The sequence below is a fragment of the Tetrao urogallus genome, assembly GCF_951394365.1.
Source record: "Tetrao urogallus genome assembly, chromosome: 18".
Classification (NCBI taxonomy): Eukaryota; Metazoa; Chordata; class Aves; order Galliformes; family Phasianidae; genus Tetrao; species Tetrao urogallus.
Genome location: NC_136831.1, coordinates 2052085 through 2340442, shown reverse-complemented (window position 1 = coordinate 2340442; position 288358 = coordinate 2052085). Strand labels below are relative to the sequence as shown.

The 288358-nt window shown below is 45.8% G+C and overlaps 6 protein-coding genes across 7 annotated transcripts; 3 read left to right on the top strand and 3 right to left on the bottom strand.

Annotated features, from left to right (window-relative positions):
* Nucleotides 1-95990: 95990 nt before the first annotated feature.
* On the bottom strand, nucleotides 95991-179208 carry RAB11FIP4 (RAB11 family interacting protein 4; the record flags this gene model as incomplete). 2 transcript variants are annotated; one of them, XM_079544494.1, is made up of 15 exons in its annotated part: nucleotides 95991-96107; nucleotides 97821-97964; nucleotides 98312-98470; nucleotides 98944-99081; nucleotides 99375-99456; nucleotides 99988-100128; nucleotides 100679-100782; nucleotides 101155-101254; nucleotides 102145-102180; nucleotides 103645-103779; nucleotides 105084-105275; nucleotides 107654-107877; nucleotides 144280-144368; nucleotides 152407-152494; nucleotides 179074-179208. In XM_079544494.1, 15 exons carry the CDS (start codon nucleotides 179206-179208, stop codon nucleotides 95991-95993), a joined length of 1884 nt encoding a protein of 627 aa, XP_079400620.1. The 2 variants fall into 2 exon arrangements, with proteins under 2 accessions (XP_079400620.1, XP_079400621.1); XM_079544495.1 differs by lacking the exons at nucleotides 105084-105275; nucleotides 144280-144368; nucleotides 152407-152494; nucleotides 179074-179208 and having other exon boundaries at nucleotides 107654-107691.
* A 5420-nt stretch (nucleotides 179209-184628) lies between these two features.
* SCPEP1 (serine carboxypeptidase 1) lies at nucleotides 184629-192467 on the bottom strand (the record flags this gene model as incomplete). Its single annotated transcript, XM_079544486.1, has 13 exons — nucleotides 184629-184694; nucleotides 184801-184985; nucleotides 185269-185406; nucleotides 186024-186137; nucleotides 186919-187003; nucleotides 188047-188175; nucleotides 188359-188396; nucleotides 189283-189355; nucleotides 189560-189634; nucleotides 190091-190246; nucleotides 191111-191200; nucleotides 192013-192149; nucleotides 192413-192467. 13 exons carry the CDS (start codon nucleotides 192465-192467, stop codon nucleotides 184629-184631), a joined length of 1341 nt encoding a protein of 446 aa, XP_079400612.1.
* A 120-nt stretch (nucleotides 192468-192587) lies between these two features.
* Nucleotides 192588-197599, top strand: COIL (coilin; the record flags this gene model as incomplete). The annotated part of the gene is made up of 7 exons (XM_079544231.1): nucleotides 192588-192838; nucleotides 192928-194074; nucleotides 194824-194910; nucleotides 195589-195636; nucleotides 196240-196315; nucleotides 196997-197085; nucleotides 197510-197599. 7 exons carry the CDS (start codon nucleotides 192588-192590, stop codon nucleotides 197597-197599), a joined length of 1788 nt encoding a protein of 595 aa, XP_079400357.1.
* Nucleotides 197600-199004: 1405 nt separating this feature from the next.
* Nucleotides 199005-205108, top strand: TRIM25 (tripartite motif containing 25; the record flags this gene model as incomplete). The annotated part of the gene is made up of 8 exons (XM_079544252.1): nucleotides 199005-199616; nucleotides 200526-200621; nucleotides 201154-201387; nucleotides 201900-202056; nucleotides 202651-202734; nucleotides 203163-203228; nucleotides 203778-203912; nucleotides 204576-205108. The coding sequence occupies 8 exons, from the start codon at nucleotides 199005-199007 to the stop codon at nucleotides 205106-205108; spliced, it is 1917 nt and encodes a 638-aa protein (XP_079400378.1).
* A 9815-nt stretch (nucleotides 205109-214923) lies between these two features.
* DGKE (diacylglycerol kinase epsilon) lies at nucleotides 214924-222473 on the bottom strand (the record flags this gene model as incomplete). The annotated part of the gene is made up of 11 exons (XM_079544251.1): nucleotides 214924-215115; nucleotides 215427-215538; nucleotides 215987-216114; nucleotides 216717-216788; nucleotides 217133-217246; nucleotides 217393-217444; nucleotides 217711-217868; nucleotides 218717-218860; nucleotides 219746-219865; nucleotides 220238-220397; nucleotides 222010-222473. The coding sequence occupies 11 exons, from the start codon at nucleotides 222471-222473 to the stop codon at nucleotides 214924-214926; spliced, it is 1716 nt and encodes a 571-aa protein (XP_079400377.1).
* Nucleotides 222474-223683: 1210 nt separating this feature from the next.
* Nucleotides 223684-227327, top strand: LOC306953518 (uncharacterized protein C17orf67 homolog; the record flags this gene model as incomplete). Its single annotated transcript, XM_079544439.1, has 3 exons — nucleotides 223684-223738; nucleotides 224380-224480; nucleotides 227211-227327. The coding sequence occupies 3 exons, from the start codon at nucleotides 223684-223686 to the stop codon at nucleotides 227325-227327; spliced, it is 273 nt and encodes a 90-aa protein (XP_079400565.1).
* Between the last annotated feature and the right edge of the window lie 61031 nt (nucleotides 227328-288358).

The following is a 288358-nucleotide window of genomic DNA, read 5'->3' as shown; positions in this document are numbered from 1 at the left end:
TTTATAAAGCACCTGTGGTCTAATTGAAGAGCTCATAACTTTTTCTAATAACTAGTTGAGGTTTTTCTATTTCCACTGGTAAGCAGCATTTTCCATCTTTTTTTTTTTTTTTTTTTTTTTTTTAAACCATTTAGCTAAAATGAACAACACAAGTATATCTTAAACCTGCTTTTACTGTGATCCTGGCACTAGCAAGTACTGAGTTCAGTAATAAAGGCAGAGCAGACTAATCCAGAGCCCTATTTTAATCAAAGAAGGATTTCCTAGTACTGGAGATACAATTAAATGCCCACATATCAACACTTTGTGCTCCCATGCATCCTGTGTAAAATCTTGCTGTTTGTTAGGATGAGAAGCATCTTGTGCTGCAGCCCCCAAAGTAAAATCAAATTGTTCCCCTTCAGCCCTGCTGCATGGCCTTCTTCCCTTTGTTCAGAGCTGCACCTGAGCTGTGCCCTCCTCCAGCACAGCTGAATTCTACTTAAATGAACTCTAACAAGCAAAAGTTGTTTTGGACTGAAAAGTTTGGAGGCAAGGCTCCTTGTGTCCGTGTCCCCGCTGTCCTCCTGCCCTTCCTTTAATCCTCAGCAGTGCTGGGCTTATGTGCTCAAGGTTGTAGTGGCGCTGGTAGGGCAGGCAGAGCTGAGAGCGTGCACTGCCAATCACATTTTCCCTCTGGGCCTTGCTTTGTAGACCTAGAGCCGAAATCCTGAAAGGAGATCCTTTAAGAGAGACCTGTGAGCTCATGCAGATCAGTTTGCAGGATTGAGCCTCGAGAACCACGGTAATTAATAACAACTTGGCAAGACCGTGCTGGATTTCAACAGGAGTTTTGCACTAGAACAGGATAAGAATACAGCATTAAAATAAGGCAGACAGTTCACAGCAGGCTGAAGAGAGAGGCCAAGATCAACAGGATAAAACTCTCCTTTTACAAAAACTGCCCAAAGCATTTTCATCCACACACAGGGCCTTAGTTCAAGGCTTGTTGAAGTCAATGGGGAAAAAAACCCTCATTAATTTCAATGGGTTTGAATCAGTTTGAACCCCAGTTCTGGCCAGAGAACAAGTGTTTATGAGCTGTCCATGGGTAAATTTAAGCTGGAAGCTGAGGGAAGTCCGTACAGAGCAGGAAGGGTCTGAAGCCACCTGCAGTAGAAAGAGGTGGCCAGAGTGCATAAGGAATTAAGATGAGGCTTTGCTGAGCTAAAATAGAGACTACAGAATGTGGTGGGAGCAGAAGGAAGATTCTTTCCTGCCCAGGGTCCCACGTGGCACAGTAAGAGTGTGCCCCATTTCTTCTCTTTCCTGTAATTGCTGTGCAAAAAAACCCTATTTTTGGCGGTTGCTATTCTACACTTCTGGCATAGCTTCATTTCAAGGGTATGATGTGTATCCAAATTACTGAGTATTTAGGAATACTGTATGACAAATATTACTGATATTCTGTGCAAACACATCATGTGTTGTTTTGTCATACTGAAGGGGTAGGAGTTCCTCTTTGTTACAGAACGTGTGCTTCAGGTCCCTCTCTCTTAAGGCCCTTGCATTTCAGCTGAACTTTCATTCTGCCTCTGCTATGTATGTGAAAAGCCTCAGTGGCACAAATTCCTGCACGTTGCACTTGGAGATTTGGGGTTCCTGGGCATTCATGAAGGTGTTAAAGGCTCTGGTTGGGCTGCACTGTCATCCTCGCCACTTCCCCAGATGCCCTTCTAGTTCTGCTGAGTTTCTACTTCCCTGCTGTGTTTTACGTTAATTTTTGAAGTGAGCTCTGTCTGCACACTGCTGTGAAACGCTGTGCAGGTGGCTGTAGGGTGAGCGTGGGCTCTGCGCAGCGCTGCATGCCATGGTGGGAGCAAACCCACAGTCCCCATCACAGTGTAATACCAAACGCACGGTATCTCTCCCCTTACAAAGAAGAATCCAAATTTAAGACAGTGATAGCTTTTCACAGATATCTAGTAAGATTTTCTGGGGGGAAAAAAGCAACCAACAAACAACCAGTCGACAAACTCTTGTCCCTTGTGGATGTAAATTAGGTGTAAAACAAGCTATGTTCTTTCTTGCTTGTCCTAATGCAGACTGGATTATTGCCTGCAGTTAATGAACTTGAAAATCAATATTGTTAAAGAAAGTTTCTGACATGGACTTTTAGCAAGATCAGTGACTCAGCTACACCAGCATCAATCCTGGTGTCTGTACCAGCTTTGATATTGCTTTCTGTATTAGTTCTGATGTGAATTACTTTGTGTGAATGAGTTTGTGATGCTAATGACATAGTAAAGGATGTATTCTGGCTGATGAATCATCCCTTATGTCAGATCTAGGGCTGCATTGAGATCACACGCAGACCGGTGTGAACCTGGAAGAATTGAAGTCAGTGCAGTTACTCTGGATTTGCACCAAAGTAAAACAGAGCAGAATCTCACCCGTATTTTGTGCAAAAACAAAACAGAAATGTGAGGGTTCTGAAGCACGTTCATGATACAGATTTGTTTTTCTTAACAACAGTGAAACGAATGAGCTTGGAGCTGGTGCCAGATTTGGATGAACTGCTGCCAAGTCTGGTGTGCTGATTTGTATGGCAACATTGGCAAGCGAAGCAAGCGTTTACATTGACTGCTATATTACACGTTGATGCAGGATGGGGGAATTGGTTCCAATTACCTCGTGTTCTGCTGTGTGACCACAGCAGTCTGAAGGAACAGTCATCTTTTAATGAGCTCATAATGAAACGCTTGGGCTGAGATTTAAAAGCCATTTAAGGGGCATACAGTGTGTTGCGGCCTTTTATCAAAGCTGCTGTGAGCATGGCATGTTAGAAACCATTTTGGTGATGGGAATGAAGCTATTTCTTTTATGGGTAAGTATAGTTACAGCTATTTCCTGCACATTCCAGGGATGGAGAAGTCAGCTTGCCAATTTGCTCTTGACATATTTACAGATGGAGAAGCCACCTCTGGACTAGTTTCTGCAAACATCATGTTCCATTATGAAAACGTTCCCAAGACTGAGGGTGAAGAGTCTGGCTCAGAATATCTCCATCTCCAGACAGTGTGGGCCCGTGTCTGCGCTCAGCTCTGCTGGGGAAAGTCTGAAGTCATTCCATTAACTTTTCAGCATGTGTTCTGGACTGGCAGTGGAGTGGCTGAGGTTAGAGCCTGACCTTCAGTCTTCAGTACATCCACAGTGGACTAAATTCCTGGACTTGGATGTTCTTTATTTTCTAAGCAGGAAATAGTCCCACAGAGTCCTCTTACAGGATCTACTTTCTCAACAGTGAGAGTCTGAAAACTGCAAGGACATCCACTATTTCCAAATTCCACAATTAACGATGCATTCCCAGAGTGGAGAGGGATTTCTATAGTTGCCAACAGGGCTGGAGATTCTGCACTTCATGAGCGGTAAAGAGGAGCAATCAGTCCCTGAAAGCAGCTCTACCAGTGCTGTGGGAATGAAAACTGAACCTAAAGGCCCCTCAATTCTGATATCAGCAAAGCTTTTAAGAGCATTCTTGAATCCTGGCACTAAGGCACATGCTCAGATGTTGTACCAAGCGGAGTTGGCCTGCTGAGCTTAGGCCAGGTTTAGGTAAGAGCATGCTCAGCAAAAAGGCAAAGGAAAGAAAATTGGGCAGTGAGTTATGTGTTGGTAGAGCCCTGCAATGTGATGGGAAAATTCCCACTGCTCCCTGTGAGTCTTAAATGAGACCATGGTTACTGTATGGGCCAGGGTGTGGTGGAACAGATGGGAATGTGAAAAACCTCTGTGAAAATGCTTGCATTGGTGTCACAGTCCTGCCACTTCACAGCTTGAATGGAGGATTTAAGTTTGCTATCAAAAGGTTTTTTTGCAATTGAGCCAAGGCAGTGTCTCTGCTAAACATCTTTCCAGAATACGGTTTTTATGACCAAATTCTAATCTCTTGGAAAAAAGAGTTAAAAGTGGAAAATCCTACATACAAACCATGTTGCTTCACTAAAAAAGGAGATGGCTACCTTTTATTAACCACATGAGCAAGTTCTGCAGATATTATAATGCTGTGGTGTTCATATTGCAACAGGTAGAGTTCTTGGCACTGAAGGTTGACAGCCCAGGTTGCAAAATTACTGAGCTGTGTTCTGCCTGCTTTTACATGCACGCTGCTAGAGCTAAAAAATGGTAAGTGTCAAGAGGACAAGAGTTGGCCCACTGTCTTTGTTTGCTGTGTGCAAGTCATTGGGTGTAAAGTGCCTGTTCACATCAGGTGTAAATGCCTGTTATTAACAGCAAGCAAGATCCAGTAACATGGTGGAACTCTGACTGTAGAAAAGAGCTGGAAAGCAGGTCAGCTGGTCTGTGCATCTGCTCGGTGAACTGAATGAAGGGAAGCCAAGAGGCTGAGTGTGCTCAGGCCAGGAAAAAGCCACCTCCCGGTGCTCTGGGGGTTTGCTACTGGCTGCCCAGCAGGACATGCCAGCCAGGGGCCCCCCTGTGTGTTCTAAGGAAAAGCAATGCTTGCTATCTTCTTTAGTAGAGAGTTAACCCCATTTGTAATGAGTTTTGCTAAAACATACTGCTGAAGTCATTGGATGTTTGCCACTGGTTTTGTGACAAGCCAACATACATCCAGAATGAGGTTGTTCTGGAAAAGGGAGAACTTTGAAGCAGATCTCATCCAAAGCCCATGGAAGCCTTTGTTGTGGTTTGGATGAAGCCTTCTCGTGGGATAACATGGGCAGGTATATCCTGTGTGCACGATGCGAGTGCCTTCTGCTGGTTTAATGTCAGTTGTGGTGCTTTTGATACTGGCTTCTCTTTTATCCCACCGAAAGCACGCGAGCAGTGAGGGTGATGCTCCGGGCAGGATGAGCCAGGGGACAGCAGTGGCCATGTTACATACAGCCTATGGGGAACAATGCCCTTCCCTCAGCCCTCGGCCCCTTGGGCCAGGAATTTTCCAGCCTCAGGGTGTCCTGCAGCCTTAGTGCTCAGAGCTGACATTCCCACCACTGAGCACCAGGCGGGAGTGCTGCATTTCGGGGGTCAGAAATACGGGAGCTGCAGCGCAGCAACCAAATAGGCGTCAGGAATGTCAACTTGGACAAATATGTTTTTAGGGGTTATAGGTGTCAGCCTACTATGAGTCGGTTTTTATTATTGCACATCTGGATCTGTATGGGTCTGCGCTGTCACCCGATGAAACAAAGTATTTGAAATACAGCAAAATGTATTGGATGAGAAACATGGGAAGAAAACTTCTTGGCATCTTGTAATTGAAAGTAATTGCAATCTACGTATCATTTAGAAGTATATTGCATAGGGAATCCTCAGAGTTGTTGAACCTCTTGTTGCTACAGCTTCTGGATGATTTTCTCAGATACTGGCATAGTCATCTTGCTGGCTTCTCACAGTCAGTAAGTACTGGTCGCACTTCTATGCATGTGTTACACATTTACATAGCAGTAAGGCTGTAGATGTGACTCAGGTCATGACTAAAAGAAACAGTGGGATTTTTAATTAAGTCCACTCATTTTCTTTAAGGCTGACAATACATCTGAGAATTTGACATTTATTTATGAATGCATTCCAAATTTGCATGCTGCATATCAAAACCTGAGACAAGCCTAGTGAGAGATGGGGTGGGGTGCTGAGATAGTGTATCTGCCTTACTCTGCTGCCCGCAAGTGAAATTCTTTCCATCTGAGTCCTAACAAGGTGGTGCTGGGTGAAGCAGAGCCCTTGACAGAAGGCTGTGTCTTGCCCTGAGTCAGCCACAAAGTTCACTTTGTTTTCATCCACCTCTGCCTCTCCTCTGGCATCCCAGCTCTTACAAGGGTGGTGTCTCCCATCTCCTGTTCTCAGGGTGGGGAACCTGTCATCTTGCCTGCTTGCTGTGCTCTCTTGCACTTGCTCTGCAGGAACAGGCCCTTGGGGTTAAACAGGACGCCCCTCTTTCCAAGTGACTGTCTTCTCAGTTCAGGCCCACACCATAACCTCATACATTTACTTCCCAAACACAGGAGTGCTACGCAGGGAATAAAGGAAAGGCAGTCCCTGCTCCCAGTGTGGGCAGCCTGACGCTTACAGCCCCATGGGGGGCTCACAGTCCCCAGGCAGTGGGCATTATATCATGTTGTATCTCAGACAAAGCTTCTAACCAGAAGCTGTTGATCCTTAAGCAGAAAGTCATTCCTGATGACTCTTCTCCCCAGGGCGGCGCTGACTCTGCAAGCTAAAACAGGAGCAGCAAGCAGTAAATGCATCCACTTGGTTACTGGAGTGAGAGGCTTGGAGTCTGAATTCAGTGGTGATCTGGTGAGTAAGGAGACAGTGTTTAAAGATGGCAATTACTTTGATGGCCTTATCTGTTCTTTGAAGTCAAAGAGCCACTCCCTGCCCTGTACACACGTGATAAGCCCAATCAGATTCCACATATCTTCTCTGCAAAAACATGGGGCTGAGTTGACTCAGCTGGGACTGGAGCCTGTGACTCTGAGTGTGGGTGTGCTGTGTTTTTCCCTTATGCATCCTGAGGGGCTAGCCTTGGCATAGTGCAGCCAGGCTGGCATCAGCATGAGCAGCTGCCCAGCATGCACAGCCTAGGCCTTGCTGAATTAAATGCCAGAATAGGCAACATCCCTACTGTGCAGATGCTGCTAGCCCTCCCTGGCAATGCAAAAACTGATGCCAGCTGTGCAGTGATCTCCATGCAGACGGTCAGTGACTCAGGAGGATTTTTCTTCAGATGACTTCAGATACATACACGGCTTTCAGATGCCTGTCCTGTAGTAGGGCTTCAACCTTAAGCTGCAAGGAGTCCACATCTGGGTCATTCAGTGTTGGGTCCTTGTGGTGTTCCTGCAGGCTGTGCATGGGGAGGCAGCGCTGGGCTGTAGTCAGCCAGCTAGAAATATTAGGGGCAACAAAGCAGAGCAAAATTAGTTACAAAGCAACTGAAATTTTTTCATCCCTCCCCCTCACATTTTTTAACAAGATTCTTTTACCGCTAGGAATTTCATCCTAGAGAAAGCTGGCAAAGGTCTGAGAGGCAGAGTGCACCTCTGTTGCCCTGGGGAAGGAGCAAGGAGAGATGTTACTGTGAAAGGAAGGCCAGCAAGAAATTGCCTTGTCATCTGAATTAAGTCTTCTAATGCATTAGTTAATGTAGCAACAGTGCTTTTCGGTAGCCACAGCTCGTTAAGGAGCAGCACTTGGAGTGATCCATCAGTTCATGTAGAGGTAACTTCAAATCAGTGAACAAGTCATGCTAAGCTTGCTGGGCAGTGCTTGATCCTACATTAAATGATTTAATAGCAGTGTACTAGAACTCCTCATAGAAGTGGATAGTGGTGGTTTTTTTTTGTTGTTTTTTTTTTTTTCTTTTTTACCCAAAGAATGTACATTCCACCTTCAGGCCAAAAAAGGAGGGGAAAAAAAAAAAAAAAAAGTATTGTGTTTGTAAAACACTGATTTGGAGCCAAAGGATTTCATGTCAAATTCTCTCAGATCCCTACAGTAATTGCAAGCAACACTCACAAAATCTGAGCTCAGAGAGCTTCAGTGTTGAAATTCAATCCATTTCAGGTCAAGAAGCCAGTGGGGAGATGTTGTCTTTGACAAAAAGACAGGTGAAGTTAGTTTAGAGCAGAGACAAAAAATAACTCGAAGCTACAAAATGCAGTTGTCAGAAATGTGTTTCACTGAGCAGGCTAAAATGGAATTAGACCTGATTCAGCTCTGGTGAGAGCTGCTGGAGGCGCTTCAGGGATGGTCAGTGCTGACTCACCAGTGCCCAGCCCCAGGCCGGGCTCACAGCTCTGATTCTGCTGGGGATGTGAGCTTCATTTTACATGCAGTGTAAGACTGTTTTTGTTGTTACCTGGCTTGCAGTGATACTGTGCATAATAGAGTCACCTGAGATATGATGAAGTGTAAAAATAGCCTTTGAAGTGACAACTGCTTTTGTCCCTAAAATACGTAGAAACTTTACAGTGCTTCCTTCTTGGCTTCCTTTCACACTTCGTGTAGCAAAAATGGGAAAAGAAAAGAAAGTAAAAGGAGAAAAAAAGCAGCTTCTTCAGTACTGGAAGTGAGCTTATTGCCAGTTGCTTTTTAACGCTGAATTACCAGCAAATTTCAGGTACCTGAAAATAGTCATCTTTTAAGCAAAATAGAAAAGAATTGTAAAGAGGGAAGAAATCTCCACCAGTCTCAGAGAGCATGAGAAAATCGTCAGGGCAGCCCAGAGAGTAGGAAAAGAGAATTCCGGCTGAGCTGTTCACTCAACAGAGAGCTGTATGATACAAAACATTGAGGGGGGAAGAGCTGCGAGGAGAAGACCTTGGTTTCAGCTTGGTTTCAGCAGGAGCCTGCTAAGCTGGAGTACGAGCCAGCTGTGCTGGTGGATTGAAGATACAGGACGGGGATGCTAGGTGGTTGTTTTGGAGCAACTGGGTGCCCTGCAATTTTGTGTCCATTGAAAGCAGAGTGCCAGAGGCAGATGGAATATGTTTCTCCTCTCTTCTAGCTCCCAGTAAATTCACACAACATGTAAGACCTTTCCTTTACTGTGCAGCTTCTCCAGACAAGACTGTCAGAGGTCTGTGGGGTGGGCTAGAGGCAGGATCACTGTCACTTCCAGGCTCTGGTTGGAGGCAGCTAACCCGGAGGCTGCTCTGGAGAGCCAGTCCCATTCTTGTTCGGTCATAGAGAATGTGCCAAGCAAAACAAATAGTGCTTGAGGTTAAGAAGCTCAAAGTCTTCTAGGATCACAAAACCCAATCGCTGCATTTGCTGTTCCAAAATCATGACAGAGAGTGGCAAGTAGCAGGAGGTCATGGAGATAAGTAGGAGCCAGCTGATGCAACACTGAGGCTGATGGAGGGGCTGTTAGTCTAGAGCCAGCACAAAGTGGATGTGTTTTCCTTCCCTTGTGCTTATGCTGCTCTAGACAGCAGCTTACTGACAACTGAAGAGGTGTAATCACAAAACCAATGGGCCAGTACCCAAAGTAAAAGTGACACCCAAATATTGGGTCTTGGTAGTAGGTGTGAGGTAGTGTGCTGACTCACACAGCCTTGGGGCTGCTGCTGCAGCCGTGAGAAGTCTCTGCTTAGAGCTCGCTGCCTGTAGTAGGATAGTGTGACATACATGGACAGGAGGAAGTGGAACGTAATGCTGGCATTCATAAGATCAAGCAGTTACTTGGGCTGACAAGCTCAGTTTGAATTGCAGAAATGTCACATCTTCACCTATGAGGGCATGAACTTCTCGTGGCAGGGCCAGATGGCGAGGGACTGGCTCTAGCTGTTGGGCTGGGGCCATGCTGCAAAGTCTGATTTGAAGAGATAAAAGAGGGCGAAAAAACATGTTTACACTCTGTGTTATGGTACTTCGGGGTACTTGACACTATTTGTAGGTGTTGTGGTACTTTAGGAGTAAATGACAGGTTTTACATCAAACACATGAAACTTGAGGCCATTCCCAGATGATGACATCAGTCCAGGTGCAAAGTGTCAGTGCCCCACACAGCTGGGAATGTAGAGCAGTTGGTAACAGCTGATTCTGATCTTCAGCTCTTCAGTTTGTCCATTTCCACCTGTAGCATTTCTGCAGCTCCTCCTGGCATGCCTTCCATGCTGGTATTCACAAGCGTGCAGGCTGATCTCACCTGGAATCTTGCCTTAGCATCTGAAGTGTTTTATCTCCATTCAGCTGATGTTTATCTTGTCATAAAATTTCCCATGGCTTATCAGCACTTGACAATTAGATGCTTAACATCCCACTTAATGCAAAACAGATTATATCCTGGGAATTAACAAAACAATAAAATGCCTTACGGGAAAAGGGAAAATTGTATGTAGATACGTGTGTGAGTGTATGTACACATATACGTGGTTGTGTAATCTGGTGATGCTGCTGTGCTCTCACTGCTTGATTGGTTTCATGCTCATTCCTACACCTGGTATATATTTATGTGCCACCTTCTTTGAGCAGGAATTGTGTTGGCTGCTGGCCTTATGGAGGAGTGATGAGGGGCCACGGTTCAGGGCTGGAGTTGAATAGGGGCTGCAAGGGTCCAGCTGGGATTCTGGGCTTCCAGGGCATGTTCTGGGATGGTTCCTGAGGTCTTGGACCAGGTTCTAGGGTTCCCAGATTAAAAGTAAAAATCATAGCGCTCAGAAGTGCATTTTAAAAAATATCTAAAGAGAAGAAGCCACTTTGGTATGTTGGAACAGAACAGAGGGCTAGGCAGCCCCTGCTGCTGCAAGCCAGAGGCGGAGCTCAGGCTGTGCTCAGAGCTTTCCTTTGTGCCCTGGACACTCCTGTGGGGAACAGAGCCCAATTTGAGGCTTAAGGATTCAAATGCGATCCCCACGGCTCTGCATGGTCCTGGCCTGCCCACAATGCTTCCCATCACACATGGATTGGAGCAGAGGCTTACGTTTCCCATGAGGAATGCTTGCGATGCTCTGTCTGCACATTGTTTGGTAATTGCTGGTCTTTTGGCTCCCTGCCTTCGGAGAAGAAGAAATTTCTCTTGTTCTGGTCACCCTTCCAATAACTGACCAAACGCAGTAGCTCAGATCCTTGCACACAGTGCTAATTCATTTAACTGTGGTTCCTGCTGCAGCAGTGTTCTGCAGAGCCCCGTGGAGGCAGCAGCCCTGTGATGCCACCATTCGTGCCCTACAGCACATACATATCCGTCAGGCAGAGCACTGTTACCACTGTTCTGAAATATGAGGATTTCTCAAGTAGAACTTCACTAAAGATCAATACCATTTTACTGAGGGGGGAAGCTGAGGAGCGGAACTTTTATCTGTGGTTGTTCTGCAGGAATAACCCACAGCTCTTGGCATTTGGCTGTGCCTGCGCTTTCCTGTGGCCAGGCTGACCTTTGTGAGCAATAGAAGCTCAACTATGGCAGGCAGCTCACTTGAGCTCTCCCTTCTGGGATCTGGGCAGGTTTTGTAATTGCTGGAAGAGCCAAACACTCTTTCTTCAGTCTCTGATTTTCCTTCAGCAACGGACTTTCCATCCTGATTTCTCATGTCTTCACCTTTCCCTTCCATGTAACGCCCAGCTGATACTTGTTAGCAAAACAATCCTTTTATTGATGCATATGCAATCAGCAGAAATGCCGAGCAGTTGCAGAGTTCAGCTTACTCTATGAAATCACTCATAAATGTGCTTTATTTCACTGCAGCTATTCTTGTGCTCAGTCTTAAGCATGTGCATAAGTCTTTTGCAAGTCCTTGGCCCCCTCAGTCCCAATTGGGTCACACTGATTACCAAGTAATGGCAGGATGAGGGAGAGACTCTCACTGGGATCTCTGTGAAAGCATTTTTTCTGAGCCTATGGTCAGTGGTCTGCTCTGATGGCAGATAAGTGCAATTTTGGTTGTCCTTGTAAGGAACAGAGCATGAAATCCCTTATTAAGGCTCTCTTAGATATGTCTGCAAAATCCTGAGCAGTGATTGAAGTGCCCATGGCGTGGCTGCTGCGTGATGTGCTGTTCTCATTGCATGTAGTTCCTGCTCTCTCTTTCTTCATCTGTTTTCTCTAACCTGTTCTGCACTTCACCAAGTTGCTATCATGCTTGAACATTTTTTAAAAATAGTGTCAGAAAGACATGTGATAAGTTTTTTAACTGAATAGTCTGTAATTGGAATTTGCCTTTTCTGCTTCACAGTGTGCTTGAGATTCTTGCTTACACTTTGCCTCATGACAGTGAGCACGAGACATTGTGTTCTGCAGTGGGGACAGGATGCTCACCTCATGGTTTGACATGAGGAATTAAAATAGATTTTTGAAGTCTGTCATTGCTATTTAGTTGAGAAGCACTGTAAGGCATGTTTTAAACTTGTGAACTGACACGTACTGCTTACTCACTTAGCTTCATATTCTCTGGGGCATGGCTGTTCCTTGCTTTGACCTGTACAGCACCTTGCACTCTGCAGTTGGTTCACAGCATCTGCTGAAGGCCAGTAATGCTAATTACTGCTAATAGCTTCCCTATGGTATGCCTCTTCTGGCTAGCTAAGACAGATTACAAAGGGACATCACCTAAACAAATACAAATAGAAACAGTTGGGTTGGAGGGAAATCTTGTTGGGATTCCCATGGGCTGCCACAGTGATCTGTTCTTCTGGTCCTGAACCGAAGCTCCATTTCCACTCTTACATCTGTGCTGTGATGTCATCTCTCCTTCCTCTTAGCACAGGAGAATTTCTGAGCTGCTAATGAACCTGTGTGTGTGTTACTCACATGTATGTTATGTCAGTTACCGTGATGCCAAATGACATAGCATGAATTCAGTGTATAGCAGAAAGGTTTCTATGTAACCCATGACAGCGGTGCTGAGGTTCTGTAGCTGTGCCTGCCCAGGTTGTGTATTTCTGACCCCACTTTACAATCTGTGCTGGTTCTGAGCCTTGCTTGCGCTGCGGGCTCTGATGTGCAGGCAAATTACCTGAGCGTAGCAAGCTCCTGCATGCCAGCTTCTTCACCATAATTGCCTTGTTCATGCTCATACCCCCAGTGAAAGCAATGTGGCTATCCCCTTTTTTGCGGAAGGGAAAAACTACTTTGGCTTACTTTGCATTTGCCAAGAGGTCAGAACAAGCACTGAGATACTTACTGTGGAGTGCTGATACCTGTTAAATTGAGTTATTCTTCTGGCTCCTAAATCAACTTTGTATGTTGGGGTCACGCTCATCCTTTGAGATATGAACTTGGTACCAAGCAGGCAAATGCTTTAATGGATCTCTTCATTACCTTCAAACCTGAAGGAGCCATATCCATTGGATGAATGCAATAGATGTGCCTGGGGCAGTTCAAGCTAGGGCAAGATATCACAGGCAGAAAAGAATCAACGTAGGAATATTAACAATATGTTATTTTGCTGGTGCAGTTTTCCCATATGATTACAAGTGATGAGTGCTCTGTGGGAGTGAGGGAAAAAAAAAAGACTGGGCCCATACTGATAGACCGTGCTCAGTTGTTCAGTTGTACTCCATCCTTTACTGTTAGTTCATTTGTTTGTTCTTATGCTTCTGTATTCTGTCCTGAAGGCTAACCACATATCATATATATTTAAAAGAACAGCAGTGTGTAACTGGTATAGATCTTAAGGTTTCTTTCCCAAAACATTATGATATTCCTGCTGAGAATGTGAAGATAAAGGCTTTAATCCCTGGGAACAAAAGGGTGTGAGTAATCCCATTTCATTGCATGACCTGGAATCTCCACCCATATAAATACATCAAAGAGTAGCTATGATTTCACTCTTCGACACTCATGGGTTGAGGTTCTCACCCTGGGAAGCAAACAGCTCCTGTGGTTGGGCTGGACAGTGCCCACAAGGCTGGGTAGCATGGATGTGTTCACCAGTCTTTGATCTTCATTCTGGACCAAAATTATTCACATCTCCCCACTGTTGCTGAAAACTTATCCAAGCACTCAAGGCAATTATTTTAAAATGTATGTATGCTTTGGGCCAAGTCCACGAGTCCTGACTCATGATTGACTCAGCCCTTACTTAAGCAAAATTCCGCTTGATTTCACTGCCAGTGGAGGCAGGGCTTTGTGACAGCCCCCTGCCAATGGGAGCTGGTAGTACGAGCTCCTGGAGCTGGTGGTGGCCCTCTACAGCTCCTACTGAATCCCAGCACAGTGGGGCCCACTGCACATCTCTGAATCTTGTGGTGCTGGAAAAAGAGCCATGCTGCTCAGCTGCACTGCTCAAGTCACCACACAGGTGATGGAGAACAGTGCTGGCCCGGTGCTGTGCTGGCTGATAGCTCTCAGAAGTAATCTACCAACAGGAAGGAACTTCTGTGACCCACGTTAACCAGCAGATCAGACTAAATGGTCGTGATAAGTCTGACCATCTGTTTGCAAACGGTTCCACTACAGATTGGCTACAACTCATCAGAATATTTTAATTTTGTTACAAATTAGTTTCAGCTCACCACTGCATGTTAGACACCGGGATGGTTCAGGTAAGGAAGGAAACTGGCTAATGTGAATTCTGGAAAGAGCAGTGTGAAATATGCAGACAGCTCTGTGTGATATAAGGCTGGCTGATGCTAAGTAAGCTCTGTGGGAGCTGAGCTGCTTTCTGTGCTGTGTTTCCCAGTGCTCCTGATTCTGGGAAGGGTAATGCCTGGGTACAGTGCTGGACCTGACCTGGCTCCCTGCGCTCATGACTGCAGGAGTCAGCTCAGGTCTCGCCAACCTTATTAGCTCTGGCTCAGCACCACTGATTCCTATTCAGGCTGGCTCCATGCAACATGCTTGGATGTCTGCACTGTGCTCGTCCCAGCATGGGAGTGGTGTCCTGGTGTCAGGAATGCAGGATGGAGACGCTGTGGCTGCCTGCTGGGAGCAGCACGGTCACACAGAGCTGTCCTGCCTGGAGGCAGCCCAAGCGTCTGTCCTGGCATGGCTGGGATTGATAAAATAGTAAGATACGGTTTGGAAGTGTCCCTGTTGCCTGCCACTCTCAGAACAACCAATTAAAAAACAACCATTTTCTGCCTGGTGAGCATGACTGCCAGTTTGTGGCTAAAGCAGCTGAAAAACTTAATGAAAATGTTATTTATTTATGTGTTATTTAGCCTTATGCCATTGTGTTCTGCAAGACTGCACCTTGACAAATAGCCTGATAAATTTTATTTCTAGCTACTGCTGGCAAGAACAGAGCTGCTATGTGTATTAACGTCATTTAAGTTTGATTTAAGTTTGATTAGTATCATTTAGTTTGATTTTTGGCCTCCTCGTAAGAGGAAGCATTTGTAGGATTGGGCTCGGCGTATTGGACTGTCCAATGGCGCTGCACCCCTCGTTGCCTTTAACCGTTTATTTCACCAAAGTAAACAGGTTTGAGCTCCGGTTTGAGGAACTGGCTGTTCTGCCTTTTGTAATGCTGCATTAATAGGCTTTGAAGAGATACATTTTCTGCCAACGTAAACATTTTCTTGAATGTAACAGAAATGAGTCCTTGCTTGCATTATGTTTTCTGTGCCCATCGTGAAGACTTAAAATAATCCTAAGTGTCCTCATCAGAATCTCCCTTAGACCGCTCTGCACGGCTCTGACTGCGACTGCCACAATACCTGCCTTACTGTACAGACCAACCATGAGTCAGCTCTTAGGGTTTTTTTGGGGCCAAATGCATTCAAATCTAGATGACTCCATGAAGAAATGTAAATGTCTTGTCTGGAGTGCGTTAACATCAAATACAATTTTGGCACTGTAGCTGTGAAAAGATACAGAAATCAGTAAAACTCCTAAGGTCTAAGTCAAGTCTAGGGAAGGATGGTGAGTAAGGAAATCCTTCAGTGTTACCTTTTTTGTTTTCACATTCCCGTGACTTGAATTCAAATCTGCCCCATTCTGAAGAGCCTGGAAACAAGATCTTCAGGTCTTTCCTAACTGTAATGAGAACACACCCATATAGAGTACATGAGGAGAATTAAAGGAAGGAGATTTGCAAAACCTCTTAAAACAGCAAGCTTCTTAATTTTCCTTTAGAATTCAAAGGAGCTGTCAGCCAAAAATATGTAAGGACTGGAGCAGCTAAGCCCCAGCAGAGCGCATGGTTTGCTCAGGCTTATCTGCATCTTGTCCTGTAAAAGCGTGAATTATTGACTCTCCCTTCTTCTCTGCTTTACAGTCCTCAGGTACCTGGAGGGCATCCCAGAAAAACAGGAGGTTGCGCCAGCCCGCTCAGAAGCTGGTGTTTTCTGAGTGCTTTCTGGATCTGACTGGCTAAGCCCAAGTTTGAATATTTAAAGATTTTCAAAACTGCTGTTTAACACCCCCAAAAGAAAAACAGCTCAGCAGCAGAGTTCCCCCAAACCAAGGCTTTGGCAGGGGAGCAGCAGCCATCACCTCTGCTGTGCCAAGAGCAAAGACACTGTTATCCCAACCTGGGAGTTTCCAGAAGCTGGTTTTGCTGTGGGGGAAATTTGTTCAGTGTGTGGGGAGAAGGAGTAAGGCTGATGGGATAGCAGGGCTGAATAATGCAGAGCCCTTTACCACTCCTGTTGCATAGGAATGATTCCCACATCCTGAAGGCAAAGCAGAGAGAATCAGCTTTGAACAGCAACTGCAGCAGTATTGCAGCAAATCAGAAATAATATTGCTACTTGCAGAAGAGTCTTAGTGAGATGCTTTTCTGGCCGATGATCTAGCTATTGGTCACCTGATACCTGCTTGATTTGTTCTTGTAGTTATCTCACAGAACTTGATGGGGGAATATCCTGGGCTTTCCCCCACTTGGAGTTGCTGCCCTGACAGCAGCCTCCCTTCATGCTGGCTGCAGCATCTCTGCTCACCCTGGCAGGGTCTGACCAGCCTGTGCTGTGCCCTCCACTCCTTCCCACTGCCCGCACAGGACATGGAAATGCCACAAAGCTGGCCCAAATGGTTTGCTGCATCTTTGACTTGCTGTGCTTTTCACAGGGTCCTTTGCTCTCCAGCCTGCACCATTTTCTTCTTTGTGTAGGACAGAGTTTAACACCCTCTGCTTTGTAAAACCTTGAATTAAAAAACGTAGTGTCTTAAAAGGCTTAGGTGGGATTAAGAAGCACAAACTTCTTATGCATAGAGCTAATACTAAGTAAGCTTTTCTAAATTATCAGCTAAGTGATGTATTAACATGAGAGCTCTCCTATCACTCTCATCTGAGCTGGCTTCTTTGAAGAGATATTATAGAATTTGGTTGTATTGACTTCCACTAGGACCTGAGACTTTAATGCCTTTTTCGTCTTCTGATGTTCCACACATAATTTCGAAAAACATTTACTACCCTTTCAAACCAAAACCAGTGCTGGTGTAAGCAGGTGTAGTTTCAGTTGCTTCAGTAGATCTGTGCTGAACTACAGTGATTGCAAATCTGGAGGCAGCATTTGTCAGCAGGCAGTGAGAAGATCTTGACTCATTCCAGCACTGTCACTAACCTTCTGTGGGACTTCACCAGCAGCTGTGCTTTCCCACCAAGACTAACTCATGACACTTAGAAAATAAGACCTCTGGATAAGGTCTTTTATTATTATTTTATGCAGATATTGGGCTAAGGGGTTACAGTTGTCCTACTTACGTCAAGCTGTGACCTGTAATGTCACTTGCATTGCATAATTCAATATGAAAAAAGCTTTTCTGCCCCACGCAGAAGAGACTTGGAGATGAGGGGAAAGCACTTCCACCTTTGTGCCTCCTTGCCATGCCTTGGTGTGGCCCCATCTAGGAGATGTTTGTTAGCAGAAGTGCATTACAGTGTGGATCATGGGTATCTGGAGCTGCATGGAGCAGTTTCTTTTCCTGCCCTTGCAGGTTCTTGTTACACCTTTTAAGACTCACAGCAAAGAGAAGGAGCTGATAGAATAATTTTTGATCTGGAAAATGAAATCTGACATAACCAGTAGTTATATTTTTCTTATTCCCTGGTAGTTTGCCTAAAGGCTGCTTTTAAATAATTCTTGCTTTTCACCTCCTGAGAAATAATCTATTTGCCTGTGAATTAATTAGGCAGTGTTATGAAAACCCTCCAGAGACTCTGAAAGCTGCTGATCTAACTTTTTAAAATACGTAGTGGGCCTGATTCTTAGGCCAGCCAGTGGGAATTCTGCTTTTAACTTTGGCAGGAACAGGAGTAAGTGTTTTATGTGCAAAAAACAGTGTACCCAGTAAATGGTAATAGATGCTGCAGCTCTTTCTGTCTGCTTTTCTGGCATCTATTGCTCTCATGTCTTGAGTCTCATGCTATTGAGGGAGTGCATCCTTTCTCATTTCACCTTCCACTGTACAGCTCAGTGTGCATCTCTGCTGTTTGTTGAACAGATGCGTGCAGGGCGCTGAGTGCTCTCTGCAATGGGTGACTGATGGGCAGGAGCAGGGCTGCTGTGCAAGGGGGTCAGAGGAGCTCTGCTGGGGTTAGCAGTTCTTCCAGGCATGGTAGCGAGGTGCCAGCTACTCTGGCACTTGCTAACTTAAGTCTGCATCAACCTTGTAAAATACTTTTTAACAGCATCTCAGTTTTTGTTAATCTAGAAGATGAAAATTAATTTTAGGTTCATTTATGTGAAAATGATTTTTGGTCTTAAATGAACAGCCGTTCATTCATTGGATGGAAAATGTCAATACATGTCTGTTTGTAGGGCGATTTAAAAACTTTTATTTGATGAAATGGAAGTGGGTAGAAGAACTAGAAGTTTTCAGGCTCATAAGTTTTTCAGAAAGCTGGGCTTTATGGCCTGGATGGCCTCCGTCTGTTCTACGTTTCTTTGTTCTCACATTCCTGACTTCACCTGTTGCCAGTGGCATTATCACCGATACAAGTCAGGACAAGGATTAGATCAAAAGATGCACTGAGAACCAGAAGATGGCTCTGAGTGAGATTTGGAGCTCAGATTAGGAGATCTAAACACCTGCGTGTCTTCCAGGTTTGTGTACAGCTAGCATGATACCGAAGGGTTCTCTCAGAGAGCAGCAGAGAGGTGTTTGTGGTCAGCGTGACGTCGGGCAGAGCTGTCTGATGAAGCCATACTACTTACTTTTCCGAGTGACACAGCCTAGAAATGCATGAATTTGCAGTATGGACCAGAGAAGGAAGACGTAATTCAGGAATTACGTCAAACCTCGTTATTCTGCGTTTTTCTGCTAGCCCTTAGAAATATCAGAATCCTGTGATTACTGACGCCTTTCTTGTTTAAAGCTTGAAACCAAACTTCATATACAGGTATCCTCTCCCTCTGTGCTCCATGACTTTGGGGTGTAGCCGTGCTTTTCACCAGCTCTCCCAGCTCAGCACACCAGCCTGTGTTTGCTCAGCTGCTGCACTGCTCTGCCACTGCTGCCTGGGGAAGGGAAGGCAGTCACAAGAAAGCCCAGACTGCGAGCAGTGTTTTATAGTTACCAAGTCTGATGAGCTCTAGCTCTCCCTTGAAAATTAAGAGATGTGATGCCTTCTCTGTAAAACTGATGGGAATTCGGAAGGTTCCTGGACAGCTCAGTGATCTGGGAGGTGTGGGCTCGGGAGCTAACTCTAAAACCAAGCGAAAATATATATGGAAAGGAACAAAAGGCTGAGGGCCCACAGAGCTGTTCTCTGGCATGTCCTTCTGTCAGCTGCTGTCAGAAGTTTTAATCGTTTGCTAATACACATTTTATACCCTGTATTTTGGCTAGCACAAATGACTTTCTAAGAGAGAGGTCAGTTACTTGTGTTCCTGGCATCAGCTTGGTCTTCCATGTCAGTCTGCCCCAGGAGGTTTTCAAAGTCATTGTGCTCTCCCTGCTCTCTATCAAGCCTGAATTTTCAGTTGGGGAAAAAAAAACAAACACATTTCTGTGAGCAAAGTCCAAACACTTACAGCTTTATTTACAGTTTAGTGACCATCTCCAGACGGCAGCTCATCATTCACAGTGCCTTGGGTGTGTTTCCACTTCCTAACTTAGTGAAGCTCTTTACAGTGTTATCAGCAGAAGAAATGAAAGAGCAGGATTGGAACTACCATTGAAGTCAATGGCAAAGCTCCCATGGACTTCAGTGGACCAGCATTTTACTCAGTACTTTATACAAGGAGCTCAAAGCACGTTGTTGCATGGGCAGCTTTGTGGGCTCTGGCAGTACCTGAGGTACTTTTCCTGTGCTGATAAAATGCAGGTCAGTCTTTGTCACTTCTGTCACTGTTTTCTGTCTTCAGGCCTCTGCTTTCTCTATGGCTCTTGGACATTATTTTGCTTCCTTCTAGCTCTGGATCTGAAGGATGTCTGTGGACTTTCCCATGGCTACAAAAGAGGATTGGGATTTGAATTCATAGATTGGGTCAGAGTTGAAAGCTATAGGCCAGCACTGGTTCTGAGCCAGCAGGTCACTGAGAATTAACAAATTATACAGTTAATAGAAGAAATGGAAGGATCCTTCTGTTCCCTCCACACAACAGCTTTCTTTGCCCTCCACCCAGTTAAGTTGTGAAATTCTGGGCAGATTGTATGTACATACGCCCACCATGCCTGCTATATAAAGATCCACACATACGCAACACCCTGCATGAGCATGTACCTCACATGGTACACAGGTTTGGTAATATTTCCAGCAATTAATCTCCCTGTTTCTGAGTTTGTACAGATTTCTGTCTAATCTCCAGGAAGATTATTTCTTTCTCTATCCTGAGTGCCAGTGATATGCAAAGGCCAAATTGCACAGCGCGCTGCCCTTTGGGAACAGACTCCTGCTTAAAAGCCTTCCAGATCTTGGCTATCACAGGAGACTATATTTGGAAGGATGGGAAAGCAACATGAGAGGCACATGGAGCAAAAGCTATGAGCATCAGCAGTTTACTACAAGTAAACAGTTTCACTTCTCTAGCTGTTGTATTCACCGGTCTTGTAAATAGGATCTGACTACAGTAAGGTAACAAAGCAGGAGGCCTAAACCTGTCTTCTGTCACAGTTTTGTTACAAACTGTCAATAGGCTCGTGTCAGCCATTCTGTTTCATCCTACCATGATCCACCTTTGCAGTGTTTACGTTGCCCTGCACAGTCTTTTGCTTTGCTGGAGGAGGAAAGTCACCAGTCTCACTCCTTGATCTTGCAGGGATGTGCAAAAGGAGGACTTAGTTGTCTGGGCTCAGGAGTGTTACAAATTGCTCCACACCTGTCCTCTGCGTTTTGGAGAACAGGGCACTTCTGTCTGTGTTTTGTTATTCTGGTCATTGCGAGGCAGACAGCTCTGGCTGTGGTTTCTCCTGTCCTGTTCAGAAGAGAGCTGTGTTATCTGGAAACTGATGGTGCACGCTCTTGTCCAATAACATCTGCTCACCCTGAATAATTGTGGATGTTTCCACTTCTCCACTCATCCCTCTAAGCACCTTGCAGTCATAAATCGTGATGCTGGAGCAAATGGAGTCATGCTTAGGGAATGATCTCCCCTCTGAAGGTGAATCCTGATACCTGACGTATGAGAAGACCAGGCACATGCTAAAAATTCCTTGCTAATTTAAGTTGCTAGTTCATCAAAAACATCCTCCCAAACATGCACAGGATGTATTAAGTTATGGTGTAGTAAGCAATCAGCTTGTCGTACTGACATTTCTGCTCCTTGCCTGGACTTCATTATCTTTCTCAAGAGATCAGATCTGTTAATATCACCCAGCCATAAATTTGTGTAACTGGAAACCTCTCCCCAGGCAGACAAACATATGAGGACAACTGAGCATTGCTGTTCTCTGAAGGCTGGTATATAAATACATACTGGCCAGGCTAACACCATCTCTTCCCTGTCTGAGGTCCAATGAAGTCTTAGCTTTCAGATCTCTCTTTTTTTTTTCCTCCTATTTGAGCCTTGGCCCAGTCACATTTTTGCATGGGCACACAGCGAGTTATGAATTGGATTATCTTTTGGGCTATCAGATGAGGAGATTTAACTATGCGTAAGTCACCTCGTGGTGTTACCTTGCCATTTATGGTTCTACTTGTAAGAGCTCCGAGATGTTCATCCAGCAGCAGGGGAGGTTCTAGCTGTGTCAGAATGCAGTCCCTGTGCATGCTGTTGCTTTGATGACTTACAGACCAGAAACGAGAATTACTTAGAAGTGAAACTTTCCGTGTGTTGAATCACCCAAGCAGGTAGATGCCACTAATGGTAAAGCCTCTCACGTTCCCTAAGTTGTCTACTCAAGTTCTTGAGGGCCCTGAGCAGCACAGTAGCTGAGAATCTATGTCTGGCTTTTTGGTGTGGTGTCAGTAGGAAAGGAGAGCAGAGTCACTCCATGAGGTGTGTGGCTGGCAGCTGCTTAGGATGAGGAAGGATCTGAGCTGATCTCCTGCTGATGTTATCATGGGCCAAGATTTTCTTGCAGTCGATGAAATGTGTAGCAGAGCTTCTTATAGCGCAGTAATTTGCTACAGTCACTATTGTTATCTTTAAAATGCAGTGCAGTGGGGAATCATTTACCTGGTACCAGATGCCCTTGGACTTTCTTAAGAGACTAATTTTGGGGCCTAGTTTCAAAATGTTGAGGTGAATTTTGATGTTTGCTATACCTGTTGTTAAGGAAAATCTATATAAACCACCTCCTGTGTTTTGCAGAGATCATGGCAGTCCATATTCTATCTGGTTTCATACTCAGGCATTATCGCACACGATTGTCTCTTATTTGCAATCTTGGCTCATTAAAGTGGTTATTTGATAAGGCGGGTTATCATCTCACCTTGAGGGATCTCTCCTGGGCTGATATGTTGGCACTGTGGACAGAGCAGTGAATACACTCGGGAGATGGAAGTGCCCCTTCCCAGTAGCACAGGTCTGGTGTGCTCCCACAGACATAAGTGTTGGGGATATCCCAGAGCAATGGCAGTGCTGCTGAGCAGGGCTGTCCTGGGAGCACTGCAGGGCAAGTACTTGCATGGGAACTCCTGTCCCATCACGTTCTCTGCCTGCTGGAGAAACCTGCCTATAATCCTGCCCAGCACTCTGAACAGTGTTTTCCACACAAGTCTGTCTTGGAGATTAATTAGTAGCATACAGCATAAGTATTTGTGGAGTTAGATAAAGAACTGTTTGTGGGGAGGGCAGCAGAAGCAGTCCCCATGAGCACAGGGCTGTTGCAGGGTGTGCAGCATGGCTGCTGCAGGAGGGCAGGAATGCAGCAGTGCAGCCTCTTCCTGAGATCCCCCATGCAGCAGAGTGATGGCAAAGCACCGCCTGCTCCTCCCTGGTGATAGAAAGACAGGTTAAATAATTAATAATTATCTAAGTCTTGGTGTGACTGCTAAATAATTTTCAGTTCAACATTATGTAAATTTTAAGTGATTTTTTTTTTTTTTTAACTGGTCATGCATAATAAAATACCTGTGGTGATTAATTTTTCACCCTCAGAGTTTAATTAAGAGCATTCAGGATGTTTGGGCTGATATGCTGTCCTATAATCACAGCCCAAGATGCTAGAAAATCACTGCCTGCCTTTCAGATCAGATGGTGATGCTTTGGGGGAGGGAGCCTTGCTCACAGGGACTCACCCAATCTGTCCTCATCAGGAAGGCCCTTTGGTCCTTGAGACACTGAAATGATATGTGCTGATTAGTAACATATGCAATTGTGTGCTTTCTGTGTCTAAAACTAAGGAACAATGTCACTGCTGTGTAAGTTGTTGGTGTAACAACAGTATGGTTCTTGGAGTAAATAGCATTGGTTTGCATTAGCCTAATCCACCTTAAAAGAAAGCAACAAAACTGTCCAAAGGAATAAAGTAAATGGTATAAAGTCACATTTTATTTCAGAATAAATATGTCCAGGTGAGGCATTTTACAGGAGTAACTGTTGTGTGTGACTGCACAACCCTCAGGCTTGGGCACCCCTGTGCTTTGCAGTGAGGGCACCACAGGACAGTGGTGATTATGATTATTATAATTGCTGCTTTTGCAGAGACGTCAGAGCTCCTCCAAAACCCTGTGAGTCCAGCAGCAGGGATGCAGTTTTCATAGCATGGAGCAGAATTAGCAGTGTGCTGATATCCTGGGAATAAAATTGTTGGGAATGTGTGTCCTGTAGGGCAGTTCCTGGGATGTAAAGTTCTCCCTTTGGTTTCTCTTGGTGTCTTTCATGTGTCTGGGCTGTGCTCACCTCCAGCTTTGCCCACAGGTTAGTGCAAGTCTGCAGGATGTGTTGGTGCACAGGATGGACCCTGACTCATGGGGAAAGCATGTTTGGAAAACATTGCTGTACTCCTACAAATCCTTGTTCTGCTTTTCTGTGAGAATTTTTTTTTTTTTCCATTTTAAATAAATTAAGAGTTTAGTAATAAAAGGTAATGCTGAAAGAAAATGATGCAGGTGGGCCCTGTAGAATTTCATACTGTATGTGTGAACAGAAACCCTTTTCAGGAGAGTCAGCTGGGTTTGGAAAAGAAAGGAGGTGGGAAGCAGTTTCCCTGATGCCCAGAAGGTCAGAATAGAAGAGCCACCTTGCTGAGTCTGCACAGCTACTCTTGCTATTCTGGAGTTACAAAGCAGAAGAGGATGCTGCTCTGCAGTACACATTCCCAAATCCTGCTATTTTAATCCAGAACCAATTGTGTCTTTGTTCCAATTCTGCTGTAATCTGGGAAGGAATTCAGTGACAGTTCTGCTTTAAATTCACACCCTGTGCTAACCCCACTTAACTGACAATGACAGGCAATTTCAGTTTTTTCTTTCATTTTCACTGCTGTAAATCCAGAATAACACTGATGAAATAAGCCAGTAGTTTTCAGTAATAGCAAAAACTAAAGTCATTTCAAAGGAATGACTGGATTTTATCATGTGAACCTGGCCCACAGTGTTTGAGAAGGTCTGAGTTAAGCAGACTGAATCACCCCTCAACTGCAGCACCTTTGGTAGCACTGCAGTGGGCAGCAGCTCTCACTGCAGTGTCAGGAAGAACTGAGCATCACGGCAGTGACTGGCATCTAATTTAGCAGCTGGAGCAGGATCTAGGTGGGTTCTTGCATTAAGGAAATGCTTCTGGAGGCTGGGAAGGTTGGTGCTGCTCACTGTGTTCCATGAGGTTGGCACCCAGCTCCTTGAGCTTCTTTGTGGCTGGGGAATGCAGGCTCCATCCCAGGGGCATCTGAGGACTGGGTGCTGTGAGTGGCACAGGGAGCTCATGTCTTTTTCTGACATTAAAGGAAATGCAGGGATATGAGCATACACTCAGGCATCTTGCTTAAATGTGGGTACTGCAAATGACTTTAGGCATTCCCTAATTTTTTCTCAAAACTGAGAAACGGTTTAATCCTCCTTGGAAATCCATCAAAGGCTTGTGGTTTGTGCTGGAGAAAATGGCCAACTGCTAGATGGATCTCTTCTGTAAGAATGTGATTTTCTCTGCTGTGTTCCTGGTGACTGATTCCTACATTGTGTGAGTTTGGATGTCAGTGCATAACAGAGCGTGGGGTTTTTCGTGCTGGAGTGGCTGTGAGCAGTGCTCCCATCCACAGCCATCACCCCAGCAACGCAACAAAACCTGGGCTTTTACATCCCAACCCTGTAGCTCAGTGGAATCGCGGCTGATGGAGATGGTTGAACCACAGGAGGAATGAATTTGGCATTCTCCTGTTAGGAAGAGGTCTGCTTGTAGCTCCATAGCTATAGTGTTCCCAGGGGCAGTGGGGCTCCAGCTGCATGCCGTGCTGCACAGCCACCTCCCGTTCAGGCCCTGTGCTTCCCCGCAGCTCAGACCCCACCAGCTCTGCCTTTCCCTGGCGTTTGGCTCCTCCCCAAGGAAAGTTCTTAGTTTCAACACTTGTGATCTTTAAATCCTCGATATAGATTCTGGCTTTGATGCTTGCTGATTTATTGCTCTCTGAAGCACCGCGTCGATTCCTGCAGCCTCTCGCAGAGCCACCTCCTCTCCCATGCAGGTAACGCACAGCAGCACAGAGGAAGGGACGGAGGCTGTGAGTTCTCTCTGGCAGCACACCCTCTGCAGCCTGTTTGCAAGCAACAGCTTCTGAGATTTTAATTCCTATTGTTGACTTTCCGGTCCCTTTCTTCAGCTTTTTAAATTTCCCTTTATTGTTTCAGCCTGTCTGCAAATATATTTGTTTTTCTTCCAAAAAGCCTTCACTTGCTCAATTAGCAGGAGAGCTCTTTGTAGAGCTCTGTAGCTCTGTCTTGGCATCGCTAAGTGCTCCTGGAGCGCTGGCTCCTCCCCAGAGAGGATTTACCCCTGCAATCCTCGAGCTGGGTATTGCCGCGCTCCTGCTGCAATATTGCTCTGCGGTGTCTTGCAGAAAAGCAGCTTCTGTGGCAGAGAGGTTTAAGTGCGTTGCCACAAATCAGGGCAATCCATACTGTCTCAGGATAAGATCTTAACTGCAATTTTGCTCCCTGCCCTGTTGGGTCAATAGTGCGTTTTCCCCACACATGGGCTCTTTCACCATCCAGATTTTTTATTGGCTTTTGTCTTGCCTAATGGCGTTGCCGCTTTGTTTAGAGCAGAGGTTACGAGGATACAAGTCGGACCTCTCGCACGCTGGGAAGCGGAGTGGCTGCCGCCTGCTGTAACCCCGGCAAACCCCGAGCGGTTTGAGTGCCAGCCCAGCAGCGCTCAGCCCGGTCCGGGCAGGCGGCAGCCAGCGGGACCCGAGCGCAGCCCGCACTGCTGCCTGCGAGCCATCGCTGCCCGCCCCGTGCCGGCCCCGGGCGCCCGAGGCTGCGCTCCCTGCAGGCGGCTTCCCCGCATTGCCTCCTTCCCCCGAGAACCCGGGGAGCAAACCTTGCCCGAGCAGCTGCACAGGCTTCTGCCATTAAATCTGAGTTCGGTCTTTGCCCGGACACAGGATAAAGATTTTTTCCTTTCGGGGATTGTGGCACTTTGGGTTGCTGTTTTCCCTGTTTTTGCAGTCTGTTGAAGCTGTGAGTTCTCCTTTACCAGGCGAGGGCTAAAGCCTTGAAGAAAACTCTTTACAGTGCTGCTTACAAAATCTTCATGGAGTTCAGGGGCTGTTTCAGCAAGTCATTCCCAAACAGTTCTCCACTGCATATTGGCTCTCCGTGATTCCTCACCTACTCTTTATGCTACGGTGTGAGCCTGGGCTGGGCTGGCAGACTCTCAGCATCCCAGTCTGATTAGCCACCATGTGTGACTGAACTGTGATTCCGTGAGTGCCCTGAGCACAGGTAAATATTAGGACAGCTTCCGGAGCCCCGCAGCCTTGCTGACCTGCCTTGGACTAAAGGTTGGGCAGGACTCGCTTTGCTTTCTCAAGGCAGAAATGGCGCTGCACCCATCTCTTTCTTAGAGCCCATCTCCTTCAAGATCCCATGGGCTCCTTTGAAGCCTCTGCCCCATGTGGGTGGGAAAGCTCGTGGGCTTGTTCCTGGCATGGGGCTGACATTTGCCCTTGCTGGAGCTGGGAGCTGTAGGAGCTGGTTATTTGCTTTGTGTGATTGATCACATCTCTACGGCACATAGCACTGTGCTGCAAAATGGCTCTTTTATGTGTCACACTGACTCACAGTGTGACCTGATGTAAATGTAAGGGTGTATTTAACAACTGAAATTTACAGAGAACTGTGTTACTTTTCTTTTCTTGGAGCAAAGGGCCTTTGGCAGCTGATGGAATGGGGCACAGTGCCCTGCAGGGCACACGGGGACCCTCATAATGGCTGTGGAAGCTGTGCCATTAGTTGCAGGAGCACTCCTCACTTGCCTCCATGCCATACCCTTCAAAATCTGGGTGACTTATTGCTAGGAATTGGGCATCTAAACAGGATCCGACCCTGCATCTCCCTTTTCCCACCTGCCTTTTTCTATTTTGCTTTTATACAAGGTTTGCCTTTTACTTCATTCAGCACCCAGCACAAAGTGAGGTCTTTGCACTCTCACTGGAGTCATTGGGCACTTGCTAAGCATTAACCCTGGGACTGTGGAACAGAGAAACATGCCACGTCTGGCATGGCTGCAGTTGCAGAAATGGAGGTACCAGAGGGTGGGCTTTATCCCATCAACACCTCCCTAACACTGCTGAAGTGAAGCTACCCTTACAGGTCAACACTGAAACATATCACTGCTACACACAGCCCATTTACTGGCAACAAATGCCGCAGTGAAAGACGCCCTTTAATTAATGCACTTCATAACAAATCATCTGAAAATGGATCTGTGCTTGGGGCAGGCACTCCTGTATGTGCTGTGGGGCTGCCTGTGTGAGCGAGGCTCCTTTAGTGTATCATTTGCAGGGTTGGATCCTGAGCATTTGTGTCTGGATGACAAAAGTTGGTTTCTGGATGTGAAGTCTCAGACCGCAGACTCGGTGTATCAGATGTGAAGAAACTGATGCCTTGCACACCAAAGCTGTTTCTGAGAAGATCTGAGCTGCAGAATGATGCTGGCTGGGCTTGGATGTGAGCTGGCACACTCTTGAATGATTCCCATGAACCCAGCACGGAAATGTGCAAGAACTGTAGGCTGGCAGTGGTGAGCAGGTGAGGTGTACTTGAGCTCCTTTCCCATCATGAGAGAAGGGAAAAATGATCTTGTGCTCAAATCTTGAGTTAAAATGAATTCACAACTGTCTCAGGAAACTGAAAACAGCCTTGCCTGGAGTGGTGAGCGACATGCCTTGCTCTGCACAGGATTTAGTGCTTCTCTTAGCACCAGTAAAATCTGGCTGCACGCACCTCGGGCAGAGCCAAGGCACAGCACTTGGCACCCGTATTTGTCAGTGCTGTTACCCTGAGTCCTGCCTGGGGCTGGGCTGTAGAAAACAGATGATCCATCATCTTCTGCTTGTTTGTCCAGCTCTGCTGACTGCAGTGAAATGCTTTTGTTTTGCCAGGGAAGCCCTGTTTCACGCACAGGCCAATCCCACGACCCCTGAGGATGTCGGCACCGATGGGAATGCATTGCAGCCCTCCCCAGCTGCACTCCCTGTGCACCTCAGACGGTACGTTGCCCCTTTCTGTTCTTTAACAAACATCACAACTGAGAACTCTGCTGTACAGATGTGGTAACTCCATATGACTCCTGTGCATAAAACAGCCCCAAATCCCCTTGTGCAGCTCCTATCCCATGGTGAGTCCCAGCCATGCAGAATGCCTCACTCAGCACTCACTGCTGTCAGGCCATTGCCGTTCCTTTCAGCAGGTACAGGTGTGACCTTGCCCATGAGAACTGGACCAGCACATGGATCCATAGGCTGTGAGTTGCCACTGGGGACTGGGAGTGTCACCACAGCAGAGAGAACAGCTAATTTCAGTGTAAGAGTTATGCAGAAAAACTGTGGAGAAGCAGTGTTAGTTTGAGATTGATCAGAACCATCTTTTATTTCAGTGTTTTCTGGAAGAGGAAAAAAAAGCCAAAAAACTTCAAACCCTGTTAAAGGAAATCATATTTTAGTTTGAAGCAAAATTTCATGTTAGTTTGGAATGCTCTTTTAGTTTTCTACCTTTTTTTATTTGAAAAGTCAAAGTTTCATTTTGACACAGAAAATTGAAATGTTTTGTTTTGCAAATGTCAGAGCAAAATAGCTCAACCTCTTGGTAATTTCTCCCCCCCCCCCTCCTCCCCTTTTTTTTTTTTTTAAACCAGAGCCAGCGCTGTAAATCCCATCCTGGTGGTCTGTTGTCACACCTTGCCCCTGGGATGAGGGTCTGTGAGAGGATGCTGGAGCCCTGATCCTTGCACAGCAGTAACTGCATTGCAGGCTGTGCTGAGCCCTGGAAATTTGGGCTGGAAGGGCTGTTTGGGACTCTGTTCAAAGACACCTGCAAGGTAAGGGCGCTGTGCAGAGGGCTCTGAAAGCAGTGGGTGGGTGTGCACTGACCTCAGGCACTCCTCAGCCTGGTCAGGATGAATACATGTGGGAGCAAGCGAGGCACTGTCCGTCTGCTTGCTTATTTTGCCAATAATGAGTTATAAACATACTTCAGTATGACATTCAGGAGGGCTGGAAGGGACTTTTGTCTCAATTTGGGGAGCAGTTTGGGGAAAGCCTGCCAAGCAGTAAGCCAGAAAGTTGGAGTTTCCAAAGGGCAGTACAGAGAAGCAGCTGTACACGTTGGAGTCAGTCACAGCACCACTTATTTGTCTGCGTCTCAGTGGTGAGGGTTAATGGGGATGAGGATGTGTCAGCCCTATGCCAGGTACCAGATTTCAGCCTACAGCAGCACCAGCTTTGGCAGCTTTACCACAAATTTTGTTACAGTTGTTTTTGAAAGCTCTGGTTCCCCAAATCCTGTAATTATGTGCAAGTTTCAGCATTCTTTAAAATTGAAGGTAAATTGTCGACTCTTTGATTGTATGGAATAGCCTGAAAACAACCAAGAAGTTTCGAAAGAAAAAGAGGCAAGTCGAGGAAACCTGAAATTACTTGTCTTTGAATTCTAAAGATTTGTAAGGCAAACTCATGATTTTGTGGCCCAGAACAGGCCTGGTAAATGCTTGGTATTGGCAATACTGTGTTTATTTTCCATGCTTGGATTTCTGCATGGCTTTATACACTTTATGAAAAATACAGTATTTTATTTTATTTTTAAAAGGAAGCAGATAGCTCTGCTGGATGATCTCCAAACCAGACTGTAACATACAATAAAAATTCTATAGTGCACTGTAACAGACTACAAAAGGATAAGATGTTACTTTACCAGCACAAAAACCAGGCACGTTACAGAGGAAGAGAATTATATGACGTATTGCTTGTATTTATGGCCAAAAGAAAAGGAAAAAAAATATATACTGCATGTATATGCTGCATAGAGAAATTACAGAACAAAATTTAATTAGATCTTTATAAATGAAAGCCACATATGCAGATTTATGATATATTTATTTCTCAGCCTTCGGAAGGATGGCTGCCCTCGCTTTGAAAACCAATCATTTGCAGACATCAGGTCTGTAATTCAGGAACGGACACAACCAGAGGTTTGTGGATTTGAGTGTGGCAAATGCCAGTCCCAACATATCTCTGTTTCAGAGGCAAATGTTGGAATTCCCAGTGGAGATGGTGAGGAGGCTCGCTGCAAAATGTGTCTGTAGCAAACTTTTTTCCCAAGGTGTGTAATTATAAAGATTAAGTTGCTTGTTCTGTTAATTAAGAAACAACACTATTGCAACATGTAGTTAAGACTGAAGAGAAAACGTATGGTTTTTATAGGGTACATCCAAACTTTCCCCTCCCTAAAGGGAATGCTTCATGTGATGTTTGCAAAAAGTATCTTGAGTGAGAACTAAAAGCAACTGGAACGCACACCTTGCTCATGTGCAACAGGGATCTCATGGCTGGATCAGGACCTAGCTAAGCATGCATATTAAAGACTAGGTGGTGGTGCCTTTACTCACACTAATGAAGTGTCAGTCTTCCTGAATCACGCTGGTACACCACACACTTCCACTTCTTTGCCTCACTACTGAGAGCAAGTTGCAGGCCTGGTTTTCTCTGCTTCCCTAAGCAGCTTTGGAGGTTGGTGACTAAATGACTCTTGAGAATAGGAATTCAGGCATGATTTCTTGATGTGGTTTGACCTGCATTATAGTTTTCTGCTGCTGGAAGAGGAAGATCGTGTTCTTCCATCTGCCTCCCAGCTTCCAGCTGTGTGGGTTCTGATGTAAAGCCTTCAGTTTCTGTATGGACACCTTGGCTGCTGAGCACCGTGCAGCACGTGCTCTCCTGATAGCACTTCTTCCTTTGTGCACAGTCTCAGAGTTGCTTCCAGGTGCCACAGAGTTGTGCAGGAAATAAGGATACAGGTACTAGCCACTGAGTAATCAGGAGTGTTACCTGGAAAGCCTTGTGCAGAGTGCTGGAGGAAGGTGATGGGAGAGGGTGAGGCTGGGCATCAGGCTTTCCTTTTACATCTCTGAACTGAAACAACTGCCAAAGAACGTCTGTTCCATTTATAGAAATAGGGGCTCATCTAGAGAGAAAACACGAGCTGCTAGAGTTTTTAGCCACATCTAAATGAGGATAAAATTAGATTTCAGACATTAAAGTAGGACCCATAAAGAACTAAGTGCAGCAGGAGTCTGGCTGCAGGGTGCAGTCTGCTGCTGACCAAAGAAGACAGCAACAACTGATTCTGTCTTCAGAGAAAGAAATTCATGGTTGTAACTGGTTTAGCATCTGCCATAGGGAATAAAAAAGGGTCAGTAGTTTAGTTCTGCATCTCGTCCCAAAGACGGGTCTATTTCACCTCCTGTGAGGATTGTTTTGTGTCTCTTACTATGGAGCCTTTGCATTACGTGGCCCAGCTCTCCTAAGCGGGGAGGGGTTGGATGAGGCAGCTCTCCTGGAGCAAGACTGGCAGTAGATGATGGCTCCAACTCTGTGATACTGAAAACAGACATCAAGGTGCTTTTCACTAACACATTCTGTCAGTGCTAGAGAGTTGTCATGTGGGGAGCAAACGCTGAGTGAAGCATAGGAAGTATTTACAATTTGCTGCCGTGAAAGGAGACAAGATAAATCAATAGGAACTAAATTAGCACAGCTAGAGCAGTCCTCACACCTACATTGGAAACTCTGTTAAAATCCATGGCCTAGAATTTGCAGGAGGGATTATATGCATTTTAGAGTGAGCTAATGTAAGTGACACCCACTTCTCAAACTGTCTGAAAACACTGCCAGAATGAGCTGCCAAAGAGCAGAGATGTAGTCAGTATTTGCTGGCTGTCAGTGGCCTCAGATAAATGCACTGGGAGGGGAATAGTGGAGGAGTCAATCAAAAGATAACACTGAGTAGAGCTCAGTTGCATAACATGACAAGAAGTCAATTTTAACTAAAGCAGAGCATATGTCTCTGTATGTGGGCATCGTTAGAGGCATGATGGCCCAATGGGAGTCCAGAGAGAGAGATCTGGGAGCAGCACGCAGGAACAAGATGTGATGAATACCTGGTGTGATCGGGATGGTTGTGCTATCGTGCTGCTCTTGGCTGACCTTTTTCATTCAGCTGAAACGATATCTTTCCTTTTGGGCTTTTGCTGAACTTTGCAGATTTACGGCAGCGTCCCACAGATGTGCTGTGGCACAAGAGAACTTGCTAAAAGTCAGGTTGGTGGTTAGACTTGCAGAAATCTGTTTATTGGTGAGGTGAGTGTAGTGCTTTCAGGAAGCACCCAACCTGTGTGTGCAGTCAATTGGGTCTTCTGTAGCACAGAGCAGGCTCAAGTCTCCCAGTGTCACACACACAGTGTAGGATCGATCCCTGCATATGTAAATCAAGTATTTCCAAAGTCCAACAGTTGCTGCTTGCAGGCTGGCTGCTGGACATCCGGGAATCCTGGGTGGGTGTTCAGAGCCCTCTACTTCTGCCAGGCAAAACTGGTAGGAGAAAAAAAAAAACGTATCCAGGAAAGACTGAACACATGGCAGCTCTGTGCAAAAGAAATACCACTGTTAGTACATTCGTTCCTGGTTCCCTGACTCTTTCAGAGCAGTTTCAGCAGAATGTCCTGCTTTTCTGGTAGTGACAGCAGTAAAGTGCTGGCAGAGCCCCCTGGGAGAGGGAAGGAGAGTGTCTGTCATTGAAGTGCTCTGGGCTTCAGGGGAAGAATGGCTGGATGGGGGCTGGCTGCACAGCAGTGGAGTTCTCAGCTCTGCCCTTTTCCAGAGCTCCACAGAACTGGGTGCACGCAGGCTCTCTGCTTTGGGAGGGACACAGATCTCAGTCACTTACCCAGTGCCTGCCAGAGGAACTGCAGGGATGAACTAGTCTGGTCCTGCACCGGTTTGGCAGCTTTCCATGGAAGATCATGGGCTTCACAGGGGAGCAGAAAGGCACCAAAAAGCAGAAAGAGCAGGGGGTTCTGCCAGTCCTGCTGGGACGCTTCAGTTCCATTTACATTTCTGAAGTGTTTTGAGCCCTTCACGTGGGAGATGCTATAGAAACACAAGGCATGAATAGCATGGAATATACCATAAAAACCAAGCAATGTAAAACATGTGTAGTCTAAGCAGCAAGAGGATTCTGTTCATGCTCTTTGCAATTGTTTGGGTCTTAAGTATGCATTAAATTGCAGCAACTAAAGGCTATAGAGTACAGACCATAAACTTGCATTCCATTGCAAAACCATCAGGGCAGAGATGTGACCGACATTAATAAATAGAAGAAGTGATTTTAGGAGTCTCTGTTTTGATGAGAAGAATTTCAGAATTGCTTTTCAAAGGTCGGCTGCACAGCATTTTCAGAATATGAGGCGCCAGGATTGCTCTTCTCTTTTGAAAACCCCCTGATGTTTCTTGTGCATGGAGGGAGGGGGGGATTTCGTTTCACAATGGGATATTTGGGCACTGTGGTAATGGGAACTAGGCAAAACTCAGAAGGACTTCCATGCTTAATCACAGCTTATCTTCTGCAAAGTAGAAAGGAGGATACCAGATCTTCTTTTTAGCTTTCAAAGATTCACAGTAAAAAACTTCTACAATGATCACAGGGAAAGAAAGGTCCATCCCTCCTTATCTTTTCTGCCTTTGTTACACGAACTGGGAGTGGTCTGTGGTCAGGTTGGCTGTGCTGCCTTCTGGGATGTGTGCATGCTGGAAATGGGCTGTGGCTGGCAGTGCCAAGTGGATGCTTGGACCCCACTGCAGTGCCACCATGTGCCACCCAGACATACCTTGTTTGTGCAGAGCAAGGACTAGAAGGTGGAAGATGGGCTTGAAAGGTTACTCTGGAGAAATGCTGGTGGGAAAGCTTGTCACGTCCAGTGCTTATCCGTGGGGTGTTTGTCACAATTGGACTGTTCTGATGTGCAAAGTCCCACTCAACCATTCTGGGGAACCTTGGGGTTGAATGGGAAGCAAGGATGAGTGCTGCTCAGGTGAAGTCTTTAGAGTTATGCATAAAAATGACTGATAGATTTAACACGGAACAGATTTTCTTTTCTGCCCCATGCAGTGCGTTGGCCTTGAGAGAGGAGGAAGGACCATGCAGGGCTGAAATCAATAGCACTGGGTCATGCAATCCTGGAGCAATGTTAGATCTTCATCACGTTGACTCTGGTGACAGTGCCTGTAAGTGTCTGAGAAACAGATGCTGCATAAACCAAAAAGAGCTGATTTCCCACCCTAGCAGAAAAGCCTTTTTGGGATGGAGAGCCAGAGGATAGCAAGAAGCAGGGAGTGCAGAAAAAGAGTACAGAAGGTGCAGAAAAGTCCAAGTGAGATGCTGTGTGTGGGACGTGCCCAGGTGCTGGGCTCAGAGCCGGCCATGGGGAGCACAGGGCTGGGTGTTGGTGGCAGGAATCACACAGAGCTCCACTGCATGCACAGCCCGGGGATGGACAGGGACTAAGCTTTGTGTTAAATGCACGTTGTGCACTGCAGAGAGAAAGGTGGTGTGAGGAATGTCAGCCTCATGCCTCATTTCATCAAGGACAGAAACCTTCAGAAAGGGAGCGGACTTCATTAGGACTAAGAAAACATTTATTAGGCAGCTCTGGATTCCCAGGGATATTTGCTGGCTTTTCAAACAGATCCAGTACAGACTGAGGAGCATCAAAACACAAAGGAGATGTGAAGGGCTCGAAGCAGACCTCCCAGCACTGTGCCCAGCTGCTGCTGGGTGCCCTCTGACCTGGTGCAGCTCCAGCACCCCAAGCCCTCTCCTTGGCACTAAGCGAGGTCACTTCTGCTGCTGCACCCCTGCCTGTTATTAACGGCACGCCTGGTGCCAAATAGGATCTTTTCCATTCTTAATCTATGATTAACAAGGTTGTTAAAGTTGTTCTTAGCTCTGCCAAAACCAAACAGAATTTTATATTGGGCTACATATTGGGCAAAGGCTGTGTTTGAAGTAGTCTTTAATCTTAGCATTAGTCTCCAGTATTAACTCATATGTAAACAGTCACATTTTATCAGCTCAGCTACAGGGTAATTTATTTGTTAGTCTAATTTTAGTAACTTGTAGGTAATTCAGTATGATTTGAAATAGGTTATATAGGAGTGAACAGATCTAATTTTCCACTGGCAATGCAGGTGAAGCAGTCCCCTGATGCTGCCAAAGCCTTTGCCTGTTTTCTGAATGGTTTCACTGATTTTAGAAAAGTTATTCCAAATGTGTGAAAAAGCAGAATTCCTATGCGAGGCTTTGCAGGGCTAAGGCCTGCCACTGTGTTTTCTGGTAGTGGTGTTTGACATTGCAGTACGTTTTTTTTAAGTGTAGCATCTGTTTTTTACCATGCTGTGCAATTGGATTTAGGACAGATCTGTGACTCCTGAACATTTTGCTGAAAGTTACCATATCACAATGGAAGAGAGAAGCAGTATTTTCCTTTTAACTGCAGGGTGATTATGCTGTCCCTATCTCTGGGGCAGATGTTGGAGTTTCAGTGCCATTGCTGTCTGTTAGCTCTTTCATGCAGTTGAACCACAGTCTTCTACCAGCCTCATTTCATGGGCATTCACAGGTGAGGACAGTCCCTGTGAATACAGATACTGAATTAGATTTGCCTTTGCTGTAGGACTTGATTTTTCCTGTTGGAAAAATTGTTCTACGCTGGAAATTGAAAGAAGTTGCCATGTAAAATCTGAAGAAGTGCAGAATATGAAACTGTTTCCCTTTGCACAAAGACATTTCAAGATGATTTCTGAATGGACATGAATGCTGCTTGGCACTAACAGCTAAAGTAGGTTACAAGAGAAAAGGAGCTGAAAGGCAGTGATCTTTTGTAAAGTTGAACTCCGTCCAGCAGGAATATTTTACAAATCAGGTCTTTCCTCTCCTTACACACCTGGGATTTCCAGGTGATTTTGGTGGGAGCAGTGGATTCTTGACAGCCTGCTGTGAAGGAGTGCAGCTCTGCTTCCCATTCCTGCTTCTGGTGTGACTTTTTAGAGTTTATTTCCAAGCGGCCTGACTCTGCGTGCCTTAACTCCCATTTAAGATGCAGCCTTATTGTGCTGTGGGGGAGCTGCACCCAAAAGTGCCGATCTTTTGTTTTTCTATTGGGAAATTCAGCCTGAATTAATGCCAAAGCAAGCTTAAAAATTTCCCGTTTTTTTGCCCAGCATCTTGCATGCTCGAGTACTGGTCATACCCAGATCAGCATTAACCAGTGCTGGTAACTGCAATTTCCCCTCAGGGGATCAGAGTTGTGTGATCTGAAGCAGGAATGCCTCAATTTGTGTAGAATTGATCTAACTTGGAACTCTGCAGTATTTATAGCAGCTGGCCTGGCTACTTGGTCATGCACATCCCAGTCCTTTACAGAAGCAATCTTTATAGAAAACATTCCCCTCTGCCTTTTTTTTTTCTTTTTTTTCCCCAGCTAAAGGTATTTCATTACCTGCCAGACTTTCACGTCTGTATTTGGGCAGGATTTGTGTTAAAAATGCTCTGAAATCATAACCAAACGGCTCTCAGCTTGGATTGTGTGTTTGGGAAATCTGGATACCAGGGTGGGAAAGACCAATATGAAAAGAATAATGAGACTCAATCGACTGTGAAATCCTTCTAGAACAGGTGTAATTGTGATCGTAAACATTCACGGGATATTTTACCACCAGCTTTAATCCCTGCAGAGAGGAATATTGAGGGGTAGGAGAACAAACGTGAAAGTAACTTCAAAGACTGAGTTAAAAGGTGAGGAACACAAACCTCAGGTCCCACCATGAAGCAGTGAGGGCAGCTGAGCAGAGAGGGCTCTGTGGTTCCTTTGGTCCATCACAGTGCCCCAGGTCAGTGTGTCTGTGGCCCCATGAGAGGTCCTTAGGGTGCTGATGACCACAGGCAGCCCACTGATCACAAACCGAAGGACAGGAAGAAAATGAAGACCAGGACATTTGGCTGTGGGAAGGGCTGCTGGAGGAGTTGGCAGAGAGTTGGAGCAGCTCTCTGCAGAGAGAGGCACTAAGAAAATAGGTGAACAAGGTCGTGTTTCCTCGTGCCTTGTGAAGGGCACAGAGCTTTCCTTTAATGAATGCACAGGAAATGTAAAGCAGGGAAGGGTCTGAGAACTGCACGAGGAAGTTTGATATGGCTTGAAAGTTCTTCCTGTGCTGAGAGACCGCCTCAGAAGCAAAATGCCATTTATGTTCCACTGGAGCCTGGACTTGCACACTTCCCTGTAAAGACCTCTTTGCTGGGTGAATTTTTCCCACTGCAATTAAGGAAACAAAACTCATTGGTGACTCCAAAGAGGGAAAACGAGGAGCGATAAAGACAAGCATGTAGGAAGTGCTATAGAGCGATAAGGAAGCTGGAATGGTAAATCAAAGCCTAAAGAGGAAGGATACGAAGGGGCACAGAATATAAATCTTTCTGAGCTGAGCAGGGAGCTGCTGGAGCCCTTAGAGGGATGCGAGTGGAAGGTGGTGAGTGAGTGGGGCTGCTGAACGAATTCCTTGAGCTGGGAAGCAGGGGAGAGCAGCTAAAGGTCACATACTGCAAGGAGGACAGGGAATCTGTTTTTCCGTGTGCAGAGAGAGAGAAGGCATATTGTTTAGAAGTTTTATGTGTGTAACCCAAGCAGACAGCTGGGAAATTAAAACTACTAAAATTGACAAGTCACCAATTTTAGATTAATTGCAACCTACAATTCCTGGAGTTGGTTTCTGGCCTCAGTGTTTGAGAGTTCCCTGGGAGAGTGCTGGTATCTGAGGAGGGGGACACAGAAAGCATCGTCTCCTTATTTAAAAAATGGAGTAAAGCAACAGGAGACAAAAAATGTACGTTTGGCAAGTTGTAGAGAAGATAGACTAAATATTACTAAAAGCAAGCACTGGGCAACGTTTCAGAGCCATCTGATAGGCAGTGAAGTGGCCTTTGATACCCTGTGGTCTTACTTCTGAAACGTGTGCATTGGACAGGCTGAAGGACCGCTGGTGGAGCTCGGTGCTCACGCAGCCCCAGCCACCACAGAGCTGCAGCTCTGGAGAGAGCTGTGCAGACTTCCTGCACATCAGAGCTGGCTGCGGCACTGCCTGGGGCTGCGCAGCTCCCTTGGAGCGACTTGCACACCGGCTTCCAGTGAATACAGCAGTGGTACTGTGATTTTTTAAATGCCCTCTGAACTCAAAGGGAAACAACCTGCAGTGTTTGACATCCACTCCATGCTACTTGTCGCCAGCAGTAGCTGAGGTAGATGTCAGTTGCCAGCTTTGCCATGCTGATGCTTCCAGTTGCCCTGACCTGCCGTGCTGACAGTTGGGGTTTAATCAGGAGTCAGCTCTGTACTCAAGTCCTTTGGTAAGGTCTTGTCTCATGAACAGCAGGTTTGAGCCTTCAGACACGCTTTCTCCCACAGCCAGCATACGTGGTGAGATCTCATCCTGTAGAGGCTGTGCTGGTGGCAGAAGTGAAGGCAGGCCTTTCTCAGATTATTTTAGCTAAACCAGTGATTTCCAGACTTTTTTTTTCCTACTTATGGAAGTCTGAATGTTTCACATTGGGGGCCTGAACTCTTTTTACAAGAAACTATGCTTATTTACTATCTTGCTGCTCATGTAAATTCTTTGGTGCATTTTGCAGACCTTTAGAAAGAGGCTGTATGCCTAAAGGGACCCCATAGAACCCCCCCTGTTTAATGAAGCTATTGATGCTCATGGCCTTTTATTTTCATAAGCTGTGTGACAATGAAGACAAGCAAAGACAGAAGGATGCAGAGCTGCAAGGTCTTCTTACCTTCAAGAAATTAGGAATACTTTTTATTTGGACGAGAATTTCAATAGTATTCCCAGCACTGATGTCCCACAAGGCTCCTCTTGTGAGGTGTCACGTTGCCCAGGAGACAGACTGAGCAACTGAGACATTCTGCAAGTTTTTGAAAAAGAGATTTATATATAAATGTGTTACGGGAAAAAAAATACCTCTGCTCATACACATGGTAATTCTTCTGTCTTACTTTGTTTACTATCTTTCTTTCTTTCTTGTTTTCAGAGATTTAAAGGAATTTAATTAAAAAGGCCGTTTAACTACCCTCTTTTTTCCAGATAACAAACACTAAAATAAAATGAAGTGAAATATTGGAGAGCCTGCTTTTATACCCCTTTTAAAACTGAACACAAAAGCCAAGTGAGATCATCGGGTTTATTAGGCAAGATATTTCCAGTAAAGATGGGGAAGCACTCCTGCCACCATACAAGGAACTGCTCAGCCTCCGTCTGGAAAGTCACAGCCAGTTCCCATCATCTGTCTTTGGGAAGGAGAAATCCGAAGCAGGACTCAGAAGACGACTGGACGGTGAGGGACACAGAAGTGGCTGTGTGGGATGTTCGGTGTGGCAGAGCTGAAGAGAGGGCACTGGCTTCTGTAGACACAGCAGAAAGAAGAAGGTTACATAAATGACAGTAAATCTTTGGATGACAGAGTGACTGTAAACTGGCATGGAAAACACTGACGCTGGAAATGAAGGTTCTGGGCCTTGGAGCAACCAGGTTCTGCAAGACCTCGCATCAGGAGAGCAGAGCCAGGTCCTGTTGCATAACCCACACACGAACAGGTTGGCATGTGATGCTGTGAAAGCGGAGTCTGGCTGCAGTGATCATCTCCAGTCCCATGTGCTCCTAGAATACCAATAATTTCTTCCACTGGCCCTGCAATTCCACAGGCAGCTGTCTAGCTGTGATCTTCCAGAGAGCCAAAGTAAGCTTTATTATTTAGGTTTTAGCTCAGCTACAATACATTATTTAGAAAAAGTCATGCTGTGCTAAGCTGCATTCAGTAGCATGGCAACATCCAGTGTATTTATTTGATTGCACTCTGCTTTGTCTTTTGTTAGCTCCGATGTCAGCAGGTAAGTGAGCAGAGTGGCCCTGAGACCTGCCAGTTTGGGGCACAGTGTAGGAAATGTCTCAGTTTCACATCTTTAGCAAACCTGGTGCTCTGCATTCCTCACCAGTGCCCAGGACGCTGCTGTCAATGCATCACACCCAGAATGCACAGACACTGCTTTGCTCCTGCCTTTTTGCAGTTTCCCTGTGGCAAGCTGCTGGGCTTGAGCTCCTGGGCTTCGTGCCGTGGCGCCTTGCAGCCCCACACCTCCTTCCCTTTCCAAAATGCATTTTGAAACTTCAGCTGTAGTGATCTGGGTGTGTGTAACTGGGAGTGCTAACATTATTGTCACTGAGGGGGAAAGCTGTGGCCCTATGCCCTACAGTGGAGCTCTCCAAGACATTGCGCCAGAGACTGCAGCTTACTGAGAGTGCTACGGAATGGGATCTAGGAGCTGCAACACCGTTTGCTTAATGGCCAGCAGTGACAGAGTTATAAATCAACAAGGCACCTATTACCTTCAATGGAAAACGGTAATCTGGTTTTTCTCCTAGCGGCTTCTGTTGCAATAATCACGTGCTTGCGGCCTCCTCCAGGGTACAGTGCAATGCATTTCCCTTGCAGCAGTCACATCCCTGCCCCTGGGAGCCCTCCCAGCTCAGCAGGGCACTGAGCATTCTGAGATTCTGCTGGGAACCACAGGGGCTCAGTGCCTGAGCTCAGCCCTCCGGCAGGATATGCGCAGCTTCGCTCCACTTTTCACCAACAGCTGCAGGGCAGCCTGGAAATGGAGTTGTAGGAAGGGAAGGGATCCGTAGGGCTGCTTTCTTCCTGCTTTTTCCCCCACTCAGAGGTATGGAGGGCTGTTGAGCACAGCAGAGCTCCGCGTTCAGAGCACCCTGCACAGGAGGCAGCAAGTGGCCGCAATGGCAGCACCCTGGTGTCAGGTGTCTGTCTTAGCCTCTTCCCAGCAAGGTCTCCATCTAAATCAACAGGAGCTCTCTGGACTCCGAACCATGGCATACGTGTATTTTTAGAAGCCAATCAATCAGTGGTGACTGTTCAAGTTCAGACAAGTCAAACACAGCCTGCAAAGTTACACAGAAGCACTGTGTGTTGTAGAAGGGTTGGTGAGCCTGCTTATTATTTGGTGTGCCGTGCCAAATCCATGAGCTACCAAGGCTGGGTTCTTTTCAGAGAGATATCCATAAGAAGTGTAAGTATAAACAGACTGTGGATTGTGGCACACACGCTTTTTAATTGAAGCAATAAATGACTGTTTGTGCTTCCACAGAAGCCCTCTTTCAAGGTGCTGCGTGTTTTCCAAACTTTAACACAGCCCTTGGTTCAGGGTTTGTCATCTGGGCCTTTCTGTAGGTGAGGAAACTGAGGCACAGGAGAATGCAGATGCTGCCAAGGAGCTACAGAGACTGTGAAGTCCCAGCTTGTCTCCAGAAAAGTGCTGCACTGGGCGAAGAAAACAAACACCTGTGCCCTGGCTTCCCTTCACAGTCTGATCAGCGGAAACAGCAGCAGAGGGGTTAGTTAGGTCAGCACCTCTGGGCAGCAGCAGCAGGTTGACTTTTCAGTGGCTTTGGCTACAAGGCAGGAACGTCCCGAAGCCTTTCTGCATGTTTCTTCCAAGTGCATGAGCTGGGGTTTGGAAATGGTGAGCACAGAGCAGGTGTACAAATATAAGAAATGATCATAATGAATCGTATCCCTTCATGAACCGTGCAGAGGCTCAGTAGTTGTGAGGAAGCAGGCACAGCCTGGAGTCAAGCTGGACCTTGAAGATCAGATAACAACCAGTCAGTGAGCAGATTAGAAAATGCCGGTGTTCTGATTTCCAGAGCCTCAGTTTATCCAGCTTGAAAGTGGAACTGATACTTTCCGATGTCGCTGACAATCAAGAAACGTGGCCTTGGCCTCTTCTGTTTCTCTTCTTCTTCGTGGCCTTCCCTCCATTGCTACAAGACATCTGCTCCAGAACTTCTGGTTGGAGTCTTTGCACAGCTGCACAAAATGTAGTGCATGATCTGATTCTCAAATTGGGTTTAACTCATATGTACAGTGCCAGCTGGAGGGGCCTGCTGAGCTTTTGCTGATGCATCAGAAATATATTTTTAGGAAGGTTTCTCTATAATTATCACATTATAGCTCCTTCTGGATCACTCAGAGTATAGTAAACAATTGCTATACTTGTTAGAGGTCATGAATACAGAAAAACATTCCTCTGTGTGAGGTCTGCTGTTAAATAATAACTTGTCGTTTCATGGCGTGGGGGGAGTGAATGCCCTCGAAGGGACGTGCTGACATTGTTCAAGCCAGTGATCCAGTTCCTGTAATTTACACCACTTTCTTAAAGCTGCTTCTCTGCACAAGAACAATGGATGTGCTGAGAGACAGCTGTTGCCCTGCTGCAGCTCCTGTTGCCTTGCGTGTTGATCCTCTCTCCGGTTTCTCTGCTGTGCTGCTGCAGCAACACACGGATGGATCCCTGCTGGAGGCCTTGGAGGTGATGGGCAGCTGGGTGAGGAAGGTGGTTACTGGACAGCTGTGCAGGGTGCAGCCCTAGGCAGATGGGGCAGGTGAGTGGCATTAGAAGGTGATCGCACAAAGAGATGATTAATGAGTAATTTTGTGATCAGTGAGTTTGAATGAACAGCGCTCACCTTTGTGGCATCTCTGCTATCTGGTATAGAGGGAGCATTCACTGCTGTCTTTTCCTCAGGGGATGCTAATGGTGTCCGTGTCCTCCATCTGTCATCTGCCTGTCTGGGACCTTCGGGGCTCTGAGAAATCCTCCTCTCTGTCTCCTTGAAATAGTCTGACACGATCAAGAACTACTTGCACACATTGGGCTCACACAGTGCTCCATGTAAAGCTTTATTCCCTTGGGAAATCCAGGCTTTACAGTAATCACCTTGCTGTTCAACCAGGCGTAACATGCAGTTGTGATTTTCATAGTACAGTAGAAAAGTGAGGATCTGGCTGTGGCTGAAATCAGTTAACAGAACAGATAAGTTAGGGATCCCAGAGCCCCTGGAGCCCTATCTCAAGACCAAAGAAGAAACTAAGGTGTCTGATGGAGCTGCAGAAGTGGGGTAGAGCAGCGAGCTCCAACCAGACAGGTGACAGATGTGTCCATGATGACATCTCACAGTCCCTCCCTGTGGCATGGGAATCTGCCCTTTAATACGTGGTCAAAAGAAAATTAGGTCTTGGCAAAAACATAGCAAATTTAAGAGCTCAGTCTGGAAGGAGCTCAGCAGGGAGGCGTAGGAGCTGACTGCAGCATTTCAAAGTCTTTCTAGAAGCTGTGGTTTGGAGAGGAAAAGGGGATGAAATCTTCCATGTTGCAGCATGCAAGAACTCACCAGCTCTGCCTCTTCAAATGTCGTTGTGACATGGCTCCACCATATTCATACTCATGACTGAAGGAATGGCAGACTCCATACTCAGCCCCTTGCTTCTTGCTTTTCTTGGTTTGTGTTGCATGCTCCATGTTGTTTTAATGTAGTTCCTAGTATTTAATGCATTTTTATTGCTTTCTCTAATAACATCGACTGAGTGCTAGGAGCCAATCTAAACAAGCTGTGCCAATAAGCCAAACATTTCACTTCAACCAGCAAAGCGGATGCCTCTTACCCCTACTCACGCCTGGCTGTGCAAACCAAGGGCCTCGCTGCTCATCAGGGAGAGCAAAGCAAAAGCCTGGCATGGGGTGGGCAGAGCTGGGCTGTGTCCCTGTCCCTGCCACATGTGTGCCATCGAGGTGTGTCGGCGTCGAGGTGCGGGTCAGGCAATGTGCAAAGCTGGCTCTTCTCGAGGGATTAATGCAGCATCTTGTCTCGTGTACTTTGACAAGTTGGGTCTTGGTTTTGAGAGACTGTGAGCACTTTTAAATCCCTTTGACATCAGTGGAAGCTGGAGTTCATGTTCTGCATCGCTGAAAGCCTTTCCAAGCAATTAAAAAACAACCCCAGACCTCCTCCCCTGGTGCTGATCTGTGGTGTGGTGTTGACGTAAGTGTACTGGAGTTTCACTTACTGCAGCTGGGTAGTTGGCACTTTTATAGGACTTTTAAAAAAAATTTTCTGTTTTTTGCACACTAATCCTGATTTTTTTTTTTACTCTCTGTTTGCTTTTCTCCTACAAGCCCAGCCTTCATGTCTGACATCTCAGCACTGCTTCCTGATGTTCTCTGTGATCTCCCTTGTTCCATCTTCTCTTCTCTGGTTTCCTCCCTTTCATTTTAGCCTTATTTTCCTCAGGCTGCCTGAGCCCATCCTCCCAGAGGGGAAGTGTATCTGTCTCATTCCCATCTCTGTTTCCCTCCCAGCCCCACAGCTGTTCCCACTCCGGCAGACCCGACTCCTGCTCAGAGCACCATCTACGTCCCACCCCTTTCCTCCATCACTGCAGGTCAACAACAGAGAAAACTGGAAATGCCCCATGAGGGGGAGATTACAGCCAAGAAAGATCGTTCCTGCAAGGTGCCAAGTGTTGTCTCACCAGCGTTCGCCTGGACTGCTTTCATCTGGCTGGATGGTGGAACCCCCATCCCCAGCACTGACACCATTTGCAGTGTTTCATGCCACGCAATCCATCATTGCTCCTGAGAAATTTTCGCCTTTCATGCTACCCAAGCCTGAAAGCCAGAAACTCTGCAGTGAGGATGTGGTGAGGTGTGAATGTACACTTCATTTCCAAGTGGTTCTTTTCCCCTCATGTGCTGCACTTTACCAGCAAAGCAGTGGGCACCATTCTCTGTGCTTTGGCCCATGTAATTATGTGTTTTCTAGCTGTGCTCGGTCAAAAGTAATCATGGAGTTACAACCTTAGTTGGCACAGAAATCAATCAGTTTAACAAGTTGACTCGTGTGTGATTACAGAAGATACATTCTGCCACTGATTTGTTCTGCCATCCTTTTGCCCTCCTAAGTGGAACACACTGCGGGGACGGATGAAGCCAGTGAGCTGTTGGTGGTGGCACAGCCTGCCCGTCCTGCTGGGGTGAGATACATGTACAGCTGATGGATGTGAAGGGACTTCTCCCTCCAGGGAACTGGGATGCATTTAGCTGCAGACTGCGTATCTACCTTAGGCACCTTGTGACCCCTGCCTTGGGTGTGTTTTTATAGAACTAGGGAATTATCAGATCTGGAAGGAGAATGTGTGTAGGCTGATCTGCCAGCACTGCTGTGCACTTGTACCCAGGTGCAGACACATCCCTCGCTCTGTCCCTTCGCCTCTCCTGTATTCCCCAACTCTGACTTCGCCTTGTTCAGCAACAAAGAAAATGCCTTCAGAAATATCGTTGCCCTGATGCAGCAGGAGGCTGTGACAGATACAGTCACTGCTGGGGAACGAGCGCACAGCAATGCTGCGCTGTCTGTGCCATTATTGTTCTCTGCTGCAAACTGGAAGCGACTGAGAGCAGGGCAAGGCAGCAGCCCTTCTGTAACAGCTCTCCCGGGATGCACACACGGCTCCAGTGGTGCAGGATGTGCACAATGGGCATGGCTGGCAGCTTCTGCCATGAGGACGATGACAAAATCCCTCCTCTGGATTTCGCCTCCGTATCTCATACCCTCTCAGTGATTGACATTCAAACTGTTGGCTTTTAAAAAATCAAGAAAGGAGAAGGGAATATGTAAACTTCCAGGGCAAATTGTGTTGAAAAATTAAAGAGTGATACAGTGATTGGCTCCAGGCTGGTCCTGCAAGGGTTGACTCTCATGGGAACAGTTATGACTTCTCTGAGGATTCTTCTCATTAGGGTTTGTTATGGAGAAGTCAGTGTGCATTCCCTCTGTGAGCAGTGAGAGCTGTGGCACTGCCTGCTCAGTGCTGCACTCAGCTCTGAAACTGCTGGCAGCATTTCCAGGCACAGGTACGTATGGGGAAAACATCCAAAGCACAGAACGAGTTTGCATTACCTCTTGGTTATGTGGATTACTGGATTCAAGAGAAAGTTTTAGTTACACAACACAAACAGCCCACTTGTGGATGTGTCACAATGATACTCTGGCACGCTCAGCAGCCCATAAAAATGCCCACTCTGCTTATACTGTTGAATTGTTTCAGCCTTTGATAAACCATCTGTTGCAGCCTGTTGTACATTTTAAAGCATTTCTTGCTAATGGATTTTCACAATGTGGTTTAAGGGATATTGTTATTAATAAATGTAACTGTACTGAATAGTAATTTGATAAAGATGAAAGAGGTATTTATGAATTTCACTTTCCCTTCAGCAGCTGCTAGGAATTTTTCCCTCCTTCAGAATATATTGCATTTAATGTTGATTTCCTTTTCTTTAAAACTGTTATATTCTCACTTTATAAAGAGGATGTCAGAGGAGTTGGACCAGTTATGCTATCTTCTGTGCAGTAAAAATCCAGTTCTGCTCAGAACATGGCAGAGATTTCCTTGCTGAAAGGCAGGGCTGCCGGGCATCCCATCAGAAATGCCTACAAATAGTGTGTATGTTTAAAGTTGGTTTTTTAAAATATGATTAATGGGTCTTAATATTGATGGAAGCATTAGAAGAAAATAATTTGTCCACACTTTTTGCTAATGGGCCGATCTCCATTACGTTATCGTTACAATGGCCTCGTTGTGTGTAAATTAATTAGGGACTTTCAGTACCAAATAATGTGTGATTGGCTCCAGTTGAACAGGAAACACGGGGTGTCTGAAGGCTGCTATCTACCACAAAAAGGGCTCTGCTAACACTGGTGGCACACAGCAATGGGAAGTACTGTGAGTTATGTTGGGCTGCATCAAAAAACGATTGCAGGGCCAAGCAGGGACAGTGGTGAGGAGGAATGTTAGCAGAAATAGAATGGAAAGCTCTCTTTCCTAAGAGGTGAGCTTTGCTTTACTAGAATCTGATCCACGCAGAGATGGATGTCTTCAGCAGAGGAGGCAGGTATTAATCACAGGAAATAACTCGCAGAGCAGGAGTTCCCTTGACAAAAAAAAAGATTTTCTATTTTTGGATTGTGCTTTTAATTAAAGATGCATGAGGTCCACATGCAGAAAGGACCAAAAGGCAGTGTGAAGCTGGAGGGTGCTGAGAGACAGGGCCCTGCTTCTGCCCCTCTGGGTTCCCTGCTGTGTGATGCTGCACAGCCGCTTCTCTTCTCCGTGCCTCTTTGCTACCTCCCACTTTCTGTGCTTTGTCTTTGTTAGCTCTTTTCAAGGGCTGAAGCTTTCTTGTACCTTGAGTTAGCACTGCATTTAGCTTCTCCAGATGCTATGGTAATGCCATCAGATCTAATAGTTAGTCTGCCACCCAGCTCCTTCTCTCAACTCATTCTTTTGCGAAGTTGCTCATCCTTGTGAATAGGCAGCTCAGGGATTTATATAGAAAGAAGTAACATGGATCTGCCTCTGATCTTAAGTATAAATCAAGAGTAAATTCAATGAAACTCAGCAGGAATACAATAGGCATTTGTTACAGGGGAACCGAGACATTCTCTGCAAAATACACAAATGCTACTTGCAGTAAAGTTTATAATACTAGACAAGAAAATGGTGTGATGTCTTGCTCCCTGCACACTGCACTGAACTTCTCCCTTGGGGTGACTCTTTATGTTATAAGCAGACAGTTTTCCTGGACTAATTTCCTTGCATAGTAGGCTATAAATAATTATTATTGGTATTGCACGGAGGCTGCGAGTTCCTGGGCAACCGTGACCGAATTCTTAATTTGCCAGTTACTGATATCATGCATCTGTTTTTGTGATTACTTTAATTATGTTCTATGTGTAATTGAAAGAATACAAAATCATCTTCTTTTTTCTTTGTAGATTCACAGACTGATGGAAGGACAGCCCACCTCTGGCCATCTCTGCGTTTGTAAATCCTGTCTGGACTCAAATGATATTCTGGGGTAAGCACTTGTTTATACAGTTTAGCAGTGTTAGCCCCTATGTAGTCTCTGAAGACAATACCATAAGTTGTCAGCATCCCTTGGGCCACATTGTATGTTGTAGGAAGATTCTCAGCAGTGAAAATGCAGTTTTATTCTTCTCAAAGTGCCCCTTACCAAAGTCAGCCAAGCATCCAGAAGCAATTACTCTGAGTGATGGATGCAGCATTAATATTCTACTGACTTGATAAGCATACAAGATAGTCCAAGTTTTTCCAGAGGTTTCAATTTCCATCATGTCCCCCATTTCTTTTGACTGAACCATGCCATAGTGTACATCCAGGGCTTGACAGCTCTAATTTCATAGGAGCCAATGGACTTGAAAGATAATCTATTGATGTAGGAGATAGATGAATCAGGCCTGTGGCCAGAGTCCTGTTGACTTCAGTGAAAGCAGACAGCGATGCGGTTGCTGTCACATAGGTCTTGAGAGCAGACTGCTTTAATGACTTTGTCCTCAGGTGCCCAACTCAGTCATTGTGCTAAAGGAATGGAGCACAGCTACATGATCTGGGGTGCTGGATGCTGCTGGGTGGTCCAAGTCATAGATACTGCCAGTGAGCACAATTGCTCTTGCAGAGCCAGTACAAAGAGCTCAAGATGCAGTCCTGCTTTCCTTCTTTCCATCTTCCAACAGGAACACAGGTCTTGACCACACACACAGGACCTTGGACTTGAACTTTGTGCCTTGGACTTCAGCTTTGTGAGCCCTTAGACAGTTCTTCTGCAGCTGCATCAGCCCACACACAGTCACAGCTCTCAGTTGGGAGGTGGCAGGCACAAAGCTGGCACTGGCTCTGTGATTACTTCTCTGCAAAGTCAAACAGGTGAGCATACTCTGCTGGTGTCCTAAGTGCTTTTGTTTGCCTTAACACTGGCCTCGAGCAGCGGTTAAGCACAGCTGGCACCGGCCTCAGGAGGCAACAATCACCTGCTGCTCCTCTTAAGCTTTTCTATACTGCATAAGAAGCCATGTTCTTGCTCTAGTAGCCCAAACAGGTGTGGAATCAGCATAGAAGCAGCATGAAACTGCCCTTCTGATTTTATATCCTTGATAAGTTGTGTTGCAAAGGCTGGGATTGCCCAAGAGTTACACACGCCTCAAACTCAGTATGACATTGTGGAACATTGGCATCTTGCTCTCCTGGGCTCCTTTTATAATACCAACTAGAAAGATTTTCCAGGACAAATGGAAATTTGGCCCTTGAATTTTTGATTGTATATACAAACAAGCCTCAGGCATGCAGGATTTGGCCTATTTGACCAATGTGCTCTGTGGTTCTGAGGATGCTCTGCTGCCTTTTCACTAGAAAGCAAAGGCAGTTTTGTGCCCAACAGGAGACAGTTTTTCTTGAGCTTTTTGTTGGTCTCCTCTGCTGCCTTCCCCTGCAAAGGGGTGTGAAGGGGTGGTGCAGCATGTGGGTTTTAACTGGACGCCATCCCTTTAATGTGGAGTTGTGTGGTTGTTTTTTTTCAGGGCCAAAAATAAATGCTAGTGAAGGAATAAACAGACGTGAAAAGAAGGCTTGGACACTTGGAGGACAAGACTGCTTTGTGTTTCCCAAAGCAATAAGCCTCTTGACAAGGAGGTTACTCTTTCAGAAAAACACGAGTCCTGTGACAGTGCCAAGGTCAGTAGGTGCCCAGCAGAGCAGGGAGCATTCAAGGCAGACGTGTTTTGGGAAAGGGGCATATTTGCTCCCCTTGAAAGAGAAGGGAGAGGAGGAGAGAAATTTACTTTGCTCTGCCATTTCAGCTCTTTCTACAGGGTTTGAACGTGCACCAGTTTGGCAGCAGAAGACAGCTTCCATCTATCTCAGATAGCAACGTGGCCCCAGCACTATGGCTGTATCACTTGCATGCTGGCTTGGGAAGAGGGCCGTGCTGCTGCTCTGGAGGAAGCAGGTAAAGAGAGGACATGTGTCACATGCGGAGTCCTGGCAATAAGGTCTGGATTTTTAATGGTGCTTTGCGTTTTTCAGAAGTCCCTTGTGGACATGGCTTCTTGTGCTGGTCTAAGCACAGTCTAAGATAGGCCTCTGCTACCTGTCTGCACGTCTCAGACTGGTCAGCTGCAGTCTGGATGGGCTTTGCTTTCTGCAGGAAATTGGCAGAATTCAAAGCAAATAGGCAGGTACGGGCATCCTGCGTTCTGGTAGGCAGAGCTGGTTAGCAGAGTGCTGCAGTGATCTCAGTGGGGGTAGGAAGCGTTGGACTTCACTTTAGGGACTTAACTGGACTCTCCATCCAGTGCAGTATGTTTTGAATTGTGGCCTTTTAGGCTCTTTATTGTCTCAGTTGGATACAGAATGAAAATGCTGAGTAATACTGAGCAATGATAAGATTATACAGAGTCTGCTTCATGCACAAAGGGGAGTGCAGTTCTTTCACAGCCTCTAAAGCACCAAGTTGTGAGTCAGCCAAAGCCTCTGAGGACTGGGTAAGAAACACAGCTTTTAAAGGCACCTCGTTAGGACTGAATCTTCAGCACCGTCTGTAGTGACACACAAACTCATCTCAAAGAGGGCAAATGTTGAGAAATTAAGGGAGCTAATTAGTGGAATCAGCTGCACTGCAGAGCTGAGGAATTGAATGTGATGGAACTTGGATTCCAAAACTAGCTGAAACATGCAGGAAGTTTAACCCTGACAGGAAATGCTCCAACCCCAGTGGGATAAATAACCAGCCCCAAACACATGGGGAGCATTAACTGACATGCAGAAGTTCTGACTGGCATGAGGGTATTCTGCTGGCATGCAGCTAGGGATTGAAATCAGATGTCTGGAGAGGAACTGCTACAGAGTATGATGCTCTGCTCTGCTCTTTGATGGAGTCCATCACTCTTATCACAGGGCTGACAAAGCAGCTTACCCTGCAGGTCCTGAACAGCCACTACTCCAGTGATGTGTTCAGGGCAGCAGTTCTGGACCTGCCTTACGAGTTACTGCCACAAAGGTGGCATTGGAGAAAAGTGATGGAGCAGAAGACTGGAGGCAGGATTTGCCTCAGTCGTCCAATTTGAAGTTGCTGGGATGGGGAAGGTAGAGACAGAATGAAATGTCAAAGGTGAGCTTGTGAATTGGACTTGAAAAGGAAATTAGAACAGATGGCAGAGGGTTTCAACTGGAGAAATAAAAAGAGGAGAAACATGGTCGTTACGGAGTGAGAATGGGGTTGAGATTAGACCCAACTACATATAGTCTAAAAATGAATTAAAAACACCTTGTCCACATTTTCAGTAGAGATGATCATATTGAGCAGTGGGACAAAGACAGGATTTCTAGTGGGAATATACGTAAGGGAATGAAAATCATCACATGTAAGGTGGAAAGAAAAGCATGAAGAATTCAGTGTGCTCAGGTGAAGGTGCACTGGCAGATTTCCATCCCAGGATTTGGCACATGAAATGAGTTCAGCTTACCCTGATATTTCTCTTTGATGACTGATTTTTTTTTTAGGCAAATGAAATACAGGTGATTTACTCTATCCAGACTTGAGTGAAGAATCTGATATTATACCACAGGGGAAATTACTGGTTGAAGTTGAGACGATGGGGATTAGTGTGGATGGTGAATGCAAAACTGTTAAAGTGCAGAGGAGAGGGGAGCTGTGAGAAGTAATGCCAGACAGAGGCAGTCAGTAAGTGGAACTCCTCAGGAGTCAGTGCTGAGTTCAGTCTTGCTTGTTTCATTAATGAGTCTGGCACAGCAGCAGGAATGTAGTAAAGAAATCTGCTGAGGACACGGGCTTTCTTAATACAGAGGATGATCGGAACATCAGTCAGCAATGAGTGAATGACAGAATTCATCTGAAATAGAATGGACAAAGTAGTAAGATGTGCAGTTAGAAATTAATAACTAGAATATCATATTACTCACTTGAAGATGACAAAGGCAGGGGGGTGGAAAAAAAACCGCAGAGCTTACTTGCTCCCAGGGATAACTGTGAGCCACCAATCTGATATGGAGAGGCAAACACAATCCTAGAAGGTACAGGTTCACTCATGTTTGAGGAAGATTAGCAGGTACAGAGAAGGGCACTGAGGATGATCAGAGGGTTTAGAACAAGAGGAGACTAGAAGAGTTTCATTTGTTTAGTTTTTCAAAACAAAGGCTAGAGGAGATAGGATTGTTTTCAGTAAATATATCTGATAGGTAAAGATCAGAGGAAAAAGAGAATTGTTTAAACTAAATTATGATGCTGGCACAAGAACAAATGATATTAAAGCTGAAAATTTTAAATGAAGTGCTGGGACAGCCTGCCAAAAAGCACAATATGATGTAATTGAATGTAACAGTAGGAGGCTGGATCAGTAATCCAGAGCCCTGCATTCCTAGATAACTTCTTTTTTGGGAAGGGAATTAGCCACAGCAGCTAAATGCAGGGAGTGGAAAGAACTGCCCAACCAACACCACAAAGGTGTTCCCAGTGATGGAGCAGTGCGGTGTGCGGTGCGTACCATGGAGTGGTTTCTTTCTCAGTAAGAAAACAAGGCTGCAGTTTGTGTTGCTAAGTGCTGGCTGTATCAGAAAAAGTGTCACTAAAACATTTTGCTGTGGGCTTGAGCTCTTGCTTTTTACCCAAAATGTGACCATCTTTCACCTCCCAAACCTAAATATACATTGCTGAAAGCACACCTTCAGGAATTGCTGTCTCGACGCTGTCAGTGCCTTGCAGGCTGTGCAGAGGCTGGAGGCAGGCAGTGTGCTCAGCTCCCCGCTCTGTCCCTTGGAGCTCTCCTTTTCTGATGGCCTGTTAGGCAAAATGCCCGCACGGGGAATAATGTTGTACCTCTTTGAAGAGAAGCAGTAAACAGGCTTTTGGCAAAGTGAGTGCTGGCATCTAACCGGCACCTCTTAAATGAAGCTGGCTGACATACACACATGCTGCAGTGATGCTCCTGCAGTGGGAAGAGTCCCCTGAGCTCAGGACATGGGACCTCCCCGTCCTGCAGCCCTTCTGGAACTGGTGCCAGGGGCTGGGGCTGCTCTGCTCTCCAACAGGTCTGCACCAGGTGCCCCGTGCTGCTCGTCCAAGGACAGGAAAATGCAGCTGGCCAGAGTCCTTGGGTTTGGAAGCTAAAGGTAGGGCCTTCCCTTTTCCTCCCCCCAAGGAGAACCGGCAAATTCAGCTCTTCAATGGCACGAGCTCATCTCAGCCTTGCCTATAAATAGATAAATGAGATTCCTGCTGTCCCTGTGAGTAATTCTGACATCCTCCCTTTGCCTTGCAGAGAGCTGAGTCACAGGCACTCTGCACTCCAGTCCCTGCATTACTTACATGGTCTCAAAGGAAATTTTAACACATCCAGTGAATCATCAGGGATTGGATCATGTTTAAAGTTATTCCAGTGGCATTTCCCTTCTATTGTAGCAAGTCTGCCAACACCTAAAACTTTAGCTAATCTGGACTCAGAATGCATTGAGGAAATAGCATGTTGACATATACAGCTACTAATACAAATAGCCTAAAAAGTTCTCCTAAATCTGCATCAGTAAATAAATGAACCTTAGAGGATTCCTTTAGCACTTTGGGCCTGCTAATTTGGTCAGACTGCTTCATTTTGTTGCTGCTTATTTAAAAGAACTCAAAAGTTTGAAATGTTTTAATATTCAGTCTTTAGGTCCCTAATTTAATCTCCTGCAGGTTTCCTGCCAAAATATTATTTGCCCTGAGATGGAGCTTGCAGCCCTGTGCTCGTTCTTTCACAGAAGTGCACACATTCCTGTTCTTACCCATGATAAAAACAAAATGCCTGCAAAGCAAGGACAAAACCAGCGTGGTGTTAAGTACAAAACACAGAGCATAATATGGTGGCTGCACAAGGATCTGAGCACCAGCATGAAGCTGTATCTCCTGATGGGGCATTTTCACTTGTTACCCTTCCTTCCCCCACATGGGACAGTGTAGTCTGATTGGCTTAGAGGCAACACAGCATCTGCAATCAGAGCAAGTCTCCTCCTGCCTCAGAAACAACTGAAAAGTGAAAAATTCTCCAGCAGAATTTGGGAGCTCTGAAACAAATAGAAGCAGATATCACTCTGTTGGTTTTCTGGCTTGCCTTGCTGTATCTTAGAAGTTGTTGGGTCTTTCCACTCATCCAGAATCCAGTTACCAGACTCTCCATTTGAATGAACAAGAAATGCTAATGTTCACTGGTTTGCTGCTGTGCTTTAGTGACTCTGAGACCTAAAACCTGGCTGGTTCTTTTGATAACCCTAGGAATGCTGTGTTTTATTCAAATAACATTTTTCTAGCACCTTTTCATAAAGCAACTCTCTGCCTGTGTGCAGATTGTTAACAAGCATTTGTTCAACACATCCCAGCATGAGCTGCAGTCTCTCCATGAGATGGTTTGTCTCCTACACTGAGGATCATTGGTTTATTTATCAGCCCAGCACAGCTTTGCTTGACAGTGTTCTGCCAGCTGTTACTATACAACAGCATTGGGAAAAAAGATCAGTTTTGGCTCTCAGTGGAGTTGGACATAATTCAGCTACCTGTTGACAAATTATGATTTGTTTAACAGCATAAACTGTAATATTTTTATAGCTGATAGTTTTCACCCTTCCCTGCAGCTGGGGAAAAAAAAAAAAAAAGAGGAACTCCCAGAAGCTCCTCACTGGAAACCAGAGTTTTCTTGTAGTAATGCCTTGTACTGTTGTTTCTGTACTTTTTTGCTCATGCCTTTTAAATACGCTCCGCCAAACTGTACTTCATGTCTGTCTCTCAGGAGGGCCAGATCCTGTAGGACATGTCCTCAGCTTGCAGAAAGAGATCATTAATCATTAGTGTGCCCTGGTCCCTGGCTATTTTAATCACTGGTGAAATACTCATGCAGTTCCCACTCCTAAAAATGGTATTTGACTCCAATGCACATGATTTCCTTTGGCTTCCTTTCCCCATTTAATAGCAAGCCATAACAACTTGGAAGTGCAAGCACTGGAATCCATAGATTTGCTTCTCATCTGTCATGGAGCCAAAGCTTGGTACTGCAGGTAGTATCTGTGCTGAGCAAAAGATCAGAATATATTGTGACTGGCTGTCTGTGACAACCTTTCTGCTTACAGACTGATGGTCAAACCCTGTCCTGTGTACTGGAGCTCTGAAAATGTATTTGGTCCCTTCTGTATCATTAGTCCACTTCTGTCCCACTTTATGATATAATGATTAAAAATGCTTTTTGTATGTGCTGGCAATAATTAGGGCATGTTAGTCCACTGTGGGAGGAGTGGATGAACTAGCAGTATGTCTGAAAACTACAGGCTGTGGCAACCCATAAATCTTTGTTCAATTTTCCCTTTAAAAATGCTGCACTGAAGTCACAGGAAGCTCAAGGGCAAAACAAACTGCTCAGCCTCAGATTCAGGATCACAGTGAAGCTGTGTACTTTGCTTCTCTCACGAGGCAGATGAGCAGCCTCAGGAGTCTGAGTTGTCTGAGAAAACTTCCCTGCCCTCCCTTAATTGCAGACTAATAAATGTATTGTTCCCCTCTCCCTGGGCTTACCTGATTTATAAACTTGATTGCTACAACTCTGAATTCTCTGCTTTTACTCTTCATATGTGAACAGGTTCCTTTTGAGCTTAGAGAAAGCACCAGTTTGGTTTTGCACAGAGGGAGGGAGCAGGTGAAGTTTATAGATGTAAAAGCCTAATAGGTGATGCTCAGCAGGTGCCCTGGTCATGAGGGAGCCGTTCAGGGATAATTACAGCACATCAGCTTGAAGGCACAATGACAAATAGAGGAATATCAAGAATTCTAATGTGGAATTTAACTCATCTCTTCTGACAGTTATTTACATGGAAAACCATGGATCTTTCTCTTGTGTCTTTAATAGACAAGTAAAAGTATGTACTTTTTTTTTTCCAAATTGCATATAAGGCAGAATCATCCTCAGCAATGATGAATTTCTGTCTGCAGGGCTGTCAGGTTCAGAAGTCACATCCTGTTACCAGCTTTAAAACTTGATGCTGCACAGAAAGGTAGGTAGAGAAGTCCCACTGTTCTACGCCAGCTGATGAGTTTGTGTGCTGTGACTCAAGGCGTCTATTCATTTTGTTAAGGTTTTATTTTGTTTTATTTCTCTTTTTAGAGAACTAAATCTCAACCAATACCAGCTGGGCCCCAGAACAGAGTCCAGCTCTTAGGAAGGCTGTCCTGGCTGTCTCACCAGTTCTCTTAATTAAACTTGATCAACACTGGCCTAATTAAAAAGACAAAGCCCAGCAGTAATCTGCTAAAACTAAAGGTTGCTTGGCAGCTTGGATTTCTTCAGTTTTGCTGAAAGCAATTTAAATCATGAAGAAAGTTTGCCTTAATAACCACATTTCCTCCATGAAACAGCTATTCATCAAAAAGTAGCAAAGGGCTCCAGTGACAGAAGGCACCAAATTCGCCTGCAAAATGTTATTTCCTGCGCTGGTCTAATTCAGATCATGTGGCTGACACACAATTTCTATTTGAATGAATGTACCAGATTAAATTATCCAGGCAGATGTTGTGCACTGAAAGCAGTTGATAACATCACAGGGCAGTTCAGAAAGGTCCTGTGCAGCCAGAGGCTCCTTGCAGCCTGGAACACTGGTGCTTGAAAGATTCTGGAGCAGTTGCTTTGATGTACAGAGAAATATGAATGGTGGCTCAAGCTTAGTACATCTTCTGCTATCCATGCAGAATTATCTGCATGCGAGTAGCGAATGCTTTATTTTGGCAGGGTCTATTTTAATGTTCATACTACTTAGCATACTCTAGGGATGGCAACTTCAAGAAGTCTAGGGCAGCACCATTGAGACTGACTGAAAAAATCCCGTGTCTATTTTTCAAAACACATTTATTTTAGGAATTTCTGCATTTTCCAAGCCAGGCTGGAGATGCTAAATGACAGAGATGCACAAGCAGGAAATTGTGGCTTACCAGAAGGTAGAAGAAACACGGTTATAAAGCACTGGAAGAGTTTGTCAGACATTTATATAGGCAGAGTTCCCATAGCACATGAGAAGATGATCCATTCATCCATGCACTAGCTTCAGGAAGAGCTGCAGGATTGTCCTGTGCACATCCCCTGCATTTGGAGGAGCTCTTCTGACCTCCACATCCACCACTGGGTTCTCTCCACGGGGCAGAGCTGTGATAGGAAGAAGCTGGGCAGGCTCAATCCAGTATTACAAAGCAAAAAGGGGCTTATTTTAACATACAAATATTCTTACTTTGAGTAAGATGTGAATACTAAAGATAAAAATTGTAACATAGGCACAAAAACCCCTTCTGGATCTTCTTGTTTCCAGCACTAAGCGTCAGTCATTCTTGTTAGTAGTGGTGGTGCTTCTGTTTATTTGATCGGTAGATACAGGATTAAAAGCAGGTCAGTTCCATCCACGCATCTCACCAGGGGAAACGTTCAATTCCTCACATCTTGTTTTGGTGTCAGGTGAAGACACTGCATCAGCTACATGAGGAAACAGTCTGTGGCTTCGTATGCTGGACCGGTCTCAGAAATCAAAGGCATCAAAGCAGAAAGTCCTGAAGCAAACAACTCCAAAGGCAGCGACCTGCAAGGCAGCCCTGAGCAGCACAGGTTTCTTTGCTCCCAGCCCATCCTTAGCAGACAGAATACGCCTTTCTTGTGCCCATTACCTCCCTTACCTAGTCACACAACTGCTGGGACCAGGATTGTCTTTTAGGGCTTGCTTACACAGAGCAGTTGACTATTCTGCAGCAATAGCTGCTGCAGGATGACTTCACGTGAATGCACTCATTCCACAGCGGCTGTTGGAGCTCCTGATTCATACCATACCTTAACTGGAGTCGTGTCAGCAAGTCAGTGTGCTTTACAGAGTTAAGCAAGACCCAGGACCCAGTTTGGGGTTTCTAGTCACTTCTCCTTTACATAGAGTTGAGCTTTAAGAAAAGCAGTTGAAATGTTCCTGAGAATGACAAATAACAAATGAGTAATGCTTGCTGTGGAGCCACACAGCCCAATTAAAAATAGGTAAGTGATGTGTAAAGGCAAGTCTGTGCAGTCTGTGTAGAGAGAAGGAAAAAAATAAAAATAAGCATGCATTTCTAATCTATTGGCGCAGTCACATGGAGCAGAATTCATTGATAAAAATATCAATTAATTGATAGAGAGAGCCTTTTCAAACAGGTAATGATTAAAACAACCAGACGCTGGGAAGGGGACAGTTAGCGTTGTGGAGCCAGATTAATTTGATTATCCATCTCCCTAGGTAAAGTTATTAAAGGAGAAAAGCTTTTTGTTGTAGAGTTCAATGAAAACAAAAACTTAACACATACAAGCTCTCAGAAATGCAAACAAGGTGTTAGAATGCATGATGGAGAATAATTGAATATTACAGTTCTGTTCAACAAATTGCTTCTTTGTACAATTACTGCATCTCTGCCCTAAGCAGGAATGAAGCTCAGAATAAGATGATGAGAAAGAGCAGAGATCTGCAATGGCTGAGAGCAATTCAGCAGACCAAGGAGTAAAGCAGGGAGTTAGCAAGGAGAGGGCAGTTCCCAATGTAATGAAAGGCATTAAGTGTAAAACCACCAACACTTTCCCAAACATGAAAAGAATAAATTGAATACCGAAAGAAAAAAAAAAAAGGAAGAAATGCAGATGTAATAATGCAGTAAGCTAGCAGACATCACTGTCCTGGAATCTGAAAAAACAGTTTTTTAAAATACATCTGACTGCAATCATTTATGGCAGCACAGTCCTGTGATATTACAGGAAGGGACGTGAGCAGGAACGTTGCAGGATGGAGCCCTTCCATCAGCAAGCAGACAGCTGTGCAGAATAGGGGCACAGTGACACAGGCAGGCACTGCCCAGCCCATGGCCATCAGTGGAGCAGTCGGTGGCTCCCTGCTGCCCAGGCACACTGGTGATGCTGCATGGCCACCTTCCCACGTCCTGTGACTGTCCTGCAATCAATGGAGCAACTTATAATGCTAAGTAAAGGACCAGTAAATCTGTGTGGCTCGGGGTGCTCCCCTGCTCCCCAATCCCTTGCTATTAACCAGCCACGCTCCTGCTGGAATGCTGTGGTCAGGGCTGTGCGTCTCTGGGGTTGGTTTGAGAAGATCCCTGGCTGCATTTTGATCTGATAGCCAGAAATGAGAGATAGATAAAACAGAGAGGGAAAGTGCTTGGTTTCTTTCATTTCTCCCACTTTGTGTTCCAGTTCTCATGCCCTCAGATTCATACAACAATGCACTCTCCATACCACCATTAACAGTGAAGCTTTTCCAGTCCACCTCTGATGGAAACTCAGCCTGTAACACCACTTTCCCCAGCCTGTAACACCACTCCAGCTTGCAAGCAATCTTTCCCAAAGGCAGACCTGCCCTACCATGCTCGCTCTGCACCCAGCACTCGTGCTTACCTTCCAGGCCTCCCCGTGCCGGAGGTCACAGTTGACCATTGCAAGAACAATAAGGATTTTTAGGGGCATTATGACTGGGTTAGTAAAACACAGCTGCCCCTGAAAGTCCCTCATTTTTCTTGCTGCCGCTCAGTCCCCTCCACGTCCCTAGGAGGGCAGAGGTCTGATGGACTCCTTTCGCTCCAGCACGGCTCTGCCATCTCATGCTGGCTTTGCTGATCTGCCAGCAGCAGCCCTGCTGTGACACAGGCAGCGGAGGTGTGGAACTGCTTTGTCATCGCTGCAGGCTCCCTCCTAAGAAAACGCTGCGCTGCACTTCAGCGTAACGCCAGATGGCTCGTCTGTCACTCGGCAGAAATGCCATCAGACAAAGCACACCTCGCTGTAAGCAACCCTCACGTGCCCCCCGAATCACTGGGGCAAAATGAAGCGATGGCCGCTCCTGCAAGCGCTCGAAGCACCGCGCTTTGTCCATGGAACACAGAGGTCCCAGTGCCGGTGGGCACCTGCTGTGTGTGCACTGTCACTGCAGCTCTGCCCGGCTGCACGAGCAGCTCTTCTTCATTTATTAATAAAGCCGAGAGTTCAAGTAAGTAATTGCCACCGATTTCTCAACCGCTTTCAGTTTACGTGATTTTTAAGAGCTATACTTACTAAATAATACTCCTACTAAAAAGGTGCCAAGTGGTTGGCTGGGAGTTTTCAACCCTCATTTACAAATCCTCTTGGAATTCCCAGCCCAACCCTGCATATTCGTAGGGCGAGGAGTAGCACTTTTCTTTTAACTCACTGCTAATTTGAATCTTGATGGCAGCAGACTCAACAGAATCCATAGGCAGATTCCCATGCATGCTCCCACCCTGCTGTTTCCCTGAGCTCACTGTGGGGTGCTGGATGGGCACACCACCCCCATGCGTGCTGTGGGAAGCCCTACGGGCTGGGCAAGCAGTGCTTGCCCATGAGGACAGAGCTCTGAGAGCTGCTCCGGGACTCCAAGGGCCTTTGGAGCAGAGCAGGGAAGCACTGAGGACTTGCAGTGCTATTTTTTTCTCCCCCTATTGCATTAAAAACGCCCGGCCCCTCAACAAAAGACACTCTTCGCCATTCCCAGCAGTTACGAGTCAGGACAAACACGGCACTGTAGCACTGTAGCACAAGGTGTGCTATGAGCAGCAATCTCACACAGCTCGGGTGCCATCCTGGGCAGGCCCAGGCGCTCTGCAGGGCTCACTTGCACGCTGCTGTGTCACATCCAGCCTCACAACAATGGGGCTGAGCTGCAGAGCTGCGCCGTGTTTGGAGTTGCTGCCGTTCAAACATGCCATCTCCAGGGACACGGGCAGGGCTGGCACAGCTGTTCTGCATGCAATGGAAATGCTGAGGTTCAGGCAGCCCAAGGTCCCAGCCACGTGCAGCACAAGATGAATGTCCTCACCTCTCTCACCAGCAAATGATGCTCCATGGCAGCAGCCAGCCAGGCACCCGGCAAATGCCTCAGCTCCTCGCATTGCTGCACAAAGCCACACCTCATTTTCATTTAGAATTTCTTCTAACGCTTGAAAGTTAAATGAAAGCAACCATTATGCCTTGATTTGGTAATAAAACATGAGCTGTGATTCTGATCCAAATATTATTTGCATCTTAAAAAAAAAATAAATGTAACAGCAGTATCGTAATAAATTAAAAAAAAGCAGGAGCCTTCTGAATGCTAATGACGTTGGTGTCCTAAATGAAGCATAAAAGCCAGATCCTGTGAGATGCAAAGCATGAGTCAGAGTGTCAGCAGTCCCACACTGCAAGCAGCACTGCTGCTTCATTCGTTTAAGGAATCAATTCCTTTGTAATGAGCACCAAGTAGTTTCTAGGACTAAAATTAAAATGAGATGCATACTGTTATTAGTTTTAAAAAGTTCTTCTTTTCTTTTTTCCTCTTGGAATGACAATAGACAGCTCTTTGTAGTTGGAAGGAGCCCCAGGTGAGGACCAGGTCCCTGCAGCACTGCTCAGCAGACAACCCCATGAGACCCTGCAGGGAGCCTCCCCAGCAGCACAAGCAGATGGAGCTCACCAGGGCAGAGCACAGCAGGCAGCTGGACTCTGCAGATTTCAGCCTGGTTCAGCCTCTCTCACCATGATTTTGTTTTACTTGCACTGGGTAGCTGGCAGACTCCCGGAGGATGGATGTCCCCTGCCCTGGGAAAACCCCCCTTCATGGAGGGTCTACGTGTTCCTTCTTGAGCTGGAAAGGCAGCACACGGCTGCGTCTGCCACACAGGGAGGTGCTGCTCCTGCTGCCACAGAAGGCACAGACTGACTTCAGCATCAGAGCACAAGTCCCTAGGTTACACTCAGGTCAGGAGGGAGATTTGGGACTGACAGCTTTTTGGCCTGTTACATTCGAAATTCAATTCATAAAGCACGAGAACAGCACAAAAAGAAACCAAAGGTAGGAAGTGAATGCAGTTTCTAAAATTCCTCCAGCTTTAGTCATTGAAGAGGATTGTTAGAAACGCACAAAGGGCCGTTTCCCTCAATTTTTTAAGTGTGAATTTCATCTTGACAGTTTCATTTCAGAAACAAAAATTGAAAACAAATTGTCCTATAGACAAAACAAAGGGGCAGATCCTCAGCTGGAATAGACTGGTATTACCAAATGAGTAACACCCGCTCACAGCAGAGGCTCTGGCCCTTGTGACAGCGGCTGCCTGCTGCCATCCTGCTTTGCCCAGCCAACAGCCTCAGCCTCTGGTTTCAGCTGGCCGCAGAGCTGACTCCAGGTAGCCTGATGGAGACAAAGAGCAGCCTTCAGAGCCGCTGAGTGTGCACCGTGCTTCAGGGACCCTGTGTGCACTCTGCCTTCCAAAAGTGGGGCCGGCTCCAGGTGAGCGAGCCACAGGACATGGCATGGAGAAGACAGCCGATACCAACAAGGCCCTGAAAGTAATGAGCTGCTGTGGAGAAATACTGGCAAAGCAGGCTTCCAGAATCCAGTTATTTATGGGATTTGCTCTCTGAAAAGAAGCATTTCTCAGATTTTTCTTTCAAAAGCAACACTGGGCTGATCGTCATCTTAAAAATTAAAAGAGGTCCCCAAGAAAATATTAACTGCAGTGCAAGAGGACGAATGCATGCCTGAATGCGGTCCAATCTATGCCAAACAAGACCTGCCTCAAGAGAGACTGGCACAGCATAACCGTGCCTGGCATTTGGGAAATCCCTTCAGCCACAAATGAGTTACTAATAGGGCATTAATTAGCTTTGGGTCCTGCCACCACAGTCTGACTCTGATTGGGCTGTCCTTCGTGCAAGCCCAAGCGTGCTCTACAAGTCACCAGCTAGCGGGGCTCATTGGCTCTCTCACCCAAAAGAAAACAAAAACATAGCATTAGTTGAATTCAGGAAGTTTCTCACTTTGCCAGTCATCAGAAAACAGACCGATTGCTGCTGTCTTCAATGGCAGCCCAGCTTCCATGCAGAACATCAAGCTCTCTGTCTTCATTGTGCTGAGACACTCAATTAACACACACCTGGGTACTGGTAGAGGAGAACCCATCTCCCAGGGCTGACAAGGGGTTGCCTTGGCCACAGACATTTTACAATTCATTTCCTTTGAATTCTTTCGACTGGAACATCATTCCTCTGCTCTCACATCTCTGCCACCATCAGCAGGAGCTGGAAAGCCAGAGTTATTTTTAGGGGATGGTACATTTAGGCCCTGTTAATCTTGACTGGTTCCTTTGAAAATGACAACGTTGGATAATCAAACACATTACACAGAGTTTCCATGGAGCCTACTTGGAAAACCATCCTCCCACCTTTCAGCAATGGAGGAGCCAATAGTTGAGATAGTAGCATTTAATACTGCACTGACTTGCCTCATTACCATGACCTCACTAGCATTTATATACAGAGACCTCCCAGAACAAGGAAATTATGGCACCTAACTGACTTTAAGTATATGAAATAGAACAATTAGTCACCAAAGCGTCTTCTGGAATCTCCACATTATACCCACCTCAAGCAGCAAAAGACCATTATCCAGCTCAGCCTGGCACACAAGAGGATGACAGCAATGCCCGGTCAAATTGCATGGTCAAACAAACGTGTTGGCAAAACAATCCCAGAGCAACGGAGAAGGAGCTGCTGGTGAGAAGGCGAATGCATTAAAGTGGCTGGCACAAGGGAAGGGACAGGAAGGGAGAACGCTAGGAAAAAACGCCAGGGGAGGAGCGCTGGCTAAAAGAGGCTACATGACTGCTAGTAAATTAAACAGTGCAGGGGCCAGCCAGTCCAGTCTGAAATCACCTAGCCACCAACACAGGGCTGCCACATCCAAACAGCCTGTTAATAATGGTCTCTGGCCCACGGAGACTTTCACATCATATCCAGGGCTGGCTGGAAAAGTCCCAGGCCAAAGCTCTGCCCAGGACCACGCCAAGCACACGGCCATCAGCTCTGCAGTGGCCACAGGTACAGCCATGCAGCACTGCACACCTACCTGCTGGGTCCCAGCTGAGGGCATTACTGCAGATCTGCATCTGGACTGATCATCTACAGGAGAGGCAGGTGTGCTATTGTCATCAACCCACCAGCGCTGCCTCCAATTCAGAATCTACCTGCACTTGGACCAGTAAGTTAGGAGAGAAGCAGCCAGGCAAGCTCTGCTGGAGCAGAATCAAGTCTGGCTGGCATTAAGGAAAGCAAAGCGTTACAGGAGAACAGCAGGAAATTGCTAAGCAAAAGGGATTTTTAAATAACTTCATTTTAAACAAAACTAGGGAATTACCATAAAATAAATGGCCACACCTTGATACTTACACCGTTCTGCCAACAAGACTAGCTTTTCCATAGCTATTCAAATATGAGACCTGGGTGCCTAACCAGCTCTTTCAAGCTGGTTTCCAAACTCCAGCCAAAAATCTTTCTGATTCACCACTTTCTCAGGCACACCAGTATGCAGAGTACGCCTGCAGGCTGGTACTGTGCTGTACAAAGCACTTAAGCACACATTTAATTACACCGTGGACCAGGGATGTGATTAATCATATGCTTGAAGTTAAGCATGTGCTTAAGCATGCTACTGACCTGGAGGTTGAATTGGATCTAACTGGTACTGTACTGCTCCCCATTTTCCAGTTCTTTGAGGCTCAATAAGTGGATAGGTTTTAAGAATATTCCCGTGGTTGTGCTCTCCTAAGAATTCATCCAAACTCTGGTTTCAGGCTTTTTTAATTGCAATTTTTGTTGCCATTCTCCCCACACCCTCCCTGGTACCAGTTATGGGTATTACAGCTGTATGGATATTATTTATCAGCATGAAAACATGAGGCAATTATCCTCATTCACAAACATTTTCACTCAGTTGGACCAGATGATATCGGTGATCTGTTCTAACCATAATGATTCTGTAGTATTTTATGTCTGAGGAGTGTACAGAGTTCTCAGAAAAATGATGAAGCACATTATTAGAACTGCTGCACCACTAGCAGCACTCACCCCATGGAAGAACTCAACCATAAAACACACATCAGCTATGGGTGGCCATGTAAATTCATGTTTCATTAGCTGCAGCGTACACCACCCTGGCCATTTTTCTGACTGCACTTGTCCACCTTCCTAGCAAGGGCTTATTTCTAGATCATAACAACTTCAGGGAGCCCAAACTGTCTCCAGTCCCCAGGGAGGAGCAAGCAGAGGAGCAGGGGAGCAGACAGTTCCTTTCCTAAGGCACAGCTGAGAGCCTCCTCAGTGACCAAGGAAACCACTGCACAGGGACATGGAGGGATGGACAAGAGCTGCATCCAAAATGCAGTTGTGTGAGTGCCACAGCCCCACAGCAGGGAGCACTACGCCCATGTTCACCCCACAGAACCATTTAACACTGACCAGCCAGGAGATTCCAATTAAGGCACAGCACATGCAAATCGATTTCCAACCAGCAACGGAGAGCACAGGAGGTTTGACTGTCTCTAAAGGAGGTCTTCTTTGAGAAAGGGAACAGATACAAGAGTTGATACACGTTCTGGACCCTCCTCATAACTAATCTCATCTCACCTTGGTTTGTTGCCAGTGCATTCACAAAAAGTGCTCATTTTGGCTGCCAGGGCATGCAGAGCAAAGAAAACCATTCCCCAGAGAGACAGCTCACTGAGCCCAGTTGCTCTTCTCACACTGACCTTGTTTGCTCGAGCTGTGCAGCTCTCTGCTCACCATGCTGGTCATTGTACAACATGCAGCAACATCTTCCACAGGGGGTGGAAGTGCATCATTAGGGAACCCCCAGCTAAGCTGTAATGCTGCTCTGGGAGAACTGACACAATCTGTTCTTTCATTTCAGCTTTACTTCACAATGGTAAACTTCAAAATGCTTTCCTACAGATTGCTAGATACATTGGGAATACTGTCTGGTTTTGAGTCCAGCCCTGTGTTTGCAGAAGCCTCCTTAGAGCAATAACAGGACCTTCCTCCTCATTTGCTACATTCCATTAATTCAGCCAGACAGGACTTGGCAACATGACGCTGAGCTTGTGTTCTTAACATCACTGATGCTTTAGGGCCATAAGAACAGGATAAAGAAACCCAAATTCACTTGCCACAGACTTGAAAGTCACAGCAACATCCAGAAAAGCAGAACTGCACCATTTGGGGCCTGCTGAGTGCTGCCAGCACACCCTATCGGAGGAGCAGCTCCATAAACACAAGTTTTAGGGTCCTTTCCACGGACAGCCTGAGGTTGGTATTTTCCCTTAGGCCCCACAGACTGGGGGACGTTGCAGATTGCGAGCAGGGGCACCAGGGCTGGCAGGCAGCAAAGTGCTGAGTGTGGAAACCCAGTGCCTCCCACTGACTGCTCCCCGCTGCTCTTCATTAGCTGCCAGGTCAGACACCTTATCAGTGTCCTCATTTTTATTTTCAGCTCTTTTCCTTCCTGGCCATCAGCTCAGCAGTGCTGCTTACACTCAGAGCTGTGCCTAGAATAGTGAAGGTGAGGGGGATCACCTAAAAACCACCAAGTATTTGGCCATACCTTCATTGACTAGAAGTCATTCTGGTGGAGATCATTTCCAGAAGCCAAATTGGGATATATTCCATTTCTTTCATCCGAACTAAAGTGCTTCCTTCACACATAAGTTTACTCAAGGAGGAGATGATGGAGGAGAGGAAGAACTCATCACTGCCCTGCACCAGTCTGTGCAACACCAACTGTGGCTGCAGCCAACCTGCATCCTGCACAGCCTGCCATGCTCACAGCAGCCTCGCTATACATATTTTTAAGCACTCAAACCTGTGCTTGCTGCCTGCATGCAACTGCCCATAACTCAGCACTGGTGTCTAAGGAGGGTGGCTAGCTAGTTACAAGGCATTTCTATTTGGACAATGCACTTGGGAGTTCAAAAAGTGGTAAAGTTCAAAAAGTTGCAGACTTTGCAGAGGCTCATTTCTGAAGGCACTGCTGTAAAATGATGAAAGCACTGACAGCTGCTCATCCACAATCACTGCCAGCCACCAAACTGACACAGCACTGGCAAACCCTGCCGGGGTGCCACAGCTCCCAGCGATGTTTCAGGGCATACCTGCTGTGTCTTTGCAGACCTGTACACTCATTCTGCGACGCAAACAACCTCCAATCCCAATTTATATTAGAAGTTTAAATTCCTATCAGATGTTTTGAAATGAAACTGCAGTTTGTGGGTTGTTGTTTTGGGTTTTTGTTTAGTTTTATTTTTTTTTTTTTTAAAGGCAGTGATGTCTTAAACTATAAAGACATCCAAAACTTTATGTAACGACCATTACATAACACCTCAAACTGGCGTTTTCCTTACTCTTTGGAGTTCATACACTTTTATTTGGGGCATGTGAGACAACAGTTATACAAGTGCAGTTACTCACTTGGGCCATGCTTGGAGGAAGCGAGGGAGAAGAGCTCACTCCATGGAAATCTTAAAGGGAGAAGCTTCTTGCTACGTAAAGAAGTTTGCAAGACAGAAAAAGCATTCTCTCATTGTGTCTCACTGCTCTTAATGGTCGGTTACAGAAACTAGGAGCCCAGGAAGCAGAGCAGAGATAGTGGTAGCTTTAAAGTCTGAACGCACGCAGAGCCTCCAATGGCACACAGCATTAATATCATAAAAGTGTGTGAATGTTCTCATTCAGGCTGTGATTTACTCCCCAAGGGGATGCACAGCTAGCTGAAATATGCTACATGCAAACCAAACCATTCCAATGAAGTGAGTGCAGTATGTGAATCCTGGAGCTAAATTTAACACAGCTCTCATCAAAACAGAGCTCTCAGCATTGCAGCTAACGCTGCAGCTCACACAGAGCTGTGCTGGACTTCTCTCCTTTGGTACTCTGTTCTGGATGGTGTTTCTGAAGCTCCTCACTAACTCAGATTTAAGAATTTCACTTTGATTTATTCAGCTGAATTTTGTTTTCAGTGCCACTGTTTCAAAGCCAAGTCAATCTAAGTTGCTTTTAAAATGCAGACTCAAACTGGTTTGAGGCCCACGTAACTCCTGTGAAACAGACACTCCTAATACATTAGAATACCTTTAACTGTACTGCTGAATAATCCACAACACCGAAAAAAAAACCACGTATAGCATAAATATCTGATTACATTTTTCCAGTCATTGCATTATTTGTTTGGCTTGATGGTCAACTGCAAATTAAACTGAACTGGGCAAGCTCGCTCGTGATTAAGTTCCTTCCTCGCTGCTTCTTGCTCTGCAGAACAGCTGTATTTGCATAGGAATATTCTCCTCCTCCAGAAACATTTCTTTCAAAATTAACAAATGAAGTCACAATTATACAAAATATCGCTGTAGTCAAAGCAGATTTTGCAATTTAAAGCATTTTAAATGCAACCGAGTCTTTGAATCTACTTTTATAAGTATCCTTCAAGTTGAAATACACCCACAGCCGTCCGACTGAGGAATCTCTCTTTCATAAAATAGCAAAGCAGCATGAATAGTTTAAAATCTAGCACGTTTTAACTGAACTACATTCAAGTTCTTCCTTATGAAACAATCTCTCTTTTCACACAAGGCTTTTCATGCAGATTCTGGCTCCAAACTCACAGATCAGTTTGCTACAACCCGTCCTGCAGTGCTGACTGTCCTCCGGGTCCCACTGCCCCCAGTTTGTTCATCTTTTGATCAGAATGAATTCCCGACCAACTCTCACCATTTCACCCTATAAGCTCTTAATTCATTTTCCAGCACTGGTAGGTTGCTGCTCGCTCCACCCTCTCAAATATCAGCAATTGCTGCTGCTCTTAAAGAGAACTCCTTTTTGGGGAAATGTGATATTATTCCAGATGTTTCAGCTGCAGCTGCTCTACAGAACCCGGCCTGGTCAGTGCTCTGTCACGAAGCTCAGCATCAAACAGCTTCTGGGTTTTATTTCTTGAACTCCTGTGCTGCCGTATGGGAGTCAACCCTCCTGGCAGCAGGGCACGCCAAGCCCTGCACTGCACAGAGGCACTCCTAAAGAGCTCTACCTTTCTTCTCACAAGCACAAAAGCACGGCTAACTTCAGCACAGCACCAGGCTCGTGTCTATCAGCTTCTGCAAGCTGCTGGTTGAATTTAATTTTAGCACTTTGAATCACATTTCTCACAATATGTTATGAGTTACCACTCAAAGAGAGATTGCTGAATGAAATCTGCTTTCTAATTTTACAGCTTGAGGAAATTCTATGCCTACAATTGCAAAAAAAAAATGCAAACTGCACATTGAAATACTGGAAACAGCAGTAAAAAGCAGTGACACCACTTCACTGCATGGAGACTCCGGTGGGAGCAGCCCCGGCCCTGCTGTGATGGGAGCATTTGTGCAACTAAGTGAGGGCAGACAGCAGTGTGCCACGGGCTGCCAGACCAAGCTTGCAGAACCTCGGTCAGATGGGATGTCATACAGGTAAGGTAACGTTAATGAATGGCAACACCAGCAGGCACAGTCAAGACCCCAATCCCAGATCTGTAAGTGGTGTCACTAATCTGCGCTGGAAAAATATTCCAGTCCTGCATGATGCCATGCAATGTGAGCACACCACACACCTGCATGGACTTGCAGGACGCTGGGAAAAACTTTCTGTCTAAAGAGAGGAAGAACAAAGGTCCACTGCTTCTACAGATGGGAAAAAAACAACAACCTAATCCTCCTGAGCTGACAGGCCACCAGGATCCACATAAAATTCAGGAAATCCACATAAAATCATAGCAATGCCTCAGAAATACTTTGATTATTAATGCTAAGGCAATATGCCATTAACCTTTAATCCACTGGGTAGACAGGGAAGCAGAAGCTGTTGCTGGACCAGCATCACCCCTGGGTCATTTCCTAGAGTTTCAAGGCTCATCATTCCTTTTCCACACTGTTGCTGGCTCACAGTAAGCTTCGTGCGAATCTACAGAGTGGTGTCAGGATTTCAGAGCCCCACTGTGCCCCCAGCAAGGATGGGTTTCCAGTCCCACATTGATACCCCCCTCTCTGGGATCTGAGCAGCTGCAATCCCCTATCAGTACCACCACGTGCACACACACACTTTTCACTCCCTCTCCTAAAGCAACTGAACCCAGGCAGAACAGTGAAATCTCTCTACCAAGTAAAAATAACACCTGGCAAAGGGAGACAACACTGTGCTGAAGCCACACTGATGCCACCCATCTCTGTCCCTTACAGGGAAGGCACACAGACTGCAGGAAGCAGCTGAAGCCTCAGAAGGCTGTGCCCTGCAGCCCCTGGAAGCACTCCTGCCTCTCGTCTCCCCTCTGGAACATCAATTTGGATCCCCAGGAAGGAAAGCAATGAAGCCAGTAGGAAGGGAAAAGCGCAATCCCTGCAGCTGGCGTGAGGAAGGAGCAGGCTGCAATAGGGCTGGCACAGAGCACGTGGCGCTGCCATGTGAGGACGGGGCCAAGAACGAGGGGAAAGGAGAGGTCTGTGAGGTGGGTGCTTCAGGCCTACAGAAGGCTGCACAGCCAGAGTGCAAGGCTGTGACACACAGCCAGGCTTCTGCGAAAGGTCAGACCAAACAACAGGGCTGATAGCAGGCACGGCCTCCATCTAACCTTCCCTCCTTGATCACATAAACCTGTAATGCAGATACTGCACTTGCCACGCTCAGTGCCCTTCTGCAACTCCAAATACAACCCTGGCTTGAAGGTCCCTATTTGCAAACATAGAGGACCAGCGGTTCCTAAATTGCAGGCAAACATTTGACTTCTCTTGGTCCAATTCAAAGAATATCCTGCACGAACCCCACCCCTCTGCACAACAACTCAGGCCCTTAATGCCTAGACAGTTTTCTTTCAGGCCTTATCACAGATAAAATATGGCCCCTTTTTTGTTGAAGGAGTAGGACTTGCCAAATATTTACCAACTCTTTCAGCAGGCTGAAAATGTCACTCTTGCAGTGTAATAAACTTCCCCAGAAAGGCCCTGATAAATAGAGAGCCTTGCTGTACTGGCCAGAACTAGCTTATTGTGGCTTAAGAATTGCCAAGTCTGACGGATGAAGAAAGCACATTTGTACACACAGAAACATTAGTAAGAGAGGCATAAAGTTTAGAAGTAAAAATAAAACAAAGCCCCATTATTATTAACTGGGGTGTGGGGGGGGAAATAATAGAGCCTGCATCCCAGAGAGCAAAGCACGTTACTGAGAGCTCCTGAACTAAAAGCAGTAATTTAAGAGCTTGTCCACAACTTGCAGCAGAAGCTCGAACCATCTTAGTTAGCATTTGGAAAGTGCTGAAGTGTGGCCTACCCCCAGTCCAGCCTTCGGAGCAATACTATGCAAAAATAAAATAAAATAGTTCTGCTTTGTAATCTGACCCACAGAAAAGTCATTTGGGGCATGAGGGAATGCTCTCCTCCAGCCCGAGCTTTAATTCAGAGGGAATGTTTAAACTGAACAGTGTAAAACAGATGCTGAGAAATACATCTGCGTGGCACTGCGTGTTCTTTGGGGCACAAACAGAAGTTAGGAGCACTTATCAATGTGGCACATATGGCTACAATAGCTGCAAACAGTGCAGATGAACGGAGAAAAATTACATTCTTAGCATCAGAAAGTCCACCAGCAGAGTTCTGGCAGCCATGAACAACCACATCCATGTTAGCTCAAATGGGTGAATATTGCTGGACAAAAATATGTCCTTTCACCTTGACAAATGCCATTACGAGAAAAAAAAAGATTCTCAGAGGCAAATAAGGAGGCAGAAGCTCAAACAAACAGATTTAACGCATCCCGATGTTGGCACTGAGCTCTACAAGCAGCACGCTTTGACTGGACCTTGAATGAAGGAACAAACCAAAAGGCAGCACCTCAGTAACGCCGTGCAGCACTGCAGCACAGGGCTCTGGGGGCCAAACTTGCCAGAGCTGCTTACATGCAGGAAGAAAACAATTACTGCTGGAAAAAAAATATCCAGATTATGCTAAATCTGGCAAAAGCTAAACCCAGCAGTTTACCCAGCTTTCCAGAGCAAACCACAGTTAAGAAAGTCTCCTATGAAAGAGAAAACCCAGCAGTACACAGACCGAGCAGCAACACGAACAGCAGCAGTGATCACTGCTGGGCAGCGATACCTGAGAAGCTGCACAAGAAGTTGCAAGGAGAGTGCTAAGGAGGCACAGAAACCTTCCCCCCTGCTCCCCCCTTTCACACCAGCAGGTTTTAGTGTTAATGATATGGCTTCGCATGCTTTAAGTATTTTTACACCATGCTTGCCGTCCTGTAGCTCTCTCGTTCCACAGCGGATGATTAGAATCAGATTTCTGTGATTTCACTGCAGATTAATTTCGTTAAGAGCTGGAGATCCGCGGGGAGGAAGGGCTACGGGCAGACCTGCAGACCCTCCCTGGCAGCTTTCTCTCCAAAAAGGGGAGCAGTATTTCTGCCTTTCCTCCCTACTTTCGCATACTTTCCCTTTTTGTGGCTGCTAGGCTGAGTCCTCTGGAAAAAGAGGCGAACAGGGAAAAGAAATGTGCAAAAATAAATTCCTTCAAGTTCTGGTTTCAAAGAAAGCTCCCAATCAGCACCAAGAGGAGAACGGGCCCAAGGCAGCCCAACTGCGTCCACAGCAGCTGTAACACTGCGCACAGATCAGTGCTGCACACCCATCTGTGTGCACAGACACACGTCAGGACAGCTATTAATACACCTTGTCTGTGCTGTGCGGGATACACAGGCCTGAACGAAAGTGAGAAAAACTGAGCGGTGATCTCTAATGCCATTAACAAACTGTTACTAATTGCAAAACACAAACTGAATGTTTTTCACGGATAAAGCGTACGGAATGCGGCACTGAAAACGGGTTCTGTTTGCAAAAATCTCCTAGGATCTGAGGGTAAAAGTTGTGTAGGTGTCTGTGTGCACGCTAAGGGCAGCACTACAGCAAAGAAATAATTCTGTTTAAAACCGTCCTGTGTGTTTTCTGAGCCACCCCAACTTTCATTTGCTTTCATAGAACGTGGCCACAAGAACGCTGCTGCCAGTTGGCCTTGCTCCTAATTCTAGATCACTGTTCTCGACTCGACAAGAGAGAAGGAAAGACATCTGACAAACAAGCAGTCACGAGGAGCTGCAAAATAATTCTAATCTTAAGAACCTAAAATGTAACATAATACAGAAGGACATGGAATCAATAAATATATGCTAGATGAGCAAACAGCCATCCCTACATACGGCATTATGTGGGTACGGCACCCAAAAAGAAGCACAAACCAGCATCCACAGAAGTGCAGCATGCAGAATCAAAACCAAAGGCAAATAACGAGGAGCACCCGAAGGGCGAGGGGAGAAAGCAGCGACATAAACACGAGGAGTAGCAGAACCAGGCTGCTCCGTGCTCGTGTGACTGCTTCTATTAAAAGGGGGAAAAAGGGGTAAAAAAAGGAAAACAAGAGAGGAAATAAAGAAGAGCTGTGTTTTCTGAAAGTGAAAGCGGTGAGGAAGGCCGCCCGCATCCTGCACGGCCACCGACGGCACCGACCCGACGCGCCCGGCCGCGGGCCTCCCGGCGCTGGAAGGAACGCGACGCACTTACGGTCCGCGGAGAACGAGCTCCGACCCAGCGCTACGGCCCGCGGGGAGCCGGGAAGGGCAGGGCAGCGGCTGAGGCGCCCCGAGCCGGGCCGGGCCGCGCCGTGTCCCGGGGGCGGCGGCCCCAACCGCTCCGTCTTCGCCCGCTGCGAGCCCGGCAGGTCCTGGGAGCCGAGAACTGGGACTTTGTAGGCCAGTTGAAGACACGAACCTCTCATCTCGCCCGCAAAGACCCAGCCCTCAGCTCGCCCGATCGGGCGGGGATCGCGATTTTTTAAATTAAACTATTCTTTTAATTCCCTTCCCCGGCCGGTGCCTATCGCGAGCGCCGAGCCCCGGTCCCCGCCCCGCGGCCACGGGGGACCCCGCGGGCAGCAGCCGCCGCCCCGGCCCGCAGCAGAGCCCCGCGCCGCCCCCGTTGCCGGCTCCCCGCAGCCCGGGCCGGGCCCGCAGCGCGCCGTGACTCGGCACCGCACAGCCCGGGGGAACTCCGTGCGCGGAGAGCGAAAACGCCGAGAGCTTCCAACGGCCGAAAGAGCCCGAGCCCTCCGCCAGCCGTGGGAGAGGGAGCGGGCGAACGGGCTGAGGGGGTCCCCCGCGGCCTCCTCCTTTCCCCAGGGCCGCCGGTCCGCGGGGTTACGCCCGGGAAGGGCTCGGGCTCGGCTGAAGTCCGTGCGGAGAAGCGGCAGGCGACAGCGGGCCCCCAACCGCGCCTCCCCGGCCGCTCGCAGGCGGATATTTAAGCCCGTATTGATCACATCGAGATTTTTTTCCACCCTTCCTCTTTGCCCTCGCAAAAGGCAAAAGAAACAAATAATAAATTCGTTGCCACCAGGGACGTTGCAACATTTCTGTCGGCTTCTCAAGCGCTGCGTTTGCCCCGGCGTGCTTTCAAAGTCCCGACCCAACACGGAGAAGTAGGGCAAAGAAGAGAGAGGGGAAAAAAAAATAAAAAGAAGAAGAAGAAAAATAAAAAAAAAGAAAAAAAAGAAAAAACAGCCCAAAGCAGCCATTTAAAAAGAGGGGGAAAAAAATATAATAACAACAACGACGAAACACCCAAAAACATCAAACCAGAAAGAGGCGAGCCGCTCCGTGCAACGTGACGGCACAATCCCGATGCGGTGGAGTTTCCGTCCGGCTGCAGTCACATCCCTCGAAAGTTTGATCCACGTGTTGCGGCCGCGTCCCGAGAGGGTCGGCACGGCCCGGCACACCGGGGCGGCACACGGGGCCGTTCCGCCGCTCCCGCTCCGTTTAAGGAAGCGGGCAGTCCCCACCCCTGCGCCGGGCAGCTCCAGCTGCAACCCGGCTCGGCGAATTTGGAGGCTCTCCCTGGCTGCCCTCTCCACCCCCTGCCCTCCCCGCAGCTCCGCCGGTCCATCCGGCCCCGCACGCGGCAGCAAGCGGCCGTCGCTATCCGCGGCCGCCCCGCAGCCGCCCCGCGCTCCTCCCGGTGTCGCTCCGCCGGGGCAGCCGCGCCGTGCCGAGCCGCGCCGCTCCGACCTGCGCGCCCCGCGGCCCACGGAGGGCGGAGGGCGCCCCCTGGCGGCCGCTCGGTGCCCGCAGCGCTGCCGCGGCCGCTCCAAGCCGCTCCTGGAAGCCCCTCTGCCCCGCGTCACGTCGCGGAGGTCGCCCCGGGAGGAACCGCACGGAGGGTCGCTGCCGGCAGCACCTCCTCGTTACGCTGCTCGCTCCGTGTGTCCCGTACGTGTCTCTACGTGCCCAGCCTTCCCTCACACGTCCTCTCTATGTAAATGTGCTGTGTGCTGCAGCGATGTCAGAGGACATACCCTGCCCTCCAGTATGCCCAGCACCTTTTCGCTTCCATGTGGTACAACTGGGTGGTGAGCCTGCACTGCTGGGAAAACCTGAGCACGAAGCACAGCTGGACCACGTGTACAACCTATAGCTGTAAGGCCTCCATAAAGCCGCAGTCACACATACACATTTTAAAAAGTACTACAAGAAAATACCTGCAGTAATGTAAGGTTAAGTCAGAAGGGTCACCTGAAACACCATGAGAAAAAAAGAACACCCTTCCTTTCTGCACATTAATCTTAAGGTTATTCCTCTGCACAACCTCACCTGCTTCATGTGGTTGAGTTTAGAGACATTTTGGAAAGATCACTTCATACACTTTGGGTGTGAAGCCACACGTGAGCCCTACCTGCAGCTCACAGGGGCTGCCAGTTTCTGCACCTCCTGTTAATCTAATGCTGCAGATCCTCCCAGTGACAAACTGTGAGGAACAGGGGACAAAGCCCACACACACTGCAAAGCACTCCGGTTCCTTCGCATGACTGCACCCACAGACACTTTATGATAGCAAAGCAGTGAGATACAAAGATAGAGGACATCACTTACTGTTTCTGCGAGCTGTCAGCAATCACGGTGATGTTCACTGAAGATCACAGCAGGAACAGCCACATTGAGTTGAGCAGCACAGCCACGAGAACACAGACTAGAGTGAACTCCCATAGGAGAACGGGAATCCCAGCACACAAGAATGCTTTCATGATCTCTTCTGTACCTGGTAGGAAAACATCAGCTGAGTAAGAAGCTCCAAACTGGGCTCCAGGTGCTAAAGCTAACAAAAATCACAGCCAGCACCCACAGCACTCATCTTTCAAACATTTGGGCTCAGCAGAACACAAACGTGCATCCCTGGTGTCTGTAAAGGACTTCTTCCTGCATCTACACAGAGACCATACCACAGCCACGTGCATGCAGGCTGCACCAGAAGCCTTTGCGTGCTCACAGCTTTGGCACCAGCATTATTATGGCTGTGGCAAGTGACCACCAGGTTTGTGTGGCAGAATGGGATGAAGAGAACTTGAACTGGTCTGTACTGTAACCGCGACGCTCGAGCAATGCTGCAAAGTCATCCTTTGCACAGAAGGAAACGTTCCTTGGCTGGAAGCCTGATGAACATTTAGAGCCAAGGAACATGTTGCTTAAAAGCAATAGTAGAATGCAAAGTGAATCATGGAAAAAAAAGGTTTGAAAGAGAGAAGTTGTATGAGGACTTTGTGAACAAGTTTTACTAAAGGAAGGCATGGAAATGATAATTTGTTATCATCTGGAATAACGACGCTCAGGAATTTGTTCTGAGCAGTGCTCGGTGAGTACTGGTAGAAATAAAGCCGTGTGCAGGACACTGACCTCTCCTCCTCAGAGGGGCACAGGATACTGTAGAAACCCTTCGGTTTAAAGAGAAAAGTCCTCAACAGTCTTTAGAAATGAAGATATTGATACTGTTGCAGAGACTGCGAGTCTCATCCACCAATTACCTATTCTCATTTTATTTTTTTTTTGCTACTCTTGCTCTTCAGCTGTAACAAAGAACCACTGGTAACAACACAGACCAACACCCAGCACAAAAAATCGTAGCAAGTGTCCTACCTCCATGTATGGAAGGACGAGCGTGAGCCAGGGAATGGAGACTCTTCCCGGTTCAGTGGATGGCACAGTCCTCAGCTGGTTTCCTGACCAACTGTTTGATTTGCTATTTTCAGTAGCCTCATACAATGTTGCCTCTTGTCTTCCTCTCGTCACGGGCAATACTGGATGTCAAGCACGTCCTATGAGATCAGGGAAAGACTTTCACACGGAGCTTCGGCCCAGCAGGAGCCTGCAGGGAGCCTCGTCCTGCGAGACGCTGCTCAGCTGCCCACAGCCTGCTCCGCTTCCAGCGAGGGCACCGGCGGTGCTTTGGTGGTGATCAGGCACATGGCAGACAGGTCTCCCCCCCAGCAGGGGACACATCTGTACCTGAGGTCAGGTCTCTGGACTGCAGCTCCTCCCACAAACACCGTGCAGAACCCGTGTGCTGGGAACGTGACCGCAGCCCCTGTCTGGGTGAGAGGTGGGAGCAGGATTAGCCCCGCATTCACTTCGGATGCCATCACAAGCAGATCACGTTGTAAAGCATCACAACTTCCACAATTCTAAAAATAAACATCAGCAGTTTGGTTGAAGTGTTTTGGCAGCCAAAGGGCTAACATATTAATAACACAAGACCAACAGCAGCCCAGAACAATAACTACAGAACAGCAGATCCTATTGCTTCTGAAAATAGCCCTGTTTGGAAAAAAGAAAATATTTCTACAAGACCCATAACCCAGCAGTAGCTTCTTTCAGGGTCTTCACAAAGGCTTCAATACACAGAAGGCTGATGTGCCACCTCTGAGGGCCAGAGAGAACTGCTGCAATGTACACAGTGGGTGGGAGGCTGGGCTGCACATCACTGACAGGGACACAGACCCTGGGATGCAGTTTGGTCCTGCTGAATGCATGCATTAATCTGAGTTCTTCTTTCACAATTCTGCCTACGCTCACGCAATGCCTTTCTCTGCAAGCAGAGCCATTGATTTGTTAACTCTCCAGCATGTGGTACTAAGCAGCATGTGAGCAAGCATGGCTTGCAGCCAGCAGCTTGGTATTTCAGCATCACCCCTTGGTGACAAAGAAACTGGATCATCAAAATCTCTCACAATGATCAGTGAGAGAAATAAGTGAAAGTCCACTGCTGGCAGAGGGTGAAACTTGCAGGCCTTCACCTGAAAACATTAATCCACGCTAGACACCCAGAATCAGCTCTTTAAAATAAATAAAATCAATAGCAAGCTCATGATTGAAAACTCCTGAACCATTCCAACATAGTGCACTGCAAGGATCAGGCCTGACCCAGGCTCTGCACAACACCAGCAGTCCATCAGGACGAATGGAAGCACAGCCCACCTGAGCTGCTTTCCGTGAGCTCTGCCCAGCTCTGAGCAGCCCTGTGCCACCGCAGAGCTGCAGCCTCAGCTCACAGAGCAGCGCAGCTCACGCTCTGCTTGCTGGTCAAGGCCCAGCCTGAGAACCCCAGGCCAGTTGTCAATACATGATGAATGTCCCACCAGAAATGGGGCCTTCATACTTACAGCACGTGTGTCTGCAGGAGAGAGGAGAAAATCAAAGCCCTAACGAGCTATGATTAAGCTCAGAAATAATGGTTTCCTGTTCAAACACAGAACTACGTCTCTTAGTACAACTACCTCATCCCCAATTGTGTCTATTAAAGACAATTACCATGGGAGACAGATCCGTGCAGCCAGATGTGGAAACAACGGTTATGTTACACACAGCGCCATATGCAGTTTGAATTCTTTGTGGCTGAACACGTTACATGTAAAAAAAATGGTGTGTTTGTGCACAGAGGAGCAGCTGTCAATTGGGAAATCCCCTTAGCCTGCTTTAATCCTTCATTCCACAATCCCCAGGGATTAAACAAATGCACTAACATTATTTACTATAACGCTGCCTCCACGGGGGGCTTCAGTCCATGAAATCCACTCCAGCATTTGCAAGTTTCAGTTGTGAAATATGCTGCGAGCGTTCTATATTTGGTAGCTTTGGAAGTACTCTTTAAGTTGGGCCCAGAGTGATGAAAGGACAGGAGTCAGGAATTCAGCTGCAGCAGAGGCTTGGCGTGGGAGTTCACTTCTCTCTGCAGGGCTCTCCAGGGGCACCAAGCACTGCAGTGACTGCTGAGAGGGGACAGTGCTTGCGGGGCTATACAAGACACTGACAAAATGGAAGATGTTGCCATGGTACTAATCCTCCCACCATCTATACCCTGAGGGTACAAAACGAAGTTTTTGAACCCAGTTCTGCCAGTAAAGCCTCACTTGCTTCTGCTTTCCTTCTCCTGTGATGCGACACGTGTTTGAACCTGGGTACAACAGCCATGAAGTGAATGACAAGGATTCGACCAGCCCACAGTCCTCACAGAGTAATGCTCTGCACAATGCCACCATGCTCTTGTGACCATTTGTGGCGCCCAACAGTGACACACAGAAGCAGCAGGCTGGGGCCCCAGGAGATCTCTGGCAGATCTGCAGCACTAGCTGATCACTCAATCTCATTCTTGAGCTTCCCAAGTAAGTTCATTGCAGGCACTTCAAAGACAGCAAACACTAAACCCTATCTTTGGCCGTCCTCACCTTGAATTTGTACACAGTTTGTATTCTTTTGTTTAGCTGATTGTTTGAACCCAGCACTCCTGCTTCAGTTATCACTGCTACAACCAATCCAGCAGGCCACAGCCACGCTGAGCATCGCTCACAAGAAGGCACAACAGGGCAGGCTGTGTCCCACCATCATCTCTAGGCCCATGGAACCACTCTGTGCTGGATGCAAAGGAAATAATTCGCCATTCAAATATGAGGACTAATAGTTTGGAAGCTACATTAATCCAAGGTCTGACTGCTCCCATGGCACTGCATTTGCAAACAGACAATTTCATCAGCTCCAGTATAATTCTTTCCAGCCTACACCCAGCCACAGCAAAAACTGCACTCATGTCACTGGCCTTCATCCTGCAGTAATCTCTCAGTGGTACGCAGCAGTGCTTACAGAGACAAAACCCTGGTGCACAAACCTGACAGGGCTGGGCTCTGGGTCTCTATTTCTTTCACACACTTTACAGTCAGGAGCATGAGTAAGCACCCAGGAGAGAATGAGGGAGAAACACAGGGCTTCTGAGACCAGCAGATCCCTTGCTGCTATGATAGGGGAGGAGATGATGAGATTGTAAATCTCCTGTCCACTCCCCCTCCCTGCTCCCCTTTCCCTTGCATGACTGAAGCTTGGCTGAGGCACGCTGCCTGGAACGTCAGCCGGCACTTGCTGGCAGTCACTGCCATTCAGCACCACTTCTTCCACTTAATTCTGCTTTCACACGTTCCCTGGTGGAACCCAGGCACCAAGCACTGCAATGGCAGCCACTGAACAGCCTACCATGGGATAAAGGACTCCAGGTGCCACACAGCTCATTAGCAAACCTGAGCTGCCACCAGCACCACACTACGCCTCACCCAAGGGGCTGCATGCTGGTCTGGGCACAACCACACCTCACTGTGAGCATCTAAGTGCAGCAGCAGCATCCTCAGCACCAAGCCTCTGTCACAACAGAAATGCAATTTCCCGAATGGTTCCCAATGAAAGAACATCACCACTTCACCCCTCCCCACATCTCCATGGAAGGGGACACTGTAACCCAGAACCTCCAAACACTGAGCAAGGAGGCTCAGTTTGCCTTTCCCACAGCTGCCGTAAAATAGCTTTCAAAGGAAAAAAAAAAAAAAAGCTGAACAATTCCTTATTTCCTACACACTGTCGTTACTTCTTTATATTACTGAATACTGCAGCACTCAATGGATTTCTATTTGCAAACACCTTCCTGCTCCTCCCGCAGAACAAATCAAGTCATTTCTGCTTCAGCCTTCGGCATGCAGACAAAAACATTTTTTATTCATCAGTGATAAAAGGCTGCAGCCATTTGACTTTAAACACAGACATGCTTCTGGGCTCTCTTCCAGGAAGTCTGTGTCACCCAGGCTTCAGATCGATATGTTTGTCTGCAGAGTCACCCTTCTGATCTGTAATTTTTCATTCTGACACAAGAAATGCCTTTTGGTCAAACTTCAGCAGTCCATTAAATTCCAGGCATAATAGAAATGGGACTCACATTGCTGCGGCCATGTGAAGATTTCCACAGTTTGGGGTTTATTTACTCAGGAGTTAATTTACTCAACTACATATTTGCCATTCAGACAACAGACACTGCCGTGCTGTTCCCCTGCCTCACCCAAACCCACCGCCATCCCCCCGTTGTTTGCTGGCAGTCCCAGCACCCAGCTGTACCTTTATGACATGCTCTCAACACTCCTTGTCTAACCTGCAGGGAAAATCTGCACAGCCCCATGTGGCACACGGTGAGCAGTTCCCCTTTGCTCCCAGCAGCACGCAGCACCCAGCTGCTCACCCTGGCACACAGCTGGCATGTGGGTTTTCTCTCCAAGCTCAGGGCTTCAAGGATTGGGCCTTTTTTCTTCTCCCACTTTTATTTTTTATTTTTTAATTACAAGCAAACAAACAACAGAGAGATGTCAGCTGTCCTGTGCAGGGATACCCAAAAAGCACAAGCACTAAGAAGACAGCTCCACGCATTCCCAACTGCAGCCCCTGTGACAGCCCTGGCCGTGCACCACGAGGTGCTCACACAGCTCAGGAATGATCTCACCACTGTTTCTGAATCCAACACACAGCTTCCCCTGCGTTGCTAACGCTGCTTTTCAGTTGCTGAAGGCTGATCCCAGGGAGGACGCGACAGACACTCAGGAGAGTTGCAAAGTGCTGTAAATGTTATTATCCAACATCCAAATAATCCAAACAAAGAACGCGATGCTTTTAGTTCCCATTCACATCTTGCTTTCCTAAAGCCAGCATTTTCTGTCAGCCTCTCAAAAGCACACGTAATACAGAGTCAGAAAAGACCGCTGCTATGAGTGATTTGTTTTAACACTTACTTTTAACAAGAATTTTAAAGGGGTCATGAAGGTGTCTGCGCTGTGAAGGAGCCCATCAGCTCAGAAGGTCAGGAAGTTCCGTGTCTGAACACATGTAAAGATTTTCAGCAGCAACACACATTTTAAGTACCTAATAAAAACACATTACGATTAACATAATTAAAAGGAGCCTCATTTTAATCCTCATTTAGTGTCACATTCAGAGGGAGACTCCTCAGTGTTTTGTTTTTTTTTTGTTGTTGTTTTTTTTTTTGAACAAAATCGAAGAGCAACTCGGATGAGAGATCCGAACGTTTTGGTTTGTATTTGGTCAGGCTTTGTGTCCAAAACAAACAAGGCTCTCCTGCCCACACCGCCCCTCAGCACAGCTACCAACAGTGTGTAATCATCTTCATTAAAGTTCACCGACCTTCAGGACATTAAATAATACATTAAAGCCCAACTCAAATTTCTTTCCCACGTAAGAAGGAAGGGCATTTGGGAGGTGGGAGGGCAGAGATCTGCCTCAACACAGCCCTGCAGTGCCAGGAGCTCCCATAGAACACAGCAGTGCAGAGGCAGCACTGAGCAGAGCCCCAGCAGTGCTGGCGAGTTGGGGCTGAGGGCACTGCGGATGTGATGAGCAGGTACTCTTACTCAGCATTTAGGCTGGACTTTGCTCCCAAACAAGCTGATGCAAACTTGTTAGTTTGAACAGATCTCTGCTACTTTTCCTCCATTGGGGTCTGTTGTTTTTCCAGCTCTGCTAACACACAGCCAAGGCAGGCCAAGTGCAACATGTGTGTGAGGTGACAGGGACACACATGGAGCCAGCTGCTCACAGCCTGAGCTGCTGCTGCAAGAAGTCGCTCAGCTATCTGGGAACCTGCAGCCTCTGCTGCTGAGCCAGGGCTGCTGGCAGCCCCCTCCAGGAGGCTCAGCACAGCATCAGTAACACACCAGCCCAACCCTGCCACTAAGCCAAGCAGAACTTCCCAGGGGTGACACGCTCTGCCATTAAAGCTCTGCCTGTTGGGATGTGTGCCTATAGTGAAGCCTCCACCTGTTCCTTTCTGTACGGATTACGATGCCGGTGCACTACAGCTGCTGTCTGCGAGGAGCTGGGGAGCTTTGAAGGTGAAAAAGCCAGCAGGACGCACAGAGAACCCGGCATCACCGAACAGAAGGGATCCAGGCAGGTGAGTCTATGCAGCAGGTGAGTCTGTGCAGCAGCAGAGATGCACAGCAGCAAATCCTGCCAGCCCTTCCCACAGTGCCGAGCAAAGAGCTGCACTCACCTGAGAGTTACAAGCAAATATTCCTGTTCTGCAGAGAATGAAGTGAAGCAGCTGGTGAACCACCTGTGTTACAGCCACAGAGAGCAGCAGTGCCACAGCCTTACTGACACACACCCGGCTCCTTATCCTGTGCTCACAGCACACATTTGGGCAGGACTCAGCTGCTCAGATTTACTGATGGCAAACCTCCTTCAAGGAGCGCCTCATTTTTGCAACTGCTTGCAACTGGAAGCAAACCCACAGAGCTCTGAAATTCTCTGCAGAAGCTGTGAGACGGGTTTTGAGTCATTGCAAACATTTTGGTTTGACATTCTGATGTGAGACGCTACAGAATTTCAAAGATAAAAAGTGCTTCAAAGCGGAAACTTTCATCCTCAGAAGCCTGCAGCAAAGTTTTGACAGCACTGCATTTTCCTACTAAAACGCTGCCTATATTTTTGCAAGCAAGTTCTAAACTGCATTTCCTGTTTTTCTATCAAATGTACTCTGGCATGTTTTATGGTTCATTAATAACACCCTGCACTCGCCACGCACCCCATGCACCCACACCCACAGTACCTATGGAGGACAGCAGCCCCTAGCAGTCAGCATTGGGCTGAGCAGCTCCCCCTGTGCGGTGCCCCTGGAAGAGGCTGCTCAGCTCTTCCCAAAGACCTGACTGCGGAGATCCTGCAACAAAACATCTCTTTACATCCTGTGAGCCGCCTGGAAGCAGCAATAATTGAAGCGCTGCCACACAGAGCTGGCAGAAATGCCTTTTGGACGCGTGCAAAGTTCTGCACAGCTTTATGCAACAAGAACCGGGCAATTGAGCTCATTCTGGTGTAAGAGGTACAAACTGCATGGAGCCTTCCGTGGCTGCATTGCTTTATTCCTGGATTCAACCTCCTTCCACCATCCCGAGACACCAAAACCCGCACCTGCAGAGTAACGGCAAGGAGGGCTCAGCGCTTCCAAGCTCACCGCACATCACCTGCAGTCTGGCCGTGATTTACTGCACCCACACCGCTGTCCTCCAGCAAAACCTCGGACTCCGCTCGCTTCTGCCTCTCCCACGGACCGCGGCCGATTCGGACACGGACGCACAGCCGGGCCCACCTCGCTTCGCTGCTCCTCCGCCGTCGCAGCCGGCCCACCCCGCGGCACGCGGCACCCGCACCGCTCCGAAGCCCCGCGGCCGGGAACAAAAAGCGGCCGAAATCCCGGCCTCGGGCGGCTTCCACGCCGCGGGGCTCACCGCGAGCCGCGCTCCCTCGAGCAGGCACGGACGGGGTTCGAACCCGCGATCTTCGGTTTACGAGACCGACGCCTTACCACTTGGCCACCGCGCCTGACGGGCTAGCAGCAGCCGCGCGCAGCCAGTGGAAGGCGGCGGCCTCCCGCCCCGCGCGGAGCGACCCGGGCGGCGGCAGGGCGGGGGGGCGGGGGCGAAGGAGGGGCGGCCGAGCCGGGCGGTGCCGGAGCGAGGCGGCGCCACGGAAACGGGCGGCGGCCGCGGGAACGGCCCTCGGTCGGAGCTTCCCCGGGCCTCCGCCTTCCTCAGCTCCCCGGGTTACGGGACGCAGCCCGCTCCCCGCTCGGCTCCGCTGCTCCGCCTGAATTTTCACATTTTACATCTTCGGCTTACGCCGTCACACCACAACAGGGCAGCACCGATTTATGCAGTTATTCGTATTTCCTCCTCGGGGCTCCACGTCAGGACTTCTGGCTGAGGCTCGGCTGCAGCCGGGCAGTGCCAGCGCTCAGCCCCGCAGCACCCCGCGAACCGCCCGGCCCCCCGCCAGCACAGCGCCCGGACGGAGCCGCTCCCCGCTCCGCTGCCCCGGCCCGGCCCGCTCCCCGCCGAAGCGCTGAATGCAATTCCGGCCGCGTTTTGGCAGCCTGCGTTACAGCACAACGGGGAGAGAGCGCACGCAGGCGGTGCTGAAGTCGGCCCTCGTGCGGTGCCGCATCCCTGCTACCTGCCCCTCTTGCTGTTTGGAAGTCTGAGCTGTGATTTATAAGCCTTGTGTTAGGTGCTGTGGCACCCATTAATCACCTGCTTCATACAGGTCTGTTAGCCAATGCACAGAGGTCTGAGTGCGATGAAATAGGGGTGTAAGCATGCCTAAGCATGCCTCCCGTCACAGTACTTACGTATCAATGCTACAAAGTTACCATTAACCCAAATTCTTAATCATCATACAGCTAGGACAACGGTCAATGCACTCTTCATGTGCTCCAGCCCCTTTCCTGCCTCCCAAAAGCAGCTGGCTCCAAGAGCAGAACTGCTGCTGAGCTACACAAGCAGAGTCCCTGCTGCAGCATGTAGGTCAAGAGAGATTCAGAAGGGAGCAACACATCCCAGAACCCCATCCTCTAGACATGGCTTTGAGACTCATATGTTGAATGCTCATCTGCCAGGATATCAGTGCTCAATGCCAGGCCGGTGCGCTCCCTTGGTGCGCACACAAGATGGATTTTCTGTCTGCAAAGGCTCTCCTTGCCCCCACCCAAGGTTCCAGGAGTCAGAACTCCTCCAATCTAATTCCTGCTCTGCTACTGCCCCACTGAACCTCTGCCTGGTTTCAGGACTCCTTTCCTTTCTCCCTTTCCCCAGAAGATAAGAGCAGGGGTAATCATCACCACGGGGAGCCTGGGCATCTCAGTCCTGTTTGCACGACGACACGGGGCTCTGAGCACAGAATGGCACCACTTGTTACAGCTGTTCCAGGCTGTGTGACACAGTGCTGACGTGCACCTCCCCTCCCAGCACCAGCTGGTCCATTTTTCCAGCCTTCCATTTTCCACCTTCTTTGTGAGCCAGTGTGTAAATGGACTGAAGCAGGTCAGTAGTGCAGCACATCAGCCAGAGCTGCTCTTGAGATTTTGGGGCATAACTGCTGCCTTGGTGCAGCAGTTTAACAGACACAGAGGGGCACTGGTAAGGCCTGCTGTTACAAATCTGAATACCCAACACCTCGCTGCCATAAGGAATGTGGAAAAGGGAAAGGCCGAGAGGTCAGGGGTTGCACTGTGGGTGCCCTCTGTTCAGTGCCTTTACTGCTGGGAGCAGCTGCCAGCCAACGGCAGGCAGGCAGATACTGGGCAGTACAGACAGCAGCTGCAGGAACCATCAGCTGCACAGCAAAGTGCTGTGATTGCTGAGGAGGACCGAGCCGCATGGTAAAGGAGGCTAATTACTGTGCTCCTTTTATACAGTAACATAGAACTAGCCTCTAGACTCCGTTGCTACAATAAATAAGCTCAGATTCAGAAAGGAGAATATGCATCACTAACGAGCATTCCCCTTCTCTCTTAGAGAAGCTTAGAGAAGCTCTCCCTTAGAGAGCTCACCACAGCCTCAGCATTAAATTACGCACCTCAAGAACAGATCTCTGCATAGCACCGACCCCAGCGGCATCGGGGGGCTGCGGGTAACCCTCCCATGGGCACGGCTGAGCCCCCAGAGGGGGAGCGCGGTTCCTCGTCAGGAAAACCGTAATCCCGTGGAAGCGCCGTGCAGCGGCGGTGAGAGCACGCAGTGTGGGCACACAGCGGTGGGACGGGCACACAGTATATATGGGCACACAGTATATATGGGCACACAGTATATATGGGCACACAGGCAGAGTGGGGTAGCACTGAGGGGCAGCACGCGGCCGCTCGGCAGAGAACCTTCCAGAACTCCACCCTGCATTTCCTCAGCCGGACCCACGTTTCTTTTTTCTTTACTCCAGCCATTAAAGCAAAACCTGGAGAAGAGGCTCAAAATGGAAAAAAGTTACAAAATAAAGATAAAACTTTACCTCAGCGTTCTGGTCCGGAGGATGCGGTGGGCAGCGGTGCGCCGTCCCCGTTCCACGAGGGAGGACAAGCGAGGTCCTATGACGGGTCCGGGTCCCAAGCGAGGCCCCGCCTCCCGCAGCCCCCCCCAGCTCCCGGGCTGCTGGAAGCGCCGCTCTGCAAGCGCGAGCGCGGCCCCGCGGAGCTCAGACGGATCCCCCCGCAGAGCCGCAGGTGCCGCTCAGCAATTAGTTAATTGCAGCTGGCCGCGGGCCTGCCAACAGCTCGCAGCTGGAGCTCGATTTGCTCGCAGCGCTGCACGAGGAGCCGCACAGCCGCGTGCCGGCACCGCATCGCCGCGCGATGCCTTCAAACCGTGCGGGAATGGAGGGAGTCGGGCTGCAAACTGTTGCCGTGTGCTGTACGTCACAGCGAGGGGAAAGGATTCACGGGAGCGAAGACAGCTTTATTGTACGGAGAAAACTGTAATGGCAGGGTGCGACAGGGCTGACATGGCTTCACGGGTGGTGGAAATTACAGAATGAAGTTGCAAATAATTGTATGCTGCTTTTGGTGGCTGCTTTTTTTTTTTTTTTCCCTGTAGCAATGAAGCGAATGGACTTTGCTCAGTTTCCAACCAAGCCACCCTTGAAGCCAAAAATAAAACTACCTCCTTGCTTCCAAGGCAGCTTCATGGGCTGAGAGGTGGATGCCAGATTCAGTTTAAAGATTTCAGCTCTCTGAGGAGGGAACGTTGCATTTTATAGATTAAAACTTTGGGCTTTGGAGCTTTTAGTAGGTGCTGCTTTTTGTACGCCTCGCCATTTATCTCACCGTATCCGCGGTGCTTATCGGTGCTCCGTGAGACACAAGAGGGAACAATTCAAGCATCTGACCAGGCGGGGGGGTCAGCGCTCAATGAACGCAGCCACGTTTTGCTGTGCTACAAACCCAAGAGTTTTCCCTGCAGCTGCTAAGTGTGAAAAGCAAGGCGCTCCACTCCTCAGGTCTGCAGGAGGTGCTTAAGGCACACTTTGCCATCTGGGTAAGAAATTCTGCCCCCTTCGTACTTTTCATGCACTTTTAGCCTTGCAGACCCAGGGTCCTTCCTTAGGAAAAGAGGCCACAGAAGGCAGGAAGGGAAGAGAAACAGAAATCCAATGAGTTTTAACCTAAGAAGGAGGACCTATAAATGGGCACTGCTGTCCTTTTTGATTCCAATAGTCAAAGTAAATCACTCATCCATTTCCACAAAAATAACCCCAGGACTGAAATAAACCTAAAATGGGCAACGTGTTCAAAGGAGGTTTTTGTCTGAAGTCCATTTCAAGTACAGATGGAAACAGTCTCTGATGTGCATAAAAACTACGACCACTGAGGCAGGACCTTAACGCACAGCTGGGTGTTTTATTTCCAATTAACCAAAACTAACAAGCAGATAAAATTGGTCTCGTAGTGATACCAGAACAGATCCAGGGAGTGTGTGAGATACTGCCATAAAGAGACCAGCCACCTGACAGCACACTGCTAAAACAAGACAAAGAACTGCTGATTAAATTACATTTCATTTGCTAAGGAATTCTGAACATGACCTAGTGCTTCTAAAAAAACCTGTATAAAATGAGTATTTTTTACATCTCAGGCACATGAATACAAATCTGAGCTATTTTATATATACAGACATTTACATTACATGAAAATCTGAGATGAAGATCAAATGAAAAAAAAAAAAGCTTTTATAAAAAGTACCCAAAACAGCAGACGAAATGTGAAAATACAATGCATTCTCACAACAGAGAAGTAAAAGGCACGAATACTAAAATGTATAACCATGCAAAAATGTAAGTACAACCTGTGCAACAAAGCAAAACAAACGGCTCCCACAAGTGGTTTTACAGTAATTCTCAGAATATCACAGTATTGAAACATACTGTAAGTGCAACATCTACTGTCCCGTAGCACAGTGAAGTGTTCACACCATACCAAATTCTCCCTTCCAATCTCCCTTCTCCAAAGCCAGAATGATTTAGCTAAGGATAAAGCGTTAAATCAAATGGAGCTGACGTTGGGTGGTGGAAGGTGGAAGAGTAACTGCAGCCCTTCTGCATCCACTACTTACTGTGTACGGAATGTGCATTGACCAGAGCAACCCCTGCCCCTGGCCAGTGGGCTTTGCAGAGGTTTGCCAGGGTGAATTTCACTCTGCTGAGAGCAGCGATGTGAAAGCTCCAATGTCACAGTTGCACCACTATAACAACACCTACATAAGAAACAAACACAGATCCTAGGGGTAGGTAGCCAAATTATACCAAGGAAGTCCGTGATTATTAATGCTTTCCTCACTAGGCTAAAGTTTAAGTTAAAAATATTCTCTCCCTAGTTACATGTTTCAGTGTGTACTGCTCTCACAGTTGAAAAAAAAATAAAATAAAATTCAAGACCGAAGCCAATAAACCAAAGGAAAAAAAAGAAAAAGAAAAATGCATAAGGAAGGCAATGTAACACTGTCACAAACTGCCTGCACTCACCCAACCTGCTGAATGGGCAGCATTATCCGTAAGTTATACTTGCTAGGCTAAGCCAGTAGGTTTGTGCCTGCAAACAGAGTGTACAATTACAGCATGCCACTGGATAGCTATTCAGAATTGAGGTAAAGCTTACAGGGATGCCCAGTGCTGTCTGTCCAGGACGGAGTTCAGCCTCGCAGTGAGACTGAGGTGGCATTTCCCTCAGCCTCAGCAGTGCTGCTCCTTGGCATGCTGCAAACACAGCAGGAACAGCTTGCTTCGTCCTCCCCTGCAAATAAGGGCAGAGCCCTTGGCTCTGCAGACAACCTGTCACACTGAAGGGGTGCAAGCACGAGGAGCACATGAACAAAGCCCACCCACAAGGAGCTCCAGCCAGCCTGAAAGAGCCTTTTCTGAGAGCATCAATTCAGCACTAGGTGCCCTCCCAGACAGATCACCACTGACGTGCACGAATCACGGATAACTGAGCTGGTCTGTGCAAAGCACTCATCCATATTTTAACCCTCAGTAAACCTCAACTTTGTCCTTCAGTGTTCAACCAGCAACTGCTGTTTTTTTGATACAGAAGACTGAATGACCACAAATGAGATCTCAGATGGAAAAAAACCAAAACAAAACACATTTCTCAGTGCTAAGGGGAGCCACGAAAGGTTCCTCTGTGGGAGCCATCAGTTCTTCCTTTTTCATTTCTTTTTATTTTTTTCCCCAAGCATAACAGAATTCTTCCCTTCTCTCTTTTTTCTTCCTTTAGTGGTTACAGAAAACAAAGGGTGAGAGGCAGTAGGTGAGAATTTTCTCTAAATCTTTTTAAAAGGACAACAAGCTACTCACAATGGGGATTTCACGCCTCTTCTAGTCACTATATAATAAAAAAAACCCTAATAAATATAATCCACAGCTCAAGTTCCGCATTATTGTGTGCTAACACACAAGCCTTTGGTTAAATTACTGAAAGATTTTGTTTGTAGTGCTCAGCTGAACCAACACTGTCTCCTAAAACAGAGAATAACCACAGAAGCCCCAGCGAAGCCTCCCTCTGTGCAGAACAGAACCCTTGCAAGGATTATAGGATTCCAGCCAACGTATGTGCAAAGCTTCAATAAATGAGAAGAAACTCACACACTCCACACTTCAATGGCAAACTGCCTTGGGATCAATATTTTGGATTGAGAAATACTGAGAAAACAATCCCAAGGTGCTGCCAAGGAACAACGTGCCAGCAGCTGCTGAACATTTCCTTTCCTTCAAGATCAGCTGCTGGCTATGTAAGCAGTCCTGCTTTCTTGAATATGTTCCTTAATTAACAAACGACCTAGCAAGAGTATGAATATTACTGCTTACGCCAGAACCAATGCAGTTACTGCTTTTCACTGAAATCAACATAAGCCACCAATCTGGAAAGTGTCAGATCAGCTGCTGCTTCCTTCCTTCCTTGGAAAACGTCCCGCACCATGCAGTACGTGAGAAAAAACCACTGTCTATCCACTGCTACTAAAAAGAAGTATTTACTTGTAAATTCTAGTTCTTAGACCCATCACATGCCGTTAGCATCATGACCTGGAGACTGCTGCACAGCGACTGCTGCAGGCCACGGTCGAGGTTTACACACACCTTCAATTCTTAAACAGATTAGGCAGTCTAAATACAGCAGGCCAAGATCCCTTCTGGAGAGTAGAACAGAGCCTTGCTGCAGTCAGACAGCAAGGTGTTTGCTGATATACCCATCAATTAGTGACACTGCACTCAGATGCCTACAGAGCTGGCTGGGAAACATCTGAATTTCTCTGAAGACAATAAAAGGAAAGTTTTGGCAGCAAAACTGTATGGATTTTTTTGAGACTTGCTACAAATCTGTGTATTGAAGACTCTTACAAACAGATTGGATGGCCACAGCTTGTCACTGTCACATTTCAAAACACAGCGAACAACTTGAGTCTTCATTACAAGTTACTAAAAAAGCTGAAAAATGCTCTGCTGTCAATCTAATTTTAAGTCAGCACCACGCTCTGAAACCAGAAGCTGAAGGCTGGTATTTGGAGTGAAGCAGCCAATATCAGCAAACCTTGAAAGACCACATTTCAGGAACTCCTAAGTGCAACTTTTGGAAGAGGTATTTTTCCACAGCACCTGTGAGTGTGATCAGCCTGGCCAAGGACTGCTGCTAGCCAGGAGCAACTCATTTTCTTTTTTCCACCATACAAAAACACCTGCAGTGGTTTGCAATTAGTTTGATCAGAATATCACGTAGCTTTTCAGATCCTACAGTATAAGGAGCTAAAGAGCAGATCGAGAGATAGTACCTTGGATTGTGTTTGCATCCCTGAGGGTTAAATGAGAAGCATGATTTTAACACAAGAACATTTACTGCATTTGAGTATTGCTAGAATGAGATTATACCTTATTTCTGTTTGAAATATTGACTGAAATATACATACTCTGGAAAACTGGTACCCAATTACTCTCCCCACTGTTCCAGTGACCCACCAAAGATGATCTTACTGCCAAGTTACCTTTAAGTCATAAAACGTGATGACTGATTTTGCAGGATAGAAGGTTTCTCCCAGGTTTGTTCTAGTGCCTGTCGTTACTGGGGAGCTGCTATCAGACAGCTTAAAGATGCAATTGCCATCTAATTATTTTTAGAGGTGGATACCGTAGAGGAAAGCGTATCTGCCAAAGGAATGGATCTCCCACCTCCAACTCACATCACCTGTAAAACACAGTAAGGGTCTGCATATGTATTTGAGAGCTAATTGAAAGCAGTACCACGCCAACAGCTCCACACATATGGAATTGAAACTTCTTTGCACTACAACAAAGCTACAAACAGCACCAACGTGGTGGTAAGAAAACTCTTCAAATGCCAACACTGTGGAGCAAGGAACGAACACCTTTTAAATTCTAAAGCCAGGGGGTGCAGAGCTAAACGAGAAGTCCTGCAAATCTGTAGGAAATTCACTGCTGTGCACCCTCAGCTAGCGTGCCATTTCCAGGATTGCAGCCACTCAGTGGTGAGTTACTATCAGTAACTATTAACTTTTTACATATTTACCTGCACAGAATCTTGCATATTACCACATTCATTTCTTCCACTCGTGTCCTTCAGCTCTGCAGGTTCAGTGAAGCCAGCTGTGCGCATTGCTTCCCAAGTGCTCAGCACAGTTTTCTGCAAACTAGTCCTAGTCCTCAACATTTGCTGATGTTCTACCCTAACAAGAATGGGCTTTAAGTTATTAAAATTTTAAAATTGAGTCCAGTTTACTTCAAAATATTCAGGAGAAAAACATTCAGTCACCAGTCTGACCTGCAACAGCTTCACTTACACGTAAATCCAGAGCAGGAGAGAGGGACAGAAGTGTAACTTACCAAGGAAAAGTCCCACCAGCAGGGCTGCTGGCTCACCCAGCCCTGCACGACACAGGATGTTAGCAACAGCCACCCAACAACTGAAACAGTTCTCAGTGGCCTACAAGAAGAGCAAAGTCCTTGGCACAATTCACTAACAGCACCACGCAGATGGAGACATCATCACTGCATCACAGGTGAGGAGTCCTCCTGGCAGGTATCTGTAGGTAGCACCAAGCTGGTTTGACTGTTTCTCTCCTACCTGCTGGGTGGCACATCCAGAAGCAGCAGTGGTGGAACAGGGCGTACTGAGGGGTGATCCACCCGTTTCTCCACAAACAGAAGCTGCTGCAATTTAGCACAGAGCATTTTACACCATTCCCAGCTGGTAGAGGGACAGTCTTTAAATCCCTTCCTTCAGATTACCCTGCGGCCTCAGGAATCCAGCCCTGAGACATCACTGTTTGATTGAGACTGTAACATTTCTCCCAGCGCACTGAAGTCCCACTGACTTCTTTGCTTCTGGGATGCTGCATCCCATCATTATTCCTCTGGTCCCTCTGGCTTTCCAGTTACTTTACACCTGCCTATTGCAGATACATAGAAACAAATTGTTTTTATTTTCTTGCCTTCAAGACAGCCTAATTTCAGTACCTGCCCCCCTCCCCTTCCCAACACTCCAGTAACACGTCACTGAAGGCAAGAGCACAAAAACTACAGAAAAATATATATATATATTTACACCCATAACTGAATACAGATATGTATTCAAATTGAGGAAGAATGTTATCACACACACACACCAAGACACAGCAAGAGAATACTAGGGGCAAGGCTGCCAACAGCAAGATATACACAGAAAAGCACAGTCACTGCTACTGTCACATTCTCCTGGGGAGTGCATTCAATAGAGGGAACAGCTCTGGGCAGTGGGAAGAGCCACATCACTATGAGGAAGGGCCTATTTTCTGTGCCAGTTGGCATCAGTCAAAAAGAATTTTGAAGTGTAAAATTTGTAGTTAAAAAAAAAAAAAAAGTGCACGGAATAAAAATCTTCTAAGCATTCAATTATCAGACAATGCCATAAGCTTCTTCTATATAAGCTACACCATTAATTAAAAAGGTCCTAGCACTACATCACAGAGATCCAGCCAAGGAAAACACAGGCACACGTTGAAGTCCATCTCTACTTAAGGCAGCAGCTGAGCACACACTCAATTTTAAAGCTTTATGTCCTGTCCCACTGACTTCTACGAGCAGTCACAGCACGCATTTAAAGTTAAGCACTCACACAACTGCTCACGTAAGCCAGAATGCATTCCCTGTTCAGAGCTTCAGACAAGCACGTGTGTACTCAGCCTGGGTTGACAACTTATGCAAGACCAAGCTCTTCTATTTTTTATTGCCCTATAAGTAAAAGCCACTTCACATGAGGCTTCCCCTATCACCATGACAGGACCCAGATGGCCCTTCCCACAGCTTGTCCACAAAATGCCACTCTCCAAGCAATGCAGTGTCTGATGGTGAGAAAACAACACATATTTTATTATTATTATTTTTTTAGAACTGAAATATGCTCCTTCTGTGAAACATTTAAAATTACGAAGATACGGGATTGCAGAATTCATTTGAATGGCCCACGTGCTGCAGGAGGACTCGAGAAGGACAGGCTCAAGAAGTGGGCTCACATGAACCAAATGAGGTTGAGCAAAGCCAAGCACAAGGTGCTGCGCCTCGGCCAGAGCAACCCCAGACATGAGCACAGACTGTGAGAACAACTCATTGACAGCAGCCCTGTAGAGAAGAACTTGGGGGGATCCTGATGGACAAAAACTGTGTGCTGGGCCAACCCAAAGAGGGGTGGTCAGCGAGGTGAGGGAGGTGACTGTCCCCCTCTGCTCTGCCCTTGAGGCCCCACCTGGCATATGGTGACCAGCACAAGATGTGCTGCTGTTAAGAGTGGGTCCAGAGAAGGCCACGGAGATGCGAGGGCTGAATCACCTCCTGGGAAGGAACACCAAAGGAGCTGGGCTTGTGCGGCCTGGAGAAGAGAAGGTTCCAGGGAAACCTCACTTCAGCCTTTAGTACTGGAAAAGAGCTTATAAACAAGAGGGAGATCCATTTTTACACAATCTGATAATAATAGGACAAAGGGAATGGGTTTGACAAGCAGGGGAGGGAGATTCCAGTCAGCTGTTCAGAGGAAATTCTTTACCTAGAGGGTGGAGAGGCAGAACAGGCCTGCCTTGAGAAGTTATGGATGCCCCATCTCTGGATGCATTCAAGGCCAGGCTGGCCTGATCCAGTAGGTGGCAATCCTGCCTAGAGTAGGTGGCGTGATCTGTACAAGCTTTAAAGTCCTTTCTGGCCCACGCCATTCTACAATGAACCCCTGAAAATAGGGGAATAGAGTTGAAGAGATTCCTAGCCTCAGTGCTACAGGAACCCTGGCATAAAATATACACATGTGCACACACACAAGAGTGGGTTGGCTCAAAGCATCCCAAAGCAGAGTGATCTTCTATAGAAAGCACTTGGTGCTGACAGTGGCAAACAGATGGATAGTGATTTTACAAACAGCAAAAATTCAGCCATTTCTTCCACTTCTCTTTTTACTTTGTCTCTTTTCTTTTCCACAAATGTTCTTTTCCTGGGTGTTTCTTAAGTAATAAAGCTCAATTGAATAGGAAATGACACAGTCAGCACCAGTTAGGGACTGAACCTGGGTACAATGTTTGCTTTGTGATACCCAAATTCCAGGAAGAACAAAAGAACAAATCTTGCTCCTAAAGTTAGGGTCACATCCATATGTTTCCATTGTCTTTCTTCCACCTTTACAACTAGAGGTAGAATCATTTTATCCAGTATCTAAAACAGCATAATCCAGTTATATTGTTATTACATTAATATACAGTATCTATCTTGACACAGGTATTGAAAGTGCAAGGAAGTCTAACCAAGCCAATTCAGTGACAAATAACAGTGTACCAAATGTCATATAAACACACCCGCGCACCCACACTCACATGTAGTGTATATATATATTTATAGGCTAATTTACAGTATCAGAGTGTTGTTTAGATCCAGTGGCATGTGCAGAAATATAGGGCAGTTGCTGCTTTTCTTTTTTGTATTCACTTCAATTCTTTATTTCCAAGATGGATGGGTTGTGATCTAGGATTGCCAGAATGATCTTGTCCATATACTGTCGCAATCTGTAATTGATCTCTTCCTGTTCTTTAAGGGCTTCCATGAGCTGAAACACAACATTTCAGATTTACTCTTGCAGAACATTTAACCAAACAGCACGAACTCATATTGCGGTAAGAGACAATCACCTGCCAAGATCACCAATTACCTCATGCAGTATTCGACCCCAGCCTCCTCTCTTTATCTGTTAGAAACGATCTGCATGTTAAAGATCTTTATTATTTAGGAAGGTGGTGAATGGTCACCGTCAGGAATCTTTTGGCAGGTCATACGAAATAGAAATTCCACATCTAACACAGCAATCCTGCACCCACACCTTGGATGAACTTCCTCATCGCAGTGGAAGAACTTCATGGCACCCAATTTCTACAAAGCTCTTTAGATTTCAGTAGATTTGCACGCAAGCCTGCTGAACAGAACACTGCTACATACTGGGAACAATACAGATATTCCCTCTGTATCAGATGCATATTCTCTTAAAAAAACAACAATAAACACCCTAGCTGTGTATACTCAAGAAAATTCCATGGGATGTTCTATGTCCTGCATTCAAAACGTGCTGTTGTCCACTAAACTTCTGAGCTATGAAAAAAACCCTTTAATCCCTCCAAAGATGAAGACAGATCGCTTTGTTGCCAAAGTTGCCCAGACGTGTCAAAGCCCCAGATCCTCCTAAAGCTGATGTGATTTGAGTGTCCATTTCCATAAGCCTTCAGGGAATTCTCACCCTCAACCTGCAGCCTCTTACCTTCATTTCAATTATATAGGAAAAAGAGAAAGATGAGAAAGATTTACACTGGTCTGTGAGGTTTACTAAGCCTGGGTCACAGCTGCAAGGCATGCTGCTCCTCTATAGGGTGGTGCTGGGCATTCTCTGCATGAGCCAAAGACAGGAAATTCCAAAGGAAAAATAAAGATCCGTCTCAACGACAGCAAAAACCCCAATTTGCTTCCATTCAAATAGAGTTCTACAATTAAACAGCCTTTCGTCACACTGCTTTTGTTCAGCAAGACATTTGAGTACATAATTCACTACAAGAGACTGCCCAGGGACTAACAGGGCCATTCAGGTACACACTGAATAAGGTTTGTCTCAAAACTCCTCTTGAAGATGAGAGAAAGTTCTGTCCAGAAGAAGCAATGCACAGAATTAAGCAATTCTTTTAAAACTCTTTCATCCCTAACTTGTCTTTGTCTTTGGGAACTTTCACGTATCTGCTGGCCTGACCTCATGATCAACTCTGCAGCTTAAAGGAAGTCACACCACCTTGATTCAGCCCTCATGCCAATGGTCCCCTTTCAGAGCATTACCACATTATCACTTGCACATCGCCTACCTTCTGCAAGAATCCAGCTCTGCTACAGGGCAGATTTAGATTTAAGTAAAAGCTTGTTACTGAAGTATCTTAGAACTAAATCCAGAACAGAAGGTAAAAATTCAATTAAACAGCTATAGCAATTTCTATATGAAATGAATGCTGCAATAGCACAGTACCCTGCAAGATAGAAGATGTTAAAATAAATCCCCTGTAAAATAGTTCACTGAGATTCTATTTCCAGTTTTGAGATAAAAGTGAGAAAGTTATGTTAAAAGGAACACCCAGAACCACTGTTAAATTTAAATTAATCTTCTAGTATTCCTGAACTCCTTGCAAAGCAGATTTTTCATTTGTCAGCCTCAGTTAAATCAACCTTGACAGTTAATTACATTGAAAAATCAAGATTTTGGATGCAGTACTTGATGAAGAAAGCATATTACCTCATCTCTAGATGCAGAGTCAATCTCAGCAGCCAGTGACTGGGCTTTTGTTTGTGTTGCAAAGAGATTTTTAGCTTCATAGATACTCAGACTAAGAATTTGTCCATTAAGATCATCATTTTGGTCACGAAGTTTCTGATTCTCCTGTTTAAGGATGAAGAAATTCCTTTTAAGTTCTTTCTACATGGATTCATTGGAAAAAAAAAAATTAGCTAGTGTGGATGAAATACAATAAGGCTACAAGTTAGCAAACAACTCTTTTACCAGTGAAAGTCATCCTCACCTGAACTGCAGGTGTTTCCTAGGTACACAATTTACAACTTGTAAGTTCCAGACAAAAGTAATGCACATCCTAAGTTAAAGTGGAAGTGAGCGGGGTACAGAAACCTTAAGACACCATACTGGCACATGCAGCTACCAGGATTTTTCTGAGCAGTCCTGCACAGTTCCTTTGGACTCACCCACACACTGTGAGGCCCTTCCCTGCTCACCTGCTTCAGCCGTTTTATTTCATGCTCCATTTCCACCTCTCTGGTTTTAGCATTGAATTCACTCACGCTGGATGAGGAACTTCTCCCACGTCCAGGACGCTCACATTCCAGCTTGTAGAGCTGCAAGTGCTCCAGCTCCTTTCGCAAGTCCTCAATGAGCTGCAAGGAAACACGTCTCTCCAGCCTCTGCACAACCAGCCCTCCCTGGCAGCAGCCATCTCTGTGCTGCACCTTTGCACTGTGACAAAGGACAGACACTCATACAGCACAGCCTTTGCCTTCTGTGGAAGGGCAAGACATCTAAGCTGCTTCAGAGGTGGAAAAAGCTTTGATGTCCAAGTTTGGTGTCTGAGAGGCATAATTCTCCTTTCAAGCTCAGTACAGCAAATCTTATGGCATGCATTCAAGGCTTCCAGTTCTCAAAGAGTATTAAACCCTTTGAGATCATCATTTATTAGGTATTCTCGCAACACTCATTGCCCTGTGGATATCCCTGTCAGAGGTGCACAATCCTACAATACATTCACCAGATGTTGTATTTTCAGTGTTCACCCTGTACATCTGTACTTTTTCAGATGAGCTTTCATGATTAAGATGCAATTGCCTGGTCTTACAACCTTCCTCATACCTACCTCCTGTGTGGCTTCCCTCTCCTTGTTAAATTCCAGCCTGTTCTGTCGCAGTTTGTCCATCATCCTCTTGTACAAATCCATCTCATCCTTCAGTCGCAGACTGGTGTCCTCCAACCTATCTGACATGCGTTGCCTTTCCTGGAATAAATTGGGTACTTTACAGCTAGTTTGCAAGTGCACGAGCCCTGAGTTTTTCAACACAAGCCTACAGACACACATCTCTGCTACACCTAGACAAACTGTGAGGCATCTCAGAGCACCTCTGATACTAAAGGTGACCAATGCTCTAATTCCAATAACATTCTTGTTCAGGAAAGGCCAGTTATAAAACCTGAGCCAACCACTGTACGACTCTGCCTTTATACAAATCAAGCTGCTGTCAAATCGCACTTGACATCCAAGACAAGATCAACACTCAGGATTTGTGTTACCTCATCTAATCTCTCTGTTTGTGATTTCAGTCGCATGACGGTGGTTTTCAGCTCACCATTTTCTTCTTCCAGTTGCTGAACCCTGTGCCAATAACAAAAGTCTTAGAGAAAAATGTGTTTTCAAGAATGCAGACATGCAAAGCAGTGTGCTCTAAAAAGCCATTTCACTTGCACTTCATAGAAAGTTTACAGAGAAACTCTGCCTAATCTTAGCATTTTTAATCACTGTTGTATGCTTTTTTTTTGTTGTTAAGGCCAAGAACACTGCACTGACTCTCAGATTCTTATATTCAATCACAACTGATGTATAAAAAAAAATCAAGTATGAAGAAATGAATACAGAGACAAGTGCCTGGTACAGCTGGCCGCAATTCTCTCCTTGAATCTATGCCAAATAACCAGCTAAGCTGTCTACATGGGCTATGTGGATTAAAGCATTAATGTAAAACATCCTCCTTGCTTTTGGGCATTAGACATGCAACTGCACAGCTACTCCGTGGAACTTTGAACCTGTAACCATCTGTGCACTGAGTGTGAACAGCCTACATTCACATGCAACAGAAGAGAACAAAAATTGGTACACTGTCCTGGGAGGCATCAAGACTTTTGTTACCTCGTATTTAGCAGTTCAATTTCCGTGCCTTTCTCTTTTTCATACTTGCTATAAGCTTCTCGATGTCTCTTTATCTCTTCTTCCAGGGTTTGTTCTGCTGATGTCTCTTGGTCTTTCAATAGCTCTTCCAGCTCATGAACCCTAAGGAAGCCAGTAATCATTTCAGTAATCGTTTCACACATTTTTTTAAATAAAATAATGTGTGCAACTTCATTGCCTGCTTTCCTTCTCACTCTTTTATTCCATTTTACTTCTCTCTCTCTCAACACTACTTCTGCCAAAAGTTCTCTTGGTATTCAATCTTCCCAGCACATGCAGAGTATATAGCAATACCCACCCATCTCCTCATTCTCAGTCTCAAGAAACAATAACCAGACTTCCTTTCTACATGGATTAAAAAAAATATATATACAAAAACAGAAAAGCAAGCATGGTAACCCCTTTTACAACAAAAATGCTAAGTTCTCATTACAGTAACAGTATTAAGAAATTTGCTTAGAAGGTATCTGCCTGCTGAAAATTTAGGAAGGCAGTCCTGTTCCACTCGGACTTCTCACAGGAAGCCTTATCTTGTTTTGTTCTATCCGTTCTATGCAGAAAATGTGGCCATATTTCACAGAGATGTTCTTTACCCTCAACTTTGTTCTGGCTCTGCTGTGACACAAAAAGAACTGGTTCCATGATTCATTACCTGTGAACTAACTGCGTGTTCTCTTGTTTCAGTTTGCTCTTCAGGTCACCATTAGTCAGGTTATCATTTTCCAATTCTGTAACCTTTTTTTCTAGGTATGTTACCTGGAAGAGGAGAAAGTGGAAAAGAAGAACTAAGAGACTGAATCTCTCTTCACACAGCCCTTCACTGTTTCTAATGAACATTCTGCTATGGTAGCCTCTTTGAAGAGACCATATTTTCCTGCAAAGATGGTGGCAAAATTAAGCCTGAATCAGTGCAACGACACAGTAAAGAAGTACAAATGCAATGACTGCAGATCTGTACTTTCACAGCTCTTGCATGTTTGTGAAGCAGAGTTTTACTATTAATGGAATATCTTAGGCACTTTGAATGAACTACTTCAGACCACTGCAAGCAGAGCTTCATCAGTTGATGCATGTCTCGAGGAGGATTTGGTTTAGGCACATCTAATTGCAATGCACACAGCTTCTCACCTTTTCAGTTATATCATTATCACAGGAGTCTATACTATCTCTGAACAGGTCTTCTGTGCTGCCATTACTGCTGCTGAAGTTGCTATTGTGGAAGAGCTGCCTGAAAGACCACAAAGATAATTATTTTACTTGATGAGGAGAGAAGAAAAAGAGTCCAGGTGCTGCCTTACAGCCTGGTTTTGCACTTTGCACAGATTTTAGCACCAGATGTTCAGTCATCTCAGTGACAATTACCTCTGCTTAAGCACACGCCTTACAAAGGACTGGTAACTAAACAGTCATACAAAGAGCACAACATCAGTTCCAGGGTGTGAGGTCTCTTTTGGATTCGATAGGATCCATCATCAGCATTAGCATGGCTTTAAACTTACTGAGGTTTATTCACACTACATACCAAGGTGCATTTGCTTTTTTAGAAGTTTAAAGGTTGTCACTGTATGCTGGTTGGTATGGCTAATTTAGAATAAATTTCATACAGTAAGAGCTTCTTCATAAACAGGCACAAAAGAAATTACATCTCAGTTCCCAACACAGAACCACATCATAATACATATATTACAGATTATCTGCAGTACTGCTTGAAACTTAGAGCTCCCCCCAGTCCAGGGCTGATTTATTCAGCCAAATGACATACCACAGTTCCATATGTCCTTTACAAAAGCACGCTCTTGCTTTCCTTTGCATTTTAGCAATGATACCAAATGTCCACACTATGATGGGGGACAGAAGCGATAGCTGGACTGATGGAACAGCAGTTTAAAGGAAGAAACCATCAGTGTTCTTAATAGAGCTCTTCCCAGTTCAGGGGCCTGCTCCAGAACTAACAGAGACTTCTGTATTCTGTAATATCACCACAAGCCTCTTTTCTTGAAAATCCATCTTGGCATCTTTTTGTTTTCCTAAGTTTATTTCTCCTCTCCCTTCTCTGTTAGTTATGGAATTGCTAAAGCTGATCCCAGGAGTACTCAGAAAAAAGTTGAAGATGCTTACCTTCCAAAAGCTGTGCTTGATATTTTCCTGTTAGGGCTACAAAGATACAGAAGCAATGATACAGGAATTAAACACTGAATTCAATAGCGATCAAATAAATCTCAGTTTAACCTCTAACCAAATGGCACCATGAAACATAACATTGACTCTTTTTGTGAAATTAGAAAAAAAAAACCTGTGAACAATATCCTCAAGCAACTTAAGAGCTGCAGTTGCTAACAATGTGAAGGTGAGTGGAGCCAAAAGTTACTGTGATCGTTAATAAGTCAATTTGCAAGTACTGTTATATTTAGCAGATTTGTGAGTGTAAATCAGAGTGAAGTTAACATTAGAAATATCACAAAGGGACACCGAGCGATGTTAGAGGTGGACATTTATTTGGGATTCCCGAATTTCAGATGATTTTATAAACAGACAGTTTATCCTTCACCATAATACTTCCCAGTTCAGCACAGGGACTGAGATACTTCCAATTTTTGCAGTTTCCTTTTACAGCCAAAGATCAGTTATTATCCAAAGGAGGGACTGCACTCCAGACTAGAAGATTAGAACCACATGAATCCATCTGGGAGAGGCAAATATCTAGTTGGCTCTCAGAAGATGCCACGTCTCTGGGCACACTCAAGCACACAGCTCTCTTCCAGCCATGTATATACAGCTCTGCTCATAAAACTACCTAAGATCTGTCCAGGCACGGTCTGGGTTTGAGCAGACTACTTGCTAGGGCAGGAACGCTGTTCAGATCAAGTACCATCCTGCTGTGTCAAAAGAAGCAGCAGTGCACCGTGCCACAGACTACACAGACAGGCAGGATTTACATTTAGTTTCTAGGGGGAGCTAGAAGCCCATCAAATGATTTCCTTCAAAAAGCCTAACTGATGGCAGTTCTGTGTGCTCAGCACAGCTCAGAATTGGTTGGAGTGACAGGGATAGAAATGTAAAGACAGCTGAATTTACAAGGAACCCCAGAAGTCATTTCTGCCCTATGATTCAACTTTTTTTTCCAAGTTCTCACAAGGAAAAAAAAAAAATAAAAGAAAAACGTGCACAGGAATGAAGTACCTCTATTGCCAATAGCTTTGTGAGATGCGAGGTTATGCACATCAGCTAACAGTGTCACATCACCCCTTCCCACCTGGAGAAACAGGCAGCTAACTGCAGGTCTGCACTAAGAAGCACAGCAGACCCCACTTCCAGAGAAGAAATCCCAGACATGTCACTCTTACTCTGAGATCAAACAGCTCATTCGTTTATGTTTTCAAGGTGTAGACAGCTTTAATGAACTCAAGTCGGAAAAATACTTATGACTTCATGAGGAGCTGCACTTAAGTTGAGGCTAGATGTCAAGGTCTGAGTTTCTTACCGCTTTGTAAGAACAAGAAAACATGTAAGATAGAACGGAACACAAGGAAAGAAGGGGCTCTTTCTTCCTCTCTTCCTGCCACTAACTAGTTCTATTTCACAGGAACACTACTAGAAGCACTGCAGTAGGCTGCTTACCTGTTTGCTTTCAAGTTTTTCAGCCTGGCTTCCAAATCGTTGAGTAGATTTATCTTTTTGCAGCACTGTGAGCAGTAAACATCCAGTAACTCGCTGTTATAAACATGCCTCATTTTTCGGGGTGTTTGGCCAGCACTGTTTGCAGGAAAGGAGAGATATTACTGGCTACAGTAACCAACTCACAGCAGGTTTTCCTCCTGACTGTGTGTCAGAATCACAGACAAGGGACGCGAGATGCCACCTCTCACCACAGCTCATTTACCTTAGAGGTAACAATGAGGAACGCTAGTTTAAGGGTAAGCCTACCTGCCTGAGCTGAGTCTCTACAGAGTACAGGTTCTGGGCATCAGTGCAAAGAATCAGTTTGGGCAATGGGAAGAATAGCTCAAGACACACAGAGTCCATGTGATGAACATAGCAAAAGCAGCTACATTTCACCTCAGCAATATCCCCTCTCTCATCCTGCCCATCTTCCCCCTGTCTGGCATGCAACCTGAAGAGCCCTTTCTCCAAGAGAAAGGCAGGAAGATGAAAAACAGCAGTTGGTAAGAAGAAGTGACTCAAAGGAAGAAGCAGACATAGATAAAAAAGAGGAAAATAAACTCAAAAGAAAGCAATCATAACATGAAATGCATAGAGCCTCAGGAATGAGAATGGAAAGGACTGCATAAACCTGAGAGATGAAGGATGTAAGTCATCACCATGAAAGTGCAGCAGAGAGGGGTGCTGGCTCTGCATGCATGACCAAGGTAGCGAGGTTGGATTGCAGAATTCCTTCAAACAGAGGGTAGCATGCAAGGGTTGCATGTGGAACAATGGGACGGAATGAGCTTGTTCTGTGTCAGCAATGAAGCACGAGATCTTGATATGTTTTTGATTCAAGCAGATAAATCCTGGAAAGTCTTCGTGCTTGGTTCTTCACCAACTCTGTTCAACCAATTCCTTGCATGGGGAAAGATTTTTAAGTCTTTTAAAGCCTTGTTTCAAATCAACCTGTCTGTATGTGGAACTTCATCTTACAAGATAACATGAAAGATTTGCAGTATTAGAACTCTAAAAAGAAACAGCTCTCTTGCAGATTTCTCCACTGCACCCGGGCTAGTTCAAAGCATTAAGCTTGTTTCTGACTTACAGCAAGTAACTTCCAATAGTAACCCTTAACTGTGATACCTCCTACCTGCAACAGAAAGGAAACTATACAAGCAGAAAAGCACAGTTTTTTTTTCAGAAGAACCCAATAATAACTATCAGATACAAAGTTATTTGCCACAGCTCTGATTATCAAGTGTACACTGTTACCTGGAGGGCAGAAAATGAGCTGATAATATTTTCCTTTTGAGGCGAGTCTTTGTAACCACTGGAAATTCTAGTATGGTCACTCAGGCTCAAAAGGAGAATAAAAAAATTTAAGAAATGTTTGTTAAGGAACAAGGAGCAACCTGGAAGATACAGATGAGCCAAGGTCAGAGTAGGCGTTGGTTCTGGTCTCATCATCAGGACAGGGGCTACTGGGAGTAAAATCCACATCATCTCCTTCCCCATAGTCTTCAAACTGCTCTTCATTACTGATCAGAGAGGCGGTGGAATAAGTGGAGAGGTCAGATGCTGCAGAAGGGTTGTGAGGACTTGCCCTGAAACAAGAGGTCGAAACATCTGGAAGGCCATCTTTGACAGCATCTCACCTCAATGGAATGTTGCACCTTTTCAGCTTGTCCCTTCACTCCAGTTTTTAAACAGGTTACAAATTCAAATGACAAACACATCTGATATGCACTGAGAATCTACAAACAAGCTACCAGTGAGATGGGTTTGGATCAACACCACTGCACTTTGAGTAGCACAGCTCAGCAATTCTCAGCCATTGCTTCCATGTGGTGGTGAAGACTTCTGCTTATAGGATTTTGGCTGAAGGCAGGAACTATGCAAACATCTCCAAAACGCACAGGCTAGCAATAGGGATGTCTACAAGACTGAGGCAGTCACTGCACTCCCTAACCAGTTTCCCAGAAACCTCCATAAGCCCTCTCCCACAGCCCATGAGATCCAGCCACCCCCTTTTGCCAAGAGCCAAACTTCAGCTCACCACGTGCCAGATGAGCTGGGATATGATGGTCTCTAAGACCACAGATGAGATCTGAGGATATTTCCCGGCCCTTCCTTGCATCATGACAAAAAGTGTCTTTCAAAGGAGATTCGGACCACAAGAGAAAGCTGCTTTATAACCACTGGTACCTAATATTGTCCTACAACCTGAGAGCAGGAGCAGACAAAAGGCACACAGCTCAGCAGAGCCAGGCACGTGGCAGCCCTGATGCATGCAACTGCCTGTGGATTCGGGGGAGACAGCATGCACCAACCAAACGTGGCTGATACAAACACAACCAGTAGTCAGTCATTTGCTCCATAAGCAAACAGCCTGGAGCCTCCCTGCACAGCAGCAGGCTGCACAACAGGATCTGCCCCTGGAGCAGGGCTGCCTGTCAGGCTCACTCCTCAAGGATGAGACTCCTTACCTGCAGCAGATACTCAGTGACTACTAGCCAGCCTCACAAAACTTCCTGCAAGATTGAGAGATGTTTTATCTGCTAATGACTTGCTATATGATTTGAGTGATATAAAGCACTAATTGTACATAAAATATTTCAGACAAACTGTTAGCCAGCAGGTCCATTCTAAACCTCATGACACAATGGGAAACTCTCCGTAATAGTTTTGTCTGACCCTGTTCTTTATTTATCTGTGACTTTGCCACCACAAATCCTAAGTCACGTAAGTTTTGCTTCTTCTCTCTTATAGTGACATATGACCTTATCTGTGACAACCTCAGAGGATAAAGCAAGATTTTAGTAGGCATGTAATAACTTTCAGGAGTTCCCAAACCCCCTAGATGGAGGTGGCAGGATGCACAACATCCCATCCCCATTCATAAAAGCCTGAATTATACACTTTGAAGGCAATACACTTATTTCAAATGTGATATAGCTAAAGTCTATCACTCTGAGGACAGGTGCTTAGAAGAGCCAGGAGTCATAAGGCAAGGAGAAAAGCTTGATGAAGAACTGACAAAAGTGAAATTAGCTTGATAAAGTATCCAAGACTGCCAAGGCAAGTGGGAGAAGGCCAGATCTCAGCTAGCTGAGAAACTCAGGAGAGCAGGAATGAGGCTGCACAGAGAACACCTGAAGTGATCAGAAAAGAAGACAAGTGAGGAAAACTCAAGAGGAGCAAACCAAGATGACAAACCAAAAGTAAGGAAGAAAGTGCAGAGGCTTACAAAGCAGGCCCAGCTGTGCTCTGTCCTGCTGTACTGCATTAACACAGCAAAGCAAGATTAAATCAGATTGAGTCCCTCTCCCTACAACTCAGCTTTTACCAGCATTCTCCAGATATGCACCTGTAAAGAGTCAAGTTAGGATTACTGAGACATTCCTGTGTTAATAGCAAACAGTGGTTATAGACACGCATGCCAGGACACCCTGTGTTAAACACAAGTTACTGCTGCACACTAATGGTCACATAAAATTAGAAACACGCAGAATTAACTTGGTACATGGAGCTGCAAAGCAAATCAGCAGTGCCCATATCTTTAGATAATTACACATACAGAAAACTAAAGCAATATTCCCCATATTGTGCTGCTCTGTGGAAAGTATTTTAACTCCAGCACACAAAAGGCACAGGAACACAGAAGGTTCTAAGTTCTGGGAGAAGCCAATAAAGGGATCCTTTCTGAAAAGGGACAACCCAAAATTGTCACTTCAACACACAAAACATAATTCCCACAGGTGTCCACAGAACATGTCAGAAGCCAGGGACGAGACTGTCCAGGTCCTTTAAGTGCTCAGACATCTACCTCCCTTATATTTTAAATTGATATCCAATTTCTAAATCCTTCAGGCATCTTCAGCCTCCCCAAGCAAGAATCAGCCAAATAAGAGCTCCTTCCTCCTTGGTGCTTTTACATATGACTCAGAAAACAGGGCTGCCAGGGGGCAAAGCCACCACTCACTTGTCACCAGGCAGAAACAGGACACCAAGCATGCCATCCTTCTCCTCGCTCCGACACACGTCGGAGGCCTCTGAGCTCTGGGCGCTCTCAATGGCACTGTCCATGTCAGACTCATGGTGCACCTCCTGCTGTGCCAGAGTCATCGCGTCCTCATCAGGGAACAGCTCCGACTCGCTGTAGGTGCCTTCGCTGTCCAAGTAGGTGCAGTCCTGGATTTCACCACCCTAGCGAAAGAAGAATGAGAAGTCAATTCGTATCATCCTTTAAGGCAGCTAAGAGGATTCAGGGGAAGCAATAACCCATTCTCCAAATTGCCTGGTAAGCAAGAATGGGACTGATTAAAGCCATAAAACAAGAAGTGTGATGTGCTTTACAAAAGACCAGGTCCCACAAACCTGCAGGGTAGCTTGTACCTCCCATACAGCTTGAATAGCATCCCTGACCTACTGTCTCTATTCTATAGGAGAGTTACAACAAGACTGTTATGAAATGCAGTCAGTTTTGCCCCCATTTACTGTCAAAATGTAATCAGAGCCGTAAATATCCTCAAACGTTTTTTAATCTAGAAAGAGGTATCCTTTGTAAGAAGATTATCACAGGACCGACTCCCAGCCACTTCATGTATTAATATGATCAATTAACAGAAGCAAACCAGGTAAATACAACAGCTTACTTTGTCTTTGTGGCTAGGCAAAAATCTATAGTTGTTTAAAAAAAAAATAATATTATGGTAAGTCGTGGTGGCAACCAGAGATTTCAGAGAGCCAGAGAGAAAACAAAAAGCTTCAAAGCCATCTGTTCCTGCTTCCTGGAACCACATCCTCATCAAGTATCAACTAAACTAAGGCATCATTCTCATCTCTGCAACACTCCCCTGTTGTTGCTCATCCCCTCCCTCTCATTCTTGCCCCATGAACATTCACAATAATCAAGGCAAGCTGCTTTCTGTTTTCCTGTCCTTGAGAGGCAAACAAACAAAAAGATTCTTTGATGAAAAAAATAAAGCCTAAGATTTCACTGTCCTTTTTTATGCCACGCGGGGACACAATATTGTCTTGGCAGCTCCATCCACCGAGACAAAAGCTACCTGAGGTCCCATAGCACTGCTCTGATCCACAGCTCTGCTTTCACGCTCACCTGCAAGCCACACAGGCAGCTTCACCTCTGAACTGCTGCCAGCAAGCCAAGACAGCCACACACTGAAAGCACAGTTTAGTGGCACACGTAACAAAGCTTTTCATCCAGGAACACTCAGCCCTCCTGCCCAGAGCCCTGCACTGCTGTGTGCCCCAGCTGCTCCTTCAGCACCCACCTGCCTTCCAGGCATCCTCTGCTGCCCAGGACACAGCTCTGCCACTGCCACGGAGAATTAAATCTCTTTTTTCAGAATCAGAGATATTTTCTATGCCAATGAGAGCGATTTCTCCTTAGTGGCTTTTCCATCTCAATGTAAGAGTCAGCCAGAAGCTGCAGCTCTCTCAGATTTGCACTGACTGCTATTAGAAATGCAGGTCTCGGTTTCCATTTTTTCCTGAAATATTTATATGCCTGAAAATCATGTTGTAAACTCACGTTTCCAATATTTCAGCAGTATCCAGGAGGGTTTGTTTACTCCAACATTTCTTCTTTGTGCCCCACAGGCGTGGAGCCCCCATTTCTCTTAAAACATTTAATGCAATTAGGCTCTGACTGCCATTATAGAATTGCACCAGCTGGCAAAAGCCAGATCCAAGCTGGGAAAAGAGACACGGTGGAGCACACAGTGGATCTGTGAAGCATGAGCTTGCAAATCAGGGCAGGAAAGAAGAAAAGAACTGCACACAGCCCTACCTCCCAATTAGCATCTCTTTTGAGAGGTCTTGGAGAAGTCTCTGCTTAAGCAAGCCTTTACAGCACACAAATCTCACCGGTATTAAAGAAGCTCTCACAAGGAAGTAAAGGCCAAGAAGAGTTCCATATAGGTAACAACAGACTTTTTTCCTAATAATAGCATCCTAGATGCTCTTCCAAAAAAAAAAAAAAAAAAAAAAAAAAAAAAGTCCATAAGCAATTAAATGTGCAGTGTTGTGTATAAAGACTAAGGGCTCACTTCTCCTCCCTATCACTTTCTGGCAACCCCATGTACTTGTATTGGTGTTCAGACCCCCAGCTGCAGCACAGACTGTGCCATACACTGCAGTAACTCCAGCATGGCCTCTCCAGCTCCCTCCATTGCACTGCCCTTCAGTGCAGCCACCACTGCTGATATGGGAAGCTTTCCTCCCACAGCCCCAGTAATCTTTAGAAGAGCACAGATGAAATACTTTGAAAGCAAGAGCCCAAGTTAAGACAGCTGCCACAACAAGAAGTCAGGACTGGAGCTTCTCTACAATAGCTGGACCCACGTGTTGCTGAGTAATGCTGGGAGATATTTACATTTGTGTAATTGTTCAGTGATCACAGTTTCTCACAGCACCCCGGTTTCAGTGCTGCTTTTCAGGCCACACCTAAGGGAACTGAACTCCAGAAGAAAAAGAAAAAAAAGGCTGAGTGCAGTGCTTTCCATTGACTCGTCCACAATTAGGTACCTACTGTACCAATTTAGAGCTCGGCAAGAACAAGCATTATTCAGGCACTCCTAAAAGAGCTAGCTGAACCCCAAGCATTATATTATAGATTAGGAGACACCTCTGTCCTGAGTCACTCGTTTTCAGAGCACATGCATGACCCAAAACCAGAAGGAGAAAGAAAAGGGTTCTGATGCTCTGAGTGTGAATCACCGCTGCTCTATGCAGCACCCTTTTGTGTGGGCTGAGTTAAGAGAGATGAAACTGCTGCTTACGGTACCAGAATATTCCCATTAAAAGTACACTGAGTTTAAACGATAGCAACACAACGTAGCTGCGAGTGGCAGTGAGCACCGAGTACTTTGCACTCTACCTAACTGGCTGCTTAAGATATCTTCAAGTACTTCACAGGCAGCGGGCCAGGCTTGTGTAGCAACTGTTGAATATTCAGCAACAGTTTGCTCTATAGGAGCACCTGCTGCCCAGAGATCCGAGGCCACTTCACGGGAACTAATGAATTCCCTTCCTTCAGAGAGCCAATTGTGCGGCTGCATTGCAGACAGATGAGCAGGCACAGTCTGCCTTCCCACAGCCACCCCAAACAGAAGCAGGAGCCAGCGATTCCCATGCACTGCTTCTGATCTGTGGGGCAGGAGGAGGCACCAGTGCCCAGTGGGCACGGCAAGACGGCTCAGCCCTGCCTGCAGCAACCCGGCTGGGCTTATCCCAGGTTGGAAGCAATCCATAAAGCAGGCACACAGCACAGCTGGGAGCTGTAACTCGGCTGACAGGCTGTGTGACACACTCACATCAATATGTTCACGCTGAAGAGCAGTCCCACTTAAAATTCACTCCCACCACAGCCTAATCACCAGCACTGCTGACACTTCCACAGCTTCAAAGTATTCCAGAGGGAACAAGGAAGGCAAGACGATCCGAGTCTCACCATGCACAACGCACTCAGCAGGAGCCAGCACCACCACATACATCATCTGAACAAGGTCCCTCAGAAGGATGCTGCCCCTGACCCGTGCCATCAGAAAGCTGAACCCACCAGCAGCAGGAGAGATGCAAGCCTGGGGTCCCTGCAGCCTGCCCTTCCATTCCTTCCCAGCAGAAGTGGGAAGGGAAGAGGTGCACACGGCAGCATGCCAGGCTTGGGGGGTCTCAGATAAAATAGTACTCACTGTTACACACCCACACGGAGGAAATGCAGGCACACACCTTTCTTCAAGCAGCCACTGCACTCAAGTTGTCTCCTAATTCCTGGGTGATCAAGAAGGGCGTGAAGCATTTCTAACCAATGCGTTCTAGAAACACACCACTCCCATATAAACATCAGTACGTTTACACCATGTGAGCTGTAAACTTTTTAAAGCACACGTTCTTCCCTCAAAATATTTTCCAGTTGTCAGACAGGTATGGAGATGTCCACCTATCCTTTGTTCTGAGCTAATAGGAGGGAACTGTCAGAGGAAGACACAGAAGTGCTGCCCAGGAGAAGGAAGGAACCCATGGCTGCAGCTCCTGTTATGCCTCGCAGCCTTCAGACAGCTTCCCAGGGCAGCATGGAGGACAGAGGCAGTGCAAACTGCTTCCATCTCCTGCTGCAGCATGGAAAGGGCACCATGTTTCTCCAAATAGCTGAGAGTTTAAAATCTCCAAGGGTTCAAGATGACTGTGCAGAGTGTTTTTACTAAGCTATTCAAATAAGAAGCTATTTCAGGGCCACAAATTAGGTTGCTCAATGCAATGGCTTCCTCCGATTGTGTAGTTACTCAAGTCTAACACTTGAAGCTCCATTTAAGGCAAACCCTCGCACATCCCTGCTGCAGCCACTTTGGGAGCAAGTTTACCCCTGAGATCCAAATGCTGCCACCAGGGCAGCATGCTGGAAAGCCCCAAGGCAGGGACAAATTCTGGATGTGTTGCAGCGTGCTGCAAGCAGATGCTTCATACATAACATTTGCACCTCACACAAATGTAAGATTCAAGGACAGCAGGTTTGGATGAAGAGCCCAAGTCTCAGCCTCTGGGCTGCTGCTGATGAACCACTCGAGCAGAGGTTCTGAAAGGCTGCTCTGTGTGCTGGCAGGGAGCTGATGTGCCTTTTCCAAGGAGGAATCTCAGGCTGGAGCCAGCCCGGGAGCAGCAGGAGCAGGAATGTTTACAGTCCGCTACCTGTCACTGTAATTGGCCGTAATGGACATGCCAGACCTCATCATGCACAGGGGCCAGATTCAAACACTCCTTTTCACAGGTCATCGCTTATGCTCTGGAAGCTTTAACATTAAAAGACTTTAGCAGACAGCTAATTTGATCCTCTAAAGAAACCAATAAAAAGAAAGGCTCCTTCCCAGCACTTTGAAGCTGCATCTCATCACTCCCCAGGCTGCTTCCCACTGCTGAGCTATTGTATGCTCACCAGTTGTCACTGCAGGCTCAAAACAGGGAGCAATCCTTTGCCGGAGTAGAAAACATCCCAGCCTGCAGCTTTAGGATGGGGTCAGCACATCAGCCAGAGTTCAGGATAAAAGCCACCCGGCCATTTGGCACCCTGTTCCAATACCCATCAGGGCCACTCCTAGTCTGGATGGCGGGACAGCTTCCATCCCCTTCCACATATCCATCAAAAGAAGTGCCAAGTGGCCTCATGCTGGCTTGCTGTTAAGGATGTCACAAGTACCAATTAAAAACTCCTACGGTAATCACTCCTCCAAGTACAGGAACAAAACCTAATCACCTGAAGAAGCATCTGTAACATCTTGGGCACAAAATGCTGTCGGCTGTGCAAATGCTGTTGGCTGCCAGCCCCCTGGTGCCACAGCCACCCAGCACAGCCTGCAGCAGTGTTCCTGCACCCACTGACCTGGGGCAGGGTGCCCAAGAGAGGCAGCAGGAGTTGAAACACATTCAGCTCAGCATCACCTCTGCACAAAGCAGCGCCAGCCCTTGGTTTGAAGGGCACGGGTATACAGCAAAAATCTGTGTTTGTGGTATCTGCCCCAAAAGCTCCGCATAGCAGGTAAGGTGCAACAGCCTCCTGAGAAGCTGTGGCCTTGAGATGAGATGATCTCATCACAAAGCAATGATGAGAGGACAGAGAATGTCACTCTGATTTGAGACACCGTGTCCTGGGTCTGACACTTGGGTCTGCCCTGATCCACATGCTGTTTTAGTGCCAGCACAGCTACCAGTAGGACAGAGCCGACAGCAGCATTTATCAGCACACTGGCAGGGACAGCCAGTGACAAAATTACAGAGGCTGCTGTGCCCTGAGCACCACATGGCCAACCACAGGCCAGTGTCACAACAGCCCTCACTGACATGCAGGAAGCACAGAGCTGCAGCTCTCAGCCTGGACACGCAGTATGGACACGCAGTATGGACCAGCCTGCAGACCAGGGTCTGAGCAGAGTTCTGTCTGCGTTATTTCGAAACAGCTCTGCATGTGAACACTTGTACTGTGTGAAAGAGAGCAGGAGGCTGCTCACAAAGAAGTGTCTTTATTTTAAGCCTCTTAATACAAGCACAGCCCAAGCACTCACTTTGTACTTCGGTTTAATTACCCATGTCCGTGAGTTACAGGATACCCTTCCCAGCCACTGTTTGCTGCTGAGGAGGCAGCTGAGCCTATGCCATAGCTTGTTTTCCTTGACAAGCCTCAAGGTCACCTAGTTGGGTGCTGGATAAACAGCAAAACCTTGCATCATGCCTGCAAGGTGCTGCGGGCACAGAGCTCTGCACACAGCACAGGGCTGTGGGGAGGGAAAAGTCATCCAGGAGCAGCAGTGAGGAGCAGCACGAAGCATGCTGTCACACAGTGACAATTCTGCCATGTCTAAGCTCTTAGCAGCAGCCCTGGTCAAACTCCTTTTCCACAGGGAGTTGGGGAACTTCAGCACGTACTTCTATATTACTTTAAGTGACCTCCAGGAAATAAAAGCACCTAAAGATAAATAAAGGAAACAAGACTTCTGCCTCATACCATGTATTTCTGTCTTCCTACCCAAGAGGGTTAGATTACACTACAGTCTATAGAGATGAGGAACAGGAGTGATTTCAGATCCCAAGGGGTGGAGAAACATCCCAAGCTTCCACAGCACACAAAGAAATCCAGCCACGCTTGATAATAAGTAGTTTATGCTGGCAAACAGAGGGAAAGCATTAAGGATGTGGCTTTGCTCTAGTTTACATGGAAGCACTTCCCAGAGCTCATTGGTCAGCCTGAAAACAGACAAGCCGAAAAAACGAGTTCTCTTTATGCTCAGGAAACACCGCAGTAGTGCTGAAGTGCAGATCTCTGTGAGCAGGACGAGCTCCAGGACCTCAGCAGCCCTTCAGCAGCTGAGCAAACCAAAGGCTGAGGAGCTGCAGGAAGAACTGGAATTGCAACCTTCACGCAGCAAAGCTTGCGAGTTCTGAACTTGGACAGTTTTCAGCCTCCCCATCTGTGTCTGAAAGGATTGGTTTGTTTTATTGTTATTGAAAGACTCAAATTCTTAGAACAAAGTGAATAAACTGTATTTGTAGATGGGCTTCCCTTTACAAGTTCTTTAAGTCTGCCAAGCACATCATAGTGCTCAAAACATGACAAAGACAAGTTAAGATCCCAGTGGACTTGGGCACATTCAGCAGGCTGCTTTCTCACTTACACGATAAAATTAAAAACAACCCACCATGGTTTACTGTGGAGTTTGCAGCCATGCACAAGCAGGAGATATTTCTATCCTTGAATCCGCACAGACAAAACAAACAGGGATCGAGCAGAAAATGTTTGTAACAACATTCATCTGCACACCAAAAATGAGATTCCAAGCAGAGTCACATCCAAAGACACCCTGCAGCCCTACAGCTGCAGCACTGTGCCCCAAGCATGGTTATGCTGGCAGAAAGTGCTTACAGAGTGAATGTTCAGTGCAGTCTTCGACCTAAAAGACTGTAGGATGACCAACAGGAATTCAGTTATTATGCTACACTTCAGAATTTAAGGGGGCAGCTGCCCATACACAGTGAGTGAGCACTTGGACTCTGAAGCCCAGCTAAGAGCACAGCAACCCCCAGGAGTTTTACAGTCACGTAGAACATTTCACTAGAACACTACATCCAAAACACTGAAAGAGTGGATAAAAGTGCGCTCCCGCAGGGAACCATGCTGGTTAATCAATAACTAAGGCAAAGCTGTTCCATTCCTCCACTGTGCTGGAAGGGAAGCGTTCAGCCCTGCAGCTTCTGCATATGGGGGCTGAGATTCCCCCACAAGGCTGGGCCATCTGCACAGCTTCCCAGGGGCAGCCATCATCCGCTGCAACTCTTCCAGTGGCAAAGTTAAAGGACATCAACTGAAAGGGGTTATAAAGCTGCTTAAAGCCTACCACATCCAGCAACGGGAACAGCTCAGGCTCCTCTCTGTTGGGGCAGGCACTACCAAACAGCTATGAGAAATTCCACCATTCCTCCCATCGCATGAACAACATTTCATGATACCAAATGCCTGGTGGCAACACCACACTGCTCCCCCAAGCCCAGGAACCTGAAGGGCCGTTGGTAGAAAGTCCTCTGAATCGCTGGTGAGACCACACTTCATTTCTTCTCATCGACAGCCAAGAAACCATTAGGGAAAAGCAACCCGGCCCCAACTGGCAGAGCAATCCCACACCGGGCAGGAGCGGGACCACACTTAACGGGAGCAGCAACAGTAATACACCAAACGGGACTGCAAGATCCACATCATGCTGGCACAGGGGCTCGAACACAGGTAGCACAAAGCCCACACCGCGAGGCTTCTTCCAGATCAAGCTGCCGGTGCCCGCAGAGCCGCTAAGCTCGTACACCTGCCGGAGGAACGATCGCGATCGCAGCACCGCAGAGCCGCCACCCCGAGCCCAGCGCCGGCACCGCAAACACCGCCGGTACCCGCAGGGCCGCCCATCGCGGGGACCCCGCGGCGCAGCACCGCGCGGCTCCGCCCAGCAGTGCCGGGGAGGCGGCCGAGGGGCTCGCACACGAGGGCTGCGGCTCCGGACCACGCGGGCTGCCGGCCGCCTACGAACCGCAGACGGGCGTTCGCCCGGCCGTACCACCGGCAGCCCGGCGTTCCAAACGCTCCGCTCCCGCTCGGCACTATCGCACCAGGGACGCGGCAGATAACCGCGCGCCCCGCGCGGGCGCTCCCCTCCCGCAGCGCCTCTCCCGAGGACGGCCTCCCCCTACCCCCGCCGAGCCGGCACGGGGCTTGAGGCGGCCCCGCGGCCCCGCCGTCTCCTCACCCGCCCGATCCGAGCCGCCGCCCGCATCTGTCCGTGCCGCACGGAGGTGCCGAGGTGAGGCGCCGTAGCGCCGCCCACCCCGCGCAGGGCGGCCCCGCTCCGCTCCGCTCCGCGGCAACAGTTGGCGGCGCGCGCCCCGCCCCGCGGTTGCTAAGCGACGCGGGGGGTCCGGCGTCACCGCGCGGCACCGGGCTGCCGTGACGTCACAGCGCGGGGGCTGCGCCTTTCTCGCCTTTTTTCACTGTTTTTTTTTTTTCCCCCCCCTTTTCTGGTTTTTGTTTTGTTTTGTTGTCTTCCGTTTCCGCGGTTGACTTTTCCCGTGACGAATCGTTCCCGAATTTGTTCCCCAGCGCCCTGCCGTAAGGAGCTGGAGCTGAAACGTGCATTAGCGAGGCTGATTAATAATGAAGATAATGGCATCGCCGGGATGCACGGACTGAAACCCACGTCTCAGTTATCTCGTGAGAACCGGCATCTGCAATCGGGGCCTCCCGCCCCGCTCTCTGTGTCGGTATTTTGCACAGACCCTTCTGCACATCACACTTGCTCTGATCTTCACCTCGTCTCCTCTCGTCTGATTTTGGAGCGCTTCCCTTGAAGCAAACGCAATGAGAGCGGTGTGAATTACTGCAGCATTATGATGAATCACATTTACTAATGCAGCACCGACCAAAAACAAGCCCTCATTAGGCCGATCGCTGCAGGAATGCACAGCCCGTGTCCCAGAGATCTCAGTCAGAACAGGCGAAGACTCCGAGAAAGAGGTGACAGTGCAAGTGCAGCAGGAATGCTGTCCTGTGGGCAACCCGTTCCTATGGTGTGTGGGGAAGTCAGCAGGGGTAAGGCAGCTGGGACAGAGAAGCAGCTGGGTGCAGGTTGCAGGCAGAGCTCCCTGCCCTCCCCACGCTGCACACCTGGCACGATGAGGTCGGTGCACAGCTCCAGCAGCACGGATCGATGCTGCGCACACAGCAGGCTCAGCTCCAGCCCTGCTCCCGCTCCCAAAAACAAAGCCCCAAGTGCCTGCAGAGTCTTGCTCCAGCAAGTCAGGAAGCAGCTCTTCAGGCTGTACGCTGTGGGTCAGACCACGGGGGGCTGCTCTCCCTGTGATCCCCATTAACATTAATAAGAGCAGAGTTCTCGCTGGTGCGCTGCCGTCCCGGCTGTGGCAGGCAGGCAGCAGATCAAACAGTACGGGTCGTGCTGAGGGCTCACAGCAGCAGAGAAAGCACTGGAGGCAAGACAGGGCTGGCTGAGGGCCCATTAGCATCAATTCCTTGGGCCTGTAACAAAGTTGGACACAACTACTGCATGCAATTATAGTATAAAGATGTTTGGGGGGTATTCCGTCGGTCTCTCTAGAGACAAGCTGCTTGCAACCTCTTTGCTATCGGTAGGCTGCACTGTGGCTGCCTAATGAGGCTGTGGAGAGGTTCCGGTTCTTTGCAAAAGCCTGTGGATAAGAAGTCAAGAGGAGGCCAGGTAGCAGAGCTGCAGAGGTAACCCCTCCAAAATGGGGATCGTTGCTGTCTGTATCATTAGGCTGTTCAGATCAAGCTCTGAAGGTGCCTCATAACAGCAGCTGTTAATCCACATTAAAGCACCTTTGTCAAAAGCATTACAAAATATGCCAGGCACACAATCCGTTCTATTTAGCTTTTGTTAAAAGGCCCAGTAATAAAAAATGAAATAAAACAACAAACTACAGAATAGAACTTAAGAGAAAAAACATACTCTGTGCTTTAGAGATGGGCCAGAAGTGTGCAGAACGAAGGCATGGGTTTGTGCACCTCACTCAGAAGAGCTCTAAGCACAGAAAGGAAAGTGTGAGCAGGACGCAAGTACCTCTGAGCTAAAACCAAGGTGGAGCCAAGCAGCTCCACGTCACACCAAAAAGGTGTAATCACCCTTAGACAGCTGTCTTTAAAGTGGGAAAATAACTGCTCCTCTGAGGCTGGAGTGACTGTAGGTTTATTGGCTGTTTCAGCCAAGCAAACAGACGAGCTCTGGTCACATGGAGGGCAGTGGGTTCGGACCCAGGACATGGTGCTCTGCTGGGCTCTGCTCCTCACAGTCTGTGCAACACAGGCTGCTAGACAAAGTGCACAGCTTTCAGAAGTTTCAGCTCTAAGCATGTCTTAGTGACACGTTTTTAAGTTTTTGGCCCATACTCTGCGCAGTAGAATCTATAAGAGAAAAGAATTAGCTGGCCAGGACAGGAATAATTCATGCTTGCCAGTGGCTAGCATGCCTTACAAGGCACACGGCTAACAGCAAGGCTGCAGAACAGAGCAACCTAAAGCCATGCAACACCTGTACTGAGCTGATGGGTGCAACTGCCCTTCAGTGCTATTGCTTGTTTGCATTAATGCATCCCTTCAGTCACACAACCACATGCCGTTTCCCACTGGTCTGGATTCATTCAGGAAACTGGCTGGATGGCGTTCAATTTATCTGCAACTATTCAATATCTGCTTTAGTCTCCTTGATCAAAGTGTAGCTTCATGTCTTATTTACGGCTACTACTAACAGCCTGCTCTGCAGACGGAACTCTTTATTTCCCCCCAAGCTCTTTCTGTGGTGTTCATCACTCTGACATCTGAGTGCTTTGCAAAGATTAATTCATCTTCATAAAGCCTCTTCAAAATGAGAGAAGATGCTATTCCCATTTTGCAGATCAGGAGCTGCTGCATAGACAGATTGAGGTCAAACATATCCACTCACGATCGCTCCTAATATGAAATGTCTCAGATCTAATCTTTTTAAGATATCTTCAAATATAACACCAAAACAGAAATCTCCTGTTTGTATGTTAAACTGGAGTTGTGGCTGACTTCTTGTGAAGCCTGGCAGTACAAGGATGGGAGATGTGTGGGAGCTCTACATGCTGGCCACCAGAAAGAAGGACAAAAGCTTTCCAAACGTCCAGAAACACTGGAAGCCAGTGCAGACAACCCATGTGAATATAGAAGACTTTATGAGCCCTCAGGAAAGCAGCAAAACGTTTCATGTAAAACTGTGCACGCAGGGATTTTTCTCTGCAGTTTGTAACACAGGACTGAATCCCAAGAGCACAGTTTAAGGTAAGAGAATTGCAGGTTCTCTGCATTTCTTGGGATCTGGCCAAGCACGAACAAATACAGAAAGCTTTGTAGTGCAGGAGACCACCCTGGGAAGTGAGGCTTTTGTTTTATTAGTGCCTTAAAAGCATCTGTGGATCAAATGTGCCACTATCACTTTACACCATGAAAATACTGCCCAGGGGACTCTCTAGACTCATCTTTACAAACGCTGATACCTCTTTGTCAGTTTTAATAAAAGGCAGCTACAAAAACAAAGTGGGCCATGTGGTCTCAATGAAGCGAAGACTGTGGCAATCAATAACAGAAACAATCTGCACTTACTTGCTGGGAGAATTTGCTTTAAGCAGCAACATCTATAAAACAAGACATCATTCAAGACCTCCCTTCGATTTTTCTAGGGACAATGAGCTCACTGTGCCCAGAGCACATCTGTGCTTATAGACATTTTCAAATCCAGGACAGTGTTTAGACTGATAACATGACCATGCAATGTATGAGATGTGAATTGCTCCATTTCCTATTACTTCGCCTTTCTGTGAGCTGTGGCACTCACTGCAGCCCCTGTCTTTCCGTTCTTGCTACATTTCCATCTCTTTGCTTCACCAAATGAGGAACCAGATGTTTTTAGTTCCTTCTGTCCGAGAAGTACAGCAACATTTGGAAGCAGAGGAACTGGCTTGTCAGGATAAGTGTGCTTCAGTAATTAATGCTAATAAAATATCCAAGTTATGGCTGCTGCAAACCTGTATATGTCTGCTTCATAGAATCATAGAACTGCTCAGGTTGGAACAGACCTTAAAGACCATCGAGTCCAACCGCAACCTAACCACACTACTCAACTCTAACAACCCTCTGCTAAATCACGTCCTTAGTTTTAATATCTTGGTTCACAGGGTAAGTCAGGAATGGCCTCAGCCACACTATCCAGAAACAGAACTGTCCTTCTCTGGTAAGGCTAAAAAATAGCAACCACCAGCATATTAACAAACAGATGGAAAAAAATTTGCTTTCTCCATGTAATGCCTACTAAGCATTTCAGAGGCTCGGTTGGATATTGCACACACAAGTCCAATCTCGGTAAGAACATACAGATTTTAATTTGAAAGTCACACATGGACAGTCTTATCAGCTGAAACATGAATTGTATTCCAACCTGAACGACTCAATACAGACATCAAAACAATCCAATTTCCAGCCTGGGCCCCCCCAGCACATCGCTCTATCTCTGCGATTTGTGTTCCCATTCACCCCTGTTGGCATTCATATTGATATCCAGCAAGGCACCGACTCTCCTCAGCTCTGCTTTGTAGCAGGAACAGACAGGAAGCCAATTTTCTGCAGCACCAGAGGGTGACAACTCAATATTTTCCACAGCATTTCATCCTGGTGAATTTTCACCTCGAAGTAAGATGAGATGAAGTAAGATGATGATCTCATGGTTTCCCTAAGAGATGGAGCTTAGAGCCACTGCTGTGTTGTTTTTTGTTTGGTTGTTTTCTCCTCAACTCACAGAGGCACTGTAAGGAGAGGAACAGTAGCGAGAAGGAAAGAAAACAAGATTTTTGCCATGGTGAAAGTAGTGCTTTTGAACACAAAAACACGTGGACAAACCTTCTGTGCCAAACCTTGCAACTAGAGCAATCTCTTCCTCTGTGCCATGCTTGCACAGCCACCAGATCTCAGACCCCATTCTCACTACTTTATTCCAAAATAAACCAAGGCGTTGCCCAGAGCCGAGGCTCCCTGAATCACAGAATCACAGAATCACAGAACTGTAGGGGTTGGAAGGGACTTCCAGAGATCAATGAGTCCAACCCCCAACGCACAGCACAGTACTGTGACATGGAGCAGCAGGAAACCAGGAGCTAAGTCACTACAGGTCAGTGATCACTGAGAGAGCGAGCAGCAAAGGAGTTTATTTGGAAACCCAGCATCTCAGAACAGTTGATTTTCCTCACTCTTCCAGCTGCTTCACCTTACCAGACAGACACACCAGTACAGCGTTACCTGTTCCACCGAGATTTGGAAGCTAAAGCCTCCTGAATGTATTGCCCAGGTGAATGGGATTAGTGAGACTTGCTCCCCGGATATTTCTACAGCACAGGTAATACATAAGAACAGATACCACATTAAGCTGCTCCACAAGTGCTGTGGGAAACAGGCCATCTAATACAGAGACAAGAAAGCAACCCAGGTTGTCCTTGTCCAGGGATTCCGTGCTCTGCCCTTTGCTCGGGCTCGGCCAACTAGAGCCAGAGCCTCACTCGGGACACAAAGATCCCAGACCACAAGACATAAAAACATTTCTGTGCACTGATTGCCTCCTCACAATAACCTCATTATCACAGCTGTCAGTCACTGGGACAAGCCGGCCACTAGCATGGGAACTACTGATAAGAGGTGCTCGCCCTCGAATGCTTCTGCTGTCTGCAACAAGGCAGGTCCTGGCAGCGCTGTGCTGCGCTCTGCCCCTGCCAGCACACGGATGGGGCAGAGAGCTTCCCTCAGCCTGGTGTCCAAACTGCCACTTGCATGGTGCTGAGGACGTTCACACCATCATCTAGATTTGTGTCCCACAACTGTGATATCTTGTGATCAGACTGAAAAACCTAAAGACTGTTTCCTTTACAGATCTTCCAGTGCATAATTCTTGTACCTGCTCGCTAGCCCCCTGCAAAGCAGCAATCATGCCCCCCACTCCAGATAACGGGGGGCTGTGCTCCTAACATGGTGATGTACAGACTGATTTGTTGCTCATATTTGTTGCTCAGACAGTGCTGTAGCAAAGAGAATTTGGTCCCGAGTTATTGAGCTGGACTGTGAAGCGATTTTAAGAAAATCCAGAGAAACTCTGTCACCATTTAAAATCAGCTGGAACACCTCTTCCAAGGCAGAGGTGTTTAAATCTTACAGAGGACACTGAACACCCAATGCCTGAATCAGAAACTGTAACAGATGGACTCAGAGGGCTTTTTTTAATTACGGCTATTAATAAGTGCGAATGCTCACAATGACAAATGCAATTTATTTTTAGTTTCTGCTGGGAAATTAGCCTGGGCTTCTCCAGCCCTTTTGGTCAGACTGCCTGCTTTGGCACAGAAGCACCATGCCCTGTCTGAGCACCTGCACGGTGTCCTACCGCCTTGTTTCACTCCTCTCCCAGCTCATGCGAATATTCTTCTAACTGGAACAGTCTAAAGAGCGCAGTTTAGTTAATCTGGAATTATTCACAGTGTAATTCAACTCTGAGTTGGACAGATTAACCCAAGAGTTGGTGAGATAGGGAAGTCTGGCTCCATAGCCACAAAGACATTATGAACAGAGATGTCTTTACTAAAATCATTTCTTCTGCAGTTATTTTTCAAAGTCAAAGTGGCAGCAGCAAGGAGGGAGGCTGTGGCCACATGAATCCATCAACACCCAAAGCGACCTTGCTGTGAATCCTAGCAGCAAGAAACACGAGGATTTTGAATCTGATTCTCATGGCCATTTCACTAGGTTACAAATGCAGTCTTAAACATTCCCAAAAGGTCACTGTGGTAAATACAAACTGTGATAACAACTGATGTAAAATGGGGCTATTGTTTGTACTTCACTGGAAGCAGTCAGGATTTCATCCTGCAGTTTGTGGTTTCTTCTGGGATCTTTGCAGTAGTTTTTGCATATATTACAAGTTTATTCCAATACAGGTTCTTTTTTGAGACTGAGAGCACCAGAAAGGACGTGTGGAGACCTGGGTTATTGCACTTGCATGTCACAAGGAACATAAACCAGGCTTCATTACTATTCATAGGACAATTTGCTTTGCTAATACATTGACATGGGATTCTCTCCAAGAAGCGGGTCTCAGCCAGAGAAACAACTAATTCTGTTACAGGCTGCATGGTGCATTTTGCTTGTTAAGGTTTTCTGGAGAGGTTTCATTGGGTTTTCTTTGTTTTCAGGTAGGGCACTCTGATTTACCAAGTCAGCCACCACTGGGGCTGTGCCGAAGCACCTTGCTAGGATGGATGCTGCACAGCACTAGAATTGTTTGCAACCAGGAAATATTGTCGTTGTGTGTTTGGTTTTGCTCCTTCCTTTTCCCCGGGCAATGGGCGCTATGGGGAGAGAGCATTTCACGTGATTAATTTCCTGCTGTGGCAGAGAGGATGTGCTCCGTTCTTCAGCTGTGTTTTTGCTCACTGGTGCTCAGACAAATGACTGAGCTGTGGGCAGTGATCTGCAGCAGTGCAGCACTGCTCTGAGCAGAGTGCAACAGCTCTGCCAGGACCGGCTGTCTTTCCCTCCTGAGTGATAGCAGCATTTTATCATTAAATCATAATAAGGTACATCACAGAACTCCTCAGCTGAAACTTATTTTTTATCTGCTGCTTCTAGGAAAAGCAATGATCCTTTGATATCCAAATACACTTCAGCAGATACAGGCAGCACCCTGCAATAAATCAGTGAGCGTTTCTACCAAAGCCCAGGCTCAAACCTACTGACATCAATAACAGACCTTCCTTTGACTTATGAGACATTTTGTGTCAGTCAGTCTGTTGTCTTTCATACAATCATAGAATGGCCTTGGTTGGAAGGGACCTTAAAGATCACCGAGTTCCAATGCCTGCCATGGGCCGGGATTCTGCCACAAACACCCATGCAAAGTGTCCCCCCAGTGCCAGCTCACCCCGCCTGCTGGGCAGCCCTGCCTTCTGCCTGCAGATGGAATCGGGACATCTGGCATTTCCCACTTTTTGGTTACAGATATCCAGTTCTTGCTTACAGTGACCAGCACCTCTTATGGAATTACTCCTGAGGTTATAACTGAACTTGTTTGTAGGGAAAAATAACACCTTATGGCAACTCAATGAGATCCGCCAGCCTAGCAACAGCAAAATCTGGGACAACCAGGCTTCAGATTAGGCTTGTTTCACGCAACCTGCAGTACTCTGAGGTGTCAGCACACTGCTGGCCTCACTTGGCTGGGCTCACAGAAGGTGGGCACCGTGCCCCAGCCGTGGCTCCCATTGCCTGCTGGCAGCAGGACACCGAGCTCAGAGCCACAGCGCTGCCAGGGGAGCAGCCCAAGCTGCAGAAGGCTGCATGTGAGAGATGTCTTTTCTTGAAAATATCTCTATTAATAAAACAGTAGGGAATGTAGAAATGCAGAGTTATCTCAGAGTAAAAGGTTTCTTTTGGAGCTCCCTGAGGAGGCAGAAGCAGCTTGTTATGGAGCTAACATGTCTTTTATGGCCACAGCCACATGAATAAGAAATATTTCAGTGTGAGGAGCAGTTAAGAGAGGCACAAAGCAGGAAAGCCAGGCAAGCAGAACAAGTGGCTTTGAGTAACAAAACCTGCAGCCATTGGAAAACCTCCTGAAAGGTTTTGAGTCTGAAACAATCCATGACCTAATTAGGTGGCACCGTTACTGGAGAATACAGGAAGGAACAGAAAGGAAGGATGAGGAGATGAAGAGAAGACACACAGAGGCCCAAACACACAGCTGGCAGCCCAGGCAAGGGCTGCCCAAGGTGATGCTCAGTGAACGAACACAAATGCACTCAGCAGGGCACAGACAAGGAGAGTCTTGCCCCATTGCCCCATGCTTGTGCACAGCCTCCTCCATTACTAAAATATAACATTTTCCTCTAAGTGGGAGAAGTGGGTTGGGAAACCTAACTAGCCTTTGGGGAACAAGTATGGCAGCAAACTAGGGCAAAATACTGTAAGGATGTCATCTGCATCTTACAGCTGGGAGAATGGCCAGCCCAGCCCTCTGCTGTGCCTGCAAGCCCTGCAGTGAGCACATACTCCTACAAGCATGCTTCTATTGAAGATGTGCTGCAGTCTGTGCACGTCTCTGCCAAGAAATGTTTCAGCCAGGAGTGCGTGCATACCTGCAGTGCGAGCTGCCTGAGCCAGCGGCATGCAGAAAGGCCCATGCTCCAATCACAAGCACAGCATGGCACTACTGAAGGCTGGGCACTCTCTTTGAAAGTGGCAGCTACAGTGCACAGGAAAACCAGCTTTTTCCCTGATGTCATACAAATGCAGGCGGCTCAATCAACAGTACAACCACAAAAGTCATCTTTCTTCTGGGTTGAGGTAACCTCTGTAGGGCTGGTGTTTCTGCAGTCACTTTACCCACATTAAATGCAAGCACAAATGCTTCAGAAAGCAGAAAAGTTCACGGGGAACAGAGTGCACTGCTTGTTTGAGTTCTGCATGAGAAATTAGGAAGTACAGCCTAGCTCAGCTAAGATCTCATGTTTGAAACAACACCTCTGTACTACGGCTTCTGTCCTGGGTGCAAAAGGGCTCAGCGCCCACCGCAGTGCCGGGCTGCCCTGTTGCATCAGCAGTGCAGGAAGGGATGTGCAGAGCCCATCAAAGGCAGGGATGGCTCTGGGAGGCTGCCCCAGCCCTCTCCTACAGGCAGCTCTGCTGTAGGCAGCACACACACACAATGAAAAGAAAAAGCTGACAAAGGGAGAAGGGTTGGGCTCAGCTTTCCCACTCTGCAAGATCTGCTAAGACTCATCTCCTTCAATCTCCCCCCTTCCCATTAATGGCTAGTTGGAGCAGTTTCACGCTGACTGAAAGCAGAATTCTGTGTATTTTAGCTTTGTCTTTTAGCATGATTTACTGCCCTGACCTACAACTTCCTTAACAAAAAAAAAAAAAAACTGTGGGGAAGACAATTAATCATTTCTTAAAGCTATACTTACTGAGAAGGGCTGTGGAAATCTCCGTAGGATATTGCAGGGTCTCCAGTCTGTGAGCAATAGCCGCGTTTCTCCCTTGCCTTAGCTCAAAGGGACATGAAGCCAGAGCTGGAACTGCAATGTGCCGTGCCGATGAGGCTCTCACAGTGCATCGTTGCCAAGAAACCCGGGGCAGACTGCAAAGCCTGTGCTCTCGCCGGGCTCAGGCATTCCTCCTGGAGCTTTCAGCCAGCGTGGCGGGCACAGCAGGGCTGGGAACAGCACTGCTCCCCTTGGTGCAGGTACAGCTCAGCTTCCACACAGTGCTTCCAGTTTGAAATACTGCTTGTGTAGCAAATCATTTTCTATCTGGAACTGGAAGTAGCTACTTTTGTCTTACTTTTGAAACAAAACAAACGCGGTTCCTCCCACCCTGCTCTTAGCCAGATAGAGCAGATCGCAGAAGTGATGGCAGGACTGAAGTGTGTCTTCAGCTTTGCTGCCCAAGTCTGCAGTAGAATCAGTTATTTCTGAACAATTCAAAGAATCTGTCATGCCAAAATTTCATGACCTGCAGTTGAACAATTCCTGCCATCTGGAAATACAGAGAATTCACACAACCTGCTGCTGCATGCGATGCAGCAATGCATGTGAATCGCCTTTTGCATTATGGGAACAGATCCTGGGCAGTCAGGTCATGCAGTTCCACACAAATCCCCAGACCCTATCCAAAAGATCTCACAGTCCAAACCCTCTCTGTGGAGAGCAAGAAATAAACAGAAGAAAGGAAGTCACAAGCCTAAAACACAGCCAAAGCCAAACCTCCACTCTGAAAACATACTATCTTTCTGCACATCTCAAACCAGTCACACAGGTGACATCTCAGGCTCCTACTCATTTGAATTCATTGTTTTCTTCAGAAAGCTTTTACTGTGGCAATGGTTATTCCATATCTTAGTGGTGTAAAACACAGCTCATGGCATCCTGCACCAAGCCAGAAGAAATGGGCTGGCATCTCTAAGGATCCCCTTTTCCATTGCTCGTATGTTACAGCTGGTGCTGAATACACTCTAGCTTTCTCACTAAACACTTATCTTAGTCTCTGCAGGTAAATTGATATGAATAAAAATAATTACATTCTGGAATTCAGATTGATTTAACAAATGTTTTATATATATATAAAAAACACATTTTTTTCCCCTGTGAATCACACTTTGGTAATGACTTCTTATCTCAAATTAGGGTAGACAGTGTTTTTCAATATCTTTCGATTTAAAAACGTTCCCTGCCCTTTTCTCTTAGTTAATCATAAACCAGCTGAAGTTTATCTTCAGACTGAAACAACATGAGTTCCCATCACAGTGTGTATCCCTTAAGACGCCTACATTTGGGCATCCTCATTCATGACAGAGGTGTACCATCAGACTGCCTCAACATGGTCACTCCTGCAGCAGCTTTACCTAGAGCTGCTGCAAATGACATGACATGAACAATAACTGAACCCTGTTTAGCTCTGGAACTTCTAACATTCAGATCTGTGCACCAGGGGAAATGCACAGACCCTTAATTTTGTTGATGAGTGCTTCTCAAAGTGGGAGAAGTCGAACAGTTCAAAGATTTGTGTTTTCAGCAGGGATATACTTTAATCTTCTTTCCTCCCAGAGTTACCATCCTGTGCCTGTAAGTAATTTAAAATGAACTCCTCATACAAATCCATGTGTGCATCATGTGTAATGTGGCTAAAGTACGAGTTAAATGCACTTTCCCAGCAGGGCTTCTGTTCCTGATTTCAAACAGCAGTGATGTAAAGGAAGGTGGCAAGCAGAAGGAGGGAATCCTGGCTTCCCTCTTGCAGGGTTTTCTTGCAGGAACTTTTTGCAAGTTATTCTCCAGATGATTTGCATTTACCCTTACAGACTATTTTTAGCTGCTTTTCTTTCAGCACATATTCTTGGAGAGCCTCTGCTATTTATGTGGTCTCTGCTTCCCTGCAGAGCAGCTCCATGCAGCTGGGTGCTGAGGCCTTGCATGCCTTTCCTGCTGTGCACAGTGCACAAGGAAGCCCATCTCAGCCTCCTGAGGTCACAAGCAGCAGCCTTTGTCACCATGAAGATAGGCAGTGGAAAGAAAACAAGCCAGGGGATAGCAAACATACTCCATGTCCTTAGAGTGTTTGCAGGGCCATTTGGGATGGGCGAAGGTCTGATGGTCTGGACACATCTCAATAGATAACGTGAAGCTGGTGGTGCAGACAGGCTGTAAATACATACAAGGCAGCGGGGTGCAGCTGAGAGCTGAAAAGCATGAGAAAATCGCTGCAATTCTGGTAAATCTGACCCCAAGTTGTGACGTTAGGGTCACACAGTTTTCCCAGCTTCAAAAAATGGGAGGAATTAACTTGACATTGTGTCCATGGGCAGCATCAAGGTAGGCGTATGTACCCTGGCACTGAGGATTAGTTGTACAGCTTTGACACAGACCCTGTGGGACATGGTCAACAACAGCCCCAAACACCTACATAACATTACCAGCCCCACGAGCAGCAGAGTGCTTTGTGTCAGGCTACACTGCTTTCTTTCACATATGGGAATAGTGTAACTCTAAATATAAATAATAAAGCCACAGAAATTAGGGCCTGTCTTGCTTTAACTATACCCACACAAAAGCCTATTGTTGTGAACCATAAGAGTTTAGTGTTGAGGTACCTGCCTGTCTTCCAAAATTTTCTAACAAATATAAATTTGTAGACTGGGACTCATACACACATACAGTGCATGCACACAGCACAGACATTGGGATACTTAACTAAAACAGAAGCAGATTAGCTAGCAAAAGAGTGAAAGCACACTTAAGGTACAAATAATAAGTAAGCTTTGAAGAAAAACTGCAGTTTTTATCTGTGCAGTCTTCCCTGGCTTACACATAAATCTCCCCTTACCAAGGAGAGATTCAGCATGCTCCAGTATGTATCACTGCCTTTTAAGATTCCACAAGTATGGCCCAAGCTTGTTGGCTCATAATGTGCTAGGTTAGTAAGAGCTCCTAGGGAGCCAACATATGGGTGTACTTAGGAACACATTAACAGCTCTAGTAGAGCAACTACGTCCATTACACTGAGCAGTGGAGCTGTACTCTCTTCCTGTTGCCAATCCTGCAATAATTAGGGCTGCGGTGTGGTTCAGCAGCCTAAAAGAACTGGCAGACCAAATTAATCCCACGAGTGATTCAAGGAAGACAGAGGAGTTACACCAAGAGTCATGGCCCACCGTGTTTCTTTCCTTGAAGCTCTCCTTTGGAAATATTAGCTACTTGGAGGCTGAATTCTGGGCTACTGAATGGCAATTAGACAGCTACATGGGAAATAATTACCTGATTACAAGATGATTCATTAGCATTCTGTCAAGATTATCCTGGCATCTAGGGAATACACTGCATTTCTTCTTCGTTCCTTACAAGATGATGACAGCAGCATAAAGCACTTCTGTCCCAAATCCCCACAGAAAGGAATAGCAAAAGAGCACAGGCAGCAGTGCTCAGTACCCAGGGGTCTAAAGAAGGCAGAAAAATGCAGGGCAGACTGACACAGCCCAGTCCTGTGATGACATGTCAAAACCAGACAAGGAAACAGCTTCACAAACAGCAAGAACCAAGTGAGATCCTACCCACACTATCCTCAAATACACCAAATTTGAGTTTACTCAACCACGAACTCACAGTCCTACATGGGGAGAGAAACAGTTTCTGGCAGCCCATGCATTGCAGCATAAGCATGCACTTTGCGACCATCAGCTCCACATCAAGCATTGCAATGAGGCATAGAAGCCTGACTGGAGGATAACAGCACATGTACCTCTGGCTCCTTAGACACCAGCAAAAAGCAGGAAGGCTGATACGGAGGGGAGAGGCAAGATGTACAGTGCTAGCTCCTAACAGCTTGCAGCCTGACCTCATTAGTTGAACAGGACGATTTGTACAAAGGTGTAGCAAATTTGTAATGGCTCTCTTGATTGCTTTTATAAAGTAGAAGTAGATTTGAGACCTACAAATCTTTCTAGGCTTCACAAATAAGTGTAGGTGAGCAAGAAAGGAATCAGCCTTCAGCAGCATCAGAACTCTACTCTTCTCCTTGGTCAAGGCACAGCATCCTGCTTTGCACTTTGCCTTTTGTTCAGGCAGGCTCTGCAGAACTAGGGAACAAGAAAAAGCTTTCTAGAAAGTTATCAGCCCATGAAATTTAGTATTCAGCTCCACCTACGTGCATAAGTGCACTGCTGAATTTTACATGTGCTCACATACAAAAGCTGGGCCAGCAGACAAGGCACCAGCTGAGACAAAGGCACGGGTCCCCGCGTGGTGACCGGTGTCTCCCATGACCTCAGTGGCATACAGTCACCTGGCTCCTCTGCAAAGCAGCCTCACTTTCCCACCTCTGACTTGGGCCTTAGCACTGCATAGCTCAATTCATGTTCTGCAAACTTGGGATGAATAACAGTTTTCCAGCTCCCAGACGCCATGAGTTGAATTCATTAGAGCCCATGAAGCGCTTTGATAGTATAATAATAGAATAGGTATTGTAGATTCTATGCTAATTCCTTCATCTACATATCTGTGGCTGCCTCCTCCAGGAGTTTAACAGATGTATAGCATGCAGAATAAACACCTCAGAAGTAACAAGCCTCAGTACAAAGTTTGCAGATCACCTGCACATCTTGCCACTGGTGAATGGTCACCCTACAGCTGCTCCTCTGGGACTACTGAGAGCAGCCTCTCATGAGATGATGGAAAATCAGTGCACAGAGCCCACGAATTCCGCTGCTTTGCACGTGCTTTGCACTTTTAAAAATCACCCAGTGACAAAGACCATGCTGACCACATCTCCGGGATGGAGATGTGTGGCCTCTTGGCTCTTTCCCTCCTTCTGCGTGGTGGAGTCATTAGGGCTCTTCTGCTGGGCCATGTCCTGTCAAATCCTTAATTCCAGATGAAGCAAAGTGCTCAGCTGCCCAACACCTTTGGAAGCAGCAGGAACTGACCCCTGTGCATGTTGGCACGCAGAGCCTCCAGCTGTCACCTCCCTGAGAACACAGCCTTGCAGCTCTGATGCTGAGCACCCTGCAATGAACTTTGCCTCTGTGCTACCCCTCTGCCAGACAGCTCCTGGTTAATGAGTCTGTGTGAGCCCAACTGGCTCTGGACAGTATTTTCAAATGTGACACTATGAAAGGAAAAAAAAGAAATAGGTCGAGGTGATTATGCAGAGTGACTAATGATTGCTGCATGCTGAGCTGATATGTGATGTCTGCCTATGTTTTCAAAGGTGCATAATAATATGTCCTTGTCTGACCTGTGGTTTTGCTGACACTTTTCCTGAGTTAATGTCATCTCAAAAATGCCCATTAGGCTGGAAGCTTGAACACCCACAGTGAATGATGCCAGCAGAGTGGAAGGGCTAGCAAACTTCACAGAACTCCTATGCTGAGGACATGTCTGTGGCTCTCAGGCATGAGGCGTTAATGCAGACTGATCCTGGAGCCAGGGAGGAAGAGAAGAGGGGGCTGTTCTGCTTGGCATTCCTGGGCAGGAGAGCACTGCCAGCCTGCCTGCCATCCAAACAGCCAGAACAGGTATAATTGTGCTGAACCTGGACTTCCCTGGCCAACAAACAATGCAGCAGGCTGAGTTGCAAAAAACAGCCTTTCATTTATCTCACAGTTCTTTCAGGGACAAGGGTGTAAATACAATCCTCGAGAAATCTCCTTGACAGGTGCAGACATACCAGGAAAAGCATAACCTCTGGTTCAGCCTATCTGTGAGGAGGATCTGAACCACATTCTGCCTCAGGTGACAGAGGTAAGCCATCACATATGGGCTGCTGGGCCTGATATGGAGAGGGAATGACAGGGGCAGACCTGCTTAGAAGGCAGGACACCTTCTTCAACATGCACCAGCAGTGCATTGCCATGGCAAGAGCAGTCTGTGAGCGAGCAACAGGGAGCAGCACACACAGGGCCCTGCAGTGCTGCTCCAGGCTCCCTGCCTCAGCCCCAACGTGCTGCTCAGAAGTTAACAGGGATCAATTTTTGCCCCATTGTTAGATCTCTGCAATCACAGGCAGAGAAGAATATTTTTGCACAAGCTCCTTGATTTACCTCAACTAAAGTGACAGGAATACTTCTCCCACTTTTTTTTAACAATTGCTTTTTTTTAAAAAAAGAAAGCTTGCCTGAGCCAACAGCCTGATTGTTCCCTACATGCATTTGTCTCCCAACTGAAAAAATCTCGTCTGCTCATCCTCTATCTTTCATCCTAATTAAATAGTAATGGGAAGTAATCAATGGCATTGCCAGTGGCTCTGGTGCTGCACAGACACTTTTGAATATACAACATTAAAAGGAAACAAAGCCAGATCTTCCCCAGCAGCTGCAGCAGGACCAGCTTTGTAGGCAGAAACAGCCCTGCAACACAGGTGGAGCTGCACTGACCCAGGGAGAACCTCTTGGGCTGCAGGACAGCCATGATTCAAGTCCCAGCAGCTTGCAAAGTGAAGAGAGGTGGGAGATTTAAATTGGTTGGAGGAGCAGTGTTGTCCTGGTGCTCTCCTATGGAAGGACTGACACCATGCTGTCATTAAAGCTGCCCTAGCTACCTGTAGGGGCTTGTAAGCATCACAGATGCAAAGATAAGAATGAACCCAGACTTTGTCAGTATGACTGGAGGGAATGGCCTCAAGCTGTGCCAGGGGAGGATCAGGTCAGAAATTAGGAAACAGTTCTTCAAAAGAGTGGTCAGGTGCTAGAACAGGCTGCCCAGGGGGGCGGCCGAGTCCCTGTACCTGGAGGCATTCAAGAATCATTCAGACACGGTACTGAAGGACATGGTACAGCGGGCAATGCTGGCGGATGGTTGGACTGGACGAGCTCAGAAATCTTTTCCAACCCTGGTGATTCTATGATTCTATGACTGTAGCGCTGGCAAAAGGCCTGGGCTGTGCACTGATGCAGGTGAGACAGGTCAGGCACGGACACTGCCTCCAACCCCACAGTTTCACATTTCTGCACAGATCTGTGACAGATTTCACCCCCACTATGAGAACCCTTCCTGTGCTGTATGCAGTGTGGCTTCCTTACCACTTCAGGACAGAGGAAACTACCTCTAGTTACCTTTCAGTTTCTGTTTCTGTAATCCAGTCAAATTAAAATACTGAAGAGCTCTTAAACGCTGATCCCTGCCCTCAGTGCTCAGTTCTCCCTTCTTATTAATTAATTAAAGCATTCAGATGTTTTCAGAAAAAAGCTCCTGTTAGGCAGAGTTATCAGCAGGAGGGAAGCTCTGGGACCCCACGTCATCTGTGAAGCAGCTACAGATGGCAAATTACCATAGGAAATAGAAGTGCCTGTGGGTCCATGTGGTTCTTGTTACCACCAGCTCTTGGGGAAGTGGTGTGAGTGTGAAGGCAGCCCCAGACTGCTGGAGCTGGAGTCAAACCAAACATGAACATTTTGGTCTTGTAAGTATCGATAAGAAGAGTTTCTTCCCTTTCTTATGTCTTCATTCTAAAATGAAGAGGCCCTGTTCTCCTACAGGAGAGGCAACATCCCATATGAATGGCACTGTACAAATGCAATCCAGGAAAATCCTCTCTTCCTGTACAGGTTTTTGATCTGAAGAGATTATATGAGCTAGAGGAAATGTGTGCCACCCAGCAGCACAGCAAGTGATGCCCTTGCTCTAAGTCAGGAAACATCTGAGAGTTTTGTTCTTGGGGAAAAAACAGCCATTTTTACTGATTGTAAAGAAAGTGACCCAGGACTTTCCCCAGCCCTAGGATTTGTTTCACAAAGCCCAAATCAGTGCTGCCAGTGCACACCTCTGTGGCACTCGAGTCCAAAGACTTTCCCCTTCAAGTACTACAATAGGACATGGGACGTTTCCTGGTAGCAACATTTTGCTTTTGTGCAGTAATCTGCACAAGAAAAAAAAAGAGAAATCTTACTCAGAATTCCTTTACAGGTGAGGAGATTTATCAGACAACAGGTGAGCGCTCTGAATTCACTGCACAACGCTCCCTTTGATGGTGCCTCAGTCATATCTCACTGCTGGCTTTGTGATAAGACAGCCAGAAAGGTTTCGTGTGAAGTTTCTAAAGACTGCAGAAATACAACACAGCAATTCACTCTTTCACTTACTGACAGCTTCACAGATGAGAAACCTGTGGCAGCTCCCAGAGCTGGTGACTCAGAAAGGAACGGCTGTTATCTTCATGCTGGGGAGTTCAGAGGTAAACAAATGTTTATGAAAGCCAACTTTATCTATTGGTCTCACACAGTGCCATGCATTGCTCATATCAGACCTCACAGACACAGTGAAATCCTGACTTCATTCATTATTTAGGTCTTCCTCCTCCCTTTTCCACAGGATTAAAAGCAACTCACAAATCTTTGGAAACGTCTGTACAGATTCATTTTAAAAATACACGAGCACCAAAGTATCTGACCAACAGTTCTTAATGGTTCCTAAACATGCCCTGGTTCCCACCCTTCCCTGGCCTCCTGTGAGCACTCCTTGGGGCACTGCAGCCATGTGGTCCATCTCGAGACAGAAGGCACTTGCCCCAGTTACCCCAACAAATCTTCCTCAATGAGGTTAACCTTCAAGGACACGGTAATGAAAAACTGATGGGAGCAACAAAGTGCAATAAGCCTTTGAACTTGCACGTGCCAGCAAGAAATATGGAACAGTTACTGTTAAAGGAAGTTTCTTGTGGGGGCTAGGCAAAAACACTTGAGGTTCTGTCTCTTGCTCTGCAGCTGGGAAATGATGGGAGCACATTCGGTCTGTATCAATTTAAAAGTTCCTCCAATTTTAAATAAGGTTAGAATTTCTATACAGTGTTATGAATGTATTTCTACAATGGGCAAGAAAGTTTACCTAAATATAGCACTATTTTACCAAAATAGCTGGATAAAGCTGTACAGTACATGGGTTAGCTGTCCTCTGACAACCAGGAACAAAACAAACTCCTTTGCAAAGACAAATTGCTTGTTATCACAGCCCTATTGACAAAGGCTGGGAAAAGCTCCAAGGAATCAGCCTTTTCAATATACCTTTTTATAACCTTACTGTATCTATCGATGCCTTTCTTTTCCAAACACTTCCCAGGCCTGCTGGTCGGAGAGCAGGCTGCCAGGTTTGTGCTGTCAGCCCCAAACACTCCTTATTTGCATCAGCCCTGTATCAACGCTGCCATGGCTACATTATTACTCCACTTTAATCTTGCCAGCAGCTTATCATAACACCTTGTACCAAAACAAGCCTGAGTTCCAGGGCACACACTCACCCAAAGGAGCTGCAGTATCTCACAGCCCGTTCCCCAGCTGACACCACAGTCAATATCAGCCCACACAAAACAGTGAGCCAAACAACAAAGCTCCCAATTAATAAAGCCTCTCAAGGGTCTGATTAGCCTTCCTTGGATTTCTGTAAACTTAGGGAATGTAATAGTTGAAAAAAGGGGGAAAAACTGTCATCTGTTTGGCCAGATGCTGGAAGCACACCCAGCTCGGCTCCACAGCGCACGGAGCAGCAGTGCCAGCTCCTGCTGCCCTGCGCTCCAGACCTCAGCAGCTCATCTTGGCATGGCACTCCCTGACAGAGCTGCATTTCTCTGCATCTCTGTTCCAGACATGGCCTCTGTGTCCCTGATTAGAAGAAGGTCAAGTAGCCCGTATCTCTTTTTAATTTTTAATGGCAATTTCATGCTGTTATTTCAGCGGCTGGAGGCAGTGCAGCACAAATCCCTCCGGAGCAGTTTGTGGATACTCTCTTGCAGTCTGGCCTACTTTACTTCCCTGTTCAGTTACAAATTGCTTATCACAGCCCAGATGTGTGGCACTACTGGAAATGCACACCTTTACCCCATCTAATAAATTCCCCACCGTACCACATAAAAAAAATGTATTTTGATCCTCCTCCACTTTCTAAAATTAGAATATAATCAAGATCTAATTTTTTGAGCCCAGCTGAGTGCTACAGTGCAAGTCTAATCAGCTCAGTTCACACCATTTTGGCCCTGGGCAGCACCAGCAGTGCAGAGCCAGCAGTGGGCATGGAGCTGGGGAGGCCAAAGCCCACCGCTCTGAGGGGGTCTGGGGCTTTTCAAGAGCTGGGTGTCAAATGTGAGGACAAGGAACCTGGAAAGGCATCCCAAAGCTTTTGCAGCTAGAATAGCATCAAGAAATTTCCTTAACTTCATTGGTAATTTTGGTGGCAATTCTTGAAGCTATTGAAACGGAGTATTTGAACCGTAAAGCTCTGCAGGCAGCACAGCAGTAATTGTGTGATGGAAATATTGTCCATAAGATTTCACCCTGGGAGGATTTTTATATATGTTTTTTTTCAAATATAAATAGGAGAATTCCTGGCAGTATATGAAGCACTTTTGTTTTGAAGAAATGAGAGAGGCTTCCTCCAACAAAACGCACTGCTCTCAGTCTGATCAGAGAGGCTAAAAAGCAGAAAAGAAGCAGGGAAATTCTCTCTGTTTGCTCATGCAAGGAGGGATTCCACTGGCTTTGTTTAGCTAGAACATTTCTTTGTGGTTGGCTTTCTCTCTGCTCTTTCATAACCACCTGGAACCTTGGCTTTATCAGACAGCTTTTTCATATCTGCACGCTTTTCTCCTAATTACAGACAAATCATAAAACAAATCCAAACCTACTTTAGACCATCATTCTTAGTCTACAGAAGACCTTACATTTCTATTGCACTGCCTTCCTGCTCAAATATATGCAAAGAACACTGTGTAGTCCTGTATCTTCCATAAACGCAGCACAAATCTCCCCAACAGCAAAAAAAAAAAAAAAAGATATGAGGTAGAACGGGAAGCAAATAAAGAGCGAGTAAGCTTCAAGTTCATGAACTGAAGGGCAAAGATACCCTCATCCGTCACACGAGTGCCAAGAACCCCCAAATGCTATGTACACCTCCTCTCATTTGGCTACTTTTATTACAGACGTGTTGACATTCCCCAGAAGGCCGTATTTCAGAATCAGGACAGCTTCACCACTCTGACTGAGCGGCTGTATTTCTTCACAGGAAGGCATTGCATAGCGTGTGCTGTCACAGTATTTCTCTTGCTTCTATTAATAATGGTTTATTCAATACAGGTAATTAATGTGGATGGATTCTCAGCATAGCAAATAAAAGGACAAAAGGACTAAACCGAATCCATGCTTACCTGAAGGATTAAATCAATAGGATGCAACTTTCCTGATAGAAAGAGACCAACTTTCAGCTCTCAGCTGTTATCCAGCCTCTACCCAAAGAGCCCAGCTTAGTTTATCCATGGAGAAACATGGCTAGGAGGAACATTTTGCCATGGCAACTGACAATTCCAGAAAAAAAACACCCCCAAATATGTGCTCAGCCAGAAAATGGGCAGAGGAAAAGCTTGAAGACAATACTTTGGAAAGAAAGAACAGATGAGATGGAAAATGTCTCTTAAACATAGGTTCTGTCAGAGAGAAATGTGACAGGCTTTCAAATAGTAAAGCTTTTGAACACAAAACCCTACCTGGGCTAAGAACAGAACTAACTACACAAAATACAGTTGTGGATAACACGAGGTGCAGATGTGCAAGGTAACAACCCTGCTGGGGCCAGGAACAACGTTGTGACGTTTTGCTCCCTTGCTGATTTGAGCTCCCCAGCCCAGGTCCTTCAGGCCTCAGACTGTGGACTGAATCTGGAGGAGCATGGCAAGAACGGATTGGAAAGCATTCCTCCCAGCCTGGGAGCACCCAGATTTCAAAATATTTTCTTGTCCCAGCTCAGGATGAGAAGGTCAAATCTTAAGGTTGTTTTTTAATACAGCAACCAAGCAGAAACAAGTCCAGGGAAAAGTAGTCTCCTCTAAAAATGTCAGTGTGCGATGTTCCACCAAATCACAGAATTCAAACTGCTTCTGAAACAGAAAACATCCTCAAACAATCTCCTTTAAGGCTGCTTTTGGAGGAGTCAGCATTTATTTTGTTGGAGGACATCTCCCTTACCCCGAGTGCAAATCTGCTCCTCCTCTGAACAGCAGCTCACCAGGACAGCCCTTGCAGTCAGTCTGAGCAGCCAGAGAGACACATTTCTATGCAGGTGTTTTGTACCAAGAACACTTTGTATGTATGCACAAGCATATAAAATATAATTCTGAACATCGCCAGGTGAAAGCAGGCAATTTCCATGTAAATTAGTCTCAAATAGAAGCACGCTGTGCTTTTCATTGCTCTTGGTAATTGTTCACTGGGGGTTTCTTGGCAGATGTAGTTAATATTGCTTTCTGATGCTCTAGAGAAAATAGAGGAAAAAAGAGCTGCTGAGTGTTGCCCTCAGAGGTTATAACAAAACTCTAATCTCTGACAACACACCATTACCTATGTACAGTCCTACCTCAGCCAACCTAGAAACATGGAGATTTTGTGCCTGTAACTGCATGGCTGGGCTTTATGAAGATTTCAAACAGAGCTGAGCTTAGAAACCTCTTCCACTAGGAAATTCAGGCAACAAACGCCTCAGAAAGAATGCCATGGTGTGGGCCTAGATTTACCAGGGACTGAGAAGCAGAGGCTGGGATCAGTCCTTGAGCTGGGCCCCTCAGAAGGCCATCCCTGAAGACGCTGACTGCACTCTTGTCCCATGGGATGCAATAAAAAGCTGAGGAGAAGGAGAATCTGGCAGATTTAGGAGCAACGAACATAAGCCAGATTTCTCTATCAACACATCCAAGGGAGATGCGAGACAGAGCAGTACTTCCCCAGCTGAACTATTGGAATATATCGACATCCTAAGTTTTGATTACTGCAGGAATGAAGATCCAGCCTCCAGAGGAGAAACATTTGGATGGGTTGTCCCTAATCACAGCACGGGTCCCACAGTGACAGCAGGACAGGAGAGCCCACCAGCGCCTTGGTAAGGGGAGCAAATGACAAACATGCTCTGTGCTGATGGCTGCACAGCACGAACAGCTCAAGAACCCCCAGCACAGGGAGGCAGCCGCTGAGCATCTGCAATGCCAGAAGCACAAGGGGAGCCAAGAATGACTGAGAGTGTGTGGGTGGTGGAGAGAACTGGAGGCTGATAAGAAACAGAAAAAAATAAAGCTTCAATTTGCTGTATTTAACACTGCTTCTCCTTACCACGTAGGTCGTGTTTTTCAATTTGCTATCAGTTAGAAGACATTTCCAACTTCACAACTTCGCTTCTGTGCTCCTGCTAAGATGGGAGATCTGATATCCTTCACTCAAACTGCCTCAGCTTCCAGAAGGAAGCACAGTGAGGTCAGTACATCCAGCACACACGGACCCTTTGTGATCCACGTGGAAAGACATTTTCTTGGGAGCTCAGCCCTGCCAAGTCTGCACCAAAGACAAAACAAACCTTATCAGCAGTTAAGCTATGGAGGATGTGTGGTGCTTTCTTTGGGAAAGATCTGGTTTAACTTGAGGCATCAAGCTAGTACAATTCCTTGACTGTTATTTCCATTGTGGATAACACCCAAACCGGGCAGAACAGACTTCTGACTTTTCTGAAGCCGGTGGGGGACTCCTAATTGCTACTGAAAATATTTTCAAAGAAGTGGATCAGTTAGTAGTCCCAAATCCATCCCAGAGGCAAACACAATTTATTTGTCATGTTTCAACAATTCTTCTGCTGTTCATACAGTGTAATTAATCACTTGGCAGGCAGCGAACACATGCAGGACACAGAAGGCAGCTCATTCTCTGACGTGCAGCAATCATTCTGCACCTTGTTAAGAGGCAGAGTCACTCTTATTGACAGATGTGAGCAGCAAAAAAAAAAAAGGAAAACAGCAGCTCAATACAGGACCAGTGACTAGGAAACAAATGGTCTTGTTTAAAACAGGGACCCTGGGATCACTGCATCTTACAAAGGCTCTTCCACTGGTTTGCACGTACAGCATTTGGGCACAGATTTCAGACGAAGGAATTCCTCATCTATAAGAACACCTACCCTGCTCTTCACAAGCGGCTGGTGAGGTATGCTGCTGCCTGGTCTCACCGGGAGAAGGCTCTCAAATCTTTCATTCAACCTGCTCTTGTTACCAAATCAGGGGACGGCCACTCCAATCTGAACAGCCAAAACGTGCCATGTGAAGTGCTGAAAAATCCAACTCCTTTTGCCGATTCCCTTTTCCTCTGACTTAGGAGCTGAGACAGAAGAGCACTTGAAGCCAGGCAACTCTTTCCCTGAGCCTGCAACACAAACCTTGGCCAGAGAGATGCGGATGTAGCCAGCCCAGTTCCCTGCTCCCAGCTGGCCAGGCGCCCAGCAGGGCCCAGAGCCAGCTGTTCAGAAATGCGAGACACAGGCACTTTGCTTTGTTTGAGCTGCCTGAATCTGGGTCTGGGTTTTCACTCAGATTCTTCAGCGGTGGACTTTCTGTTGGTTCTCATCTCCAAAGGCTGTCCAGGGCTCTGAGGAGCTTGCAGAAACTTGCTATGGAGCAAATCCTGCACAGACTTTTGGCTTTGGCTACAACAGCAAACAGTGGGAAGAATTCGGGGTGGATAGACTGGCTTCTGCCACACTCTGGGCATTTTTCTATTTTCCCTCTAAGGGCTGTAAGAGACAGAAATTACACTGACAGCACTTTGCTGATGCAGTACCTCAAACAGACCGCAATACAGACCCGAAATACCAAATCAACAGACTCCATTCACTCACAGAAATGTGGGAGTATTCACAGGTCCTGGAGCCGAGAGGCTCTACAGCTGCTAACTTGTGTAGCTTGTTGCAGAAGAAACCTGCTTCCCTAGTGTTTATAACCACTTCCTTAACACCCTAGAGGACTTTCAGTAGCAGTAGTAACATGAGCTTCTCTTGCATAGTGCCAGAACCCCGTGGTGTAAGCACAAGGTTGGCAGCGGCACAAACAGGTGCTAACTCAGATCACCTCATCTCCTGACACTGCAGCCCAAGGAAAAGCTCAGCAGAAGCTCCCAGTCCCTCCTAACCCACCTCTCCCAGCACAGCTGCATCTCACAAACTCTTTTTCTACCTCTGTGAAAGAGCCACCAAGGATGTATGGCAGAGCAGGGACTCAAACATTTTGTTTCAAATCTGACAGGAGTTTCCTATTCTCTGCATGCACTTACATACTGTGTGCAGTCTGACTCAGGGCTGAGTCAGAGAGACACTTCCCTTTAATATGAGAATCCTGTAACACCCAATTGCTGCTCTTTGCTATTTATGCATCACACCCCAACAGACCTGAGCTCAGTGGATGAGTTCTGTGTTGGCCTGAAATACCATCCTGACACAGCCTCTCATTATAGGCCATTAAAAACCTTCCATGGAATGGCCTTTGCAGTTTAAATTGCATACACAGTATATTTTTTTCCTTCTGTTTTGGGCAAAGGTTTTAGATATTAAAAGCTCATCAGTTTTTGTTCTTGTTTACACTAAAGAAAAAGATAGGTAAAAACAGACCATTTAAAAAATGTCAAATGAAATGTCCCGTTGGTATGTGAGGATCCTGCATACCAATTTAAATTAAATTGCATTCAGTTGGTTTCAATTAAAGGCTTGAGGTTCGTCAGTTTCATCTTCCCCCATTTGACTCGAAATACACAAACAGGCTGATGAGTTCAGCACCTTACTGTGGCTCCTGCCTCTACCTCATCCCACTTCTTGGCATTACCTTCACGTCCTCAGGTTTCTGCTTCACTGTGGACTTCAGAAAGCTACAGGACAGGCAATAAGCCCATGGAGAGAAAGTCAAAGTGACAGCAGAGGAGAGGAGAAATAATGTAAATGAGGATTACGTCTCCTCTTCCTTTTCTCACTCCTAAATCACATCATGAATGCAGAGAGACAGCATACCAACAAACCAGCTCAGTATCTATCTGCCTTTGTCTAAGCACAGCCTTTCAGGTGCAATAAAAGAGATGCATTCCCTTTAAAGTACCTACTTGTGCCACCACAGCAGATGGTCCTTCTGCTGCCTCCTTCTCCTGGCTGCACCTGAGAATTAGACAGACGTGCAAAGGGTGTACTGGGATGAACGTCAGATTAACAGGCAAATGCAGTTTGTGCCACTGGGAGCTGCCCATAAGCTCGACTACAGGAATTCACACTCAGTAAGGCCTGGGAAACACAGAGTGAGCTCATGTTCTCAGCAAGTTCTTCGTTGGGAGCTCAGCACAAAATTCAGAGGTAACCTCAAATCCACCCAGGCCTCAGAAAACTTCCTCTATGGAAAAGTTCATCTTCCTTCCCCATAGGGAGGGCTCCTTAACGCAGCCTGTTCTCTGCCTTCTCCCAGCCCTTAACTGACATCTAGTGAACAGTTTCTGAATTGCACCTGAAATACCTGGAAACTGCAGGTAACCGAGATGCTCTTCCTGGAAGGCAGAGCTGTGCAGAGGAGCTGTGAGATAAGCGTGGAGCGTACATCGTGCATCATTTCCTGTCCTCTTACCACCACCTCTCAGAGGCCACACAAACACTGCATCGACCCAAAGTGGGCAGACAGCTAGCTGTTCCTCTCCCAGAGGCACAAATCTAGGATGCAAAAGGGAATGCCAACAGCTGCTCTCAGCATTAGCAGCAAACACAGCTCCCACCTCTTCTGGCTGCTGGGAAGCTTTGCAGCCACGTCTCTTAGCTCATCTTCAAGCACCTTCTCTGCAGTGTGTCCTTGGTTAATAGCAACTCCCAGAGGAATAGAGCCGTGCCACCTGCCTTCTAACGAGCCAGCAACATCTGCACAGCAATAGGAAAACATCTAGTGTTTGCAGAGAGACTGCTTTGCATTTTATAGTCTCTATCATCTCTTGCAAAACAGGGAGTTTGGTTTATGGTATCTATTGAGGTTACCAAGCAACAGCATTGCGGGTATCTATGTCACCAGTTACAAAACAATACGGTTTCAGAAACAAGCAGACACAGTGTTGTCAGCCCTCTACCACCCAGGTTCTAAAGCCAGCCTGTCATCTTCATCGAGTGAAAAGAGACAGCAAGCTCAGGCAACTTCTGTCCATGAAAAATGTTGGTGGCCAAATTCTGCCCTTTTGTTTGCAGTCACAGAGGTGTCCTTCAGTCCTGTGACAGACATTCTCTGCACTGAGGTGACGCAATTTCTCTACCTTCTGCCCAAAAAATGGAAACTGTTTTGTGTGTTGCTATGAAGCAGTGCAGATAACATGGCCCAAGGACAAGGTCCATGGCATTTACACCTCCCACCACATGCTCCAGCAATTGAGTTTAAGTGCTGAACCCAGCTATTCACAAAGGAGTACAAGGAAAATGGGAAATCAAGATCTTGGTAGAAATGAGGATTTCTCCTATGCATGCTGTGGGAAGGCATGCACAGCTATGGCATTGCACACAGTCCAACTGTTAACACCTCTAACCAAGGCACCAGCATGACACATTTGGATTTCAGGCTTGTTGTTTGGCCTCAGTTCCCAATCTCTTCCACACTGACTCACTAAAATTTTCATCACACAAAGTATGTGTGTAATGGGAGGATCTCTTCTCCACACCTTAGTCAACGTGAAACTCTTTTTTGTAGTCTGATTTTCCAGCCGGATGTGTCAGAGCTGCAATGGTAATTGGTGCTTCCTCTGCTGAGCTTCTCGGCTCAGTAGCTGGGCAGCTCTTGACCTGTAGACTTTTGCTTCCTAGACTCACGACTATTAACAGGTCTTCCCTACTGATTTAAGCTGTATTTCACACAGGGTAACTGTCAGCTGGCCTCAGAGAATTTAGGATTTGATTAGCATTGCTATTACAAGCCTCACTATTTGCTTGGCTGTGAAGGGAGTCATCCTGTACAAGCTTGCTGGCACCACACAAGTGAAAAACACTGATTGTATCTAATTAAATTAGTCAAACTTCACAGGTGAACAAGTCTTCAGAGCCCTTCTGCAGATCATAAACAACAACAGCATTTGTAACAACCCAGCTACACAGCACTCCTGAGACTTCCTCAGCGCAATGAGACAAAGTTAATGCTCCTCTTACCTGGTAATAGTAATCATCATACTGCAGCTCATAGTGCTGAGGCCCAGAGTTTTCAGGGGACAGAACATCATTCAGTAACTCTTCACAGCCTGGAAAATAGGAACAAAAGCAAATGATCAGGCTGAGTTTGTCTTCCTAGAGATTACATGCACAATGAAGGAAGAAGCAGAGTCACAGCTAATCTTTATGCGTGAAATTTGAAAGTTAACTCTGGAATATATATATAAATAGCTGAAAGAAAGCTCTGCCTCCAGCATGAGGCACTAAATTGGTACCATCACACTGATGCTGACTCACCACGAATGCTCTGAGCTACAAGGAAACGGAAAGCTGGACATCATTTGGTTCAGTGACTTGTTCTGCAGCATCAAGACCACCCCTGACCAGCACCAAGCTCAGGATTCACAGACCTGGTGCTAACTGGTGTCCACCTGATGTTGTTTCTGATTCTCTCCTGTCCAAGGGGTGGACTGGGCAACATGTCACAATTTCCCCTTCAAAAAGGGCTCTGCCACAGGGCACACAGTGTTTGGCAAGCAAACATTTATGCACTGCCATCGAAGACTTTCAACTTTTGTGTTTGCTTTTGGTAACCACATGAGCAGCTGGAAAAATCAATGCCTGCATTTCCCTCCGTCCTTCTCTCATCTGAAAACCTGAGACAAATATAGAAACACTGAAATCACCAGATGTCTCATTCCACATTAATTACCACTGACTGCACTTGGCATGTGGAGCTGCAGAAGGCAGCAGTGTCAGGCCAGGTTAGTTTACAATAACCAGTTTACAGCCTTGGGCCTAAACTGTGTGAAACCTCAGCATGCACACACACTTGAAAGCCGCAGTTATTCAGCGCAATACCTTTGGCTGTGACCTTCTGAAAAGAGACAAGATATGAAACATTTGGCCTTGAGAAGACGTCTTTCTACTTGACTTGCCTTGTCTGTCTCTAAACATTTCTGACTCACGTACGAGCTATTTGTTTCCCCTGGTTTCAGTATTTTGTATGTCAGCATGTGCTTGACTGAGGTTACTTTCTGGTCCTCTTCCAGAAGAGGATTTTCTTTTGTGCATTTTGACACTAATATCAAAAGCTTATTACTCATCAAATTGCTTTGTGCCAGCACTCACTGTGGCAATCTTTACAGATACGAACAGCTTGCTCTGCTAAATGGCCTCTGCGTGATATGGGGCATGTACCCATCAAATTACCTCCACAAAAGGACAGAAGGAAAGAAAATAAATGCCAAAAGTTGCATAGCAGTGGATGTACACTGCTGCAATGAGGATGTGGTTACACAATTCTAAACATTCCCAGTTATACCTTCAGCCATAAATTTAAGCCTTATATTCCTAATGAAATTGTACTAGCAGTGCTTCCAGCTGAAGACCTCTAATTGGTCAGTCTTTATTTCAGCCTGCTAGATAAGCAATGTGTCACCTCCCTCAGCCTTCTCCTGTGACCAGCGTGGGGCAGCTCTTCCCACTTCCTCATGACAGCCACCTGGCACAGGCTTTGTGTCCTGTCCAGGACCACAGAAGCCAATCAAGCTTTTGATCCATTTCCAGAATATCACCAGGCATTTAATCCAATTTGGCATAGCTCAGTTTGGCAAATGGAGACAAATCTTGCTTGCACTGAAGTCACAGACAGAATTTCTATCGACATTGACAGGCTCAGGATGTAGGTTCATCTGAGACAATCTCTGTAAAGGTGACTTTTTGTTAAGAGGATGTTTGAGGGCACAGCAGCTGACGTTCCCCTATGAGAGAGGTTTGCTTAGCATGGTTGGCATGCTGGCATCACAGCCTGGGTCTCCTTATTGCGCTGGGAAGATCTGCATGTTATTACAACTGGTAAAAAGGAGAAAAGAAAAATGCTGAGAGGTCCTTTTCCTTTGGGATTATTAAAGTAATAATTAAAACATCACTGCGCTCTTGCAGTCATCTGGACCTGATTCAGCAACCATCAGATCAATGGAAAGATGCCCATTGGCACCAAGAAGCTTAGAATTGTGCCACTGTTTTTATTCCTGTTTAGAACTGTATTTAAAGAATTAATTCTCTGTTGCTCTTTCCCCCTGCCAAGACACAAACTGGAATCCTTAACCCTGGAAGGCCCAACCCTTAGCACCAGGAAGGTGGGTTTTGGCACACTGTCAGTCAGTACATCAGTGTTCTTGCTAAGTGTTTTTCAGCAACAGTGCTAAAACATCTCACCTTTTGCTTCCCTTATCTGAATGATAATTTTGCAAGTACTCCAAGGGGCATAACATAAAGAGGGGACTGTATTAACCTGCAGTCTCAAATACAGTGTATGTGTCTTCTTATTACCTTAGCATATTTTGGCTTGCAGCCTGGGATACAGCGGTGAGCTAAATTCAAATGTCACAGACAGAAAGGAAATTAAAAAGTAAAAATCAAGGTTTAGTCTGGCAAATCTCAGTGTGGAAACATGAAGGCATTGGACAGCAGTTTGCTCAGGGAGTGCTCTGGCCTGGCACACAGGGTGCTTCCTGCTGCTACCGTCTCTCTTGAGGAAAAGCATTTTGGCTCTGCTTGCAGAACTGCCACGATGGATATTTCAAGCCATGCAGCACTGTGCACTTAAGGTTACAATCTGTCCATAAATAACCCATTGCAAATAAAGGAAGGAATACTTTCTGGCTACTTTAAGGATCTCCTGCACGGAAATGCTCTATTATTGCTGTAATTTCATTTTCCACGAAACAATAAAACTGAAAGCCACTTATATGGCTGTTTGGAGCTATTTTATTTGAATGCCTACTTACATCACAAGATCTTAACGTGCTTAATATTCTGTCTGTCTTGCTGTGGCTAGGAAAATTTCCTCGTGTACATTTCTGGGCTGCACTTGGCAAACAGATCTAGCTCCACTGCAGTCAGTGAGGCAGTAGAAGAGGCACAGAGCAAACCCAAGAACAGCTTCAAGTCCTTCCATACTTATCAGCACAGCTCTGCAAAGGGCTGCCCTCTGTGGAGAACACCCTGCGGAAGGGCTGCACACCACATAAAGGGTGACAGAGACCCAAAACAACCTCACCTCTGGAGGTGAACACCAATACCAGGTCACAGAAGGACGGAGGTGGGGCTGCTGAATTTCCTTCTCTGGCCAGACAGGTGCGAGGTGAGCCAGCACTGACCATACCACCATGTTCTCAGTTCTCACCCAACAGAATACCGAGTTCCTCTCTATTCTAGTTCTGTCTAAATTACTGGAGTTTAACACAAATAAAACAAAACAACCCCAACCATTTAACAGTGTTAAAAACGCAGAAGTAAGCACAGCTCCATTGGCCACTGATGGATGAGGGAGAAACTTGTGATGTGGGAATTATTTGCAGAGGCAAAGTGAAGTAAAATGACACGACTTGTCTCTGGTGAGGGGAATTCTGCTGCAGAACAAGAATTGTATGTCATACCATAACCACTACATCATTTATCCTTTCTTCTTGTGAAAACACAGATATCCCTTGAAAATACCCAGCTAAGATTAGCAAACTCTCAAACACAGTGCTGCCCGTCCCAGAGAAAGGACAAGATCATCTTTAGCCCTAAGCAAAGATTATGCAAACGTTTTCCAAGTCACTGAAGGGGAAGAACCTTTAACATTTTCAGTTTGCTCAGGATGCCAGACGTGATTTTCCTTCCCACATCATTTTACAAATTTGCCTTCAGTTTCATTTGAAAAGGAAAAAAAAGTTTTTCACACTCTAACGTTCAATTTGCAAACAGACATTCTGGCCACAAATAAGTGCAATTGCAGCAAACTGATTTCCTGCAAAAGCTAGGAGGAGAATTAACCCGTCTTGTGTCAGGCAATTTTCACAGGCAATTAAGCCGTTTTAATACCATAGGAAATAAAATCTGATTACCTAATTGAATGAAGTTGGTTTCAGGCGTTTTTCCTAAGACTGATAGCTTCTCACTTCACCTACCCTGTATCCTTAGTGGTGTATGAGACTCATTTGTGTTTCAGATTGAGCCTTAGAAAACTGCAATACTTTTAAGAACAAACCACATCATTAAAGAGTGTTCATTAAAGAGTGATGGCATTAATCACAATAGCAGAGCTCAGCTCTTCATCATACCCATGACAGCCCTCCCCAAAGCCAGCCCATGTACCAGTGCAGGTGGCCCAGCCTCTCCCCTTATGAAAGTCATTGTCCAGCACAGCTGTCACTGCTGCTTTCGTGGTTAAAATAAGCTATTAAGTTGGAATAGATTTGCCTTTTTCTTCTGATTCTGCATTAATTTGTATTCACGTGGTACCATCTCATCTCTGAGCTGCAACACCAGGGTCAGCAGGGGGAGCTCGCCCTTCATTTGTCACAGCGCTGGGTTTTTTGTAAGTATCAAAGCGGAGGGACTACTGGAAAGACAACAGAAATCTTAAAATAGAAAGCACAGATCAAACCAAATTAGATCCTGCTAGACAGACCAAGAGCCTGGTACCGCAAACACGTCTGGCTGCAGAACCTCGCAGCCTTTCGAGCACATTAGAGATAATAGTTCCACTCAAACCTTCAAGCATTACAAGTGCCAAAAATATTTACTGAACGGTGCAATAAATTCAGCACAGCAAAAACAGCCATTGCTGAGCAAACTGTAATGGATCCCATGCTGACCCTGCTGAAATCAATGGGAACTCAGGCTGAGGATGATGTTCTGGCTGCTCTCAACATCCCTGCACAGTGCCACTTCAGACACTGTTCTGGCTTTGACACAGCTGCTAGGTGAGAGGGTACAGGTGTTATTTGATGGCAATTGCTCTCCAGACTAATGCAATTATTAGAAATAAAGTCATGCAGTGAGCAGATAGCAAAGGCAGTAGTAAAACTGTCATACTCTGGTACTCAAGTGAAACTGCTTCAAAGCTTCAAATTTGATGGCAAGCCTGTCCCTGGCACTGGCAGAGCCTAATTGCATGGGGAAAATAGCCTAGACAGTAGGGGCTCCATTCAAATGCTGAGGCAAAGTGCTTTAACCCACGAAGGACAAGCAAAAAGAAGCAAAGCTTTCCACAAATAGAACATGCTGCTACCTGAGTAGTGTTCCAACCAGGGACACAGCAGGAGCGAGCTCCTCCAGCACACCTCTGCCCCCTACTCTGACACCTCCACTTGGAACTGATCTCTCCATCACTTCTGGAGATGCCTGCTGTTAGTGGGACTCCTCAGCACATCCTTCCCCATGGTTCCTGCTGTTTAGCAGCTGAAGAAGATTGTTTCTTCCACCTGAGAGTCCCAGCAGCTGCTGTGGAGGTACATGACTCACACACCATGAGGTTTATCTGGCTCAGGAGCACTAAGAGAAGGCAAGGCCAGATGTCCACTTGTAAAGCACCACAACACCTGGCATTTTTACCATGCAAGACAGAACAGTGCCCTGTTTACGTAGGAGAGCAGCCAAGCTGCAGTTTTGGGACACAGGGCTTGAGGTTTCTCCTTGCAGTGAGTTGCTACCACTCAGTTACAGAGCAGACACTGAACAATCTGATGTTTGGATACTTTTTTCAGGCTCCAACAGTTAGCTCTCAGCCAAGATCAATACCTGGATCTGAAAGGGATTTGAATTTATTCTAGGCGCTTCAAGCCTGATGTTTTAAACACCAATTCAAGACAAATTGGACTACCAAAAACCCCTGTATTTTGCAAAAAGGTTCTTCAGTGCACCATTAAGGCAAGTACGTGTGAGATAACTTAATCTGAAGCCTCATAAATGAGAAATATGGCAAGGCATTAGGATAGTAAAGTTTGATTTTAGACATTTGGCTTCATGAGCTAAGAATAACACAGCTTCATACTCTGTCACTGAAAAAAACACTGATTTATAGTAGCATCTAATTTTGTTCTATTAATCTGATTACTCCAAGCAATTGCAATAGGCTGGAAAGAGTCATAGTCATACTCTGCTGCTGCCAAGACTAATTGCTTTTGTTCAATAACAAGTCTGCTGCTATCATTGGGATGTGGCTGCACTGAAAAGCAAGAGGTGGAAGCTTCCCATCCTGAAAGGCAGAAATACCTTTTTTTCAAACTTCAACATAACCACTTTGTCACTAAGGGAAAAAAGCATAACTTGTAACTAAAGACCAATACGACTTGCTCATACTGTGAAAATAGAGCCAGATCTTCCTAAGAGATGCTATGAAAGCACACGTAACAATGTCTTATCAGAAATAGATGCAACTGCTCCTGCAAATACATGCACTTGGCACTGACACTGAGTGCTGACAAAGCTAACAGTGTGCTAAGACAGCTCCACGTGATGCTGCAGAATTGGAAGATTTCTCTGTGTCTGTTCACACACTAACAGCCATCAAGCATATCATAAGATGCTCCACATGAGAACTTTAAGGTACTGATAAACGGTGAGTACGGTATATTCCAGGGTATTTGATTCAGCCATATTTGTGCAGGGCTAGACCCGAGGACATGTGTGACCCATTCCCACAAGGTGAGCAGGGGTGGAGGTCTGCTAACTCACAATATGCCCACGCTGTCCACCTCTCAGTAAAGGATATGCAGATGCCCGTTCCTTCACTGAGGCTAATGCCCACTGGCTCCTATTTACTGAGAACAAGGGCACTTCTATTACAGAACAGATGTGCTCAAATGCAGCAGGGGGGAGGAGTGAACCAGGAGCACATCTTTCGACTGTGAATTACAGAGGGTTAACAGGTGCACAGAGCTTGTGTATTCTTTAACCTAGAACCCTGTTTGCTTTTAGAAAAGGAGAATGGCTAGTGCAGGCTATAGAGTTTATACATCAATGCGTTAACTTTTCTTTAGGGCTTTTCAGTGCCTCCTGTCAAATACATCAATATCACCCTGGGAGGTGCCTCCATGCACACGGACTATGAGCAACTTCTCACTATCTTCACATAATTACACGCTATCCTCTGTTACCATAAACATTAATTAACGGCTATGGTGCCGCATTCTTGCATCATTATGGTTCATAAGAGTTTCATTGTAGCAGACTTTCCAGAGGACTCCCCCCCAACCAGGCTGCAGTTGCTGTGACATTCCCTTTGCCCCTGAAGCGAAGCCTGGGAGCTGTGATGGCATTCTGCATTCACTAAGGACACACCAGGTGTCTGGAAAAGGACAGGCTGAGTTATTTTGCTATGGGAGGCTAGAAGACTTAAAACAACTGAAGTCTCTCTGCCGTTCGCCCCACTGTCCTTTGGCAATGCTATAAATGCACAGCAGTGCCTGTGCCTTCTGAACAAAGGAGATGGTTTGATCTAACTGGTCTCTGCCTTCCAGGCTCCTTAACATGTCCAGCCTGTAATTAACTCTTAATTCCAATACAAGCACCTAGGTAGTCTGAAAACATGAAGCAGCTGTACCTTGCAGATAAGAAAAGCACAACAGTCTTAAATTTTCTAGTAGAGAAATTAATGCTCAAGGGTTTCCTAACTTCCCTAAGTAAATCAACAGCAGAACCAGAACCTGAGAGCATCAGATTTGGGTGCTGCCTGCCAACCATAAGGCTACTCCTTCTTCTGCTATTTTTTCCTGCTATGTCCACATCACATTTGCTTTGAAAAATTAACAGTAAACCAACATACAAGCATCTGTGCATGCAGGAACTCTAACATTGCTCACCGGTGATGCATGAATTGCTCAAGAAGCAAAAATATACTGGCTCTGTTCCCAGAGTTGCCCTACTGTCACTACAAATGATCACAGTCAAGAGCAGCAGCAGCCAGTCCAGCCGTGCTGCTTTCTGCTGCATAAACATCAGCCAGTCTCAGATAAGGCATAATTGCACTGCTGCACCAAGCAGCACCAGCTACACCACGAGTGACGTGGCCAGGAACACTCAGCTCTCACTGAAGGGGTCACCCAGCAATCCTCACAAACACAGAGCTCAGAAACAAACTCAGCTCTGGGTTTTTATTTTCTAATTCCTAAAAGACCGAAAAAAGAAAGCTAAGATGGACCGCAGGGGATTATAACTGTTTGTGCCTGTGTGAAGCAGGAAAGCATCCTGCTGCTCCCTAGCTGACGTACTGGCTTTGATCCTTACATTTCCTGCAACCAGAGAAACATTGGTAGCACTGAAGTGGGTTATTTTTAAGAAACATGCACATACCTTTGATAGCAAAAACTCCATGGCAGAAGTCCTTAAAATTGATTCTTCCCAAATCATTTGGGTCCAAGTACTTTGCCAGTTTTTCCACCTGAAAGAAAAGATTATAAAAATGCACATTGATATTGGTGAACCACCTTTTGTCCCACTGGTCTGTAACTTCCACAGAACAACTGCAGTCTGCTTGAATCCTTCAAACCACTCTGCAAGCAGAAATCAGGTCTTACAATTGGATAATCCGTGTCAAGAATGCTCTGACCAAAGTTTCTACACGTGGGACACATCAGTACTCCTCCACATGGACCTGGAGTGTATAACAGGGGGCAGACGTGTGACCTCACCTGTCATCTGTAATGAACAGTGCTAACAGGTCTGCTCCCCCTGGGGCCCTCATTGCTTATATAGTTAACAAGTTAAAACCTTTCTGAGCTCCACTCCATCTTCATCAAAAGTTACAGGGGAAGGAGAAAGGATATGCACAGCCCATTCATTCTCTGAAGAATCCAGACAAAAACAGTCAACACTCTTTGGCCACTTGGAATCAAACAAAAACTCCCTTGCCACAGCAGACGGCACAAGTCTGAACAGGAAAATACATGAACATTAAAAAAAAAAGTTGTGATGTGTTCAGTACAGCCAAGCAATGCAGTTATTGCTTATCATCTCAGCTTTACAGTTTAGCAGTTCAGATCATTACTCACTGTAAAATGAGATTACGTTGAATTCAAACACAGCCACCAAACTGGCATTTGCCCCAAAGAAGGTCTGGCAGATTTTTCCTGGGGATGCTGATGAAGAGGGAGAAAAGCAGTCTGACAGGAGGTGCTGTTGTGTTGTGATGTTTGGAATAAAGGAAGCGAGGCTTTCCACAGAAACACAGAGCTGAAGAGGGAAAACCAGGAGAGAGGCAGAGCAGCCCAGAGAGGTGGGTCTGTGCTGGGACACCCAGCTGGCTGCTCTCCCATCACAAATCTGCTGATGGCACTGTACAAGCCCCTCTTATCCCTGTGCCTTCACATCTCACACCAACAGCCTCTCACTGCCCAATCAGCAGCACTGCTGAGATCTTGGCTGGACTCTGACCGCACAGAGCGCAGCCCAGATGAGAGGAGCAGGTGAGAACAACAGGTACTGTGGGGTGCAGCACCATCCTGGTAACTCCAGCATGAGCTCAGAGATGTCAGCCTGCACAACAGCAAAAGCCCAGCTGGAAAGATATGCAACAAACGAACCCAGGTGACCTAATTTCTCAATGTTCTGTGTTGCTGTTTTATAAACATACTAGCAGAAACCTAGCAGTTTCTTAAAGCCCTGCAGATAAAGCAGCAATGTGTGCACATAATGCCTCTTCCTTCCTTCAGATTCTCTTTGTGTTTTTAAGTTCTCTATATGCTAATAAATGCTTCAATTAGCCAAAAGCCTCACTTAAGATATGCAAATCTACAGCTAACAAAGGTTTTGGGACAGTGAGATGCAATTCCTCAAAACACAGCAGCTTCTGCTCCTTGCAGGATGTTTCCTGTCCCTCGAGTCCCAGCAGCACTGCAGAAGATCTCCCCAGCTCTGCTGCCTGGTGCTCTTCATCCACCCCACACCGCTGCTGGATGCCGTGCATGGAACAGAACAGTGATGCTGTCACACAGATAACAGGCAATGAAAAACTGTGCAGGCACGGTCACTATCAGAAACCAATGTCACAAAAATATCAGCAATCGGACAATTGTTTTACATTGATAACATACACCCCATAGTACCGCTGTAGAATTCAAATAGAGCAATAGGAGACAATCCCAGTGGCTTTCCTTGCTCAGGATGAAGGCTGGGTACCACCACTGACACAGCAGTAAATTAACAGTACAGAGGATGGCAGGTGTGGAAGATAAAAGAGTACATTCCCTCCAAGTCTTTGCTTGAGACATTTTATTCTAGGCAGGAGGGCTGAACCACAAGATATCCCAGATGAGCAACTTTGATCTCCATTCAGACACAGACTTTAGACATCATCCTCTCAACCCATAAATTCTGTCATGATGTTTTATTCTGGATCGTCAAAAAGATTCACATTTTACATTCAAAGAGCCATGAGACCTTCCTTCCCACCGATCTCCTGGCTAATTCAGACTGTCTGCTTTCATTTTGGAGGCATCCAGACAAAGCCCAGACTCGTGCCCTGTGAGGCCTGGCTCCTCTCTGGATGGGACAAGAGGGATTTTCCTACTGATATCTCATTTTGTATACACGTGAAATACAGCTCAATATACAATACAGGCAGACAAAACATCAAGCAGAATCCATGTATAACAAAGACCAGGCACAGTTCCCTGCAGATACAGACATTTGGGCTGCAGGTCCTGTAACCACGAACACACCTGTCCTAATGAACACCTTGCTCATCCCTCGAGACACAACATGCACTTAGGGCTCTGCAGTTCCCATCAGCAGCAAAGCTTCCAGAAGGTGGGCACTTCACCAGAAACCACAGTGTGGGTTTAATGCATGCAAGACCAGCTGGAAATCCTTCCTGAATCCAATTAAACAGATACAGGCTCACTACTGGAAAGCAGGGTCACCGTTATCCTGCTCACCTTCACAGACAGCATAAACGTTACAGAAAGATGAAGCAGCAGCAGAAATTCCTTTCTTCAGACTATTTTTGGATGCACTGAAAGCGCCACAATCACACCAGCCATTGAGGCTGGCAGCAGCAAGATTTTAGAGCTGAAAAATCTTCCTGAGCACCACACACAGATGTGGCAGTTGGTGTAACAGCCCCATCCCAGGGACAGTGATGAAGACCTCGGAGTGGCCACCAGCTGGGCATCAATCTCCTCACAGACACAGCAGCAGAAGATGATCAGACACCTGTCCTCTGGGCTACAGACCAGCCCATAACTCTCCCTGACAAATGGCAAGCTCCCATTGTTGCTATGCAAGTAAATAGCATTTCAGATGCTTGCAGGGTTGCTCTGGAGAATCCTATTTCCTGTAGGTCTCTTGCTAAGAGGCAACAAACTGTTTTTTACGTTTTAATACAGATTCCTGAAGGCAGCTGGGAAGCCTTTGCACAATTTAATATTGTGCCACAGCACAGCAGTGTCACTGGGTGTTCCCAGCAAGCCTGGTATGCTAAGTGCATTTTCGAAAGTTGATCCAGTGATTTTAGTCCACCAGTTTCTCAGTCACATAGAATTACGTTTTCTAATCAAATGAAAGGAGATACTATATGCCCAGATGTGTTTGTTATGAAGGAACAGAGAATATATTCATTTTTAGGTCTGAGCACTGTCTTAGCAGTAAATGAAATTATCACCTAGACAAAGTGCTTCAGTCTCCAGTTTCCCCCAAATCCAATTTGGCAGGTTCTCAATTAGATTCTGTAATGCAAATAACTGACATCAGTTCAGGAGAGATGAAGAACTTACAGAACAGCCCATGGGATCAATGCCAGTACTGCTCGCATCCTCAGCCAGCGCTAACCAACACAGCGCCCAGCAGAGGCTGAGGGATACGAGGATTTTCATCAGCTAGGACTATATTTAGGTAGGTAGCTGCATACAGTTAGAGCACTAATGCACACACGTGCACAGTACATAAAGCCCTGTGTAGCTGTGCAGCTTTGAGACCCTAGTGCACTCGATCAAGCACATTTAACAGCTGTTTTCTGAGATTCTTTGCTGCAGGGACCATCTTATCTGCAACACCTAAGAGGACCATCAGACAGGGCTTCTTGTTGGGGTCAGAACAAAAGCAAAATCCACTACATGGTTTAAGCAGCGTTTTCCACTTAGTTCCAGACTGAAGGCATTAAAATTCAGCAGTTTCAAGCTATGGCCAAATAAGCAACACCATCACAGCTACCTCTAAATCTTCTCCGCTGTCCATATTGTGCCAACCTTCCTTCTGTTCCACTTTGTGGAAAAATAATGTTCTAGCCTTCTCAGAAGGGGTTGGCTCCCAGCAATTAATCAGAAGAAGTTATAGCACTTATTTATTGCCCTGAGAAGGTTAAGGGCTTGTCAGCCCAACAGCTGGGCTGCACAACATTAAAACCTTCTTTGCAGTCAACAGCCCCATGGGCTTACAGATACAGCACTCTGATAGCAAACAGAAGCAGCAGTGTTTCAGCCCTGTAGTGGATGGCACGTGCCAGCCATGGATGCAGTCGGACTCCTGAGGTCCTGCACCTTCAGGCAGCGCTGGGCTCTGCCTCCTGTGCAGATCCCTCTGCAAAGGACAAAGGACTGCAACACCAACTGCTGCCAAAATGCAGTGCTGAAATGACCACGTGGTTGCTGCAGTGACTATGGGGAACGTGCCACGCACTCCAGAGCTGAGCATCATAGACCACTGAGACGAGCTGGAGCCAGAAACTCTTCTCTGCACCACAACACAGAGCAATCCCCCACCGTGTGGGTCAGCACAAGCAAGGCCTGGATTGCAAACTCTTCATTGTATGAAGAGAAGAATGGGGACAGAAATTAGCTGAATGCTCAACAGCCTATCCAGCTCTTCTGGCAGCTGCAAGGGTCTCTAATGAGCTCCTCGGTAGACATCCAGTATTCTCAAAGAGAAAAAATAAATCATTTTCTGCCTTGGGAAACAATTGGGGAAAATCATACCCTTTGTCCCTATTGTTTGGTTTGTGTGGATGAATGGGTGATTATCCTTTCTGTGTAATCAGCCAAAGCATTCGCCTCCTCTCCATTGCATTTCCCAGCTATTCTGAGTGCACTGCAATGTGATGTTTTCCCTGTTGCCTTCTGATACACATGAACAGCCAAGGAATGCCTTAAAGAGCCTCTATGATGAAGGAAAAAAATCCTTGAGAAAAGGGACAGAGCTCAGAGTGAAGGAGCAGTTTTGTAATCAGCACAGACCGTGGCAGAGATGCACATTAACAGTTCAAAAGCTCTGGCTGCCACATAGAGGTGAATGGCAAGGTGCTGTAGAACACACTTTGTAGGTAAGAGCCTCATGTATGGGCACCTCCTGACCAAGGAGCCCTGCTCAGGACTCCTGCCCAGCTCTTGTACTCATGCTGCCAAAGCAGAGAGGCATTATTTTGCAGCAAAGACTCCTACAAGAACCTCAATCCTGCTGCCATCTCCAGGCAAGAAGCAGCTCAGACCTCTACTGACCTCCCCTAATTTTCTTCAAGAACTAGCTAGCACAGAGGAGATTTATTCACACCAAGAAAATCTGTTAGAATTAGCTGCAATTTACTTCTCAGGGCCCCCACACTGGCTCCATCCACTAAAACCTTTCAGCAGGATCCAAGTCACAGCTAGAAGAGGCCATTTGAAACAGATAATTCAGCAGCCTGCCTTCATACTGCAGGAGTCCGTGAGCACGTCTCACTCTGTAGTGCACACAGGGAGCACCTGGGAGCAGCAGGATTGGCAAGACAAGTGCTGGCAGGAAAGGTCAGACCGTGCTGCAGCGGCGACAGTTGGGCAGGATCTCCTGAAGCAGAAGCGTTTGTTCAAAGCCTACAAAGACTTCCAGCAAAAGGAGATTACACATGTAAATGCTGCAGGGAGGAATTAGAGGTTGCCACGCAATTTACAGAGGGGGCAGCAGAACTGTACTCACTTCAATTTGAACGGACTTCAGACTTCAGGGCTTCAGAGTCCTCTCCCACCAGGGACCGCTGCACGGGGCTGTTTGTTTCACCACCACTGCCAGGGGGCACAGCTCAGGGATGCACAGCACATTCCTCTGTTACTTTGCCCTGTGCCCAGCTGCAGACATCCAGCCTCCAGCAAGTCGCAGCCTAGTATCTTTAGAGACAATGTTCGTTACAGGCTTCACCGTTTTCTTGCTTACATGAAGCCCCAACATGATGAACCTAGCTAGGAATGAGCTCCATTGAAAGGGCTGCTACTAAAACCACCCTGCCATATCTGAGCTGCACAGGCTGACAGAACAGAACAGTTCAGGCAGAAGGGGCCTACTAACATTGAGTCCAACCAACCACTTCAGGGCTAACCAAAAGCTAGGGTGTATTATTAAAGGTATTATCCAAATGCCTCTTGAACACTGACAGGTGTGGGGCAGTGGCATCATCCACCACCTGCCTAAGAAATCTGTTCCACGTCTGGCCATCCTCACAGCAAAGAAATTTTTCCCCAATACCTTGTCTGAACCTCTCCTGGGCAACAGGAACACACTGCTATGGAACAGCAGCATCTTCACTGCCGGTTGGTACGATTGTTCCCACCCTCCAACTGATAAATAATAGCAGTGCAGTCTGATACTCCTTTGGTTAGCTTTGTAAGCCAAGTCCACACAGACAGAATATGTTTCAAGCACTGCTACGCAAGGGGACAAACAGAAAAGGATACGTAAGTGAAGGAAAAGAAATAACTTCACATCTACAGAGAGGAGGACTGTGTACTGACTGTCTGGGATTTACAGATTCCAAAAGGAATGAGGATTCTCTGTTAAATTCTGGCAATTCTGGAAAGGAGGGTAAGATGAGTACAATGTTTTATCTTGCAGTATAGAGACCATACTAGCACAGTTGTGCTATTAATATTTTCATAAGAGATGCTGAAAACCTAGAAAGATTAGAGAAGAGACATAACATTCAAGGGCTGTGGAAATGCATTGTACAACCAGGCTAAGAGTTTTCGCAGTAAAAGGGAGACCAGGAGCTGATTCATTACTAGGCATAGGGATTTGTGCAAACAGAAAATGGCAGGTTGTAAAGGACACTGGTCCGGTAGATGGAAAACAAAGAGCCATTAACCACAAACTAAAAGCTCAAAATAGAAACTAGGCACACATTTCTATCAGCACGGCTGGTTACCTATGAGAATTACAAAAAGGAAGCAGTCCACTCCTGTTTATCTGAGACTTTTTGAGAAGACAAGATGCACCAACCCTGACGTTTCCCTTGCTCAGTGCAAGGGGGCTGAAAGCTGTGCTGCTGCCATTTAAGGACACCATGCTAGGCAACCTGGTGCTCTCTCCAAACCTGCCTTCACGCCCATGAAGTGTGTCCCCATGTCACCCAGGCAAGCTGTGGAGGGCCTGCATTTAGGAACCACAGGTCCCACAAACAGCCTGCCCCGGCCCATCAGTACCAGCAGACTGTGTCTCATAAATCATTCATGCCACTCCAAACAGCATCACGAATTTCCATCAGCTGCTGTCTGATCCCAACACATGCAGGAACACACATCACTGTTGGAAACAATGGCTTTACGTTTGTTCCGAATTTTGATTTCAGTCCCTCAGTGCTTTACCAGCGGGCTTCGAGCTGAAAGTTGACTTGTCAGTAAGTTTTGTGCAAGCAGCAGCTATTGTTACTGCTCCTGCTTTATCTTGGAACACCCAATTTACCAGCTAGAAGGATGATCCTGGGACAATGTCCTAAATGATGTAAGCAATTTGCTGAAGTCTTGCCTTGACTTTGAGTTAATTCCTAATCTTGCCAAATCCATCTATTGTGGCTGCAGTGCAAAAAACTGATTGAATTCAAGGGAGTCCATTCACTGGCTTTTCTGTTTCAAGGATGCAGAATTGCATCTTCTTCCAAATCCAACCTGCAGGCAGAGGTAACTGCACCAGCTGCTGCTACAGACAACACTGCTACAACTCTATTTCTCATGTAGTTTGTCCATCCTACTGCAGTGCAGCAGCTGACAATGAGCAGGCACCAGGAGCACAAGACCAGCATCTCCACAGACTCCTCCACCATCCATCAGCCCATATATGAGAAGCTCTCTCTCAACTTACTTCAAGAGAGCTAACGTGAGCAGAAGGCCATTCGCCTCCTTCCCTCTGATGCTGTGTTGCAAAACAAAACGTTTGGCTGTGCCCACCGATGGTACAACAGTCTATGGGGAATCCCACACAGTCTGGAATACCATGGGAACAGAGAGCAAGGCTAAAAATATGCCAGAGCCATCTGTTGGCTCTCCAGTGATTTTTTGGTGTTGTTCTGGAAACAAAGAGTTAATGTGCTGAACCGTAGAACGCTGATTCACTCACTTGCTAAAATAAACAGGGCTGCATTAACACCTTCTCCTCCACTTCTACCAGAACTGAAACCACGTCTTTCTGTAAAAATAAGACTGTTAGCAAAAGCTGTGACAAGCTGAAACGAATTGTCTCATCCATTAGCACATGTCAAATATAGCACAAAACAGTCTGATCTCAAGAGATGCAGTTGGTCATGTGGGCGCAGCAAGCTTTGCCTTTAAATGAAAAGGAAGATGTTTGGGTTGCAGCTGCCTTATCTACAAGTGATGCAGCATGGATTCATTATCAGAAACAAAAATTATTCTCCCTCTCTGCAGCTTGTGGTGTGTGTGATCATCCCCACCAGAACATAAAGGGAACTTCCACAAAATAACAGTTTTCATGGCCTCCAGTTGTGAGACATCAGCCAAATGGGATCTGCTCCAGGAATAATTATCACTTTAAAGGAAAACTGGGGAGAGGTGGGGCAAACAGCACCGGCTCCTGAGCCAACTCTTTCTCAGCGCCTTCCTTGCTGACACATCTGCAGTCACACTCCAATTGAGGTGCAGTCGCATGCGAAGAGCAGGCATGATACAAAGAGCAGACACGATACAAAGAGCAGGCACCATACGACAGACAGCAGCAGGAGGGGCTGCAGAGGGACGACAGAACTGAGCGAGGCTGAGCTGTCCTGCAGGGCACAGCACAAACCTCACACGCCCCGTGCCAGCTCCTCTCACTTTGGAGAAAACAGCACCCAAAGCCAAAACGAAGCTACAGAAAATAGACCAAACCAGAATCTGAAGCTAATGCCACCGCCACAGGTACTCTCCAGGCTGTGCAAGAGTGATTTGAAGTGAGAACTTCTCACATATGGGCTGATGGATGGCAGAAGAGTCTGTAGATGCGGTGTCTTGTGCTTCCAGTGCCTGCGCAGCGTCAGCTGCTGCATCATAACAGGATTGACAAACTACATGAGAAATATGCAAGATCAGAACAAGGCCCCTTTCTGTCAGCTGTATTCTGGCACTCTATCAGGAACGTGGCCAAGTGCAACCACAGACTCCCCAGAAACAGTACCACGCAGTTTTGACAGCAGAATCCTTACAGGTTGGATATCCAGCCTCAAAGACAAAAAGCAGTTATTACACTTGGTCTCTTCTCTTGACCACGTGCTTCCATTATTACTTTCTGTCCTCCGTGCATAAAACTATCCATACACATGCAGCCAGAACACACTGCTGTGTTTCACACCAAACTTTCAAACAGGAAAGATCACAGAGCCAGCAGAGGGCTGCCCCACACAGCACTACTGGGACATCCTCAGTTCTAAGCCCACTCTCCCAAAACCACTTTTGAACCCAGCTGTTAAAAGGGAGCACGCTTGGCCTTTTGCATGCTCACAGATAGAGAGGATGAAATCTAGGTCATGAGATCTGATCTCAAATGCAAAAGCCTGAGTAGCAGTCCTGAAATTAAACTGAATGAAAGAAATTTCACAGCAAATTAATGCTTTGACAGAAATCCCAGGAGGACTGAGTACTGGATGAATCTGGCACAGGGAGACACATTAGTTAAGATGACAAACATCAGGCTGAAAGGTATGATTAAATATTCCACTTAGCTGAAAAGAAAGATGCTGCACCTTTCTGAAAAGTGTGGCTAGGAGGAAGCATCCTTCCCCAGCAAAACAGAGGAGGAACGTGCTGCAAGTACCACCTGATGGGGGGATAATTACCAAGTATGAAATGAGGCTGACAGGTCTGTTCAGCAGCTGACTGCACTGACGTCAAGACGAGGGAAGCACAGCTGAGCAGGCAGTGGTGGAGCACAGAGCCAGGACTGCTAATGCCCAGAGGATAACACTGAGCAATGCAACAGCTCAGAAGCCCCCTCGTACTTCCCTCTCCCACCTCACGAGCCATTCCCCCATATAGGAATGCATCATTAAAACAGCAAAGGAGCAAGTTCTCATCGTATAAAATGACACAAATCTACACCGTCCTTTGATGTACACTGAGAAAGACATTAAAAGGAGTAATTAGCCAGAACTTGTGTAGGTGAAATGTAAAGCCTGTATGCATACGAAATACATTCTTCTCTGCCTTAGAAACTGAACAGTGGAGCTTCATGTTACAGTACATGCTACACTCTCCATCCTTCTATCTGGTTGATACTATAGGTGTAACACAGAGCAAAACATTATTTCTAAGCTAACTAAATCCCTTCAAAAAAAAAAAACAAACAACAAAACAACAGATATTCTCCTGGACTCTTCTTTGTTTCACAGTTATCAGTTTAAAAGCTTTTGACAATTTATTGATCCCTTGTGAAATCCCTAAATAGGCAAAAGCTGATTGCTGTGCATTTGCCCGATCTTCTACAGTGCAGTTTTGCTCTCAGACTCAGAGCAGCTACTGCTGCCTTCTCTCAAACTGAGAAAAAAAAAGTGCCTGTATCTATTTTTCTCCAACATAAAGACGTCTTGAAGGAGTTACAATCAAGAGGTGAGAGCATGCAGAAAGCACAGTAGATTTACAGCACAAGGCCCTCACCCAGCTGCATTTCACTGCGCAGCGTTGGATCTGAGGAGCCCTTCCACCCCTAACACCTAAACGCATGCCAGCCCCAAGAAACCACAGCTTGCTCTGTGTGCATCTCCTGGGACACCATTTCTTTCACGTGGCATCTGCAAGCTCTCCTAAAACAATTCAGTAACAGGGATGTGGTTTGCTTTTCAGTGATAAGGCTCAGTAAAGCTCTGTGTATGAAATGCAAGGTGGGATGCTGAAAGTCTGAAAGAAGGAAGCTTTCTGAGAAGCTTTCCATTTTACCCTGTCGTATACCTATACTATATAGACTTTTAATTTAAGGACAAAAATTGCAGACTAAAGCCTGAAGAGCAGCTGTATAGCAGCAGGTACAGCCTGCTGCCTCTCAAGGTTTCTCATCCTGCTGTTCAAACCGAACACGGCGCCCTAAGATGTGGTCTGATAGCTCATTTTATGCTTGGAGACTCCACACATTGACAGCAAAGGGAATCTGTGGCAGCCACACGCAGGCCTGAGTTGCAGGCCAGCGCCTCAGATGGACCAGACAATCTGTCACTGCTCGAATAAATTACCTGCTTGAAGAAGAATATAATACGATGCTGTTCTCAAAGAACACACCATGCTGTGCTTTCATGACAGTTTATGCTGCATGTACTGACTGCTCATTCACGGAATTTTGCAAACATAGCTTGGCATTTACTGCCCCAGGGTCTTCCTCCTTCAAAACCAGAGCAACACGAGCAACTTCTTTCAGGAGAGACAACAGCATGGAGCACCACTGGGTCCATAAAGCCAGGAAGCTGCCCTGGAGGGAAGGCGAGACTGAAGCTTTAAGAGCACAGGGATCAGGAAAGAGAGCAGCAAGGGCAGGGAATGTGGGTATTTGGATGGAAGGAAGTCAGTACCTCCAACTATTTTCTATTGCTGCATATATCAGTAAGTCCTCCCTGAACCAGACTCTGGTCTCAAGCTGACAATTTTGAGAGCCTCTTTCTCTCTCCTGAATATCTGCCCAGGAGGCCTTATCTATAACAAGATCAGATGCCTGAAGGTGGGCGTTACGTTTCCTAGCTGGTTTTCCATCCACTTACAATGGTTTTTTTTGCAGTGATGAACAGTCCCTCAAGATCTCACACATACTGTTGCCCTCACTAAAGCAGAATTCTTGCAGTGCATATAAAACACTCAATGACAAGGATGGGAAGACTGCTCCTGTCTAGAAGACCAAGGCTTACCCTGAGTAGGAGCTGCTGACCCTGCTCCAGCATGAGCACGCATGAAGGGAATTCTGCCCAAATAAAGAGCTGCACACTCATCTCCTAGGGAAAGCCAACTTGGGCTGTTGGAGTACATTAAAGGAGGTCAAATGTTAAGTAAATCCTCTATCAAGAAAGGAGGGCAAGTAATTAATAAGGCTCATTCCATGCTGAAGTGGTCTGGATGCTGTACACGTGTACATTCACACTCACTCATCCCAGCACCTCTTGCCATACAAAAATAAGCCTCTGTTATTGAAGAAACAGCTCAGCTCTCAGGAGAGTTGTGTTAAATTACCAGCTCTGTCACAGAACCAATGTTTTGATTATGGGCATGCACTGGAATAACACCACAGTACTGTACTACAGCGGGTAAGTGGCCTGTATCACAGATGTACAAAAAGGAGCAAATGCCTCATGCAGTCTTATATAAAACTCATTAGAGACACCAAGACTAGCTGGTTTGAAACTATTTGGCCTGCACTATCATTTACTGCAACACAGCTCTCACAAGCGATATTCAGAGATGGAGATTTTAAAAATAACCCCTGCAGGAAGAGAGGAATAGAGAAGAAATTGTTTCTTTGCCCCAGCCAATAGATTAGGCAGCAGCTCACAACTCCCAAGGAACTCTCGTTCCAGTTCTGCTCTACTAGCAAGCCTGCATTCCCTAATGGCTCAGTGGCAGATCATTTCTGGAAGCCTAACATAACCTAAATATGTGCAGAAGACATACAAGAAGGGATTTTGGGTCCATCTGTGGACAGACAAATCAGCCAAAACAGAGCTCAGACAAGACAAAAGCTAGCCATCAGTGAATCGATGCAGGACATCACCCTGCCATTAAGACAAATACATGTAGCTGCTAAGTCAGTAACAGGAATTCAGTTTCAAGCCTACTTAGCTAGTGGTCTCTCTATGAGCTGTAAAACTGTATTTAAAAATAAGAAGAACCACACTTGCACACTGCCCTGTGCTTCCCCAGCACAAACCTTTCTACTGAAGCCAATGCAAAATCACATTCTTGTGTGCGAGCTTTCCTCCTCTGCTGGTCTGAGTCACAGGGTCCTGTCACAAGCTCATGGCACACCAGCAGAAATGCTGCTCCTCACTCCTTCCCACACCACTGCCATGTAACTGCAGCGAGCTGTAATGCTTGCACAGGTGTTGCACAAGTGCAAAAAGGCTTCCCGAAAAGCACTAGGAGAGGTTATGAGAGCAATTATGCCTATGTAGATCAATGGTCTCAGCACATTGTATTACATCACATCAGTTTATAGAGTACCTGGGAACAATCTGCAAGCAGACACAACACCCAGACTTTACCTAATGCTTTCAACTACTTTGTTTAGTAATGCTGATGTTGACTTCAGGTTATTGCTGAGAAATGGGCAGATATGGCAAGAGCAGGCAATGAGGCACAAGGTACCACTAAAGCTGACACAGATGCTCTACATTCCAAATGGAGATGGAGCAGCACAGCACAGAGAGAAGTGTGTCTCAGTGCGAGGATCTCCTCCAGCCACAGAGCTGAAACAACTGCAACACTCCCAACACTGCACTGCAGCAGATGCAAGATTTAGCAGTTGGCTGGTTTGGGTAAAAGCAAGCAGGAAAAAAATTCTCCCCTGTAATCAAAGGTTTTGTCAGACTCCCTGTGCCACTTTTTCTGCTAGTGAATGCACTGAGAGTTGTGCAGGGGTAACAGAGCACAGGCAGCCTGAAGCCCTTTCATATAATTATTAGTTGTCACCTCATACGAAAGACAGTCCAGAAAGGCTCCTGCTGGGTCTGATGTACACATAACTCGTTCTTCTCTAGCAAGGACATTGCACAAGTGAAATGATTTGGGGGCTCTACTTTCCTCCAAACAGGAAATTTTGCCCTTTACAGCTGTTAGAAATAACACAGACAGCAAGATACTGCAAACCCATGGGCTATTTGGAGGAAACAATGAAGGCTGAAGCATAAGAACCTGAGAATGGAATATTCAGAGGGTCAGATGGCAGCAGTAAAACACCACATTTCACACAATTATTGCACAGAACAATCCATCAGGTACTCCTAGGATATTGTAATACAGACTCCTTTTTTCCACCCAAGACATAAGCTTGCACTTCATACCAACTGCTAAGCTGACAGATATCTGCAGCCAACACAGCCCAGTGGTACCAGCAGTAGCTGATGTATGTGAGAAAAAAGAATGTAAACATGGGTCACTGTGAAGCTGAGCACAAACAGTGCTCAACAAAAATAAATCGTGAAACTGATGTAAAATAGCCACAGAAATGGAAGAAAGGGACACAGCTCTTAAAGTACCGTGTGTTCTTAAAGCTCTGGGCTGCTGATGCAGTGTGAATACAAAAGGAGCAAGGGCAGACATACCTACCAGTGACAGACCCTTTGCCAAAGGCCTCTGCTCCCTGCTACACGTGAAAAAAGCTGATCACACGAGTGCTCCCACTCTGCACGGCAGCCCCAAGAAATACACTCTGATTTTAATCCTAGCAGCCCTTGTGCAGCCAGTAAGCTGCAGTATTCACGGACAACACAGGAAGGAGGAGACCAATCCAATACTGGTGAGCACATGCTTCCCAAGGACAGCCAGCACTCACTGCCCTCTCCTGCATGCCGGCTCCTTGCAGCCCACAGCAGCTGGGCAGGGAGCTTGGGCACTCTTTGCCCACAGCTCTCTGTACCTGCATCACTGGAGCAAGCCAGAGACCTGCTGATGTTTTAAATGGGGTTTATTAATTGACTCTTATTTCTTCAGTGTGTTACGTAGCTGCTTTGGGAACAGAGCTTCCCAGTTTTTAAGCATAAACCAGTACATCTCCTTTTACTCTAATAGAAACACTATAGGCCCTGTTCCAATCTCAGAGTGACATCTATCAGAATTTCATTACAGCTCAGACAGTTACAGCAGTACTAGAGTAATGGAGAACCGTTACACCCGTCAAGGACAAAGCTAAGTGCTAAAATCCTGAACAGAAATTTGTTCATCCAATAACACGAGCAGAGAAACTCTGATTTTTTTTTTTCATGTGGTTTCCCATTGGGCCACTGAAGCCTGTTTTCCCCCATTTGTACTTCCAGTGTTCTCAAGAGCATCAGAGGACAGACATTCTCTCTGTTGTTATCCCTTATGCCAATAAAAAAAAAAAGAGCATGAAACGTTTGGGATTTTCAGCAGTTAAGACCAGAGGTGGTCAGTCTCAGGAAAAGACACAAGAAGAATCCTGAGAGTCACAGGTAGCTCAGCCAGACTGCTGCCAGATACAGATACAGCTCCTTCACATCATGCACTCTCATGCTGACTAATGCATCGCTGCAACACGCTGTCAAAATATGTTGACAGACCTTCAAGTAGTGATAGGAACCTATTTTATCGCTTATCCTCTGACTGTAATCCCACCAGACAGAACTGCACGCGTCTTTTTGCTCGCAATACACAGATTATCTATCGCACAGATAAAGCCCCTCTTAGAGGATACTGTGTAGATGGTTAAACATTTATTTAGGTCTGGATAAACAGCGCTGTCGACACTTCAGAATTGCAGGGTCCGAGCACTCTTTGAAATCCCTTACATGCCAAGCAGCTCCCCAAGGATGCAGAGCCCCAGATGAATGAATCCTGTGGTTCTTCTCTAGCTGGAAGCACCCAGAGGAGCTCTGGCTTCCAGACCAGGAACAACTGCAGTATTTAAAGGGGCTCCAGGAACAAGAGCAGGCAGATGAGAGAAGACTCACAGCGTTTGCACCGAGCTCCGCTGCTTTTACTGCCAATCACAGTGCTGCTCACATTGCCTGCAATCTAACAAACTCATCGTGTGACAAGGACAAAATTGTTCTTTGGTCAAGAGATTCTTTTTAATTACTAAATTTTACTGTTGTCTTCGTCAAGTCTGACATTAGTGGGCAGCAGACAAATGACTGCATTACAGTTTCTGGGGGGCAATTTTCTCTCAGATTAAACCTTCCTAACTTGAATCACACCCATCCCTACAGCACTTTGACATACAGACACTAGTTTTGTTTCTTTTTTCTTTTTTTAATGAAACCTATGCTAATAGGAAGAACATCTTTCTTCCACCCAAAATGTTGGCATATAAAATACAGCTCTGATTCCACTGCCATGTTCCTTTTCTTACTTAGATTCTTGCAGCTTGTCTTTAGCACAAAGAGGGAATAGGACATATTTTTAGGACACTAGATATGAAAGATTTAACAGCAGAAAGGAATATGACAACTGGAAAGACTGCTGTTCCTGAATCAGCCCTGCCAAGGGCCTCAAAGTAGTGCTGTAGGCAGCAAAAGAAAGAGAGGCTGACAGAGGAATAGAAAATAGACCTGAGAGAAAGCAAAACATGAAGAAAAAGAAAACGTTTAGAATATGTTTTTCATTACGCACAAGCACGTATAGAGCTAATTAGCAGCTTTCATTACACATTAGCATGCATAACAGCAGCACAGACATCAGTGAGATTGCTCCGTGCCTTAGGTCTCTGCCTTTAAAGTCTGCAAGGTTTCACTATGGAAGTCATTCAGACAGTGCGTGCACTTGGATAAGCCAAAGATTTCCTGCACGTGTTTTCCTTCTTCTGGTTATTTTGATTAAACTGATTGCTCCTGGCTATGAAGAGCACAGCTCTCAGGAAACAGGGAAGTGTATGCAAAGCGCATCTTGGGTGTGATTCGAGCACCTTTTCTGCACCTGGGTTATTTCAAAAGGTCAGATGTAACTGTGAACTGTAAATGAAGCAGATACCAGAGATGTCTAGTATTTTATTTTGTGGCACGTGCATGCAGGCTTTCTCACTGCTGCCTGCAACTAAGGCAACTCTCAGAGATACTTAATAAAGTGGAAGTGATCCCCCCATTAAAACACACCACAGTTATTCCCATCTTTCACTTGAATTTACCTGATTTACATACTTCCACGTTCTGTGCCAAACAGGCAGTCAGTGACCTGTGGTAGCACTGGGCTGTTGGTGACTGGAGCTCCCAATGCATCTGCTTGTTGGCGGCAGTTTCTCATAGCGTCTGCCTCCAGATCAAGCAGCTTGTTAGAATATGCTGTATTATCATTTAGCCTGGCAATATCTCAAAGCTTTGACTCAGACCTGCCTTGAAGACGTGCTGTGGCACACCTGGATTAACAAGCTCATTTCCCTCCCCAGTCTGCTTTGCTATTCTGAAGCTGACTTTGTGGGGCAGCCAAGCAGTCCAACCCCAACTCAGCACAGCTGCAGGGTACATGCTTATTTCTGCTCCCAGTTGCCCAGTAGGACAATTTTCTGAAGCAGGCCTGCTGAAGTCAGGGCACTGATGCTCAAAGCCAAACATGTGCTTAAATGCCAGATCAGATGCTTGCAGATTCAAATCCTCTGTCATCCCAAGTTTCTGGCTCTCCGTTTTCTGTCAAGAACTCTGCCAGGGTGCTGCACAGACCCTATTTGATTAAAGGCTTGCACAGTGCTGCCAAATCCTTTTCCCTTATCCAGCTACCTTGAACTCAGATTTTAAAATTAATTCCACAGAAAGTTTTGGCAAGAAACCTCTACCGCAAGCAAAAATAAGCTAACAAAATTTAAATACTTGGCCAACTTCACTCTAGCATCTTTATTTTCCTTCCCTGCTACTTCTGTTATTTTAAAAACTAACACATTAGGAATTAATACAGGCTTTCAAGTCACTCAGCAGTGCTCAGGAAGGTCTGATAAATCTCCTGTCCACTTGCTGCCCAACAAGCCTGCCACGACCCAACCATGAGAACCCAGGGATCCGCACAGTGCAGCCCAGGCCCTGCAGTCACCAACAAAACTCCTGTCACCCTGACAAACCCACAGCCTGACTCACCTAAGGAGCTCCACACCCAAGAGGAAACTGAGTTTCTCAGCAGTCGTTTGCAATTTTGGTGTGCTGAAGAAGACACCTAAACTTCAAGAGAGCGGAGTGTTTTACCTTAAAAGCAGGAGGGGAGCCCAGCTCTGTCTGCAGGGCTGCAGTAAGAAGCTGCTCCCACTCGCTTCTAAAAGCCAGAGAGGCTTCTGGTCCCCTTCTGATACTCATCCATTTGATGTCTACAGATAGTGCTAAAAGGACAATGGGCTCTGAGCAGTAATACAGCACGATAAAACCTGTCTTCTCGGCCACTGGTTAGTGAGTGTACGGCTCCACTGTATTCCTACTAGCAGCACCAAAAAGAAAAAGGAGGGGTCAAGCAGCACTGCTGCTTACCATCCAACACACTCTCCTTCCTCACCACACTACTGAGCAAGCATCAGGCTGTAGGAATCCAAGCCTCCATTTTAGGTCTCCTACCACGTGGCAGATCCTGAATATTCATGATCTATTAAAAGCTTTGAAAGTGTAAAAGCGTCACACAAGCAAGCGAATTGATTTAGTCACACAGCCATCACGCTCACTTACAGCCTCTGACCCGCGCTCACCTTATCTGCTATGCAGCGACCCACTTGGAGGAGATCTTCACAGGAATCATATCTTAACAAGGGTCTGCACAGGACCAAGCAGCAGACACCATGGAAACATCACCTAGAGGGAACGAGCATTCCCTCACTGCTCACAGAGCACACAACAGCAGTTTCCCATAGTGGGGGAAATTGCTTTCATGAGAACGATGAGTTACTGTGTCTGTTACATCCCCAGTCCTCCCAGGGCTGACACAGAACTCAACGACTCTTTCCAGTATCTGGGAACCAAACCCACTGCTTGGTGAATGACACAAGCTCCTAAAACAGTGAGTGCTACATAGTGAGGAAGGGGAAACAAAGGCTGTTGTGGGCTCAGGAGCTGCCTCTGGTGGAGCTGAAGGCAAGCGATGCAAACTTCCCTTTGTGCGCCCAATGGATGGCAGGATTCCCACACTTCAACAGCAACAACACAGCTTAGCTCTGTTAAAAGCTAATTAAAAACTGTGCATCAATGGATATTTAATTCCCTCTGAAATTTGTCCTCCTTGACAAATATCATTTTGTCATTCATTAATTATTTTTCTGGTTACATCTTCCCACTGTCTCAGCTGTAAGAGGAAGACGTTGTATCCTAATGCTTGACATACATTATTTATACACTGCTTTACACTGCCTGCAAGAGGCAAAAAGCAAATTTAGACTTCCACAAATGATAGTTTCCAACAGCAGTCTGTTCAAAACCATTTCATTCTCTACAGGTGGCACTCTGGACTGTGTGACACGGAGCAATAGCACAGCACTGCCCAGCAAACGTTCCCAGCTGGGCAGAAGAGCCTGTGCTTGGTTAGGGGCGTACCATTCCCAGGGGAAAAGGCAAGGTGCAGCTTTCCTCAGTGCAAGCTTCCATGCCTTGTAACTGCTCAGTGAGAAGAGCAAAACAGACATTATTGTACCTCCCTTCAACACGTGTCCCAAACCACACCGCCATTCTTTATTGTCAAGCAATCTCACAGAGAACTGAAGAACAAAAAAATGCAATTCATCCTTCACACTTCAATCTAAAATTCATGAGTTTCACCAATGTCCAACTGCAGCAAGGGAAGTGAGGCTTCAAATGCTCAAAGACAGAGGGAACGATCAGGCAACAACAAACACAGCAGAGAAAAACTGGAATCTTCTGTTCTCCTGTACCATCCTGCTTTAGAGCTGCTCCGACTTCCTGCACAAATCCATGAGATTTCTTACCAAAGATTACATGCTCCTAGTTTCTTTTCAACTGCTTGACACTTTCCAAGACTTTACCTGTTGCTCTATTTCCCCACACCAAGGATAGCTGGGTGCTGAATATAGCTCCCATTAGGCAGCAGAGAGATCTACTGAATGGCTTATTTTCTCTCCCTCCTGCAGTCTGCAGACTCTCTGTATGGTACCTGATGCATAATGTGGTAAATAATTGATTCTTTCAGCTTGCAATGCAAGTAAAAGAAATCAAAAGCTTTTTTCCTTTTTCCTGTTTCATAGGGAAAAAAAAAAGAATTATTTGTGCTGAATTTTCATTTTTTGTTTGCCATTTGGAATGGTTCAGGATGTGATGAGTTTTCATTATGAAAGAGATAGAAAAGTCCTGAAGTCAGGAAGAAAAAAAAAGGAAAAAAACTAAATTGGAAGTTCTCTTTAGACTGGGGCAACCACACTGTATCACTCACAGTGCGTTATCTTCAGCACCACCTGCACCAATGAAATCAGGCTCCTACAGCAACTCTTCAGCAACCTTTTTTTCCCTGAGATTTCCCTCTAACAACAAATGCAAAACTCCCTTCTGTTCTACAAAGCTATCCAAACTGCTGGCTCTACTGAGAAACATTACTGCACCATGAGAACATCTGTACTTCAAGATGCTGTGCACACATCTGAAGAACAGTTAAGTCCAGGGTGTGAGTGTTATTACACACTTGCCTCAGCCTGAATTCCCAGATCGATGCCCTCACTCAGCACAGCACTTCAAACAGCCTCTGAAGTCAAGGGCGCTGCCTCCAAGCTGCTGCTCAGGCCTGTCCCTCCATTTACAGAGCAGAACTCCCCTCTGGACTGCATCAGCAAGCCAATGCACTGCCAGGCACAACTGGACCCAGCAATGCATGGATCTAGTCGAGAGCTACATAGCAATTGGTACAGAGTCTGCACAGAGCCTGGAATCATGCTGTACAAAAATTACGCTCCCATAAAATACATTTTTGTATGAGGCCAAACTGCTTTGCTTTGCTCCCATTCTGGCACATCTGTTCCCATGCCCCTCGCAGCTCAGACAGGCCAGCCTGGGCAGAGGCCATCCCTGCTTGGCCAGGTCAGCCTGCAGCACACTGTGCACCACCACAGCACCGGGCCACGCTGAGGCCATCCCTACAGCAACCAGCAGCTGGAGCAGAGGTCTCAACAAGGGGAGCATCCACAACAGCTCAGCATGGAGACGGCAGGATCCTGACTTCTGCCATGCCATGACCACAAGGCCGTGCCTGCCCTGTGGCACGATGGACATCAAAAGCAAATAAAGCAGCAGCAAAGGAAACAGCAACAAAGGCAGGTTTTACTGCAGGGCTGCAAATCCTATGGTCAGCACTTATTCCTTTGCAACATACACTGGTCACAGCCCTGATTCTGATGGGATCAGGATTCCTTGGGTCAAACTGCCCAACTCCCACTGATGCTGCTTGTCGTCCCATAATGACAGTGACATCTCTCTTCCTACATCCCTTCTCCCTTCATTAACAGCACACCTCCCTTAGGAGCACGCTGCTGCCTTTATCTCTCTTCCCAAGCAGACTCTATTGTATTCTGGCACAATACCACACATACAAGAGCCTCCTAATGACAGCCCTACTTTTCCCAATAGCTAACAGCACTGAGAAATGTAGTCCTGCCTTTACTGGAGGATTCTATACTGCTTCAGGGTGACAGATTACACTGTTGCATTTCACTTTCTGAACTTCTACTAGCTACTCATCCGAACATACACATCATGTGGTTTAATTAGGTAAAATATGTTCAACTGATCCTATAATCACTTACTACAAAAACAGTGAAATCATCAATATTTGGGAACAGTTTCTCAAATCTATTTATACCGCACAAACATACGGATAAAGCTGTTTTATCTGCTCATTTCTTTTGGTTTTTTAATCATAACAACAGAAGTGTCATTGGAAAAGAATATCCCCATATTCCAGAAGCCATCTGGATCCTCCTAAAACAGAGGGCTACTGCAGCACTGAGCCATGCCCTGAGCTCGCTGCTGGATGCAGCACAGCACAGCCTGCCATGGGGACAGCCCCAAGGGCAGGCCTGAGCTGAGGGCAAAAAAAGAAGCGTGGTAATGCAGGTATAAGTGCAACATTACACTTGTGAAGATGTATTTGAGCATCCCAATGTAGGTACTTTAAAAACTGAGACCACTCTAAAGAGAGAAATGGGGTTGGTTGATACCTCTTGCTCCTCTAAGCCAACAGCACACCTGCTCCATAGCAATCCCACCACCTGCACCTCTGATTTCAGGAAACCAAACAGAGGAAGTCTCAGCCACCTCTAAGCTTTCCACTTAATGAAGAAACAAATCCAAAGCTGCAGTGCTAACCCCAAAGTAAACACCACAGCAGCTCTGCAGTCCAAACAGCACTTCTTCCAGTGTACTTCTTCCAAGCCCACGTGCTGTGCAGTCAGTGTCCCTCCTGCAGTCTGTTTTGCCCCCCCAGCTCATTCTGGTCACTCCCGCTGGAGCAGAACACACCACGATGCTGAGCAGGACGCAGGGCTTAGGAAAGAGCCCTGCTGGCTTTGGTTTCAACTGCACACAGAATGTGATGGCAACACTCATGGCCATAAGGAACCACTTGCCTCCTCTCAAAGTGAGGCCCTTTAGTTGCAGCCTCAGTAAGAAGGAGCTGAGATGTATTACAGAGCGCTTTGTTTACATTGGCAGTGCTGCTGTAAAACCATGTGTTTCAGTACCACAGATGGAGCCTGATGCTTCCTTGACCATTCACCTTCTTATCACTGCCCCACAAGGAGCCCCACACACGGCCAGCTGCTCACCAGCAGCCATACAGGTCCCTCAGTCTGAGACACAGCACTGCAGACCTGAGGAACTCTCAGAACTCCATTCCCAGCTCCCGAACAGGCAGCCTGACTCAGTTCAGGTATATTACAAGGCCACGCTCTGGGACTGCAAAACATTTGTAGACAAAATGAGCAGGAAATGATATTGTAAACTACACAATAAAAAATAAAAAATGCACGTTTATGTATCCAAACATTATATGGCAAATGATTTCTTCTCCGCTATGTTGCTGTAAAAGCACTGCTGCAGTGCATGAGTCAACCGTGCCAAACTGCAGGTAACAAACAGATCAGCAAGCACCAAAAGCTCCGTGCTGGGATCACCCCCAGGGCTGCAAGGCCCTGCATGTCCCCCCTCTCCCAGATCTACCCCTCCTTGCAGCAATTGCATATAACTCACTTTTCAAAGCTTAATTTTGTTACAGGAAGAAAATTGGCATGTGTTAGAAACTCCAAACCATCCCTTGGATGTGCAAGAGTAAATTTCTAGAGAACCAGCAGACATGTCGCAATTTTACAGCTCAACCGCGCAGAGTGAATGAGGTGTGGGGAGAGGATGGCAGCAAAGGAGAGAAAAAAATCACACGGCCATACCTTTGAAGTGCAAACATATTACATAACAAATTAAACTCCTGAGTGCTCAGCAAACCTACCGCTTCCTCTTCATAACAGCACCTCAGAAGACCTTTGATTAACAGCAAGTGCTAAGCTGGCTCTGTCAGCTGTTTGGAAATCCATGCTCAATGTACACCAAAAGGCTGTCTTAAAAGCATTGCTCTGAGAAGCTGCATTGAATTAATAAAACTGCAGCAACAGGATTAATTCACAAGCCAAATACCCCCATCGCACCGTTCCACAACTACACATTTTCCAAGTAACTCAAAATGATATGAAGTATCTGGGTTATTAGTAAACAGATTTTTAAGGAGTCTGTATGCGTGGCAGCTTTGCTGTTATTCAGAGAACACTGTCACACGGGAGAGCCCTTTGCATCCTGTGACATCTCGGCAAGCTGATCTGCACTTACAGTAATTATTTCCAGGAATATCAGAGAAGAAAAGTCATAACTCCATTCTGCCTCCATTCAGAGAATGGCAGTAACACTCTGTAACACTTACATTTTAATGTCTCAGTGCCAAAGCCTTTTTTCTCGTGGATGTGGGCATGGGGGGAGCTGTGCTCAGGGCAGGGCTCAGCCATGTGTCCCTGGGCAAGTCGGAAAGGAGCTTTTGGTGTCTGCCAGGACGGCCAGTGCAAGCTCAGCCAGCAGCCACTGCCTGCTAGCCGGGTACCATGCAAGGCCGATGCCTTTACTGTCAGCCCAGAATGGTGATACTCATCAAATGGAAGCAACTGAGCATGGTAACTGAGCTCTCCTTATTTCAATAGCTTCTTTTGGCCAAGAAGTTTCATCTGTCCACACAAAAAATCAACTTGTTTTCAGCTACTTCTGTTCTACGCTACTAGAAAACCACTGACTTCAATTACATTACTGTCCAATCACCAGAATAATTGATTTTGGCTAACAGACTTTATTAGCTTCTCAGCTTCCCTCTCAAGTCAATAAGCATTTGCTGATCTCACCACGATGAGGTTACTGCCTCAGCATCCACGCAGTCTGCACACCTCCAAAGATGACTCCAACTCTCAAAAAGAAATAGTCCGCATATTCAGCGTGTCCCACTTGTTGCAGAAAACTGAATGTAGAGCTTAAACAGTCTGGCATAACGAAACATCAGCTGGCACTACCCTGAAATACACATTCACACAATCCTCTGCCAGACCGGGGTTTGCCGAACGCGTCGCTCAGAGCTCCCAGACACTCAGCTGTGAGTGCGACCCAGTGAGAGGGAACCAGATGGCAAAAGACTCCTGGCATCTTTCAGTGTTATGTGAACTGTTTCTTCAGCTCGTGCGTACACCACCCAGCCACACTGCTTTGGAAACAGCCCTGCACATCCCTCTGCAGATCCTTCCACAGACAGACCCTGCAACAGGAAAGCAAGGCCCAAGCCTGTTATTTTTAAGCACTGAACCAAAATGTCTCACGCTCAGAGTTTCTGTTGTCAGGAGAAATAAAGAAACACCTCTGAAGGATGAATTTCATCCTTGGGATCTGTTACCTCAGAGCGTTCAATTGCTCATTAAGGACCGTGGAGGAGTTAGATGCTTACAGTCAGATGAGGAGAATAGAGACCAGAATGCTAACTGAATTGCTGGGAAGAGTGAGAAGTTTCACAGCTGTTTCTATGGGCAAGCAGGGCTCAACAGCCGTGTTGGTAACATGTGATAGCTCAGGCACCACAGAGAGATGATTTTGCTCATGGCCAAGTTAAATGGCCTAGCCATTTCTTAATCCAACTGAAACACATGCCTGGTAGGCCAGGGGTTTGCTTCTATTCCATGTTCATAAGGGCTCGGCTGAAGGCCGGCGCTGTGCCTGCAGGCACTGCTAAGGACCGAGTCCTGGACATGTGGGATGGCCACAGCTCTGCACTCCACAGCAACAGCAGGAAAACAGCCAGAACCACTTAGAGCTGGTGCTAAAAAGCAGTAACAACAACAAAATATTGCAGCATAGAAGCAAACCTGCTAAGAGTGCTTCCACTTTGCCTGAACGGCTGCTTGAGCACAAACACTGCTCTGCTGGGCTGGGCTCAGTGACTGCAAGCACAAGGATTGCTGTGTGGGGGATCAGCAGCAGTGGTGTGGTGTTAAAAGAGAGAAGAAAAGCATCACTATTAGAGGTGAAGGCCTCTGAAGTAAAATAGTAAAAAAAATAAATAAATAGAAATTCTAAAATTCATTACTTTGAGCGAGCAGGTATGAGTCCCGTTACTTGAACAGAAAGTTGCTGCCTTGCTGCAATGCTTTTCCTTAGGACAGTTTTCAGAGCGCTGTAGATCTTTCAGGAATAATAAATTTCAGCACGTTGCCTGCACACACATCCAGAATAAAAAGTAAGAAGTAGAAAGGGCATAGAAAGATAAAGAGAAGACAGAAAGGCTGAATGCCTGAGCCACGAGCTGCGGGGAAGCAGGCACTGAGAATGTATAGACTGCAAACTTTGGAGGGATTGAGAAGGTAGAGACATGGAAAGCTGAGTGTATCAGGTTGGCACAGCTTAAAGGACAGAGATGTGACCATTGCTAAGAGTCAGAATTATTTGGGCCACAGTGCTACAAAACAGGGCCCTTCTGTGGCCAGAATTACATTCACAGAAGGAGCAAATAACAGCCCCAGGGTCAGCCAATCTTCTAGTGATACCAATGAAAGGTTTCTTTTGAATGCAAAAGGAGACAAGGTGCACTGTGCCCAAGAAGTGCAACATCCTCAAACTCGCTTTCAGCGGCAGTAAATACATCCTGATGCGTTAAAGCAAAGCATGCTCCAGCAGTGTCTCTACGCAGCCTCCCCTGAAACCTGCAGGATGTCACCGCTGACAACTGATGCTTTTCTACTGCCATCTCTGTTGAGATTATCAGTTTCGCTCTTTTCTTTGTTTCATTTCAATATTCTCCTCCCAATGGGCTCTGATTCACCCCGGGCCTCTGGGACCACCCGAATCCTCCTTCAGAACCTGCTCGTCCCTCACAGCCTCACACATTGATTTCCAAGACCAAAACGGATTGTTACGATCCGAGCCGTTCTGTGACAGCCTGTGGGACCGACCTTCCTCTGCGCTGCCAGCGATCTGCCTCCAAATTAACACGGCAGCAGACGGAGCGATTCTAACACAACACATCTGGCAACAAGGGTTTAGAAACAGTTCTATTCGTTTATATAAAAGCGTACAACTTACCCGGAGGCAAATAAACCCACAGATTGCGGCTCTCTACTATTGTTCAATTCCCCCCCCCCTATTTTTGGTGGATAAAACAAGAAAGTAAGGCTTCTCATTCAGCAGCCGTTTAGCGGACCTGTGGCTCCGTGCAGGCAATCAACCTTCCGTCTGCCGTCCCCGCTCAGCAGCCGCGTTCGGCCGCCAGCAGAGCGCCCGCACCGCGCCGCTCCGATCCTCGCAGCGGCCGAGCGAGGTTTTTCTTAGGGAAAGCGTTTACGGCCCTTCGTTGCAAACTGGGAACTGTTCCGAACCCGAGGCGTGTCGGCACCTCGACGGGTCCGCATCCCGCTCCGCGATGCGCGGATTTACAGCGGTGCCACCGACGGAGCGGCCGCACTGGAACCGGGCGGGAAAGCCCGAGCTGCAACCGGGATCCGATGAGGGCTGGGGGGCTCGGAGGGGCTCCACCCGACCGAGCATCGCGGGGAGGCGGCTCCGGGACCCGCCGAGCGCCCCGCGGGGGTCGGGGAGGACCGAGCCGCGTCGAGGGGCGTCCCGCTCACCTCATCGCCTTGGCCGAACTGCAGCCCCAGGGCGACGAAATGCTCCACCCGGATGAAGCCGTCCGCATCCTCGTCGCAAACGTCGAAAACCTCCTTGAGCTTCCGCAGGAACCGCAGCAGGCCGGCCGGCTCCATCGCGGCCGTTAGCTGGAGGCCGGCGGCGCGGCCGCAGCAGCCATCATCGCCTTCAGCGGGCGCGTGACATCAGCTCCGAGGAGCGGGGCGGGAGGGGACGGCGAGCGCGGGAGAAGAGAGGGAGGGAAGGAAGGAGGAGAGCCGGGGAGGAACGAGAGCTCCGGGCGGAGGGAGGGAGGGAGGGAAGGGAGAACAATAGGGCAGAGCTCGGGATGGAGAGGGAGGGGCGGCCAGGAGCGGGCGGCCGCCAGGGGGCGCTGTGGGACGAGCGGCGGGGCGGCAGGTGCGCGCCGGGCGCGAGCGGCGGCTGAGGGAGCGCGCGCCGGGCGGGCGGAGCGGGACCGCGAGGCGGCGGGAAGAAACGGCTCCAGGGAAGCGGAGCATCGAAGGGCACGGGCTGCGGGTGTCGGCATTTCGTTACAGTCGCCACCCTCCATCAGTGTCACTTCCACTTTGTTTAGTACCTCGGTGTCAGAGCGTTTAAGGATCGCACTCCCAGGGCTGGTGACACGGGCTGCAGCTCGGGCTGTGTTCCAGCACAGTGACAGCACGTCACCCCCTGCCGCATCCCGAGCCAAACCCTGCTTCCCATCAGCAACTGTAGCTCTGATTAGCAAGGTAACAGCTGCACTCTGGTCTTTAATTATTCCTTTTTTAACTTTATCACTTCTCATCAGTTACATCCTCTACTAAAATGCCATAAACAACAGGCAGCAAAACCAAGCTTATTTCTATTGCTATCCTGCCTGAAACCTCATCACCGTTACTCAGGAGGTAAGGAAGTTTTCTCCCTCTTCAGCTGCCGCTTGCAGCCGTGCCGTCATCGCAGGATGTGCCTAAAACACAACACGCTCCATTCAGCTCCCGCAGTTTCACGCCAAGCCCCCGCTGAGCGCCCAGCGCCGCTCCCAGCCGCGTCGCGCGGACCGGCGCCCCGCGGTACCCGGAGGTCCGCTCGCGCCCCCCAGCGGTCAGACCCCGCGCTGCAGCTTCGGGCCGCAGTTACGGCGGTTGGTTCCACAAAGCGCACCGGTCCACGAAGAGGCACCACGCTGCCTTCTTCCAGGGAGGGGACAGACCTGCTAACTTCTCACTGCAGGCAGTCGGGAGAGCTTCTGTTTGCCTTCGATTATAACACGCAGCAGCACCCAGCAGCCTCCTGAAAGCCTTAAGGGTGCTTGAAAGCACCTGAACTTCTGCACAGACCCTGCATTCGTTAAAACAAAGGCTGCTATTTTGCAAATCACCTCGCAGCTGCAATGCCTGAGGGCACACCAGCCCATGCATTTCCTAAGCAGACTCACCCACAGCACACGCAGCGTATGAAATGCTCACTAAGTTGACTCGTACAGCTCTAAACAAAGCTTTCTGAAGTTCTGCTTTCCTGCCCCATCCTAGACAGGACTGTACAGCTCTAAAAGCACGTTCCATCTGTGACTTTATTATAGCTGAACAAGTGCAATTCCCATTCACTGCTGCATTTAGCAACAAGATCTGGGTCAGAATAATAAAATTAGAACACGCTATAGCACAGCGCTGCTAAAGCCAAACAGCAGTTACTCGCATCTCAAAACAGATTGCGGGAGCTGAGTCCAACCCAGCTGACTAATAAGAGAGAAAGCACAGAACGAGAATATTTCTGTAAGACAATGCAGGCACAGCATTGTTACTGCTATGGCCATCACTGGACCAAATTGCCTGTTGGACTAATGGTGTGAGCAGTCTGACCGTGCCAATGAGAGCCTGCAGGCAGCTTGCTTGTAGAGAAACAGTCCTGAAAAAGACATTTTTAGGAACAGCAAAACAATTAGAAAAGCAGAAAAGCTGCTAGAAGCAGCCTGGTTGAGCTAATTGCCTTCAAAAAATGATTGAAGCAGGCATTATCAGATCTACAGGCTGAAGATGCAATTATTCCAGCTGTTTGTTACACTTGGATGATTCACAGCATTTAAGAAACCAACACAGCCCTATTTATCCTTGCTGCTACCTAGGAATTTTGGTATTGATACTGACAATAAAAACTGGGGGAGAGAACAGAGATAAACTCACAGATCTGAAGTAGCTTCAGCTAAAGTATAATTTCTGCCTCCTTGCCTTACAGTTACTTTCAGTGGGCTGGGGAGAGATGGGAGGAGTCCTAGCACGCTTTGCAGCAAGGCCTGAAGACTATTTCAACCCAAAGCTGGAAATTCTGAGGTCCCTTTCGGGCCTCTTAATGTTCCCATCTGGTTTAGAGCACTGGCACATCAACAATGTCAATGCTCTAATAATGCTAGCACTGAACTACCTCACCTGATTATCAGACTATTGAAAATTAACAGCCAACACACGGAATTTTTAAGGGCGATTTGCTTTTCTTGAAAGCATTTTAAGCGAGCAGTCTGTAAAGGGGGATGGATTGACAAGCACAGCATTAAACCATTCATCCAGCATATCTCCACACCTGCAGATATATCCAAGTTTCCTCCTACCTCAATCATCAGCCACAGTAAGAAATAAAGAACATCTCCCCACGCCAAACAGCAACCAGGATGGCAGAGATAAGCTGCTCTTCTCACTACAAAATCTACTGTATAGCAACTACAAAAACAAACCAAAGCCCCACAAAAAGCAGTGTTCAAAGAAACCTCACGAGGGTGAGCCACACTACTCAAATTATTACGATTCCTTTGCCACTGCCTGCCAGTCAGATAAATTGTTATTTCTTTCCTGAATGTCTTCTGGAAAACATGAGCATACCCCAGAGCTCCAAAGTGACACACACAAATTGTGCTGCCATACAGCAGAATGTTTGCAGGGTAACAGGCATAACGTGGCAGTGAAGAAGTGCTCCAAGATCCCCATCTCATCTCAGTACACAGATGTTCTTTTGCTGCAGCTTTGAATCATGAGATAAGCAGATGTTGCAACATTTCAAAATGTTCATCTTCTCAGAGAGACAGCTCAGCACATACCTGCATGTTCACCCCCTTCAGCCTCACACTTTAGACATGAAGCCAATGAGCATTACGTACCAAATTCCCTTTAGGAGAAGCTCAAGTGATTCGCTCTTCCTCCAGCAAAGCTCTCATGCCAGATCATTACAGATATTGCCCCTGCACAGCCATGGTCACAAGTGAGGCATCTCTTGCCTCCCACATTCATTTGTTCATAACAGTCTCAGACTCTTGCACAGAAGAGCTATAAAAGCCAGACCAAAGGTGCATCTCTCCAGTATTCTGTGTGCTAGCAATCGTAGGGCACCAGAGCACACAGGTTAAGGCACAGTGTATGCTGTGACACCAGTTACAGAGCCTTTGGCAAAGTAGATGGAACTAAACTTCCCTTATATTAAAGGACTGCTGCTTATTTGTTGTTTGCACTTAAATGGCCACATTTAAGAGCCTGTCTCCAGCAGCCAACATGCTTAGGTTTGGCACAGCCCCTAAAACCAACAAGTCACCAGTCTTGAAGCCATCTCCCACCCCCCCATCTCTTTGACAAAAGTGGAAAAACCTAAAGAAACCAAGAAAGTTGGGGCAAGAAACAGGTATTCATGGCACTCAAAGAGCTGAAGCTGGAGGCAGTATGAATGAATGTCCTATTAGAAAAAACATAACAGCAGTAAATGCTGCAATAACATTTTCTCAGTTCTTTCCTTCTACCAAGCCCTGCAGTGCTGGCTGTTTAGGCATAACACCAAGTATTGTGCATAGCAGGATTCAGGACTACAGACCAACACAAACATGCTTGCTTGGAGTTATTTTGAAGTATTCCACAAATGCTGATGTGTAGGTTTACACACCTCTAGAGCTATCCTCTTATGTTCACCCAGAAAGAGAGCAGAAAAATTGCCAATTTGATGCTGCTTAGCAATTTCAGGTGGCTCTTCATGCTCTTATGGAAGACATCCTGAAGAAGAGAGGGAGAGGCTGCAGACCCAGCACGTTCTCACTGTGCACACAGCCATGAATACTTCCCTCTCAAGTATGACTGCATCTGTTCCCATTTGCAGAGGCTTTACATTGAAAAGCCAAAACAGAAGAGATTTTCAAGTATCAAAGTCAGTACAATGTTCAAGAGAGAAATTACATTGAACCTCTTGTATTTATTAAGATACATGTTTGAAAAGTCTGGATTTGCACCGCTAAAGTTCTCATGAACACAGTTCAAGCACAGAACAAGAAGGAAAGCAATTAGTAGGTGCCAATACTCCATCTGCTGGGAGACTGCACGTGTGTTTACATATCATTATGCCTCAGTCTTTGCTAAGCCAATGATATCAGACATCTTACAATAGTTTCAGTTGCAGGAGGAATTGGCTGGTTGCTGTTCATTTGGTATTCTGACAGCTGGAACGAGCTGTTATGCTTCCTACCAGACAGTGATTAAAAATGGCCACCTTATACTCCACAGCAGAAGTCAAATGATTCTGATCAAGTCTCTTTTTGACAGTATTCCACATGAAATGTTGCTTCCAAAAACAGGAAGTCTCTACAAGACTTAAGAGATCTAAAAAAAGTAATACAAATATTGGCTTTTTGTAAACCCTTGTTTTAGATACTGCTATTGACTTCCAGTATTATGCTACTATTGTTTCAATAACATTCTGCTTTCCACTCTCCAGCCTATGCTCAGAAGCTTGTAGGAGGCTTTAGTTCATAAGGATTCTCTTCTGCACAAGAGGGTATTAGCAGGGCTCCTCCTTCGGCATAAAGGAAAGCAGGAATTGCTGCTGGATGTGCTTCAGGTGTTAAGGCTAAAGACAAAATTTGGGTCATTAAAAAGTGAATGAAAATGAAGAAACAGGCAGATGAAAGAGATTAAGTCCTCCCCTGGAGGGGAGGTTGTGAGAAAGCCTGAGGAACTGTGCATCCTAATTCACGTATCTCATCTCACTGAGATGGACTGTAGAGTCTCTTGTGCAGGTCTTCTATCCTGGCGTCTTCAAATCTGCAGCTTCTAATCCAGCCAGGTAACTCAAGGACAAAGGCCCAAGGACAAAGAAAGGAAATACCTCAAAACCTCATAAAGCAGGTTTGCTCTTAGAGGGGAACAAGCAGCCAATCTATCAGGACAAAAGTCCATTTTAGTTTTGACGTTCAAACAAGATGGGGAGGACAGCTTTTTTTACAAAAGCACAAAATCCTTCCAAGACAAAGGCAGAGGCTTACAGCTTACAGTTGTTTATGACACAGGAATTATCTTGGAAGAGTCATTAAGAAAAGTATTATGCAAATCACATCTTAGAAATTCAAAAGCAAGAGCTTATTCAAGGAGAAATATGCCTTTTCATAAACACTTTCAAGCAACATCAGGACGATCAGAGAGGCTGTGTCCAAATAGCAGTTGTTCCTCCTGCAGCTTCTTTGTTCTCAAACTCGAATTCCACAAGAACACTGGCACTCAGCAGGAGGCCATACCAGCTGGCCTCCCTTTCCCTAGTGCTTCTGCTGGGTCACCATCCTGACCATTTTCAGGGCCATCTCTCCTTGATCAGATGGTACCTAGCACGGAGATGAAGCACACAGTAAGCAGCTGCTGTAGAGAAGACAACAGCAAGAACATACACATGCTCAAGTTTTCTTGTTGGTAACGATGCACCCTACCTACCCCAATAGCTATATTATTTACCATGTGCCCAGCCTTAAGAATCCAGAAGAAAGCAAAGTTCTCATGGGCCTTGTGGAAAGCAGCTGTATCTGTGGATTCTGGGGACACATAAAGCGCCTTCCACCTCTGCTGGCTGAATGCCTTCAAGCCGGGCCATTTCAGTTTTCGGATCCATGCCTCCTGGCCTGTTAGGAAGAATTTAGATTCCTGCATGCTCAGATTCTAAAAGCAATGTTGCTGTGCCTAGAAACGCTACTAAGGATGCAAATAGAAACAAACCAACGGAGAGAGAAGAACTGTCTCTCTCACAAGGGTGTTAACAAAACATTAAGAGCTGCTCATTTATAACTGTCTTGCCTGTTACAAAGGAGATCTGCAGAAGAGAGATCTAGCTACCAATGTTATTAGTGACTGCACATTCTACTCATTACCTGTTCTGCTCCCAGCCCCAGTCAAAAAGCCTCTTACCCATGGTGTCAACAATGAGATCCAGCTGCCCATTATAGACTGTGACGCTGACATTGGCTGCTAAGAGCTGATCAACAATGTCGATGACAGGCCTCATGAAGTCCTCAGCCATGTTCTCAAAGACTTTTGTGGACTGACCTGATGGAACCAGAAAGGAGACAGAGTTTAACTGATGAAAGATGTCACTCCCAAGCCGGGACAGAAGCAGCTGGACAGGGGTCTCAACATACAGCTCATGGCTGTGTAAGAGCAAGGCTTCACACGAAGCATCAGGCAGCCAGTTAGAGGAACTAAGAGAACCAGAAAGCAGCCACACTCACACCAGAGCTCACACAGCACTGTTGCTTCTGGCTCTTATTACACACAGAGTGCTGCCATCAGTCCTTCTAAACCCTCCTGTCTGCTTTATACCCTCCCCTTCACACCATCCTGCACAACGCCAGCACTCTGGCAGAGAAAGACTGACAAATTCTCTCAGTAAGACTGCAAGGACATAAACCAGTTGAGGATCTTCTTTGGTCCCTGTACTTTTAGCTGCTTGGCTAATGACAGATAAAAGCAGTAGAACCAGAACTTTCTACCACTGGCCTGCTCTGTTACATTTTCATCTGCGACAATAAGTCCTCTTTTTAGAATGGAGGACAATGAAAATTTAATGTGACTGCTTACTACAATAAAATATGTCCCTTCAGACTGCAATATAGTGGAAGGCCATAATACACTCATTAGATCCACACTAGCTGACAGGAAAGTACCTCCCCATTTTACACAGTCAGGAATAACTTTTAGTTTCTTTCTGATAGGTCCATTCATCAATTCACTTAGGTTGTTCTTATGCATGACTTCCACGTGACGTTGGTAAAGCCTAACTGAAAGAGACAAAACATTTGGATTAGTTGCACATATAAGACAGCCATCCTGTATAAATAACAATTTTCAGTGCTACAGTCACAGCTAAATTCTTCTAGTGAAAATGCACCACCACAGAGAACAGTTTGTAGACTTACAGTAAAAGTCCCTGATGCCAACCTTCATTTAAGTCAAGAGGTAACATGGGAAGAGCCCAAATATCCATTTTCACTTCTGGCTCTCACAGCACTTCTCCAGGAGAAGCTTCTGTTTCGGCCACTTGGCACAGATACATCTCAAAACAATTGTTTTTGTGCTGTAATGTCTTACTTCTGGGAATCAGTTGTGCTATTCCCTCCCCCCACTGAAGGCAAGAAAGAGATAAAGTGCTTGAAAGAGGCCAAGTTTCTTTTTTTTACATGCATTAGCACCATGTAACTAGACTCAGACTGTTTATATAGATGGGACATTTTTGTATCCTAGCTTGAAGACAAGCAGAAGAAATAAAGAAGATGTAACTTAGGTCATTGTGACATAGTTTTATGACACTAACTACTTCCTTGGAGTAATTGTGCAGAATGTATAGGTGGAGGTGTAATCTATAGAAGGGTTGCTCCACATTCCTATTAATCCCTGTTTACGCAACAGCAATCAAGTTCTTCTCAAGAGACCATCAATATCCTCTGCATCCAAAGGTCCACTTTAAGGATGTGCTGACCCAAGGCTGTTCCTATGGTCTGAGCTGATAGTATGGGAATGCAAACAGAGCCTCAGAAGTTCAACTACTTAAATATGACTTACCAAGATGAAAATTTTCTTGTTCATTTGCTTTCATTTCTGGAACTTCCTTAGTCATGATGTTATAAAAGTTCACATTGTCTGTGTTCTGAAAAGATAAGATGTTTAGCACTGCTCCTCACAGCAGAAGGTTTTTGTAAACAGATTCCCTTCCAAAATGGAGAGGTTAGGAAGTCCTAAACTTTTCTACAGATCAGGAAGGTATTCATAGAGAAACAGATCTACAGTTCATAAAGAGCTTTCTCAAGACTACGTGGTTTGTGCTCTTCTCTGAAAAGGATGTGAAACTACAGGAAGCTGCAAGTGTGACTGCAGATTGTTATTACTCATGACAGAGACAGCTGCAACACCAGATGATGCTTTTAAATGCAGTTCTGCTGGATCCAGTCCAGCCCAATGCTGCCTCTTGCTCAACATCCACCTAACCTACAACCCCTGAACACCCCAAACGCCTTCTCTAAAACATGGGACAGACAGCCGTCACCCTCACCCCTCTTCTGGAATTGATGACATCTAGAAAAGTCTAAGAATCATTGAATGACAGCTCTAATGCAGACAGCGTGCTGCATCCATAGGACAAGTGCAGTTAGTGTTGCCAGCAGAGAAGTTACTGAAGTTTTGCAGAGCTGCTCTCCTTTAACTGTTGAGTCATAGAAGATGAGAGGCACTGGTAATGAATCAGCACACAGGAGTCACACTACAGGAAGAAGTACCTGCACCTTATGTTGATATCTCAGCTGGAATGGAAAAACAAGCAGGCTTGAGGAGAAAGACAAAATGGGAACCACAAGTTCCTGCCAAAGAGCAAGAAGTGACACCAACTATGTGAAGGTTACCAGAGAGAAAAAGCAGCTCTAGATGAGTCTTTCAGTTTGAGGAAGCCAGAATTTTTCTTGTACTAAACCACAATAAGGCTCACATGGGCTGCCCTTCCTACTGCCTCTTGCAATCACAGTGGTGCACAGCAAACAGCTCTTTTACATCAACACATCATAAAGCACAAACAGCTGAAAATGGCTGGGCAGGATGTTGGAGGGATGCACACGAGCCCAGGGCTCATTGAAAGAAAAACCTGAAGCTATGCGCTCTCCTAAACACTGACTTCTTATTAATGCTGCTCAAAGATCTCACCTCTTCAATGATACCTTCAGCCTTACTCCAGAGCTCAGTGGCCAGCCCATACTCATTTTTATTTATTGCATCCATTATTTCTTTAGCAACAGCAGTCACCTCTGCTAGACCATGATCATCAAGGAGAGACTGGAAGACAAACACATGAGGACAGCTTTATTGATAGTTTCACATTCATTTCTCAGGAACAGGCTTCAGATATCAGAAATTTCATACCAAGAGTTAATTAAAAAACAAACAAACAACCTCCATTTATACTACATAGCAGTACAAGTTCTCAGGAGAAGGCCAAGAGTTTAAGAAGGTACTCACAGTGCTATAAAGGTAGGGTCCCCAAGACAGCACAGAATCTAAAAACAATAATAAAGTGAAAAACAACAGAATAGATTACAAACGTTAAAGTTTTTTTTTCTTTTTACTTTTAATTTTCTGTAGCAAAAATGGTTGTGACAAAAAAAGTACAAGAATTGTTCAGTACAAAGGTACAGCCAGCTTGTTTTGCCAGAAGCTTGCACACCACAGAGTAAGTTCTTCACTAATCCTGAGAACCCCTAGAATTACTTCAGTGCCACAAGCCTCCTAAGCATCAGTCACTGAAATTTATTAAAAAAAAAAAAAAAAAAAAAAAAAAAAAAAACACCAAAAAAAAACACATGCTCTTGCTGAAGTGTTCTCACCCCAGAACTGTAACACGTCAATACGTTACAGGGAGAGAACCCTCCCAGGAACAGGCACAGCCTGAACTGATCTATTAGCAAATATTACTGAGGGGAAAAAAAAAAAACCAAACTAGTTTTTCATCCTTCACCAGACACACACCCTGTCTTTCTCAGGTCAGCAAGGACATCAGGTCCCCAGCACAAGGTCTTCTTGTGAAAATAGTGAGAAAACCTCAGTTGCAAACTTGTGAACCATTTGGTGGCATCACTTTAAATGCAAACCACCAGAGTGGCTGTAGAGATTTACACAGACTTTTCAGTACACTCCACTTCAAATGCAGCTGTGCCCCTCACTGACTTGGCTCTCAGGTTGCTCAAGATTCAGATACGTTCCAAAGGCAGACACTTCAATTCACTCCTTGATATACTGAAGTATTTTTAGTGACTTGATATACCAGACTCACTAGAGATGGCATTCACTTAAGGCAAGGCTGGCATTTTTGACTGCAGGTATCCATTAAATAATCTAAAAAAATAAAAAGTAAAATCAACGACAGTCTGAGAATTTTCAACATACCCAGGGGAGAAATCCATGAGTCCCCAAGAGCGACCCCAGCAAAATTGCACTTTATGCTTCCTTCTTGTACAGCCTTGGTGATAAGAGGAAGAACAAAAACAAGCCTGCTTTTAGTTGGGACCTTAGAACCAGTTTTCTTCACACAGAAAAAACCCAAACAACACAAAACCAATCAGTTATTGGTCTGACTCAGGCAGCAGAAACAGCATGATCTAGGAAACACAAGTACTTGTAGAACATCACCTTCTAACGTGAACTACATCCTCAAACTACTTACCTTATGCAGCTCTAAAGCAATGCCAGCAGCCATTTTACCTCCGTAAGACTCAGAAAATATGTAGAATGGGACGTTCTGGTGAGAGAAGCCACACAATGAACCTGTTAGATGGAGGACAGATCCCCAGCCATCTCCCACATCCCACAGCACCCAGGGGTAGGCTCCCCACCTTTCGTTTCCAAACCCTGGGGATTTTTGAGTCTCAGATGCCATAACATCCTGGTGTAATTACTAAGGCAAGTTCTGAAGTGGGCCCCTCAGTATTTTGGAACTAGGAACAGCCAAGAGCCTATGTGCTTCTCAGATCACAACAGACAATAACACAGCCTTCTGATTATCTGACTGGTGCCAAGACCAGCAATCCATGATATCACATCTGAACTGCAGAAAATATGAGACAGTGGGGTTATACCTGCAGTGCCTCCCCTGCACGCTACCTGCCTCACCTAGAAGGCTGCTCACCAATTCCTTTTGAGATCTGTTCAATTGCAAAGAAAAATAGGATTGTAACCCGTAATTCAAATCACCTACCTGAAATTCTGTTCTGTGTGTGAAGAATTCATTAAGAAAAACCATCATATCGGAGACTACTGTGGTTAGGTTTTTGGCAAACAAGCTGCAGTCATCTACATAGCTGAATCCAGTGCCCACAGGATTATCCACAAACAAGATACTGGCTGCCTGCAACTGCAAAAGCAGAAAGGTTTCAGTATTAGCAGAGCACCAGTACAAACTTCAGTTTTGATGGCACAAAGATCTAACAGCCACTGCATCCCCAACCCTGAAAGAAACTGGAGAAAAACTGGGTACAAGTCCAACACAGAGAATGGTACAGATGGGCCTTCTGTCTGTCAGAATGCAGCAAAAGCTATCAGCTGGAGCTAAGCTGTAGAGTTACAAACTCACTAACAAAATCAAGGGATCCACACAGAGGTAGCTAGGATGGATCAAAGCAATGAGGTTTATTTAAAAAAAAAAATATACAATGCAACGTCTTTCAATTTGCCCAGCGAGCAACAGGAAAGGCACCCAGAACTCCTAACCATCCAAGGGCAGCTCACTCACATGAACCAGGGACCTCCCAGATAGTTAAGACTCTTAGTTGCTCACAGCTCAGTGAATAAACCTCTACTTCCAGAGGCAGCTGTAATTACAGCTGGTTTCCCTTGAAGTCATAAGAGGGTTGTAATTACCAGCCACTGCTTATTTGTTGCCAGCCACCTAGAAAAGCCCTCAAGACTATAAGCAACAAAGCTATGATCAGAAGTAACATTTTCCTAGAAATTCCCCACTCACTCCGTTTCCCCCCCAGCACACATTCATGGAGGCCTATGTATTCCATCAAAACAAATTAACAGGCCTACTCTTCAGTTCTTAAGAAGGCTATTAATTTAAGCCATTGTTATTAGTCTGACTATTTTAAGATAAAGCACCACAGTTCTGTTGAATTTTAAATGAAACCTGTTCTGTGTGCATTTTAACCTAGCAAGCACCTGCTTACACAGGCAATAAGTTTTGCAATCAATAATTAGAAGCTGAACTCTGTTATACCCAGGTTGTATTTCTTGGTTTCAGTTCCTTGTCTAATGGACCAATCTCTTCAAAGTTCCCAAATCCACAGCCTGAAGATCCCGGACCTCCCTAAGGGGAAAGAGCAAATAACTGAGTTAGAAGGCAGCACACCATAGATGTGGGAGACAGGAGCAGAATAAAACAACCCAGTAAGCACAACATCACACAGGAAGTTCAAAGTGCCCTTTGCACTCCTCAGCAACTTGCAAAGAGGGCTCTGTTCCTCACTGTCCTCCACTACACACACACTGCTTCTGATCAGAGAAGTAACCGCCCACATGTGAAAGCGTCCAATGAGCTGCATGCTGGATGCTGTTTGAGAACTTTTACCCTTATTTCCTTAATCCCAAGTACAAAAATCAGCCAAAATACAGAAGTTTGAGTCATAAGGTGTTTGCTCTTTTTAAGCAGCACATACAGCACACACGTTTTAATCTTCAATAACACAAAGAGGTAAGGTCCAAGTCACCAAGTGGCCACATCCAATGTTCTTTTCTGAAACGTTGTTCTGGAGGTGAATGTAGAGCACACACTGACGATCGCTATCAGTTGCGACTGAATGAGGCCAATCACGGTGACAATCAGCCTCTCTCAGTAGCTCCCTTACAGAACTCACCTCGGATCTCTGACCGCTTTTCCCCCTCCCGCAGCACTGCTCGGGCTGCAGGCACCGCGGAGCCTCCAAGCCGCGATACAGCACGGCACAGAGCACCGCTGCGGCATCACAGCTCCCGGCAGCGTCTGCTTCTGCGATTTGACCGGGACAGGTTATCAAGAGCCGCGACGTGCCTTCAGCAACCAGCATTCCTGCCCACTAACCCGAGCGTTCTCTGAAGGGCTGGAACGGGACGGTCGGCAGCGCAGCACCGCGCTGTGCTCACCTGCAACCAGAGGATGAGCGGCAGCTCGGCGAATCCCGCGGTGCGGCCGTCGGCGTAGTACAGCCACCAGAAGATGTGCGCCTTGCTGCGCACCTGCACGTACCCCCACAGCTCCCGGGGGGGCTGCAGAGCCGCACCTGCGGGCAGAGCGGCCGTCAGCGGGGGGAGCAACGGGCGGCCCACCGAACCCGCCCCGGGACGTCGCATTTCAGCCTTGGGTGTGATAAATAGAAGCACCCCGCAACGCCGCGCTGAGGCCGCGGGGATCGCCCCGCTCAGCCTCGGCCCTCCCAACGGGGCACAAGAAACGCCGCGCACGCGGACTCCAGAGGCTGCCCGGGACGCGGCCCGGGACGTGGCCCCGAACCGACCCGACCCGCGACCCTCTCCCCGCCCGTACCTGCTGCCAGCGCTACGAACAGCGCCAGCCCCACAGCAGCACGCAGCGCGCCCATCCCACCCGCGACTCTCCCGCAGCTCCGGGTCCGCCTTTCCCGCCCGCCCTTTTTGTCCCAGACGGCGCGCCGTCCCCCCGCCCTTCCCCGCCCCTCTCCGCCCTTCCCCCTGCCCCCAAGATGGCGGCTGCCGGCGGCGCTCCGGTGCGGCTGCGGCTGCAGTTCGATTTCCCGCCGCCGGGCAGCCCGGGCTGCGCGCTGTGCTGGCTGCTGCTGGAGCCCGGCCAGGCGCGCCTGGTCACCGACCTGCTTAGCATCATCCGCCACCGCTTCGGCTTCAGCCGCCGGGCCCGCCTCAGCCTCTTCTTGGACGGAGCGCTGCTGCCGCCCACCGAGAGCGCCCGCCTCGTGCGGGACAACGACGCGCTGCGGTACGGCGGTACGGGCGGGATGGGAGGGGGGGGAGGGGGGGGAAGGAGATGGGGGCGATGCTGAGCGCCGTTTGTTTGGGTCTGTGCAGAGTTACGCTGGAGGAAATCGCGGCAGAGGGGTGTGAAGAGGCGGACGATGACCTCTGCGCACCGAAAGATGATAGAAAAAGGTACAAACGAAGGCAGAAGGCGCAAGGGATGTCCAGAAGCGGAGAAGAAAAACATCAAAAGGAAAAGAAAAAGAGTAAACGTAACCCGGAGTGTTCCTCTGGTAGGGAGGACACCACTGGAGATGTTTCTGACACTCGGAAAAAATCCAAAAAGAGAAAGAGAAGGGAAGAAAACAGTGGGATGGTTCCCAGATCTTCTGAAGGGAAGAAGGGCAGTGCTGACAGACCCCCAAAGCTCCAGAAGGCACAGAGGGAGGAGCGGCCGGCAGCCAGAGAGAAGGACGGGCAGCGGGCAGCAAAGGTGGCCCATGGGCGGGCAGATGGCAGTGCTACTCTGATGGCTGCTAAGAGCACCTCCAAAAATCTGATACCAGAGGTCCGGAAGCAGAGGGTGGGAACATCGGAGTCCTCCAGCGCGTCGTCCGACAGTGACAGCAGTGAATCAAATGTAAAGCACAGTAAATCTTCCCACAGACCTGCAGCAACAGCGCTTCCCAGACACAAGGCACAAACTGCAATGACTGCTGTTGCTCGTAATCAAATGTCTAATGCTGAACATTGCAGTAAGACTGCAGTTAGTAAAAACGCTAAGAAATCGCAGTCCTCCAGTTCAGATTCTGACTCAAGCTCCGAGGATGAAAGAGCAGCAGCACAAGGCAGTACTGCAAAGCAGGCGCTGCCCAACAGTGCAGCAGCAGCACAGACTGGGCCCACTGGTGCTCCCAAAGCCAGGAGCTCCTCCTCCGAGTCGGACAGTTCCGATTCGGAAACACTCGTCATTAAAAAACCTGCAGCCAATGCTGGACTGAGTAATTCCATAGCAACAAATGGTTCCAAACAGTCACCAGCGGGAATCCAAGGGCCAGCTGCCGGGCCGGGGCGTGGGAGAGGGCGTGCAGCAGGAGAGGGGAACTTCTGGAGAGGACCGAGGGGCCGGGGGTTCCGGGGGATGGTGAGGGGCCGGGGCAGAGGAGAAAGCCCTGGCTTCTTCTATAGCTACAGCAGTGAAGGCCAGAAACAGAGGCAGTTACACGAAGCTGTGACAAACACTTCTGTTCCTGTCCAGGTGAGTGACTTACGCAGTCATTGACCAGCTCTCTCACAGCTTTAACTGTACAAATAAAGTACAGCATGGAAGTAATTCAGAAAAGCTGAAAAATGTAAGTAGGGTAAAGGCTGGTAGATCTGAACAGTAAATCTGATGTTCGCAGTATATATCCTGCAGAAGCATTTAGGAAACAATACTTAAGTGATTGTACTGGTGGGATAACTGCTATGGGCTACTTGGAAATGAAGGCACAGCATTGTTCACAGGGGTGCAGAGCAGAGTGCAGCTGATGTGCCAGCAGATGGCACTGTGGGTGGAGCAGAGACTACAGCCAGGTTCTGTTCCACAGCAGCTCCCTGGGCAACATCTGGAGAACTGATGTTACTGACTTTAATTGCAATGCTGGCATGGGAACTTGGTGGTACTAAGCTGTAGATGTGCTACCCTGGGCTGCCAGTCTGTCATTCTTAGACAAAATGCCGTCCTTCAGGTGAACTTTGCTCATTATGCACTCGTTATAATACCAAAGCACACCCCCACCCCAAGGCACGACCTCCCCTCACTGAGCACTGCTCTGAATTCTTTAGCCTATACCTTTAAAAACTCTTCCCCCCCAGGTGAGATTCATACACTTGGTCATGCTGAGGGCCCTGGGAAACTCAGAAATCTCTGTGGAGTTGTTTATAACCTAGCACACGTGTGGCCAGGCTGTATTATTCTTAGTGATTTGCAGACGGTGGATTTATCAGCAGCTGTTTGTTTTGCAGAATGCTGTGGATATTCCCAAGAGAGACTACAGCGTTCTACCACTTCTAGCTGCCCCACCACAAGTGGGAGAAAGAATTGCCTTTAAGGTAAAGATCTTTGGAAGTTCTGAACGTCAGTAGGTCAGTGTTGTTTCATTTGGGCACTGTAAGTTGTGCAGGGAACCATACGTAGTCCTGCCAACCAAAAGCTTGTATTTTAGAATTGGATCTGGGACTGTTGCCTTGAAAGTACAAGAATTAGGAATCCATGAATTATTTTAATCCCGCTTGCTTGTTCATTAGTCAAAAATCTGCTTTAAACTTCAGTGTGTGGTTCAGAATTTCCAACTGTCCAAATCTCTGTAGGCAGCTCTGAAGGCATTCGCCCCTCTCTTGCTGTCTTTCTAACCTAACAGTTTTCCACAGAATAGAAAACACCACTGTTTGGTGTTAGCATCCCTATGTTCTTATTTCTCTCTGTAGTGTTTCTACAGTATTATTACAAAATTAGCCATACAAATAGCTACACTTCACTGCAAAATAAAATGATTTTTTTTGAAAGAAGTAAAGAAAAATGAAATAATTGCTGCTGAGGAGACTGGATCCTCTCCATGATCTCCTTTCACAGCCTGACCTGAACCGGAGTCCTTCAGAGCAGTGAGTCCTGGCAGTGTGATAGGCACTGGGAGCTGGGTGCCTTGGTCCCTGTGCTTCCCATTGCTGTAGGAGCCGTGCCTGGGGAGAGGATCAGGAGAAGCTGTCACTGATTTGTGTTTCTTTCAACAGCGCTTGGAGCTAAATGAGAACTACAGTCCTGAAGTTTCATCATATAAGGTATTATTTTTTCTCCCTCCTTAATTCACTGAAAAAACTATTATGTGGGGTAGAACTTCAATATTTTTAGGTTAATACTATCTCTCATGTCACTCTGCAGACTATTCCTGGTGCAGCAGTAAAATCAAAACTCTAAAACCTGAAACTAATTGAAAATGTGAAAGGTGTAGCAGTTACTTAAAAAAGAAAACAAAGAGTATTAGAGTATTAATGATCATCACTGTTTTAGAGATGACAAACGCAGGCCTTCAAGGAGAAAACTGTAGCTGTATTTGAGTGCATTGCTCTTGAAAGTCAAGACAAATTCCTGGTTCTGGTGTAAGTAATTCAGCACCTACTTGAAATAACTTGGTTTCTAGAAAGGTCATGATTTAAACTACTGCCAGGTCAGTGACAGGATCATGAGTTTATCTATGCCAGAAACTGCAGAATGCTCGATTGTAATAGCTTGCAGATTTTGTATACATATATATAGAGAGAGAAAAAATTAACAAACACATACTTCCTGTAATTGTAATCCAGTATCACAGTGGTTGTAACGTGGAATAGTTATCCAGTGCTGAAGTATATCCTATCTGATTCTTTTCTTGTTCCCTTGTGAAGGAGGGGAGAATAATCAGTTGGAATGCTGATAAAAAACAGATCGAGCTTGAGATCCTTTCCTCATCAGCAAGCCAAAGTACGTACCCTGGGACACTGAATGCTTGTTGCTTTGTGCATCACTGGGGAGCAGCCTGTGTGAGGCACTTGGGACCATATATAATCTCCTCAGCTTCTTTCTTAACCTCCTTCTGTCCCCATTCTTTCCTTAAAAAGTCTTCCATTGGGTGTGGAAGGAGCCCATGCAGTGACCTGGCAGCGAGGCTGTGTGTGGCACCTGACCTTTATACTGGTGGGAATGAGTCACCAGAGCATTTTCTCAAATTTAGGCAGCACATTTGGATGAACGTTCTCAGGCACACGGTTTTATTAGATAGCCACCTTACTTTTGGTGTGTAGAATTCAATTCTTGTCAGATTTTGTTAGAGTTCTAAACATTGCTGATATGCTTGCAATTCAAAAGATGCTGAGAGCTCATCCCACACAGGCTGGTAAGGTGAGGTGCTGTTACAGTGCTGTGATAAAGGATAAGTACAGAGTGACACTCCTACAAATGCGGTGATCGCCCGAAGGAATGGAGCCTCAATTATTGGAACTGCTTGGAGTAATACTTTAAACAAAAAACCACATCCTACCAAACAAACAAAATAAAAAAACCATGCATCCAACTGTGCCTCACTTTATAACTATGGTAAAAATGTAAACCTTTTGCTTTTTGTTTATAGTTAACTCCGTTGTTTTTTTGCTTTGTTTTAAAAAGTTGCTAAAGAGCCAGGGAAGTTTGATCTGGTTTATCAGTCTGCAGATGGGGCTGAGCTGATCGAGTACGCCGTTCCTCAGGACACAAAGGTACGTGCTGCCTTCTTCTGAAGGCGGCCCCGTGGTTTTGCTGGCACATTGCCCTGCTTTACAACACTGTTCATTTCTGTCCTTTTATAGTGGTGCATTTCATTAAAGTAAATGAAAGAAAAAAAAAATCCTTTCTAACAAGAACGTGAATTATCGTGAGATAATAAATTCTTGTGTATGATTTCAATTAGATTTAGAAGGTCACCAGTGTGTGTAACTTCTTGGCTCAGTTATCCACGAGGTTCTGCTTTTCCTACCTGCACATCAGCAGGTCAAGGCTGATGAAGAAGATCACTGAATTGGAGGAATGATCTGTGACCTCTGTTCTGTAGTGCTGCTGTTCACATCCGAAGTGTGGTGCAGAAGAAATTGCACCTGTCTGTACTCCTTGTACGTGCTAACATTGTCTGTATTTTGCTTCCAGATAACTGAAAGTTGGGATTCGCTGATTGAGCCCAGATTAATTGTTGAGCCTCCAGTTAACGGATCAGGCATTGAAAACGGAGCAGTCTGAGATGTGAACACGTGTAAATACTTGTGTGGACTTGTTTCATGAGAAGCTGCCTTCCAGTTCTGAGGGCAGCAGGTGCACTGGTGGTTATTTTTTGTAAATGGTTTTAAAATGAACACTGTTTTCTTAAGGTATGGTTTTGTGTTGATACGAGAATGCTTTGTTTAGTATAGATTTAATATAGATTCGATTTTTTTTTTTTTTTTTTTTTTTAATAGAATCTTAGTTTTTATATTCTACTTCTGCGAGCTGCAAAACTGGAATGGTTTGATAGAAAATATAAAATAGGACTTTGTGCTGTGTTGGTAGCTCTGCTGCTATGTCCTGTTTTGTCTAGAGCAGTGTATCTGCTATACAGAGCTTGCTGTAAGGATAATTAAAAACCACCATTGAAAACAATATACATTGACATTCATGAGTCTTCCTTTACTGCAGAGCGTGACACAAATGCCTAGACCTTACGGTTCTGTACAGAGTTCACCTGAAAACATCAAGAAAAGCTTAAGGATTTTAAGCTTCCGTAATTTAGAGAGGAAGATAAACGGTGTTGGTGACAGAACTGTGCCTAGAACCAGTGCGATACAAATGAATCCCAGACAAAATGGTGTCCCAGCATGTTGTCAGCGGGCTCTGAAAACCTTCGGAGCCGAACCCTTCTGCCCTTCCAGTGCTGAAGTGTCTGTGCTGCCTTTGCTCGGAACAAAACAAGAAAACCGCACCGGCTGCAACCAATGTGCGAGCAGCCGCGCGGCGCGGTTCAGCACCCGTCCGTTCCGAGGAAAGCTCTGCGGTGCCGGACAGCCCCGCGCCCTGCTGCGGCCCGCCCCGCTTCTCCCGAGCACAGCGGGCGGCCAGGGCTGCGGCCGCTGCCCTTTGAGCTCCCTGCTCAGCCGCGAACCCGTGCTTTGCTCCTGACTCACTTTGTGGGCTTGAGGAAAAAGCAAAGCCCCCCAAAAAAACGAAACAAGAGGAAACACCTCGGGTGGTTTCTGCCCGCACTCAGCGGTGTCAGTAACAAACAGTTACTTCGCCGGCACCGCCCGCACCAGCGCCCGCCGGGCTGCATCCCGCTCGGGGCGGTCGGAGCAGCTCCCGATTGCACCTTTACGAGCAGCCGATCCGGCACAGCCCGCGGTGACGCCGCAGCCGCCGCCCGCACTCGCGATCCCCCGGCGGGACGCGGCTCGGGGCGGCCTCGTTCCGTCCCGGCGCGGATCGCACCTCCCCTGACATCGCTGCCCCGGCGCTGCCCTCGCCCGGCCCGCCCCGTCCCGGCCGCCGCTCCCGCTGGGCGCAGCCCGGGCCGCACCCGCCGCGCCGCCCTCGGGGCGGGGAAACGCCACGTAATACTCGGGAAAGCAGCAACCCGAGTTTCGTTTCTTCGGGACCGGGCGGCAGCAGCGGGAGGATGGCGGCGTTGACCAAAGCTCAGTCGGAGCCGAACCTGCTGGCGCTGGAAGAGGAGCTGACGTGCTCCATCTGCCTCTGCATGTTCAGCGTCCCCGTGACGGTGCCCTGCGGGCACAACTTCTGCGCCTCCTGCCTGGAGCTCACTTGGGCCGACCAGGTGCAGGACTTCAGCTGCCCGCAGTGCCGCGCCACCTTCCCGGGCCGCCCGCAGCTCCGCAAGAACACGGTGCTGTGCCGGGTGGTAGAGCAGCTGCAGGGCTGCGGGGCCGAGGACAAGAAGGACGACGATGAGTGTGAGGAGGAAGAGCGGGAGGCGGCAGCCCCCATCTACTGCGACAGCTGTCTGCAGGCGGCCGCCACGCAGACCTGCCTCACCTGCATGGCCTCCTTCTGCCCCGAGCACCTGCGGCCGCACCACGACAGCCCGGCCTTCCGCGACCATCAGCTGTGCCCACCCGTGCGGGACCTGCAGCAGAGGAAGTGCCCGCAGCACAACAAGCTCTTTGAGTTCTTCTGCAGCCAGCACAGCTACTGCATCTGCTCGCTCTGCCTGCTGAGCCACAAGCTGTGCCACACCAGCCCGCTGCAGCAGGCCAAAGACAAAGCCGAGGTGAGAACGGGGTGACAAGGAGCAGAACTGTCTGCAGACGCTCCCCGGGTGATGGCAGAACTGCCCGTTGTGTGCGGGGGCCACGGGTGGCAGAGTGCCAGCAGCCACACATAGGCTGCAGTCCTGTATGTGGTTTGGCAGATAACTGTCTGCCCTTCCACACTTGCCTGAGTGTGCCTCCATTGCGCGTGTGTTCCTTCTCTCTAAGGCTGTGCTCCTGCCCCCAAGACAGGGCAGTGCTATGGCTGAGCACAAAGCAGTGCTGAGGACAATCCCTGCTCTGTGCCTTAGAGGCCCCAGCAATACTTGGCCTGCGGCACAGCGCCCAGCCCTCTGCACGGGGTCTCCTGTGTGGCCTGAGAGACTGCAGGCAGACACTGCACAGGGTGTGTTCTAACAAAGCAAAGAATCATAAAAGTAGCTTAGGGAGATCTGTAGCATGAGCAAAATGAGCCAGGAGCTGTTATCCGTGGGGCAGTGGGGAAGGAAAGCTGGCCAGTGCATCTCACAGCACTCAGAAGTGATCCAATCACATCTGAGAAATAAAATGCTCTGTTAAAATGAGAGGTGAGCAGCAGTATTTACCCAGTGCCCAAAGTCCAGGGTAAAAGCTAAAGCAAAGTTTATTTTCAGTGCTGGGAGCTGCTCTGCTGATGAGAGCATTCTCCCTTATCAGGAGAATGACTCAAGGACGCCCATCTTTTAGAAAAGGTGGGGCTGCTGGCCCCACAAACTGCATGCATGCAGGAGAGCATAAGGAGCAGGCTTAAGGGTTTTAAATGAGTAGTACTGAATGCTTACAGTGGTTATCTAGAGCTCTCAGCTGTCATTCTTACTTCAGTAACCATGACCTGACCGACAGCACAGCAACACCTTTTCTAAACTGCTCTCTCATCTCCTCTCTTGCAGTCAGCACTGAAGAAGAAGCTGGCAGAGCTGCACAGCCAGAGTGAAAGATCTGTGCAAGCAATGAACTCTGTGAAAACAATCCAAAGTCAAGCTGCTGTAAGTGACAACACTTACGCTTGGCGTGTGTTGGCTCCTGAATGCTGTTTGTACTCCTGTGGCAGTAGTTGTACTGAGATTGCCTTGTCAGGAAAAAACCTCACTGAGGACAGAAAAGAGCCATTTTGGCAGAGCCAGGCAGCTCCATGGCAGATGGCAGCAAACGCAACTCGTGACAGGGGTGGTTCTCACCCACACAGGAGTTACCTGAGCGGTAACTGGGATGAACCCATCCATTGCCACTGCACCAGAAAGTGTGCATCTGTGCAGCCCAAGCTAAAGCATTAGTGAGCAGCAACTGTTCTAACTGTGAGATGGCCTGGCTGCTCCAGCCCCGCAGAACAGACACACAGAACTGTCTTAATTTCTACTTAGGAGTAAATGACTTTTCTTTCCAAACTACATAGAATACATAGTGAGTAATTGGAGTTTACATGCTCCCCAAATACATTTTTTTTCTTGCAGTAGTAGCAGTACTTTTCCCCTAACTGTTGGTTTGAAACCAGTTTCTGCCTGTTTGTGTCTGCTCCAGGAAACAGCTGCCAGAAAGCGAGATTTGCTGAGAGCTGAGTTTTTGGAAATTAAAGCTTTAATAGAAGAAAAAGAAAACCAGACCCTGAAAGTAGTTATGGAAGAAGAAAAAAGAGTTTGCAGTAAGCTTGATTACATATATAAAATTCTGGGAAGCAAGAAGAATGAAATTCAGTCTCTGAGAGACCAGATTGAGATGGCACTGACCGAAGGTGATGATATTCTCTTTTTAAAGGTAATGTGTCCTTTAAATACAAATCTAATTCTTTAGGTTTTTAGAAGCAGAATCACAAAAAACTGCCCTGGTAGTCCTGCTTTCCAGATCCTTTAGTCGAATGATAATGCAGTCATGTGCAAGAACCTTGTATAACAAGATGTACTGATAAGTACACAAACACGAGTGAAGGAACGCTGGAACAAACTGCTGTCTGCGATTCCACCTCTCCCCAGTTCAGCCACTATTTGTACTGTGTGCAGAAAGGCCTCTGAGGGAGAGCTCCCCTCTGTGAGGTGTTACATCTCCGTGCTGTGAGGCAGAACTTTCTTATTGCTTCAGCTATAAGTAATAAGGAAGTAATGCTTATGGGCTGCTGAGTTGCTGCTGAAATTTTGCCAAGGCTTTGTCTGATTGTCACCTGTGCTCTTTTGCATTTGAGATAAATGGACAAAACCCAACCCATTTAAAGTAACCTGGTTGTATTTCTCACATAAATTGCTCTGCATGAGATTTTCCGTTTCTCATTTCAGAGAGCAGCAGCACTGCAACGAACATCAGTAAAAGAGGCTTTTGTCCCAGTGATTGAAATGGACCACAACATGATACATGTTGCTTATCAGTCTGCCATTAACCTTAAAGACGTTGTCAAACTTGCAGTGAATGTGCCTGTGGATAAAAGAACGGATGGTATTGTATCACTGTGGGAACTGGCATTTTGTGCCTTGGCTTTGAGTTCAAATGAGAGATTCCCCCTCCAATCCAAATATAAAAACTAGTGCAGCAAATAGAGCCCATCAATATACTTTGTGTCTTCCAACTTCCAAACAAAGACGTGTAGTCTGGGCTGAACTATATGGGAACAGAATGTGCTGGTGACTCTTACTTTTATCTGTACTTGGATAAGTTATGAGTATTGTGATACTGTGCCCCTCTGGCACAGCCTGTCCTTCATTTTTTTTTAAAGTAATTTACATTTTTATTATGTAGTAGGGTTGGATGCAGTCAGGATATAGATTTAAGAGGGAAACATAAAATGCCTTAGGAGTGATAGGAGTATGGTTAAACAATTGTAAAGGTACTAATGGTGTCATTTTATAGAATAAAGCCCCACTTACCGAGTTAAGCAGGAGTCTCTCCTGGATTGGAGCATGGGTAACTTCTGTGCAGTTCCACTTCTGCCAAGTGTCACTTAAGTTCTGATCACACACCTGAAAAAGAAGGTTGTTCATGCATTACTCTTCTTGGCAATACAGACCGTAATGTGAAATATTGCCCTTGCAGCAAAACCACCTCCTGGGAAAATGAAGCCACCTTCAATGCCTTCTCCAAACAAACCTGTTTTTAAAAAAAAGCTTGCTGCAGACTGTAAGTATTGAAGAACATCATCCTGTCCTAACCATGGCTTTACCATTAAAGAAGACTTCAAGCACGTACCCCAGAGCTTTCTGCTCTGGTGGTGATGCAGCAGTTATGTATAATGAGCACTGGGCCTGGGAAGGGCAGGATGTTTTGTGCTGTTTAGTGATGGATACTGTGTGAGCTGCAATCTGCACAGATTCAGTGCCATCAGCTTCAGCATGCATGTGTGCTTGTAGTAGTCAGTTTGGATGGCAAAGTGAAGCCAAGCCTCCAACCTCTGGTTCCTGCAGTACCCACTGCTCTTCTGCCTTGCAATGCTTTGGAATATTTCTTCTTTTACTTGTACTAAACATCTGGGTTGCTTCTTCCATCTACTTAAATGAAACGAATTCTGCTTATGAGCTAATCATGTTCTGTTTTTTTCCTCCTCAAAGCGCGTACCCACAAAGAGAAAACCTCTCAACAAATGAAAATCACTCTGCTGGAGGAGACAGATACCCGTAAGTAGTGATTAGAGGCAGCCTCCAACATTTTGATGGGCAGATTGCTTCCGCTCTAAGGCTGCCACTTCCCCCGATGTGTTCCAGCCTACAGTTCTGGGTTGATGACCCTCTGAAATGGGAGGCAAATAGTAGGTTGTGTTTCTTGTGTAGCATTGCAGTATGGGTGGCCTCAATGTGCTGCACTGTCAGCTTTATCTACTGCTGCAGTTCCAGAAGAGCCATGATGATGGCATTACAGTTGGCAGAGAGTAAACTTAACTTTTTTTTTTTTTTTCCAGAGGACAAAAAGAATCCCGTTAAATTCGGGAAGTTCAGACTCTGATTTTCACTGACTGCTCGTAAAGTGATAAGCAGATGATTGCTAATGGCGGTATATTGTGTGTATATATATTGTGTGTATATATATATAGTGTGTAAAGCTTGACAAGACAGTGAGCAGCCTGAGCTGATACTGAAATGAGCCCTCCTTGCAGCACACAGCTAGGCCAGATAACTCTGGAGATCTACTCCAACCTGAACCTCTCTGCTTCTGTTATGCATGTGGAGTTTCTTCCCAACTGACCAAATTCTCTTCTGTCAACACAGCACCAAGCGTGGGAGCAACAAATGCTGCAACTGCTGCTAAAGTGAAAGAACTTATCAGCAGCTTCCTGAAAAAAACCAGAGTGGAGCTTTTGCAGTGTAAGACAGAAAACATTGCACTATTTAAAGATGAACTCTCTGTGCCATGTGACTTTTGTGGTCACCTGACAAAAAGACTTATGAAGGGTTTCGTTAAGTAGGTGGCCTTTGGTAGGTTATAAAATAGTTGTTACAAGTTTTGAAGCATTAGGAGGTGGGAAGCTTAACTTATTTTAAGTGATTCTTTTGCCAGACGAATCAAATTAATCTTCAGCATCCTGGTATTTGTCAGAGAGTAAATGAAGTTTTATCAGTAACATCTTTTGATTTTTCCCAGATGACTGCATTAGGGGGAGTCTAGAAATGCAATGAAACCCACTGTACTTTTCTTTGGAATTAAATGCAGGCCGTGTGTGAGCCCACAGAGGCGGTGATATCCTTTCACTGCCCGATCAGCAGTCTCCCTCTGCTGCTGGCATATGTTTGGGTGGTGAGGGAAACCCTGGGGCTGTAGGAAGGAAGGACGCTTACCCACTGCTGCCTGCCTGCTCAGTGACACAGAACTGCAGGTCAGCCCAGCAGCTACCACTGCAGCCAGAACTGCCTGCGCTGTGGAGGAATGCTGAGCAGAGATAGAGATGTCAAAATCTGCTGCATACACGGGAGTGAATAAACAAAAGTGCGTTGATCTTTATTACCTCCTGTTGATTCATGTCTTTGCAGATGCTGCTAATGTCTCACTGGATTTCAACACAGCCCACAACAGAGTGGCTCTGTCAGAGCGATACACCAAGATGTCCGTTTCAGACATCCTACTGAATTACAACCACCACCCTCAGCGTTTCACCGACTGTCCCCAGGTGCTGGGGTTCCAGTGCTTCAAGAGAGGCATCCACTACTGGGAAGTGGAACTGCAGCAGAACAACTTCTGTGGCATTGGCATCTGCTATGGCAGCATGAAGCGGCAGGGCCCAGACAGCCGCCTGGGTAGGAACAGCAGTTCTTGGTGTATCGAGTGGTTTAATTCCAAAATTTCAGCCTGGCATAATGATGTTGAAAAGTGCTTACCCAGTACAAGGGCTACTAAGATCGGTGTGCTGCTCCACTGTGATGGAGGGTTCGTGCTCTTCTTGACTGTTGGGGAAAACCTTAACTTGATCTATAAATTCAAAGCCCAGTTTACTGAAGCTGTGCACCCTGCCTTTTGGTTATTTTCCAGTGGCACTGTTCTCTCTCTCTGCCAAATGAAACCATAAGGCCTGGTACCTTCATGTAGTTTGCCTGGATACTGACATACAGATAATCATTCCCTGCAGCATCTCATCTTTGTAGCTATAAAACATATGTTGAATTCATAAATATTTACTTATTTGTCTTAGTCTAAGCAGTGTCAAAGATTCTGGGTTGGTTGCTTTTTTTTGTTTTTGTGGGTTTTGGTGTTTTTCTGTTTTTTCTTTGCATGAAAATTAATGACTCTTAGGTAGTTTAGGATGTCGGATGATTCTATGGCCTGCATTGCTATAGCCTGTAGGTAGCGATCGAGTGAAACGATGACATTAAAAAGCAGAGAGAAAGGATTTGCAAAGACTACAATACAACCCATTAACAAATGAGTTGTTCAGTAGCTGCTGTAGATTCTGCAGTTGTTGTAAAGGATCTTCAGTTTTCAGGCCTGTGTTTCACAGGTAGCAATATGACTGTTTGAGAAGGAAATAGGAGAGATTCCCTGAAAAGTGCTTCAGGCTTTGAGGTTGGTCTCTGTTTTGCATTAACTTTTTCTCTATATTCAGACTGTTGTCTGTGGCCAGAATTTACAGTGTGTGTTCTCAGTGTGTGACTGCCACTGAGATGCTGGAAGGAACTGTTGAAAGAGGTAAATTCAGGTCTTGAAACACTCGGTTGTAAAAATCGTTACGATTGATCTCATTAGAAGCTGATGGATAAGACATGGTATCAGAATCACCAGGAAATAAATGACAGTGAATATATCACAGAATATTTCAGGAAGATATCCTGTGTAGCAATGTGGATCTGTAACAATAGTCTGTGGGTTGAAGCATTCTGTGTCGTGTTCTGACCCACAATATGCTTCACATCCTCACAGTGAAGGCTCTTTGGAGTTTCTGTTGTGTGTTGAGGAGTTCAGGGAGTGTATGTTTGGTTTGTAGAGGAGCATAAACGTGCTGTTCACTCAAAGCAGAGTCTCCTGTCATAAAACTTTTCCCCTTTGGAAGGCAGGATGTTCTCTGTTGGGATATTTTCATTTGCTTAGTTGGTAGAGACTGGATTTCCTGTGGGGTGAATATGTTACTGTGACTCTGATTTGAGGAGCACAGTGCATAAAGAATGATGTTTCCTCTTTGTGAGAAGCATCCTTTGAAGCCTACAAGAAATCAGCACAAAAGGGAATACATTTCCATCTCCTCTGAAACGGATCTTTAATTCTCCTGGTCTTCTTTGGGTTGTGGTATGTTCCCAGAAGTCCTCATCATGTGCAGAGGAATCTGTACCTCAGCTTTTCTTAATTACAGCTTTGAAACAATCAGTAGGCAATCGAGGTATTTGGATCTCTGAGGTATTAAGCCTGTACCTTGGTGATGACTCTGGACTGACTATGCTAGCTCTATGTCTTGGAGTTCCCCATGGAGAACAAGGAAGCTCATATGATGGAATTCTTGGACTCCAGTGGGATTTAGTATGTGCTGAGGAAAAAAACCACAAAGTTACTTCTGATAGTTTGAAAGGGAACTGTTAGAATGCTCAAAAGAACCTCTGACTACATTTCATGTTAGTCAAAGAGTTTTAGAGGGCAACTTGTAGGAACTTAAACTTTGTGGTCTTTGGTTACTTGGTTTGAAAGCTCATAGTACTTTGCAAAGGATAGCATCATTCTGATACTTCCATTCCTTGGTCCAGAATGGTGTATGGAATTGATGCTGGATCTAAAAGTGCGACTGCTGTCTTTGGAATGGTTGTTCTATTTCAAGAGTCCCACCCTTCCAATGCACTGAAACACTTCAAAAGGTGAGGAAGGAGGATGGGTCCTGTTAGGAACCAAGAGTGCAGTCAGAACTTCTTTTTCCTTTTCCATTTCCAGCTCTCCAGCTGTGGGGACATGAGCAGTTTCATCTGAGAAATCCTTTCCAGTGAGCTGCTCAGCCATGGCATAGGGCTGCAGATTCACCCAGTGGGATGCTGGAGGAGTACCCTGTCCCCTTTTTATGGGGAAAAAAGGTACTCCAGGGGCGTGTGCAGTGGAGAGAGTCCAGCTCTTCTGTTATCTTCTTGCTCTTTGGGTTTCAAAGGGGTGTCAACATTAACCTCTAAGTCTTTGGATTTCCTTTAGCCATAGCATGGAGTGACACTCAAGCTAAGGATAGAAGAGCTCTTATTCTGCCACGATGGACAACGGTAGATTCTTTAAATGTGACATCAGCATGTATCACGTAAGACATGTTCTGGTTTACCATGAGCACTGAAACAAGCCTGCCACTGTACTATAGGGGGTTCTTGTTTTTGGTTTGCTTTTGTGCCAGAAATGAACCAGAATAGTAGAACGAAGGTCTGTTAGTTTGGAACAAAGAGAGAAACGTACAGCTGCCACGCTTCTGAAAGGTGTTATTTCAGATATCTCTGGATTTATCAAAACATTGGGGCTGATATAACAGAGTAAAATATTAGTTCGTAGAATGGCCTGGGTTGAAAAGGACCACAATGATCATCGAGTTTCAACCTGCCTGCTATGTCCAGGATTGACTTAGTTACAACAGGATAAATAATGGCTCAGGAAAACTAGAGTGCTTTTACTCAGCCAGTAATACTATCAAAGCTACAGTGGTTTTAAATAAAACATAGATATAAACACAGATTCCAGTTACACTTTTCTAAAGAACCTGACTTCATCAGTCTAGAAAGAAAATGAATCCTGGTGTTAATAAAGCCGTGAGTGTTAAATGATTTGCTGATACACTGATGTACAAATGAGAGTAACTGGTGAGATCCTTACCCACTGCATGCCTTCATCTGTATTAATTTTTCTTCAATGAAAAGTAGTAGTAAAGTAGTAAAGTACTACAATTAGTAAATGCTTGTGCACGTCTAGATGTGCCAGTCGTGCTGCTCTCAGCCCTGCGCTTCAGCACAAACATGAGCTGCTCAGTGCTGCAGCAGTTTCAGCTCGGTGTGCTTCTCTGGGCAGCAACACTGATTTTATGGTTTTTTATTAATTAATTATTGTAATTATTAAAATGTTTTATTGTCACGCCTGTCATCTCTTAGATGTCGTTGATCGTTTCAGTTATCTCAGTGAACTGATTTTTTTAATTCAAGAAATATTAATTGCAAACCCGAGCTCTAAAGGTTTTCTTCCGTGCTCAGACTTGAAGCGAGCAGCACGGAAAGCAGAAATAAAGCTGCTGTCGCGTTCAAACCACTGCTGTCTTACTGTTGACGCGGTGAGGAGCACCAAAGTGGGGAGGGAAGGAAAGCCGTGCGGGCTGAGGTGAGCCGTGCGCCGCCGCGTCCATGGAGAACCGAAGGGCGGGGGTGTTCAGAAGAAACGCGGATGACCTTCAGCGTCCAGGAGCCGCAGCTGTCAGGGAGCAGCAGCGGGCGGCGCCTCTTCAAGGCAGGGCGGGCGGGGAGCGAAGCGGGCGCCATGTCAGGGCTGGGAGCCGGGGGTAAAACCCCACGTTTCTAACATTTTTAAACGCTGTAAGAATCAATCGAGAAAACGTTCTAATTAAAGCCGTTCGAGCTTTTCGCTCAGGCTCTGCAATTCCGCCGTCCTCGGCGCAGTTAATTTCAGTCATACCTCTTAGGAATAATCAGCGCAGCGCTGGCAAGGCACGACGACGGGCCGCGTTCCCGCCCGGAGCTGTGAGGGCCGCGCCCCTGAGGCAGCACAGCGCGCGGCGACGGCGGGACGGGCTGTGGGGGCTCTCGGCTCGGCTCGGCTCAGCGCGGCCTCGCGCGGGCACGCGGCGCTCCCATAGCCGAGGAGCAGCGGCGCTGCTCCGACCCTCCGCACGGCTGCACGGCCCGGCGGGACGGGACGCGCTGCACTGCTGCAGGCCGCTCTCCCGCCTCGCGCCCCGTGCTGAGCACCTGAGCGCTGGCCACGTTCGCCGGCAGGCCCGTGCAGCTCCCAGAACTCACCTTTTGCTTTCGTGCATAGTGAGAAACAAGAAAATAATGAGTTTAAATACTTTAATCCACACGCTTTAGACCAGAGATAAATACAGCACAAACAACAGGACAACACAACAGCTCGTCAGGACGCTCAGGAGCAGCCAGTCCTTGCAAAATCCGTACTTGCAAGGCTCTGTGAGGAGCATGGCGCCGGCCTTCCTCCAAAGAGCCTTGGGGAGCTCAGCCACAACAGGCTGCAGTGCCACTGACTACCAGGGTTTCAGTTTCACTTCTGTTGGGCGGGGTTCAGCCCTGACAGCGTGCTGTGACTGCACGAGGTGCAGCTTTTATAGGCAGAACCTCACCCGGGCAAATAACACATTATTACCCTTATTATGACTGGAGTGAACGTGGCACTAGCCCACAGGTCAGTGCCAGCATCACCTGCTTCAGAAACATTGGATTAAGCCGGCGAGAATCGCAAACAAAGCAGAGCTGCGTGGAAAGCTCCAGATTCACAGTGGGGACGGCCCAGCTGCTGGCAGTGAGAGCTGCAGTCCCACTCCTTACCCCCCCTTCCGAACACCAAAGGAGAATGTGGCATTTAAGAGCATTGCCACGTCAAGAACCACATAACCACTCGCCTTCAGAATCTGCATTGGAGGTTCAGTGTTATGCTGTAAATCCTCACGCAGCTGACAGCACCGAGCATTCAGCTCTGCTCTGAGATCTGTTCCTGGGAATGCAGAGAGAATGGTGCAGATGGCTTTTGTTGAGGTTGGACACTTAAACTGCACCATAAGGAAACAACTGTTTCATGACCATTCCTGTTTCAGTGCTCTGTAAGAGAAACATAAAACCCACCCAGTCCTAAATGTCTTTCTTGGTTGATAAAACTGTTTACAATTTCCCCTTTTGGTCTATTATTTGCATGCTAAGCTCAGTGTTTTTTTGTGGTTTTTTTTTTCTTTTCTTATTTAAAGCAACTTCAGAATATGCACACACATCCAATACAAATTCCAAGTCACAGTACTTCCAAGCTAAAGAATAACTTTTCTTTTTTAAACTTTTAACATGCTGGTATTTTCTTGTAAGTAGTTATTATTAGTTACAGCTTTTCAGAGTCACGTTTGTACAGTATTCTGACCACTCATTACTAAATAGGAATAACTACTATACAGTTGAAGTTACAAGCTACAAAAATAAAAATCCATTCTGTTTAACTATAAAAACCCTATAAAGAGAAGATGGCTGGAGGTACTCAAGGATTACAACATTGGTAGGTGACAAAATGGCTTCTGAGGGATGTAAACTTCAAAGACTCAGAATGCAACAAACTCACAACATGAGCTCCCACTTAGCCCTAGGAGAAAAGGATTTATGCTGAAACCTGTAAACAACTGGCAAATGAAGCAGTGCAACAATTATATACAATAATAAGAGTTTACAGCACAGTAAACAGGGTAGTATTAATGAGAAGTAAAATTTTACATACATTCATACTTTCAAGCAGCAAAGGCCAGATCCTCAGCTAAAGCATGACAGTGTAACATTACTAGTTTTAATGGAGGCATGTGGCTTTACTCCAGCTGAAGTCTGTCCCTGAGATGCCCAAAACCTGCACTGGGTATTCAGCACTCTGCCGTGCCTTTAGAACAGTGGCCTAAACAATGCTGCAATACAGAACCTGTAAATTCTCTCAATACATCTAATTGCTAAATGCCCTCTGTTGTTTCTTCCCCGCGTTCAAGGTGCAGCTATAGTGTCCCAGAGCAAAAATCAGAGCATTTTTAAGTAAGTGGTTCACATTCACCAGGATCACTGATGCTGCTACTCTTTTTAAATCTGATATCCTGATCTACTCCTACTGAGTACAATCTTGCTTCTTTTTTAAGAAAACTGCAAGTAGTGCTAAGTATGAAATACAGAACAAAAAAGGATTTTCAGCTAGAACATGTGAAGGTTCCTATGTGTCCTACTCCTACCCACAGATTAAGTAGCTATGATGCAGTGCTGCTCTTCCAAAAAGCGTTCCTAAGTACTGTAACATTCATACTGTTATGCTGTTTACAGCTAAGGTACAGTGCTTCAAGTTGGTTTGCTTTAACCAGTTAAATACGATAATATACACTGAAAAAAAGCTGTCAGCATCAGTGCATGTAATGCAGAGGCAGAAGGAACTGAAACAAGAACTTCAACTCCTGGTTCTGAGAACCTGTGGAAAATGTGGACACTCGTCCCCAGCAGCAGAGAGCAAAAACTGCACTGTGAGAACAGGTCTGGGGGCTAGGAATGCTACGCCTGAGGTGCCCATTCTAATATTTTCCAGGAATTATCTGAGTAAATCAGTGATTGAGGCAACTGAACAAGGTGGGCTGCTGTGTGAAACCATTCAACGTGCTTTGCTGACAAGTTAGCCAGCATAAAGCATCAAAGACAAAGCTCAAAGTGGAGAAATGCATAAATAAAGAAGTCCAACGAAGCCCAAGACAAAAAGTTCTGTGTGTATGGAAATGCACACATGCACCCTCCTCTCAACATGCACACAAACAAACGAGGTTGGAGCCAGGCAGGAAGCCATGCACAGGAAGGCTCTCCTTCAGTTTGCTGTTTGCATTTCACAGGACTGGGAGCCTACAGCAAAGGATGCTACAGAATCTGACCAAGCTTCTGTAACGCCAGCGTGTTCAAAATCAACTCCCGGCAACCACTTTTGAGTGCTTGACAGTTTTTGTTAGTATTCACTCTCCACATTTTACATAAGGTTACACTGTATGAAGACTGCCAGAATAACCTACTCATTGTTTGCCTTTATTTTTCCTCAGTATTCATCAGTAAGAGGGCAAGGGAGAATCCTTCTGGGCAGGCTGTGAGGCCCAGCTGCAGAATACCCTCTTCTGGGTAAATGATGTACTGCAGTATTTTGAGGTTTGCAGTGCTTTCAGGGAGCTATCTGTACAGCAGCTATTTGTACCAGTGCTTTCTGTACCAACAACATTAAAACAAAAACATGTAGCAGTTTTAAAGCCACAACACAAGTCAACATTAAACAACTACAGCTATATTACAGGCTACAGAAAATAATCTATGTCAGCGTTACAATCTGGGAGCCCATTGCTCACATTCACTTTTAGAACTTGGACCAAAATTTAAACAGTCCCATAAGAGTAACTCAAAATAACCAACTCTATTTGCAACACAGTGGAAAAGAGGACGCATTTAAATGAAAGGATGAAGTGTAGGAAGCAGCAGCAAGACTTCCCAATGGATGCTAGTGCTAACATCTGCTTAAAAAGCTTTTGTCGTCATGCATATGACAACTATATACAGTCGCAATAGAAGGATGACCACATGCCTGGTTGGAAACTGGACACATACAGCATATTCTCCACACGATCAATGCAAATTTACAAGAAGCTCTCCATGTCTGTAACACTTAGACTTGCCACCTATTGCTTCCTGCAATCACCAACAGTCAGTTCGTGAAACAAACCTCTTTACTCCCACACCCAGGAATGGAATGATCTGTGCAATACAGACCATTTACCAGGGGCTCTGCCAACAAACGCACACCTAGATGTTACTTTCAATTCTCATCCTCCTTGCTTTCTGCAAAGGTACTGATAGATTTCCATTTCCCAAAGAGTATTTCACACTCAGGACTGGATTCCTGGCAAAGTGCACTAAGTGTGCATCACTGGAACCTGCCCAGGCAGAACAGATGTGGAAAACCAGCTTACCTACCGGCAAAGAGGGGAGAAAAGAAAAGCAAAGCTTTCCAAGTCATTTTTCTAAATGTTGGGAGTTCAAAGAAGGAAGTTTCTGATCCGCTGAAGATTCTTAAGCTATAAGATAATGTGAAAAATCACCTGATCAATGTCAGGGAGCTCTTCAAATTGCACTCTGAACAGTTCAGATCAACAGCCAGTGGGTGCGACTTCTTGTGAGGAAATACTGCCCTTCAGAGCACATACTCTGCTTTTCCAGAGCCATCTGTTTGTACATGAGAGTTACGTGAGAAGCACAATGTAGAACTTAAATATCTGTAGGATGCTCATGTCTGTAAGTTAACAAATAAAAACAACTTTCCACTACAAGGCTTCTGAAGCTACAAATTGAAACTCAGTAACAAAACAAAAAAGTTAGGGCAACAGGTTTATCTAACATTGCATGTTTTTGCATATTTTAAATACTTTTTACATAGACCTCTATATTTACATACTATAAAACAACTCAGATGAGGTGTGGGAGGCTGATGAATGAGACATTTCAAATGGTATCTGCCTTACAGTTCATTCTACTCCGATCACATTTCCAGATAACCAGTAGTAGTGCCAGACCTAGCACGTACACTTCCTAGAATGAATACTATCAATTTAAACATCCAGATAGAACTACAATTAAGGGTTTTAAAAATACTAACTTCCCCAAGGCTTAATAACTTATTTTAAAATGTAAATAGTCCATTCACTGTTAATGCAAACTTCGTTTTATAGATTGTTGAAAAACAGTTTCTTCTTGCAAGACCCAGAGACAACCTGCCTTACCTAATGGTGTCTCTCACAGTCAGCATAAAGAAAAATGAAAAGCGATGGGGGAAATTTGACAAAAGCAGCAACATTTGGAAGTTCAGGTCCCTGATCTTAACTCGTAGCTCTCATCTGCTGCGGGTTTAAAATACCTATCAGAAGAAAAATAGGAAGCAGGTTTTCACTTCTGTTAACTGTGAAGGTGTTTTCACCTGAGAAGCTTCAGATATGTCAAAGTGACAGTGTACAAGCACTGGTGTATGTGTACTTAGCCTTTATATGAGTATAAGCCACTTACTATGGCCCTACACTCACATGGGGAATGACGACTCGGGGTCGACAGAGATCTCTGATTCCTTAAGGACCAGTCAGAAATCAAACGTTTAATTCCCCCTCCAGCCCAATGAACATCTGAACCTTCTAACCTCTGCAAACCTAGCCCTCCTCCTCAGATTGAAACAGTGAACAGATGGACTTGCTGCCAATTGTTTTCAGGTAATTCAAAGCAAGACCTTTAAAAAGCCTCTTGAATACCCTAATAATGATGGTTTGCCAGCCATCATTATTTAAAACCATCCATATATACCATACATATTTTGAACAGCTCCTTTGTCAAGTTTTCCTCCAGCAAGCCTCCTTAAGAACTAAAATGCATTGCTATTTACAAAAAGTAGAATTAATCTCTCACTGAACTGAAGCAGGCAGTCAGAGGATCATTCAGTGCAAATCACGGTACAACTATTTCCAAGCTGCGTTTTGGGTACTTGGGCTTACAAAGCCACTAACAGAGTCATTTGCTAACATACCCCTCTCAGAAACCTTTGGTCCAAAAACATCTTACTTGCAAAGTGCCTTGCCAAGAGCCCCCACATCCTCCACTTTCCCAGTCAAACCTACAAGATGTGTTACTGCACAAGCAGGCACACCAAAAAGAATTTATCCTGCTCCCAAGAGATGGCAGCCAGGTGCAGGCTGTCCTCAGAAAAAACAGCTCCTATTCTACCTATTCTGGTTTTCTGTTATGGAACTGTCCCCGGGAAAAAGAAGAGGTGCAAGCAGGCTGAACTCCCAGTGGTTCTCCTTTCCAAGGTTATATACCTTTTGCATGCAATACTGCATATGTGCACAAGATGTGATTCTACAGCAGGGAAGAACTGCAGCATCTGGCCCTTCCCTCCCATCACAGTAACTTCTCCAGCTGGAGAGGCTGGGTACCACTGCCAGTCTAAAAGGCAAAACAGTTGTGGTAATTCAGCTGCGAAAATGTTTGTGAATGTGAAACCATGGTTTCCTCAACCCTAATTAACTCACAAGTATGAACCTTACAGCATAATCCTTAAGCTAGATCAAGCATTCTCAGTGTTTTCAATGGGTCGAAGTTCTTCACTGTGTTCTGTTGCGTCCCATGGAATTTAAGCATCTTCATCTGTCTGCTCTCTCACGTGCTCCTGCTCAGACACGCTGGATGCGTCGTCGTCTGTTTGTTCACCCGAATGATACAACATCAGTGCGTGTGTCTTATGAGTTATGGTAACAGTGCATGGCCCCTGAGCCCACGGCTCTCCGTCCACCTGCATTGGCATCTTTGAACTCTTCAAGATCAGCTAATGTTAAACAGAAGAAGACACAATCACAGCAGCTCAGTGTAGCTCTGAAGATACCTTTTTAAACTACAGTGTACTGATGTTGCACAGTTTGAGACTTGCAGGAGAGAAACTTAGTACATAATTCCTTGTACTCATAGGTCACCGACCACAGCAGCAGAGGTCGTTAATTATGCATGTCAGCCTTTGCTAAGTAAAGAAACATTCAGCTCAGCTGCGGACTGAAACCTTAGGCCATACAGATGAGTGCCTGAAGCTGTATGCTGCGTGCTGAAAAGACTTAGGGAAACACGTTCATAAAAGCTACTTACCCTCACTGTATGTGCCTGCCCTAGACGAACAGGATTGGCTAGTTTCACCTGAATCTGAGCACAGTGGAAGGAACCATGAACTCCAACAACTTCCAGAAGTCCATCATCGTGCCTATGAATTGAGAAAGCAGGCTCTTTTTTAGGGAGGCTTATGAGCTCTAGAGCACACATCCAAACATTACAGTTTTCCATTGTTGTTACCATAGAGAAGATAAACGTTACAATTATTTATTTCTCCTGAACAGTAGGTCACGCTGAACAGCAAGGGAAGCTGTACAAAAGCAGGTCAAATACTGAGCAATACTCCTGGTATTCCCTACCTGGCTACTGGCAATTACAGGTATGTTGCATTCTGAGACTTACAGTGCCTGTTTAAAGCCCTTGATGGATTTCTGTTCTAGAAATTTTTAAGTCTTCTATCTTTCAGTCATTTTAGTCCATTACTAATCCAGAGAAAAAAAAAATAGCTTTTTTTGGCAAAGAACTTTGTCCAAATAATTTTTGGAAGCTTAGCCTCATGGGCATTTTAAGGGAACTATGGAATGTATTTATTTGTGTACCTTGCCAAGGGATAAGGTTCATCACCCATTCCTTCCCAGAGCCTACAGCCACCTCCCCAGTATCCAATGTTCAGGACAATGATGCCTTCCAAATTGGGTAACTCGATTCTCTCACCATCCAACTCTAGCTTTAAAAGAGAAACAGAAGTTAATTATCACATAGTGAATTCAGAACTGCAAGAAATGCTAATTATTCTCTTTATCCATTTAATAGACTTATGCTTGAAGCAAGAAAAAAAAAAAAACAACACAAAACCAGCCTGTGAGCTAAACGGACCCTGGACAAATAGGATGTATTTTCTTCTCATACTTAAAAAAAAAAAAAAAGACTTCTGATTTTACGACAAGATCAATACGTTGTGCTTTGTAATTGTAATCAATTTCTGTTAATAGAAAACACAAAACAAACAAAATGAGAACACACAAAAAAACCTTATTCATGTAAGTCTCTGGTGCAGATTTTAACTCAGCCTCTGCAGCTGAACTGAGACCTGAGCCAAGAGCTGAAAAAATTTCAGGAATTCTCTGTAAGCTCAAAGGCATGAATTCCATGAAGCAAGTTGCAGACAGCAAAGGAACCTGAGCATCAGGAAAACTACACACAGCGCAGAGCTGTCCTTACACAAGTGTCCTTACAGAGTAAACTGCAAAGCTTTTTCCCTTTCCTTTTGTAAGGTAAATTTTGATACTCCACTATTTGCCTAGTAAATAAGGAAGTTAAAAAACTTACCTCAACTTTCTTGTTAAGATCTTTACATTCCTGTACTAAGCAGTCTTTGGTTCCATAAAAAAAATAAACGGCCTGCAAAAAACAAGGGGGAAACAGAAAACACTGTTAGAAAAAGGCAACACATATGAAGCCTACTGTAAATGTCATGTGCTGTCAGGACCAAACCTTATCATCTAACATGCACACCTAACACACCTGCACAACAGGACAGCTGTGCAGAGACTGCACCAGTACAGTTCACTAATGCCTGAAGACACATTTTCTTTCAGAATGAGAGCTCTAAAGACTGAAAATCAGCTGAACAGAAATGAAGATACAATATTTAATTAGAAGAACTTACATCACAGGAGGGGGAAAAATCATGCGTAAGACAAGTCAGAAACGCCAAGGGGAAAGTGCCATTTTACTCAACACACCTTATTAATAATTCTGCTGGAAAACAGAGAGGGAGTCTTCTCACGATGGGCATGGAAATTTAGAGCCATAAGAGCATCAGGTCCTATAGAAAAGTAGTTGTTCATTGTGAATACCTGTAAGAGAAGATTTCTATTTATGATCTTATCAAGTATTATTAATTAGAAATTAAAAGCCACCACAATTAATGGGAAGTAGGTAACCAGAAAATAAAACTGTATAGGTATTCCACAGAATCCGTGCTTATAATTGCAAGCCATACCTTTGGCTTCCTTAAGTTGTAGTATCCTTTGCTTGTCACTTGAACTTTCCATCTGAAAAACAAAGCTATTATTTAGACTTGTGACAAAGAAACTACTCTCAGTATCAGAGCAGCTAAGGATCTCAAAAGACTCGCGTTTAATTGAATTGCATCATAAAGGAGGTAAGCAATGCAGAACAACTAAACATAGGCTAAGTTTGGACCTCAGTTATTCTGCAGTTTCCTAACCCACTTAGGAATTCCACATGCACTGCTTTAATTGGATAGACCTATGGTAATATTTGGTTCTACAGAATTGACCTTTCCACTGCTACCCACCTGTCCAGCACGATTCCATCTGCCTCCATCACATTTCGTAGGATCTGTTCCACAGGGACTTCTCCAGCATAACCTGCACCCCAGCCCAGTGTATTGGACAGGTCGTTACCTGTTCCTAGAGGTAAAATTGCAACTTGTGGGATAAAGCGTTCTTGCCCCTAGGACACAGAAGCAGTGCACATTAGCTACTGTTCAGCATTCACTTTCCACCTTCTCTCCCCTAACATTCGAGTTACATAAGCACCATTAACCCTCAGAGCAGCTTGTTACCCAGTGCTGAGCGACACAGCTGCCACTATGAGCACAGCAGGTGGCCAGCAGAAGCACTTGCAGTAAGGATAATGCAAATAAAGGCAACGTCAAGCCATGGTGGGGAGAAAAGAAAACGCAAACGCAGCAGAGCAACAGTGCATTATTAATAGCAAACAGAACAATCCCTCAGGAAAATGTTGCTTTGGTTCTGGAGAAAGGGAAGCCTGAACTACTTGCCCCATTTCCCAACCTGCTGCAGTAAGTCACTACTGCTGTTACTGTGTGCACCTCTGGGGAGTGACACAAAGAACACAAAGGCTGCCAACCACAATGAAACAAAAAGGCTCTTGCAGCACTCAAGTGATGGCAGTTCTGAACACCCTCGCATATATAATACTACTCAATTATGGACAGCAATTTACATGCCCCCAGAAACAAAGCCACTATGTAAGGTTCAGCAGTGTCACATGCACAAAGTGTCCTGAACAGATGCAGAGATGATGATTTCTTCAGGCAAAGAAAAAGAGCAACATACAAAATATCCTGTAGCAATTTTCAAATAAGCTTCTAACATCCAAAGCTTTTATACATTTTTCTTCATAACACAATGCACTTTTGTCCTCAGTACACATAAGCAGTTCTGCAATTATTTTTCTATAGGCTCATTCAGGAAGATGTCTGTGATAAAGGCAGGTAAGAGATTAGGCTGCAGCACTTCTCACCATAAGACAGCTTTTCATTTGAAGTACAATACCTTTATCTTCATTTCATCGATGGCATCCAGGACCCAGCCTACTGTACCATCCCCACCACAGACAAGAACCCTGACAGCATTGCAAGGCAGCAAGGAACAGAGTTGGAGTGCTTTAGCAGGTGTAATTTTGCTTAAATCAAAAACCTAGAACAAAGAAAATAAGTTCTGTAAGTTCACAGAATGGGACTCAGGATTTGCCTCACAAATAAACAACTTCAAGATGTTCATTCTAATACAAAATAAACATTCTCCATAATATCACATAAGCAAATGAGCTGTTTTGACTTTTTATGACCTGGATTCAGTCTCCCAAGGTCACAAAATAGCTCCAGGTGCTTCACTAGCAATAAATGCCACTGATAAATCAAGCTGACCAAGTCCTAAGAAAATCCTGTATCCAAAAACACTACAAGGAATTTTCTGAAGATGAAAGACTTCAGTTGAAAGTTATTTTAAGATATTCAAGACACAAAGAGGTCTGTTTTTTAAAGCCTTACTGGGATGCCTTTAAAACAAAGGCGCAGTGTTTTCTATTAGTCTGTATTCCAAAGCATTCTTTTGAACTTCAAAAGAGGAATATTAAGGTGCAGCCAGGAAATCCAAGGAACAACTCACTGCCGTCACGTCAACATCCTGTGCTGTCAGGGGAAAGTGTCAGCACAGAGCAACGGCTGCCAGCACCGCCATTCCACGAGAAAGCAGACACACAAACCAACATTTCAAATGAAGATTTAAATATTTCATTTTCTAAGAACTAGCAGACTACTTTGAGGGCCAGATACTCGTCATCAGAATGCCTGCGTGTATCACACAGAAAACGTGCAACCATTAGAAGAACCAGAACAAACACAGAGGTGGGAAGGCCCCACATTTCAGTCTTCCTGTAAAGCTGTTCTTTCTAACACAACAAACTGCATGAATTCGTTTCCTTTACTCTCCCTCAAGATCTTACTGCCATTACGGAAGCAAAGTGATGTTGATTCTAATTTCTATTTTTATTTTACTATAGAGGCTTCTCACTGCAATTACCTGAACAGGGTTCAGCAGAATTTTAAATTCTCCTAGTAAAGTCTCTCCCATGTTGTTCCCACTACGAGTGTTTGCCAGCACGATTACTGGGATCCAGTGCTCTCTGCAGTAAGGGACCACCTGCAAAAAGGCAACAATAAGTAACTTGCACTAATTCTGCCTGGTTGAAAATGTCTCAAGTCTTGCTCCAAAACCTGTCCTGTTTAAGTGCTGGTTAGCTGGAAGTCATCAAAATAAACAAGTATTTTCAGCACACCAAGGCTGAACATTTCCATTCTGTGGTGTCCAGGACAACAAACACTGCAGAGTTAGATAAGTAACAAAACATTACAGAACTGTTCAAGCAGTGATGTTTCTCACACACGGTTTTGGTATGCAACAGTTCTTGTGATGTAAGGACACTTTTTCCCCACACCTTTACCAAATTTTCAGATTTTATTACAAAGCAGAAGCCAGACAATATATATACAAAAGGAAGCAGCAGACAATTACCTTTTCATAATCAGTTCTTCTGTCTTTACGCATCTGGTTGATTGCAGACAGGTAGTAGGGTGGAATAATCAGGTCTCTGAATTCTCCAAACGTGCACTCCTCAATCTTTAAACAATCCAACATGCATTCATCATGGACAGTGCACTGACACCACACACACCTGGAGAAGAGACCAAAAACCACGAGAATTCACCCTCAAGTAACTGGCATATAAACGTACATTTATTTTAGAGAGACTGGAAAGTACTCACATCACATGCACTGCTACAAGTAATACTTTAAGCCCATTACAGAAAACACTGTGCAGTCTATAGAATTTGAAACGACCATCTATTGGCTACAACGACAAATACAGAACTACATCATGTCACTGAATGTTTAGAAAAACGTCTGAATTTTGTGAACTAAATTACTTTTAAATTAATTACATGCTTTTAACTCCAAAAGTCAGACGCTACAAATATTCACTTGCAGTGAGTGCAATATAAAGTCACACTCAGAGCTCATAGGTAAAACTGAGCTCCTATCCATCCTTCCTGAGCATACACTACAATACAGCTCACTAACTCAAGATGTTACTGCTACATTAAATGCCTTTTAAGTGTATTTCTTAATAGTGGTAATATTCTCAAGTCTGAAGCCCAAAACATTGCACTTGCACAGTACTGTTCAAGGCCCATTGGATTTCATTATGCAAAACTGCTCAGCTTTTTGGCCTATTCTAGAAGCCATCCTGGAAAACAGAGTAGAACAAGAGGGAATACTGCAACTCCTCCTGCCAGCCTCTGCAAAACGTTAATCCTCACTTGCCACATCCAAAGCCTGGGTTTAAGCAGCTGTGAAAGCTATTTTTGGAGTCTTTCTGCTTAACCCAGCACACAACTAGAGCAGCAGTGATATTTGCCTGCACTGTAGACAGTGAATATCAAGACACTGCATTTTCTCCCTCTCACACTTTTGATTCCCAAATCCCGACCCTTTTCTACTCTGCTAGGCACACTCTCAAGATCTCATTTCTGACAGTATGCCTGTTTAGACTGAACTCTGCTGACTTACTGCCAAACTGACAGTATGACACAGGAGTAAAGAAAAGCAGACAGCTGACATCCTTTGGGAAGGCAGAGGTCACACTCTGCACTGATCACAGGATGAGGACTATCAGCTCTCTATCCTGGCCCAACATCTCATGCTGATAACTTTAAAAGCACCCTTGCTGATGCAGTATGAGTCCTTGAATGTTTTCTTATAATTTCTTTATCATTATTGCCACAAACTGTAACAATGGACTATATTACACCAGGTTTTAAAACCTTCCTATTTGCTTATTCTGGGTGTTTCTAAAAGGGAAAAACAAAACAGTTACGGTAGGGTTGGTTGTTCCAGCTGCACTGATCACATGCCAACTTTGCAGTTACACGGGCATTTTTGGCAACCTGAAACACGTGCTGTACCACTACTATAATCACACCGAACAAACAGGCGCGTCAGAGCTTCCTCATGCCTGTCCTCAAAACACAAGCTCTCTTGGGCTTAGTCTTCTAGATGTAATTATATAGCAGCTAGCATATCACGATGGAGAAATGCAATTAAGAGAACAAGCAGACACAAGAGGCAACGTCTTAACATATGAGTGAAATTATTGACCAGAACTCATTTTGTCATAGATTCTTCCACACAGTTTTTGTGGCAACGTGCTCCAACAATACCGGGGTAAATTCAGCACAGAAACAGCAGCACACTTTCCCACGGAAAGCCAGCCTCCACCGCAGTACCTGTAATCGCAGAGCTTGGGCTGCGTGCCGCACTGCTGCTTGCACACCACGCAGTGGCTGCAGAGCGGGACGTTGCCCCTGATCCAATGGTGCGGCATAGAGCCGCGGGCTCCACCTTCGCTCCTCATCACGATTTCCTTGCAGAGGAAATGCTGGTCGGCCTTCTTCAGGCATCCCTCGCAGACGCGCAGCCCGCAGCAGCTGCAGAAAGTGCCTCTGAGGACGTGCTGAGCGCACACGCAGCAGTAGGAGGGCTGCCCGAAGAGGTCCGTGTAGTGCCAGTCGTGCTCGCTCTTGTAAAAGATGTCACGTATCAGCATCTGCCGCCGGGAGCGGTGGAAGCTGCACCACAGGGTGATCAGCACGGGCAGGATGACGGAGCACAGCGTCCAGAACACCAAGCTCCGGTCCGCGACGACCGACGACATGGAGAAGGCTCCGCTCCCGCTCTCTGCTCCCGCCATCCCCGCCGGCGCGGCCTCCCCGCCTACCCCCTCACGTCGCCCGAGGAGACGGCACGGCGAGGCCGGGGCCGGCTGCCCGCCGCGAGCAAACGACGGGCGGCTTCGGAAAGCATCTTCCGACCCCTCGCCGGCTCTAAGCGCCTCCGATCCGACCCACCCGGCTGCGGGGCCTCGGCGCCGGCAGGGACGAGGAGCTCCGACGCCGCCAGCCCGGCCGGCCCGGCCCGCAGCGGCCGTGGGGGGGGCGCGAAGCGGAAGCGGAAATGGCCGCGGCGGTTGCCGGGCAACGGGCGCCGCCCGGAAAGCGGCTGCTGCCGCCGGCGCCGAGGCGCGATCTGTGCCCGGCGTTTCGAAGCCTCGCGGCCGCGCAACGTTGCTGCAGTGCTGTGTTGTACAGTGCAGTGCAATGCAGTGCTATGCTGTGCTGTGAAGGCTCCCCTGTAGCAGTTCTCAAAACCGACAGTCAGTGCCATTAGAAGCCGCAGTTCTTTGCGAGTCAAGAACAAAACGCTCAGCTGTGAGCGCAGTCCGGGCAGTGCACTCATCATCCGGCCTTCCCACCGCATCCACACGGAACTGACTGCAGTCCGGCTCAGCGCCGCTGGGCGGTGTTTGGCCCGTGACACCTATGAACGAGACACGTTTCTTAAAGTCCTGTCCTCGCTTCCCGCTCTGCTAAATGGTGAAGGCGTTTACCATCCCGTTTTCAAGCAACTTGTCCGAGGAAGAGTTTTCTGTGTTTTCAGCTGTGTGGTTCCATTAACTCGGTACACATTTCTGCTTTGTGTTTGTCCTGCTGAGAGTTAAACCAGGTGAATCGATTCCTCTGTGTTAGAGACAGGAGCTTTTAACCATTCAGTTTGGCTTTCAGCAAAGCGCTCGTTTTTCTCAGGCAGCTGAGCCCATTGCTGTGCTGGGTGGAAAGCAGGCCTATTTTCACACAATTAAAACACCCTGCAAAGCTCAGAAAGCTCAAGTGGAAAAACGGTCTTCTGTTTTCTTCCCCTCAGGAGCAGAGCTATGCTGAGAACATTCGAGCAGAGAATAGCCATATTCAAAGCTTCGCTCCAGATGTCTTCAAAATCGTACTGTAGGTCACATTAGTTAAAGCATCAACAAACATTTGTGACTGACGTAGCTACTTCAAATAGGCTCGTGCCTCCGTCAGCACTGCTCAGACTGGAACAGGCTGAGAGAAAGCAGAATCAGAATGAAGCAGTTGCTTGTGTTTATCTTCCTCCTGGCCCTCATGACCGCCTTTGCAGGTAGGAGTCTATATAAAATAAATCCGTGCATGGATGTGATTACGGAGTAAGAGATGCAGACCACATTGTCATAATATTAGTGCTTTGTATTTTAGGATCTTCATATTTCAGTTTTAATACTTAACTTTTTATACATTGCAGGCGTTCCATGATCTGACTTGGAACAAGTGAACTATTGTATCAGATGTTTTACTCTCTGCGTGCACACTGCAGTCATTTATTCTAAAACCAAAACACTATTTTACGAGCTTATAATTTTAATATTATTTCACCAAACTCTCCTTTGCTTTACACAGAGAAATAATCTTGAAAAGTAAAGCGAAACAGAAAAGAATCGGAAGAGTTACTAACGTTAGTGATTAGATGGTGCTGTTATATTTTTTCAATTTAGGCAGTAACATTAATATGTAGGATTTGTTACATGCTGGTAGGACCAGACTATAGAAAGCACAAGTATAAAAATGGTTTAAAGTTCCACTCATATCTTCTGGAATGCAGTATCCCCTGGGAAGGGGCTGTAATGAAAGAACACTTTGTATATAGACAAAAATAAAGTTTGGAGACATTTCTTTTTACAACTGACAGATAAAACATTAACTTCATGGTAATTTCATAACTAGCTGCTGCTTTTCCATCCGTAGACACTTCACCAATTTTGGCTGAGAAAGAAGCCAAACAGATTCTGAGAACTCGTCGTGAAGACAGACAAAGAAAAGCTGGTTTCCCCGATGAGCCAATGAGGGTGATTTATGGCATTTACTTTTACATTGCATTTATTAACAAAAAAATAAATAGGGAGGGGGGAGTGCTTAATATTAGATTTGTACAGGTAAGATTCCAGAGAGTAAGTTATGGATATCACCTACTTAAGCAGCTGAGTTCTTCTGTGAAATATTAAAAAACTCTGTTGCATTCCTTCAGTTCGTGTCAGGTAGCATTTTGTAAGTGCTGAACACTGCTCAGGACATGTACAGTGCAGAAATTATGTATCACAAATGCGGGTTAGATTATTGAGAAGCAGTGGCTTTTCATTTATAGAAATGTGGAGTTCATCAGGTTGTTCCTGAGAAATGAAATAACAGGAAATGTCTTCTGCTTCCAGCACATTCTGCACTCAAGGCAGAAAGGAGGTGCAGGTGTCAGTGGTCAGTGTGGAGGTTGAGGCAGCTCTGCACCAGCTTTTAATTCACTTACTTTCATTTGCTTTTTTATGACTGCTACAGCAGTATATGACATTGTAGAGATTTTCAGCTGCTAGTTTAATGCAGCAGCATTCTTTTTGTGTGTAATATTTACATTTATTGATCTCTAACCCAAATTACAACAAAAGGAACGTGAAAGAATTAGGAACCTTCTGTTTTGCATGCTTCAAGAAGATCTAACATACAGTTCTGCACTTCTTGAGTATTACTTAAGGTATTTTAAAATTAGTACCTACTTTGTTCCAAGGTAAATAAACCAAGCTAAAATTATATGGCTCTGAAGAGGCAAAAGCCACAGAATCCAGAAAGAACACAATAGATTGTGCATATATGAGGAGTACAGGGGCTCAGTTTAGCAAGGTGCTGGACACTTCTGAACTCCATAGGCACAAAGAGCACTACCTACCTTGTAAGGCTGAGCTCAATGCGTGCCAGGCTCGTGGAGACAGCTAGTGGTTTTCTCTTTCTAATGCTTACTGTATCCCAGCCAAAAAGAATCCACCTGGCAGTCCTGACCACACACCACTTCCAACATACACTTATTTGTCAACTGTGGCAGCCACAACAAACCAAAGCTGTCACAAAAATACTGCACCATGCTTGTTAACAATCTTGAACAATTACGAATGTACGACAGCACCAAGAAACCAATGGGTGCACGCTTCAGGGTTGGGTTGGTTTCCATGCTGTTGCTGAAGGTGCTTTGCAGTTGTTGACGATTGGTGGGAACACATCCCAACCACGCTAATGCTCCATATAACACCATGAATTATACATACATTATGTAGTAAATATCTTAAATATAAAATCAAACAGGAGAGTGAGATCGAGTTAAACTCTGTGTTACAGGAAGTGAAATGAGCTAGGGCTAGAGAAGCATTTGATTACTGATCTCTGCTGCTCTGCCCTGGCCACTTTGCAAACGCTTCTCTGTAAGAAAACCCAAATGTAAGGGTATTTGTTTTGCTCACTGAAAGTCAAGGTTTTCAGTAGAAAAGAAAATATCCTTCAATAAAAAAATCCATCCCTCCTCCCGAGTGGAACGTGGAGATTTTCAGTTGTGCATGAAGGGGCACGGCTGCTGTATCCCTGTGCACAATTCTACCCCAGACTCAAAGAGAAAAATTGATTTTGTATGGATTCTTTGTAGCGGAATGAAATTAATGCTGAGATGAACCTGCCTCAGTTCAGCCTTTTTAAGCAAAAGCTGTTTGTCGAGGCCAGCTCATGCTGAGCTGAGGAATTTAATTTGCAATTCTTTGTGACACAGTTTGACTTCCACAGTGCTGCTTTACTAAAAAAAGCCATCCAGTTACAGACAGCGAGATCTGCCATCTTTGATTATTTTAAAATGTCGTTCATGTTATCAACACACTTCAGTCTTACTTTAACCAAGGCGCTGCTTTCTATCATGTAGAATCTTTCCAGTCATACAGTCCTGTTCTCTGCAAGTCCAGCCCCACTGAGGGACTGGAGCCAGGGCACTTTGCACTGTGAGGAGCACAGAGCACAGCGAGAGGCAGGATGCTCCTGCTTCCTGCTGCCATCCTGCTCCAGCCCTCTGGGCAGCTCAGAAAGCGGAGAACTGGATAACAGCAGGAATGCTTGGCTTGTGCAGAGAGTTTATGCTACAGCTTCAGTTGCTGCATTACCCAGTGTGCTGAGCAATGGGCTATCTGTCTGAAAAAACCCCTCTCTCTCCCTAGGCTTGTAAGCCCACATGCGTTAGCGCTGTAACTGTTTAAAAGCAAATTTTCTTCCTGACGGAGGTCGAGTTTTTGGCACATGACTCATTCAGTTTGACAACTTGTTGCAAACCCTCTAATTCGTATTATTCATATTTTACACACCAGCAGTCAGCACTGATGCAAAGTGGTTGCTGGAACCCTGCAGGGTACTGCCACAGATCTGATCAAATCGATTATCAAAAGAGGCTACAACAAGCCTGCCTCTGAGATTCCTTTTGTAACCCAAGGACCAAAGAGGCTTCTGTGTGGATGTACCAATAAAATACGTGTATGCAGAATTCTTTAATTATGAATATTTTTACAAAATTCTTGCCCAACACCTTTACTAGTCTGGCTGATACCAATCATTAAGTATTGCTGCGTTACGACAAACTGACTAGAAGTCCCATTTCATTACATTTGATAATTTTCAGAGGTAGGTTAATTGTCCTTGTGCAAGCTGTAAAAATGACCGGGTTCACTGGCCTGACATCAGGTCTGAGTGGTTGCATAATTAAATTACATCTTCTTGTCTTCAAGTAGGAGCACATGCTTTATCTCCAGCGCTTGGAGCAGAGATCAGAAGAGCAGTTCCTGGAACACTGGTTGAACCCACACTGCTTGCCGCACTGCAACCGGGATTTAGTCCATCCAATCTAATGGTCTCGCCTACCCTGCGACTGGTATGTATCCATTTCTTTTACAGTGCATATTTCCTATTTAGAATAAAAAGTAGAGCCACAAACCAGAAGAGGAGAGAAAGAACTAGTGGCTTGAGAGGCACCTTATGCTGAAACGTCTCTGGCAGTGGAATAGGGCAGTGGCACCAACTGTGTCCCTGTAGTTCTGTTCAAGTTAGTAAGCCATTTGATTATACACTGCTGTATGGATATAAGTTGGTAACTGCATAACATGCTTATTAACTTTGCTTGATATTGCTCCTGTTTCTTTCCTGTCTGCTTGTGCCCCATTTCCAGTGCGTCTGTTTAAAGTCTCGTACTCACTTAACTTTCAGTAAGGGCTGTGGCAGGATGAACCTCAGTCTGCACCCTGAGGTATTTGAGATGCAGTCTGACCTGCTAGGAGTGGAGGCTGTTCTGCAGCACCTCAGCTGCAGCAATTTGCTAAGTGTGATTTTTTAAATGGAGCTTTCTGCTTAGTACACGTGCTGGTAAGCTTTAACACAGAGCATTTGCATAGGTTATTAGTTCTGTTTGTGATTTTCAACATCAGTATAATAGACAGAATATTTTCTTTCTTGCCTCCGCTTATCATATACATCATAATGTTCAGTGGGAAAATATAGTCTGAAGCACAGCCCAGAAACAAGGCATTACTCATAATCCAACTGGTAACAATATGCCACATCCCAACAGAACACTGGGGTTGTGATGCAGTCATGCTTTCCTTTTTCCTTGTGCGTTTTGTCTGCAGATATAGAAACTTCAGAAACTGAAGATGTTTTGGGGGAAGACAGATACAAACTTGTAAAGTATAAGGATTAATCCCAAAGTTTTCTAATTCTTAGTGGCTGTTTGTGACACTGAAAGAGAAGACACCTACATTTGTATATCCTGTATATCTGTATATGTACATACAGATATTTGTATATCTGTGTATCTATATATCTCTACATAACAGGATAGGCCTTCCAGCTTACATTCTTCAAAGAGACATGAGATTTCTCAGCTGGGATAAGCTTGTTCCCACCATAATGACAATGCTGTATCACTCACAATCAACTTCTTACCATACAAACTGCAGATTCAGGAGCATACTTTCAAAAGCATTTAAGCAGTAAAATACAAAGATGACATCTGTCAGGGCTGGTGCGATTTGAAAGTTAGAAAGTTCATCTGCTTAAAATTATGCTAGGCATCTATCTGTACCTGTGTGCATCTAAATGCCTTTGAAAACCTGGATACTGGGGCAGACTTCAATGGAGCTATGCTAATCCACAGTAAGCCAAAGGTCTGCAACTTATTTAAAAACAAAACCACAGGATTCCCAGACCTGAGCCCTGGGAGGTAAGCGGGCAGATTTCAAAAAGCCTTTCCAGCTGAGACACAGCTCAAAGCTGGCTCACTTCTATTCTGCTCACAGTGAGGTGAAGAATTAATGTTAGAAAAGTGCTTAAAAGATTTGAAGCCTTTTGTATGTTGTTATTCTGGCCAATTTCTCCATGTGTTTTAAGTATATTTTCCCTCTTTTTCCCTGCAGATCTCTTCATGGCTGTGGAAGAAGATACATAGTGTGACTGTGCTGAGGACAAGATTATTACTGCATTGGCTATGTGCTCCTTGTGGAGCTGAATCTCTTTGCAATAATTACAATCCTTGTGCTGTGGCAAAACTTCCAAACATAGGTAGCCAGCCATATTATACATTTACCAATATACCTTTTCCACCTGTATATTATGTATGTATTGTATTGTATTATGTATGTATGTATTCCACCTGTATGTATATTATACCAATATACATTTTCCACCTGTAAAGGAAATAGTGACTGCATGCATGAATAAATAAAGACTTTCCTCCAAGTTCTGAGCTACAGGCAAGAATAAATCACTAATGAGTCTAGAGGATGCTTTCTAAGAGGACAGCTTTAGACTGTCTGAAGTAAATGGAACTTAAATGGACTTTGGAGGAAATGTTAATTGTAGTTTTGTAGCTTAAATAACATCATATGAAGACACAACGTTTATGCAACGCTGATCTACGTTCAATCACTTGATGAGCATTTCATGTATGGTTTCATAATAAATGCTTAATTCAAATCCATCTTCAGACGATTCTGTTATGCTTTGACAATATATGCTAAAAAAGATTACTGGAAGTGAGGCTCAGGATTGCAAAGTGATTTCTTTTTGTATTGCAAGCATTTCAGTGTGAGGACTTTCTATGTTCAGCAGGTGGGAGGGAAGGGACAGTCTAATCACTCTGTGGTTTCACAGCAAATCTTTTCCCACTCCTTTTCGTTCTCAGATCAGCCACATGTATCCAGCCATCCCCCTTCTGCCCGTGTGCCTTTCTAACTCATGGCTTGGTACAGAATATCTTGTACAATTAGATGGTAAACAGATGATATCTGCTGAACACCATGAGAAAAGTCTCAACTGCTCTGACCTAACAGTTATGATTTGTAACAGCAATAGAGTTAGTTATGGACAGACTCAGCTAACAGCTTAGCTTCACTGCAGTCACACTGAGACCCTAATGACAGGTAGCTAAATTAAAAGCAATCTGATGAAGATAACATTACTGCATCATCAGAGCATTTATTAGGCTCAAATAGCACAACAGTGCTAATACACTTTCCTTCCAGTAAGATGACTCCCTTGGTTGACTCCATGGAAATAATTTAAATCTCAAAGCATCAAAGGCTTACTGTCCCCAGCAGTCAAGATAGAATCACAGATTAAATCTGGGAGTGTGACAAAGTGCAATGAGGTTGCTACTGCCTCCATTCATAATACTCTTAATGTCACTGGATGAATCCTTGGCTTTGATTTCTCTTGCTTAATTAAAAAAATCACAGTGATCCCAGTTGTGCCAATTTCCCCCCACTGAAAGTTAAGTACATCTCTGAAATAACAGGACTCCTACTTACTTACATCCAGTCACAGGTTAGATAATTAGTGGGGTTAAGTGGGAGCTGCTAGGTCTACCTCAGTAACACGGAGCTAATCCTAATGCAAACTGATTCAAGAAGCCACGTCTTCCATTCGTACAAAATAATTTTTGTGCCCTGCAAGTAAAACAGAGAAGCACCCTTCAACCCAGCTGAGAGAGTGCCAAAGAAGAGGAGGGCCAGCAGAGTACAGCAGAGTATTGGAAGTTTGCTGAGCACTGGCAAACACTGCAGTCTAAAGAGAAAGAAGGCAAGAATATGAGTACTTCAGGCTTTTTAGACCCTGAAAAAACTCTTGCCTTTTTCAGCATAAAAGGTGAACACTGCAGAAACATGATATTTAGTTCTATCTACAGAAATGATGTAATTAAGCTTTTTCCAAAGTCCTTCAGCATGGCTGCTCCACTTTGATTTTGTTGTCTTCCTCTATACAGATATTTCCTTTAGAGGCACGCTCTGCTCACAGACATCTGAAGTTGAACAAAACAAGTACATTCTGGGAGCAGTTAGGGGTTTATTTTTGCCCGTGTCTAAAATCTAGAGGAAAACGATAGGCTTCAGTACATGCATGCAAACCATACATGCATGCAAACCATTAGCTTTCCCACCGGGTGAAGGTTTTTGATGATCTGTGGAACAGTAGGCCAATAGAACTGAACAGACAGCCATAGAAGGCTTAATATAAAGAAAAATAAAGAAGTGTTCTGCAAGCTGTATGCTGGAGATGGGAAAGGTGGCAGAACAGCCGATTTTCAAATGCTTTTACAGAAAAGAACTGCAAGACTTGGGAAGATCTTTCACCTAAGAAAGATAGAGGTGCCATTAGCTTTAATCACTGCCTGTTCCACATTCACTGCGCCTGCTAACATTGTCACCTCTCATGTGCAGAACTGACCACTAGATGCCAGTGTTTCCGCATACAAACTGCACCGCAGCCCACAACGGACGTTTGTCTCAAAATATTTTCGCATCCCTCCTTCTCCTCTCCTGTTGTGTTTTTTTTTTTAACTTCTTTTTTCAAAACATTCAGCTCAGATGACTGAAATTAAAAGTCACCCCTAAATAGGAGAAAAGAAGACCTTTAGAAAACGGCTGTTATTTTTCCCCTTTGGATCCAAGATTGCAGTGGATGTGGATTTTAATGCAGTATCTGTCTGCTTATGTGGGTGCACCCCGTTACATCGTAGAAGGAAATGGTTGAAAGTTTCGCATGGTAGAGGTGTGGGACTGATTCAAACAGACAGTGGGATGGGTTCTGTGCACTGGCAGAAGTTCTTCACTCGCAGAGTGGATCCCATTTGATCAGCCTTCAGTAGCCCCAGACTGAAAGCTGCAGACTCACTGCATGGTAACAGCATCTCCCTTTGTGGCATGACATTATCTTGCAACATTTATTATCTTTAGTAGCTTAGGAGACTGTGTGTTAGGTGCTGTACAAACCAGCACTGAAAAATCAGTCTGTGCCCAGAGTCTGTGTCTGAAATGTATCACCCCTCTATAAACAGGGTGGATAAATAATATCAACTGTAATTTAAGTATGCAACAATTCAGGGAGAAGAAAAGGCTGTGAGTTTGGAATGCATCGCTTTCTTCAGCAAGGCCGAGATGGAAAGACTTACTCAAAAACCTGATCAATACGACATGAAGTAGCTATCATATTGCCACTAACAACGTGGCAGTTCAACTAACGGTTTATTTCTAGCAGACTGCCTTGCCTTTCAGAGAACATGCATCAGAGGTACTTAATTACTAAGACTGGAATTCCCAGAAATGCCACTGAAAGCAAATCAATCACTTCCTTCACTTGAAATCCACTTTCACAGTGGTGAAGGTAACACAGAATGCAAAATGCAATTTGTCTGTTTGTAGGTTAGATGATACATGGAGGCCAAACAGGTCAGTATACTCTTCTATCTACAGTGACAGAACTGCTTCCCTCCAGTATTTCTGAAATGTGAACATGAAGGAGTGAAGGACAGCAAATGCAGATGACAACCTCAAATCAAATCGTGCGCATGAAAACGCTTCCCTGCAAAACCTTCTTTTTTTCTTTTTTCTTTTTGTTTTACAACTAGTTAGAGCCTTGTTTTGGATGTCAGAATCTGGTTTGGAATGAAGGCTTCTGTTTCTCTGTCTTAATGAATGAATACAAAAACAAATTCTGAAACTGGAGGGAAATCAGATTGATCGAATGTGATCACTGTAGTAGGAATCTAGCTTAGTTTCTCAGTAAAAAAAAACAATTTTTAAATGACTAAAGAGATCAGATTGGACATCAGAAGGTTATCTGAGCCTTTTATGGCCTACAAAGGGTAGAAAATCTTGTGAGAACCGTGTGTCTTGAGATTTCTGGTATGTGATTAGAATTGCTGAGCAATATGTCTCCTTTTTGGCATTTTAATCCTTTTTCAGGTCTGGGAGGAGAGATGTGCACTAACGTGAATAACAGTAAAAAGCAGAAAAGCTTTAATGAACTTGGAGATCATACAACCACCCTTATTCTAGCAAATATTCAAGTGCAGTGCAGTGCAGGCTCGAGGCGAAACCAAAAGCCTGAATCATCAGTGCTACTCCAAATCCTAAGCTCATCTCAGTACTTCCTGCTTTCATTTTTGTTTTCTTTTTTTTGTTCCAGGACATTTCAATGAGTGTTGGTCAGCTGAAGTACAGTTTTTCCAGATTTGAGGGTATTTGGCTCTAAGGATTCATTTAGACATTAATCTTTTTGCACAATCATACAACATGAGAATCCTACATGTAACTATTCATCTGAGTGAGCCAACCTTAAACACAGGAGATCTTCGACCCAAGACAGAGCAAGAGGGGCATAATGTTGCTTAATTTTGGATTTTTCAGAATAAAGAGAAACCAGTGAGTGGCTCCAAAAAATGTATTCAGCAACGTGCTCCAAATGTTCAGAATATAGCTGGCTTAGAGCTTTGCCCTTGAGCTGTTTTGGTGGGACTCAGATTATCTGCCTATAAAAATGAGACCAGAAACCAGCCCACGGAATGCCTGGACACCAACAGAGCCCAGTGCAATCAGGATACGCTTCTGTATGCTTCCTGTAGACTGCACAGGAATAGTTTCATGGTCAGCAATATACCTTAAGCAGATGAGAAGAATTATTGACACATAATTACTTGCAGGATAAGAGTCTGTCCTGGTTATTTGAGATTATAGGCCTAGTATAGATGATTTATTCAATTCACCTAGCAGACTGTTCATGTTTTGGTAGGACAGTTTCACTCTTGGCCAAAAACAAGCCTAAGAGAGAAAGCCCCATTCCTGAGGGTTCTCACAGCCTCTGTTGAGCTGCAGAATGAGGCACAGCTTCAACTGCAGAACGATGGGTTGAAGTGCAGAACGATGGGTTGAAGTGCAGAATGATGGGTTGAAGTGCAGAATGATGCTACTCCCTGTTCAGAAGAAAATGCACCAAGCAGTATCCATAAGATGGCTCTAACCTCACTGGGGTCTGGGGGTGATCAGTCACAGGTGATTTACTCAATCAGGGCTTGCTGCGTGTAGAAAAAGAGGCAAGCATGAAAGCTAAGTCTTAGCAGTAATAGGAATGGATCAGGTACAAATAAAGCATGCTTAAATTTATAATGAGCAAGGATAGGACTGACCTGCTTGTTCTAGGTCAGGATTCATGTCATCCTAAAGTAGGTTCTCAGAACAGGCATTCTACTGGGGCCCATTTCTTTTCATTGATTATGGATGGCCCTGAAGCCTAAAAAATTGTAACTGCATTTTATCAAAATATTATCTTCAACAGTTATGCTGGAACAGTAATTGTGTAGCACCAGCATGGCTATTTTTATGCTGAGGCATTACTCCCAGTACTTTGAACATCGAAGGGTGAAGAACATCCAACCCCAATGAAGTTCTGCAGCATCTTTGCTCAGAAATACCTGGACAGGCAGGTGGTGTCCCTGGAACTCTAGGGAGGGAAAATCTTCATGCTCTCATCATAGAGCATTAACAAAACTTTCCTGTACAAATATATCCTGTCTAGGATGCTGCAGACCCTTTGCAGCACATGGTTTGGCCTCACTTTTTCTGGCAGAAGAGCAGAGCTCTCCCTCCTTTTTCTGGTAGAGTGGTACAAGTTTTATCTCAGATGCACAAAGATTCAGGGCTCTGAAATTCAGTCCAACAGCATGGCCTTCAACTCCATTACTTTAGATCAGACTGTGCTGGGAAGCAACGAAGCTTTTGGAGCAGTGCTGGTGATCTACCAACAGGAGAAGAAGGGTTTACACCCAACTGCTATGCTCCCGTTATCAAGACATGCTGTACAAACCTATACGTAATTAGCAGGGCACTTTTTTTCCTCACAAAGAAACTGATAAAGGTTCTGGAAAATACAACTGTGCAAGAGGAAAACAAACACTAAGCAACAGCAACAAGAGCAGCAGCAAAAATAGTTTTATCCTCAGTTTATTAGTGCCATGGCACACACAGATTAGCTGTTTCCGTAGTTGTGGAAGGATACTGTTATGATAAATTTATAGGTCCAATGGAAGACTCTTTAATTTAGGAAATGACAAGGCATCTGTGGCCAACCTGTACAAAATTTACTCCTTTATACCTTAGTTACATGCCACTGAGTATTTACTGAGCCTGCAGATATATTTACCATTCGTGCAGCATCCCAAACCATCAAAGAGCACTACTCCGAGTCAGATGTGTTGGAATCCACGCCTTTCTACAACTGCCATGACTTCAAAAATACCTTTCAAAATGTTACGTTCACAAAGCAGAATCTTCTTGGAATCAACGGACAGGTGATCAAGGTTAAATGAGGACGGACATCTGCACAGCAAACAAGGGTTTCAGGATTCATACACATTCACACACCAGCTAGACCTGTGGCCAAGTGCTATGTAAGGAATACTGTTCATGACAATCCTGTGCAGCTGTAAATCTGGTTTGTTTCTAGTCAAGTTCTTTTACACTGCAATCACTGCATTATTCTATACTATCTACTACTATTTTAAGCTGCGGCCATACTGCAATATTGTATGAATCACATTTCAAGTAGGTCAAAGCACAGGAAACTCTCAGACAGCAAAAATACCACAATTCAAAATAATCAGAGACCTTAAGCTTGAAAAATAAATCACTGAAGATATAATTAGAAAATAAATATTCAGGGCTTCATTCTGTAAATCATGAGTACATCTCACCCATGGAAGTCATCCAGTGAATTCCAACCTTCCACAGGAGTGAAGTTGCTACGGTGCGTGGTACTCAAATATTTTCTTCTGTTGTCACTAAATACAGTTTTGGTAACTCGTAAATATACTCACTTCCTTGCTAACACGGAAGGGGCCAGCAGGCTGTCATTAAGGGCACTGTCTGGGATGGACTGAACTGCTACCAGCCATCTCCTACTTCCAAGGCTTGTGACATTCCCTGTTTTTTCCAGTTCTGATATTTCTGGGCGCTTTGAAGGAGGGCTGGGCTGCAGGCAGTGGGACAGCATGGCAGGCTGTGGCTGGATGCAGGCAGCCCTGCTGGCCACACATTCTTCAGCTGTGAAAACCATAACTGCAGTCTCATAGCACATCTACAACAAACTTCATATCAAAGCAAGAGCGAAACAAAGTAATAAACGAAGCAGATTTATATTTATGCTTGATGTTTATGTTTATACAAATATGTATGGACACAGATTTTTTTATGTAGTTTAAGTTACAGAAACTAAGCTTACATTTAAGCTGTGAATGGATCTGAATGCATTTCAGCACTCCAGCTGCAGAATCTGAAGTTTTTGAGAACATTGTCATTTGTTTTTGAGTCCTGAATATTTGGTGCATTTCAGCGTTACACCAAGTTTTGTTAACACAAATCTATAGCTCTGGAGGGGATTTGGCAGAGGGTTGATATCTGCTGGTTTAGATAAGAGCCGTAGCAGAAGCAAAATCTTTCTTTTTTATTTTTTCCCCTCCTTCTTCCCTATTTACCATTTGATGCTTTAGAGCTGCTCAGGGAAAGGGAGAAAAATGTTTTCTATTTCATACTGCACAGCTGTTGCACTGCTGGAGGAAAACAGTTTAAATATTAATATGGCTTAGAGGACTAAAAGTATTTCTTAAGAGGCACTTCAATACAATGATTTTCGGCAAAGTGAACAGCCACAAAAATAGAGTCAACAACCCAAATCCCTCCAGTAAGCCAATGTATTTATTTGTTAGTGTGTGCCTGCAGAACTCATCGTGTGTGGCTGCAACAGATACAGCTGTCCAGCCCAACCTGAGTAAAGAATAGCTCGTGTGTGCAATAGTTTACAATGATCTCTAGAGTCAGAAAACCTTCCTGTTCCCACCTGAAGCTTTAAGATTGAATTGGATTATCTCAGTTCTTTTAGAACATGACTCTTGAAATTAAACAAGACAAGGAAATAAATGAAATGACACCAAAGGTACTTTTTCCTTATCTGTTGCTCAAATTTAAGCCCATGTATCTCTCATTTATTTTCATCTTTGCTCCTCTGCTAACTCTGTTTTGAAAGGGATGCTCACAGAACACTATCGGTGGAAAAGGACCACAAGGATCCTAGCTGTGTATCAGCTTGTGCTGTTGCTGGTAATTTCCCTTTCTCTGTTTTAAATTCATTTCCTGAAATGCCTAAGATACTCTGCTAAACAAGTCCTACTATGGCAAGCAGAGTTCAAACATCTCCCCATGCAACGTGGCGACACATTCTGCAGGCGAACGGACTGATTTTAGACTGCAGTGGCTGTACTCACCCAGCTGTGACAGGGTTAGGCTGCAAACTATTGTCGTGGTTACTGAAAATCTAGCTCAGCATTTACCATAACGTTAGCATTCTGACATCGTTTGCTGCATTTGCATGGTGACCAGATGTCACTGCCCACAAACCTCTGCTGATCTCCTGTGCTATCACACAAACACTGCGTGCCGCTGCTTTGATTGTTACTGCCTGAGGTACTCAGGAACTATAAATACATCACCTCTAATCTCCTTAGATTTTTAGGGTGGAATAAGGAACTGCGTGATCTGAGCACAAATAAAATACCTTAATTTTGCTTAAATTAGCAGTAAGAGTTTTCATTTAACTGAAAAGCTCCATAAACGGCATGTTCTTATTTACAGTTACAATTTCAAAAGGACCTGAAGCTAAAATTGAAGATGTAATGCATCCAAAAATGCAAGCTCACATCAAGAAGTGTGTGTGCCACTCAATTAATGGACACCCAGTCTCCCCAAACCCAGGAAGAAGGCAGTCTGCGTGTGTGCGGACATGGAAAACTGCTCCACCAAAGTTTATGTAAGAAAAATAGAATCCACTATTCTAAAAGAAGTGTCATAAAGTTTGATGTGCATTTCAAAATGTGTGCCTATTTCAAAAGCATTTTGGAACAGATATTCTCTCCTGCTCTGACGAGACAGAACTGTCTTTGCTTCCAGCTTCAGTGCCTACTCAAGGGGAGAAAAAAAAGGAATTACGCTTTCTGGCAGGAGTTAGGGAGTTAGGGCTGGAAACAGAAGACCTTTGGTTGTGGTGTGATTGAATCAGGTGAGGCCAGCAGGGACAAACAGGCTGGCTTCTGAGCGGGCTGTGCCGGCCCATGCCCTGTGCAGAATCAGCCTCCTGCCTTTGCTCTTTGTTCTTTAATTCAATCCTGGGGAAATCACAGTGAAACTGGGTGTGTGTGTGTGCAGGTGTGCACGTCTGTGTGGGGGAGGGATGGTTGGATGGAAAGACGGACACAAAGGGCAATTGCTGCCCCATTTCCCAGCACCTTCCACCCCATGCTGGTCACACCTTGCCGGGGCTCAGGTCTGACAAACAGAGGGACTTTTTTTTTTTCTTTCAAACCTGGGTCATCATTGCCTGCCCACCTCACAAACAGCATCACGTCACATTGGCTCCTGAGGCACACAGATGGCTGAAAGGCTGCCCGGCCTGTGGCACTGTGCCTGTCCGACACACTGAGCAGATCTGGGTAAAGACCGGTTCAAAGCGACAGATGACCCCAGAGAAACATTCCATTGCTGTACCAGGCCAAACCAAACCTGTCTGTGGGACGTTCACAGTGAGACTGCCTGATGGAGGAGCCTAAGGGCAGCATGAAGTACGTGCCCTTACCTCCTCCTGTGCTCTGAGGATCTCCTGGCACACCCAGCAGTGCCCCAGGGTCTGTGCTGGCTTCGGTCCTTCCAAATTTCCTCCAGAAGAAAACCCGGAATATTGAGTTTGTTGACAGTTTTTGCCTCATGTACTTTACATTGTGTTGCATAATTCTTTAGTTTGGTGTCATTTCTTCAAGATTCAGGAACAGAGCTTAAAATAGAAGTGGCTATTTTAAATTAACTGAGTTCTAATTGGCTTATGGAGCTGTGCCTGCTGAGCTCCCCTGCGCATCCTTTTTTCTGTTTTGATATATGGCAACAACACAGAAATATGGCATTCTGGGATGTGAGGTGGCTCAGTGGAGGGGGATATAAACCAGATGTGTAACACAGCCAGAGTGCCCTGAGTGCACCGCCTGTGACCTGCCTGGAGATGATACAAACACAACCCATTTTTGAGTCAAAGAAATGGAAATTAGCTCCAAAAGAGGGAGGGAATGTTTCAGATCAAGCAGTTTAGAGAATAACAAATAATTTCAAGCTACCGAAATGAGAAGGAAAAAAAGAATATTTTTTTCTAAAATTGTGTAAAATGAAAGAGCCAAGAATCTTTCCCCAAGTTTTGATTAAAACTACGAAGATAATTCTGTGAAGTACCTCCAGTTCGTTTCTTTTAATGTTTTGCTAAACTTCATGGATGATTTACCTCAGAGCATGGTCACAGTAAGGCTGTCAGCCTGTCGCCTGCTGTCACCTTGAGTTTTATTCTAACAGTGCAAGCATCTTGCATGAGACCGGATTTTAGTACAAGGATTCTACTCCTAAGGCAAATCCTAGCAAATCATTTCAGAGGTCGCACCTGAAGATAAAACCTCATTTCAGGATGATTTTTTCCTCCGGGGGATTTTTGGTTGAATGGCCAGACCCTCATTTGTCATAAACCTGGACAGATCACTGATGCCATGGATATCAACTGCTATTAGTCTGCGTTGTGACTGAAACTGGTCACTGTTCTGGGGAGCTTTACAGCTGTTCTGTTTCTTTACTGGGAGCTGGTGTGTCTGAAAGCAGGCATGCGAGGCTGTCCTACAGGCAGTGAGAGCTCGCTCACACCAGCAGCTACCACAGGGATCCTGGACCTTGAGATAGATCAACGTAATGCTTCCAGACCACAATTCTAGCTCACAGACACCTCACCTGCCCCTTTTGGGATTGTTTTTCATTAGATTGTAGGTTTCTGGGAATTAGGCCCAGAGGATGATGAAATCTGCATTTTTTTGGGCTGCTTTGTACCAGAGAACTGGTGCTTTGAAGCAGCACTTGTTGTCATAAGCTCTGTGCTAAAACCAAGACAAGATGAGCAAAGGTGCAAAACACCGGCCTGGAAGATGGATGTCTTTCCAGGACCAGTCTGCATTTTTCTGTCCTGTTACTGGGTTTAAAGCTCCTCTTTGTCAGCACATCACTGCTCTTGTGCTAATGTGCCACACGCAAGGATTTTTTACAGTTATATATAATATTAAAGAAAAAGTTACAGATGCTACAAATGTTGTTATTGTCATGGGCCTGGACCTGCCCAGTCTTCGCGGGCAGGAGACCGTTCCCATCGTGGGGCTGTTTGGGAGCAGGACTTTTCCCTTTCCCCTCTTCCCGTGGCTGCTGGTGCCGCAGGTCAGCCTTGGCCCTCCCTGTTCCCACACAGACGGGTGGGGATCGGGTGGGCTGGGAAGGGGAGCAGAGGAATTCTGGTTTGGCATCTCTCGTGCACCGAGGCAGCCAGGCGGCAAGGAGGGGAGCGCAGCCGGAGCCAAGCACAATGTGAACATGGATTGCTTCTTTTGGAAAGGAGGAAACCCAGGAGCCACAACTGAAGCGCTGCTTTGCTGCTGGGATAACTCAGCCATGTGCTGCGTGTTGCCCCAGGTTGGTCCAGTAGAACTAGGACAACATTTCACTGAATTGGGAAATGATCTTTGGGCTATGTTATAGAACTGAAATACTCATTGTTTAGGTAATTTGGAAAAATACCTTGTTATTCTTTGGTTGACTGGTCTCTGGAACGTTTGGGATGGCATGCACATTGTGGTAAAGAGGAAAAAATGAGAACAAACAAGGGATTTGAATGAATTTGACATGCTGGGAGTAGTACTGCTGGGGGATGGTAGGAATTGGTTACTGAGAAAGAAGGCAGCACAGATAACTTTGTTCACCACTGAAGGGGTGCAGAGAGGATTCCCAGGACAAGGTGCTGAGGAACAGCACTAAAGCAGAGGAGTTACCCAGCAGTGCAAGAAGTTTGCTGCCTGCCCGGATAGCCTCATCTGTGTGGCTCAGACACTGCTGGTCTATCAGAGTATCCTTCAATGCTACTGAAAAAGCAGTTCTTCCATTCCTCTTCCCATAGATGCTCATTTCTGCACTTTCTGACACCAGCACATGCCTTCATGTCGCTGCACTACTCCAATAAAGGAATTACTTGTACTCTTTTTGGTTGTTTTTTTTCTTAGTTGATATTCACTTTGCTCAGGTTCGTGGTCCTGCTCATTGTACAGCCATGCAAACTGCAGTGCTGGACAAAAGCAGGCAAGAGAGGTGGCTGGGTGCAGAGGAAGGAGGAGAGAGCCCAGCACTGCCCCTCCAGCTGCAGCCAGATTTACGCCAGATGAAAGCGGCCGTGTAACCACAGCCTCTCTGAGAGCCCCCTTAATTTCACTTTGGGCACGTGAAGAATCGGCTATTGCTGCTGCTGAGCGAGCAGCACAAACAGGCTTTTATCATCTGATAGTCTCACATTTGCTAAACCTGTGATGTGCCTCGTGCTCTGCCAGAATTTTTGGAAGGATCTGTGGCAATTAGAAGGAAACACACCTAGGGACAATATCATTCCACTGTAAGGAAGCCAGCATGTATGCAGCACTTCAGCAGCTCTGTCTGCTATGAAAGAAATGAACTCAAGAGCAGACAAGAACTGATACGTGAAGTTACAGCGTGAGTCTGACTGCATAAATTAAAAGGAAGGGAATGCAATGGATTTTGAATAGGTTCTTTCACATGACATGTTCTCATGGAATCAGGAGGCAGACACTGCAGCAAAAAAAAGCTTTATGGTGTTCCGAATTAAACTTTAGTATTTTTCTTAGCACAGAGAAGCTAAATGAAGTAGTAAATCAAACCGTGTGCATACGTGCATGCATATACATTAACTAGAGATACGAAGTGTGGACTTCAGGAAAAAGGTGTTGATGAACAATACTGACCCATCCAGAATATTGTCTGTGTATTGCACAGGTTTTCTGCCTTACCCAAGATATCTTCTTTCTGAGCTGGAGCTGGCAGAAACATGAAGGTTTGAGCTTCCAGCCTGGAATTTCAGGTTCCTTATGCAATTCTCTTCAAATCACTTTGTGGAAAGAGTTAGACCACTGCTGCCCTGAACCAGCTGACAGTCTGCAATGCAAGGTCTAGGGAAAGAACAGGTATATTCATTCTGATGCTAGACTAGGTCAAAGCCTAGGGTTAAACAGTTCCTGTACATATCACCAGTGTAACTAGTTCATGGCTGATAAGAATATATATGCAAAAATAATTGGTTCAGAGCAGTGTTTATTTGTAATGTCCAGTGCAAACAGAAACCGACTTTGAAAGCAAAGTCAGGAGAAAAGACACCACCTGTTGACCCAGAATTCAGCCCTGATATAAGTGTGGGGAGCTGATGGGAGGACATGGGAATGCAGCGCTGCACAAAGATAAGTGCTGAGGGGTTAATGCTGGTAATTCGGGCCTTCATTGGCTTCCCAGTGCATCTACACCTGATAGGTGACTCTTCTCATAGGCCTATGTCGTTAATTAGTGCTGATAATAGATCTATAATGAAGGAAATACTAATTTCAAGCCCATGCATAAAGACTTAGGAACAGAATACTGTTCTGACTGCCATCATCATTCTTTCCAGCAGAAATTCTGGCCTGATACCACGACCTACTGTGAAATCAAAATTACCAGAAAAAATCCATTTACATCTGCACTCACTTAGATCCCTTACAAGAAATAAAATGAATTCTTGCAAGGGACTCACTTAGCTGCTCCATCATTATACCTTTGCCATTTCCAACAGGTAGGCACCAAACCAACCTTTCCTGCACCCATTCATTTTAACGTAAGGAGGGCAAAATATTCCCCAAGCAGAATTCCTTGGAGAACGATGATTCTGACCACTTGTTCCACAGCATCACGGCACTGTGCCGTCTGACCCCAGAACTGTGGAAATGGCTGCCCTGCAGATGGCATTGCTGATGCTTTGGGAAAGGGCAGATTTCACTCCCAGCTCCACTCCCCGGGCGGAAGCAGCTGAGCTCTCCAGGCACTCAGTTACAAGTTAGGCAATACTTGCAGGAATCATAAAAGCAGAATAAATCAGGACGTGTTGAGGTGCAAGGACTCCTGCAGGTCTTCAAGAAGCTGCACAAAGCTATTTTAGGTCCCTGTAGTAATGACAGCAGTGCCGATGCTGGTAACAGAAATAATTCCATGCCTGGTCTGCAAGAGACTTCGGACTATTTATAAAACTGCCATCTTTAAAAATGTTCTATCAGCCAGTGTGAAGGCAGCCATGGTGCTGAGTGTTTATAGCGAATATTATTTTTTTGCCATTGAATCCTGCTTTTACTCTTGTAGGAGTTCATTTGATTTTGAGCAACTGAATATTTTCAGCTCAGTTTGTCCCAGTGTAATTCTTAATATCAGTGAAAGCTCTTCTCAAGTTTCTTGCACTGATTAAGAAATATTTATTGATGCTCTGAACTGTTATTTTTTTCAGGCTGAAAGCACTAAAAATCAAATAAAATTTGGTTTTCTAAGAGGACATTCTTGTTAATCCTGAGTTAACGAGCACTTTCACTGAAGAACTACCCTTAATTCCTATAAGCTGAATGCTCTCCACGACAGAGCAGAGAACTTCTGCTCTGATTTGACTGCAGCCTTTCACCCCCCAGCAGTTACTCACAGGCTTCCTGGGGCAGCTGCTCTCTCTGTGCTCACCAGCTCTCCCACCGGCCCGAGCCAAGGCCTTTTGGGGCTGACTTCCCTGACTTCCACCCTCTGACTCAGCCCCACTGCCCATGTCTCCCAGACTTGTGTGACAGTGGAAATTATTCAACCTCTAACTGTCCTATTAAATTTCAGCTGGTCTTGGCTACCGGCCTGCTCCGAGGGTTGCCTTGTCAGGATGCTTATTTACCTTCACCAAAACACCAGAAGTAGTTTAAACTGAAAACATACCAGTTAGGAGTTTCATGCAAAACATTCAAACAGTCTAAATGAAAAGAATGATTTAGAAGAAAAATACAGAGCTCTGCTGCAATTCAGCGCGTCTCTGCCATCAATAAAAGATACAGCTAGTCACTTCATTCAAAACAAAACTTGCAGTCTTTCAAAATACCCTCCCTGATCAGACCACCAAAGCACTTAGCTTCTCTCTTCTGCTCACCAAATATTTTTATGATTTTCCACAAGAAACAGCCAGGCAAAACGGTAATAAGCACTCAGAGCATGGGAGTACATCATGTCTCCAGACACCATGAAAATAAAATAAATCACTAGAGAAACAAAATTTTATATGGCTTGTTTTTTAAATCGCGTTTTTTTCTATAAGGAAATGATGAACAGAAGTGTGAACCAAACCAAGGAGCAAACAGCTATTCCTGCTTAGATCTCGGAGCACTGTTATTATCAGAAGAAAGCAATATTCAGAAGCAGCCAAGAGGTTCAGGAGCACCAGGCACGGTCGTTAGAAGCCCTTTCCCTTTAAGAACAGAATGTCAACATCAGAGACTGCATCTACTAACAAATAACACGCACAATTTTAACAATGAGGGCAATTAATCACCATGGTATCTTATCTAGGGACGAACAAGATTCCTGTGACAGCCTTTAAATCAAGGCTTGGTGCATGTCTGCGTGTCACGCCGCGATGCAAAGCAGAGACACGAGAGCCATCCTCAGCCCACCTTGCTCACACTGACGTGAGTCCAGCAGGAGACAGGCAGAATTAGCACAAATTAATTAGGCCAATTTATCCAGCCTGTTGCTAGGCTAAGTTAGACCGGACTGCTCAGTCCTCAGCAGCGCATTTAAGGCTAGCCTGAGTGTCTTTACTCCTCTCTTGGGTCTGTGGTGCAGATGTAGCCCTTCCTATAGGAAGCACTGAAGCTGAGAGCCTCGGGTGATGCAGGGAGCCCACACCACTGCCTGGGGTCAGATGCACGTGGAAGGCAGCATCCGTGCTTCATGCCTTACCGACCTCCATCCTGAGCAGCGTCAGCCACTGCCTGGGAGGATCCTGTGTGCCTTCCCCATAAGGCAGTATAGAATCCTACTGCAGTATCTGTTTTCATTAATAAGCTCTGGATATTCCTCCCATCCTCCCCTACATTCTCCCTTTCAATGCTTGTCCTTGGCTACCCTTACAGGCCTGCATGACACAGCTTCTGCCTCTGTGCACAGGTTTGAGCTCGGGAGCCACACCGAGCTGGCGAAGCAGGAGCTTTGGGAGTGGGAACATTTCAATCCCACTTTATGATTTGCCACCAGAAATCCAGGCACACACTGAAATGCTGCCCATGCATTACCGCAGTGTCTTCTATAAGAAAACATGGACTTCAGCCACTAGACAGACACAGAACCTAGTAAGCTATTCCCCGCATTCTTCTATCCCCCTGGGCACCCTGTGTAAGGGAAGCCATTGATGCTTGCCATCAGATAGACACACAGGCCAGTAATAAAGTACCCATGATTCACTGCATTTTTATTCCTTAGGGTGCTTCTGAAGAGGGAGCTACTGATTTCTTACTTATGTTTAAATGATTTGTGAAGGGAAAAAAAAATCTATTTTATAGCCCATGCTGTTAGCCATGGGGGAAGCTGTTTTCTGTGAGTTCTGTATTTCACTTGATAGATAGCTTTCCTCTAATTATTTATCTTTACTTTGGTTGTTCTTAGGAAGCTCAAGTTTTCCCTAATCTTGTAATTTTGATCAGTTAAAAGTTGCTGTCTATTGGGCTAAACATCAAAGCCCTCCCTGTCTCTGCACTTACTCATTTCAGTGGGAGATTTCCCACCACGGAGCACAGGATCTTTAATGCCTCATCATTTATAACACAGTATCCCCCTCCCGTCCATGCAGTTACCCTAAGGATCACGCAGAAAGCAAAGGAGGTGAAGAGAAACAGACATGCCAAGAAGTTTTCCCAAAGTCGCACAGAAAACCTGGCAGAGCCAAGCAGAACCCAGGCTGTTCAACCTCCAGCCCTTTGCCCTGCTCTGTGGACGCACTGCCCCTGAGCTTCCCAGCTCCTGATGGGGCAACCCAGCGCTGGGCACGGGGAGCTGCTGGGCTCAGAGCAGCCCCCACCTGCTGGGGCAGGCTACAGCCAGCATCATCGTCCTCTGCACGCAGGAGCACACGGCACGCTCTGCCCAGCCAAGGGTCTGGGCACCACGGAGATGGACGCAGCTCAGCAGCCTAAATGAAGGCAGCGGTGTCCACATTCTGCCAGCAAGGGGAATCCTATTCCCAAGACAGACTGGAGCCACATCATTGCATAATGTTTTAGAAAGCGCATCACCTCCTGGAACTCCCACGGCACGGCCCTCACCACAGGGCATATTTGGGTGAGTGGTGTGAATATGGCCCTTCTTCACCATTTCCTTTCCATATTAGTCACATTTAGTCCCGCTCCGCTTTCCGCCTCTGGAAGCCTAGCATAAGCTCTGCATCTGGTCAGGGGAGAAAGCAAGCAAAGCATTTTCTGTAGGCAAGAATCCACAGCTCAAAACCACCTAATAATACGTCTCAGTTCTTCCTGACTTGGTACTGTCTGCATGGGAGAGGCCAAGGTTTGGAACAGAAAGAAGGAATTGGCTGGGACAAAAGTGCATTGGCAGAGCTCTGTGGAGGCACTCACGCAAATCCTGCCCACACTACATCTGGATCCATCCAGGGCTTTCATGATCACTGAATTTGCCAATCTTTTTTTTTTCTTTTTCTTTTTCGAAAGCAAACAATCAATAAAAAGGAGAGAAAAAAATGAAGTAACTGCTTGGGCCCACATTTGTTGCTACTCAGGGGCTTCCCACATTGTGTTAAGAGAAGGCAAAGCAGAAGTGTGCTCTTGGGGCCCAGTTTGCACCCAGCTCTTGGCCTCAGCAGCATCTGTTCTTTTGGGGAGGTTCAGAGGCTTAGATGTGGCTGATGAGCTCTTAAAGCTGCTTGGGATGAACAAGCATTGCTCAGGGGGAACTGGCTGGGAAGCAGCCTGTTTCTGTGCATTTTGCTGCTGAGTCCTTCAGGATGCAGGCTGGAAGATAAAGCTGCTGTGTGCATAGGGAGGCACTCTGAACATCAGCAGTGGTGAGGCAGCTTGCAGTCAGGCAGGGGGAATGCCTCCACCAGGACCTGCACAAACAGAATTTGCTTCCCCTTGTTCACTTTACATCCTTTTGCAGTGAAGATGGAATTAACCCAGAGACCAACTTATGAACCACCAGTGTCATCGGACCCTTCGTTATTATCAGAAGGCAGGTTTTTGTGTTTCTTCCTTTATCTTGACACCCCAGAACATCGGTTACCTGGTTCCCAATAGTGATATACAAGAACTTCTTTGGTGAAGGTGAAGGCAGCACCTGGTGGAACAAGAAATTCAGCAACACCAAATATGCCCAAGGTATTCTATAAAGAAACATTCCCCATGTTTGAGCACTGCTGCCAACTGTTTGTCATCATTTAACATCAGTGGAAAGAGCCTCCTTTTCACAAGGCACCATCAGTTTGTCTTCATGGGAACAAGACATTGCAATAAGAAATCTTCTGAGGATTATCTCTTCTGTGCAAATTATTAATTCAGGGTTAAGATCCAGAACCATCCCTGACACACAGAGACTGCCTGAAGCAGAGGTAGAGATTCTGGAAGGAGCAACTAAACACCTCATTAACTGAGTTTCATACCATTTAGTCTGAGTGACTGAATATTTCCAACACAATTGAAACTGTGGTTCTCTGAATTAATGTTATTTTTAATAAAAGGAGGCGTTGAGTTGCCTTCTTTGGTGCTCATTGTGGAATGTTTCTAACTTCCCTCCCAGACAGACACGGCTGCATTTGAGTGATATTTGTGAGGCACTTGGAGAAGAAATGTGCTATATAAAATTAGAGATGATGCCAAACCTCAGTGTTGGATTAATATGTCTGTGTGGATGCAGAGGATGAAAAGCCACCTTCCATTTGATGGCAAGGTGTCAAATTCCATCTTTGTGTAAACCGAGGCAGGCAGTTAATTATAACAAAGTTCTACTGACAAAGAATCTGACCTTGGTCCATTTGCGTGTATTGAAACAACCCAACCTCCAAGTCTGAGTGTGTCAGAACTTCATACTAAAACTGACAGCTTTGTTTTTGGGGGCCTTTTATAAAATGGGATTTTTATAGCAATCATCTGTCGTCATACGAATGGCCCTGCAACAAATGGTAGTAAAGTCACCAATCAGATGTTTTATCAATTACAGAATTTTAAGAGCAAGATTTTTTCAGGTGAATGTTTTATGCACCCACCTGAAACTGCAAAGCGAGCACCTATCATTATCTAAAGAATCCGTCTCCCTTCCATGCTAAGGCATTCATTTCATGTTCTCTCAGACTCCAGCTGTATCCCTCCCACGGCTCTGTAAACGGTACATTGTGGAAACTCGCTCTGTAATGCATGAAACTGGGACACTGCAGTCCAGCAGCATCGATTCTCTTTTGATTAAGAACTGAGCATTGCAGCAGCACGAATATCTCATGCCAGATCCCCACTGCTATGGAGGACGCGGCTAACACAGCCTTCTGCAAACAGAGCTGTGGGACCATTTTCAAAGTGGTTTCAGTGTCTCACTGGGAGATTTTTGCTGGCTAAATTAGCAAAGTTCAGAGCATACATTAGGTCTGTGACTCCAGTTAATGAGCCCTTTGTTTTATTAGATGAATGGGGAAGGAGGATCCTTTTGGAATACGCTTTTTCCCAGCAGAGTAAAATATCCACCGCTGAAAACAGCCATAGGTGATGCATTATTTTTTATATTACCCATGCAAGTTGCCCCTCACAAGTAACCAACACTCAAAACTAAGCACTGCTTAGAAGAATAAACGACTACCAGATTTTATCAGTACACAAGCTAAATTCAATGATTTATGAAGAAATCTTGGTCCCGTCTAATGGAATTTTCCCAAAATAAATTCATGTAAACAACTTGCCACAAAGAGGCAGTCAGTGCTGGCTGGTATGTGTAAACAGCTTTAACAGTTGAGAATATAATCTCCTTGACTGCTGGGCAGTCTGGGGAGATTCATGCAGAGTCTCCGTTCAGAAAACCACCCTTGGCTCGGATCCCCCTGACATCATAATGCCGCCTATTGCCGCCGTTCTGAGCGAATGTTACTATCATCACAGATGGGTAGAGTGATTCTGCCTCCCAAAGCCAGGACATTCATTTTTACATCCTCATCAGACTCTCGTGCTGCTATTCATGGGTAGGACCAGCGGGAGGAGGTGAGAGAAATGAAAAAAATTTCGGCTCCTGAATAAATGTATCACAGTGTGTTGGGTTCCCAGCGGCGGACTATCAGTGCGCCTCAGCCCCATTAACGTGTCGCAGTCACTCTGTGTGCTTCCACAGGAGCCTCTGTTTGCACGGTCTGTAACTGCAAGGTGATGTCAGAGTTGATAAACTATCTCGCTGATGTTAACTAGTCCTGTTAGGAGATAACATTGAGAGCAATGCCTGAAAGTAATCTTTGCGAGCGGCTTAAACTGATTTGGACTGGCTCCTAAACAACCCAAGGCTCAGTACTTTCAAACTGAACAGAACCATTTTCCAAGCTTGCACCATTATCAAAAATATTTTCCTTCTCATCCTTAAAAGCAGCACATCACAGCCAGCAGCAGTTCTGCTGAGGTGAGTAGGCAGGCTGGCTGAGTACCACAACTGCAAGAGATAGTTGGCTTTTCCTAATAACTATTTGTAAACAGAGCATCGTTAGCAGTGTCTTGGGGATGACAGCTGCAGTACAGCATGTTCTACTGCTCCGAGCAAGAAGAAATCCTGCACAGCACATACAGATTTCACAGACCAATAAGAACATGTTTTAGGCTTGTAGAACTTTCGAGGCTTTTCACAGCTAGTATTTCTGCATTAGCCTGATTTCCCAGTCCATCTGCTAGACAGATGAAGACTGATGCTTTTTAAAAGGGACTGGTGATGTTGCGTGCCTGTTCTGGGCTCCCTGACTTGAGCCAGCCCTAAGAACAGGCTGATAGTTTGAGGATTTCCAAAAATCAGCTCTTTCGAGGTGTCTCAGCATAACACCTCATCAGTCTCTCCCCAGCTCTAGCCAGTGGCAGAAACCCTCCCCAGACACATCTTGCTGCTGAAGTCACAGCTGGAGCTGTGCGAGGTGCCAGCTTACAGACATGGGGAATTTCATCTGCCTGCAACCAGCGCTGCTGCTGGGCAGCTGTGGGCTGCGACCTGCACCAGGAGGTGACTGAAGTGCTTCCTTCACCTCTTGCTGTGGAACTCCAAGTTTAGATCAGTGTGGCTGAGGTCAGTATTTGCTGCCGCTGCCCCCGATGGCCGCCTGATCAGCTTGCTGTCGGTAAGTTGTGAGCTCCTCTGGAATAGGTCTCGACTGTGGAAACTGTTTCAATTTTTAGGTTGATTTGGTTAAAACAAAAGGAAGCGTCTTTAGCCACCTGAAAGAAGGGATATTCCGCATGCATGGCTTTTACATTAGAAAAATTTCATTTTGAAATAAGAACAGAATAGTTTAATTCAATCACTGGCACAAAAATAATACCAGTATCAGATAATGGAGACTTCCTAGGAAAGATACACCTGATGTCAGACAGCCTCGTAAGCAGGCAGCAGCCAGTTCTAATGGAAAAACAGCCTGTGAAGAATTCCCAGCATATTATATTCCCAGGCCTTTCAGAAGCTAACCAAAACACAGAAGCTATGTATTCAGCAGATACAGAGTAACACCCTTGCTGAAATGCTCAGGATCTGGCCCGCTGCGTGTGTTTCAGATGTTCAGCTACACTTGAACCCAACTCTCTTCTCACCCACCTAGCTTTAATCAGGTGTGACAGCGCTTTTAGTCAAGATGTGCAAAGCAGTGTGAATGGAATGGGAGGTTGAGATAGATCAGAATGATGGCGATTTACAATGACTTTGCAGAAATGAATCAATGAGGAGTAAGGCAAGGGAGGAGTCACCGTGTTTTGCACGTAATGTGCACGTACCAGCTTGTGGGTTTTCAGTGTTGGGCAGCACTATGGTTAGCACACTGGATAGGAAGGCAGGACATAGTGATGCTCACAGTTCTCAGCTGAAGTGTAAACTCAAAACTTGGTACACTATAGCAATACTAAAAGTTTATAAATGATATTTCTAGAATTCTTGAATCGCATCCTTGTTATCTATGTTTCACACAGAAATCCTTTTGGAGAAATCACCCTTTTTATACTTCCAGTGGCCACTCCTGCAGCCCTTCCGTCTGCCAGCCGTCCCAGTGACTGCTGAGCAAATGATGAACTGAGCCCTCAGGGTATTAGTATTGGAAAAAGCTGACGCTGCTTGGTGTGTTAACCAGACTATGTTTGACATCTGAGGTCAGCAAGATCACTGGAAACGTCCCATTGCTGATCTTCTGAGAAGTCTCCATGATGTCTGGCTCTTAAACTGCCCATGAGAGATGGCACAGCCTGATGGAACCCTTCTGCACGTGTGGTCTCTGTGGCTGCTGCTTTGTATCACTGCTTCTTACCTGTACACACAGTGTCTTGCTTTGTGTAATTATTGGAATGGCAGCAAAAACTCTACTAATTAGGTATAAATTCAAGAATTTGGACTATTGATTGGATCTAGTGAGAAGATCAAAGCTTCTCCAAGTTCTACTTAGGTGGCTAGGTGTAGCAATGCCACTGAAAAGAGGGAAAGCAGTCTAACACTGGAAAATTACCAGGAAATGGCATATGTAGCTTTTAATATATATCCTTCTTTTAAAAGAAAGAACTTATTTCTGAATCAATGCTACTGAATTCGGGCTACTTAGACCAAACCCTGAGACACCACAAATTGTTCAACTTCATTTCAACCCAACTAGCAGTGCAGCCACCAGGAGCTCCAGAATAGTGAAGCTATTTTAAAAGTCTTAACATGCATCAGAAAATTCACTGAATTTTATTCCCTTCCCGTTTGCTTCCTGATGCCTGAGTCCTTAAGGGAAGCTTAGATCGGGTTATCAAGATCTTTTCCCCATAAGTAAAAGAACTTTTCCACATGGGAACAGAGGTTCTTGTGCATCCACATGAGACAGGACTTGGGGCTCCATGCATGGCACCAACATCCAATAACACAACGTCTACCAATGCCGTACTGATTTCAGCTGGCTGGATGTGGTTTACACCAGGCAGGGCGGCGGTCCATGGGTTGTCTGGGAAGCATTGGCCTTGATTCTGCCCAGCACCCACTGCAGGTCTGTGCTGGTGCTCCTAGAGCAGAGGCTGGGCCCAGGGACACCTACACGTGGAGATGAAGGCAGAAGGCTGGTGGTGATGTGGTGATGGTGGCCACAGAGTGTCGCTGTGACCCCAAATTTTGGAGCTGGTGACTTCCTCCCATAGCATCGGGCACATGAGAGCAAAAACTGCCCTTTAAACAGAAATATATGCATTTATCCGGTATCATCTCTTTGGCTTTCCTTTAAAACGCCTGCCTTTTTCTCCCCTGGCCTCCCCTCCTCTTTTCTCTTGGGAACCAGGATTCCTAAGCTCAGCTTGGAACCAAAGTTCAGATTTTTTGGCAGCGCAAAGGGACTCAAATGAGAGCTAAATTAAACCTTTTCAAAACTTCCCTAGCCGGCCGGGTAGCAGACAAGAGGCGCGTTCCAGGGCCGTGTGGGAGATCCGAGCACTGAGGCAGACAGCAGAGGCAGAGGTGATGCTTTCAGCTGCCATGGAGGTGCCGGTCCGTCTGTGCCGGCCCAGTCACAGCCCACGCCGGGGTCAGTGCTACTGTCACCACAAAAGTAAATCCCGCCCAGGCACCCTCCTGGCCAGGCAGGATGTTTTGCTGATCCCAAGCAGGCCGGTGCAGCACGGAGCAGCACGCTGGGATTATGGTGTTCAGCATCACAGAGGTTTGGCACAGATGTCGGCGAGGGGAAGCAGGAGCGCTTAAACCAAGACTTTTCCCCAAGACGAGATAAACAGACTGATTTCATCCTTTCCCCATCATTTTGTACAGACTTGTTCTTTGAAGTGATTTTTTTTCTGCAGCATTCCATCCTGCAGGAATGGAAACATTCAGTACAAGACCTGGTTTCATTATATGGGCACCACAGCCACATTACACTGAGTGCAACTGGGCTGTTTCTGGGCGCACCAGAGGAGATTCTTTTCTATTTTCATTTTCTTAATGCTTTCCAATGGACGCTGAGGAAGAATCACCGTTCCTGGTCCCTAAGCACAGGCCAGACGAGTGTCCAAAGGCTTTCTGCAGCCCAGTTTCAGACAGGCAGAGGAACTGAAGTAGGACTCGTTGGGTCTATGATTCTATGGCAACATCACAATCTCTGCAAAACTGTATGGTTTGTTCCCAGAACCATAAATCCAGCCTGGCATCACTGGAAACTCTGTGCTGGGGAGCTTGGTTTAATTTCAGATTTACTGCTGCAACCAAAACTGAAGAAAATCAGCCCAAGCCTGAGCCTCCTACCTGAACCTGTGACTCGTGGAGTGAAAGCTGCCTGCATTTTCTGGTACTTACACATTCCTACTGGATCAGAAACATCACAATCATTTATGTCTTGGCTTTCAGTAAAACTGGAGATGAAGCTGTTGCTCGAGACAAAATCCTGAGTCAGTCTGTTGGCAGATGATGAAGGAATAGTGCAGTACACCAATTTTTGTTGAATTATCTCATGTCCTCATGTAAATGAAAGACCGCAGTGTCAGGCAGTGACTGAGCTATCCCTTCTGTCAGCATGAATTTCTACTGTATGATTCAGTATTTTCCTGATGGTTCCTAACAAAGTCAAGAAGGGCCAAAAGATATGCCAAAATAATGGCTGACCCCCAGCCCCATGGAAATGTCATCCCTCATCTGTACGGATTAGGATTCCATCCACTGCTGGGCCATTAAGTCAGTAAAAATGGATTTACTTATTTGTCTCAATTAATCTAACAAGTCTTATTACTGAAGTAACAGTCAACTCCACTTGTCATCACTGACATCTTTACTCTTGGGGCATGCAAAAACTAAACAGCACTGTACCCTGATCAGTAGGTCCCAAAGTACTGAGAGCCAAGATGCCTGCTGGTCAAAACTGACCTCATCTCACTGCTTTGTCTTAAGGCCACCTAAAATTCTAAACTACAATTTCAAATCCAGATGTTTGAATCTTACTGCGTTTAAAGTAGACCATCGAACTGTCTGCGGTATAACGTATCTAAAAGGTTCGTACCTTCCACTGGAGAAAGCACTGGCCAACCTCTTCAGATAAGAATCGAATTATATATTTAAAATTACATTTAGAGGCCCCAGTATTTTTCATATTTGCAATCAGATCTTAAGCTGGCATCTGTTTCTCCTTTTAGTTAAGAAACTGAAAGACTATTTACATATTCTTAGGAGTATATCTCCAATTAAATCTTTTCCAGAACTGCACTCTCAACATCCCATATCCAGTTTCTTGGCAGACAACTATCTTTTTCTTTAAGAGATTTATTTATTCAGTTGGATAGTTTTTTTGTCCTTTGCCTGGGCATTGGAGTCTTCAGCTTCACCATCCTGTAATTAGGAAAATGACCCTGCTCAGAATTGGAGTTGTAATCCAAAATTTATCCACCTTTTTAGTGACGTGCCTTCATCTAGCAGTGCCTTCATCCGAACACAATCTGCACCACAGTAAATTCCACCAGGGATTTAGCAATTTACACTGTCAAAGACCAACATCCAAAACAAGAGACCAGTCACTGAATGATGAATAAGACTTCTGCATTTATCATTCAACGAGAAGAGGAGGTGTGTGGAGTAGACAAGAGCAACACAGGGGAAATACAGACCTGCTGAGGACTTCCAGAAGTTGTGAGACAGTCCTTTTATAAACAATTCCTTTATTTCCAAGCCTAAGCACTTGTTTTACCCCCAGGCTGTAGGCAGGTGTGTCAACATAGGCAAAGTGATTACATTAGACATCAGCTCAGCAGCATAGAACCACTTGGGCAAGAGTAGGAAGCAGATGGCAGAATACTTCAGACTCCTCACAAGAGAATCTGCCAGCACCCTGTGAAGAACAGAGCAGGGAGGATTCCCTGCAGGGAAGCACTACTCACTGCCTCCATCCTCAGCAGCACCACTGCACACCTCAGTGACCTCCTGAGTTATTCCTGTGTGCAGCCCTGAAATCCAGTTAACCAGCCATAGTATTTAGATTTAGTATCTAAACTTAAGTAAATAGGAGCAGGCTTTGGTCTGTTAGATCTAGAGTGGATTTCCTTAAAGGTTAAATCCAAATCTACCATGAGAGAAATGCTGCTGGTACCCAGCCTAGCTATGCATACAACACACAAACACTATCTGTGCCGACAGGAACGCATGGGCTCAGCTGTGCATCCTGCAGGGCTGTGCTCACTTTCCATGGGACCACCAGGGCTCCAGAGAGGCGTCCTCAGACCCGAGTTGCTGCAGCACAGCGTGAGGGTGACAGGTCAGTGCCTCCCTTCCTCCCTGCGCTGATCTCAGGGCCCTGTCCTGCAGCAGGACACAGGAAGCACTGGCCATCAGCGCGGATGCACGTGGGGCTGAGGTGTGTTTCTCAGGCTGATAACCCATGGCACGTCCCTGCCTGCGCCGCACGACGTCATTGCTGTGACTCAACGCAACTGCGGCCGGCCGTCAACCTGGGTGTATATTATTCTGCTGAAATTAAAGCTTTTGAAATAGGAGCTTGTTGTTTTTAATAACTTCAGTTATACAATTCCTCTCTCATGTTAGTACTTCAATAAACATTTCTCATGTTAAATTTTACTCCAGATCTTTCCTTGCCAGTTTTGGGCTCAGAACTGATATATTGGAATAATCCTTTCGTTTTAAGTCCCACAGACACTGTGCTGTTCACATGATGTCATTCTGTGTATATTCCTTCATTTACTACTGGTGAGTCATTATCATCGTAGCTAATAGAAAGAGGATTATCTCTTTATTAAGCCAAAGGCATGGCATGTTGTTGGTAGTGCTGTGTCTCCTTGGCTTTTAACCCTTTTGGTCACGAGTCAGGGCTTTCCAGCATGGGCTGCAGCCAGCGGCAGGACACAGCTGCTGCTACACTCGTGCCCAAGTGGTCAGGGACAGAAAGGTGCAGTTTTGTCAGCCACAGACCTCACATGGCCTTGGATACATTGCCTGGAACCAAAGCACCAAGGATGTCTCAGTCTTGGATCTTGGTTTCTGACTTCTTTTATTTTTTTTTTAATTCATAAAATCAATCTTTATCTCAAGAGCAGTGCTGCCATTATTTGCGGAGGAGGCAACAGTGCTCATAGCAAGGCTTTGTTTAACATAAATGAGGTGATCAGCACTGTGACAAACAGACAGTGAGGCAGTGAAAGATGTACAAATGCTACCATATGGCTGAGGAAGGCCAATGTTGTCACAATAATCTTTTCTAGGGAGCAGCTCCCATGCAACACAAGCTGTTTTTCAGATGCCTCATCAACTGGAAAAAGGAAAAATGTCTGCATTTGACACAGAAGTGGTCAGAAGCCTGAATTTCTTCTTTACAGGAATTTTCAATACTTAAAATGTTTTAATTGTAAGTGGAAATGATGAGTTTTTCCTGGGAATCAAGATTCCTGAGGTTTCCAAGATTCGGAATTTGCTAAATATCCGGCATCAAGTCAAATCATTTCATTTTCAGCACAACAAAACCAGTTCCATTACCATTAGCTAGGAACTCTGAAGCAACACGCTCACTGCAGCTGCGTGTTACTAAACATCCATCCCCGCAACCTTTGTAGAAAAAATAAAATCTAACAATTAATAAAAATTATAAATTCGAACCAGCATCTCATCTTGATGAAATTTCCCCTCAATAAAGCTGAGATGCTCCTTTTTCTTTCTCATGGAAAATTCGGCCGAAGCGATGCCCTCCCTGGAGAAGCATTTCGACGTTAACAAAACTGCATTTATCAGCAGAAAACTGCTCTGTCAAAGGAAATTTCAAAGAGCTCTCTAATTTAAACAGTGATTGCTGCTGTGACAGAAACAAAAGCTGTCCATTTGCACTACTGCAAGAAGAATGATTCCAGAAAGCAGCTCCTAGGGCCGTGATATCTCCTTACAGCAATCTGAAAGTCTCTGTGAGTGCCTGTACGAAAGCATAACAACAGCCTGCCATCAATTGTGGCTTTCTCTGTTTTAAAGCAAAGGATGCCAAGTCAGCCAGCACCTAAGAGGAAACAGCAGTGGCAGGTAGGCTGCACAAGATGGAATGAAATCTTCCTGGCGCATTTCCTCCTCTTATCTCCCCTGTCACCCATTATCAGACAGAGGATTATAATAAAGAACACAAGGTTGAAACACGATTATCCACAGACGCATTTGAGGACTCCCAAATCTGCTAACGTTACTAACAAGTGGAGTTGCCCACTGCAGGACACTGCAGAACTCCAGACGAAGGCTTAACTGCTAATGAAACCAAAAGCTCAGCTCCAGAGATAAATGTCAAGCTTCTTGTGGCTTAAGCCTGGAAGACAATACATCACGGAAACTTTTAAGAATTACCTAAAGAACAAATAATGTTGGTAAGCTGGTAAAGTTGGTAAGCTTAAGGAAATCTTGATTTCATGTCTGAAGGGTCTAACAAGCCAATGCATTGCCAGTGGAATTAGTCCTAGTGCTTCTGTGAAGACACGTCAGACTCCACCACTGAAATACTGCGGCAGCAGCATGCGGACCACAGTTTGCATTCCTTCAGCAGGACGGAACAAGCTTCCAGATTCACAGTTCTTGCCGTAGTTTAGTGACCAGAATCAATCTGGTACTGAGAAAGTAAATCACCTTAAAGATGCATGTCCTTGAGATGAAGCTGCTTGGGTAATGAGGAGCTGGGAAATCCAGTTTACAGCTCACTTTTGTAATAGATTTCCTTGGTGACTATGGAAAGGCCTTGCCTCAGACAGAAAACATACATTTAAAAATGCTATTGAAGTCATTTCATTATCATATTTTTTAGTGTTATGACACTACGAAGAGGTGCTTGTTTAGGCATAAAAATGCCTTTTCTGTTAAATAGGTATATGCCAAATCAAAAGCGCAAACGCTAAGTAGGAAAGAGTGGGGGAAACAAGGCATTTTTATTCCAAAAGAATTATCCAGAGAGATCTGAAATGGGATAACTACAGTGGCACAGACAAGCTCTGAGTCAGGCAGACAAGCCTTATGAGACACCTTGGGCCCAGACCACAAAATACCTCAAGGATTCGGGTCCAGGCCGTGACCTTGACTTGGTACTCCTGGAAAGCTGGGGCAGAGACCGAAGGACAGTTTGGTATTCTCACTGCAGCCACTGCTGAGGAAGCGCGTCACAGACAACACATCACAACAGCCTCTGTCCTTCAGCACTCCGTCTGTGCAGGCGGTACGTGCAAGGGGGATAACGCATGCTATGCACGTATGAAATGAAGGCTTTTTGTCAGTCATCTCCCTTTAGGTTGGAAATACCTAAAGACTGAACAAGAAGCTTTATGCCTTACAGGAACAGTCGTAATAAATAGAAATATACAATTAATAAACCAACTCAACAGATGCTTTGTCTTCTTTAACAGATCAACTGTACTGTACTGAAGAAACACTTCACCATGCAGAAATCAGCCACGAGGAGCTATTTCTCCAGCCCTTATTTCATACAGAAGTGTAGAGATTTGTGTGAACGTTACAAAACGTGTAAGCTGATGTTATGCTGCACTTCCACGCAGGCTTACCCAGACCTGAGGCACTCCCCACTAGAGGGGGAAGAAGAGCAACAGCTTTGGCTGCACTCATGAAACATAACAAAATCAAAACCACAGTCAGGAGAGTAACATACAATTCTAAATGGAACTTGAAAACTTGAGAAGTCATTTAAGGGAACCACATTAAATGCTAAAATGTTTAATGGGACCCATGTGTCTCAGGCAGAGAAAGAGAGTGAGAGAAATGTAACAGAGGAAATCAAGGAGACAATATGTCTGTGCAACTTGTTCTAATTAGGGGCACAGTGCTGGTGAGGATCATTCATTATAATTTAGTTAAATCTTTAGCATGGCAAAGGCACCTCTGTATGGTGGTATAAAACAAAAGACCCCCAGTCGTAAACCAAGCTAAGGCCCATAGAACAGAGGTTAATTTCAGTCATTTGTGAATGCTAAAGGCAGTACATCACATGAATGCCAGCACTTCTTTATTACCGCGGAGTTGTGCTCCAGCTAGCAGATGTCTGCAAATTTGGCATGTGGGGGGTGGTACTGGGAGGGCAGTGCCGCATTGTCTCCAACTTGTCTGTCGCTTAGCTGAGCAGATCTGTCTGTTTCTTTTAGCAGGGGTGGGAAAGGAGTTCAAAGAAAGAATCGAAACAATCCATCCATCCAAGCTTTGGAATATCTGAACTGAACCCAAATATCACCAAGCACTTCCCAATCTCTGCTTTGAAACAAGAGAACAGACGATGATTTGCAGCGGTTTGGGATGATTTACTCACACACAGCATGTGTAACACTTACTGCAGCATTATTTGAAAACTTACAAAGCATCCATCCGAAGGCCGAGCGGGGTCAGGTTCAGGTTTGTGACAGCAGCGTGCGTGGCAGAGCTGCAGGAACAGCTTCAGTCGCATTTCCTCAGTGCAAATTAAGGGCACAGTGGACCCAACTCCTGGTGCATTTGCCATTGTGTATTTTTGGAGTAATTCTACTTAAATATGGGTCAGATTCTTAGCTGGTGTAAAGCAGCTGAGCTGCCTGCATTCCAGTGCAGATAAACTAATTCACACCAGCTGAACGCCGACCCAGTGGAATTACATTGCTGTAAATCCAGTGTGAGATCAGAACGGAGTTAGCCTGGGTTAGCACTGGTGGAACTGAGAACAGAATTTAACCCACAACATTTTGACACCGTTCCAAATATTCGTAAAAACCATATTAATTTTGAGTGTAAATGTGCCAAATTCACCCTGGTGTCATACAGAGTCCAAAAAAATTACACCCTAGGGATAAATTTGGCTCTGCATATTTAATCTAAGTACACGGCATCATCCCAGCAAGGAAAGCAAATGAGCAATAAACATAAGTTTGCTGTTGGATGTTGTCTCCTTACTCCTCAGCTTTCTAGTACATTTTGTTTTTGGAGCTTATTTAAACGAGCAGTTTATGGTTTGATCAAGTCCTAAACAGGAAACCTAACGGGTTTATAAAACATTGAGTGTTCTCATTACAACTGACCTACAAATCTCCGAAGTGGCAATCTTCATTTCTATTATACCTGCTGCTGCCGTGACGGGAATGTTTCCTAGTGGTTAACGTAGACGTCAGGGAGTCAGGTCCAACTCTCAGCTTTGCCACTGGCTTGTTGTGTGGGCTTGGGGGAATCATTTAAGTTCTCTGTGCTTGAGTTTACTTATATAGTGTGGGACAATTAATGATCGCCAAAGGCCTTTGGGTTCCTCAGATGAAAACAGAAGAGTTAGTGTTCAGAGGTATGACAGGAATGCCCTCCCCTTTTCTATGTGACATTAGGGTAACACTCTAATCAAATTACACCATAAAATAGCCATAATAAACATTACAGTACCATAAAAACAACAATATTACTACTAAGACATAAAGATAATAATACTGAGTTATTTATAAAGCTGCTCATTACGATGTTGCCAAGCACCTTAAACAAATCAGAGTTCATCTGGGACCCAAACTGCTTTTGATGCAAGTGAACTTCACTGAGTTCCTGGGAATCCATGCTCAGGCAATGCCAAGCACTGCGACACCACGCAGGTCTCAGGGAACTCTTTTCACAAGAACTCTGGCCATTTGCACAGCTTCTTTTTAGATACGAGCAGTAACCATTACAAAGGATACTGAAAAAAAGAGACTGGAAACCTGGATGCATTTCCTGTTCCTGACTCTAAAGCTCCAAACGTTTGCAATACGGTTTGTGGGATGCACTTTTTTTCTTCTTGCATTTGTCTTATTGTGAGATGGCGAGGCCCCTCTTTGTAGAGACAGAAGAATGGCAAAAAACGGAAAGAATCAAGGTTACCAGATCCCAACATACGTCTCAGCAATTCCCAGCTCCTCTCAGTACAGGTTACCAGCTCGACCTGGCAGCACCTGGCCAGGACAGGAAGCCCAGAACAAAGCCACCGTACCACAGAGGGGAACTGGGTGCACAGTAAGAGGGCTGAGAAAGCCTGGGTTCATGTTGCATCTGTCATTGACTTACTGCAGGCTCTTGGACAAGACACAGCATAGTCTATTTTAAACTAATTCTGCCTCCATGTGTCTTTGAAAGAGGGATTATGAAGGTTGATGTTTGCAGATTATTTTAGTGATGCACACCACTATGTGTTACGTTACTTTCCTGCTAATGACTACCAACTAATTACTTCATATTGCTGTAACTCAAAGTGTCTGCATTTCCTTTGTCTCAGGGAAAACAAAATGTATCTTGACTATTTTCCTTTTTAAAAGACTGAATGAAAACAATGGCATTGGCTTTCTAAAGAATTTTCTGTAACCTGTAAGATATGTCTTACACTGCCTATGCTACGCTATTGCCATGGTTAGATACCAATCCCAGATTCATCTACAAGCATATTCAGATCAAAATGTTCCCTTGCTTGCTGTCCAAGCTGGGAAGGAGATCAGCTCCAGCTGGAAATTACCAAATGTGTGTTGACTTGACAAAGTAATTTGAGTACAATAAATCATTCAAGCCTCTAATGCAGGGGACGAACTAGGTGGTACCAACAGGAAGACCACTGCTTACAATAACAAGAAATACCAGGAATTAGAAGCATATATTCATCTAGCTACCCATTAACACAGTACAGAAAGACATAAAACCTGTTTGAATTAAATACAAAGACTCTGAAGCTCCCACTTCCAAGAGAGGTGAATATGCATCACACATTTTTAAGTCTAGCTCAGTAGGTGAGGGATCAGTGGTTCAGCAGACGAGCTCCATTTCCAGCCTTCTTGTCAAGCTACTGCATAAGTCAATCCCTTTGTCTCTCAAAAATAAATCCATTTATTTAGATTGCAAGTTGGCTATGGCTATATTTCAGACAACAGTGGAAAGAAAAGACTAGCATTAGTGGCCTACCCTTTTTATCTCACATTATCATAGAAAAGGAAGCAAACAGTAAAGCTGCCAGAACAACACTTGCCGGGCTCCCAGGCATTTGAGTTAACTGGGCCAGCTGCTCCTTGAGGGATGAGGGGCTGGAAGTGACACCAAGGCCAGTGAGCTCAGCCTCAGCCAGCCACAGCCCTGGCCTCAGCACCTGTGTGAGGCGAGTGGGGCAGGATGCAAGCACTCCTGAAGCTCTTTGTTCTGAAATTTACCAAAAAATCACATTTTTATAACTGCATTTTTAAAACAATCCTTGGTTGAAGTGGAAAAGTTAAAAAAAAATTGTGGCTCCTTTATACTGGTTCCTGTGATAAAAGGTGTATGCTGGTCACTGGCCTCTGAACTGGATGCAGGGCTTCCTGCACAGCTCCTGCCAAGCAGGCAGATCCAGGTGTGATAACCACGTGAGTACAGCTGGTCAGCATCATCGTTACGGCAGCTATTTGCAGAAAAATCCCCTTGCTCTAGATAGTTTGCAAACAACTTGAGTGGCAAAGTGGGAAGATTTACTAGAAATACAACCCGGTAATTCAGTGTAACACAGAGTAACAGTCTGGTTTAACCTGGTTCCTCAACCAGGTAGATCCAGATTCTGGTCCAGAAAGGAAGAAAAATGTCAAGGGGAGGGATGACATGTCCTAAACTAAACCGATGTGAACAGAGACAATAATGGCTCGATGTAAGAATATTAACATTCACAACTGCTTGAGTGGGAGGATCTGCACCACCCAGGAACAAATGCTGTGTTTTCCGATGTACAAAAGGACATAAGTAACATTTTCCATCTTGGCTGCTCACAGTGAGATACTCAGTCAGCAAAGTGACCCAGTTTCCAAAATACCTCAGAGGACATGCATCCTTGTGGAAATCCCAGCAATCACTAAAAAACAGGTCCCTACCAATTCTGATCCCGATGACAGTGAGCTCCTACCCTTCAGTGCCGGCCTCTGGAGCTGGAGGTGCAAGCACAGAGTGCAGGTTCCCAATCTCTCCTTTTGTAATGCTGGAGAGTACATGAAAAAAAAACGGTGCGGTCAACCTAAGTTTCTGCCCAGCTAAATACCATACATATTAGTAAGAACTTGCTCTCTCATGATGTTTGGAAACACTTTCCAAGGATGTATGAAAACCGAGCTACAAGGAAATGTTATGATTTAACCATTTTTAGACAGCCTGAAAGTATCAGAATTGGACAAAAAGCTTCATCCACTAATCACGTGCTCAACCCAGAGACAACTGACACTGTCATCATCCCATCAGCCTACACGATCTTCTGACCATCACTGACAAACGCACAGTAAGACAGAACGGTTCCACCTCTCAGTTACAAGGATCAACAAGATTCTGAACCCAGAGCAGACAGCACTGTCTATGGGATGGCTATTGCTGCTGGATCCCAAGGCATCAATCTGTCCGGATGGCCCTGAAGGACATGCCAGCTTTCTGCATGTGAAGCAAGGCTGCAAGATGTGCACCGTGAAGAAGGGAGAGTCAAAATCGCCAGCCCTGACTCTGCTGAGGACTCGCTGTGTGAGCCGAGGCAATGCTACTCTATCATCCTTTTTGTTCTCGGTAGACTGACTGATTCTCCCGTTGAAATCCAAGGGAGCCTGAAAGCATTTAACTGCCTCACAAAGATATGTCATGCGATCTAACATTCTGAGCACAGAACTGGGAGCCAGGAGCTTTTAATGGTGCCTGTAGGGATTGGAGCCAAATCACTTAACCTCTTTGCTTCTCAGCTTCTCATCCATAAAAAGAAAACTATGCTTGTGTTGCTGGCTGGGGTTTTATGAGAGTTAATTCATAGACCTGTATGGAAAATGATTCCTCCTCGGGTGCAGAAATGTAAACTTTTTTATTTAAAAAACCAAAAATGAAGAGAATAATTTCACCAGAAACTACGAGTTTGTAAACAGAAGCTTAAAGTTTTGGCTGAATTGCTCTTGAGGGAAATGCGTTCCTCCCTCCCTGACAGGCAGATCTCCATTGTGAAAAAATGGACTTTTCTGGACAGTCAATTTTCCACAGAAAAACAGTTTCTGACAAAATATTTTTGATCAGCCCTAACATAAGCGAGCCATTTTGCGCCTCCAAAGTGCTGCGCTTGCAAAATGCTTCGCAATCCTCCCATTGACAGCACACCCCGTGCCAAATAGTTGTATTCCCCTTAGCACAGTGAAATCATCAAGTACTTGCGGCTGATTTGCATCGTTTTTAATTTGTTTGAACAAGCCGGGCCAGATCCTCAGCTGGAGTCAATTAGCAGGAAAGCCGAGGGCACAACGCTGCTTCGCACCACGCGCAGCGCGGCTCCGTGCAGGCGGTGCACGGCCGCTAGAGGGCGCCGGCGGCCGCGCGGGGTGCCCGCGTCCCCGAGTCACAAGGGGCCTTTGTGGCCCGGAGCCCCGGTCCCCGTGCAGCCGCAGCGCGCTGTGCGCCGGCCCTGGAGGGTCGTGCCGCTGAGCTGCTAAGCTGTCAAAAAGTTTCAAACTGCTCCAAGGAGAGGAGCCAATAGAGCCGCTGAAAAACCTCATTCTGTAAGGGACCTTTTTTTTTTTTTCCTTTTTTTTTTTTTTTTCCTTCCCCAAAACCGTGCGTGTGTTTGTGAGCCAAGCCCGGAGCGCCAGAGAGGCTGGGAGCGCGGCTCCCTGCGCGCACCTCGCGGCTGCGCGGCGCACAGCGCTGGGCGGCTCTTCCCACCTCGCTGAGCTCAGCTGACGGCCGCGCAGCCGCTTCGGTCTCTGGCTCTCGCAGAACAAACCGCTACGTGCTCAGGGCCGCCTTGCCAGGCTGTAGCTCACGATGGTAAGTCGCTCACACGTTTATTCCCATTGAAGTTAATAGGAGAGTATTAGCCCAGCATGAAGGCAAATGGGATGGCTGATGTAATGAATTGCTGATGTGAGTAAGGCAGCCACGATCCAGCCTCTAATTACGAGATGCCTGGCTACTTGGGAAGAAAAGAAACAAGGTTTGTCAGGTCAGGAGGGAGCAGCTGCTGAGTTTCATTGCATTTCGGGGTCTAGCAAAGAAGGCAGATTTTGCGGAAGTCTTCCAGAAGATCAGCAGTGCGTGTTGGCTGACGGTGATGGCGCACAACAACCAACCAAAGCTGCCTGACACCAACTGCAGCCCCCTCCCAGGTGAGATGCATCTTTTACTCAAGGACTTCCTGCTAAAGGCAAGAAAACAGCAAATAAATACATTTTTCTCCCTTGCAACATTTTTCTACTGCTTTTACTCAAGCTCAGGCTCAGTGTATAGGCTTTGTTTTTAAATTTGCAAGTTAGCTCTTAGCTTTTCATATGGATTCTCAAATTCTTGTGATGATCAGTTTGGCTGGGCCTGTAACCACTGAAGCCAAGCAGAGCGTGGCTGGGTTTTACAAGCTGGCTGCGCTGCTGAAAGGCAAACTGGAGTCCGTGCTCCGTGCTGCTGGCACACTGAGCTCGGGGAGAAAGCAGCAGCCCGAGCTTGAGGGCCGCATGCTCTGTCAGCCCGCCGCTCACTTCCAGGGCCACGGCCTCCCAGGTGCTGCAGTCGTGCCCTGCTGTGGGCTGAGTCCTCGTGCTGCAAACAGCGCTGACTTGCCTCAGTGATGGAAACACAGGGAGCGCCCCGGGAAGGGCTTCACCTTGCCAAGGAGCGGGGGTTTGCTCACACCGAGTTGGGGTGACTCTCGTCGCTTTGCCTCACAAATGGCATCCTGCTGACGTTGTTCGGTGTCACCCTTCCAAGCCTCAGCCAGCAACAACGGCCAATCCCTTCTCCCAAAGATGGGGTGGTCTTGAGTGTGGAGATCCTTGAGCAGACGTGACCGCAGGCATGCAGAGCATCCCTGACGTGAGAGCGGGGCAGGCCGCGCCGCAGGCCTGCGGGACAGCAGCGGCGAGCCCAGCACAAGCCGAGCGGAATGTGGATGTGGTCGTGCGGCCGTGGCTGGCTGTCACTCCTCCTTGCCACTTCAGGAGCCTGGCACGAGGCAGCCACCACTAGGGCTCATTTGAATATTTCCCACAGACATTCCAGATGTTGACCACATGGCCTGCCTTTAAAAATAAGGGGGGAGGGGTGAAAAAGGACGAAGTGTGCTTTTTCTTCAGCGTCCATATTTATTTTCAACACAGATGTTTGTAGTTGCACAGAATAAATAAGTATAATTCAGCCATTTTTTTCGTAAGTGCACTGTATGATTCTCACTCATGGGACCTGCACAGAAATCACCTACTGGAGCTGACCTGCAGACATGTAATAAGGGCTATGCACTCTTTTTAGGGACAGTAAAATCTTAACATGACCACGCTGATCTAAAACCAACACAGCCGCTGCTGCTGGGCCCGCTGCCCCTCACACGGCAGACCAGATCCTGTCTGTCCACGTGCTGCCCTGGTGTGCCCAGCCAGGCCTGCTCCCTGCACAGCCTGGAGCCAGCAGCACGGCCGGCCCAGCTGAGGTGGCTGGGAGGTCTCTGGGCTGCCCTGGGGCTGGGGCAGCTCTGCAGTGCTGCTGCTGCCAGAGGCACCGTGCTCAGCTCAAGTACAAGAGAGAGGTTCTTCTCTGTGTGCTCCCATCATGCTGAGTTCTCTTTTTTCCTCCCTAATTCAAGCTTCTTGGAAGTGAAACTTGCAAGCTAATATAAAAACTGTAAGACTGTAGAGCAAAAATCATTTGCAGACTGCAATACAGCATTTTAACCTGGAGAGGGTGGAATGGAGTATGACAATGTAACTGTCACCTCCCAAGAAGTGCCGTCTCTCCAGCAATTACAGAACAGGAATCCCCAGACACTCTTCAGTAACGTTTGAATCCCGTTTGTATTTCTGTCCTTCTTTCGCATACCAGCAGGGTCACAAAAAAGTTCTGGCTCGGGAGGATTAGCTTTCAAGGGAAACCTGCTTTCCCCCTAGCAGAGACCGAGCATCTGATAAAAGTAGGGGCAGGGAGCAACGTAAGCACAACACCGATGTCGTTAGCTGTCCTCAAGCTGCCAGTGTCACGTTTATGCTGAGTTGTGGCAGGAGGTGCACGAAGGCAGAGGAGGATAGAGGCCAGCAGGCAGGCCAGCCAGGCTGTTACCCCAAGGGTGAACTTTATGGTCACATTCATTCTTTTAGGCTCCAACATTAACAGCTAGTGCCCGACACTATCAGCAAGAACACAAAAAAATCTCTATTTTATTAAAAGTACTGCATGTTCTTGATTGGTTAAAGACCTACTTCAAGCTCTTACCTCATTCTTTTCTTATTCTTAATTCATGTGCTTTGGGAGCAAAGACAGCTAAGATGATGCTACTAGTTTTGGACTGCTCGTCCTCACTAGCCTTAGTAACACTTGGGCTGCTAATGTGGTCCTTCTCAGTCTTGCTGAGTGCAGTAAAAAGGCAACACTATTAGTCATTGTAACTGAGAGTCCTTTTCTATACAGCAACTTCAACCACAACTTCCCTAAAGACATTTTAATAGGAGGAAACTACAAAACACTACCGAGACCGCAAGTTCTGTCAGAGTATTAGGGAAATAAAGGTCATAACAGAAACGATTTTTAAAGTATGTGAATCATAGACCCAAGGTCTTTCCATGAATCATAACAAAAATGTGAAGAGTGGTATGGTGTATTTCACACACACACAAATATATGCATGGTGGTCACTTCTGCTGTTTTTATATGATGAACAAGATATCTCCAGCCTGAACGCACTAAGGCCAAAGAGGAAAGAACTCCCCATGTGCTCGGTGACATACACAGCTCAGAGCAGTATGGCTAAGCAATGAAATGGAAAGACAGGTTTTTCTCTAGAACATCAGATATTCTATTCCATTTCCAACCCAAGCCATTTTATGGTTCCCTGATAATTCTGTCATTTCTCAATGGAATGCAACCTGGAGAGATGTAATTGGGTTGGAAAACACCACTTCAACAACGTAAGAGGAGATACACTGGAATGAAATGCTTCAGAAATACAGATGGAGCTAAATACAGTTTAGTGTTTGTTTCACTTGCTGAGGAATTACACTACAAACTACGCTGAACAACACAAAAATTAACCTATTCCAAGCTCCTCAGCCTGCGTTGGAAGTGTGTCTGACAAGAGTTGGAGAGAGTCATATGCCTCCTGTGGAAAATTTCTGGTATTCTCAGCTCTCACAAGATGTCTCTGGTAAAGGCTGACTGAGTTGTACCACTTACATTCAACGTTTGCACTTTGGGATTAGCTTTCATCTCAGTCAGTACAACAGCAATTACGACTCAGAATGGTTAGATCAATCTTCATCACTTTAGGCACAGCCTCAAACAAGGGGCTGAGTGTTAATCTCACTGTTTTGAAGATAATCCCCAGGGCGTTCATGACTCAGAGACGCACCTCTGAGTCACTATTCTTTCATTACTTCCTCTTGCTCCTTTGGGGTAGAAACTTACCGCTAGTTGATGCCAGCAGCAAATTACAACATCCTCCTGTTACGCTGACCTTGCCATTTTGGCTAGTGACTCTAAAATTAAAGCCACCATTCATTCTTCAGTCTGCCTACTGGAATAAGGAAGTCAGCTGATGAGTGAATTCTGTCACTCCATCACACCCAGATCTGAAGCCGTAGGGTTAATTTCCCGAGCAGTCGAATTCATTGCAATGAGATGATCTGCTGAGTGATGCAATGCTCAGTCTGAGGCGGGATGGCAAAACATAGTTTATAGCTTGTGATCACAGAATGAGATTACAAGAGAAGCACTTTGCACTTCAGAGTTGCAAGATAGAATGAACACTTATAAAAGTCCATGGAAAAACTAGAAAAGAAACCAAAACATTGGGCTCTCTGCTTTGCAGCTCACACCTGCTATAGGAAGAACAATCAATCACTGCATCAGTTGACACTAAATTTCTTGCTCTCATCTCACCACAAGCAACTGAAATCCACGATAGCTCACAATGACATGAATTTTCACCATCTCTGAGATCCATCACTAGAGACCCAGGGTTCAGTTTGATTTAGCCAGTACTGAGAGGCAGAAGATATCTTTCTGTGTTGTGCAGTGTCACCACTCTAGCAGATGCCACCGCATTCATTTCCTTCAAAGTAATGAAGTGAGATTGTTTGTGGGAATGTTTTCAAAGAGCTGAACCTGCAAGGTCCTGCTTGCAGCTCAGGAAATAGCAGGATATAAATCTGTCCCAATCAGCCACGCTCATACCAAATTCAGTGCTGGAACGCAGTGACACCAGCAACATCTTGTTCTTTTGGTGTAATGACGATGGCAGGATTTAGGAGGATTATGCTGATTTAGGAAAAAGAGGGGAATATTAATATACAAAATTGTTAAATGTCAAATCAAATCCTTTAATAATGTGTGTGTCTGGTTGAGGATGGGAGTGCTTTCAAAACTAGCTACAAATATTCAAGAAATCCATTTGGCAAGTTCAAACAAATAGCCCAAATCAATTACACACGCAGTGTTCTTACGGGGGCACATTTTCAGCATAGCATGTGGAGAATTAAGCACTCTGCTCCCATTATTGTTAATGGGATTGGCACACCCAATTCCTCATACACATGGCTGTGAGTTGAAAGCCAACAAATAGAAGTATCACTCTGAAATAATAGAATTATTTTACAGTTTCTAGTCTTAATCTCTAGCTTTTCCTGCATATTGAAATTACTTCTGCTTTTGTGAAGAAATCTCAGTGCACTTTGGATCTACACATAATGAAAGCTCTAACTGGGATGCAAGGCTGCAGAAACTTTTCCTGACAGTTTTGTGGAGCACTTCAGAAACAAATCCAGGCAAAAAAATAAGAACTGTATTTCGTGGAGCTGTTGAATATACACCTACTTAAGAGTGCACCTACTCTTAAGCATTGCTTGCAGAGCAAAACTAAGTCTCTCTGAATTTCTATGTGTGAAAATCAGAGAAGAAAACAAAAAGCTAACAATTCTAGAGCAACAGTTAGTGTAAAGCTGCTGGATAAGCTTTAAATCTCTGAATCAGTGGGATTAGAAGCCAGTTATCTCATGTTCCAAGCAACATCCCAGCTACCAACTCACTATTTTGAAGTGGGTAGAAGGAACAATTTCTTTCACTCTTTGCGTTTCTCAGTTTTTGACATGAAATTGTTTCCTAAATATCAGAACGTTGAATTAAAATTAAGTATTTCCATCTCAGGAGTTTGTTTTGATAAACTGCTGTTTCTCTATGGAAAAAATGACACTTCAGACAGTTGCAGCGAGTGCCAGTTGCTTTTTTTAAAGCACCCATGTCACACTGAGTCAGGAACCCCTGACTGCTGATCACTCTGTGCTGAGCCCTTTTCTCATGGGCTGAGCTGTGCAGTTCAGACTGATGTCCTCAGAGGTACCCAGCTGTGCTTATGTTAGCAATGCATGGGCAAAATAAGAGCAGACTCCAGAAATGTGTTTTTAAATCAGTAGATCACTCATGCTCTGATCTGCCCTGCTGTGATTGCTTGGAGGAAAATGCATCGAATTGTGATGACCAAAACTTATAGGTTTCCTGCAGCAAGTCATCCAGTGCTCTCTGCTTTGCAATGCTGCCCACTGATGCGTGTTGAATGGCTGCACTTCTTTGCACTAATACTGATACGTGTCTCCCGACTTACTCTCTGTAGCTGCACTATTGCTCAAGGGGTTAAACAAATGGTACCTAGATGTTGGAGGCAGCTTTGCAGTTAAGTTTAAAAAAAAAAAAAAAAGGAATCCAGAAAGGCACTGAGAACCTGGCAACAGGGCTCTTGAGATTCCCCCAGCAGTTCTGTTCCTGATCGTCTGGCTAGCTCCTTTATGCTGAGCTCCCATGGATTTAGCTTGCAGCTCAATTCAGCCTCCTCACTGCAGCTGTGCACTGCAGTGGATGGGGTACTAAGAGAATGTTAGAAAATGTAAGCACTGTTTCTAGCTGCACTGTCTACCTACCCTTTGCTGCTGTTTCTTGCTCCCTTGTTCTTCCTTAGCTGAGGTCTTTAGCAAGATTCTCCATTTTTTTTGCACAGCAGCTAAGATCCTTTCAGCAGGTGAGTGACCTTCCAGCAGATTGCCACCAGCGTCAGTCAGCAGAGGACTGGGCCACGATAAGCAATGTTTTATGTAGACAGGAATGAGTGAAACTGCAGTGACTGCCTTTCTGAAGGCACAAACTATTTTTTTCTGAAGACATCTGCTGAAGCTCATAATGATGGATGGGCAAGTTTAGGGAAGGGACGAGGCCAAGCTTTCTTGGATGTGGATCCAGAAATTACTTGAATTCCATGAATCCTTGTACTTCAGTTTTGAATCAGATTGTTTAAGAACAGGGTGTAAAACTAACGCCTGGTTCTGCAGCTGGTGTGTATTGGCACAGATCCATTTACTTCAATCTGATCCATTTACTTCAAATAGGTCAAAATACCTGGAGAGTGTAAATAATTAGGTCTGTGGGTCAACAAAACCTGCTGACTTGAAAGAGCTATTGGGCCACTTGAGTTTGACATCAGTGCTATTGCAGGTAAATATTTTCTTATCTTTACACTTTCCCAAGGAGCAAATGTTAATTTTTTTCATGAACATTCTTCCTCACTTATCAGATTGCACGCTGAGTTTACACCAGTGACAGCCTGGAGGAGGAGTGGTGGAAGGATCTTTACGGAGCTCTGCAATGAATGGTTGTAAGAACTCCTAGCAATTCCATGCAGAGAACATACAAAATCTTTTTCACTTAATCAAAGCTTTCCTTAACATACTAAACCTGCATTTCATTTGCCAGTGGAACATTCTTTATAAGCAATTTTCATAGCAATTGTCTTTTGCAGAACATGGTATGAATAAAGGCAGTGCATGGAGTGAAATGGATTATAGCTTCACCATTGCAAGATAGATGCATTCAAAGCAATATATGAAAGCCAATTACATACGGCCCTAGAAATGAAGATATTGTCTAGCAATCAGGGCTTTTAAGGCTGGATTTTTAAAAGGGAAGTGTGGGTACAATACGTATATAGTAATGAAATATGTACTTACAGTAACCACACTGCTATTTATTTAGATGCCTACTCTGCCTAACATTAACTGGAAATCCTATTTGTGGTCAGAAAGACGCTGCTGCATTTTCCACATGTAAACAGCCACTTCTCTATGCAGGGGCCTAAAATCTGTGCTGAAATCAAGGCAGTAAGTGCATCCCAGTGCCACTGATCCATATCATGTCTTGCAATTCAAGATACTCTGTTCAGTGTATCAGGTTTGAAGTGCAGGTCTGGTCCATACTCCAATTCCCATTACAGACTACCACCCTGCAGAAGCTGACTCCATGTGCAACCTACTGCTGTACCAGCACAGACTCTGCTGTCTGGAGAACACCTATCAATTATACTGATGTTACAGGATTAGCTTTCATTTTCTAAACATCTCTCAGCAACCATCATTCGTTGGTCTGACCCCAGAGTATTAAACAACATTACATTCAATCTACATTGACTCTCATTAGTCTTTTCATTAGACATTTCATCAGACTTTTCATTAGGCTTTTCTCCGGGAGAAAAAACAAACAACAAATAGCATTGTCAGATGAACTGGGTGAGGCTTGGCTAATTCTGGACAAGCAGCACAGGCATTATTTATATACACAGTTAACATCTCTTGTAGCATCATTTCATTCTGTCCAGAGCAGTAAGAAACCTTTCTGACTTCGGATGGTAATTTATATCTATTACAGCAATACATTGAGGAGATATGCAGCAGACTCAGAATTATAATTTCTTTTAGAAAAAACATGTTCTTCTAACAGTTTACAAGTATTTATTGACCTGTTTGCCTTCTTCTCCTAAGAAATGTGTCTAACTTTGTAACCACAGAGCAAGAAATATATTTTTAAGCAGAAAAAATGAAAATAACTGCTCTAATGTCTTCATCCCAAACCGAGCCATTATGTAAGAGGGCTGGTAAAGCTGCCAATAGAAGGTATAGGGCCTAGTGTAGAAAAACATAACAGACATCAGAAAGAAATATGCTGGTGATGGGGCTGGGGCCAAACTCCAGCTATCAAAAATTTAAATTTAACTAATAATGCCACTTGAGATTATATCAGCTGAGGAATGCGTCCGCTGTCTAAAAATAGGAAGAGAAGGACTGGAACAGCTGTCACTGGGCATTTTGCTTTCTAGAAATGCTCTGTTATGACAGTCACCGCAAAGATTAGATTCCTTAGCAGAGAGTAAAAGTGTTTGGGATGCCTGTGAGAGAAAATGCCAAAGAACAAGTGGTGGTCAGTTTTATGGTTTCGAAACTCACACGGAGTAAAGCTCAGACATGCATCTTTCAGAGCCAGCATCGCTCCATGGCTGTGGTATTGGTAGTTTTGGAACCTGCTTGGAAAAAGGCTACAAAGTGGAGCACAGCGTGGGGCTGGGGCAAGATTCTGAGTGTGCCACAGAACTGTGTTCCAGCTGTGAGAGCGGAGGTGCATCGCCTCCTGAAAGGGCATCACTGCGCCCTGTGCTGGCATTACAGGCTTTTGGAAATGGAGCCACTCCTATCATTGCTCCAGGTCGTGTTGTCATCAGCAGCCCAGTACTTGTCAGGAATCCTTCTGAACACACAGTAGTATGGGATTCGCAAGGAACAGCAGGTAAAGACTAACGAGGGCATCTTTTTTATTAATTAGCATTGTAATGTATACTTTAATATAGGTAGATTAGTGATATAATGATTTCTAGTTTCTAATTACTTGATTTGAGTCTTTGCCAGTTACCTATCTTGTCTCACTGTTTCTGAAGTTTTTTGACTTCCACAGCCAACAAGTGACTTCAAGAAGATGGCTCTCCTCCTAAAGGCAGTAAGTTTGTTTTCAGCCTTGAAGCTACTCAGGTTCTGAAGCCCAAGACCCTCTCCAAGTGACAGCAAGGTCAGCCTACTCTTTGTTTTCTTGGGAGCCTAGCACAAGGCTCCTGTGGCTCCCAGTGCCAGCACAGTACCATGTATGTCAGCAACAGAAACAACAGAGCCATGACAGCCACTCACACTCCAAAGGAAATTTCTTCCTCGGTAGCACGTGACAAAAAAGTTATGCTGTGTGCCACGACGGTCACAAGACTGGTCAGCCTGCTCTCCAGGGTAAAAGAGGTCAAGACTGCAATGCCCTGGCAGAGCCACGGAGGGAAGTTTGCGTAACGCCTACCCCACTACGCCTGACTGCAGCCGGTGTGATTGATCACTCACTTTCATGAGCAGTAAATTCACCCATAAAATTTAATTAAAAAGAAATCTGTAAATGCATTTTTAAAATAAGGCATAAAATACAAATGGCCATTAAAGGAGCGACATAAAACACCCACTCAGAGCTTTGCTGGGTGGCCAAGAGAGGACAATTTCTTTGTTGTCGTCATTCTGTAGTGTGTTTTAAAACACTGTTAAAAAAAGCACGAAGAAGCATTGTTTTGAAGGGGTGAATTATCCATCTCTGAAAGAGGTCTGTCAGCTCAGTATCCAAAACTGAACCTGCTACTAGGCAGACTAAATAGTAGCACAGCATTACTTTGTATCGCTAGAGACCTTTTATTTGCCTAGAAGCTAACAGGCAGAGGTGACCAAGCCTTTCCCCTCTGTTATAAATAATATTACATTCCTAGAAGAACTCAGCCCCAAATACTGAATGTGCCAGGCAGCCTCTCTGAAAGCAGAGTGCTGTTTGCTGTGCTACGAGCGCTGCCATATCCAGGAGATGCTGCAAGAGCCGCTCCGTGTTGATGCAGGCTCCCTTTGCTGCCTTGCAGCAGAGTGCTGCAGTGGGGCTCTGCTGCAGGATGCGGCCACCAGCAGTTAGAGGACCTCCTTGGCACACTTGCCTCTCCTCTCAGCCCCTGAGAAGATCACTAACCTTTGTATCGCTTGTTTGTACTGCTCAAGACATCTGCAAAATAAACTTTTTCATAGATGATTTATATGCAGGGAAGTTAAAAACAAACTGACCTTTCTCATCCATCAAACAGTCCAAGCTTGTTCTTGTATCCGATTGCCTACTTAAAACATCTGAGATTGCTCTTTGTTACGCATGGATGTGGCTTTGTACGTGTCCACTTACAGAAGTTCTGGGAGGAAAAGTGGCGAGGGGGTTTTGCAAGACGTTAGGCCACTTAGCAGATGGAACTGCTGGGAAAAACCACCAACTATTTTTCTGGAAAAACAATGTTACATAAGCCCTTCTGTAACTTTTTCTGTTTCATAAGTAACCTGGCAAGTTGAGTAATTCACATTCTGGGTATCATTCTAAAGAAATATTTCTAATAATCCTCTCTGTGTACAAAGCAGTATTGCCTCATCCTGGCCTGGCATTTAATCTACTAGTTACTATTTTCAGAAAGGCTATTTCCAAATCCAAATAAAAACAACAATCTTGCACTCATACAGCGCCTTTCATCCTAGAAGATTCCGAAGAGCTCTGCAGAATTAAAACAAAACAGACGCATCGGGCACAAGGGTGGCTTCATTCATGGCTGAAATGCAGCCAGCTCTGGGGTGAAACCCGGTTGGTAGAACAGCTCTGAGCAGCAGGGAGTGCAGAGTGCCTCTGTGCCTGCCCTGTACTGCAACGCGGCGAAGGGATTTCTGTGGCGGTGCCACTGAGAGGCTGCAGCTCAACAGGGAATGGAAGGAATGCTCAACCACCTCTGTTCTGTTCCCCTGCCCACCACAAAACCAGAGATGCCACTGCATTCAAAACCTGTCGTGGGTGCAGAAGAGAAAGAGCAGCAGAGGCTCGGCAGGCTCCTAGGATAATGACAGCTAGCCATCACCCTGCAAAACCAAGCACAAAGTCAAAATCAGCCCAGCCCGCATTCTCTCCTTGATGGAGCTTTGTCTGCCCAGGCATGTGAAGGCTGCCATGGGCTGGGCAGGCCTACAGAAGTGCAGACACCATAGGACAGGCAACCTCCAGCACCTGCAGGGCCAGCTGGCACGGCCCGCTCTGCTGCAGCCCTTTATAACTGGGATGATGAGATGAAATGATGCCATTTTCTCCCCTGCCCAGGGCACACACACAAGCACTGACCGACTCAATATGGAAATATTCTGTGAAGTTTTTTTCCAGCTATTTTTCCGCTGCCTCCAAGTGTCACAGCATAACGCAGTCAGGCTGTACCAGGACCCAGAGCTGGCCATATTATAATCTCATTTAAAGATACGAAGCCATAATTAGTGAACTCTGAATAACCATTCTGTATTACGATGTCTAATACTTGTCTTGGCTAATGCAAATACAGGGGAAAGGGTATAATCTTATTTACATGTATCAGTGAACTGTATCTGTGTCTTTACAGAAACCCCGCAGTACTTTTGCCCGCACGATTTAATCTGTGTCACCAAAACTGCGCTTTAACTGCTTATACTGAACTGTGCCATGGTTTAAAAAATAGAAAGAAAGGGAAAAAAAGCACGAATCTTGTTAACCCTCTTACCAGGCTAATACTTCATTGAAAATCCCCTCGGTTGTAATGGATTTTTCTTTTTATACATACTTTATACAACACCGAATCAAAGTGGCTTTTATAAACACAGCACATGAGGTTTATAGCTGTAGCCTCCGTTAGGGTTTTTTTTGTACCCTAAATCTCTACCAAGACTGTTATGTAAATGCTACTATTCTAAAAATAAAAGCAAAACAAAGCCATCAAGGAAACGTTACGTTATTGCTCCACATACAGGGCTATTGATAGCAGGGCAGGGTGTGCTATTTGTGGGTCAAACGCAGCTCCTTGCAGAAGGAATCCATCGTCACCATCTTCACCTGGACAGAACTGCCTTACCGCAGTTCACAGCCTGAGCTCAGGAAAGCCCCACGCCCTCCCAGCTCTCCTGCTCCATGCTATCAGGACAACGCTGACAACGCTGCACTGTGCTACGTTTCCAGCAAAGGAAACAAAGACAGAGCCGTATTTTTTCACAATTTTAAGCCAGAAAAGAGTTTTTAAAATATCATTTACTGTAAAACACAGCCCAAATAACTGCATGCAGTGGAAGTCACTATCAGCAGTTTGTAGAAGTTTCAAGGATGTTTGACTTTCTGATGTAAAACTCCCAGCATGTCCTTCTAAACAAGTTGCTCACTTCTCATCTTATGGAAATGTGCCTGGGCACTATTTTGTCAGGTACTCAGGGAAATTGGGAGGGAAGAAAACCTACAATTAATTGAGACCTATAAAATCAAGCATCATAAATTAGTCCACCTTGATCAGCTACTGCGCTCAATTACTCAAAATGATGACATTTGCCCCGGGCAATCTTTGCTTTGGCCTTTGGGAGCCACAAAGGAGCAGCCAGTGGCTCCTTTGCTCTATTCTCTCTGGATGGTTTTTCCCTGATTCAGAGGATCTCTTACAGGTGGGGCGAGCTGGTCAGAGCGAGGACGTTTTGCTTTCCTCTGAACTGGTGCTGTTCTGAGGGCAGTGACTGCAAATGCGCCGTGCAACCGCCGGGATGCCTTGCAGGCATGGGATGGTGGTGGTGGCAGGAGGGACCTCATCAGTCCCCAGCTCCCAGCAGTACGCATGGCTCTGGCACCAGGCTGAGTGCATGCTTGCTTGCACAAGGTTATTTTCACTGCAAAAACTTGTTAGCAGACAACACAGTATCCTACATCTAAAAGCCAAGTGTTTCCAAGCTGCCAGTAGAGCCTTCAGAGGTATTGCCAGCATTCACTGCTTGTGGCTGAAGATTTATTGCTTGCTATGATGGTTTTCTTTGGGTCACACATGAGATTCTATTGACCTGAAGCAAAATGTTGTGTGGACACACAGAAACATGCGTTGTAGCATATACTCCAAACTTTACGATATAAACCATTCAGCAAACAAAACCACTGAGAATATCACATTTCACAGACATCATCTAATTGCATCTGTTGGTGATAATTAGGATTTGTGTTCAGACTCACCAAAGACTAAAAACCCCATTTGATGGGCACTTTAGAAAAGCACAGTACTGGACCTGAACACGTCGTGGTGTCAGATGAAGAGCGAGTTGCCCGAGGACGCTTGAGGCTGAGCTGCAGGTTTAACTCAGCCCCCCAAGAGCCTGATGCACTCTTTCTGAAAGAAAAGCGCAGACCTTCCCTCCAGCACTGAGTGGGACGGCCTCCATCCTGCAGCAAGAGCCATCTCCTAACTGCGCTGCAAAGTGAAAGACCACAGCTTTCCTTTCTCAGTTTATGGGAAATAAAAAATCTTTTCACAGTGCTCATGGAACTTTCCACAAGCTGAGATATTCTATCTACACAGCTATTCTTCTAGAAGAAAATACTTCAGGCATTTTCTTAAAAGTTTTAGCACGGCTCCCTCGTTTTTCCCTTCAGTTCCTTTCTGTCATAAGAATTAAAAAAAAATCCATTCAAAATGAAACGTTTTCTCTAATCCTATAAAGGAAGAGTATAATTGATTCAACTATAAAATTTATAGGCATGGAATCAATGCTTATTATAGTCAAAACATGTCAGGTCACTTCTTTGTGGCTGGTTTAAAGCTGTTCCGTTAAGTGTAACGTTAAACGAAAAGGTTTTAGTCTAAACATGAAAAGGTTAGATTGTATTTCATCTCCACAGCTCTGCATGACTGTTAGTATCTGATTTCACACTGAAGACCCTCCTTTGTTTTCTTTGTACCTTCTCTCTGGGGCAAAACTAACTTCTGACAGTCTCAGTCAGTAGCTGCTATAATGTAGATATTAATTTAATTTGGAGCTGTATTACTGCTTAAATAGTTCAGAATTGCCTTTATGTTCTGACGGTCAGGAAAGCACTGAAAAATTGAGGATGAACAGAGCTTAACGATGGCAAATTTTTCCAGTGTTTCCATTTTTTCCTGTTCTCAGGCGTCTGCCTTCAGGGCTAAACCTACCTGTGGAACATTTAGCAGGTATATTTATTAGAGCTGAATCCAGTAAAACAGAGTGGAGAACCTCCAGGTCAGCAGCTTTCCCTTTTCTTACCACTCTGACTTCATCTTCATGGTGTGCCTGGTGCGGGTTCAGTGCTTCTGAAACAAAGGTGGGAGGCCAGACTGCGACTCACGGCGTGAGCATGCTGGATGCCCTGATCTTTGGATTTCAGCTCCTGGGCCAAAGTTGGCTCTTGGCTCAACAGGTGGAATTGCTGCTTAACCAAGCAGGAATTCCACAGTTTTAAATAAAACCAGCTCTTGGCCCATTATCCACTTACATGCACTGTGCCTGAGGGCCAAGATACACAGAGTCAATGAGACTGGGGGTTCCCCAAGAGCATGAAGCTTTGCTACAAAGAGCTAAAGCAGAGCAGAGCTCCAGACAGCAGGGAGCACATGCCAGCTTCACTTGTCTGAATTTCATCACTCGGAATAAAGATCCTTAAAATCAGTAGTCACTGTCCCAAACTCCCCAGATTATCAATCCTAGCAGTGTCAAAGCCTAACTAAATACATATGTCAGCTGCCAGGTCCTTGGCTGTCAGTTTCAGGGCCTATATTGCCCCAGACTAGTCTGTAAATAGTTCTTATTTTTATTCAGGACTTCAAAACCACATCAGTAGTGGGCTGGACTTGTGGTTCTTCATTTGCATATTCTGTGTTTTGACCTAAATTGAGTTAAATGCAGAGGGTCAAATTTCGTTAGCAAAATAAAGCAACTCGTGTGAAATCAATGTCTAGTGATGGAAAAATATGCAACTGAACTAAGCCCTTCATTGGTTATTTAACTAAAGCAAGGTCTCCTTAATGACAAACACTCCCATCTTCAACTGCATCACAGACACTAATGGAAAATCTTGGCATCTCTCATTGTATGGGAATACAAGGCAGAACTGGTGAAGACTTTTTCCTGCCATCCCCTTGCCAACTGTACATTCCATCTGACTGAGGATTACTGATAATTTTTGGCAACTTCGTAGCTACAGAGAACTCTTCTGTACAACTATTTATTTATCCAGATCTTCAGGAATTTATTTTTAACAGAGCTTTTAAAAACGCTGTAAACACAAAATATGCTAACTGCTAACAAAGGGATTCCTACATGATTTTTTTTTCCCCTCCAAGTTGCTCTGTTGGTGTAAGCTGGTAGAGCTGCTCTCATTTTGGTGGACGCCTGCCAACTCTACAGCAGTTGAGGATCTTTCCCAGTAACGTGCTTACAAAAACCTGAACAAAAGGGAGCATTTGGCTGTATGTATTCTTTCTTTAGTGGCAGTAGCAGGGAGCCCTTAACAGCCGTGTCTCTGCAGCTCCGCAACAGACCTGATTTGCCAAGGGAGCGCATGCACAGCCCGTCACAGAGACCTGACGACCCACGGACAGCAAACAAGCCAAGGCTATGGTTCCCATTCTACAGAAGAGAAGCAGTTGATGTATGACTGTGGGAGCGTCTCAAAGGATGTGGCTGCCTACTGACCACACGGCCGCCTCGTGGACAGCCTGGAGACTGCGTGTGAACAACTGGTACAAACAACTGGTGCAAACGGTGTCCCTGAGCCTGATGGGCTGCACGGCACAGCACAGCTGGGCATGGCTGCCGGCTCTGCGTCTGCACAACTGCCTGTACAGCTGGCCACCCACAGCACTGCCAGCAGGGCCTACTGCTGCGGGCAGGAGGAGAGCGCAAGGAAGGTGCTCAAGGATGGCCCCAGGCTGGATGGGGCAGCAGGATTCGGATAGGGGCATCCCCAGCTGTGGCAGGGGTTGGAACCAGACGGGCTTCACGGTCCCTTCCACCCCAAGGCATTCTGTCAACACTGACTCCAGCAGAGCCCTCGGCCACCTGTCAGGGCAATGGCTGTACCCCATTCGAGCATCAAAGCCCTCCGACAACGCTGAGGACTGAGCTCCGGCCTCCCGTGTCCCCATCCAGAGCACAGCCTGCTATTCCCTAAATGTCCTGGAAAATCTCAGGACTAGATTAGAAACTATTACTTTCACCACAAAAAATTCAATGACAACTTTTTTGGTTTTCAGTGACAGAAAGCTGAAATGTTTTCGTTTTGAGCGAAGTTCTTCCCCTCCGCTTTTGGGTACCGAAAAACCAAAGAATTTTTACAAGAAAACGTGATTTTTGCGCTGGTTTTAGCAGAAAGTATGCTACCCAATCAGAGCCTCACCATATTCTCTGAATCTGAACCTGAACATTTTCAGATGTACTGCTGAAAGAAAAACAGAAAAAGCAATTTTTGAAGACCGACCTTCCATGAAAATCAAAGCGAAGGGAGATATTCTGCTTCCCTCCACCTTCTGACCAACGCTCAGCACGACCTGCCCAGCCGTGGCTGCAGGGCACATGCCCTGGTGCTGAGCAGGGGGAGACCGGCTTGTGTGGGGCTGGGTAGCTCTGAAGCAGGAAAAGCATTATTTTATAAAAAAGAAAGGAAAAAAGAAGGAAAAATTATCCTTTAAAATATTTAATTATTTTAAATGTAAAAAAAAATATCTGCAAAGTAACCCAAAGAAATTAAATGTTCCCTTTGAGGGAAATTCTCTCTTTTTAAAATTATCCCTTTTTCTAATAAACCAGTAATTTATGTAATCCATATAAAACCGCTAACACTCATTCTTCTATTTTTAAATAACATTGGAGAACTTTCCCAAGGCTTATTTTATATTTATGAGGAGGATTAAAAATCACGATGGGCCGGATTCTTCCAGGCCTCTATCTGCTGACAAGTAACGTTCTGCTGGCAGCCCGGGGCCAGCGGCCGATGTGTCACTGTGCCTAACTTCCACCCCTCCGCTGGCTGCAGGGGAATAACTGGCTGACAGATTCACTGTGCCGAATGCAATGCCATCTGATTTGGAGATTGCAGAACAAGCCATAAATCAAGTGATCTTTGTGTTTCTAGACAAACATTTCAAGAAATACAAGGATAAAGGATCTCTATAAGGAGCTGTTAGTTCCATTCAGTTTCTTCTCCAGCTTAATATTATTATCGCTCCACAACGAGCCTCCACACTGCGATCTGTCGAGGCTGTCTAGATAGAAGGAGCTTTATCTTTTCAAAATAAGTGAGTGCCACATCCCTGTTTGGACCCAGCAGAGGACTATGGGAAGAAACTGTGGCTGAGTCACTGTGCTTCCCAGGTCCTGCTCCTCCAGAGACACCGCTGTGCTCCGGCCCACAGCTACACATGCAGCAAGCACAACCTACAACTCAACATCCGTGACTTAACAGCGTTCTAGTTTCGGTGCAGTCTGGTGATGTACTGAAGTGCAACAAGACTGGGGGAATGAACCGTCCTGGAAAGGATGGGGGATGTTGGATGGCGCTGCAGGCACAAAGCAGGGGGCACACTGTCCTTGCACCACTCATCAGCAGCAGATGAAGTCCACTGGGATAAGAAAATCCTTCCCACTCGCTCCTTCCCCTCTGCCTCTGATTTTTCACCTGGATAATTCAGATGTTTTGGCCCTTCCAGACAAGAAGGGGACTTTTAAATTAAAATGTCATCTGTTAGTAAAGAAGCTAAGCTATGTTTTCCATTCCTGAGAAAGGACTCGCTTATGCTTATAACTATAAGTTGCTAGTGATTAAGCAACTGGTATATTTTCACACTCATTAAAAGAAACATGGTGTGTTCGCCTTTCTAAGAAAAGGCATCTTGTTTGTAATACTGTAATACATTGGGAACACCTCCTAATTGGCTTCTAGTGCCCCTTGCCAAAATTCAGACACAAGTTTGTTTATTTACACAAGGAAAAAAATAAAACATTGTATAATTAGTTGAGCAAAGGACTCCTAAATTCAGCAACACGGAGGTATGCAAAACTGACACACTTTTTAAGATTCCATTTTGGTTTATGAAACATCTCAATAGGTACAGCCCAGACTGCATCACGGCTATTGTAGCACTGTGCTGCTCAATGTGGTGTTTGTGTTGAGATGGAAAACTTTGACATGTTTGATTTTTATGCAAGTCAATTAACTTGTTTTTTAAAACTGTAAGGGCATGCTTTGCAAATAAGATTACTTACTATAAATTATGAGAACATAGGGCTCCATTCAGACAAAAATGTTACACACCCCTTACACATGCACAAGTCTGCAGAATATAGTTCTGCACCCTGACAACCTATTCAGCTAGGGGCAGGAGCTTATTTTGGACTATTCCGTGGGGGCCTTCCTAAAAAGATACGAACAAAAGGGGATAGAGACTTAATTAGAATGTCTCTCTACACCCCGCCTTCCTTTGCACCACCCAGGCAATTCCTACAGTCCAAAACCTCTCCTCATGTGGTGAAGGAAGAATTTCTTTTTTCAGTTAAGTCAGCCCGCAGCAGAATTAGCAATGGTATGTCCCCCCGACCACAGCACAGACAGACATTTGGCCATTCCCACCTGCGAGTTCTGCCCTCAACACTCACTCTTAAGCACGGTCTCTTGACTGACTGCAGCCACGTCCATCTGCTAACATAACACCCATTATGTCTGGCTCTGGGTCGGATGGGATCCTGAAACCGAGAGAGCAGGAGGAAGGTGTCCCTGGAAGAAACAACACTGAACAACAGAACTGGCACAGGATGTGCACAAGTGAAGATGTCAGGCAGCAAGAATCATTCTCATTTATGATCCTATAGGCATTTATTCAAGACTTCTTGCTTGCAAAATGCAGATTCTTCAATGGGTGCCGGAGAACTCAGGACGTCCTGCAGATATGTACTTGGGGCCTGAAGGCAACCGCAGTGCCAATACATACACAAAGCAAATCCAGAGACAAGTATGAGTCAGAGAAAGAAAAATTGCAGGGTTTTGTCCAGGTCCTTTCCACTTTTACACATGCTGAGGATCTCTACCTAAGCAAATTGTCCCATTGATTACAGATGTGAGTAAGAATTACTTGCATGGAGCAAGGTTACTGGATCTGGTCCCTGCGATAAAAAGCCAACTCTTACTAAGTCCAAGATCCGTTCCTATTAGTTCTGAATATTAGATTAAGGCACAGGAGACCACACAGCAGAGCATTTTGTCTTCCTTGCCAGCCTCAGTCTAGGTAATGAAGTCATTTTTATTTGAGCTCCAGGTTAGATTGTTGGTCCTAATTTAAAGTCTCCAGCACAGATACTCTGTACTGCAGATTACTCATTTCCTTGAAATGTATTTTACCTGTACAAAAAGGTTAACAACAGCGAGAGAAGGCTGAGAAGACTGAAGATTAAGGACAAATGACTTTCTTTGTCCTGTGGCTACATTCTGGGAGGGCCATTCTGCAGACTGCTTGCTTTTAAGGCTCATTTTCAGCCGTGAGTAGCAGCTTGTACCCCTAGAAACACTTGCACGCGCTCACAGGAAGGCTAGTATGCACACACGCTTAGAAAGCGACTTTCAGACAAAAGGCCTTCCAAGTCAGATCTCCATAGCTGTGTCAGGAATTACGGAAGGGGCCAGTCTGATCACAAACCAGCCATGCCATGTACCAGAACTGACCTGCCACGGAGGGAAAGATACCTCCCATTCATCAGGAGAACCAGCGTGGCTACGTGCCTCTGAGCAGCCTCACAATGTCGGGTCAACTGTTGTTACTGGCAAGACAACTGCTGTGGAAAGCCTGCAACAGAATCAGGGACTCATCACTACCAGTATGTGTTGCTATGGACACCATTGAAGAAAAGCAAAATCATTTGAGAAGGAAATAAAAGACTCTTTTCCACCAATAGTGACAGGCACTCTAATAGGTTAGTGATCCTGGTGGAATGCTAATCAACAGCACATAGAAAGATTTGGAAGTCATGCAACTTTTAATATGCCTAGTGAAGGAGTATAAAAGTAAATTCACGTAACGCATGGCTATGCACACAGGATTTGTACTAATCCTTAGAACTGAAAACACAGGCATCAAATGTTAATGCCACAGATGAATCAGACAATATTTCTGCCTTACAAGCCTCTGCTCTCCAGGATCTCAGCTACAGCCATATCCACCTGAAGAGCTCCTCTGCTCAGTCCCACTGGGCCAAACACTTCCGCGGGGCTGGGCTCGGGGCGTGCGTAAAGCCAAGCAGTTTGCCTGGCACCAGCAAAGCTGTGCTGATTTACAGCAGCTCCGGATCTGACATCTGATTTGAGCTGTTAAGACAATCTAGTTTTTCCATTCCTCGCAGCTCTGGTGAATAATTTAAATAAATGCTTGGAGATCACCAAAAATAATATATTTTCAAAACTTCTGGTGAACTGTAAAGGAAGAAATGCTGGCTTAGAACTAGAAAAAATGCTCTGTTCAGTCTTAAAGAGTTCAATTTTGATGGAGATGGGATTTTTGACTTAAGTAAAAGGAATGGGTCTTTACGGTCACAGAAATGAATATCAACTTTCACAATGGAAAACCATTTAAAATTATTAAAAAGCCCAACACAACCAAGCTTATTCTGAAAACATAAAAACAAAATATTTGGATTTTTAAAAAACTGTTTAGCATTTTCCTATCTGGAAAGCAGTCACATTATTCAGCTTATATGAATCTGTAAGATGTTATGTTGCCACTGATTTTTGCCCCAAATAAAGCTGCTAAAATATTGTTCTCAGCTGTACGAGGAGATAAATGCACAGAGCTCAGGAAGACAATTTGCACAGAGAGGACCAGAAGTGTTTACTGTTTGAACAGAACCTGAAGCATTCCGAGAATTTACAGCAGATACAGAAGCAGGGACATTTTCTCAAAGCGACCTTCAATCTAATTTCACTTGCAGTACAATGCAGGGAAGTCAAAATACTAAGAAGAGGGACAAGGGTTACAGAATTGACTACAGAAGTGCTCAGCAGAGGCTAGAAGGCAGCATATTCATTTGACATAAACACTGGATTTGCAAATTGCAAGTATAATTGCAAGTAGTACAGCAAGAATGATGCTCAGGAGTGCCCGAGGCAGGAGGAAGTTGGGGGATATTTGCAATAGGTCTCTTCAGTGCTAGCAGTAGGGCTGTTCAATGGTTCACATCTCTTACTCAGTGCTATGGCAATTTTTTTGTTTGTTTGTTTTGAAAGGAAATAAGATTGATGGAACTGTGCTGCCTATGTGTCTGTACTCTCAGCTATGAATATTAAATTTCTGACTAATAAAAAACCCAATAGTTTTACTGGGAGGAGAGATCTAGTAGCTCCAATCACTAAGGTGAGCTGAAGCATAAGCTCAGCTGTTCTGACACATGAGGACACAAAGACAGGGCCTCACCCAGTGGGACAGACGGACAGTCCGGGATTCAGGACATGTCTCTCAGAGCTCGGCTTGTTCAAAGTTGATGTCACCTGGCTTGCAGTGTCCAGGCCAGACAACACTCCCCAGAAATGGGAGGGTCAGGGTAGTGCTGTCCAGGTTTGGCTCCAGATAGATTTGGCAAATGAGCTCCAGAAATTCGCTTTCAAGACGTAAATCCACAGGAAACCAGGTTTCACATGTTCCATGGCTTAATATATTATAAATATTGCAATTTCCCCTCAGTGTTCAAATTATTGTTTCCAATGAGCAGCACAGCAGGTCACTAGAGGTTACAGCAATAGCTGTCCCAAACCCGAATGCAGAAGATATCTAGCAGACTTGGGAAGTACGTATCTTGTACTCTGCTCCGATGCAAAGTGTGCAGAAAGTGGGAGCCTCCTGCAGCTGCCAGCTAAGAGCGGATGGCAGATCAAGTGGAAGCACCTTCTGCAGACACTGAACGTCCTGCTGCAAAATACTCACAGGGATTAATAGTCCGGAGATTGTAATTAGCAGTGAAATTAGTTTTATGTTCCGCCCCTCAACACCACTGCTTTAAACCATGAGGTGACCAAAGGAGAGTTTTTAATCGCAGACTTCTATGTTAACTCCAGCAAAACTGCAAAGGCTATACTGGAAGTTTCTCCCAAGCTCCTCAAGAATGGACAGTATAGCTTTAGAATTTATTTACAGAATTAAAAATGGTTGATAAAAAAAGCCACAATTTGCTTTTACTTTTAAACTCACCAAAGAAAGCCTGCAATTTCATAACATCTCTGCTATTTGGTCAAAAAATATTGTCATCACAATATTATGACCACCTTGAAGAAAGATGCACTAACAGACAAAGAGAAACGTCAGTGACGGCCAGTTACCGTGCTAAAGGCAGAAAGATTTGTAGCAACAGTAAATAGAAAATGAGACTTCTGAAAATACTTCATTCGTTTTATGAGCAGATTGAGATCTTTGATTGGCATAAAATAGTGGTACTGAGGTCAATACATTTACCCACTGCCTCTGCTGAGAGCTGGAGTGAAGGGAGAGCATTCAGCACATGACAGCATCCCCCTTGGTGGGAGGCAGCAGGAGAGGAAAAAGTGAAGAGAGAGGAATGCTGCCTTCAGTATGCTTGTCCTGTCCTCCCTTCTCCCCTATAAATCCACCCTTCCAGAAGACATGGCTTAGAATCTAATCACTTTGCTTGAGAATTCCTCTTGCCTGTGAGAAGATCCAAGCCCTTCTTCTCATAAGTTCAGAGTGAGCAGGTATGAAAATGGGATTACCTGCAGCTCCTTGGAAAGCTCTATACCTAAGTCCCACCTTTTCAGTGTGCAGCTATCTGCGTTAGATCTCTCTGGGAAAAAAGATATTATTATCCAACTGTAACATTCACAGTATCCAGCACAAACTGGAGCAGTAGGCTACGTCTGCTCTTCCTCACTGTGGAATATAATCATTGTCTCCTACCGGAACGTGTGAGTTTCAGCATCAAAACTCAAACCATAGCTGTAGGTGTCTGTTTGTGAATACAATGCCTCATCTTAGGCGCCCGGACCTGAGAATGTTAGCCTTAAAGTCTGTTGGCATCTCTCAGAAGCTGCAAAGTCAGAGGAACCCAGTCTGGCTGTCTGAAAAGTTTCATTCAGATTGCTTTAAATATTTTGTGGATGATTACAGTCTGAACATTTGACTACATGCCACTTCATTAGACTTACCCTTTTTTTTGTTCATACCGTAGATGGGAAATTCAAAATGATCTCTCTAAAAACTCTGATATTTAATTTCCCATAAGATATGAAAGATATTCAGAGCAGTGTCTGGAAAAAAATTAGGATAATAAGGTGTATAAATCTCTGCTTCATTTGAAACAAAGCATAAAAGCCGACCCCACATTAATTTTTTTGCTGAAAGAACTTCAATAAGTTTTAAAGTAAGTGTTTCATTTACTGCCACATGCCACACATACATGGCAAACAGTTTATACAAACCACAACACTCAGCTGTTCCTGGTTAGGTAGAACAGCCCTCCCCTGAACACCCAGGCTGCTCTCGGCTCCCCCGGGACGCTCCGCTGTGGGTGCTCAGCATCGGCCTGCGCCACAGAGGAGCACACGAGCGGGGTTTGCTCAGCCAGGAGGAGATCTGTCACTGGAAGGACTGCTGAGGTCTGGCGCGAGTGCCCATGCAGTGTTTTGTTGGCTCAGACCAACATGCCCTGCATTTCTGCAGACCGTTTAAGCACAGCGTAACTGCCCCTGGCCTGGTGGTCTCGCAGCACTGCCTTCTTTGCACAGCTCCT